The sequence below is a fragment of the Camarhynchus parvulus genome, chromosome 5 (genome assembly GCF_901933205.1).
Source record: "Camarhynchus parvulus chromosome 5, STF_HiC, whole genome shotgun sequence".
Taxonomy (NCBI): domain Eukaryota; kingdom Metazoa; phylum Chordata; class Aves; order Passeriformes; family Thraupidae; genus Camarhynchus; species Camarhynchus parvulus.
The window spans coordinates 54336599-54607479 of record NC_044575.1 but is presented as its reverse complement, the minus strand read 5'-3'; the positions used below and the strand labels follow the sequence as shown (position 1 = coordinate 54607479).

At 42.9% G+C, this 270881-nt stretch overlaps 2 protein-coding genes across 4 annotated transcripts; one reads left to right on the top strand and one right to left on the bottom strand.

Moving 5' to 3' along the window:
* The first annotated feature begins 39683 nt into the window (after positions 1-39683).
* Positions 39684-212618, top strand: BRF1 (BRF1 RNA polymerase III transcription initiation factor subunit). The gene is made up of 18 exons (XM_030949982.1): positions 39684-39891; positions 53520-53600; positions 82493-82666; positions 108904-108935; positions 117650-117722; positions 126664-126813; positions 128358-128451; positions 138116-138242; positions 139208-139247; positions 139337-139429; positions 140115-140393; positions 164485-164546; positions 166678-166759; positions 166858-166913; positions 168707-168963; positions 203532-203583; positions 206609-206777; positions 208943-212618. Exons 1-18 carry the CDS (start codon positions 39705-39707, stop codon positions 208978-208980), a joined length of 2046 nt encoding a protein of 681 aa, XP_030805842.1. The 5' UTR covers positions 39684-39704; the 3' UTR covers positions 208981-212618.
* Positions 119549-123007, bottom strand: BTBD6 (BTB domain containing 6). 3 transcript variants are annotated; one of them, XM_030949984.1, is made up of 5 exons: positions 122404-123007; positions 121857-122154; positions 121566-121656; positions 121168-121286; positions 119549-120939 (listed from the first exon to the last, which is right to left on the bottom strand). In XM_030949984.1, exons 2-5 carry the CDS (start codon positions 122063-122065, stop codon positions 119907-119909), a joined length of 1452 nt encoding a protein of 483 aa, XP_030805844.1. In that variant the 5' UTR covers positions 122066-122154; positions 122404-123007; the 3' UTR covers positions 119549-119906. The 3 variants fall into 3 exon arrangements, with proteins under 3 accessions (XP_030805844.1, XP_030805843.1, XP_030805845.1); XM_030949983.1 differs by having other exon boundaries at positions 121857-123007; XM_030949985.1 differs by lacking the exons at positions 121566-121656; positions 122404-123007 and having other exon boundaries at positions 121857-122018.
* Positions 212619-270881: the final 58263 nt, after the last annotated feature.

Here is a 270881-nt window from a genome sequence, read left to right as displayed (position 1 = left end):
GCACATTTCTAGTCTTGGCACTCAGATTAAATGCAAGACATCACATTAAAAAACATAGGCTTACTCCCAACACGCATACTTAAAGTTCCTTTTTTTCAGTCTTGTCAGTGCAGTGCAGGGTAACAGCATTTTGAACTTGACTTATCTCAAAGGTGTTCCTTGTTTCTCCTCCTTGGCCCTGTGCCTGGCATGAGTTTCCCTTACTGTGTCCCTTCAGGAAGCACATGGTGGTCTGATCTCTGCTGCACCTTGGCACTTGAGAGTCCTGGGAGCAAAGCATGTGGATGCTCTTACAGCAGCAAAATTACCTTCTGTAGTTGTTCATCACAGGAAAGTTATCACCCCTCCCTACCCCCCAGCAAAACAAGTTATGCTAGTAAAGCCTCTTTAGCACACCTATGTGGGTCAGGTATCGCATCTCTCTGCTGCTCTCCTCCATGTATTTATGCAGGCAGGAGCCTATAGCACAGACCTGCCTCTAGAGCAGATCTTGCTTGCAGCAGCGTGGTGATTATAGAGTTGGGCAGGCCAGCATTTCCAGATGCAACAACATACTTCACTTCCACATATGAAATGGCAGTATTAAAACCCCCTGATCCACCCTTGCATGACCCATTTGCCTTTACTCTCTCCTGCATCAAGAGGGTGGAGACAGAGACAAGCTGGCTCACCTTGTCATCCCAATAACAGCACCAGCCAGGAATTTCAGAGAGGGGAGAAATTTCCCTCTAAGAGCCAACACTTTTTTTTTGTAGTCTTAAAGAAAATTGAGAGTACAGGAAAATTTGGCCCCTTTTCCACTGCTGAAGATATTCTCTCCTACCGTTCAGGAATTGTTTTTTGTGTGTTGGCCTTTGCAAAAGTTGACAGATTTCTGTTGCATCTCAGACCAAGCAGTGTGAGGTTGTTCTTGCCCATGCTTAGGTAGCAGTTGGCAGCACCTGTACCTTACCTGCTGGAGCAGTTAAAAATGCAACTGCTCCAAATAATTTGTAGGTCAGCAGTTAAAAATCTATCTTGGCTAGGATTAAGGAGACAAAACCACTTGCAGAAGTGGCAATGCTGTGTACTTTGGCAGCGCTCTATAGAAACCTCTGTGGGCTTAGGAGGTCTTGGTTGCCTTTCTATATTCACTGCCAAGCATCACAAAATACTTTCTGTCAATCCTTGTAAGAGCTGCTGCACAGTTGCACTAACAGTCTAGCAATCACATGGCATGGATGGAAGCAGAATTTCTTTTTGCCAGGCTATATGTGAAAATGTACACATATCTCTTTCAAAACCACATTGCTCAATTGGAAGACTCTTTATTTCCCTGCTGAAGACCTCATTCATTTGCATTTGTGTTTGCAAATGTTCCAACACAGCCTGGTTAAAAACATTTGATGGGAGCTAGGCCTTAATCTTACCCCCAGCACTACAGGTGGGAGATAAATAATTTTAAAATTCTGATAATGTAAAAAGTCTCTGTAATCCATGAAAAACTAAAAGTCAGGTTATCTGCCATTATTTCCTTCAAATTTCCTTCAAAGCTTACAGAATTGATTAGAGAAGATCTTGTCTATAGCATTTCCATATTAAGTTTTCACCTTTTTTCCCCTATTTCTGTAGCAGGGAGATGGTTATTATATCCTGAGAAGAACTAGAAATTAGGCTATGACTTTTTTTTGGTAAAGTTCATAGATTTCTGACCACCTCAGAATACAGAATCAAAATTAAAATTTTGAAAAAACCTTTTGAGTGTGAGGTACCTTTTAGTACTTCTTTCTTTCTGTCAGAGGCACTTTAATAACAAAAGGTTGATTGTTGGGGGTGCAAGGCTGTGTGAAAAGGACTGACAACTGCTCATGTTCAACAACCTCCTCTGATAAAACCACGCAGGGGGAGTAATGGCACGAGGAGTTCACCAGAAGAATGTGCAGCTGGTTTTTCTGGCTTTCCAAAATCAGACTGCAACTAAAGGGAACTCCTGGGTTCCCTTTAGACCTTTGGTGTGGACTCAGGACCTGGTTCTGCCTTTGCCTGTCAGCACCTTCAGGCAGGCTGGAGCTGTGGATGTGGCTTTGAGGGCTCTGGTTCTGGGCAGGATGGTGCTGGATGCGAGGTGGACATGGTTCCTCTCCAGAAGTTACACTGCAGCTACCAAACTGCCCTTTGCTTTGGGTTATCCACTGTTCAAATTGCTGAAAACAGGGAATTAGGAGCTTCCATGTTTCACAAAACTGAAGTGAAAACCTGCACCAATGTTCATGGTATTTTGCCCAAGGGACAGTATTTATTCCATTCACACAGCATGATGCTGTTTTTAATGAGCAGGCAGAGCACTTGGCAGGTAAGTGGTGTAGTCATGGACAGTACTAGCTACTGTGAAATTGAAATCTGTGCTTGTGTGTCCAATACAAACAGTAACACACACACAGAGTCTGGTATTCCTAGAGAAACCAGGGCTGACATTTAACTGCCCCTGGGAAAAGAGGAGGAAATTAATACAGTGAGTATGGGAGACAGAGGCTTGACACAGCAAGAATAAAGAGGCAGAGAAGAAGTGGATGATTGGATGGTGAGTCAGTGATATTTTTGTTGAGTTTATGCATTTGTTTACTTTCTGGGTGTGATATCCAAATTAAACATTAGATATACATAAAGAATGGGTACATATACATATTGTTGAGTGTTCTCAGTTACTGGGATGCTCATGGACACACAAACACCACAAGAAACAACACTCAAAGAAGCCTATTAAGGGTTCAAGGTCAGTTGTTCAGAATTATGACAATTGGAGCAAGCCTGTTGCTTGCTTTCTTTGTGCTTATGCCTCATAATCCAGTTTTTAATTATGCACTAACAGGTTTTTTAATTTTTTTTTGTTCTGCAGGGCACCTGCCTCAGCCAGTGCACACAATGGGCAGTGTAAGCTCTAAGAAGGTAGTAGTTTCTGATTCAACATACACCTTATTTAGCTCTGAAGAAGAATTCTTGCTTAGGACGCTGCCTGTGGAACTCACCACCATCACATCTTGATTGCTTCACATTATCTATTTAGTTTTTACCCCTCAGATGTGTAGAATTCCCACAAGAAAGAAGGTGATACATCAGCAAAAGTCAAATGCCATGTGTCTATTATGGCATCTTCCACTGGAAATGCCAAGTTTTTTTATGGAAATGCCAAGAGCTTAGTCTTATGCTTTTTGTGAACTGTTCAAAGCAGATTCCCATTACAGAGGAAGGTTTCCCTCCCCTTCCTCCTGCACTTCAAACACTAACACAGGTAGCCCTGGGTCTCTGCAACACATCCCTTACTTTTTCCAGTTCTTTTAGCACAACTTTTACTGAAGTCAAGATGGGCCAGTGGTCTCCTGAGGCTGATGACAGCCCTGCTCTCTAAAAATGAGCCAAAGAGCCATCAGTTCCATACATTCTCTTTTCCCTTGAATGCTGCCTGGCTCAGATGAGATCTGAAGTTGTTCCCAAACCTGCTTCTCTCATCCTCTTAAATATGTAACTTGGCTGCCAAGTCATAGATAAGCACTTGGCAGCTGGCAATAGCAACTGGAAACACAACATACACAATGCAATTGTGTAAAAAAATGGAAAGAGATGGCTGCAGAGAGCAGAGCCAGAGAGCAATTTTCATTTTCAGGCTGTTTTGAGATCTTTGCTTACCTATCCATGGACTTATTCTGTTTGCATGGATATGCCTCTAAATAGTACCCACAAGAGAAAAGATGCAGTGTTTGGAAGGCTTTGGAAGTAAGGGAAGTTAGGGACAGGTTGCTTTATGGAAATTTTCTTTCCCCACATTGTGTTGTCCATTTGTTTTTCCACGTGGTCACGAACACCTGTGATACTTTCAGGACTATTTTCCCTAGTTAGCAACTACTGAAAAATTATTGATGCCATTTTTAAGAGGTGGAAGCACAGGAAATGTTCCTTCTGTCTCACTGACCTGACCTGCCTAAAAGTCTTAGATTAAGTATTTTCATCCTTCAAAGTATTCAGCAGTGCAGCAGCATTTTCTTAGGTTGTAGCTGACCTGGTCTGCTGCAAGGTGTGGTCCTTCCCTTGTCCCCTTGTATTTATCCATATCTCCTCTGGCCCTTGTCTGACTCCACCATGTCTTGATAGAAAATGCTAACTAAACAGAAAGCTTCTCATTTATTTTTGCTGGATGACTTCTTTTGACAGTTTAGGGAGCTGCCTTGCTGTGGGGTCAAAGATAAAGAATCATCACACAGGTAAACGATGGGAAAATTTTGATGGGCTCAAGAATGCTTCTTGCATTAACAACTGGCTCTTAGGCTGGTTTAGCTGTAATATGAAACCCTACCCTTGATGGAGACTTGAATTCTATTGGCAAAAAGTGCTTTTGTCAGCATAACTTGTACCAGTTTTGGGTGTGAATTAAGCAATACCAGTTATACACAACACTGACCAGCTGTGAATGATGTGTGAGAGATTCTCTGCTTGAAAAACCAAATGTTTCACAATATCCCAAAGATTCTAAACCTCAGAATCATGCCCTAAAGTGACTTGCCTTAGTATATGGGAATTATTTCCAGGTGCAGCTTCCAAATCTTGAGCTGACTGCTCACATAAGGACCTAGGTTGTGCCACATATTTGTGACCTGATATAGTTTGAAATCTGGTAAAGCCCAAAGCTAAATTGTGTTTAACATTCAGAGCACTGTCACTGCCCATTACAGAAGGACCAGGACCAGCTGCCCTCACTGCTGCCAGTCCTGAGAAAACCAGGAAAATCTCTGCAGCTCCTGACCACCAATGCCACAGTGAGCACAAACAAATGGCTGTGGAGATGTTATCAAATGGAAAAAACTCCTTTCCCTGTTTGGACGAAAATGTTACCCAGGGAAGCTGCTTAGCAGAGCTGGGAGGAGCAGAGCACATTGGCCATGAGTCCTGGTGGCCAGAGCAGGCTGCAGGGGAGGGTCTGTGCTGGGATCTGCACTTCCTAGGGGACAGCAGATGGTCACTGCTGTAAGCAGTGTCACCCCTTCACTCCCAGCAGTGTCCTGGCAGCACTGTGCATCTGTGAGCCTCCCCAGCTCCATCCTGCTGTTTGTGTTTGTCTCTGCAGCAGATCCCAGGGGCCACAGGAGGCCCCACGGGAGGGCAGGACCTGTCCTGCTGCCCCAGCACAGTGGCTGGGACAGTCATTCAGCCATTCGCATTGGTGAGGAGCGGCTGGGATGCATTTTGAAGACACAGGGGTGGAATTTTCTCCTTCCTGTGGTGGGCTGGTAGGTCTTGCTGTACTGGATTACCACCTCTCCTATTTTTCTTTCATGGCTCATAATCCCTTGTGTGTAACATAAAGGTACAGCATTTGCGTGGGCCTTTTGATCCAAGAGTGGCAAAACACTATTAGAAAGCTGGAACTGAAGCCTAGGAGAGGCAAGCTGAAATAACCACTTTTTGTCAAAGGATTAGAGCCATGATTTCCTCATATTCACCTCTGTGGTCTAACCACCACATGGGCTGTGGGCTGCTGACTTGAAATTATTCTGTTGTCCCATATCCAGCCTCTACTACCAAATTAGATTGAGTAAGAATCTCTGAGAGTCTTGTGGCTGCCTGGCTGAATAGTACCTGGCAAAAAGTCACAGGAAAGCATAAAGTTTCACTCAGTTTAAATTTGTGGGCAGAGGGATTTCAGCAATAAGAGTCATTTTGCTTTAAAGGTGACCTGCAAGTAATAGTTAAGGGTTTGCAAGTCTGTCTTGTTAATTAAGAAAGGAGTAATAGACCTCATTTATTTCCAGGGGATATTTTTGTTTGGAATTCTTAGAAATATATAGATGCTGTAAAATGCTGTTAGTAGTAGTTTTGTCCAGTGCTCGCTGAACAGTCTGCCTGGTGTTTATTTAAAGTTCTCAGAATATCAGGAGCATGCATTATATTCCATCTTTTAGCAAAGTTTTCTTTTTTCCTGATACTTACATTCTACAATTACATAAATATTATTAAAAACCCCCAAAACAATGTGCTATTTAATGTCTGGTTTCATTCAATTTCTCAGTCTTTTCAGATTCACTGGCAATCAAAGAACTGATTCCTTTAGCAAATTTCCCATCAGTTATTCATAACCTGAAAGACAAAAAAAAAGAACAAATACAAATTTTTCTTTCTTACACTGGCAGCCTTTGAGAACTTCTGTTGAAATAACTCACACACAAACAATATCTGGGGGAAAAGCAGGCTTAAGACTGATGGAAAGTGCCCAATATGCACAGAATTTGCATTATAAATACTTTGTTGGTCTAAAAACTTTGAGCATAGATTTATGACATGCACTCTATACACTGCTTCCTTGCAGAGGATAAAACTGGCTTGAGGTGTGTGGTACTGAAAAGCTGATACTAACACCCTTCAATCTGGAAGGTAAAATAATGATGTTTGGTTTCAAATTATGCAGCTTTAGGCCTTGATAAATACAGAAGTTCTAAATAAATTTGGTCTAGTATTTTTTTTACCCAAGCATCAACTGCAGGACAAATTCTTACATCACGTTAATGGAGTAAAGGAGAAATACACATTTACTCCATGTATCTCTCAAGCTGAACTGCAGAGGGACAGCTAAAATTGTGTGTTGTGTGTCAGAAATGGGCCCCACACCCTGGGGCAGCCGTGCTGGATGTCAGGGCCAAATGCCACCCCAGGTGTCCCCAGGTGGGGTCCATGGAGTGATGTCCCTGTGGTGTGTGTGACTCTGCAGTGGTGGCAGTGGAGCACTGCAGACCTTGAGGGAAACCACAACTCTGCAGGGGAAAAAGTGCACCTGTCTCTGCTTTGAATGTCTGTGGCAGCTGTGGATTAGGGCATTATCAGGCCTTTTAAACCATTAGGGAAGAAAAAACCCCAAAAGCACCCAAACTATCCCCCCATGCTCTTTCTCAGGGGCAAGGAACCAGTGGAGTGTGGCAGCAGTGGGTCACCCACGCTGCCTGCTGCTGCCTCCTGCCCTGCTGGGCATTTTCCAAGCTTGTGTCTGGCTGGAGCCAGGCTGCTCCCCTCTGTCCTGGTCACACAGCCACAGCAGACACCTTTCATGGGCTGTGCCTCAGCAGCTTCAGCCAGCTTCTCCACTGGGGTTGGGATGCTGCTGACTCTGCCTGGCAGCTCTCCAGAGGGATGTGTGGGCTCTGTGGTGACCTCTGCCTGATCTTCCCTCAGTGATCCCAAAGAAGAGCTCTGGAATGGGACAGTTTGCATCTGAAATCTTCCTGAAGCCACTTGAGGCACTGCTGGAAGGGTTTACCTGTCACAGGGCAAATGGGGCAGGAGGCAGAGCAAGAGAGCCCCCAGAAGCCCCTTTGTTCTTTGCTTCTCTATTCTTGAAAACAACATCTCGCAATGGCCTCACCACAACCCAAATATTTTCTTAGTGTCAGCTAGAGGTCAAAATAGATATATCTTCATGTTCTGGGATGTTGACCTCTTCTAGTACTGCTGCTAGTAATTTAAAATCATACTGCTGCATGCTCATACTCTGTATTTCAGCTCCAATCCAGCAGCTGAGGAAAACCTCAGGGAAGGAAAAAATGCTCTCTTTCAGGAAATGCATGTTTAGACATTAAAGAGGTATTTCAATTTGACTAGCCTAGCTCAAAAAGAAACAAGATCATCTGGGTGGGAATATTTTCACCCATTGTCTGAGGATCATGTCTGAACAAAGCACATGAAGCAGGAAGCCAGCTGTCATTTCAACAGGGTGGATGAGTGGTCTGAACACAAAAACAGAGCCAGACATGCCTGGTGTAATGCTAGCTCAGGCTCAGCCTGGTCTGACTTTGGTAAAGTCATTCAGCATCTTTGTTGCTGTTTCCAGATCGCTCACAATGAGGTAATAATTCTCATCTACTCCAAAGAGTATTGTGAGGTAATTAATTCATCTGTGTAAGGCACTTCAAAGATTAAATTATTATTGTTATTAATTTTATAAATTCACAACATGGCATAGCTGACTTTCATCCATTACTTAAAACCTCTTTGATCTATATAATACAGTTGCAGCTTATTATATTAGCAACTAAAGGAGCAACTTCAGATGCAACCTTAGAGGTGAAATGTCCTGTTTCTCTCAACATCCCCAGCCTGATTTGTAGTTCTGACAGTTGAAAGTTAGTTCAGGATACCTGCCAAGCACATTTCACTGCTTGTCCCTTTGAAACTCAGTGCAATGAAGTGAACATGTGCCAGGCAGACAATATTCTCAGACTGGAATGACCACTGTGTCCTTGAATGTTATATATTGGTCAACCACCAGCATCTTCCAAGAGGATTGCAGTGCCATGCTCCCTGAGAGAAGACTGGCTGACAAAGGAGGGAAATTGCATAGGCTGTGCAAGTGGGTACAACATGAATAGGTGACGTTGGATGATGTAAAATGTGAGTAATTGCTGGTATTTCACATCAGCAAGGCATTGCCTCTACAACTTCGAAAGCTGTTTCTGCTGACACTAGTAATTTTTTGAGGAAATACTGTTTTTCTCCTCTCTATGCTTTCAGATGCTGCTCTGCTTTTAAAGAAGTGAATGACTCACATCAAATTGCCTTTTGTAGCTGGTGTGAGGTATGTCATGTAGAGTTCATTTTGAGAATTTTGTGTGTAGCTGGATGTGGAGGGACTGCTCTTCTAATTGAGAGAAATATCAGAGGTTTAAAATCTCTCAGCTGTGTGGTTCAGTGGGAAACAATACTGAATTCATGTTGTCTTGAACACGTGCAAAGAAATAATTTTATCACCTGTTTGAAAGCTTTCTATCCTGTTACCTAAAGGAAGGTGAAGTGCAGAAAATAAATATGTTTCTTAGAAATAGCTCTGGTAATACCCAGTTCAATCCACTCTTCAGCATGTTTATTGTACTGTCAGTAGTTCTCTAAAAACCTTCAAAGTCCTAGTGTGCGGTGGAGTGCTTGCTACAAATAGGTCTCAGCCATTTTGCTCACATTTGGTATAATGCAGCCCTTGAGCAGAGACTTTGTTCTTTCTCCTAATGGTCTGGTGGTGTCTCTATCTGCAGATCTGGAAACTTCACAGTGACCATTCCACCTTCTACTTAGGAATGAGAAACTAGATGGGTTCCTCATGGCCCTGTTCTTCCACCTACCTTTTCACCTGGGAAAAATTACCCTGGAATTACCTGGAAAAGGAATGCAGACCCTTGATTTCGTGAGTACATTAGGGGTATAAGTACACAGAGCTTGCCTCAGCAAATCTGGAATCATAGATTAGTCTTTTGGGTCAGAATCAGTGGGATTCTGCTTGTGAGGAGCTGCTGGCTATGTTGGGGTATATGGGATACTACAGAAACCCCTTGTTCTTACCATTTATGTCTCCCATCTCCCTGTCCTCTGTGTTCTCCAGGACACAGGCTCCTCTGGCTGGGGAGAGTCAGATTTTCTGGCAGGGTTTGAACCCTGCTTTGCCTCAGCCCTTCCCTGAGTTCTGAGCTCTGTTGTCCACGTGCCACAGCATCACCACAGTCTCCTGCTCAGGGTGGTGGCAGGGTCCAGTCCTGGTGCAATGGGGCCACCAAATAATCTGGGCCCACAAGGTGATTTGAATAAATAATTTCTACTACCACTGATGTTAAATCTGTGTCAGTCCTCTGCACCAAATGACCATCACTTAATGCCCTTTCCCAGTATTAACATTAGCATCCAGACATTTCTGTCTGCACAACAGAGCAGCAAATTGTCACAACTGAGCCTGCTGTGAGTTAATTTGTGCTGTGGGTGACACTGCTTGAAGACTTCATTTCTAAATACTTTGCAAAGCAGGTTCTGATGACTCTTGGGTGCTAGAAACATGTTAGAGCATGAGGAATAAGTGCTAGGAAAGCAGTTCTCAAGTTAGGGTGTGTGACCACATTTGCTGCCTTGCAGAGTGGAAGTGGGGATGCCAAGGGGAACAGATCAGGAGCTGCTGTGTTAGAGGGTTCTGTGCCTTGGGAGGAAGCACTGAAGAATTACAAGCTGTGATTGTAACAAACTTCTGTGATTTTCTGGAGTCTAATAGTTTCTGGAATTGGTTCACCATTCTCCTAAATCACTTAATGATTACCTGCTTCACAGTTCATGAAGCCTTGATATAAAGACAGGCAGATTTATGTGGATTGAAAAATAGAGTGTGGGAGGATTGGTGTCCCTAAGGAATTGATTTGTTCTACATCCATAGATTTACAGATGTTTCTTTCATTGCTCAAGGAACAATTTTTAAATAAAGAAAACCATCAGCACAGTTCAGTACACAGAGGTCATAGACTCAGCTGAGGTGCTCTGGGCTGCACTTCACAAAAAGATTTATTTGCTCTTGGCTGGTAAAGGACAAGGAGGCCATGCCATGGGTCAGGACACCTCACTCTGTCATTGACTGGTATCAAATGCAGCAAGAGACTGAAACAAAGGGGAGTTCAGACCTATTGCAATATAGGGTTGTGTTTCCTGGATCAAGGGACCTCTGGTTAGCAGGGATCAGCTATAAGCTGCTGGATAAACCCTGTCAGATGAGACTTTTCAGTGCATTGTGCCATGCAGTGCTCTCAAAGTGAGTCCTGCCTATTGGTGCGAAACATATACTGAGTACTGTCCTTTCCTACAACAGGGCTTTATTTAGATTCATTACCATCCCTGAAGGGAAGTGCTTGCTTGTCAGGATTATCTGAATGGAGTGTTAAGAGACGATTAAAGAACAGGCACTTACCACGCAGAAACAGGAATTCAGGATATTAATCTACTGAAGTATAAATACAAGCAAGGAAAATAAAATTCAAAAGGCAATTTTAGGTCCTACTTAATGTTGAAGTTCAACCTTAATTGTTTAGTGTCTTAGCTGAATTGGAGAAGCAGGGGATGTTAGTCATGCTGTGAAGAGCTTTCTGGTACTACATCTTCTTTCCCTATTCAAGACCTCCCATTTCTTCTTGTCCACACAGTCTAATCACAAACTTATATGTGCTATATTTCAAATCAAATGTATCAATGATTGTCTTTCCTCTCCTGTGGAGTAAAATTCCGGAATGATCTTCCACTGGAAAGTAGTGGGGCAAGCAAGAAAACTGCTGTGTTTCTGAAGGTGGAGTTCTGAGAGCTTGTGAAAGGGATTTCATAACTACAGAATAGAATTGGAATGACACAAAATTACACTTGTGATAAGAATCCTGGGGTTTGTGATATGCTGATGTATTTGGGCAAACGTGAAAGAAGATTGCACAGTCATTTGTTTTCCTGTATCTATCCCACATAAATCCCATGCTCAGGGCTGCTGCTAGTGGCCTGCTCAGGGAGAAAACTCCTCCCCCTTCCTCCAAGATATAATTTAATTTTTGAGGCTCTTTTGCTTCCCTGCATAGTGCTGGCAATGTGCCACAAGGAGAGACAGGCTGGAGGCAAGACATGCCAGTGCCACTTCAAGTTTCTCCTTAGTGATGCCTGTAATTTGCTCCCAGTTAAACCAACAGACAGATTACTTGGAGACAGGGCTTGGTGACCCACCCAGCCCTTTATCAGTCTCATGCTCACCCATGGTAGGCACATCACACGCTGTGCAGTCCTCCAGCAGCTCTTCTTGCAGGCCCAGTGAGATAACCTAACGAGACGGAAAACAAAGCTGGCTATTCCTGCTCCTCCTTGGTGTCTTTGGGGGTTCCTGCCATCTGGGCTGCCTATTGGAGAGGCTTAACTCATCTGTTGGGTCTAATTTTGTCCATAACGAGCCAGACTTGATGGTCTGAATAGCTCCTCAGCTGTCTTGAACCTAAACCACTGATACTTGTAGAAGTATCAGAGTCCACAGTCCCTCAAGGGACACCTAAGACCATCCAGGCTTCAGAATTCATTGGTTCTGTGCATCAAACTTTGGAAAATAAAGTTTTGGAAGGGGGTCCTGTCAGAGAAAGTCAGGATGAATATAGACATCTTTTGCTTCTTGTGACTTTATCCTTTGTTGATGCCCTGCTGATTCTTTTGGAAATCTTTGGTACTTATCCTAAGGCTTTCATGATTTTTTTTCTAAATTCAGGAAGATCTTGTAAAATAACATTAAAAACAACTAACCAGTTTTCCAAAGCAGTGAGCATGAGGCATTTCCCCACTGGAGACAGCTTGGGAGGATTCATCTCTGAAATATGCGACTCTAAGAACAAAAACTCACCAGCAGTGGATGAGACATGAATGGAACAAGGGCTATTATTTCCGTCCTGCATTTTCTTTCTCCTTTAGTTTCTGGTTCTGTTTCCAACCCTTTCATGTCTTTTGGGGGAAATCTGCTGAATTTTATTAGCAATTATCCTTGAGAAGCACAGAGTAATTGTTTCAATTTATTAAGGAAGGGTTGGGTAGGAAGCTTTAGAGCTGGAGCCCATCAAGGAAGGGCAGATAAAACCAATTCTCCCTTGTGTGAAGAAAGGCTGGAAGCTTTCAGGCCAGCAGCACTCCCAGGAACTGGCAGACAGTCGGGTGGATTACAGGGGAAGCAGAGGAAATAGAAAGCTCTTTGCTTTGGAATTTCCTTAGTGTTTGATGTGAATTGGTTTAAAATACAGGCTTGCAGTGTCAGCCTGGCCTGTTTGGAGGCGCTCCCGAAGGCTTCCTGGGCCTTTTTGAAGAGCAGTAAGTGGTGACTCCGGGAGAGCCAGACCCACAGCTCGGGGCGGACAGAGTGACAAAGGCAGCCCTGGGGATCCCCCCCCCAGGGCTCCATGCTGCCTTCAGGAAGGGCTCATAGGCTGTGCAGGATCAAAGACAGCAGCCTGGCTGCACCTTATGTCCTGTGTGGGTAAGAAAGGCTGTCTGGGCCCAGGCCCCAGCCCCTGTGGCCCCACCATCTGAACCGTGCTCCAGAGGGATCCCTCATGGTGGTGTCAGCCAGAATGTTGGCTTGGGTGCCTAAAATCCACACCAGCTTCTCAGGAACAGTCCATCTTTCTGCCTCCCTATTGTCCAGAGCCCCTTCCCTGAAAATATTGTTGCCTTTTGGTTTTAAAAAGGACTGTGATGTTTTAGAGAAGATGTGTTGGTGAAGTGCGGGGTGTCCAGGCCTACCTGGCCAAGGTGTACTGTGTCCTCATCCCCAAGGAATGGCACAGCAGCACCACATGCCCAGTGCAAAGCGAGCCAGTCCCTTCTGGGGACTCTGTCAGGGGCCCCAGCAGCCCAGGGTCAAGGTCTCTGCTGCATGACACAAGTGAATGCCTAGGACAATAAATGTCTTGTGAGCCAAGGGGTCACAGAGACCTATGGGATCATGAGACAGAGAAGTGCCCTGATCTTCCTGCAGCTCTGTCTCATCTCATAACCAATTCCAAAAGTGTTTCTGGTGAGCTGCTGACAACTGATTTGGCCACAATGAATTGCAGCAGAGCTCTGGATACCAGACTGGAGAGCTGCAGCCCTGGTATGCAGAAGTGTTGCTGAATACACACAGCAGAAAACTTTAATGGACTCAACATGGAAGTCAGCAGGGCAAAAATCAGTGCAACCCTGAACACTTGCCTCTTCCACTTAATCTTGAAAGCAAATCATTGGGTGCCTGCTGGTTGCCATTTATGCCTGCATAAATTTTCTCTTCTGCCAAGTCTGAGATAGCATAAAGACAAGTCTAGCAAGGGAGGGAGACAATGTACCTGAAGGGCAGCAAGTGCAGGGAGGAGAGGTAGGAAGGGGTTGTGCTTGGGCATTGGAAGTGTAGGATCCCCCCTCTGAGTGAGGAACGTGGTGCATGGCTATTTCAGAGTGTGGAGACCAACCAGGCTTCAGCAGTGATGGTCCCAGGCATGGGCTGAAAGGGAGACAGACTGATAGTGAGATTTAAGAAAAAACCAGAAGACAGCAGAGGCTGAGAGGGTGTTTGAAAAGAGAGAGAAACTAAGGGAATGATGAGGACAAGAAAAAGGGGATTTTTAACAGGTGATGAGGATGGTGTGGTTTAACCCTGGCCAGCAACTAAACACCACAAAAAATGGTTAATGGAAGGAGAATGTAATGACAGAGAGATCAAACACTGTACAAGTGTTAGGGACTCTTTCCTCAGCCATGCATGTCCTCACAGAATATTTCCTTTCCCTGGCAATACAAAGGAGCAATCCCCACACAGCACTCCAGTCCCTTGGGATCCTCTTGGAGCAGTTTCATGAAAACTTTCAGTCAGCTGGTGTGAAACTGCTGCCCGTCCCCCAGAGGAGTCACAAACATGCACCTGCCTTCCTGCAGCACTGCTCCAGGCAGCCTTGCTCCTGATGAGTGGGGGAACCTGGGTTTCTTTGTAATCAAGAGGAGAAGGTAACCCACGAAATGATGGAGTCAAAGAGGGCCGGAATTGCCCCCAACAGGGCTTCCATTATAGTGTGTCCCATACCAAAAGGTGCTGGATACAAAATAAGAATGTGTTTCCCCTGGATCCTGACACATCAGCTCTTCACCAGGCACTGTGGGAGCAGCCTTCTCTGCCAAATTCTTGCTCCCAAATCCTGATGAGCAGAGTCACCCTTCTCTCTGGTTGCACAGGGAGGATCATGGCAGCATTTCATTGCTTATTGGGTGGCCCTAATGTCTGTGCTTAAGAGAATCAGTTGGAGGAACCTATTGCAATAACTTGGATTTAAGAGCTGGATGCAGCTGGGTAAAACACGGAGTTAGCTCTGCTGTCTCCTCAGCCACTCCTGCTGCCTGGTGAAAGGGAGGGATTGAGACAAGCAAGAGTTCTAGGAGTGAAAAACCACCAGCATGGGAGTGAAACCATGTTCTTGAGCATTTCCATCCCAGTGGGGGTTGGAGGCTGGGCTGGGTTGGGATGTTGGTGTCCAGGCTGTGGAAAGACACAGGCTGGAAAAGAGCTGTGTTTTAAAGCCCTCATGATGTAAGGCAGGTGCTGTGTGAGGAGAGGGCTCACTGAGTTACTCATACAGGGTGGCTGACTACAGCTGCCTTCAGAGTTAAGCTAATGCTGAGCCTGTTATAATATAGGGCACTTCCCATACCATGCTGCAATTATATAAACATAATCTTTTCCAGGCTGACTCATTCCAGCCTTAAATGTTATCTGGATCCTCCCAGACCATTATATGAACAGCCAAGTACAAGAGCTGAAGGACAGAACTGGTTAACACTCTTAATTATAAGATGGTTAGGAATTTTTGAGTACACATGGGTTTGGATGAAATGGAAACTGTGGGGAAGGTTACTTTTGATGAGTTATTTTTTAACATGAAAAATGTTTAGATTAAAAAGCTGAGACACTCTTGATGGTGTATCAGCTCCAGTTTTGTTGTATTTCCTTTTAACCCAGCTGTGGGTTCATGGTGGTGTTGAAGTTGTTGCTTTTCATTCTAATTCACCATAGCAATGAAATCTTATACTGTGTTGGTAAAGTGCTTTCTCTGCCAGATCTGCCAAATGTCTGTGTGTTTACATGAAATTACTGATGTTTCACAGAAGTGTTTTCCCTGAAATTGTAAAAAGGGATGCTTAGGTGGAGATCATCTTCAGCTTAAACACTTACATGATTTGTAAAATGCAGCATTAAAATCCTCTCTTGACACTATTCCAGACTGGAATTTGAGAGTTCCTGCAGACCTGTTATTTGTATATGCTAGCATTAGTCCTTTTGTGCCTCCAATGCTAAGGAAGGAATAGGTGTGTCTGGCTTTCTCCTTTTAAGTTATGAGGATTGTGCAACCTTTCTGTAGTGCCAGTTTCCCTATGGGCATTTGTCACGATGGGAACAATACAGAGTGTACCCAAAGCTGCAGCAATGGGGCAAACAGGGCTGTGCTCCTCTTTCTTTTATGCATCAACTCACCCCATCCCCTTCACAGCTCTGAGAAATCAATATTGCTCTGTCAATTCTAGAATAAATATTGCTATGTTACTAGAAGCCATGATGCTTTTTGCTCACTCTTTCAAATTTCTTACAAGCCCCGTCCTGAAGCTTGTTGCTCCAGGATGTTTTCCTGACCCTTTTTTTGAATTTTCCTAATTAGCAGCTGTGCCCTAGACATGGGAGGTGCCTTCTAGTTCAATACTTATTTTAGGAAACTTTACTTCACTCAGGCTTAGTGCCTCACCTTAGAGAAGAAAGCACTGAGAGAAAGAAGGGTGAAGACCCCTGGCCCTCTTTGTCTCTAATTATTAGTGTTATTTTCTCTTCCTGGTTTTTACATAGGTTTCTCTGCTAAACTAGGAGCTTAGTTCCCAGACACCACACGAGCTGTATACTGTTAAAAGGAGAATCTGGGTTTCATATTTAGGTGTAAGTACCTGGGGTCACTTTAGGTTTCTGAAGACAGAATGCTGTTCTTTACCAGAATCCATTAGGAAGCCAAATCATTGGAGTTGTTTTGGGAGTTTTCTTTGGCAAAGGGCCATGCTGTACATGCAGAGTCAAGCCTCTTTTCCCTTGTATATATGTGAAACATCAGCAGGATTGTGGCTGGTGGGAACTAGGTATGGAGATAAGTGATTGTTTGTTCAAAAAATCAGTAAATAGAAGTCCAGGGATGGTAAATAGAGCTAAAGGGCTGAAAGGTACAATCTTCATGGACTGCTCTGCACTGATATTTCTGGGGTGATGGCATCTGGCAATCAAGGTCTTGATGTTATCAGGAAGGTAAGGGACACGTGAGGAGCTGGTGAGCTGATGTGGAGACAGGCTTTCCTGTGCAGCTGGCGGGACCTGTAGGGATCTGCAGGTTAGCAGGGAAAATGTGTTTGCATTCCCATGAGGGTGAGTTGTGCCACCTCCAGGAGAGCAGAGTGGCTGCTGGGATGTGTGCGTCACCCTCTGCTGCATGGCCACTTCCATGAGGGATGGTCACTTGGCTCTGTGTGACCATCCTGGGCTCAAGAGGGTGGCGACAGCATCTCTTTGGCTTCCACTGGTCAAATCACTGCTTCTTTAACAAAGGCCCTTTGTTGTTCTTGGGCATGTTTTACATTTCTTCTTGGACATACATCAGGCACCTCCTCCCTGGTTTTTAAGTTTATTGTCTCAGTGTTGTTCTGGCTTTTTGCCCCCAATAACTCTGCTTGTTGCTCTTCCAGTGATGTCAGGAAGAGTTTTTTTATTGACTTCAGTGGGAACTGGGTTAGATCAGTGCTGACCACTTTTGAGGGGCCTGTGCAGAGAGCTCAGTCTAGACAGCATAGCAGGGGAGCCTTGCCTGCTCATCACAACCAGCTTTGTTTTCTGTCAGATTTAATTAACTCAGCCATACAATATTTTGCATTTTCTTCTTCTGAGGCAAGGCAGAAGTCCTGTCTTTCTCTTGGACAGTGGGTCTCTGCATGCTGCTAATGAGGATCTACCAGCAACAACTTTATTGCCCTGGTGGAATGCCAGCTTGGCATAGCCCCATGAGTCATATTCAATGCTCTGTTCAGAGAACTGAAAGGACAACTGCTGCTATTAATTTTGTGCTCTTGTTTGCTGCCTTAGGAGAAAAACATCATTGCACAAAGATCGGAGCTTCTTTGAGGTAAAAAAGTCACAAAGATAAACAGAGTGTGACTGAGTGTCAGCCCAGAGCGTGTCCCTCCCTTGCACATACACCCAAATGCTCCTTTCCTTTTTTGTTCCCCCAGTAGTTCATTTGTAGGGCAGAGTGCATAGAATAAAATTTGACCTCCAGGGCCTGAGTGTCCTGGTAAAATATCATCTCTTTGCCCATCAGCCCAAACCTTTTCCCCTTGGAGCCCTAATCTGAGGAGTTTCAGTCCCTTGGTGGCTCTTGGACTCCAGACAGTTCCCACCACAGCCTGAGGTCCCTCTGGGAAGTCTGCTCTACAGATTCTTCTCATCATTGGCCTCATTGTTTCATCTCTGTAGGTAAGAAATTTTACAGTCTTTCATTTCCATTGCCCTTGGTGACATTTCAATAAGCTCCTCTGGCCTGCCTCATAGAGCTCCAGCAGCCATTTGTGAGACTTGCCAGGTAGCAAGGCTTCAGCAGAATCAATACAGAATATCTGGGCCCAAATTATGCTTTGTACTTCATAAACTGGGAAGCTTTTCCTTGAAAGAGTGGAACTGTGGATTTAGTTCCAAGGATACCCAGCAGTCCCAGTGATGCCATCTTTTCAAGAACACACTTGGTAGAGATCAGATTCATAGGGAGTTGATTCAGTTTATGCCAGGGATGACAAATGTTACATAGGACTGAAAAGGCAGATTTTGTTTTTTTTAATCAGCAAGCAGGCACTTGGAGGTGAGATGCAATGAGTTGGTATTTGGTAGTGATATTTTCTCTGATAATAATGCTGTCATTCAGGGTGGGGATCATCTTGTCTGCCTGCAGCTGCCTAAACACACACTCTGTCCAGTCAGACCATGCCTTCAGCTGCCTCAACAGCCACTCCAGGTTATGTGGAATAAAGAAGCTCTGCCAGAGTGAATTGTTGCCTCTTGAGAGAGATGTGTGTGATAGGAGCCCCCACAGAGTGACTCATCCCATCAGTCTGTTTCCATTGATTATTGAGAGAAACTGGGTGGTGATCCCAGGTTAGATTAGCCAAGACTATGCCAAACTGGTCAGAGTTGAGCCAGGTGGAATCCATCTGAGCTCACTCTGTTTCTAGCTTCATCTGTCTGCATACCTTTAAAAAACCAGTGCTTTCAAATCTTCACTGGTCCATGCATGGATTTGGTAGTGTGTGACAGTGGTCACAAGGGTTCTTGGGTGAAGGAAGAGACGAGAAGATTGACTCCATTATCAGAAGGCTTGATTTATTATTTTATGATACATACATCTATTATAACTATACTAAAAAGAAAAAGAAAGGAAAGGTTTCTTCAGGAGCTAGCTACTTAACTTCAGAATAGAAAAGTAAAGAATGATAACAAACCCCGCTCTCTTGGACTGTGTCCGAGAGAGCTCTCAGTTCTGGATTGGCCATTATTTCTAAACATCTAAGATGGGCCAGTCTAGACTGACCTGTTGCATTCTACAGCAGCAGATAACCTATTGTTTATGTCTATCTCTGAGGCCACAGATTCTCAAAAGGAAAAATCCTAAAGAAAGGATTTTTCACAAAGAGAATGTCTGCGACAGTAGTGCTTTAAGGAAGGATAAAACCTAAATCTTTCTCACTGGGAGAGGGGCCACTGGACTGAGGATTTGGTCTGCACAGGAGGAACAGGAGGGTAGGTTCTGAGATGCCTGAGAGAGCCTGAAGCTTGCAGAGATAGTTCTCTTGGTTATCCCATGGCAAAGCACCTACCACCAATCATAGTGCTTGTTTAAAAATCATAAGTTTTCTGTGGAAAGGAAGTATGCCTTAATATAAGCTTAAGCAGAAATTAATCAAAACTTCTGAAAATCAAAATGAGGTTTGTTTCCTTGCTCAGGTTTCATTCCTACTTATTCAGTCTTCTTGACTTTTAGTTTTTAATAGTGTTCTCATCAGAAATTACTGATATACTTTATTCCAAGAAAGTAATTTTGTTACTGCATTGTACTTTAGACATACAATTTTGATGGTAATAGAAACAGAACTTTTTCTCCTGATTCATGATAAAAACAAAATCTTTCAAGCCTGGGTATGCCATAGGAGAGGAATTCCATTTCCCATCCAGCTGTGGTTAACAGCAGTATCACTGCAGTACTTTCAAATGCAATAACTCAGGACTACCGAGTTATCAGTAAATCACTTTTGCTCTGTTGAAGTGTACGGAAAGCTCCCTTTAAGACTTAATTCTTCTTTTGCCTGGAAATGAGAAATTAAGAATTGTCTTCATGAATGCTACATCACTGCACATGCAAAACCTTTGGACATGTCTCCAGCACATGACCAGTGAGTCTGGTATTTCTTGAGAGTGTAAAATTTGCTGCACACGCTCCTGTAATTGTTCTGTGCATGCTCTGGGATCATCAGGTGCATCCTGAGCATCTTGGCTTTATACTTTACACACAGAGTCATTTAATTGGTATGCAGAGGAACCAAACTCTCAGGGAGCTTCAGTGAGATGTCTGCAATCCATGCTGTGTGCATGCTCACTCCAGACATGAACACAAGGGGTTTTCAAGGTGCTGAGGGTACAAGCATGGTTGTTTGTTTTCCCCTGGGGCAGAGCAGGAATTCTCTGCTAAAGGAGGCAAGGTTCTTTGCTGTTTTGCCTAGGAAACATTACAGACCTGTCCCCCTCTCTCCTGTTTTTCTTTTCTTCATTGTGTCAAGCAGACTAACATGATGTTTTCTAACAGGGCAGCACCACTGGAGCTCATTGTAGTGAGTTAAAATCCTGGATGCACACACCCCATGGGACAGTGGAGGAGAAGAGGAAGAAGAACAAGAACAAGGATGAGTGGTTCCTCTACCATGACAGATGACTTCAGTTTGCCCCACTGAGAAGCCCCAGAGGAAGGCTGAGCAGTGGCAGCGCTGTGCTCCAGACAGCAATGGCAGAAGGTGGCTGCAGTCAGAGCAGCTGGCAGCAGTGGTGGCTGTGGGACAGCATGGTTTCACTTTGCTCACTAAATCACTTTGAAATTGCAACTTGAGATGCCCAACTCATTTGTCAGAGCTGGGGAAGTCTGACACACAAGAGACTGGGCTGGGTGACTGGAGATCTAGGCTGTAATTCCTGGTCATTCCTCTTAATGCCTTCGTCGGGCCCTTTTTGAGAAGATTATGTTCCTGGCTGATTTTGACAACTGCTTTGACACCTGCAGATGAATATTGATTTCAATGTCAACCCTGTTTTTCTAAAGAGTTAGCAAAACAACCAGGAGACATGACTTAGTAGACCCAAAAAATTGGTGAAATTTTGCTTCTGAAGGAAGCTATTCCATTCCAGAATCTCTAATATATTGTGTTCACTTGGTTGTTTATTTCCTTTCCTATCTTTTTTTTTTTTTCCTTGGATAGAATTAACCTTAATTATGACTATTTTGCCTATAAAACTATCTGTACCTGCCAAATATTAAAATGTTAACATGGAAATTTTAGCAAGGATGAAATCCTGACTTGGTAATAGCTGATAAAAATAAATGGAAAAATAATGGATTTTTAAACAGCAGGAAAAAACCACAGGTGTAATATTTAATTATTGCTAGGAAGAGAAATTTGACACATTAGTGCCAGTTTGGAAGTTTTTCAGTAAAATATATGAATGCAGGATAAGAAGAATACAATTTTACCCTTGCAATATGTGGTTCAGTTTTTAAAAGGATGAAAATTCGCAGCACAATAATGATGAGAAATGTACTTCTGGAGTAACAAACAGCCCAGGGACTGGATCACTTCTGTGGGATGGCCCTGCACTGCCTGATTGAGACAGACACTTGGAGTGCAGGTTCACAGCTAATATTTAGTCTTCTCACTTAGACTGGCACATGTGATATTAAATGCCTAAGTAGCATTGTGGCCTAGGCTTGTTTTCCATTTGTCAGGTGAGTCCTCTTACCATTGGATGAGGCTGCTGTGGCCTGCAGCTTCTCTTTAAGCTTTTCATTAAACATCCGTTCTGGTACACAGCAAAAATATTTAAATATGACCTCTTAGAAATTTTAGGGGATGGAAACCTTCTCCCCGAGAAGAATAAATATAAAAGATATATTTAGAACTGTGTGTGGCTTCTATATCTTCCTCATATAGACGATAGTACACTCTAGTACACTCTTTATTCTTTGAGGAACCTGATCTAGTGCAAGGTGTCCTTGCCCTTGGCAGGGGAGCTGGAACTACATGATCTTTAAGGGCCCTTCCAACCCAAACCATTCTGTGATTCTCTTCAAAATTAACATTTTTGAGTTATACCTTCATTCCAGGCAGACAGGTTAGCAATCATATGATCTGAAAAATGGTGGTGAGATGCTGGTTTTTGGCTTCTTTTTTCTTCCTCTGTCAAGTCAGGATTGAAGCTCTCGAGATATTTCACATTCAGGCTTACGTGTTTACTATTTCTTATCTATATTACAAGTGGTGAGTTTTACAGCATTCTACTAACAAGCTACAAAATGGCTAACTATCTCTTGGTACAAGGTTTTTTAAGGCTAAACTATCCAATTAAGAAATGACACCTAAATTATTTTCATTTTAACCCAATATCTAATTACTCCAAGTCTGCAATGCGGACTTTTCTGTCCTATTACAAAATACCACCCGTGAAGAAGGAAAAAGATGGGAAAGAAGTAAAACCAGCCACTGCCCTAAAACCTCCACCTTGCCCCATGTATATTGCTATAATCTAAAACCTTAAACTCTAAGTCTTCCACCCAGTGATATTAACACGCTTCCAATCAAATTACACACCCGTAATCCCAGTGCTATCAATAAATTTTGGAAGCCTTCTCCACAGCCTCAGGTCAAATATAGTATTTTCTGGCGGGTCTGTGCCCTTCAGCACAGAAAGTTAAAAATTCTCAGCATCCAGGGTTCCGACAGTGAGATGGGGCTTTAGCTGCAGTTTTTCTGGGTCAAAGCACGTGTGAGTGGCTTTCCCAGCTGCATGGGTGACTCCTGGATGGTGCACACCTGGTGGGACACGCAGGAGGCAGCTGTGCTGTCACTGCCCTGTGGCAGCATGGTTTCCCTACATGATGCAGAAAGATGTTGGCCAATACCTGGAGCTGAGGAAGGCTATGGAATATCTTCCCCTCTTAGGCCTGGGAGAAACCTGTCAGCTGCTGCATTAGGAGTTCTCTGTGTGCCACAGGACAGGTGCAGCTGTGTCCCTCTGGCTGCAGCACAGGGCCCTCTGGGACCTGCAGGCTGACATCCCAGCACGCTTGTCCTTGCAGAAGCACCTTGCTTTGTCACAGCACGGCAACAGACAGTGCATGGAGCCTTCCAAAGGTACAAGGGCAAGGTGTCCTTTGCCACCTGTCTCCAGGGCAGTGCAGACTGTGGTATGTGCTAATAGCTGGGATTTGTTATTAGTGCCTGGGGCAGAGATTTACACAGAGTTGAGCACTTGGCCGGTGGTGGGCCCGGGATGACAGGAGGAGACCAAAGGGTGGAGCACACACTCACGTAGGCAGCAAAGCTCCTGGGTGCAAACCAGCTTTTTGTGCACCTACCTGCAAGGTCCTTGTCAGTGCAGAGAGGAGGGAGCACTGAGCAGCTGCTGGTGCTGCTCAGGAACACTCAGTGAGTACTCACACTCAGAGATGATGTTCAACGTGCTTTGGTTGCCCCTCTGCAGATTCAAGGCAGGCTCCTCACAGGCTCCTTGAGGGAGAGCCCCATGAAGTAGTGAACAACAAGAGATTGCTTTTTTTTTCCATGCCATTTTCCTTGGACAAAAGGCAGCTCTAGACCAGGCAGGGTCTCGGTTACTTCTGTCTGGACCTAGAATGTTTTGGCTGGCTCACTCCATGGAAGTTACCTGGTAAACCTTCATGGTCCTAGTAAGCCATGGTTTAAACACTGCTCTCACCAGCCAAGTCCTCAGCCATGGCTTTACATCTAAGTTTTCTGTGGTAATCTAACAACAACCTTGAACTTTTCAGAAAGGGTTGAGAAATACCTTGAAGTTCAGGTCCTTTAGTCAGCAGAGTCCTTTCCAGGGCTGCCTTCTCAGCAGCAAGTGTCTGCTTTTTCTGAGGTTATGTGTGTCTAACACAGAACCCATGCTTGTTTCAGCATGTAAGGAGGACCTGGCAGACTTTCACACATGACAGTGAGTCACCCTTGAGCAGGAGAGAGTGAGTCAGAAAGGGCAGTTGACAAGCTTTATTTATCACTCTCCTGTTATTTGGCCCAGGAGAATTTTATCCTGAAAAACCCACCCTTGCTAATGATAGGCAGAGCTCAGACATATCGTATGACTCCTGGCTTCTTTCCCCCCATAGGTTTTACATGCAGTTTCATATCAGGAAATCATGACAGTTGGCTGCTTCCGAGAATTTTTATTTTTCAAGGAGTTCTGAACGTACCAGCTGTATTGGAATAACTCTCCTGAGCTAGGGTCACCCTAAAGAGAACAAACTGAAATGCCTCTGAGTGATGAAAAGAGCCTGGGGGCGTTTACAGAGTTCCCATTTACTTTCTTCTCTTAGGGCTGCTTTGCTCAGAGCCTAATTGAATGCTGCTAGCACGGCCTGGTGTCTTGACTCTCTTTTGATTATGGTTCTGCCACTCACAGGCTCCATATAGGGTGTGTCAGGCTTTCCAGTGTAAGTATCTATTTTCAGATATATGGCTCTGTTGTAGAAATTCATTCCAAGCTGAACATTGGCAGGAGATGTTGCAACTCAGAAATGGAAAAAGAGGCAGAGAAAAAAAAAAAATCTGCCTGATGATTAATTAAGGAAACTCTGTCCTTAAGAGTTTCAGTCTTTGCAGCTGTGAGAAAGGGGGCAGTGTAGCAAGGGAGGGCAGCTGGATTTGCTAGTTGGGTGTAGTTGGGTGTCTTGAGGTATGAAAAAAGTGAAGTGAGCTCACGTCCATTTTACTTGTACTGCAGGTGGGTTTGGAGCAGCAGCCTGTGAAGGCAGCACCCACTGTGCTCAGCAGGTTCTCTGTGAGCCAGCATGGCAAGACCTGGAGGTCCTGCAGGTTCCCTGTCTCCAGTCTGTCTGGTTTAGAGTGTTCTTCTTGTCCTGTTAGGGGCCAGTACCTAATATACATGGAATACCAAGGTAGTCTGAACAGCCTATTTTTCTGTGCAGGCCAAAACCAGCATTTCATCAGCAAAATAACAGTGTTTGTCCATTTTTGCTTGTAATCACAGAGACATTTTAGTAGTGCTAAGCTCTAGTGAGACCAGTGAACTAACACTTCTGTCTGTGTTTAGGAATGTGGCTTTTGTCCCTAAAAATGGGGACTCACTGGGTGCTGCAGTAGTTAAAGATGCCATCATGTTTCCTGATCCCACCAGTGTTTCCTCCCCGCTGGGGGGGGGCAAAAATATTTTTTAGCTCATGCATTTAATTGCCCTCACAGATAGACAAAGCACTCTGACAGAGCTCTAAAGATGCTTCTTACTGCTCCTGTTTATTCTGTGGTTTGTCTCCCTTACCCTCTCAAAGCCAGAACTGTACTAACCAACCAGCCAGCCAGCCAACCAGCCATACTCCACTCAAGGAGGACCATTAGCAGCTCCTTTGTACAGACACAGCTGCACCATCACCTCACTTGCTCCTCACCTGGGAATGGGTGTGTTGCTTGTATTGCTTTTTTACCTGCAGGTGTACTGCAGGAAAGAGCAGCAGTCAAACTGGAAACTGGATCAGGCAGTGATTTGCTGCAGGAAGAGAGGTTGTCAGTCTGGATTTCCTTAAAATCTGGATTTCCTTTCTAGATTTTCCTGCTTCCAAATATTGGTGATATGTGCTCCTGTGCTGGCTGGGACTAAGACCTTCATCCTTTAAAGAAACTGCACTGGAAGAACAAAACACAAACTAGTTATGCTTCGTCCTGTGGCTCAAACTGAATTGTAAATATCTGCAGTAAGATTTTTACAGCTTGAAGGAAAGGAACCAAACTGCAATTTGAAGAATTTCAAGATGTCCTTTCCCTAATTATTCTTCCATGTGAAAGAGATCATACTAAGACTGAAGAAACAGGCTGTAAGTATGCTGTCACCTGTCACAGCCTTTCTATTTGGAAGAGACAATGCTCATGTAAATGTAGTGTATTTCTCCCTGTGACTGTGTTATTTACAGAAGAATAAACAGTCTTTCCCCCTTTCCTTGAATACAGCAGAAATAAACAAAAGTCACTTCTGGACACAAATTCACAACTCTGCTGGTCCTGACGAGGTCTGACCTCAAATGTGCTCCCTTCTGTTGGCTCCTTCCTTTTTTCTCTCCTATCTGAAGCCAACAAAAGCACATAAACCATGACTGTATCTAGGCAAGCAGGGAAGTCCTTGACTTTGTGAAGGAAATGGAAGCTAGACTTTTGAGAGGGCTTCCATTGTTCATCTGTCTTTACTATACTGGAAAAGAATAGTTATTCTTTCTACTGATCCTGACTGAGTATGCATGACGTGTTTGTAACTATAATGGGATGTGTGGGGAACGTGGATTAAAGCCTTGCCCCAAGGCTATTATTATCATTTTTCAGAGTAATAATCAAGAGATGAAGGTGCACCACCTAATTTAGGTGTTCCAGCAAGTCACATTGAGGCAGTGCCTGGATCTCCATATTGACTGGGTTGGGAGACACAACATTCCCAGTATTGCAGACCTGGATAGGCAGGGTACTGACCCACCCATTGCTCCTTTCTACTTAGACACTGAGAGAGCTCTAACAGCTGAAGTGCTGTGATGGGTGGATATGTGCATTTTAGGAGGAGGAGGGCTTCTACAGGTACATTAGTAGTCAAAAGAAGACCAAGAAAATTCCACTGCTGAATTCCCTGGAAATGTGCCTTAAATTGTGCAATGTGGAATGCAGCATGTCCTAAATGCCACAGAGCCCCCAGATCACCATGTGACATGGGAATCTAAATGAGAGGGTGGTGGTAGTAGTAGTGGTCCAGGAACCAGAGCAGTCAGGAAGGTCTCTAACCTGTGGTTGTGAGGATTACAGGGTTTAAGCAGCACTCTCTGCTGCTCCACTCTAATCTGCCACCCTTCAGGTGTGCTGTAGGAACTGCAGGACTTCCTGGCCTGAACCTCACAGTGCTCACTCAAGGGTGCTGGTGAAGGACCTCAAAAGCTCCTAACAGATCTAATAAGAGTCCTGGGTGGGCTGAAACCTCTCTGGAACTGAATTTACATCAACATGATCAAATGTGGCAGCTGACAGTGGATCTGTTCTTCTCTCACTGAGCTGGCAGAGGTTACAATGGCAGCAGAGTGCACTGAAGGACTTGCCACTTAGGAGTTAGCAGCAGACAAGCTCTCTGAAACACACCCCAAGCAGACCTTGGATTTCTTGTTATGCTTTTACTATGTCCCTGAATGGCTGCTGCACAGTTGCTGGTTCAGCAGGTTCATATGCACAGAAGGGCTGCCATAACTGCTTCAGGATTAATTTGGGTTTAATCAGTGTTTTGGACATGTTAACATTTTTTATTTCAACACTATTGCAGAAGAGTTTTGCTGGAGGGTATTTAATCCTCTGGAGACTTCTGGCTGGAAGCATGAACAGATTTTCCAGGCCTGAAGCCGCAGATGTGTATCTGGACAAGCAAGACACTGCATCCCCTGCTGACTGAGTACATGGAGCCATGAATGTCCTGGAGCAAAACTCACAGTATTTCTGACCCATCTCTGTGGATGATGAAATCTGGTGGAGCAAAACCCAATAAGAACTGAGCTTAATGTTGTAGTGAGAATGTAACTTTAAGCAGGACAAAGTTGCATGTGCTTATAAGAAATGAAATAGACAATTTAGATCATCTCTTTGAAGAGCAGCACTTCTTTTTAATGTTGAGTCTGAACTATTTGTTAATGACAGTCCAAATGTCCCAGGTGTAATTTTTCAGCAGAAGTTGTGTGACTACAGAAAGGTGAGAAACCTAGCTGAGAGCATATCTGCATTAAAAGAATTGCTTTCTGTGCTATTCTAATTTCATTGCCAAACAGGGCTCGATTGCTGTGTTACTATCCTCTTGGCATGAGTAGAACTATATTATTTTTTTAATTTTTGACCTTCCCTTCACAGTCTGAAATACCTGACTGTTGTGACTAGAATACCACTAAAGAGGGGGTATTCTCTTCAAAGGAAGAACTGATGTATTACACTGAGCAGAAGGCTGGTAGCAAAGCAGAGAAGTCGGGTAAAAATCCAAGAATCTAGCTTTAATATCATGAGGAATTTACTGCTTAAAAGGGCTTACATGTAATACAATAACTAATGCAGGATAAGAATTGCCTTTCTTTCATTATTTTGTAATTGGAAAAGATCATTAGAAGATTCCTTTCAAAATAAACATCACTGTACCAGGGTGAGCAAAACAGATGAATTGGCTTTGAGTTCTGATTTTCTCCAGAATGTTCTACTTTAAAATAGAGCAAACAAAGAAAAAATGAATCCGTGGAATAGTAACTACGTAGAGTAAAATAACATAATTCAAGTGCTAAGACATTTACAAACACCATTATAAATGCCAAAACATTGTTTTAGCTTTCCAATGAGTTCTAAATGTGAACCTTTGTCAGTCCCATTGAAGATCAGAAATTTGTCCTCGTATTGTATATCGACAAAATACTTCTCTGTGGTTCTCACCTGAGGTATCATCCAAGCCAAGCTCATCCTCGATGAATTAATATCAATGGAGTCACATGCCAGGAGTGTGGCTCTTTCAACATCCATTGGTGTAGGATCAAACGGGTATTTAATTGGTCCAGAACAGACCCCTGGCTCTCACTGAAGCCCCCCACTGCATCGAAACATGGACATTGTGGACCTGTTGCATCCTTCTCTCTTCTCACAGCCCCAAGCACCCACCCTTCTCACCCAGATTGGTGAGATACACTGAGGGAACATACACAATTGACTTGGCCCAAATCTTTCTGTCATGCTTCTGCCTCTCAATGAGATCATTTATATGTTTTGGTTCCCTTGTGCCATCCATAAGCCTCCTCTGGCAGAACAGAGCATGGGTGAAAGCCCCAGGCTGGACCCTGCCAGAGAGGGCTGCTGAAGAGACCCTGTGACTGCAAGGGAGGGAGAGAGAGGAGTCCAGACAGGTGCTGCTAATTTACCTGGGATCTTCACAGCTCTGAGAATGTGGCAGAAGTTGGATATCCAGCACTGCTACTGGCAGTGTACTCACAAGTGGGTCCCAGCCTCTCAGTGTCACCATCTTGGAGGGACAGAGAGGAGTCCCATGGCTGGAAATAGCCAGTACATGACAGCCAGGGGAAGGTACTGTCAGTGAACAGCACAGAGTTATTTTGGTCTCACACAATGCACTGCCTTTGCTATTTATCCTTGAGTGTCTTTTCCTAGCACTGTGTTTATTTATACTCACACAGCTATAGCCCCCTTGGTGGCAATGTCAATAATTCTCAATGCAATGGCACTTGGAGTGGTGAGCAAAATGCAGGAGCTGGTCCCTGTCAGTGCAAAGTGTCCAGGGACAACAGAGAACCAGAGAACTCTGAATTCTTGGCTTGCTCTTACCTGGAAAAGAAACAGAAGGAGGGAGATAGAGCTCAAAAAGGCAAGTCACCAAGGCATACCCATAAAGGCTTAGTGGTTTTTCCAAGAGAATTAAAATGTTTTACAAGGAATCAGGTAAGTTTATAGGAAATTTGGAGATCTGTGTATGTTAAGAGCTCCTCACCCTTACAAGGCAAAGGTGTTGATACTGCACTTTTTAAAGGTACTTCCTGAGCTATCCCAGATCAATTTACTGAGTGCTTTAGTGATGGCATTCCAGTTTGGCAAAAGGGAAATTCATTGTGTCTGACAACATATCATTTCACTCTCTTTGGGAAAGAATTGATTCTGTGAGAGAGCAGATTCAACAGCCTCAGTTAATATTTACATCAAAGAAATGAGCTAGTCCTTTTACTGACCTCTGAAAAATGAAGCTGGATTTCTTTAAGAAGGGCATTTTAAAGGTTAAAAAAAATCCCATTTGGTAATATTATACAATAATCAAGGCACACACAGCATCTGGACGTGTATGCTCTGTTGGTAAGTGTGCCTGCCTGTTTAGAGTGGCACAAATTTCCTGGCACCAGTGAGAGTGATACCTCAGGGCTTTTTGAGGATTAAGCCTTGGTTCCCTCTGCTAACATTCCCCATAAAGGTCAGTTAGCTTTTCCCATGTTCCCTGTCAAACTCTCTGACACTGAGCCCCTCTCCTTTGCTAAAGATGATTCAAGCCCTGGAATATGCCCTTGACTAAGGAGCTATTTTGGTTTCAGAACCAGCTGTTTTTCTAGTACAAATCATTGTAGCTCTGATTTAAGTAAAATGAGATGAGTTTAGCTTTGACAGTAAAACCTACACCCTCCTCCCAGGTGGGTCTGTCATCCTTACAGTGCTAATGCTCCCAACAGCAATCCCTGTCCCCCAGCTCCAACTCCATGCCACCTGCATGGATGAAACCTCTCCTTCAGCCCCCAGGCTTGCCAGAGCTGTGCTTTGCTTGTTTCTTGGATCAAATCACATTCATCTCTGAGAGGATTCTTACACCTCATCCCTCCCTTTCTTTATGGTCAAAGAAATCTCCCTCTTGGTCCATATCTCTGTGTAACAATACAGGAGAGCCAACCAAAATGGAGTGGGAGGCTTGAGTTAAACATATCTTCATTGCATAGCTGGATAACCTGGGGTTGGCAGTATCTGGTGAGCAGAACAAGGCCATAAAGAAAGTTTTTGTCAGAGCCTGCATTATATCCAGCTTTCCTGAATCTTAGACCCTTATCTTAGTCATTAGAGCACCTCCAACAGCTCTTTTCTACACTTCTCCCTGCATGTACTAATGAATAGTGCATATTTAACAGTTTCCGTCATGAACTCTTTATTTTGTACTCAGATGCTGCCAGAAAAATCCATGTTTTCCCTTTACTAAGGCAATGGAAGCATATACATCTGATGAAATTTGGCTTCTTCAGCCAATGGATCAGCAAAGATTTTTCTGTTGCTGCATTTTCCTTAGTCCTTGAAATCAGTGCTGGGACAAGTTCATTTGTGTGACATGCACTTACAAACTGGGATCATGAATATAAAATGCAGACTTCTTAGATCAGTCTGAACATACCAGACATTCTCTAGGTCAGTATTTGGGAAAAGCTGTCACAGGCAGCTTATAGCACAGGAATGGATTTCATACATAAGTCATACATATGACTTATAATCTAGTTTTAGTGTAGGAATATCTCAAGCATGTATCAGTGACTCATTTGTTCAAATATTGAGATTTGAAGCAAGAAAGTGGTCTTGCTGATTGTGTTTTTGTGCTTTCTACTATATGTCATGGAAAAATTGGACTGTCATGCCAAACTTTGCCTCCAATATGTCGTATTCCTTTAGCACCTGTTGATTAACACAATACCTGAAACACCCTTCCTTACTGTTAATTATTAAGCATGATTGAAACCTATCTGTTTATTTCTAATAGTTGTTGAAATGCTGAGATAGTTCTGTTCTGGCCTGCTGGGCTGGAAGAATCCAGAAGTAGTCATTTGTTTACATTAAGATTCCCATTCTGATGAAGTTTTCCCAGAAGACTCGACAGTTTTATATCAGTGAATGTCCTGATCAGCACTTTGCTGCTCTTCCAGACCTCCTCAAGGCTGGTTAGTTTTTGTCATTTTGGTCTGTCAGGACCTTTTCTAGCAGAAAACCTCTTACACCCAGGAGGAGGTGTCACCTGGGGGGCATTATGTGGCAGTGACAGGCTGAAATGGCAGCATTGTGGATGGTGGAAAACTCTGATGGGTGGTGATCCTGTGGCAAACTAGAGGTTGAAAACCATGGATGAGCTACCCAGTGGAATTGCATGGAGTTAGATGACACCCTGGCTTTCCTTCCAAGACCCTGTAGTGCAGAGGTAGCTGTCCATGGATCATGGGCAGGAGGGCAGAGGTACAGAAGGAAAGAAGCCATGACCTGGTACCACAGAATGTGTGCTATGAGCTCATCTGCAGAGGAGTTTGGCTGGAAAAGTCTCACCTTCAATCCCAGAAGCTGCTGGATTGGATTGGGCCAATGAAGACATGCAGGGGACCCAGGGCAAGCTGTGCCCCATGGCAGTACAGCAAAGCAAAGCTCTGTTGATGTGGAGAATACGTGTCTGGAGCCAGTTACATCAGCTCTGTCCAGGCTGCCAGGCCTGTCATGGCAGAAATGCAGGATTTCAGCACTGCTGCTCAAGGTTCATGAGCTTTTCAAGAAAATTCTTAATGCAGGCCAGTGCTGTTTTCACTGAGTGAAAAATGGTGTGGAGGGAACATAAATCAGCAGGTTAGGATTTATTTCCAAACTGGAAAATGAATATTTGCCTTGTGATTTTCCAGCTTGTACTTTATGTGCACATAGCTCAATTTTTTTTTCCCCATGATTGCTATAATTTAATTGTGCGATTTGCTTTTACACTTTGGAAAAAATCAAACCAAATCAAAACAACACATCAACCTTTCATTCCTGTTATTCAAAAGAAAATTTGTTAGCAGGGTATGTGCACTTATTAAATTAGAATGTTTATTAGTTGCTCATTTGCCCCTTAAATTATGAGAGGAAGTTTTCTTTCTCTCTTCTTTCCCAATCTGGTTCTGTCTGAGAAAGCTGATAAAATCTCTCTTTTAAACTGCAATTTCTCCTCTTGTTTTTAGCAGACTTGATGATTGCAAATGAAAGGTGACCACAGAGGGAGTGGCTAAAGTGTCATTGTTGTACAGGCTGATGATCATTAGTCATGGTATATGTTGGGAAAGGCTCCTCATAATTTTATATGCCATAAAAATAATTTGGTTTTGCTCTGAGTCCACTAAATTGCTGTTTCAGCTGGATATTTGTTGCAGCTTGCTGCATTACAAAATCTTTGGTCATCTGGATAGTATTTCTGCAGCATGGGTGAGAAGTCATGGTAGTAGCTCTAAAGCTTTATTAGGAAGAAAGTTCCACAATTACTGCTTAGAATGGGATAAACTAGGAAGGGAAGATAGTTTATTTGTTAGAAATGCCAGCACTATAATTTTATTCTTTTTTTGGACATCCTTTCTACTGACTTCATATATAAAGACCCTTTCAGTAGGGGCTTTCCATTTGTAAAATATCATGGGTAAAAAATGTATGTGAACATCCTTTTCTAGCTTTCCCTTCCAAAAGAAAGCATATAGTAATTAAGCTCTACATTTTCTGAAATGTTGCATGCATGTGGATGTGGAATTAAACATGCTAAGAGCTCTCTGAAATACTTCTCATGCTGCTGTAAATATAGGCACTTTACTAACAACTTGCATTATTGACAACGTTGTTGTCTACTGTACTCATTTCAAAAATAATGGTTTTGTGTAATTCTCAGCAATATGATACAAACATAACCCCTGCAATGAAAACTGGTGCAAAAAGGGGCTGAAGACCTCATTGTCTGGTCGAATACATAATCTGCTGACTGCTCTGTTCAATTTGGGCTCCAGACTGTAAACTCCTGGGTCAGGTTTTTTATAATCTTGGTGTGAGCTGACTGATTGAAGCACAGACAATGGAAGGGCAAGCCAAAGGCTCCAGATCTTACTGGCATATTGTTACCTCAGATTCCCACTTTTAATTTACAGAAAAAAATACGTTTTTAACTCATGAGATGGGGAAGAAGAACAAAAACTGTGATTTTAATGGGGACAGGTGGCAGTGTGAATCTGCAGCGCCTGGAAACAGAGAGCCAAGAGATGTGAACCAACAGATCCTCCCAGGGAAGTGCTAATTTCCAGACCTGTCCCTCACTCACACCATCAGTTCTGTGGCTCCCAATTCCTAAGTAAGGTGAACTGTAAAATACAGAGGAGAGAGGTGATCCCAGGTCTTTTTGAGTAAAGCAGAGATTGGCATGGCTGTGGTGACAGCATTCCCCCTTTGTGCTACTGATGTGGTCTTTTTTCTGAAGAAATGGCAAGATTGCCTCTTTGGGGATGGATCCTGTTTAAGAAACTTCCCACCCTGGGGTAAGACTGGGGAAGGAAAAATGTGCTTGCACAGTACTAAAATTTTTCTCTTCAACTATATTATAATTAAAAAAAAATACACTCATGGAGCCCTAAGCTGATGATAAATGTCTCATTTTGAAAATTGTCACAGATTTTCCCTTTGATAACTCCACACTTAAAGAAAATAGAAATTATTTTCTTTTCTTCTTTTTTTTTAAATTTAAGCTGACTCAATTTACTGATATGAAACAACTTGATTTACTCAAGACATTTTTATGTCTGCCCTCTGAAAAATGTTACTTGTCTAATTTATTCAACTAATTCAAACTAGGAACTCTGCCAAATTCTTGAAAATTCTCCAGTGACAGGAAATTATTACACTGTGACTTCTCTAAGTCGAATGGCGTTTTTATTTAGCCTGCTGATAGTTTTAGACAGTAGAGAGCAGCTTGCAATTTTGACTGATGCTTTCTTTGGCACTTGGATAACTTTGGCATATTTGAGGTGCTGGGACTCTCCTGTCAGAAAAGCAGGCAATGACACACAGCTCATCCAAAGGACAATTCTTTGATGTCCTCTATGACCCAAACAGGCAAGAAGTGGCCTCACCCACAGGCCAGCCTGTACTCACCCAAGCTCCTTGCTCCACCATAACTTTCCCCAGTGCTAAGGGGCTGTGTGAAGAAGGACACTGTGTTCTCACCTTGATTCCAGCCTCTCCCCCATGCTGGCAAGAGCAGAGGCTTGACTGTGGCTGCAGCAATGTTCCCTTATCACTGCAGATTTCAGTCTGAAGGGAGTCCCTGATGGCCAAAGGGCTCATGACATTAAAAAATACACACTTTTGAGTCTATGTTGACACACAGGCATTTCATGGTTTTCAATAACATTTGACTGGCATACTCTTCTTCGATGCCAGCACACTCATTCTGGTCATGGCAGATTTCTGCCTAAGAAATGCCAATAAAGAGTTTAATTACTAATACTGCCTGGTGACAGCAGGGTTTATAATGTTCTGACTCAGTGCTAGTGAGCTTCTGTTTAAGTGGCTGTCATTTCTCCTAATCCTATTTGCAACTTGCCAGGTATAATTTATAAATGGTCAGCACTATCTTAAGTACTTTACAGAGTTTATAGTATATATACTTTTTAATTGCACTGAATTTACTGCATTGAATTTACCTCAATGCTAAGCAGATAATGAACCACTGCACAGCCATTTTTTCAAACTTATTCTTCAGAACTAAAGGAGGCTCATATTTACTTTTTGATGCTTCCAACTCATTTAGTCTGAATTTCTGGCTTTCTGTTCCAAATTTGGGAAAACAATAGGAACACTCTGTGAGATCTGTGGTTTGCTTCTGTGTTTGAGTATGCAGAACCATTTGGTGTCAAGTCCCTGGTTTTTCACCCTTGCACAGGAGTATCAATATTTAGTGAAGGCCTCATTTTAGGCTGTACAGAAGATGTATTTGCATCAAAGTATCAAGTGTACACACAAAAATCTGTCTGGAATTTCTTCCTTTCAGTTCAATTTCCTTATGCAGACAGTTGTTTAAACAGGCAGTTGGCTGACTGGAATGGTTCTCTGATGGTGAGTGATGAATCCATTAGTGTTATAATAAATAAATTTCAGAATACAAGAGCTGCAGACAGTCAGAATTGCATTTTTTACAAGAATATTTGCCTGTGCTTATATCCCCAAGTGATGGAGGCCTATAGTTATTCAGTGCAGAACATAACCAATGTTTCACTAAAAGGGGTTTCCTGTTAAATGACTCCCTGAACAGATTATTTTTTGTTAGGACTGTCTGATCAGCATTACATTATTTATCTGGAGAAAGAGATGCTCTTGTGAAGTGATCATGATTGAGGGAAGCTATAAAACAGGAGTAAAAAATCCCAACTGACATGAAAGAAGTGTGATGGGAACAACTCTTCACCACTGACTGCAGCACAAGAACAGGATTGCCAAGTGAAATGTTTAGGCCATTTTTAAACTTTTTCCTTGCTACCCAGCTACATTGTGATACACCTCAAAGCACCAGATGTTGTAGTTCTTGAAAGCATACACAGACAAAAAAATTGATTAAAGAGATAAAAAGTCTGCTAGTGTGTATGAGTCTTCAGCTGGTGAATCCTCGAGTTGCAGATTGCTAGAAACCAGGAGGACACATCTATATTTACTTTGCTTACATCCTTCTTAAAAGCACCCACTGACAAGTCATGCATCTTCAAGTGGTGTGCTGGCAGGGGCAGATGTTCAAAGCAAAATAGCTGCTCACAGCTTCCAGCTCATGAGAGACTTCCTCAAGTGGTGGTGGCTGCTGGATCTTTGCGCTCAATACGTTTGCACTTTTCCTCTGCTAATTTCTCAGCAGATTTTCTAAGTGACAGAATTTGTGCTTCCTGCTGTCCTCATGTACTGTGAATTGTACCAGGCACAAATCCTGGGAAAGCGACTGGGAAAGCCACGGAGTCTCTGCCACACACTCAGGAATCGAGCTGAGCCATCAAGTGCTAGCTCTGGACAGCAGTGATGTGATTTACTAATGCCAAAATCTTTTCTTCTCGGAATATTTCCCTCAAAGCTTTTTCAATTACCATCCATTGATAAGCGTCATGAAAACAATATGAGGAAATAATTACAAAATACACAACCCCCGCACCCCCTCCACCCCTCCCCCCCCAAAAAAAAAAAAAAGGAAAACAGGTGGAAAACCAGCCTGAACTTTGGGAGCATCGCAGCTCCTCGACGATTTCATTTCCTTGGGTGCCCCCTCGTGTCCATCCAGTGTAGCCGAATGCTGCAGTTTGAACTGACACAGACAAAAACCCCCAAGTATCCACTTGCCATCACCTTATAAGGTTAATTCATTTCGAAATCATTTTTCCACCCCTCTGTCTACAAACCCTATGACTTCATCTCCAAAGTGTAAACTTTCAGGTTGAGTGCGTAGCTTATGCCTTATCTTGGTCTGTCCAAAACCAAAAAAGGTTTCCTCTGCTTGCCTTTTGCCTCAAGTTTTGTGCATTTTCAAACTTCTTCAGTGACTTCATCAACAAACTCTTAGGCATGATTTTAAGAGGAACAATTCCAGCTGAAATACCAGAAAGCTGAGGATGCTCAGAGAAGCTGATCATGTTAAGGGATTTTGTTCACCTCAAATATGAAAATATTTCCCATGCAGGCTGGTGTGTTGGGAAACAGTGCCCAGAAAGTTGTCTTACAACCAGAAAGCCAGAAAGGCTTTTCTGTTTTCTCTGGCTTTTCTGTCATGTGGCACTGAGGTATCTGCTTCCAATCTTAATGTTCACAGAGGAGGATCTGTCTCTTGTGGAAGTTCATCAGCTTGCCCTGGAACATTTCCTGATGTGCTGCACAGCATTTGCAGGAGCAGAGCAGGATTCCCTCACACTCCAGGCTGGATTTGTACATCCCATTTGCATTCTTCCTGATGCTGTAAGAGCAGTAGGGGGAAAAATATATATAATTTTCAAGCAAATAAGAACAGTTCTTCTCTTTGAAACCTCAACAACTGGATGTCAAAACCATACACCTACAGGTGGATTGTATTTATGTTTTTGGAGGCACAGCAGGAAGGAAATTGGTCAGTCTGGGCTAGCAGCCATCCTGATTACCACTGTTTGGCACACTTAGGAGTCAAAATAAGAGATATCAAACATGATTAGGTGAAATGGAAAACAGGTCCTTTCCTCCTCTTATCTAAAAGGACAAAATAATGCAGGGAAAGGAGCTTTGTAAATACAAATTTTTAAATGACCAGCTCTTAGTCTCAGGCTTAGGACAATTTACTAAAAATTTATTTTTTTATCCTAAATAAAATTACTGAGGGGTTATTAATTCAGCAGGCTCAATGCTATAAGTCAAAAGAAGTTTAGTTAATCCTCTAGCAAGCAGAATGGGAAAAGAACTTAAAGAGGTGAAAAATTACTTCTATTTTGGCTGGTAGAAAACAGTTCTATGGAAATGTTTGAAATATTTAAGGGTATTGTATTTCATGAGTGGGAGGCAAAGACTGAAGTCTTCTGGACTGGGAATTCATTTTATTTCATCATCATTAACCTCACCTTATAAGAAGATAAAAATTAGAACAGGCATCCTTCTTCAGTATGACATGAAATGAGATTCTTTCTTTGGACAGCAGCTGTATCTTAGGCTTTCACAAGGACCCTCTGCTGCTCAAAGTGAAACACTCTGAACTTGTTTGGGATTTTAAAAAACAGTCTTGCAACACTTAATTGAAGCACCAGCAATTTTCAAAGGGATGTAAAAGTCCTCACAGGACAGGACTACATTAGTCTCTACCTAAGTGAGGTAAAAAGAAACTTTTAAATGGAAAGATATTTCAAAACTGCTCTTGTGTTCGTGCTGGCCTTTGTCAGAGTATATCAGGGATTGTTTATCAGGAATATAATTTTCCCTTGATATTATCTACACAGTGTATAATTTTGTGAGATCATGCTTGGCTACTGTGGCACTCATTACCTCATCATTAGCAGGAGGAACTTCAGAAAGGAAATAACCTTCAGAAGCAGAAGGAATCTGGAGAGACTCAATGCTTTTATTTTAAAAAATACACCTCTGTGAATAGAATAAAAAGAAAGACCAACTGTGTACACAGTGGTACAATCTCCATTATGATATTGCTGTTTTTCTTTTCCAAAGCACAGAGCCTTAGGAATTTCAGGCAAATGACATAATTTGAGGCCTATAAGATGCTCAGCTTTCTGGATGGAAAGATATTGCTTTAGTGTGTGCCCCAGTGTGCCTCTAAATGAACAACTCATTTTGTACCATGTACAAATGGAGTTCATGAAGTCTGTACCTGATACCTGACTGCATCTGAGTTACTTGGTGGAAGACAGATACTGACAGTATTGAATTTTACAAGATGAAAATTTCTGCTTTACCGCATTAATTGTTAATTAATTCTGCATTTCAAAAGCCGACAGATGGAAGTCTATACAAACATCCAGCTACAGCAGCTATTCTGCTCAGCTTCCTTCCCTTCTGTGTTATGGTGCTGATTTGCTACATGTGGGTTGAGTGCTAAAGTGAGCAATAACTTGGATGAAAACTGAGTTCTTTGATTCAGTGATTCCGTGAATCATTGAGGACATCGACCCCTTGGAGCAAGTCCAGAGGGGGCCACCAAGACAATTAGAGGGATGAGTTCCTCTCCTACATGGAAAGCCTGGGAGAATGGGGATTGTTCAGCCTGGAAAAGAGAAGGCTTTGGGGTGATCTAATTGTGGCCTTGCAGTACCTGAAAGGACCCTACAAGAAAGATGGAGAGAGATTATTTACAAGGGCATGTAGTGACAGGACAAGGGGGAACGGATTCCAAGTGAGACACAGTAGGTTTAGATTAAATACTAGCAAAAAATCCTTTACTGTGGCTGTGCTGAGGCCCTGGCACAGGCTGCCCAGAGCATCTGTGGCTGCCCCATCCCTGGGAGTGTTCAAGACCAGGCTGGATGGGGCTCTGAGCAACCTGGGATAGTGCGAAGTGTCCTTGTCCAAGACAGAGGGATTGGAGATTGGAACTAGATGATCTCTAAGGTCCCTTCCAACCCAAACCGTTCCGTAATTCTACAATAATAAACACGAGTTCCAAAACACCACACTTCAACTTTATGCTGCCTTTGTCAGGCAGGGCTCAAAGCGCTGTAATGAAACAAATTCATTAGGCCTCAACAACTTTCATCTCAGCATTACAGAACGATTGAATGGATTTAAGTGATGAATTTGATTGATGAATTTGATTGATGCCCAGAGGGTGCTGAGGCCCTGGCACAGGTTGCCCAGAGAAGCTGCGGATGCCGCATCCCTGGGAGTGTTCAGGGCCACGTTGGATGGGGCTCTGAGCAGCCCGGCCCGGTGGAAGGCATCCCTGCCCGGGGCAGAGAGCTGGAACCAGGAGCCGGGGGCGAGCGGGAGCCGATCCCCGAGGGACGGGCACCGCGCGGGCCGTGAGGGAGGAGCGCTGCGGAGGGGCGGGAGCGGCGGGCGAAGCCTCGCGAGAGCAGGCGGGGTGGCGGCGGCTGCCGCGCTCCTCCCCGTGCCGGTGCCGGCGAGCGAGGCCTGCGCGGGCCCGGGCCGGGCTGTGCCGGGCGGTGCCGAGCGGCGGGGGCGGCGGCCGGGCCCGTCCCGGTGCGGCGGGCAGGATGCCGGGCGGGCGGGTGTGCGGCGCCTGCGGGTGCGCGGAGATCGAGGTGGACGCGGCGCGCGGGGACGCGGTGTGCACGGGCTGCGGCTCCGTGCTGGAGGACAACATCATCGTGTCCGAGGTGCAGTTCGTGGAGAACAGCGGCGGCGGCTCCTCCGCCGTGGGGCAGTTCGTGTCGCTGGACGGTGAGTGCGGCCGGGCCGGGGCGGGGCGGGGCGGGGCGGGGGCCCGGGGGCACAGGGAGCGGCGTGTGCGGAATAGCGGGCGGTGTGTGGAGAGAGGGTGCTGCGGGGATGGGGCACATGGCAGGAGGGAAAGGGCGCTGGAAGAGGCGTGGACAGGGACAGGGCGAAGGCGCTGCGGTGTGGGATCAAGGATAGAGCACAGGGATGAGCGACCCAGCGGAAAAGGACCTAGGGGTGCTGATCGACAGCGGCGGAACACGAGCCCAAGGCGTGCCCAGGTGGGTAGGAAGGCCAGTGGCATTCTGGCCTCTGGCGGGAATAGTGTGCCCAGCAGGACCAGGGAAGTGATCGAACCCCTGTGCTGGGCACTGCTGAGACCGCACTTTGGGTGCTGTGCCCAGTTCTGAGCCCCTCAGTTCGGGAAGGACATTGAGGGGCTGGACCCCAGCCAGGGAAGGGCAGCGGAGCCGGGGAAGGGTCTGGAGCACAAATCTGCGGCTGTTTAGCCTGGAGAAGGGGAGGCTCAGGGGGGACATTGCCGCTCCACAACTCCTTGACAGGAGGGTGGAACCAGGTGGGGGTCGGGCTCTGCTCCCAGGGAATAAGTGACAGGACGAGGGGACACAGTCTTCTGCTGCACCAGGGGAGGTTTAGGGTAGACGTAAGAAAGAATTTTCTCGTAGAAGGGGTGATGAGACATTGGAATGGACTGGCCAGGGCAGCGGTGGAGTCGCTGTCCCTGGAGGTGTGTGAGGAAAGGCTGGCCCTGGCACTGAGTGCCATGGTCTGGGTGACAAGGTGATGTTCAGTCATAGGGTGCACTCAGGGGTCTTAGAGGTCTTTTCCAGCATAATTGATTGTGTGATTCTGTGAGTTCAGGGGCAGGGCATGGGAACAGTGGGCAATGTGGGGAACGGATGGGGAGATGCTGTGCCACGGGGTGGGGTTGTGGGGATGCTACAGGGGAGTGAGGACAATGTATAGGGGAGATAAGGACACTGTGCTGGGAGATAAGGACAATGTGTAGGGAAAAGGGTGCTGTGCAAAGGGTGTGAGGACAGACTGTGGAAAACCATGTGGTGCAAAGAAGGGATATGGACGGTGCATGTGGGAACTGGTGCTGCACAGAGTGGAAATGGGAGAGGCAATGCATGAGGAGAAGGAGCACATGCTGTGCAGGGTGAGAGAAATGGGGTGGAGGAGGCTAGAATGAATAGAAAAGAGCTGTGCAGGATTAGAGAGATGCTCTGAGTGTGATGGAGTACATGTGTGAGGGACTGGGGCGGATGTGTGAGAAAGTTTGGGGCTCTGTGGAAGGGCTGGGTGCACATGAAATGGGGAGGTACATGAAATTATTTGGGATAGAGGACAGGAAAGGTTGGGTTGGGTGTTTAATTGAGAGAGGGAACGCATAGGGGCACAAGGAGGAGAAACAGGCTGCACATGCAGGGTCAAGAGTCTCCTGTCAGTAGTTGGGTTGGGGTGATTGTGTGAATGCTCTGTAGGTTAAAACATGGAAAAAAGCCACATCAAGAAGACAACAATATTTTAGAAGGGGAGAGAAGGAAAATGGGTGTGGGGAGGATGTCATGTTTGAAAGGGGAGAGATGGAAAATCTGTACAGGGAATGTGTATAAGGAGAAAGAAACATAAGCAAAAACATAGGAAAGAGCTTAGCAGTGAAACAAGTGGCTCTGATGGATTGTATAGCTGTGGGGAAGAAAGAGGAATTCTTCCTGTGGTGGAGAATGCAGCACTGCAAATTGGAGTTTGGGAGTTTACTGTAGGCTAGGAGTTGTCTGATGCCATTCCTGTCTTCCAACTCAGGGTGCTGGCATTACTTTTTTTACAGCCTATAAGCAGCTCTTGCATCCTTCATTTTTTCCTGTTTTGATGTGGAGACTACATTTTTAAGGGCTTGTTCTGCTTTTTCCCTCCCACCCAAAATTATGCAGGACAGATGGCATGCAAGCTAGAGCTCATTTTGGGATGCCTTTATCCTTAAAAAATAAATCTAAGGAAAAAAAAGAAATGCACCATACTGAGGCTTTTTCATGGATGAATTAATAGTACTTAATAAAATTTCTTTAAGGTATAGCCTTTCTTTTTGTGTAAGTCTTGAGATGTGATAGTAGGTCTTGAGTCTGTGATTTTGTGAGTGCAGGCCCTGTTTCACACCAGAAATATTTTAAGGAAATTAGGATATGGATGACTTATGCTGGTACAGTTCTTTACATTCCAAAACAGATGCTTCTGTTGTGAATATTTTTTTTCCCTCAACATAAACTGAGTGATGTAAGCTAATCTGAAAAGATGTATTTGTGCTGCAATAACACTGTCCTCATCATGTGTGCTTGTCTATTAATGTGTTTATGACTGATCAAAATCCTCTGGAATGGGGAGTAAAGTCATTTACTATGTAAGAAGGACTTTCTATCTCCCCAAAGGGTGGAGAATTTACAAAGGAATGTATATTTCTTTTAAGTCAGAAAGCACATACTTTCTGAAAGCAACATTTTCTGGTAAGTTACACCTTTCAGTGACTTTTGATTATATTAGTAAATTTCCACTAAAATTGAATGAAATGCCTTGGTCTGAGGCTCCTTGGACTGTGGTCTGATGATCTCAGAGAGTGTTACTGTGTGGAGCATTTGCAGTGTCAGAGGTGCCTGGGGTGCTGGTTTTGAGTCCCTGGCTCATGGTTGGTGGGGCTGGGTGTATTGGAGAATGTTATCTGAGGTTTGCAAAGGATCAGGGATGTCAGGCTCTTTATTGCAGGGCTGGGAATTGAACAGGGCTTTTGGTATTTGGGGAGTTCAGAGCTACTGGTTGTGCAAAAATATTCCTCAAATCCTTTCAAGATCCACAGCAGCTTCTCTTGGTGTGTTATTACATGTTGCATACAGATGAATTTATTTTCACCTTCATCCTAAAAAACCAAAAGGGAGTGGAAAACACTGAGACACTAATTTTTTTCCTTTTTACATGCAGAAAAACCTTTTATTCAGCCAAGCTACATGTTAAGATTTCAGAATCTTGAATCTGTTACTGAAGGAGTGAGTCCTCTGCTTCTCCATATTAATATGAAATGGCCAAGTCCTTGCTAATAAGTCATATAGAATCCCTATAAAACATTGGAAATCCCTTCTTTCATCCTCTCAGGGTTGGAGGAAGGTGTGAGATCACAGTTAAGTTTTCTGTGGCAGTATTTACATTGAGCTAATTATGTGCCTGGTGTGGGAAGCCTCAACACTGATGCCTTCCAAAGAGAAGTTTGATGTAGCCAGTGTTTTCCAGTGCAGATGTATGAGTCCTTTGAAAGGTTTCTTTCCATTTTTTTTGATGTTTTAGCAGCTGAGATTTTGGTGTGCTGAGAAAGCCTGGGCTTGTGCTTGGCTGTGAATGAGGGGGTTTGCTTTGCTCTCCATGAAGTCTTGGGAAAATGCAGGCTAGTTAAGTTTGTTGGACAAGAGGATAGAATCATAGAATCATTTAGGTTGTAGGAGAAGATATTTTTAGGTTTTTTTGACTTTTAAGATTATCAAGTTCAGCTGTTAACCCAGCACTGCCAAGTCCATCACTGAGCCATGTTCCTGAGTGCCACATCTACATGCACAGGATGAGCCAAAAAGGTAGAAGTAGTGAAGGACAAAAAATATGTGTTCTGCACAGGTAAATATAGGGTGACAGTGCTTTTTGGCAAAGTGGCTTGCCTTGAAGATCCTTTGGAGCTTTCTAAGGAAGTTGGTAAGTGGGCAAAGCAGATGGTTGGATTTTCAAGGGAAGGCCAGCAAGATTTTTTCACCAGAAGCCTTTTTGGTAAGTGGACAAAGCAGAAAGTTGGATTTTCAAAGGAAAATCAGCAGGATCCTTCACCAGAATATTTTATAGAATCTGAGCTGTCGTTGATAAAGAAAAGTTTTTACAGAGCAGAGTAGCTCTTCAAATGCCAGCAAATATACTCTAGAGAGTACAGAAGGAGGTGCCAGTGAAATTCCACAGAATCTGGATTGATGATCTGGAAGACAGGTGACTGGTGAGTTAATGAGGTTTGTGGGCAATACTGAATTATTTGGGGTAGTAAAGACTGTAGAAGGACCTGTTGCTTTTAGTGGATGGGTGGTAGGATAGCAGATGGGATGAAGAATTGCTGTGAGAGTTAGCATTGTTCCTTTCTTCCTCATGTGGGATGGTTTCTCCTTCTACATCCAGACTGGCTAGGGTAACATTGGAAGGAAATCCCTAGGTCATAATGGATAGCTTTATAAAAATAAATGGCTCAATGTTCATTCATGGTACAAAAGACCCTGGGTGGGGAGGGGAATGTTAGAAGTTAAAAGAGCATATGAAGCATGTCTGTACACAGCATTACCTCCAACTGACGTGCTGTGTGCAGCTCTGGTGGGTTTCTTTTTTCTTCCCCCTTCCCAGGAAAACCTCTAATAGAGCTAGAAAAGATACAGAGAGGAAGATGGAGTGATTAAGAGGAGAGCTTCCTGAAGAGCTTCTCAGACTGACTGAATAGACTCAGCCTCTTCAGACTGGAAAAGAGATGATTGAATGGGGCCATAGTAGAGATTTGTAAATGCAGTAAAATAACACAAGGATGAGCAGCTGCTCAGGGTCACAAAATGCAAAAGCTGGGGAATGCTAAGAAATCAAGCAGCTAACTGATTGCAAAGGTAGTGGGTAGGAGGTGCAGAAACATTGGGAGCTTTGGTTGGTTTTGGTTTTTACAGAAGCCCCCATGTGAATCTGAAGTTGTGGATGTTAAAAGTTTACATGAGCTTAAAATGATTGGGCAGACAGAATAAAAAGGTATCATGGCCATTAATAAAATGCATTATTTCTGGTTCAGGAAATCCTTGAGCCACAGATCTCTAGAAACTGGGATATTATATGAGACAACTATCACAACAAGCTTTCTTCCTGTGTTTTGTGCTACCCTTGTAGGCATGTATATTGATGGGCTTTCTCATTCAGAGGTAGGATACTGGACTAGTCTTTCAGTCTGATTTGGCACAGCTGTTCTTTTGAGACTTCACAGGAAGATCATGTTCTTTGAGCTTTACAGAGCTAATCCCACCATTCCTTTCAATGCTGTCTGTCTGAAACACTGGCAAGTTGGCTCTTCTTGCAAGGTACCTGTCACTTCCTGGGTTGTGAACTGGTAAGTTATTTCACTAGCAAGGGAACAACCCCTTCTAGAAGGAGCTGCTATGTATTGTTTTGTTGATCTTTTGAGAGGGGAGCCCTCTGAAAGCTTTGGTATGCTCCATACTGGTCTAGTTGGTCGTAATTCTTAATTCTGCTGTGAGTGGTCACAGTCAGGAAAGAATCCAGCCTCAACACTCCACCTTAGCTGTGTTACTGTCTTGAAGCTTGTGAAGGCTGCCTTGAAATTTGGTTTGTGAACCTGACTAATTTGACCCTGGATAAGTCAGGTATTAGTGGAGAAGGGTTAGTATGCTTATTTTAGCTCCAAGGAACTCTGTTGATTGCACAGAAAGTGCTTGAGGCATGTACTTTTCCTAGCTGAGTCTAGTTTTGAACAATAACTATTCACTTTATAATTGATAGCCAGTTCAGACTAGCCAAAGAGATTGTTTGCTCTGATTTCTTAACTTAAATTTGGAGAGCTTTTGAATCCTACTAATTGGAATGAATGTGTCTTGCTATTAATTTTTTGTCATACCCAAGTTCTTAACAGCCTATCAGTTGCTAGATTTGAACACATTCCAGCAGGAAGTACAGCAATACAGGGTCTGAGAGTGAGCTACATTTCTGCCTCTGCATTATGCTATAATTGCATCCTGGAGGATGGAGTTATACTGAGCCCTTTCCCAGTTTGCACTGGTTTGATGGCTGCTGCTTTTGTAGAAAGGCAAGTTAGGAGTTGTGTGCCATGTCTGGAGTTCTCTGACTGCTCTTTCACTGTGTGTGGGTGGGAGTCCCCTGTCCTCTGGTAATTGTTAGGAGGAAGTGTTTTCACAAGTTTTTTTTTTTAAGCTGACAGGAGAAAAACTGAAGCTGAAGAGAGTGAGACAAAGCTGAGCATGGAGCAAACCTGACTGCCCAGATCTCTCTTCAGGTTTTTGTTTAAAGAAGCTGAGAAAGGTGAAAGCTGGGACTTCTGACGCTAATCAAAGGAGAAGAAAAGTCCCACCTGGGAAGGTTGATGTGCAGGCAGCATAGCAGCAAGCTGGAAGATGTAACTGAGAAATACAGCACAAAGAAACGATGCTGCAAGGCGTACTGAGCTTGTGATCCTCAAGCATATTGTCTGGGGAGGCTCAGCTTCTTTTGTTCCAGAAATTCCCTTTAAATGCTTGGTAGTAAGTTGAGAAAAACAGATCTGATAAGCTTCTTGGTCACAAACCAGGTACTGCTGGTTCTTGCTGTTCCTGACCAGCTTCTCTCTGGGGTTCCCCCAAGGCTGCCCATGGCCCAGGAGCCCATCCCAGTCCTCAGGGATGTCAGCCCCTGTCCCAGGGACTGCACACCAGAGCCAGTCTCCAGCTCCCCACTGCCTTGCCTTGCCCACCCATGGACCCTGTAGAGCCAGGCCCATGTGCTGTGTGGCCTCAGCCCATCCTTGTGGTCCTCTTTGGACATTCTGGGGCTGTGTCTGACCTTGTTCCCCTTGCTGGGCCTGACCCTGACCCCCCCTGTGCAGCCTGATGTCCTGCCTGGCCTCAGCCCATCCCTGGAGGTGCCTGATGCCCTCAGCTCTGCCTGTCCCTGCCCTGCTATAGAATTCAGAGTCACATCTCTAGTACAAATTTAAATGAGAATTATTAATAAATCTTTTAACTTACTTAGTGACTAAGCCTGGAGGTTTTAGGGCAGTGACAAACACAGGCACAGTCGCAGAAACAGGATTCTGCAGTGGGCATTGCCAGCATCAGTTCTCCAGCCCTGAGTCAGGCTCTCTGGCTCTGGTACAGCAATCATGCATTAACACTCTGCATCTCCAAATGTACATGAGTTTGCAGTGCACTAATTTGAGGCTGGTGGGAGATTATCTTCTTGCTTTTGCTCATAAGGGGAAAGGGAAATTGTGAACTGGTAATCCTTAACACACCAACAAGTGTTTGTTAAAGTTTTTGGTGTAGGAGGTTCCACAACATTTGTAAGTAGCCTGCTTCAAATTTTAGAACATCAAGGAAGAGCGTATTTCTGTTATTACAGGGTTTTTTTTTTGCAAGTGAATTATAATGAAGTTACTACAGAGACCCATTAGCACTGCCAAAAATCCTGAATGTGTACTCTCACTCTTCAGTGTCCCATGACAGATTTAATGTATCTCTGGCTCTTTAGTAAAGCTGTGGTATGCTCAATGTTTTAGGTATACCTGTGGGAGCTTACAGAAGTATTTTCTTTACTATTTTATCCTTAAAATCTTTGTTTTCACATCAAGGCATGTGAGCTACATTGACCTCGCATGCACAACTTGACAAGAGTTTGCCTTGATCTAAATATTTGTCTTGTGGGGATTGTGGACATGAAAAGTTATGGCCAGCAAACTGGAAAGAAGAGAGAGACTGACTACACAGAAAAAAAAACTTATGTACAATTTAAGCTGAGCTTACTAGTCATTCATCTTCTCTACCTTTTTGTCCTGTAGAACTTTTTAAGATGACCAATTACTGTCAACAGTGATTGCTAGTGAGACATTTGGGAAAGGGGATGAACTCTGTATTTCTGTAGGATTCTGTGCTTTTGTCTACTTGGTTCTTATGTACAATAAAGGATTCTTGCGTATTTTCAAATATTAAAAAAGTGAAAGGAATAAGGGTTTTGTTTTTAATTGGTAGTTGTTAATTGGTTTCTCTGTAAGGTATTGATAGACCAAGTCCTGACATTAAATGTTTCTTACAGTGCAGCCTCACATAGTCCTGAATTGGGCTCTGCCAATAATACACATGCTAAACTTGAAATGAAAACACTTGGAACTGAAAAGTTAAAATAATATTAATACCTACAAGTTTCCTTATATTTGTGGCCCAGATTTTTAGAGATGACACTTTTTAATGGTTAATTTTAAGTTACGCACAGTGGTCATGATGTCAGTTGCAATACAGAGAAAGGAAATAAAAGTATGCTGGATTTGCAGACCCTTTGATGGAAATCCTGAAGAGTATTTACCTGATTTACCCTGTCCCAGATTACAAAACTAATTCATAATCATGCTGTGTTGGGAAGGAAGAGGGGGCACTTCCATCTAAAATAATCATCTGCTGTATGTTTCAATGAGAGGAATCAAATAATTTTTGCTTCTCTCCCCGAATCCTCCAGGTGGCAATCGTGCACCAGAGTTAATATGAAGCTTTTTCTGGCCTTTAGTCTTTTCCACACTGTCCCTGGGATGGCAACAACAGAGGGTGCTGCTGTCAGCTATGGCAGTGCAGAGTAGTGCACATAACTTGGATGCAGACTGATTTCATAGACTTGAGCAGTCCTAAGTTGGGTTGTGGTGGATACAAATATATTTATCTCTACAGTTGGTAGTTAGGAAAATAAGCTATGATGGAATAGATTTAAGGTTTGTCTATGTAAGTTTATGTGGCAGTGCTGTTTCAGCAGGCTCTGGTGCCTGCAGACCTGTTCATTTTCCTGGAAAAATTAGTGAGAGAAGAATTGTTTCAGTTACAAACTTCAGAACTTGAATCACATAATTTTACCTTTATAGGTATGATTTGTAGTGGGATGTTTACTTACCCCCCTTTTTACTTGTATGGTCTAACTTCATTAGGAAACTCATTAATTTTTAATATTAGATTACCTTGTCTTCCCCAATTATGAAGACACTGGTGTGATGCAATCTGCATTTTTTATCAGATTTTACCAGATTTTATGCTCTATCTGTAAATACATATATTTGAAATAGAAGGTTTGCCCCTACCTTGTCCTGAAGAAAGGACTGGTGGCTTTTGGGTTTAATTTTACAGGGAAGGATTTTGGTAGGATTGGTCCTATCAGATAGCAGGTGCACTTCAGTTCAGGTTACAAGCAGCTTCATTCCCTGTCTTCACTTGCTCATTTACGTAGAGGAAGCAAAATCTGTAATGCTGGGACTGAATCTGTTTCTCTTCCAGGTGTTGAATCTGAAACTCATCATGTCCCTACCTGACAGAAAAGTGCCCTTTAAGCTGCAGATGCCCAAGTGGCTGCTCTTTACCTCCGCTGTGTGCAGTGATTTGATAAGTGCTGTTCCTGTTACCTGTGGGTTTTTGTTGCTGTTCAGGATTACCCCAGACTGCAAGCCTTGCTTGCACCTTTTGCAGCTTGAGGAGCAGTTTTATAGAGAAGCAGAGTGATGTGACTTTGTTAGGGAGTTGGTGGAGCAAAACAGAAGCTGCTGAAGTGCTTGTGCTGTGAGCAGCAGAGTGGGAATGGCTGATGGAGGGATAGTCACTGTAGAACCATGTAATTGTTTAGGTGGAAAAGACCTTTAAGATTGTAGAGTCCAGATGTTAACCCAGCTGTTAACAAGTGTTAACAAGTAGTTTAACACTTGAATAATGCAGGGTTATTGTCTGGGTCTGGACCTGTGTGAGCTTAGACTGAGTACCATCAAATTTCCAGACATGATCTCCTGCATCTTCAGGTCTGTTGTGTTAAAGCAGTGTAACCCACTGAGAGGACTACAAAAAAACTGGAGTAGCTGTATTTCTGAGCTGCCTAACACATCTCTCCACACCTTCTGTTGTCCAAAATTTCATATAAATGTCCAAAGCAAACTTGAAAAGGAAGCTTCAATTAGTGAAGCTGCAAATCTGAGTGAGTTTCTAAAAGTAATCATAGAGTCACAGAATATCCTGTGTTGGAAGGGGACTCACAAGGATCATGAAAGTCCCTGCACAGGACACTCTAAGAATCTCAGCAAATGTCTGAGAGCATTGTCCAAATGCCCCTTAAATTCTGCCAGTCTTGCTGCTGTGGCCACTTCCCTAGGGAGCCTGTTGGAGTTCCCAACCATCCTCTGGGTGAAAACCTTTTGCCTAAAAGCCAACCTAAACCTCTCCTTCACCTTCATGCCATTCCCTCAGGTCCTGGACAGGTCACCAGAGGGAACAGCTCAGTGTGTGCCCTTCCTCTTCCCCTGGAGGAAGTTGTACCTGCAGTGAACTCTCCCCTCAATCTCCTCCAGGCTGAACAGACCAAGAGCCCTCAGCTGCTGCTCATGTGGCCTTCACTGTCTTCATGGCCCTCCTTTGGACGCTCTCATGGCTTTATGTCTTCTTAACATTGTGGTGCCCAAAACTGCCCCCAGGACTGGAGGTGGGGCTGCCCCAGTGCAGAGCAGAGTGGGACAGTCCTGTCCCTCACCTGGCTGGTGATGCTGGGACACAGCTGTCCCAGATGCTCTGGTGATGTCCCCAGGACACAGCTGGCCCTCCTCAGCAGGTGGCTTGAGTAGATGACAATGGACCTTGGCAGGCACCACCTCATGGAGGAGTGCATTTGAGATGCCTTAGGGAAACGGTAGTGTTAATGTTGAAATTTTGGCAGGCAGTGCTTGAAGACACCAAATACTTCTCAGATATATTTTTGTATGTCTTGAAAGCTGAATGTGAAAAACCAAAAGCCTGCTTAATTCACTTTTGAAGTTCTGGGGGAAGAATGGAAAAGGTCAAGAAATGTAAAAATTGCAGTTAAGCTGAGATGTTAATTTGGTTGTGCCTAGCAATTGCTGTTCCTTTCCTTTGTACTTTTTAAATTGCTAGCTTTGTAGGGATTTTTGTCTTTAAATGAATTTGATGATTTCAGTTTTCTTTTTTTAAGAGTTTATCTTTTTATTACCCAGCTGAACAGTTATGATAATGACTTTGGTTTGCATTTTGCTTGTAAGATTAAAGCTGATGGTGAGACTACATAGTCAATGGCAACATTAGTTTGCAGTTCTGAGAGTGTAAGTGCTCAACAGACTAGTTTTCTGTCAGTTTTCAAAGACAAATGCTAAGCAGAGATGTTCAGCCTTTCCAGTTAACTTGCTGAAAAATGGGTACATCAATTCTGATAGCAGAATCTGTCTTTCAGAGAGCTCTGCTGGTATCTGCTGCAGTCTCTATAGCTTGGAAAGAAATTACTTTATGTATGATGTTATAGCTTGATGGCTAATGAAAAAGAGTCTTAAAGAACAAAATCATTGAAATCTCAACTTAATTCCATTTTGTTTATATAATTTGGATTTTAACTCCTGAGTAAGTTACATTATTTAGTTATTAGTATTGTTTATCACCACTGTAAGATTGTTTTGTGCAAGCTTTTTAGTAGTAACAGGGAAACATTTGGAAGTGCTGTCTTACCAATGATAGTCCAAAGCAGTTCAGTATTTTGGTTTATTCAAGGATAGAGGGGACTGGGAAGTGGAGCTTTTGTGTACAGGAGGGGCCAAAAGTGCCTTTGACACAAGTCCTGGGTGAACCCTCTGCCTCCAGCCTGCTGGTTCCTGCTCCTGCCTTGTGGTTGGTGTCCTCCTCCCATGTACTGATGCTCTAGTGTGGGCTCTCCTGCTGCAAATCAGACTAGTGAGGAAGCTTGTAGTAAAGCAAACCTTAATAAAAAAAGAAAGGAAAATGGGAGGTGGAATTTCTGTTTAGATTTGCTACTGAAGAAAAGGAATGTAAAACTATTGCCATTTTCTGCCAGGTAAACCATTCTCACTAAATGTACACAAAAAATGTTATGCCTTCTTTTGTAGCTTGGTAACCTCTCTCTGGTTTGCTGCATTGGTTTGTTTTCAAGTGTTTGTGGAAATACAAGGGTGTACCTGTAAGAAGTGCAAGGAGACATTGCTGTCTCTGGTAGTCAAACACAGAGTTGGGAGAGTTACCTCTGTACCCAGTGAGGAGATCACTATTGAATGTTTTTCAGTTTTTATTAGGATGCAGTACTTAATCTGGGGCATTTAGGTGAGAGCTTGTTATGTGAGGTTGTTGGTCGGAGACAAGGGACGACACAAACTCACTGAGTGTCTTGGACAAACAATGTGTTTTGTTGTTCAAATCTTCTTTTTATAGGGAGTTTGAATTTCCCAGACTCAGGGCTGGGATCTCTCTCTGCCCAGATCTCTGGCCAGTGGTGTTTCTGCACCTAGGCTTGAATGGGGTTGGCTGAGGGTCCCTGTATAGGTTTGAATCCAGCCTATCTGGGGACTGTTCATCTTTTTTTTGGAACCAACCACGCTAGGCAGATTGGATTAGTGTTATATCTAGGTTTACCTTGTCCAGCTACAGTGTGACAGCACTGCCACAAGAGCTGATTATTGTTTGTTAAAGGATCTGTTAATGAAGTGAAGTTGGTTTCCGTTGTGGATAGCACTGGAAACCTAATTTAAAAGTTATATGGAAAAAAATAAGCTTTGAAGGCTGATAGTAATTCTGCAGGAATATTAGCTTTTCTAGGTTTTGGTTTTGTTTTGTTTGTTGTTTTTTTTTCTCAGTATAGATGTACATTAAGTTCAACTGAGAGGAGCTAAAAAAGTCTCATAAGAGCAAACAGTTTAGGTCACAGTTTCTCATCAGTTGTACCTGCCATGGAAGTATCTTATTCAGGTGTGTACAAGAAATGCCCTGAACTGCTTTAAAGGGTGACTTCATTGCCCTCTCTGTGTCTATCCCAAAGTCTTTCTAGTTTGTTCTGAAGAGCTAGTTTGAGAGGAGGAAACAGCCACAAGAACTTGAGGAAAAGCTGTAGGCATCGTAGACAACAAGATGGCTTTCCCCCCTATCCTGAAGACTTGAATTAAGTAGAGCTCCATTACTAACAAATTGCTTGTTTTCAATCCTGTGCAATTTAGCTTTTTGGTCTCGCTTGCTGTTAAGCTGATAGATTCAGATATCCTGCTTGAGGTACCCTGATTGTTTTTAAAAAAACCTTCCTGCTTTAGTGGGAGACTGTTTTTGTCCTTGGTAGTTTAATTCCCTGTTCTGCAAGATGGGTTTGCATGACTAGTTCTACTGACTCCCAGCAATCTTTGCATTCATGCTGCTTAGCATTGACATGGATGCCCAAGCCAGCCTCTAGTTTATGCTGATTTACAGCTCAGACTTCTTTTAAGTCTCCAACCTTTCGGGGTGTAAAAGTAGCAGTTCCAGACTTGCAGTTTTTGTAGCCTGAGTGTTGCTGTGTTTACCTAATGACAAACTGAAGTTACTTTAAAATAAGTGTTATGTCTGTAGTAGCCGACACAGTCATTATTGAATGCTAAACATGTTTTATATTCAGTAAAGCCAATAATTACCTATTAAAATTCTATAAATTCTTAATTGAATATTCTTCAGACAAAAATACTAACTAAGCAATTTTTTCCTCCGTTATTTTGAGAAATGTTTTACAGTACTGATTTTCATGTTCTGCTTAAAATAGACATTGGGAGATTTTTGTAGTTTCTTTGGAACTGAGGTTGAGAGGGCTTATGGAGCCATGTAATTCTTATGGTATTCTGAAAAAGAAATAATTTGCACAGTATTGGTACTTGATGTCTTAAGTACTTTAAGACCTTCTTAATGTAGTTTGGCATGTTGTAGATTATACAGATACAGACTATATTGGCAAAATAAGTTTTATTTTAATATTTTAATTAAGTTAATGTCTGGTGTGTGTTTTTTTCCCCCTAACAGGTGCAGGGAAAACACCGACTTTAGGAGGAGGATTCCACGCCAACCTGGGAAAGGAGTCACGAGCAAAAACTCTACAGAATGGTACTAGCAAGTTTTAGTCTTGCTGATATGAATTCTTTTTATTAATATGGTCGATACAATTATTTTTTAGTTTTGAATGTGACCTCAAAACCTTGGCGGGCCCCTCATTATTCAGTGGACAAGTCTGCTTAGTGCTGATTTTTCATTGTGCTCTCATTTGGCCGCTACACCTGATTTATGAGTTCATGTGGCTGACTGACAAAGGGTAATGGCACCTGACAATATTACTGTGGTTTAAAAGGGCTTTTTCAAGGTTGACATGCCCATTGCACCTTTTTATTATCTGTTAAACCTATTGTGGCTTTTTATTTAGTCCATTTTCAGGGTTCTTGGAATACTTTATTCATGTTTATTTAAAAGTATAGTTCTTCAAATATTTTTGGTCTTAAGCAATGCAAGTGTGAGATAATGCATATAAGTAATCATGTGCTTAATATGGGATCATTGAATAGAGAGAGGAAAAATGGAAAAAAGGGTTTTAGCGCACAGATGACATTAAAATAAATATTCTCATTACATGCTTTACATTTTAATTGAGATTTCCATATTCTACACTCTTTAAAGAGGATGAATAAAACCAGCTTTTATTCCAGGAGCAGAATGGTCTTCCAGTTTGCTGTTGCTCATATCAAGGGACAGGAGTTGTCATTTTTTGGTTAATTAATACTCCTGTCTCATGACTCTTGGAGATGACAGCTGATGGACTGTCATAGCAAAGTCTCAGAAGCTGACATGTAATTAACCATGGATGTAAATGGGTTTTATGATAAGGTACTCATTTGGGGGAGATATTTTAGGGAAAGGTATTTTCCTAAATTAATCTTACATTTGCAACTCAACACAGAAAAATCTTGCCTATATTATGCCTCTGTAGGTATATGAAGAGTAAGATTGATCTGGTATTGTATCTTCATAGGTATGGAGAGGCTAGGATTGATCTGTGTCATTGAAGTATAGTCAGATTACTCTACTCAGCATTATTCAGCTGATATATATACAGGTTGTTTTATATACAGAATGTTTTATTCAGCTGTTTTTACTTAAGAGTATTGAGCCCTGTTTGTTTGGCAAAGTAAAGCTTGCACTTTAGGTGAGCTAGTGTCAGTGTCAGGTCTGAAGTTACTATCTTTGGAATTTTAAATTTCCTGTCTAACATGTAACCTATATAAGCAGTGGGATAAGCCACTGAACTTGATGAAGTCTGGTTTTGGATTAAGGCACTTTAATCAAAACTGTAATTTTGAACAGGCATTTTAAAAATAAATTGGCTTTTTGTGCATAAGAACTTCACAGTTGTCTGTAATTGTAAAAAGTAAAATGCTGATGGAAGGAAATCTGTCTTGTTGCTTCGTGGAGTGTTTGAATCCTTCAAAAGCCCTTTTGGTTATGCCAAAAGGTAATCACAAGTAAAGACAGTGTAGGCGTTTTTCTAGAATCTAAACACAGCTTTTTTCTTGGATGAGTGTTTGCGGGGAATATGTCTGAGCATCTTCCTTCCCCACAGCTTTTGTGTGGGGGGCCTCCCTGATCAAAAACAGTGATTGTGACTTGGCTAAAGTATATCAGCACTGTATACAAAAACATTTAGTTGCTTTACATGAACTTATCTCCCAAACAGTCTTGAAATAGGAAAATAATTTGTCTTTTTAGTTACACTTCTCTGAAGCTCTTTGCAGGTTTTCTTCTATGTTTTTTTCCTCTGTCTATCCATTATATAAGGAGCAAGTGTTTGGTCTTTGATTTCTGTAGCCAACCTGCATTTGTCATGCTGCCAATCTATCTCTGGGAAAGTTCTTTTCAGTGAGCTAAGTGATGTTCTTGCTCAGTCCCAGGCATGACAACAGCAGCTGATATTTCAGGTAGAGCAATTGGTGTTTGAAAGCCTTTTCTTTTCTGTCGCTGAATAATGAGCCGGTTGTCTGCTGCTTTTAATCACACTTCTGGCTTTACATAGTTTTTAATTGCAAATTGAGCTATGGCAGTGAGCTTACAAAATCTCACCCTGTCACTGTGGGCCCATGATCGTGGCTTTTTTTTGGGGTGAAATTATGTTAAATATCCATCATGGTTAGACTTGAAAGTGTAGCAAAGTAAATGAAATTACTGGACGTATTTTAAAGGAGAGGTAGGTATGGAGTGCTTCATTGAATGAAGCTGAAGTGCACTGCTAGTTGGCTGTATGAAAAATGAACAGTTATAAAAATTGCTGAGCTACTTATTTATTTGCTGGTGCCACTCTGTTGGCGTTTCCAAAGTTAACTGTGCTGCAGGTGAAGTGCTGAACTTGCTCCCATGGGGATGCTGGTGCAGGACAGCCTGCGAGGGCGGCCACTGGTGGCTCTTGCATCAGGATTGCTGCTGCTGCTGCTTTCTTCTCTCCTGTACTATCAGTGCTCCTGCTGAAAGGGAGAGCCAGGCCCTGGGAAGCAGGGATGGGCAGTGGATGGAGTCCCCAGAGTGCTGGGGAGCAGCTGAGAGCCCGTGTGTGGTCCGAGACTGCTGGCAGCTCTCGCTCTGCGCCTGCTCTGCTCGCCAGCAACCTGTGGGGAAAGTCCGGCCGTGGAGCAGGGACTTGCTGGGTTTTAAAAACCAACCACCTCCCCCTGCTATCCCTCCTTCCCCCCGCTCCTTCCTCATGTGCTTTGGGCCAAATTCTTCTTTACTGTAAAGTCTGTCTTTCCAGGGGAGGTGATCTGGACTCACTGTCTCTTACTTAATTACCAGCAAAGCAGCTGGGCTTGGCTGAGTGTATGATGCTGCTGGTTTTTTTGAGGCTTTTAATGAAAGGATGTTTAGAATTTGATGAAGAACAGTTTTGCATTAGAATGCTTAAGGTAATAACTTTTTTTTCCCATGCATTCTAAAGTGAAGAAATGCAAAAGTAAAATCTCCCAGCAACTGCTCATCAGTTCTGGACTCTTCTACAAAATCATGGTGTGCATTGGTGTTTTTATAAATATGTGTATTTATGCTCTAAACAAAGCCATGGGCAAACTCTGACCATTTTGTAGTTTTCAGGTTTGTGTAAGAATGTCCATTACACAGAACAAGTCTCCCTTACCACACATATCTTTGCTGTACCTTTCCTTACTATTTATAATGCAGCAGGGCATGGCTGTTCAGTTTCTCCCTTTCTTTTCTGAACCAGCTGATGTTTGTGTGTGTTTGTTTGGGAATGGCTGCTTACAGCAACTGGAGTCTTGTTTACACTTGCTAAAATATTTATGCAGAGAAGATTTAATACTGTTGTATTTGTTCATAATCACTTTGATTTTTAGAGTGCAGTACTGTGCTAATTGAGTGTATGAAGCTCCACAAGTTCAACAGGCTCAGGCCCACAAAATGTTTTGCATCTGTACATACAGACCTCATTTTTGTAGTAAAAACCTGGACATCTGTGAGATGATGTGGTGTTTCAGCTTCAACTTTGTTTGAATGGATATGGCAAAATAGCTAAATACTACTGTTTTTCTGAAAAAGAAGAATTGTGAGTAAAATACCAGCTCAGAGGGGAGACTCTTTGAGAAGACATGTTCCTCTGTTCCTGAGCCTCTTCAAATTTCTACAGTATTGGTCAACACCTACAGTTACTTCCAGAGCTGAAATGCAGAGTGATGTCTCTTTAAATCCCATTTTACAGTTCTGTGCTGCATTACATAATCTCTCTAAATAGCCAGTTTATTCTTGTTTCCTTGCAGGCAATCTGCTCTCGCTGTATCAGTGTCAGAGTCGTTGTTACAGGGGAGTTTTTCTTGACTTGGAGCTCTGATACTTTCAGTAGTCTTCAGTGACCAAAAAGAAAAGGGACAGGGGGAGGAGGGTCAATGGCGTGATTATATATATTATATTATTATTGAAAGTTTCAGTTGCAGATATTAAAATTTGGTCTAAACTAAGTTTGAAGATTGCAGCTGCATCTAGCTTAATCCAATTTCTGAACTGTTGTGCTGTGTTTTTAATTATTTCTTTAAATGAATGTGTGTTTTCCCTCAGTCCTCTTAAATACCAAAACATAGCTAACAGTATTTTAATGCTAAATGGGAAAGTGTTTCTGAAGATGGTCTGTAATGCATTTTTTACTGTTTGCATTTACACTATTTGTTTATTCTTTAACATTTGTTGTCATCACTCATTTTATAGCTGGTTTGTTACAAGTGATTATGGAGGGATCTGGTTCCTCCCAGAACCATACATTGTGAATTAAAAAAGGACAATATATTACACATGTGAAGAACAGAAGTATCCAAAGGGGAGGAACAGAGAGCAAAACTAGAACAGCAAGGGAAGGGAGAATAGTGGAATCCTAGAATAACTGAGATTGGAAGAGACCTCTGGAGGCTGACAAAATGGCTTTGAAATTGCATTAAGCTGCTGAGGGCCTAGAGCAGCTGAACTCCAGCTATTACCAAGGAAGGATAGGACAGTTTCCCTGGTCAACCTGTTCTGCAATGGTTGGCTACCCTCACTGTGAGGAATTTTTTCCTTGTGTCGAGTCAGAACTTATTTTGATGAAATGCAACTCTTGCTTTTTGTCCTTTTGCTGTGCATTTCTCATGAAGCAGCTCTGGCTGCATCTTTATAAGCTCCTACTGCAAAGCTGAAGGCACCAAAGAGAATTCTCCCTCAGCTTTCTTGAGAGTCAGCAAATTCATCTGTCAGCCTCATCCACGTGCTGCAGTCTCCAAATCATCACAGGGACTCTTTGCTGGACTTGTTCCAATATGCCAATGCCTCTTCTGCAGAGGAGCTCTGAACTGGACAAAGTACTCTAAATATAGTCTCATAAGTGCTCAACAGGGGATGATAATCACTTCTCTGGACCTGCTGGCTGCAGTTTTAATAATGTGGCTCTGGGATGAAATTAACCTTCACCACTGTGATTGGGTGCTGCTGAGCCATGGTCAGCTTTTTGTCCATGAGGAAACTAGACCCTTTTCTGCAAAAAAGTCAAACAGAGCCCAGCCTCTGCTTTTGCCCTGCAGTTTTTCTGTCCCAGGTGCAGAAAAATTGCATTTGGCTCATGAGGCTTCTGTCAGCTCATTTCTGCAGCATCTTAGGATTCCTCTGAATAGTGGCTCTGCCCATCAGCATATTGGCCACTGTTCCAATGGGATGTCATCTGTAGGCTGGCAAAGGAAACCTCCTGGCCTGTTATTCATGTTGTTAATGAAGGCATTAAACAGTATTGATCCCAGTGTAAGTCTGATGGTGAAAGTGCTGAGGACTATCTTTGAACCAGGCCAGCCTCTCACTCAAGTTGCTGTTCACTGGCCTAGTCCAGATCTCTGCAATTTGGCCGCCAGGGAGAATGATGAAATGGGATGAGGGAAGAGCTGCAGTTTGAATTTATCTTGACTTCATTCTGGCTGTTGCAGCTGGGCATGATCCACCCTCATTGACTCTGTGCTGGCAATTCCTGGTTACATTCTTGGGTTTTGTCTGTCTGGAAATGGTTTCCAGGTAGATTGTAGCCTTCCAAGAGGCTGAGAGGAGCCTCACTCACCTTTGAGTCCTACTTCTTCCTCTGGAAGAGAAGCCTGGTACTTGCTGCCTTCAAGTCAGAGAGGACCTCTTTAAATTCCTACAACTTCTTGAAGATGGCAGAGATTACTCTTTTTACTGCCTCCCTTTGCATTCTCAAATATATCTCATCAAGTCCAATTAACTTGTGTGTGTAGATTGTGCTTAAGGGAGCCCTTGCTCAGTCTTTACCATGGATAGTTGCTGACCTATTCTCTGAACCAACTGAAGCCCTCTGAAATCCAGTGTTGTAATTATGCTACCCATCTTTCTCACACCCCTCAAGATCTTGTTTATCTGGGGTTGCTGTAATCAAGCCTTGCCATCAGATTTTACACCCTCCACCACTTCTTCCTTTCCCAAGAGTGGCAGGTGTATCACAGCCTCTGCTTGACCTGTTCCTGATGTGCTCTGGAATTCCACTGGATTGCCTGTGACCCACTATGGTTCCTCAGCTGCTGGGGTGGATGCAGTTCACCATGAGAACCTGGAGGTCTTCCTGCTTTCTAAAGAAAGCTTCATCTTCAGGATCAGATGGTCTATGGGAGGTGCTCGTCACTGTTTCTTTTGGCCTTGCCTCTCATCCAAACCTATTTACTTTTTATTGGCCTGTCAATCATTTTTCAGCAGAGCTTCAGACTTTCAGGCTGTTCCTCTGTATAGAATGAATCCCTGTCACCTTCCCTGTCTGTCCTTGTGCAGCCTGTCACCATCCATCTCCTTACTCCAGGCACGTGAGCTGTTCCACATTGTGTCTGTAACTCCCCAGTGAATTTGTAGTTTTGCAGCTGTGCATAGGCTTTGAAGTCTTCCAGACTGTTTCCTTCATCAGATGCAGTCTTTTCTTTGACTCTTCCTCCTGTATCAATTCCTGTCCCTGGCTTTGATTTCAATAATGAAACTTCTGGTCTAGGCTCTCTGCCATCATCTTGTCCTTGCCTTCATTTCTGTTGTGATAGAAGCTAATCCTAATCCTCTCATATCTCTGTTTATTAACACCACATCGAATTTTCTCTTGTTGTCTTTTAAACTAATCATTGCTTAAAGTTCTCCTTTTCTGGTTTTGCCTCATATCTTCCTAAATTTCTTTACTCACTAAGGCTTTGAAAGACTTCCTCTTCTAGCCAGACCATTGCTTCAGTTTTACCCTTTGATCTGCCTACTGCCTTGTCCCTTACGAGTCCTTTCTTACCATTAGCAATTTCTCTCTCATCCATTGCCTTCATCTTCACATTTCATGTTAACTTTCCCCATCTCTCTTTGAGGATAAGGGGGCATCTTCTCCTTTTCATTTGGGATGATATTACATGTTTTTCATGTGTGAGTGTGTTTGGTTGGGTGGTGGATTTTTTGTTGTTTGTTTTGTTTGGTGGTTGATGTTTCAAGTGCAACCTTTTCCCTTGGTAAACTTCTTCAACCTCAACATACCTCTTCCATCTAGTCCTATGTCATGGCTGGACATGGGTGGCAAAATTTAGATGTCTGTGTGAGCTCCTGTTTCTCATCTCCTTTCAGAGGCTCTGCATAGAGGCAGACAGATTTAGGGTGTGATTAATTTAATCTGAAGGGAAGTCAGTGACTCATTCTCTGAAGCGTCTGTTTCTCTTCACTCACTGAAAGGAAGTCTATATTGACTAAGCCCAGTCACTCATCTCTGAAGATAAGGGTGATGAATTGTAGGCTTTGGTGTCTGCTGAATCTGTCTGTATTTGTGTATCTCCCTGTTGACATAGAGTTAACGTGGCCAGAACTGAACTACAAATTGCATCCAACTGTTCTGGCCCTTTGCATGTTAACAAGTTCAAACTTCTTCCTACTGAGGCCACTCACAGCTTTCTTTCCTCCTGTCTTGTAGATCCACCCTCTCCAGCATCTGCTAAACCATGGATGTGTCCTATCCATAACATTCACATATTTGTTTCTTGAATAAGTGTTTCTTGACTTTCATTACTCTTTCTCTCTCATCAGAACATGCTCCAGAGCCAGGAATGCAGAAAAGTTGTGACCTGGAATGCTAATTCTTTGGTCCTTAACTTCTTCATCAAACAATTTTTAAAGGAATGTTGTTTTCCTTTCACATTTGTGATTGCTGTTACTGATCACACAACAATTCAAGAGGAAACTTCCCTGGTGTTACTGAGCTGTTGTGTTTGACCTCCAGCTTGCTGGACCTCTGTGCTTCTGAGGCTCGCTTGGATGTCAGTAAGTGTGGGCTTTCTTGATCTTCTGCTTCAGTGCAGGCTCTGGTACGTTCCACAGCTTGATGCTGGACTCCCTGGTGGCTGAATCTTCAGGGTATCTCAGTATCTTGCACACTTTTCTCAGAGCTTTGTGTTCAGGGTTTGCAGGCAACTGCACTAATCAGCAAAGACACTTCAGGAAAACAAACAAAAAACCTCAGGGGCAGAAAACCTACTCTTTAGCCAGCATGAGTTACTGCAAGAATTTGGATGAAAGCAGAATATTATATTTTATATTTCCCTGCCTGTTTCCCTATTACTCCAGAGTTTGATTCAGAAGCCTCTGAGGAAGCTGGGATCCTTCTGGTTGATATTCTGGCTTCTATTCAGGCACATGGAGAATCTCTTCAACCTCATTTTGCTGATGAGATTCTGTCCTTCATCATCTCCAGTTTCTTTTGTTAAAAGACCAGTTGAGTTCATCAGCTGATAAGGGATGACTTTTAGGTTATACATTGATTAATTAGTTTCTACTTGAGTTGAAATTTGAAAATTTTTATTGTCTTAAATCTTGGCCATTTTTATGTTTCACTGGGGAATGATGAATAAAGTACTTGTCTTGGAGATGCTTTTGCTGTGCTCTTTATCCTTACAGGGACAGTTTAATGGAGAAGAGTCCATGTGTCCTTTAATGAGTTCTGCTATTTTCTAAGAAGATCTGGGATCCTTTAAGAGTAGAGGATCTGCTGGAGATAATGCCCAGATTTTGCCCAGAGGCTGATTGACAACTTAAAACTTTGAGCACAGCAGTCCACTGGCTTTGCTGGTCTTCCTAACTTTGTTCCTGTGTTTTCTTAGCCAGAAAAGGGAAAAATTAGAAAAGGCATTTCTGAAATTCCTGAGAGGTGTTGGTTCAGTCTGGATGTGACTGAGCAAACAGAAGGATTGTCCTGTGACTGAGAACAGTCTCTGTTGTTACTTTTTCTTTTAATTTTGAAGGTTGTCTTTGAAGTTGAAAAAAAATAAAATTGCAGTCTTAATCAAATGAGTTAACATGACTTGGGTTGACTTAACTAATAACTAGAAATATTTGCATGTTCAGCTGCTTTGAACTGGCCTGTTTGTGACTCTGGAGTTTAAAGCATCTTTCATGATTCCTTTGCTCTGTCTCCTCTCTGGTGTCTGCTCTGTCTCTTGGTTTATTAGCTGACTGTGGGCAAGAGAACTCTTGTGACAGGGAAGCACAAGTCTCTCCTTCATTTTATCAAACAAGAGAAGAAATGCCCTCTAAAGTTCTGCACACTTGTGAAATTTCTGGCTTGGATATTAAAGTTTTGGCCTTTTTTATTTCCAAATTTGTCTCTTAAATTTGACATTTTCTCTGTGACACAGAGTAGCATGGTACTGATCCCATTTGTGGAATTCACTTATGGAGATTCATCTCCCTGCAGCCTTGTGTAGGTAATTGAAACTTGTCATTTCTCTTGAGAGCAATTCTTTAGTTAAAGATAGTTTACGTAGTAGGCTAATGTTTTTTAAAACATTTGCTTTTTATAGTACTATTCACAAGGAAATGAACTTGGGTATTAATAGGTTTATCTTTCTTCTTGTACAGTGTGGGAGAAAATAGGTGATTGCCTCTCTCCTTCCTCCCCCTCTAGTAATATCTTTAAATTTCAGAGCTAGATTTCTTCTAACAAGCAACTGAATTAAGCCATTTTAACTTTGCAATGTTGTCAGACAAGCAGGTAGTACTCCAGGTAATATAGCTTTGGTTTAACTTCCATGTAACTGCTGCTTTCTTTCTTGATAATAAAAGAGTGTGTACGTCACTTTTATGGCATAGGGCTGTCTTAAACATTGAAATGTGAGTTTTGAAGTGTTTGTGTCATTTTATAGGCACTGTGGCTCAAAACTTGAGAGGAGGAAGGCTGTTGTTGCTTTTTAATGCTGTGATCTCTGGTAGTGCTGAGTTCTTGTCATGTGTTGAAAGTGCTTTTTGTTTTGCTCTGTGGAATAAATTGGAGTGCTGGTGATGTGGCAGCACAGGAGAGCATTCCCTAAGCCTGAGGGTCTGCAGGTGTGATTTGCTTTTGGAGCAATTGCATTTTTTGGAAGGTTGTTTTTCTGAAATGATGGCTGCAGCATTAAACTTCTGGACCTCTGCAGAAATAACAACAGAAGAAATTCAGAAACTGCTGGACTTCTGTATCAGGCGTGAAATGTGTGTCAGTGAGAGCTTCCTGTATCCAGTACAGCCACACCAGCAAATTTATTAGCACACTGACCTCTGTCAGCCCCCTGCTCAAAAGAAGAAACCACCAAAAACCTCAGAACTAAACTCTGACCCCAGCCTGAACAACAGCTCTGTGCACACAAGCAAGTTCTCTTGGAGCTGGGTGATTGCAGTCCTGGGCTTTGCTGCCCTCCCTGCAGGTTGTGCTGTCAGCTCAGAGGGCTGGTTTGGTGCAGTGTGTTGGTGGAAGGAGCTGTTGTGTAAAGGGTTGGGAACTCCTCTGGGTGGTATTGCCATCAGAACCCGCAGCTCTGGAGTCCAGCCCACCTTGTAAGAGCAGAGCCAGTTCAATCCCAGCCTTTCCCGTCCCTCAGCTGCCCCTTCCCACCCCTTCATCCAAATGTGCCGGGCTGCAGCTTGGGCAATGCACCTCTTTACTGGGGCAGTGAAAAGATCTGGGTTTCACAAGCAAAATAAAGGAAAAAAAAAGAACCAACCCTTGTTTTCCTTTTATCATTTCACTCCTCCACATGCCACCAGAGATTGGAGGAGGGAGTGGGTGACGCAGAGATGAGCAGGAGCCTCCTAAACCCGTTCTGCAGCACGAGAGGCTGAACGCAGAGCTGCGCACTGAGCTTCTCTCTCTCTTCTTTTTTCTCTTACTGTTTTTTAAACATTTATTTATAACCCACTGTCCTGTTACGTTCAGTCCTGCACAGTCAGTGTGAAGGAAGGTGTTTTCTGTTCTTTTGGCTTGGCTTAGTATGAGTGGGAAGACTTTTTAGCAATGTTCTGTTCATTGACTGCTGCTGGCAGATGGATGCTCTCCGCTTGAAGTGCCTCAGGCCTTGATATCTTCCGTTTTCTCCCCCTCCCTCCTCCCAGCACACACCCCGGAGTGTGCAGGCTGTGCTAATTTAGTCACAACTTAAAAGGAGTGATGAAGAAGAAATGCTCAGCTCTAATAGAATTCTTGTCGCTCATGACATCTTCGGGGAGCACATTTTCATTTCAGGATCCCTAAGGATTTTTTCCAGCAATGTGTATTAGATGTTCTGTGATGCTTCGATGGAGCAGCAGGAAAATTTGTAATGCATTTTAGGACCAAGATGCTAATTCTGTTTATATATTAATCAGTTTAGAAAATACAGCATACATGACATCCAGTTTGATATTTTTCAAGTATTTTAGTAACCCAGGCTTGACTCTTTCTGGTTCTGAGGTGGCTTTTCTATCTGTCTGAACTACAAAGCAAACCTTTAAACAATCATTTGGTTAACCTAATATGTTCAAACATTTGAACCAATTACTGTATTTAATAAACTGAGTGTTCCTATATCAAGAGTTTTCCTTGCTTACCATCATAAGTCAGCTGATGATAGGTCTGAGGAGTTTGATTAATTTTTCAACAGAACCACAAAATTTTACCATTTGCTGGTAAAAATTGCTTGTATTTTTAATGGAAAATAAAGCCAAATTATACCCAACCTGACTTAAAAGCTGTTCTTCTGTGCTGATGATTATGCCTTAACTTAGTGGATGTTTTCAAAATCCTGTACAGCCTCAATCACCAGATGGTGCTGTTACACACTGCTCAAAACATGCCTGGAAAATAAGTTTCAATTCTACCATTGCCATACTTCTTGAAGTGTAATTTAATGGGAGGAGTGGTGAGAAAAAGAATTTCTTTCTTTAACCATGTCTTTAAATTAAAACCTTTCCTGAAAAATTTGGTTTGCTCTTGTGAGAGGTGCTCAGAGCAGAATTTTCTGTCACATGGTTTATGACCATGTTTGATGTAAAAATGTTATATGGGATAATTTAGGAGGGTGGATGCTGACTGTGTGGGACCATGTCTGGGCTGTAGCCAGTGTGTGATTCCTTCTTGGGTGCTGAGATTATGAAGGCTTGCAGTAAGCAATGAAGGAGTGTAATATGCAAATATTGAATGTTTTAGTAAAGGTGAAAGGCTGAAGAGTGATGTCTCTTCTTAAGCGGGACATAACCTGTTTAATGAATGAGATGTAAATTAATCTGGTGAATTTGGAAGGGAAGAACTCCAGTCTCCTCTGGAAAGACTCTCTTTAAAAAAAGAAACCCAGGTTCCTAATGCACAATTTCTTTTCAACGTCTTCAGTAAATGTAATGCTTTTTCTCTTATTTAGAAAAAAACTCTGCAACATACATATAAAATGCAGTAATTTTTCCCCCTCAGCAGTTGTAAAGTAATTAGAGTTGTAAAGAAAGTTGCCTTTTTCCTAAGGCTTTGCAGAACTGGTTGTTTATGGTTAAATGTGGAATGGGAAATCATGAGTTTAAAGTTGCAAACTCTTCCCTTTAGATGAAGATGTTTTCCCCATCTTTGTACTCAAATAATTGAATCATTTTGGAAAATAAAAACAGCTAAGTACTAGGCTGTACTACTTAGACTAAACCTAAGTAGTGCTAAACATGTAGATAGAAATGAAAGAAGTTTAAGTAATTGCAGGAGGGGGGGAAGAATTCTCAAATGCCTATCCCTCCTGAAGGCATTATTATTGCTGTAATTTTAGATGTAATTTCCTACATTAAGAATGTAACACTTGAAAAAATGAATTTTATTATTTCCTACACAATGATTTTTCTTTTAACTTTGTTTTCTAATAAACATTCAAAGACACTTTAAAAACAGAGAGAGAAGGTCTCCTCAAACCCAGGCTCCAGTGTGGCAAGCTGGGTTTTGGATACTTAAGCCTGGTTTTGATCCATGCTGTGTAAACCTGCCCTGGCTGTCAGCAGGAGCTGTATTTGCTTGGCATTACTGCTTGGGACACCAAGTATGTAGCTAGAAGATGGCTTTAATCACCAAGATTTAAAGCCTTCATGCTGTTACAACAAAGCTGTCCCAAACAAACACAGTGCAAATTAATTGGAAAGGCCATTGATTGCTTAGGTGTTTAATGTCAGTTCAGAGGATTCCTGCCTTTTCAACCCAAAGAGGCTTCTCTTAAGTTTGAACAATAGAAAAATCAAACATGGATCTTTCTTCAAAGAAAGGTCATTAGCACTGAATGACACAAAACAAGTGGCTAATTATATCCAAATGTGTGACTCCCTAAGATGTTATATTATGTGAATGAGCATATAAATGCATTTTTAATAAAATCAATTAGAAATGGGATTTTTAGAAGAAAGCTGTATACTCTTCCTTTATGTGCCCTAATGTCATTCAGTTGATTATTTGTACTTTTGGGTAGTATATTATGAAATGCATAATATTAAGAAAGCAGATTAGGGTCACAGCTCCAGTTTCTGAGTTTCTGTGTTTGTGGAATGTGCAGGATGTGCAGGAATTACACCCACACCTTCTCCTGTATGGCTGTTATTCCATAGAGAGAATGTATTGATTAGTGTTTCCATTGTATCTTGATATTTATATATATATATATATATCAGATATGCTACTTGATTGCTCTTATAAATCAGTAGTCAGGGAAAGCACTCTGTGCATTTTTATGGTAGGAATCATGAATTTGCTACTTTGCTTTGTAGTCCATCCACTTAGGATGAATTTCTGAGAATGAGTTGCTCTGCAGACACTGGTCTGGTCTGAGGCTTGAGGGCTATTTTGGTAACAATATAGACCTTAGGAACTTGAGGTTGCTTTTTTGTGTCCTGTCCTTACAAAATTGATGTATAAGACAAAGCCACCTTCAATGTCCTTCCTTTTTAGAAAGCATCACATTATCTTGTCTGAAAGCGGGACATAAATGTTGTGGTTTCCAGCCACACTCTCATGGGTTTGCACAGGTGCTGAAGCATGGGTCATCATCCTTAAAAGTCATCCTGGTACTTATTTCCAGAGTTTGGCAGAGCCAGTTGATGCATTTCTGGTTCCACTGGGCACGTGTGCATATGCATGTAAGCTCAGATGCACAGAAATACTTTTACATGGGGAAAGACAATTTGTAAATTAGATTAGGAGATGGATATCTTTGCTCCTGGCATGTAGTGACAGGGCAAGAGGGAATGGCTTTAAGCTGAAGGAGGTTAGGTCTAGATTAGATACTAGGAAGAAATTCTTCCCTTTAAGGCTGATGAGACAGTGGCTGATTGGCTGATGCTGCTTGGAGAAGTCATGGCTGCCCCACCCCTGGAAGTGTTCAAGGCCGGGTTGGATGGTGCTTGGAGAAACCTGGCCTGGTGTCCCTGCCCATGGCAGGAGGGGTTGGAGCTTGATTATCTCTAAGGTCCCTTCCAGCCCAAACCATTCTGTGATCCCATGATGTTTCTGTAACCTTAGACAAAGCACAGAAGTTGGGTGTTACCGATGAGCTTCACTCAAAGCTTGTGGCTGCACTTCTTGCCAAGGCTTGTCTCACTTCTCTTTCTTGCTCTGGCTGATGCCTGTAGAAAATTGACTGTTTGTTTTTTTTCCTTGGGTTGTGTCTCAGCACAAAATCTTCATCAAAATCTTCAGAGCACTGGGAGCGGGTGCAAGGGGTGGTGGTGGGATGGATGGGGGGGGGATGTTGGATTTCCCCTTTCAATTGTCCCCAGCAGCTTCATCCTCTGCTCTTTTACCTGATTTATTATGAAAGAAAAAAGTAGAGTTCTTCTAATCCAAGAAGGATAGGGAAAGTACTTTTACAAAAAATAAAATGATGAAAAGTACAGGCCTAGCTGGTCCAGTTGAATCTAGTCTTCATGCTGAGGTTTTTGTGTGTCCTCTCCTGCTTTTTACCCTACATTTACTGTGGAGTGAAAAGAGGAAAACAGACTTTATATGAAAATGCAGTAAATCACTAATAGCTCTTAATTTATTATTCACTCCTCTCTAATTACCAGCCTCCATTTTAAATGTGAGATGAATCCTCACAATTTGCTAATCCAAATTCATCCTCATTTTCAAAGGTGAGGATGAAGCTGTCCTCCTATTGTCAGCAAATCAGCATCTATAAATTAGGAGATTTTAGAGGGGTTGCCTTATTATCCTGAGCTCCATGCAACTTGCCAAATCCAAGCAGGTGTTATGTTTGCTTGCTCTCTCATTGTGAAAGCTCAGGGAAAATAGCTAGAAATAAAATTGTCGAATGTCAGCAGAAATCTTGTGATTTCACGGCAGTACTAATGTGGGTGACTAGCTTTGAAAATGCAGCCCCTTTCCACCTTAAAAAAAATTCTCTATCTAAAGGTTTCTTCTTTTTAGAAGGTAGGAGGTGGGGAAATAATCTGACATATTTAGCTACATGAAATCTTGTTTTTAAAATTAAATACAAGGAAAATAATTTACAAGGTTGCTTAGTGATACTGTGGGAAAATGTGTATCGAGACTATTCAAAGGCATCTCAAAGTAGGTTTAGAAACTATGGTTCCTGACAAGCACTAGAAAAAAAAATACTGCTTCTGGTACAAGCTGAATCAGTCCTTGAGTGTGTCAAGAAAGAATACCACTTTTCAAGTGATTTTTGGAACAAATCCAGGGTGCTTGTGAGGTGACGTTTGTTGTCTGAGTGGTCTGTGTTATTCCAGCTGGCCCTATACTAAAAGTTAACTCTTGCTTGCTGCCAGCTTCTTTCTTGAGAGCAAATGAGTATCTGTAGCTTTGGCCAAAATAAAGTTGTTAGACATCCTGTGGATCATAAACATACTTCTGTCTCTTTGTGTTCTCTGTGCATGGTGAGTCCACCATGCATTGGTGGCACATGGTCTCCTCAATGGTAGTTTGCACCATACTATAGATCTGGGGGAACTGGGAATAGAAAAAATGTTCATTTTGCAGGACTACAGCAGTGCTCAGATGCTCTTTTTGCCATCAGGTACACAGATTTCCTACTGCATGTGTGGGTAGTTTGTTACCCCCAACATTGCTCTTTGCTTTTTGATCTGACATGTACGATAAATTTTGTTCTGAGATCATTGCAGTGTTTGATTCCAGCTTTAAGAAGAAGAGGAACCTTGAGGAAACTGATCAAGGTCTTTGACATAGAGGGAAAAAAGCTTTGAGGTTGTTTTGGATTTCTGAGAAACTGATTTGTCATGCCAGCAAAGTCAAGTTGTGGGATTACAGTGACACTGAATATTGCATACCAAATTCAATATCCAAAGAAAACTTCAGCAGAAGAAAAGGAAAGGCATAAGGGAATGTAAGCAGTCACATGGAAGTGAAAATCAAGTTCTTAGAAAAGTACATTTGGGATGAATTGTCTCCTCTGCATTTTGCAGCAGAAGTCAGGGGCTGTCACCTGCCTCCATGGCTCAGCACACGGGATCGTGTGTGGTTTTCCATCTCCTCCAGGAGCACTTGCTCCCTGTTAAGCCAGGAAGGATCCTTGTGTCACATATCCATTCCTGATTCAGTCTGTAGAAAGCCTGAAAGGGAGATGACATAATAACAGCCACTTGCAAGAAGATGTTGTTAAAGTTTGAGAGCTCTGATTTCAAAATGATAACAGGCGCTGGTACTAGAGGGTAAAACCACAGCTGATTTGAGAACCTCAGAAATGTTTGGTTGTGCCAAGTTCAGCTTCCCATGCATGGGGGCATGGCTTTCAGTAGGAATTGAGTGCTTAAGATAATAAAAGCTGGGTTAAACAAAGCAGCACCTATGCTTCTTGTTGTAGGCCAGTGCAGTAGGCATTTGACCATAGAGAAATGTGAACTTGGGTGTGTCCTGTTGCTGTTGTAGCTGCCAGGGACATGGATACCTGGATGTAAGGTTATCTTGCACAAAGCTAGGCAGAATTTCATCAGCCTGTCTGCTTTTCATAACACTCAAGTAAAATACAAAAGGTAGGAAGGGCCAGATTATAATTGTTCTGCAGAGGGAGAACATGGTCCTTGAGGCTGATTAATGTAGCAATAGAACTTCTGAGGCCTTCAGTGAGGAACTGCTTGTAGCATAAACAGGTCTGAGGCAGGCAGCTGATTGAAGTGTTTGTTTATTTTTGTGGATCTTGAAATAGGTCAGTAAATAGAATTTACTCTGTGGACTGTATTGAAGCAATATGTTAGTTAGGTACAAGATGATGCTCATGTTAAGCGATTCCTTAGGGCAGCTTCTTTGATTACAGCTGCATGAAGTCAAAGAAAAAGCTCATTTTGGTGTTCACAGCACCTGCCTGATTGAAACTCTGAGGCAGGTTGTGTTTTATAGTCAGCTTATTTAAAAAAAAATTTCTAATCACTGTCACCAATCAGAAAATGCTGTGAAATTTAGACCTGTCTGTAGTCAGACCTGGGCAATATTAAATTCAGATAGATCATTCTCTCAGCTGGTCTCAGAACTATTTTGGGGGTTTGCTGCAATCAATACTCTTTCTTGTGCTGAGCATCCTGTAGGAGCAGTGGCAGTATCAGGGGAGAAGAATCCATGTCTCCTTTAATGAGATCTGTTAGGATGCTACATAGCAATCATCACATAAATCCACTGATTTCTGTTTAAGTCTTTAGTAGTCAGTATGTTCTCTGGTAGCTATTTTTCACCATACCATATTACCTAGAGGAAAAGGAATTAATAATGCATCTAGTCTTGGATATGTATGTTTAATGGATGATCTCACATCCTATCTTGGAGTCAGGCTGCACAGAAAAAGCCCTTTTGTAATTGATCTTTGAGGTTCAGCACATAAAGAGCAGAAAAATGTAATTGTGCTTCCCTAAAATTTTCCTTAACTACTAAGGACTGGCATACAGGAGGTAAGTAGATCATCTAAAAGAGCAAAGGAAGTTGGTATCTGAAGATTTGGTTATGGAGAAAATTTCTCAGATTTTGTTGCATGAGCAAATGTTGAGATTTTTTGGGTTCTTTTGATGGCATGTGCTGTTAATACAATATTTAATAAATAATGAATGCCATTTAATACTTAATAAATATTTAATTTAGGAAAACTAGAATGGAATGGTGACTGGAAAAAGAATTTAAGAGGCAGAAACTTGAGTAGGTGTATCTTTGCTGTCCAGGTCAGGCTGTTCTGTGTGACTGACAGTGGCTCTGTGCTGTTCTGGGTCAAACTGAGCAGGCTGAAGGCTGTTGTAGAGTCAGCAGTGGTGGCCACATAGGGAGGAAAGGGTGCAGGGATTTTTTTTCCCTTGTTCTGACCACTCAGAATACAGAATGATTCTGTCATGCAAAGCAGCCTCTCTCTGAAGGTTACAGTTTTGCAAAAGCATAAGAACTTCCTTTATCCTACTAAATAATCTTAGCCCATTTCTCTTATATAGCATCATTCCATATCATGAATTTTTCTTGTGTTTTGCCCTTACTGGATTCATATGTTCCAAGCAGTGGGAGTTTCCACCAGTTCCCTTGGGAAACTATTATGAGGTCCAGTGAGTTTTGTTGTAAGGTCCTGTTAACATAGTGCTTCTATTTTCCTTTAATTTCATGTTATTAGCCCTTAAGCATGAACTCATGCTTATATCTATTTATGGCTTAAACTTCCCTCATCTTCCAGAGATCTACTGATCTTCTGCTTTTCTCTTAATAAATCATGTCTGATAATTAGGTGAAGGGTCTAAGTTCAATCTCTGGGTCTTTAAACATCCACCCTCTATTTCCCAGCCATGCTCTTAATCTTTTATTCTAGGGTGATCAGGGCTCCAGAGGAACCAAAGTCTGGTGAGAATTTCCTCATCCCAAACAGTTGTTGTTATATGACATCCCATACATAAATTGTAGCCTCATATAAATGGAAGGCATCACAAACATACAGATAAATATTATTCAGAGATGCCAAATACGTTCTAAGAGGGCCAGGTTGGCTCTCTAGAAATATGTAAATGGCATTGTAGTTTTAATTCCTTACTGAAACAATCTGTACATCTTACTTATACAAATGTTATTGTTTAAAGAAACACAAGGCTGTTCCTGAAATATGTGCATTCTGTCTTTGAACATAAATCTCTTTCCAACTCCAGGCTGAAGTAGGTGCCACAAGAGACTGACTTGATAAATGGCATCACTGATTCACTACATGGTTTAGCTGAGATGTGTGGCAACCTTCAGTTATGCTTAGTTTAAAAGGGAAGGAAATGCAAAATAGAGGCTGAAGCCCTATCCATAATGTCTTCTGTCATCTCTGGGCAGGACAGAGGTGCAATTACCAAGGGCAGCTGTAGCTTTGATCTAAATAGGCCGTTTGTGGTGCTAGAGGAGAGCAGCCCCTGCACAATCACTCTGCTTGCATGAATGCTGTAGCTGATGGACTCAGCTGCCAGGGACAAGCTAAGGGCAGAATTTAATTCTTCAGCTGCAGCCTGGATAAAGATTGATGCTGTCTTACCTAACTGCCAGGTTTCTTATCCCTTCTTTATAAAGGAATAAGTATTTGACCACTCGTCAGCTTCATATAAAAATACCTTAAATAAGTATTAACCTAATACAGTCTTTCTTGCTTTTGTAACAGCTCTGTGCCTTTCCCTGCTTGATTTCAGTTCTCTCTTTCTGCTTCCATTTTTAGATCATGTTTTATCTCTTATCCCTTTGATATCTTTAATAACTCCCTCTTTTTCTTCACCCCCTCAACTACTTCTCTCTGCATCCTTTTACCTTGATGCCTTCTCATTGTATTTCCATGTGTTTTGATGATTTAAGAAATTGCCAATTAGTTGATATTTATGAAATTTTTACTTTGGAAATGACTGTGTCATCTTCTTTGACTGCCGGCTGGGTAGGATCTGGATGTGAAGAGAGTGCCCTATGTGTATGTGGAATTACAGGGGAAGAGAAAGGAAAGAAGCCCTCAAAGCCCAAAAAACAAACCCCACAATGGAAATCAGAGCCTGAAAGTAGCTTTGGGCTCTCAGGCCTTTTTCAGTCCTGAGGAAGCAGCAGCAACCTTAAGTAGAGGCTGAGAGCAGAGTGGGTATTTAGTGCCTGTCTGTATGGTCCTTCCTGCCTGCACAGTTGGATGATGGAGAGTGGAAATAACTTACCACTGACAGTTGTGTTTTGACAGAACAACTGGTGTGCAGAGGAGCAGGGCTGAACTCTAGGAGAGGAGAATTGTTCTGCATGTGTCTGAGGACAAGTAAATTCTCAGACATGTTATAAAAGGTGAGTGTTAAAGGTGGACAAGGAAAGGAGGGAAGGTTCACAGGGATATACAGGGGCCTCTTGGCAGGAAAAGGGAAAGGCTGGACTGGCTTTTATAGCAGGGAATATGGATTAAACAGGAAGGTTGGTTTTGTTGTTTTTTTTTAAACAATCTTAGTATGTGTGAACCTATCTAATGGCTGCTGCAGTGCAGCTGGGAAGTGGTAATTGTTCAGCTGTGGTAACTCAATTACTTCTGCTCCTGTCCCTGTCCCCTGGTCTCAGTGGCAGTTCTGGCAGGGGATGCCATCAGCTCCTGCATCCTCCTGGTCCATGAAACTGCTCTGTGACTCCCGGAGCTCCTGTCGGCTCCGTAGCGTTTGCAGGGCTGAGAAATGGCTCCTGTCAGCTTTCACTCTGCAGGGAAGGCAGGAGAGCTGCCTGTCAGGGAGCAGATAACACTGCACTGATTTATATGCTGCTCGCCTCTGCAAAGTTTTCCACTGCAGCAATGGAGCCCTTTGTGTTCACTTTTCATTTTGGTTTTGTTTTAAAGATTTTTGATAACTTTCGGAATTTTTCTCCTATATTGTGCTGTATTCCAGAATTTTTCCAGCTGGGTAGATTGATGACAGTTTTTTGTTAGTTAAATGTTTTTTACATTGTAAAAGTATGAAATAGGTTCTATCATTCTCAAAATGCTAGAACTGTGGGCTTTTAAAACTTTTGAAAATGATCTTTTAAAAACTGTCAGGTTATGTCATGAGAAAATATTTTTCCTTATTTTTCTTGCAGTGATGTAAAAAATGATTTTGGGTGGTTGAAGGTAGTGCTTGGATCAGCAGTAATGCTGTGTGACAGCAGAAATGTTCAGTTCCTTGTTGTGACAAGAGTAACAACTGGTAATTGATAAGTGGAAGGGAAAAGGTTTACGTGTATACAGATATAGAAAAATCTCTAAGAATAACTGTCCTTTAAAATGTAATTTAAAAAAAATCCCTGTCCAAACAATACAGAGGAAGATTAAAGCAAGGCCTAACTGGTGGTGCTTTCAGAAGGAAATCTTGCATGTCCAAAAGCTACCACTGTCTAAAAGTTCTTGGTATTTTGATTTTTTCTTTCCAATTCCCTTAATGTGGGACAGGTAAGGGTTATGCTACATTAATCATACATGTGCTCACAGTTCTTGCCAGTAGTGCAGCTTTCCAGCTGTTTCAACTTTGAAACAGCTGCAAATCTTCTGTGAGTAAAAAAAGTTCAGTTACCTAAACTTTTGGATATAAAAAAAGCCCATATTTGCTTTCTTCCAAAATGAATCTGAAACGACCTGAATCATTCTAATAGACAAATAACTAATGAGCACGATAGCATTTGTTTAAACTGTGCTAATCAGACTTTTGTGCAAGCTGCCTTGCACAGGAGGAGCAGAGAGGGCTGGCAGCAGCAGCAGGGAAGCAGGAGGAAGCGTAGGGATAGTGTGTACTTTTCTCTTTGACCCATTTAGGCTTCAGTCTCACATTTCTTTAAGTCGATCCACGTGTATGTGGCTGCTGACAGCATTTCTCCTCGCCCCTGCCACATTCTGCTGCCGTTAGGGCTTGCGAGGCTGCTTGTTGAGTTACATGAGGGAGCTGGTCCAAATGAAAATTCAGCTTTTTTTGGTTGTTTGGGTTGATTTTCAGCACAGCAAATTCCCTCATCTGTATCAGTGTGTGGCCATTTAAATGTCACATTGGAGGTGGGAATACTGTCTGCAGGAACAGTTGGGCTTTAGCTTCACTTAAAACAGTTGTGGTCCAATTCCTTCAGTGCTGGTGAATCAACAGATAAGGGTTTTGTTGGGGTTTTCTTGCTTTTGTTTTCTTTTAATGTCAGCATTGACTGTGGTTTTCCAATGTGACACCATAAATGAAGTTCACTAAGGACTTTATGAGCAAGCAGTTCTTGAGCTGTGCTGAAAAGAATAATTAAGCAGGGTTAAGAAATGAGCAAGCTGCTGTCTTGAGGATGATGGGCAAGATTAGCAATAGGTTAAATGCAGCCCCTGCATCTGCTGTATGGCTTCTAGTCTGTTGTTGAAGCGTGGGTGGCAGTTAGATGGATAATGGGAATGAAATGGCAGCAGCAGAAGTGCCACCTGTGAGGGAAGCAGAATTCCAGGAACTGCGTGCAGAAAATCAGAGGAACCACTTGTGATGCCAGATTTTTCAGAGTGGTTAAAACAAATTCATTCAAATGGACAGTTGCTGTATATGCAAAGAGGGAGTGGTATCATAGGATCAGGGAATACAAAATGTGCTTGAGGAGAAGTTATGTGGGTGCTTTGCAAGCCTGTTTTGGCATTAATGGAATACAAGGGCAAATTTTGAGGGAATGAATACTTAAAGAAGTACAGGGAAGTGCTGAGAAGAGATGTTAACAGCAAATTTTCTAGGTGAAAGAAAAGTAGCTTAGTATCAAATATTTAAAAAGTGGTTGCAGCAGTGACCACCATCCGAATTTTTAAGACATTAATCTTAAAGATGCATGGTTGTTCTCTTTAGCTGAATGAGTGAATCAGCCTTTGACGTGTTCTGGAAGGGCTTTACCAGGACAGAAGGGACCTGCACCTGGTAGATGGGGAGCTCTCATGGGAGGCAAAATGGATGGGTTGGATTGTTGTCAGCAGGGAGAGAAATTGAATACAGGTCTCTGCACTCAGCTAGTCTGGGTCTGGTCATACAGAGATAAAGAGGAGGCATCAATCCTTCAGTAAACAGGTTTGGATTAAGTCGTTTTTTATTTCACAAGGTTGTTTTTAACACAGGTCAGTTTACTGGTTTGGTTTTCTGTTCATTGCCACGAACAGTTTTGCTGGCACTTGTTTCATTTCACTTTGGTGAAATATCACGGGGAAAGGGCCAGGAACTGTTTTATTCTGCTGAGATAACAGAACAGAGTGTACCCTTGGGCAGCCCCTGGAGCAGCTCTGCCAGGTGACACAGGCACTGGGATGCATCAGTCGGAGCAGGGCCAAGTGTTCCCAGGCTCCAGGTTGCTCAGCCTGGGCACTGACACATCCATAGAGGAACTGGGGAGCTCTTGTGTGGAAGAGCCTGGGTTTGGGATGTTGGGTGCACCCACAAGCAGATGGCAAGATAGGAATTTGGAGCCAGGCTGGAGTTTGGCAGAGAGTGGGCACGAGGCCAGCATGGTCATCACTTTCCTCACGGGCAATTAGGTGTTACTGGGTATAACTCTTAGCTAACCTTGATAAAATTAAACTTGTTATTGTGCTGGGTCAGCACTGCTGCAGTGTCCTGCTGTGCTGCTACTTTTACTGCTCATTGGCCTTTTTCCTTACAGGCTCACAGGGATGAAGCTGTTCCTTGCTCCCAGTATTGCGTGTGTGGCTGGAAATGCTCGGTGTGAGCCCTGCAGCCTCACTTCCCTCCCTTTAAATGTGTTCTTGTCTTTGATCACAGGACTCTCCCCTTGATTAGGCTGCTGGGACCAGCCTTCTTGAATGTACCCCCATTGATCTGCCCTTTTTGTGCCTTTGTTTGTTTGTTTTACTGATTTGTAATACAAATAACATAGAAGCCTGGCATAGAGCAAAGAGCAGGAAATTCATTCAGGCTTTGAGCTGGGAATTGCTGAAATTGAAAGATGTGACAAAGCATGCAGGGATGCTCACACATAAAAACTGCTCTTTTTTCCCTTTTTTGGAGTTCTTTTGGGCAGCCTTTTCAAAGAAAGAAAAGGAATGAAAACCCAAATGCAGAACAAAATCTGCACATAAAATTCAGTTGGTAAAGCAGTTCAAATGCTGGAAATGAATATCCGAGTGCAAACCATCCAAAATGTTTCTTTTAATAGAATCTAGTGTTTGTTACCATAACAATCCTTTTTGCAAAAGAAGGATTAGTGCTGTTAACATGACTCTGTTCCCTGCTTCAGGTAGCACTAGTTTTCAGGGCCCCTTGAGCAAATTGCAGAAAGGGAGGAAAATCCATATGCCTGGATTTTGATGATGCACTTTAGTATCGTAATAACAATTCATTTAGGCTCTGGCTTTGTACTGCCTGTTATTTCCCTAGAAACTTATGATTCATCCTGACAAATATATGAAATAACAGTGTCACAGCCTCTGTCAGACTGAAGGGAAGGCTGCAGATGAGCAGGCAGAAGCCAGATAAGAGTAATGTAGACTGTAGCTCCTTGACATTACTGACTTTTAAGGGGTCCAAAAAAAGGTATGATTCCTTTTCCATAGGGGAAGAGAACAAGATGTTTCTGTAGTAACGAGATCATAAAAGAAAGAAAATTGCTTGTAAAGAATATGTCTGATTTTCCCTCTTTTTCTACTTTGCTTCTATTATAACTTAAGCTGCAGTTTTGCTTTCAACTGCCTCTTGTGTAAGCATTTAATAGAACCAAGATATTCTGCAAATCTATTTTTTTGACAGTGATTTCTTGCCTGCACATTTTGTTTTGTAATAACCACCGTTTCCTCTGTCAAAAGAATGGAAATTATCTGAAATAAAAGGATAGTAGCGTTCTGTGGTCCTATGTGAACTTGTCACTTCAGGTCTGCTGTGCCAGTACAAAGCATTGAGGTTGGCATGGGATGAGAAGATGATGGTGTTTCTTTCAGCATGCTGGGAGTAGATGGGTAGAAACACTTTTTTTTTTTAGTAGGCTTGGAACTAAAAGCTGAAAAGAGCCTTTTGTTTTTTGCTGCAGATTCAGGAGCGTGATAAACTTTACTACTTGGTAGCCTGGGAACTTGATTTTGTGTGTTGATTACACAAGTGCAAACTTCTCTCTTTCTCTCACTTCTCCCCCTGCCTCCCCCTCCACCCGATGGTATGACGAGCCTTTGAGAAATAAATGGGAATTGCGTGCTGTGTGCTCTGTGCATTGCAAAATTTCTGTAGTTTCTAGACTTTTGTTCTTTTGCTCTGTAAAAGGAAATTTATTGCTTTACACTGGTGAGGGACAGGGGAGGATTTTTCAAACCTTGCTGTTGGGCTTGTCCTGCCTTTTTAAAAAGACACTGTTCCCTGCCCTTCTCCCAAAGGTACTTAGATACCAATTTTGTTGCCATCACTAAATTGCAAGGGCAGCATGAAGTGTAAGCTTTGACCTCAAAGGTGCTATTTCTTGTTTAAAAAAAGAATCCCAGCATCTGTCAGAAACCTGTAAGGCCCAAAAGAGACAATGCTTATTGCAAGTTACTAATAAAAGATGCATCTACTAAGAGGCTTGTTTTACCCCTATATATTTTGTCTTATAACTTGTGCTTCTACATAGCAATTCAGAAAAAAATTGCAATACTTAATTCTGGATGTACTATGTGATGATATTCCTTTATTGTACTGAGATAGTAGCTGCAGGTTTTTAGAGCAGGGTCACATTGAAACTTTTTTTAAAAGCTGTCCTGCAGGATAAAATGGATAAGAAAGTCAGGAAGGTGTTGTGAGTGCTCTATAACCCAGATCATGATAGGGTTTAAAGGTGTATCAGTTCTTTTCCATCCAGTAGTGAATCTCAATTCATTGGAGTTTGTGACACTGTGATGGAATCAGGTGAAAACTGAGTGGAGCAGATTGCTAATAAACTGCACTGTGTGGTTGGATATTCCCACTGTTTTGGCTGAGATCCTCCTCAGCTGCTCCTTGCAGCTGGCTGGAGCAGCTCACTGGGAGCACACAGTGAGAGTGGCAGTCAGAGCAAAGATGGGGACAGGAGGGAAGCAGCAACTGCAAGGTTCTAAAATGCCACCCAGCTAGCAGGGAGCAGTGGGAGTGGGAGGATGTTCAAGGGCTCATGGCCATAATGCAGTGCTGTAGGTCTGCTGGAGGGAATTGCTCATCTCTCCAGCCCTGGAGCTTGCAGCTGCTCAGCTGCTCCTCCCTGCACTGACCCTGCTGCTGGGGGAGCAGCATCCCAGTGCTTAGCAGGGCTTGTGGCTGCCGCTGCTCGCTTTTGGGGACTTCTCATGTTGAGCACTGGCAGTATGAATGAGTATTTGGACTCCTTTCTTGTTTGTCAGCAGTAGCTGGAGCATTGGATAGAAAGTTTATTTTGATCAGTTGTTTTCTTAAAGCCCAGTTTCTCTATGTATGAACATCTGCTCTTCAGATATCAACAGATTAAATCACTGTATTTATAGTTAAATAAAATGTTACAGAGGCACATTTTTCAGCTCTGGAAATGTCAGATTGGGCAGCTAGGCAGAGAAGGTTGGAAGTCACAAAATGACATACATTTGGTTGTCATCTGACTAGGGTGAGGGCACTCTACAATGGCTTAGTTGTGTACTGCAGTACTGGGTGACAGCCATCTAGCTGATACCTGCCTTTTCTTGGGCTCTGTGAAGAGCATTCTTGAATCTGGGAAGGAACCAGAAGGAGTAAAGGGTATCTTGAAGTTTCCTGTGGAGAAATCTAGAAGCACAGTTGCTAATGCTAACTTTTCCAGCTATTTTTTTTTTCATAGTGTTACATAAGATACCAGAAAAATAGAATTTTGTTGTCATGTTAAATTCAAGGGGCGGAGGTGGTGATGGGGAAACAACAAAGCTTTTGATCTTTCTTTAGTAAATAGGAGACTGGTTGCAGAATGTAAATGTTTGTCTTAGATGATGCTGTAAGCAGTACATTTCTTTCTCTCTTTTCACAAATAAGGACAAAACCAAGTTAGTCATCAAGATACACATAATTTCTAGGATGATTCTTGTCCTGAATTAAGTTGTTCATTTTGGAGATAAGCAGCAGCGTAACAGTTGTCTTGTTTTTCCACAGACTCTATGACTGATATAATACCACAGGGCAGCTTGAGGGAGTCCTAGCACACAGAATTAAAACCTCCTCTGGTCTGCAGAAGGCTGAGTAAAGCATTCAGAGAAATAGCATTCCCTAAGTAGACAAGTACCTTTCTCTTAGATCTCTTTGGTAGAGATCTCTTTTATTTTTTCAGTAGACAATTGCCCCTACAGTAATTCTACTTTAAAATACTGACGGTGGATGAAGAGTTCAGCTAAAAGAGCATGTATTACTCAAACAAGCATACTGTTTTCTTAGGAAGGATTATGATGAATTAATTATATTTTAACATTTGAAATTAGGAAAAGGTTAAATACTCAGAATATTAATGGTAGCTTGGGGATGGGAGCAGCTCAGTGGTGAAAATAGCTTATGAAAGAAATTAATTTCAAGTATCTTCCTCTATGTTATTCTTTTTTTCCTCTTTTGGCATGTTCTTTGTTTTTGAAGGGAAGCTGGTTTGCTGCCACTGCAGAATGAGTTTTTAGTACTCAAGTGCGTTTTTTTCCCCCCCCCAAAATAAGTATAAACTGATTTTTTCTTAGGGACAGAAGAAGCAGCATACAGACTGTAGAGTCTGTATGCTGCTTCTGAAATAAAATTCTGGAAAGACCAGGTGCTAGTTAGTACCTTAATTTTAGGAAGATGTGGTATTTGTATTTGAGGCTGGTGAGTGCCAGTCCAGGGCCTGCTGATGGCAGTGGAAAAACTGCTCACCTGCTGGGCTTCGGATTACCCTTGAGTAGCTTATTGTGCCCACACCTCCCTTGGAGGGCGATGGATCCTTCCTCTGCTCTTACTTCACGGTCCAAACATGTTACACCTGGTTGACCCATGTGCCTTAAAGGATATCTTGGTGGTGAGTGCAGTAATTTCCACGTGTGCAGGAAGGAGAAGCTGCTGCTTTGTGACAGCTCCTGTTTGGCCGGAGTCCTGCTGGCCCCAGCTGCCTGGCTGGAGCCACTTTTGTTAAAACCAACATCTTTGGCAAAAGGGTGTTCAGAGGTGAAGCTTTTTTACCAAGGTGTTAGTGATGATGGTGTAGGGGTTTGCATTAAATTAAGATGTGTGGTCTGTGCAGGAGCTGGTGGTATTGTGGGAAGCATTGTGTGGTTGCCATTGCTTCCTGTGAGCGGTGGTGGGCATGGCAGGCACCTTTGTGCCCCTCCACAAGCTGCTCCTGACATCTCTGAAGAGAGCAGATGAGAGTTTCCTGTAAATACATGTGCTGGAAACATCTGCCCAGCACATTCAATGAAAGGATTTTTCTTGATGTGCTGTCTGACCCCGTATGCTGAGGAACTTGAGTGCTCTGTTTTCCTCATGACTTCCCCCATCTTTTTCTTAAGCTGTCTTTTCAGCACATCCTTCTGAAGCTGGGGCTGTGGGGACGGGCTGGACCTCGCTTCCCGCATCTGTCCCAGCAGCTGGACCACTTCCTGCCATGAATCATCCCAAACACACTTTTTTCTTTTTATTGTTTTATGTAAGGGTGAAGGCACATTTGTTTCCTGAAGCCACAGGCTAATCTAAGTAGTCTGGCAGACAAGCCTCAAATGAAGGCTGGGGTGCGAACGTGTTTGGAGGAAGGAAGTGCCTCCCATCACTGGGATCATGGGCAAGGCAGGAGCGGAGCTCTGTCCTTGTGGACTTCATTTGTGGTCAGAGGAACAGCAAACTCCATCACTTCTTGGAGAGCTGCAGCAAAACATCTTCTCTGTTTGCACGTCAGTGTCAAACACATCATGACCTCTGGTTTTTGGCTGCAGCTAATCAAGTGCTAATTGGCAAGTGATGCTAAGGGAGAGGGGCATAATCTTTTGTCTGAGAAGTCTTGGCTATGGCTTGGATCCTCTGTGGGACTGATGTTTGTGGCTTAGTTTTCCAGAGTTCATTGATTGCATGTGTTTCCATTTTAGCAGTCCAAAACAAGGCTTTTTTTTTTTTTCCTGGGGAGCTCAGACTAGTTTCTGAAACTTGAGAGGTCATTGTATTTCACAAAGAAATGAAATCCAAAATTCGCCTCCTTAATTTTGTCTTTAAAAAATCACCCCAACTCTAAAAGACCCCAGCCTAAAAACACATGAACAGCACAGTTGTTAAGCTATTGTTTTCCTTGTTAATTTTCCTAGGGAAGCGTCAGATTCACCACTTGGGAAACCAGCTCCAACTCAATCAGCATTGTCTGGATACTGCCTTTAATTTTTTCAAGATGGCTGTGAGCAAGCATCTGACTCGGGGCAGAAAGAGGACCCACGTCATCGCTGCCTGTCTCTACCTGGTGTGTAGGACAGAAGGAACTCCTCGTATCCTTTCACAGTGAGCAAGTAGAAATAAACAGAAGACTCACTTTTAGCAAGTCAACTATCCCAGTCAGACCTTGTTTCAAAATGGGAAAAGGTAAGTGTTCAAGAGCTAGCTTGGTCATGGCTGGGTTTATACGTGGAAGTGAATGGGAGTGTTTCCTGTGGTTCAAGTAAATTTGTTCCCTGTCTAAATGTGCAATACTTAGTATTTAATGCTATAAATGTCACTCTGCCTCTCATCAACTCATTCAGAGTTATTCATCAATAACTCTGAATTTCTTCTTTCACAACATTTGCTTCAAGTATAAAATTGCACTTCCCCTGTGCTTTGGTAGGGTTTATTGTTCGTGGAGTTTGTTTTTTTTTTGTTGTTGTTGTTGTTTTTTATATTGTTTTTCTCTTTTAAAGTAAATGACAGTTAATCCCCAAACCTTCTGCAGTGTCAGCATCAAAGAACAGATTAGAATTCCAGTGGGTTTTTGATCAACATATTTGGATTTCCTTCTTCTGATACTTGCAGGAAGGACCATATCACTCCTGTTTTAGTTCTTGAAAAAAAAAGTTTCATAAATTCTGAAATTTGCTCAAAAATCATACAGGAAATCAGTGGCTGGAGGTGCACACAGGACAGATTTCCAAGTGAGTATCCCTGCTTTACCATCCCTATTTTTGTCTTGGGGAACTTAATTAAAATCCACATAAGCTTCAAATACTGATGACCATCAAAATTAATTTGTTCTATATATTTTTATTTCTTTTATGTTGTATTTTAGTTGCTGGAATTCAGAGTTCAGTGATCCAACAATCACTTCTGTTACTCTGGCTCTGAGCAACCCAGTCTAGTGAAAGGTGTCCCTGCCCATGCCAGGGGTATTGAGACTGGATGTATTTTAAGGCCCCTTCCAACCCCCAAAGCATTCTATCATTTTATCATTCTACAATTCTGTGTTTAGTTTCTTTCTACTTAAAATAGTATGTTCACATCTTCAGTATTCTGATTTGATGTTTTTAACAGATTGCTGCTCTCATTCTATATTTTTGCAGTTGAACGGTTTAGCTTTCCTTTTAAGACTGAGATGATTTTTTTGTCATTTCAGAAAATATATTCAGTATTCTAAAAGGAGTACTTTCTGATCTTGTAGTAGTGTCACGGTAATTGTATTTGCATGTTTAAAAGAATATGGTTTTGCAGGAATAATGGAATTAAAGGCAGGCTTGCCTATTACACTGTTTTTGTCCTACTGTAAAGCCTCCATGTGAACTTTGAACATTAGCACTCTATCACTGCCATAAAGACAGTGTTGATTTTAAGGTGTTACCAGTATTTTGATAATATATCTTCCAGGTAACTGCCTGAAAGAGGGTGGGATTAGATTAGCTATTAAAAAATTCTTTACAGTGAGGAGACTGAGGGCTTGGCACAGGTTACCCAGAGCAGCAGTGGCTGCCCCATCCCTGGGAGTGTTCAAGGCCAGGCTGGATGGGGCTCTGAACAACCTGGTCTGGTGGAAGATGTCCCTGCCCACAGCAGGGATGTTGAAAATAAATTATCTGTAAGAACCCTTTTATGATTCTGTGTTATATTTATGCTCATGTCATGTTTAAAGTAATTTTTTAGAGTTGTTATTTGATACTTCTGAATGATAGCCTAGCTGTAATTTCCAAATCCATTTTTCCCCACTGATAGGGGTAAAAAGCATTTGAAGAAGAGGCAGGTAGGTGCACTGCAGTGTACAGCCATCTGTGCAGCAAGTGCAGCTAACGTAACAAACAAATAAAGCAAAAATAATTTACTTGTTTTTTAACCTTCTCTGAAGTATTTCAGCATATATCTCACTTATGTGCAAGATGTACTGATCTGGTTGACACTTAATAAATCCCTAAATGAATTTCCCAGCTTTCCTTGTTAAATGGAGATAATGTCCTGTGTGATACTTCACATAAAATACTAGGAGTAAAGTATGAATAAAACTGCAAAGATGAGTTCTGTCTTTCCACATCAATAATATCCACCCTCATTTGCACAGTTACTGTGCTGCCTCAGAAAAGATTGTTGTGCATGTCCATAAAGCTCAAATTTTTTAGTGTTTTTTTTTTTTTTTAATCCATTAGATAAACCTCATTTTGTCATTGATATTAAGAGTTTAACCTTTGTCACTTTGGGAGAGGGAGTTCATTCAGCTTCTGCCTGTGTTCTGCTATGGTTTTGTTTGTTTGTTTTGTATTGTATTACTATTTAAAATCCAGTGTAGTTTAAAAAACAAAGCCCAAATAAGTGATGGATTCTCAACACTGAAATACGAATTCCTTTTCTGGTATCTTTTCCTTTCAGAAGAAACTTGAAAACCTGAGGGCCACGTGTGCAAATTGCTGACCTTTGAAATTCGAATATGTTCAAGGCTCTGTAGATTAATTATGATCATTATCAGCATTTAATAATTGTTCCCAGCTTAAATCTGGCAGTGCAGACCTGGGCCACAGGAGGCAGGGGTGTTCCCAGGGCCTTTGGAGTACAGGGGCCAAGAGCAGGTGTGGAGAGGATGGCCAAGGGACAAAGTGCTTTAACAAGAATTGAAATCCATGTTCAGGGTAATAAACTCGCTATTGGTTTTGTTCTTCTGGAGAAGGTGATGAGGAAGGCTTGGAAAGAGGAGCAGTACACTGAATAATTCTGTACAAAGGGGAATTGCAGTATTTTTAACACTTCCACATTTAAATACACTGCTCAACCACGTTCCTGAGTTAAAGTGTTCATTGGCATTGTGTTCATTCTAGAATTCTAACAAAGAAATGTGGGAGGAATTTAAAAAAGGAAGTGAAAGGCTGAAAATTGGTGAAAGTATTTTAGAGGAAAGAGGTGACATGGAAGAAGGAGTGAAGGGCAGCAGCATCCTCAGAACTGAGGGACAGCTCACTAATTTTGGGTGGCCCAGATGAGTTATCCAAGTGACCTGGGAGTTGTGGAGGCAGGAGATGTTACCTGGAACAGAACAGTGTTAGCAGTAGAAGACATCAAGTTTCTGAAAAAGTTGTGTGGTAGAAGGAGCAAAAATACCTAGGGCAGTACAGGGAGATGTAGTAAGGGACTGAAGTGACAAGAAATGTTGTGTTCTTGTGGCAGAACCAAAGGAGTGGGAAGCATTTGGAGAGGGAAAAGAGAATGTAATTGTGTCTGCAATTCACTTTGAGGGTGTGGAATGTATTTATCTGACATGGTTATCTGCTTAGTCTTCTTTTTTTCATAATGTACATGTCGCCAGCCAGCCTCTGTGAAAATGTGAAGAATACTTTGGCCAAGTCTACTAGTGCAGTCTGAATTATGCCTGAATAAACCTCAGCCCGAAATAGGAAAACATTATGTTTCTCCTTGGTTCTTATGCGTTATTTAATTAATGCAAAAATGCAAAATATTCTGGTAACTCAAAATTTTTTGATCTGAAAAAATAGTTCCACAACTTAGGGAGAAAATAAAATTTTATTAATCTGAAGAGCAGCTTTCATTTGTAATCCTTTGGAAAGTTTTGTATGTATTATTTGAGATGTGAATTGATTTTGCATCAGTTTATGGTTTTTATTAGGTTATGTGACACAAACCCCCATAGCTTTTCATTTGCCTTCCTTTATTGCTTGTCAGTGTTAACATTTTCCAGGGAAAACAGCTTGCTAACTATTAGCTGGATCTGGGAGGCGTTTCATCCTTCTGATGAGTTGCCTATAAAAACTTCAATTTATTATTCTCTTTATAAAATGTGTCCATGTGTCTGTATTATCAGTGTCAGAAGTAAAGATATAATGCAAAAGATTCCATCTGAAGGAGACAGTGGTTTTTAAACCCTCAGGTGTGATGGAACCTGTTGTCCCTCTCCCAGGGACTGAGTGATGCTGAGCCCTTCCAGTGACGTCTGACTTTGTCTGGCACTGCCAGCGCTCTGGGCAGTTCAGGCTCTGCCTTTTAATTTGTTTCTTGGAATAGTAACAGCCCAGAGTTGTTTCTCTCTGATGTTTTGAGCAGCTTTTCCACCCCTGCCCATGTCAGAATGGAAACAAAGGCGCTGTAGCTGGTCCCTCCGTTCCCGAGAGAGGGAATTTGGGAAGAGGCAGGCAGGGTGTCTGAGTGACTTATGGGCTCAGCTGTCACCTGTGCCTGCCCCAGGCTCACTCAGGAACAATGACAGCCTGGCCAGGATTTTCCAGGTGGGATATCAGTTTGTTTTAATCGAGGAACATTTCATTCTGTTTGTAATCCTGTTACTGTACACAGCGGTTAGGAAAACTGTACAACTGTCCACTCCTTTGTGTAATGTTTTCCAGTGCTACCACCTGGGGTCTTTTATAACAACTTTTTACATGGTAAATGTCTTTTATCCCACACACATGTACACCTTTTTTATACTATTTATTTATTCTTTTCCTTTGAAGCTCTCTGAAAAATGCACCTTTAGTTGTAAACCAAATCCTGTCTTGTCAGAGCCTAGTAAATAAAACCTTTTCCACATGAGAAGAGTCCCTGCAAATTTCCCTCACTAGCTATTTTGTGTAAATATCCCTCTGCCTCTGAAGGTAAATTCAGGGCAGGTTTTTCTCCCTCCAGTAAAGCTGATCAGTCTCAATGATGGGGGCTAGGAAGCCTCTGACATTGAGGTTGAATTATTCCTGGATAATTCTTTGGTAGCTTTTTTTTGTCAGAGAACAGAGGTGGGATCCTCCTAGGGTCAGACCAAGGTAGCCAAATGAGGCCTCTCTCCTGATTTGTTTGCAAAAGAACATTTCTGAGAAATGTATAAGAAAAATGACCTCTTCAGTTTGGGTGTGGGGAGCAGAAGGCTGTCAGGAGAACCTTTGGTGCCTACAAGTCTTTGAGATGTAAACTTGAGCTGGGTGGGAAAGCACAAGGAGCTTTTCCTCCCTGGCTTCCTCTGCCCTGTGAACCTCCCTTTTGTTTGAGGGAAGATCACGAAGGCATTGCTGGATCCCAGCAGGCAAGAAGGGTTTGGGAAAAAGCTGGGCAGCTGAATGGGGCAGCACTTTGTTATTTCCTATCTGTCTGCTGTACTTGTACTTTACTGCCAAGCTATTTGAAAGTCTCCTGCTTTAATGTGTTTATTTTCATGTCACAGAAAGGGAAGTTGGGAGTATTTATCTTCATTTCCAGGTGCAGAACTGAGGCTAAGTGACACATTCAGAGTTACCCAGAAAATCTGTGATGGAATGAGGAACTGGTCTCTTTAATCCTTGCTTAGGCAGCAGCTCCTGGGCTTCTCTGCCATGTTGGTCTTTGCAAGAGGAGTTCAGCTCATTCCCTGCAAGCATTAGCAGCTCTGTCAGCTCCATGTGCTCTGGGGGAGCTTTGTACAGCCTCGCCATGAGAACCTTTGATGGATTCAATCTTTGTTTCTCTGCTAACGCTTCAAGGTCTGTCTTTGCAAGGAAAAGGGCAAGACTTCCTTTTTTATTAGAAATGAAAAATTATATCTCCAGCCATCTTTTGACCCCTACTAAAACTTCCTGGAGCCAGCAGGCCCTAGTGTTCCTGATTAAAAAGTTAACTTTTGAAATTAGGCTTTAATCAAGAAAATTTTAAAGCTGTGGTTAGGGAGGTTAATAAAACCAGTTTCTGTTTCTCTCTGGTTAAGGACTTTCTTTTAAGTAACTGACCTTTTACTTTTTTTTTCCTTAACTGGTGTTGCATTGAAAATGTGTTTTGTTCGAGTGTGGAGTGTGACAAGGACATATGAGAATAAAAATGGATTTTAAATTGCACGGTTAAAATACATACAATATTTACTCAGGCAAATGACTTCATTCCACTGTGTGGAAAGAGGTGCTGAGATCTTCATAATAAGGTGAACAGAATATTTTCAGTTGGAACTGACCTACAATGATTATCCAGTCCAACTGCTTGACCAATTCAGGGCTGACCAAAAGTTATACCATGTTGTTAAGGGCATTTTCCAAATGCTTCTTAAGCACTGGCAGCCTGAGGGCTTTGACCACCTCTCTAGGAACCCTGTTCCAGTGTTTGACCACATTCTTGGTGAAGAAATGTTTCCTAATGAAGCATTTGCTTGAACTTGAAGGCTTGCAAAACCCTTCTTCACTCAATTTCAAAATGAAGCCTTAAAATTGCTGTGTTTTTGAGCAAATGGATTTTAGCTGGAAGAGCTTCTTCTATTAAGAAAAAATTACTGCCTTAAATAGGGTGTGGCTGTTGTTGCCGCATGTCATTTGCATAGATTTCCAAAGAGTTAGGTGTTTGGTAATGCTTGGCTTTTGAGATCATTCCTGTTTAGTACCACACGAGAAAATGATGGAGATGTAGGGAAGAGGGCAGCCAGGGACAGCAATAGAAATTTAATTTCTGCACCTTAATTTCTCCCCATCACCCTCTCCTCCAGCCAGGGCTGGATCTGTTGAATTTCAACAGCAGGGCTCATGACCTGAAGCCTACATATCCAGTCTGCTTTTCCATGGAATGAAGGAGAATCATATTATCTTTCACTTGCAGTGCTGCCTCACATATTTTTTTCCCTATAAAGACGTATGTACAAAGCAAGTGTGGTGCTGAGAGAATCACGTGTTTTGTGTTTCCAGTTGCTGGGAAAGTAAAATTTTCCTTTCCATGTGCTCATTGACATAATATATTCCACTGTGAGGCTCTGTCCTCTTCTCTGCTGCATCCCCTTACTGCCAGGGCTGCTCATGGGTGGGCAGCAGTGGGGCAGTGAGGCAGAAGGAGCCTCTCAGATATCTCACCTGGCCTCCAGCTGGGTTGCAGGAGACCCTGTGTTTCCGTCTTTGTTTCCTGTGGATGTCATCTGAAGTGATGCTGGGTACTTGAATTGCTGCACTTGTGCCTGGTGCTTTGCAGTGTTTTTAATCTTAAAGAGAATTCCTTCTTGAGGAGATAATACCCTGAAGCCTTTCAAACTGGTTGTGTGGCTCTGCACCCTGGGGGACAGGGCTGGGGACATGATTAGTGGCCCTCAGGTTCCCCTCTCATCCCTTGGAGGGGAAAGCCATAAACCTGAGTCAGATGTGGCAGGAGAACAGTGAGTGTGATTGCTGACTGGAATTATCCTGCGGGGTGCCCTGCTCTGGAATCATCGAAGCTTTCTGCTGGGAGCCTGCAATTTTAATGTGGAGATTCTGTACTTGGGTGATTTCCTTTGTTCCTTTGAGATGCTGAAAATATAAAGGGGGAAGGGAACTTTACATTGTGGTTTGTGTCAACTCAACATCTGACTGTTTAAATCCTTGTGCTAAATGCCCATCACGGATGCTGCAGGGAGGGAGGGGAAAAGCTGCTGTAAGTGCAGTAGTGATAATTGACCCACTTAAGAGAGCTGCTCTAATTTTGCATGTTACAGCATCCTGGAAATTCAGATAAGAATGTTGATCTCTCCAGCTAATAGGATTTCTAAATATATCATCCAAAAGAAGCAGGAGGACTGCAATTTTGCACGCATATGTGTGTGCTCAGGCTAGTGTTTTGTTTAAGAACTGCACACTCTGAAAATTTGCTTTTCTGCTCACTTGTTACTAACTCTGGATAAAATAGAGCTTGACCTTTGGTCCTGCCAAGGGGAGACCTGATCATGCCCCATTAAATTCACTGATGAAATTCTCACCAGCTTTTGTGTAGAGGGGTGACCAACTTTTTTCCTTTCAGGATGTTGGTACACAGCAGGTGGCTCAAATTGTCAGCTTTTCCATAATGCAGCATTAAACAAACCATCTGCAGAGATGGAGAAGGGGACAGGGTCACAAGATGGCCTATCAAGATTGCAGGTTTTGGCTGGTGTTGATAGCTTTGTTTTCCTCATTTAAGGGAAATTTTGAACGGTAGAGGTCAAAATAATACTCTTTTGAAATCCGCCTGCAGAAATACTTTATTGCTTTGCAGAGCAGAGTGTTTCGAGTCTCTCTCTGGGCAGTTTTTTCTCAAAGCCCAGCACTGGAGTGGCCTCACATCCAGTCCTGGGTGCAGTTTTGGGCACCACAAGATAAAAAAAGACATGAAGTTGTGAGAGTGTCCAAAGGAGGGCCACGAGGATGGTGAGCAGCTGTGAGGGGAGGCCACACGAGGGGCAGCTGAGGTCTTGGGGATTGTTCAGCCTGGAAAAGAGGAGGCTGAGGGGAGACCTCCTTGCAGCATATAACTTCCTCATGGGGGAAGAGGAGGGGCAGACACTGATGTCTTTTCTGTGGTGACAGTGACAGGACCCAAGGGAATGACCTGAAGCTGTGTGAGGAGAGGTTTAGGTTGGATATCAGGAAAAGGTTCTTCACCCAGAGAGTCATTGGGCACTGGAACAGCTCCCCAGGGAAGTGATCACAGCACAAAGCCTGACAGCTCAAGAAACATTTGGACGATGCTCCTGGACATATGGTGTGATTCTTGAGGTGCAGGGCCAGGAGTTGGACTTTGATGATTCTTGTGGGTCCTGTTGAACTCAGGATGCTCTATGACTGCTGAAAACCTTGGGGTTTACAGTCAGAAGAGCTGCTGCACCTACATTGTTTTAATTCTGGAGGTCCTTTGCCCTTGCCCATCGTACCTTCCTGTGTTGGGACAAACAAGAATCACTGTTGCCTTTTGAAATGAAGGGACAGGCTTCTGGAGTAGGTTCACTGCAGCCTTTGTGACTGTGGGCTTGAATTACATGATGTGTGGGTAGGAGAAGTGTTTGGCAACCCTGTGCTCCATCACCACATCAGGCCTTGTGTAACTCATAAATACTTACAGCAGAAACATCTGAGCCAGATTTTTAATGTGTGCAATACTGGTCTGTTATTGCATGCATAAAAATAGTAATTAATGAAATGAATTGCATGATCTGTCCTCTTAGTAATTAGCTTCCAGTTTGGGGTGTCTGAACTGATGAGACATTCTCATGGTTAAGGTGAAACAAGGATAGAACCAGAAGCAGGAGTGGGAGAGAGACAAAGACACCAGTAATGCTGGGGTAGAAATAGAAGGGACAGCCCTCACTGGCAGCACTGAGAGGGGGTGAAGCTGAAAAAGTGGTGGCAAAGGCAGGGGGGATAACACAGGAACAATGTCAGGATGAGTTCTGGGTGATGGATGAGGGGAGGGAAGTGTGATGGCAGAGAGGCCTCCTTCCAGGGAAATAAATACAAAGGAGGGATGATAAGGAAAGGATCACACCTCTGATGTCTTTGACCTTCAGCGATCCTTGCATGCTTGTGAAAATAAATATTTAACAATCTTCTTAAAGCTTGTTTAAAAGAGGAAATAATTAAGTTGGCTCTCTGCTTAATACGGTTTATCTCTGCATCTGAATTTTGGGGCTTATGTCAGCAAAACCAGAATTATAACTGGGTGGTGTTTTGACCTGATGGGAGCTAATATGTTGCTAACACCAGCTGAATAAAAACAGTGGGGTACAGGCAGTCATTGTGCAGCACATTCTTGCTTTTGTCAGAGGATATACTGGATATGGTGTGGAATGAGAAGGAGACTCTTCCCCTTCCTTCCCTGCATGGCCATGCTCCTCTTAAGAAAAAAAAAAAAAAAAAAAAAAAAAAAAAAAGAAAAAAGAAAAAAAGCATTACCTGATGCTAAATCCTGATAGCAAATGTGATCAATTATGGTTGGTGGTTTTGATTCGGTCACTGAAAAATATTGCTGGTTGTAACCATCACTAATATTTTATGCATTTTAATACTTTAAAAGTCAATTAGAGAATTAAACGCTTTCTTTCATTAAAATACGAGATTGTGTATTTGAATTTTAATGCAGTAAGAATGCTGCCTCAGAACACAAATTTATTTTATTAGATTAATTAAGATCAGTAATGCAAAATAGGGTGAACAAAAGCCAGTGCATTGCGACCTATAAGCCCTTCTGTGCTTGCTATCTGCAAATATTTTAGCTTGAGGTTTTCTCAAATTGTGTCCACTTTCATCCTATTCTTAAGTCTTATGCAGCTTTTTCTGTCTTGGCAGTTTTTGATGTCTTAAGAACAAAGTGAAGGTATATCAGAGAAACAGTATTACCTGTCAAATTTGTTTTGTAAAAACAGGATTCATTCTCACACCTGACCTGGCCTTATATCTTGAAAGTGGTCTTGATAATGATTTCTCACATCCTAGTGAAGTATAAGCCTTTTAAAAATAGGTAAAGGTCCTTCTCAAGGGCTGCCTTCTTTCCTTCAGATGTTTGTCACTAGGATTTTGTTTGCATGATGTAATTTTCTTAAACCTCACACTGGAATTGCTTGTCAATGAAATATTTTTGGCATTTTGTAACTCATGCCAAGTGCAATGGAGAGCTGAGCCTTTTCTAACTTTCCCCTGTTCCTCTGCCTTTACGGCAAGTCCGTGTCCTTCCTCGAAGGCAAAGAAAATGTCTTTTCAGTTCAACTGCCAGACTGGCTCAGTATTGTTGTAAGAATGAATGATGTAATACTCAATCACATGGTGGTATGTCTGCTATTTTCCCCTCTTTGAGAGAGAGAATAATCTTTCCATCTCATCCAGTTTCAAGAGTCTGGGAAAATAGCAGCCTTAAATGAGGCCCAAAAGAACCAAAATCTTGATTTCTTCCAGAGCTTTTCTTTTGAAGCCAGATGTTCCCCATGTCTTCTTTATTTTGACTTGCTAATTGGAAATAAGATGTTAAAGATAACGTGTGCTCTGAAGCTTGTGTATTGTGTATTTTATTTAGATTTAATCCTTTAAACATTTGACAATAAAACATAAATTGCAGAGCTCTCATCTTTAGATCAGCTGTAAGTGAATCATTTAAGTTTTCAACATCCTTCCAGTTGGGGAGAAACACAGTAGTCTCAGTGATGTTTTGGCTGCATGTGTTAGTAAAGTGCTGTGACATTTCCTAATCAGTATTTTTTTAAATGGAGATATATTGCTGTTTTTTCAATGAAGGAGCAGCTTGGCTCCCAAAAATAAAGTCTTAGCTTATGCCTAGGCAGGGAGTAGAAATCTGAGTGCTCTTCAAATTCCTTTTGTGTTGATATGCAAGGAGGAACAGTGGACAATATATTTTATGTTATCATATATCATAATGGAAAGCAAATTTTGAAAGAGGGGAGATATACAGGCTGAAAAAAGAAGCCTTCTAGTGTGGACAAAAAATACCATGTAACTTCTACTGGGCTATAATATCTTTAATATGGAGAGAAGACTGTGCAGTGTAAATGCATATTCAGCAACATGACATGTACTAACCGAAATGGAAAAGTCCTTATTACATAAAAACCAGAACTCCAAACATTGCTTCTGTCTTATTGTCAGGAGAAATTCTCACCTATCTGTTTTACAGATTTTGCCTTCTCCAATTGGTGTTTTAAACTTTTTATTGTGCCTGTAGTGGCCTTGCAGCTTCCAAAGGAAAACAAAGTTGGTTTTTCATTTCAGGGGCTGTAATGTGTGGCACAGCTCTAGGGCAAACAAGGAGCTGGTGTTTTAAATTAGACTGCAGAAAATTTGAGAGGTTACCTGAACCTGCTTGTTTCTGAGAAAGCACCACTGTGCCCTTGCTTTGCAAGGATTTTGCCTCATTCTAGTTCACTTGCATTAAAAAGACACTTTTTTCTTTCCTTAGTGAATCCATGGCTTCAGAGTAATGCAGTTTTGCCTATCCATCTCTGAAGGCTGTGAGATTATAGATGCTTTTCTTGCTTTTGGACAAAGGAGCTGGGCTGTCTAAATTGAGACTATTTCTTTTGAAATTTGCCATTGAAATCACCAGTGGGCCATCCTTGATCTCCAGGGAAATGAGGAGAGAAATGCAAAATAATTTTTAGTCATTACTGAGGAAGTCTTCTTTTAAAGAGACATTGGGAGGTTGCAGCTGCTGCCTCTCACTTGGTACCTGGGATCAGAGAACATTCAATTTGTATTTATCTGGAGTTCAAAGTTTGGTTTTCCCATGTGAGTGCTTTTAACTTCTGCAAAATCTAAGCTGAATTTTCTTTTCCATTTGAAAACTTTTGGTCCTTAAAGGATCAGTCTTCTGGAGGATGCACCAGCTGGAGTGCATCTGTGCTGCTGTCTCTGAGGGACTCCCAGATCACTGCATTCTTGTCACATCTGGAGGACCCAGTTCATTGCCAATAATTATTTCCAGTGCATATTCAGATTATTGTTTTTCAGTGGAAAAATATTTTTTGTCAATGTCCAGTTTAATATTTATTATCATTTACCTTGACTCTAAACTCTCCCTGTGGCAGAGGAAAGCAACTCAAGTGTTGAGTTCTGCTGCTGTTCTCATTCCTCAGACTTTGAATGGGTGGCTTCAGTGTCTCAGCTGTTTCTCACAGTTATTCAATGGTGAAACAAGAGAATGCTCCAGTCCTTGATTTCTGCTGATAATGTTGGCAGCCCTCCCAGCAGAGCTGTGAATTGGTCACTTTTCCTCCTGTTTCAGCTGGAGAATTTGGGAGCACCATCAGGAGCAGAGAACATTGGCTGAGAGGCAGTATCCACAACATGAGGGCACCATCAAAAAAAGAAGCTTCAAAATGTAGCTTGGCAAAAGTGTTTCATTACAACAGTCCTTCCTAGTGACAGGCTCTAGGGTAGGATGAAAGACAATACAGTGTATTTTCCACTCCAGCAGTCAGAGGTGTGATACAAGGAAATGTTTGTATAGGTAATGTATCTGAAGGTGATGAAATATGTAGAAAAGCCTGTGCCCTATGCAGGATGGTAGAATAATTTAGATTAGAAGGAGCCTATGGAAGTAATTTCTCCATTTCCTGCTTACATCCTCAGTGGATTCCTGAAGCCCTGCTCTGGTTGAATGTTGATTGTCTTTAGCAGTGGACATCTCATGTTCTCTCTGGGCTTTACCATCATGCCAAAGGGTTTTTTTTCCAAATATGTAAACAGATTTTCTCTTGCTACAGTTTGCTTCTGAGAAGAATTTGGCTCCTCTGTACCCTCTCATTAGGCAGACAGTGTTAGGTGTCCCCTAAAGCCAGGCTGACAAGCCAGGCTTTCTCAGCTTTTCCTTGCAAATCACATTTTCCAGCCCCTCAACCATGTCAGTGTCACTCTGATGTTGTACTGGAGAACCCAGATCTGACCAAGGCTCTCCAGGTGCAGCCTCACTGGTAGTCAATAGAGGGGAATATCCACGTCCCTGGACTGCTGGCTGCACTTTTGCTAACACAGCTCAGTACCTGTTTGGCCTTTCTCAAGGCAAGTGCCCAGTGCTGGCTGCTGCTCAGCATTTCTGTGGGACATGCAGCTCCTTTGTGCCAGTTCTTCTTTCCCTGCTCAGCCCCAGCCAGTACTGTAGCAAAGGGTTACTCTGTCTTTGCATGTGAGGCTTTTTAGGAAGTTGGAATACAGATGCAGTCCTGTCAGCCCAGTTCCTCAGCCTCCAAGATCCCTTGTCAGGACCCAGGACATCCCTCTGGCTGTCCTGAGCAGCCAAGACCCCTGCCAGGGGGCTCAGAGACCCTGGCACAGAGCCCAAGATGCCTGTGGTTTGATTATGACCCATGGAGCAAGTTACCAACCTTAGATGAAGATCTGCAAGCCACGAAAAATTAAGTAGAATGATAGTGAATTTATCACGAGGTGAAAAAGTAGATTTTGGGGTTTTTTAGAATGGAGATTCAGGGGGGCAATATGGAGGGATCTGGGCGTGTCCAGCCTTTCTCCTTCTTCTTCTTGGCCTCCATCTTCTGCTGTGATGTTGGCACTTACAGATTGGTTTAGAGTAGAAGCTCAGTGTCTAACATAGGTGATAGGTATTGGGAAGTAATTGTAACCATTGTACACGTAGTTTTTAGTATAAAGACACAACGCTGCCCCGGGGGCAGGCAGAGTGCCTCTGATTGTCTTGCTGGATGGACTTCGGCAGGACAGGAGAAATAATTTTATAGATAAGACACAATAAACAACCTTGAGACCAAGAAATGAGGAGCTGTGACTCCTTCTTCAAGCACTGGGCTGGGGAAAGAGACTTTCCAACTTTTCTTGGGGTCACTCTGACCAGCGAGAGGCCCGACAATCCCTGTGAGTGCAGCCGCCCCCGTGCTGCAGGACTGCTCCCAGCTCTGTGCCATCTGCATCCCTGCCTGGGGTGCCTCTGCCTCCCTATCTCACTGCTGCTGGAGACACCATTGTCCCCAGGGGATGCCTGCAGAGCTCTCTGCTAATTGCACTTTGTGCTGTTAACCACAGCCCTTCGAACCTGGCAGTGCAGCCAATTCAATGCTTGCCCAGGCCAGCAAGCCAGGCCATGGTGTCTCAACAGCTTGGCTTTAGCAGCACCGTGGCAGACCACATGTTCAGCTTTGCTGAAGTCACAGTGAGCAGTTCCATTGCAGTGCCAGTGTCCCTGAGCTGGTTTTGATTGGGGCCGTGTGGAACTGATGGGAAGGTGACACTTTGCACAGGGGTGCAGCTGAGCTGTGTCTGTGCACAGAGCAGGTTTTTTGGTTGGTGCTCTGCATGGAGAATTTATCTTTGCTCAGAGTCTGGAGCTATCTGTTTTCTGATGGGCAACACAGCAAGTGGTCATTGATTTAATTTCCGGGTTTTTTTTAAAGTACGGGTGACTAAAACCTGTTCCTGGCTTGCACAAACCCCAGATTCACATCTGTAAAAGGAGTTAAAAGCTGAGAGGGGAATCAGGGCTGAGCACTGCCCATTCTCCTTTTGAGGCTGTTGCTGCTGTGCAATCTGAAACATGGGAATTGTGAGGCCAGGAGAAAGGCAAACAAGTGGAATCTTTTGTAGGTGAATGGCCAAGCTTAGAGAGGGGGTGGGTGTACCTAGTTCAGCTTCTTTCTCTAAGATTACTCCTGCGTTTCTTTTTTTACAAATGTATTAATTAAATCTTATTCTCTTGACTTAATGTATAAACAGTTGTGGCAGTAGGACTGTAATTTCAGTTTGCCTCCTCCCAGCTGAGGGTCCTGTTGGTGGAGGTGTGGAATTTATATTGTTTTATGGAGAAGGTCAGTATTCTCATCTTCTGATTGGAGAAACTGAGGCATAGAAAAGGAGCAAAATGACTTGTTCATCAAGATGTAGATATTTTTTGTGTCATGTGCGCATCTATACCTCTTACTGCTGCCTCCCATAGTGTAGGAGCCCTGTTGTACATATTGCTTTGTATTTAATTTTTCTGAGATGCTAGACTATACTTTTCCAAGTATATTGTCTAAATATGTTGGAATTTTTAGCTAAAATTTCCAAGAGTAGCAAATTCTGCACTGAGCTTGTTAGCTAAATTCTAAGCTGAATTTATAAATCTCACTAGTGAGAAAAAAGTTATCTTTTTTTTTTGAAAGCTTTGCAAATATGACACAATCAGTGAGCAGCTGTAAACATGAGACTCACAATAGCATTCTCAGTTGTTCAGAGCAGAGCTGTATTTTAGGAGCTTGCCATCAGCCTGCTGGATAATGTTATTTGAAATCACACTGCTGGGTTACAATAAAACTGCTGCAAGACGCCCTGAAAGGCGTCTGAGGAGATCTTTCCCAGCATATCGCTGGCAGTTTTTATTTTCCCAGAGGCAGATGATATGTACATCATTACTGACTTTTTTTTTTTGCTTTCTCTCATGAAGAATTCCAGCCACTGAGATAAGTTTACAGCTTCTTAAAAAGTGATAATGACAGAGCAGTCTCTGTGCTGTAAGAGAGACGTGAGATAAGTGCTTGCCATTGCTGCAGCGTTCAAAAGAAGATAATAAAAGGATAAAAGTTTAAAATGACACTTCAGGAAAACACCTTATTTTCCAGCTTGATTAAAGCTATTTAATGAAAGTTGTTAACTTTTAAGAATATGGGAAATACCATTTGCAAGTAAATTAACTTCAGTATGTTCACTAACTGATGCTGTGCAACATTGTCTTGAGATGCTTTGAGAGTTCCTACCTAAGTGAGGGAAATATTGACAGTAATGCCAACAGAATTCCAATATCTTTGACAAGTGAATTGTACCAGATTGCTTAGTGAATACCCAAGTTTTCAGTAGGATATCAGTGGGGGTATTCTGTCCCCTTCCTACCTCTGTTCTCCCCACACACCTTGCCCCAGTAAAGAGTTTTCCTTTATCCTTAATGATTCCTTCATAAAGATGTGTAACCAATACCAAAGGAGTTGACACTCGCTTTATCTTTTTTTTTAACACTGAAAATGGATATGTGTGCTTACAAAGTGATTTTAGAGCAAATTGATGCAAAATCAAATTAAATATTAAACGGAATAAAGGATTTTAAAGTTATTGTAGGAGGTGCTTAGCTATGTGTGTTGGATAATAGAAGCATGAAAATTAGGACTGTCATACTTGAAAGGAGTGACTGAATCTGTGATATCTCTTGCATCTCTTTATTGTAAGAAGTCCAGGATGTCTCTTAGCTGTTAAACCCTTTTGCATGTTTTGCACAGGGGGACAGATTTCTTTGTTGATTTGCATAGAAAGGCAGTAGCTTGGGTCTTTCAAAGGCAGAGAGCTGGTCTGAAAAAGAATTGTTGCCCATAAAGTTAGTCGCCTGCTGGGGTATTATAGCTGAAATACACTTGAAAGCTTGTTTCTGTGACCTTCTGGGGAGACTTGGGAACCCCAGAGTCAAAATAGTAGACTATTATAGTAGATAGATAATCAGGATATTTCAGAGCATTTTACCAAGGAAGGGGAGGCTGTTATCTTCATTACAAAAACATTATAAAGGATGGAATGTTTTTTGTCGGGCAGTGGCAAAAATGGAAACAGAAATCCAGAGTCCTGAGGCACAGCCAAGAGTCCCTCTGGGTTGTGCCTTTCAATTTCTTGGGAAAGATAGATTCCCAAAGGGAAGCATTTGTTTCCCATCCTTTTGTGTAGATAAAATACAAAGTGTATCAAATGCCTGTGACTGTATTTTCCCTGCTTAATAGATCACCTCAAAGATTTATTCTTGTAATTTAACTCTCTGAAAAGTTAGCTGCCTTTAAAATCTCAGATATGCAAACTCCTCCCTCCACCTGCTCTATTATGCTCGTTCAAGGACCAAATTTAATCTTGTTCTAGAGAGAAGCTTTTGAGACATAAATTTGTTTTAACTTTAAAATCCAGTATATTAGGTCCTTGAAGAGAATGTGTCATGTTGAGAATTGTATTCATTTCAAAGTATGATGCATCACTTTTCCCTAGCCCTGAAAGGTACTTTAAATTGGTATTTGGTATTTTGAAAGTTAGAAAAGCTGGTACAGTTCTTTTTAGGTTTTTTATAGTTTTTATGGAGCTTTGCTCAGTTGGGCTGAACAGAAAGTATCAGTGAAAATATCTTCTTACCCTGCCAGTGACAGCTAAAGGCAATCTCTCACTTGTGCTTTGCTGGGAAGCAGAAGTGAAGATGTGTTTGTATATTGCTTCTTGTCCATAAATTGCTAACTTCAGACTGAGTGCTAACTCAGTGCTTCCGTCTGTTATCAGATCCCAAGATATCTGGGAGATAATTTGAGTTTTCTCCTCTCCTGTTGCCCAATAAACCTCCCTTGAACACTCCTCCAGTGATACTCTAAAGGGCAAGATGCATTATTATATAATTTGGTGAAAAGCTTTATTAGTAACTCATTTGGGATATGCTGCTATTTATGAACCATAAGGCAGCTCTGAAATACAAACCAAATTCATCAAACCTCAGTGCTGCTATGACTTATGTGGTTTTCTGCTACAGCGAGCACACAGGAATCTTTTTTTAGGTTTAGTGTAGGCATTTCTTAAGGTGAAAGCATGGGCTGAGGAATTTTCAACCCACCAATGCAGTGCATCAGTTCAACTTCATCTATTTATATTCATTTTATTGATAATCCCTAAACCAGGCTGCTTTGAGGAGTTCAGCCACTGTCAGAGTGGGGTGTTGTCCTGACTTCCAAGCAATGCTGGTGAGCTTGTCCTGAGAGCTCAGTTTCTATCTCCACACTGAGTTCAAGTTCTGTAAGAAACACAGGTGATTGGGGAAGATGCTGTGAGTTACTGTAATGCCTCTAATCAAACTTTGATTACTGCAAGAATAGTAATTAACAGTTTGGTGGCATCTGAGGAAGCATTGCTCCACCCATGCCCCAAGAGAGACCCAGCCATCCTTGGAGCCATGACACTGACATTTCCCAGTGGAGTGCTGTGGGTGTGAGGCAGGGTGAGAAGGCAGAGAGCTCTTCCACCTGCCCAGGTGAGGTTTCCTGATCAGCAGGAATGTGCCATGAGAGGGAAAGGTATTCCTGTAGTGCCCACTTGCAGAACACCAGGGCTCCCTTTGGTGCAGTTCAGGTAATGAAAGGTTTCTGCAGGTGTGTGCCTGTGGGCATCTGATGGAGAAGGGTTTGTCACTGTGTTATGTGATATATGCAGAGATGGTTCTCTGAAGGCCTTTGAGAGTGGGAAATTTAACACATCCCATTGTTGTACTTCCCACCAAAGGCCATTAAAGAGCCAGCAGCACTGGAAGGGCAAGGATGCAATTAATTCCTTTTGAAGCTGTATTTTCTCTTAAAACAAGGGCTCTAGTGTCAGGTGTTTTTTTTTTTTGTTTTTTTTTTTTTTTTTTTTTTTTTTTTTTTTTTGCTAAATGAGTGGCAGTGTTTTATGTGCATGATATTAGATCGTGCCTATGCCTGGATAAATCAAGTCCACTGATCCTGGCAGAAAAGCAGCATCTGAGTTTGTGTGCATGTCCCAGTGCAGGGACAACAGCTGCTGCCATGCTCCCATCCCAGCACAGGTCTGCTGAGATAATTCACCCAGGAGTACTTAATACCAGTGCATTTGCCTCAGTGTGGGTATGAAAGCTAAGATGTAACACTTGGCTTCTGGCGTGGGAATGTAAAACATTCGGTGTCCACAGATTTTGGTTTTACTCTGATTAAATTGAGCACTGTAATGCTGCTTTTTAAAGAAGTATAGGTGAGTGCTTACTAGGGTAAAACCAGAGTGGTACTGTGGCAATTCTGACACAGGAACTGTGTTTGTACTTAAAACAAGGGAGGTTTTATCAGTTTATAACATTTTGGGTTGCTATAAAGCAGTTACTCTGCAGTAACTGCTTACTTGTTTTTCCTCCTTACTTAAGGCTTCTCTTTCAGATAAGGTCGGTCTTTGTGTTTTGGAGCAAGCTGGGAAAAACTGTGCAAACTTTAAAGAGAAATTTGAGAAGGCGGGATGGGTGACGGAGAGATTGTCTCAGGCTCCAGTTTTGGAGAATGTGTTAAGCCACTGTGAGCTGGCACAGCCTCAGAAAGAAGATATCTTGCTTTGGCCTTGCTTTCTCAGTCCTCCCTCAGTCCATCCCCTGCCCTCTATCAACCCAGGTGTTGATGCAGTTACGTGTGAGCTGGGGAGTTAACCCAGCTGAAAACAGGCAAAAGGACAAGACTGTTAATTTCAGACAGTTCCTTTGGCTGGTTTGCCAGGTTGCTGCACAAATAGCAGCCATCGGGGAGGGGGTGGTAATGAACTGCAATCAAGCTAGTTATGGCAGATTTTAAAAAATTTTTTCATATTTTTACATATTTCCAAACTCTTGCATTTAGAGTTTTCTGAAAAAGCAGAGTGTCAGGCTGATGACTCTGCAGGTTTTCCTCTGCCACCTCTGAGCAGGCAGTGATTTTCCTCTGCTGCTTCTCTCGGCCAGCTGCTTCACATTTCCAAATGTGTGCACTGCTGCTGTGCTGAATACTTGAGAGCCATCTCAGAATAGTTCTTCTGAGTCCGCACCTCTGACTTCTTTGGAACTTTTCTTTCACTGTTGGTACAAGAGTCATAACCTTTATAGACTTTGTACACATACAGAAGAGAGAGAACTGAACTCCTTTACATTTACTTAAATCTTCACTATCAATGTCCTCCTTCTGTCCTTTGTAAAATTCCACTTTATTATCAAATTGTCACTCTGTGCAGATTTTTGGACTGTGCACTTTCATACCTGCTTGTGTTTTCTGCAGTGATTTTACAATTATTCTGGTTTATTTTTCCCCTTGCAGCTTGAGCTTTGCTCCTTTCCTGCTGCCTCTCTCCCATTCTCATCTGCCAGCCCTGCTCTTTCAAGTTCTTCCTTAAACCTTGCTTCTCCTAGCAACCTCTCTTGTTTTCCCTTGCCAGTGCTTGTTCAATTTACTGTTCAGGGGATGGGGTCTCTCTTTCTTGTTTGGAGACTTTTTGTTGTTTGAATATAGCCAACTGTTATTTATACATGGCCACATCATTCAAGTTGAAGATTAACCTCATGTCTCTCAGAACTTTCAAAATTAATATTTACATTTTCATTCTATGCCTAAATTTTCTTTGCCCTAAGCAAATATACTAACTAGATTATCTTTCAGGGGCTTAGTATGGATATTCTTTGCATATTTTATCCCTTTGATACCCTGTATAATTGCAAGCTGACTGTACAAGCATTCTGAGACAAGAAATGTATTTTTTACTATTTTTTTTTCTGTTGTGTTGCATTGTGCTGTAAGTTTATATGTGACTATTAAAAATTTACATGTGACTGTGTAAATACTTGGCACTACCCCACAAAGCAGGTTTTTTACTTGAAGTCAGTAACACTGGGAGCACAGCTTAGCCCCTGTCCTTTGAAGCCCACGTTCTCCCAGGGCAGCATTTTCAGAAGTGCTGAATGCTCCCTGCATATTCAGCCAGCCTGGGTGCTTTGGAAAATGTTCCTCTAAATGGCAATGACTCTGAAGACAATTATTGAGAAAAAAAAGCTGCAGCATTAATTTAGGAAAGAGTGAACTGTACGTGTGTTGGAGTCTGAAGGCTGATGCAGCTCTCAGGCTTGGATCCCTCCCATTGGCAGCTGCTGGAGAGGCAGGTGTGGGGAGAACTGGTGTCAAAGGCTCTTCAGGTCTTAGGTGAGCCAGAAAGGCCCCCTTGTCACCCTCCAGTCAGTGCCACGGGGTCAGGCAGGCTGAGTGCAGCCCCAGATGCCTTTGGTGTGCCTGGTGCTGGCACAATGCTGAATTCCTGCTGCTGACTTGGCCTTGGCTGTGAAGGCAGTGAGACTGCATGTGCTGGAAGAGAAGTGCTGCAGAAACGTCCTGGTAGACGTGGGGAAGGAGTGGGGCACTGCTTTTTGTTTTCAAACTGGGGATTTTAGAGTGCAGAATTTAGAGCAATACACTTTTATGAAGCACAGCCATACAGCTGTGTGCAAAGAAGAAAAAAAGCCCTCAGACCAAAATGCAGTTCTTTTTTTATCGTGCATTAATCTACACATAAATAAAGATTGCTTTTTATAAAAAACAGCATTTGTGCTTAGCAGTTTCATTTGTTAAGTGCTGTTTTTATTTGTGTACTCAAGTGCAGCCTGTGCTGTGTGGACTTCTTTGCAGAGGCAGAATTGGAGACTGAAGAAATTTTGGAAGCTGGCTCTGTGGGAGTTCAGCCTTGAGGCAAAACTTTCATTAGAGTTGTCAGAAATGAGTTTTCTACAAAAGAATTGAGTTGGGGTATTATTTTCTAATTGTTTTAGTTCGGTGTCATTGGAAAGAGAAATGTTTACTTTAAACAATTAGCATTGTCAGTCATTCTCAATTAATGGCTAATTGGTGAAAGTTTGTAAAGCAGCAGAGGTATAATCATGATAAGTCATAATCAGAAATCATATGGTGTAGGAAATTATGGAAGGGAGAGGTTGTGAATTGGGTGTTGATCTGAAAGGTTGGAAACTAGGTTCTGGGCCAGACAAGTGCTGTCACTAGATTTTCACCCTGGTATCACCCCACTTTTGTGTTCAGCCTCCCTTTTGTCTTTTCTCCATATATTTGTTAAAGAAAGTGCTTCTGGGAAGTTCCCATTTGTTATGTAGTTTATCCAGAACCCTGACACTGAAATTGCAAATATTTCTTTTAATTAAGAATGTGAGAAAATTTTGTTGTAATATTTTTTTATTTTGTTTTTCAGACATATTTCCTGTTAGGCTTTGCTTTTTTATTTGCAACCAGCTGAATTGCTGCTGTTGAGTACAGAAAGTGAGATTCTATTTAAATATTTTATATGTTTAATGGATCTGGTTTTAGTTTTTGTGAGAAACAGAAAGCATTTTAGCTTAAGCTGAATAAAGGTGACACTTCATTTCAGTCAGCAGGACTTTTATGGATGTCAGATTTCTCCTGAGTGGCTTGCAGTCACAGTTCTTGACACCACTCCTCCTTCCATGGTATGGCTGCTTTTGTAGGAAGCTTGTAAAAATAAGTAAAAAATGGTCCAAGGGTAACTTAACAAAAACTAAATCACTAACTAAAATAAATGCTAGACCCTTTGTCTTCTCCCTGATTCTTAATATGGGCCTGTGTCTCCCAGATCAAACATGCTAATCAGTGGAAGAATTTTGAAAAGTAGGATGAAATAATTTGAAGATTTCCTGATTATTGTAGATTGTCAGACACTAAAGATTTTAATTTTTTAAAGATTTCTTTAGGAGGGGTAACAACTGCATTGTAAATGATAGTTGTTACTTTAACAGCATCTTGCACAATTTATTCCTGCAAATGGCAGATTTGCCTCCTGCTAGATGTTGTTACTGAAAATCAGGGGGATTTTGCTGCACAAGTACTTTAGGATTGCTGGAATATGGAAAATGTAGGTCTCTCTGAAGTACAAATGCATGCTTGTTTTGGTATTTTGGGTTTTAGGTTTCCGGTACTATTCATTTCTTCATGAACTTTTGTTTCCTCTGGTGCTGAGAATGAGATCATTATTGCTGTGAATCATGGAGTTCTCATATTATCCACATTATAAAGGCAGAAAAGGAACATTTTGGCTGCTCAGTCTGACCTTTTGCATCATGTTGGCCAAAGGATTCCCTTCAATTTAACTTTTTTACTTTAGACTTATCTTGATTTAGACATTGAGACATTTCTGGTGATGGACAGACAGTTGCATACCTTGGTGAAACTTGCTTAAAGACTTAATAGCAAAGGAAAAGTAGTTTAAACTGTTAATGCTTTTTCTTTTCCATTTATTTGTTTTTAACTTGGGCACATTTATAACCTGAGTCCCCTTGTACCCTGTTTTTTGCATGGGTACATCCACAGTACCAGTAGCTTTCCATCCCTTCAGGAGCTTTTCCATGTGGGTAGCAGTCTCCATATGTAAAATGATCATTGTTTTCTTCCAGCCTCAAAGAAAACATTTGTCTTATGATTGTATAATTTTTGAATACATATTAAGTATTATCTGCTGTTTTCAGCTGTTGTTGTATGTTCTCCTGGACTGTTCCAGCTCTGAACAGGAGTTTGAAAACAACAGCCTGTTTTTACAACCACTTCCTGCTGATAATCGTGCCCACAATGTTCATAGTAAAGGCCAACCCAGTGCTACTGCATGACTCAAGTTTCCCCTTTTGCTTTGCTGTAATAGCTGCACGTCTAATCAGGGAGAGAGATTGCTGGGGGCTACCTTAAATGAAACCAGAAGCACCACATTTTTATTGTGACCTTTGCTTACAATTTTGGTGGACATTTGAACTAACTTCTCTAAGGAGCAAGGGAACTGTATGTTAAAGCATCTATAGCGTGGCTCTAAATTGATTCAGAGTTGCTTATGAATTTCCCAATCCTTAGCTCTGATCTTGTGTCATTATAAATGCATAAAAAGGTGGGTTTGTTTTCATTGCAGTAATAAAGCCTAAGCATTTGTAATGTATTAGTAAGTTTAGATTTTCCACCTAAGTGTCTTCAGCAGTTTGAGGAGATTGAAGAATACTCTGGTATGCAGATTTCATGACTGTAACTGAAATGCCTGGGTTAGAGAAGCACCTCTCTGACTCACCTAAAATCTGAATTAGCATTTGGCACTGATGCTCCTTCCAACTCCTGTCTCCAGTGACAGCAGCCAGGCTCTAGGACCACTCAGTTATTCACTTTGGTGCCTCAATAACCTATGAGATGCCTCAATAACCTATGAGATCCATTTCTTTTGGTGTTTCAGGGGTTTTTTTCCTCCTAAATTGTGGTGAGATCTATCAGATATGAGTGATAATTTTGCTTTGTCTCATTGGGGCCAGTATCTCAGGGTGGGCACAGAAAAATCAGGCACTTCAAGTCAATAATGAGCTGGGAACATTTTCAGACTTAGAATATTTCTTGAGCACAAGATTGGCATAGTGATTTCTTCCTAGATCTGTTTGATGAGCTGACAATTATTATGGTTCCTTGGCAATTGCATTGCTAACGTCTTTCCATTTTCTCTTTTTTCACTTTTACAAAAAATTTGCACTGAATTCAGCATTGCTCTGTGTAGATTTCTAAACTGTGTATTTTACAGATGGTTTTTGTTAGCAGTTTCCTTACTGTGTTAAAATTTCAGATTACTGTAATGTCTTGCATAATACTACCTATAATGGATTTCTGATTTTTTTTTCACAGCCATACTGAATTTTCAGCTAATTAACTACCCAGCATTGCTGTGGTTTTTAATGTGGAAATTAATTTCCACCAAATAATATTAACATAATGTATTAAATTTTGTAACAAATTTGGAGTACATTCATACGATTTCGAATGCAAACTAAGGGTAGAAATGCTCAAGGATAAAAGTTCTTAGCAAGGAAAATGTTTATGTATAAACTGATTACGTTATCTGAATTACTCTCCTTCCTCAGCTGATAATGTTTAGGAGAAATGTGCACTGTATTACCCTGGATTACTTGAAGAACATTCACTAATACTTATGTTACCACAACATGCACCAAGCTACACTGGTGTCCCTGCATTTTATTTAGTGCTGGATTTCTTAGCACATTGCTGCGTGCAAAACCTCACACACAGCCCTGCATACATGTTTTCTTTGCGTGCTTCACTCTCTCCCCTTCTCTCACACTTTACCTTGACACTCCTTTTAATGATAAAACCCTTTTACAACATGTGAGCCACACCTGAGTAGCTGATAGGATATCCAGCATGGGCTCATTAACAGCAGGAAAAGGGCTACCTTTGCACCTTGGGCTTCATGGTGCTTTCTTTTATTTTTTCCTCCTCTGTTTTGGACAATGTTTAGACAATGTAGCCATAAGTGTGCTTGCTTTCAGTTAAATCTAATGGAAACTTGTAGTGGTTTGGCTTGTTTTTAACTATTATGTTTTCCAAGTGTGCCCATAATGAGTAGATGGTGACCTAATATTTTGCAGCAGCACAGGATATCATGAAGGGAGTAAAAACTGAATGCAAACACTGGATTTGCTTGGCTGGAGAAGGGAGCAGCCAAAGCAGCTTTCCCTTCCCAGCTCTTTGACCTCATAGAAGAGAGCAAAAGAAACTTATTTTAGTTTTCTTGGTTTGCTCTTCCATCTGTGTTTCTGGGCTCCTAAGCTGGCATAGGAGACTGATGATACTTTATATTCTAAAGTGTAATGAGAGTGTTCTTAATGCTATTACTGTTTTTAGTTATCATAGAATAATAGAATGGCCTGAGTTGGAAGTGACCTTAAAGGCCATCTAGTTCCAGTCCCTGCCTCATACAGAGACATCTTCCATGAGTCCAGGTTGCTCCAAGCCCCATCCAGCCTGGCCTTGAACACATCTAGGGATGGAGCATCCACAGCTTCTCTGGGTAACCTGTGCCAGGGCCTCAGCACCCTCACACTAACAAATTCCTTCCCAATATCCAATCTAACTCTACTCTCAGTTTGAAGCCATTCCCCCTTGTCCTGTCACTACAAGCTCTTCTCCATCTTTCTTCAGGCTCCTTTCAGGTACCAGAAGGCAGCAATTGGGTCATCCCAAAGCCTTCTCTTTTCCAGGTTGAATAATCCAAATTATCTCAGCCTTTCCTCATGGCAGAGCTGCTCCATCCCTCTGGTCATCTTGGTGGCCTCCCCCGAACTCTGTCCAGCAGTTCAGTGTCCTTCCTGTGCTGGGATCCCAGCAGTGGGCTGGAGTCTGAGCAGAGCAGAGGATCCCCACACCCCTGGGTCTTTCTTGGGCTGCAGGATATGGTGAGTGTTGTAGGTCACACAAGTTGTTGGCTTGTTCTTTGAGACCATCTCACTACTGTGGTCATTCTGTTACTGTCAACTTGAGCAGTAAATTCAGCAGGTGCTGGCAGGCTGTTTTAGGCAGCTGAACAATTAATTGCATGTTGGCTGTTAGCATAAGTGCTGAATTGATCTAACCCATATTTAGTTTCTTTAACAGTTAACCTGGGTTTATTTCTTCCCTCACTTTGGCTGGCTAATGAAATGAAATTAAGAAATACTGTCACATTCAAGAAGCATGTATGTTCCTTGACTTCTTTCACAGACATGTTACTTGACCTCAGTGACCTTCTTCAGGTATTGTACCCAGTTTTATTTTGACTTTTCTTTTAATTGTTAAAGTTTAAGATGTTTTAGTTTTTCTCTAAAAAATCTGAGTGGAAAATCACTGGGCTTGGAAATCTGAGTAATTTTCCAGTAATATTAAATGTCAGAAAATTCTTTTGCTTTTAATGCCGCAAACAATGTAGAAGGAGGTTGGTATGATCCTTTCAGCAGGTTTCAGAGTCACTGCAGTGGCACAGCGTCAGATGCTGCATATTTTTAAAACAACAGTTGTTGACGACAGAAATAACCTTTTTGGTAGGTAATGCTGCATAAATGTATTTGTGCACTTCAGAACTGTGTTTTATAAAATGTATTTTGAGAGAAATACGAACTTGCTCTGTCTGGAAATAGAAATGGAAATAGAAATAGAGAGCTCTACTGACATATGTTGTCCTACCCTCATTCTCTCTGTTACAACTGTTTTACATACAATGCGAGTAGGTTACTTGCATCTATTTTTGTCCTCCCAGCTGTCTTGGTAAATGGCATCCCTCTGAAGACTATTTATTGCTTGAAGCAATCTGCTGGAATAGCAATAATCAAATGCATCTTTAATTCTGAAATTTAGTAACTTTCTTCTCTTTTCTAAACTCTGATTGAATTATTTTGATTGCTCACGACCAAACAGTACATGTGTAGAATGGAAGGTTTGTTTTCCTTCTAAACACAGGTAATTTTTCATGGTGATGGTTTTGAAATAGAATGATCACAGTAATATGAAGAACAGTCACAATGTGAACTAGAAGAAGAGGTATTGTATCTGTAAGAAGAAAAAGAAAAATGTATTGTCAGCAGAAACAGACAAGAGAGATTGATTTGTCTTCTCCCCTCTGTGCATTCCAGCCAGAAAAGATTCTGAGATGGGACTTATGGGGGACCAAAAGGTTAAAGAGAGGTAACTGAGGAGATGAGAGAAACAGAAATGTATGAGTAGTAGGGAAATAATCAACCCCTGAAAGAGAAAAATCCAAGATTTCAGTATCTTCATTTGCATTTAACTGTCTTCTGATGAGCTCTGCTTTATGGCTTCTTTAAGGTGAATCTGAGCAAACAGGAATGTTGAATGTTATTGTTAACTCTACCTATCCAGAAAGTCCTGTTTAAGAATACATCAATGAGTTTTTCAGGTTCTAGCTTGATGGTTTTTTCCTCCTCGCCAAGTCTGTTAAAAAAAATATCAAACAAACAAACCCCCACAAACAAAACCACAAACCACACAGAAAACCACAACTATAAACTGAGCCAAAAAAAAAAAAAAAACACAACCAAAAAAAACCACCCAAGCCACCTTGGTAGCAAAACATTTATGGCCCAGGCAGTAAATTTCAGTACATTCTGCTTTGCATAAGTCTTTGCTCACAAAACCTAAAAAAGAATTAGTTTGTTAAAAATAGTTCATTAGATGATACTATTTTACTTTGAACTGCCTCTTTTTTTCAAGGACTACTCTCCCACACTGAAGTTGGGATATAAATGTTCTTAAGGAAGAAGAGTTGAGAGCAGCAGTAGTAGTGATGACAGCAAATTAATTTCCAAAGTACTTAATTTGTTCATACTCATCTGTTCAAGATTTGTCATAGTGGTGGTCCAAGTAACTGTTTTTCTTGGGGAGATGAGAAAGGTGTTGATTTTATATCACAAAAAAAATCACATCTGAAGTCTAAAAAATGAGCTACTGCTGAGCTGCACCATCCTGGCTTAGAAACTAATAGTGAATGTTGAGATTTTTCTTCAGAATGTTCCTGATGCAGCTCAGTTGCAGTGGGAGGTGAGGGACCTGCAGGGCTCTTTGTCATCTGGCTGCAGGAATTTTGTCAGAAAGTCACCACATGAAGCATCCTTACAGATTGTCTCCATGGAGGCCACTGACTGAATTACTGAGCACCCTGAAAGAGGCTTCAGTGCATTTGAGGGTGAAATAATCATAGAATCATAGAATCAAAAGACCTCCAAGATCACCAGGTCCAGCCATCAACCACCACCATGCCCACCATTTGACCAAGTCCTGAATCTGCTGTTACCTGTAACTCAGTATTTGTTTAATGACATACATTATATTCTTTTTCTCTTGCTGCTCTTTAGAAAAAAAGTGGTAGAGGAAATCCTAAGAATGCCCTCCTAGGCCGTGGTTTGTACTTGTAGTACAACCCCTCTTCCTGTCTTTCTTGAATTCCTTTGGGACTTAAAATATAAAAAAAAAAAAAAAGCTGTCCTCTACAGTGTAATGTGCTTTTAGGATAGTATTGTGCTGCTAAAACTTAGCAATAGAGGAGACTAGTTTTTACTGTTAATGGCAGTCTGTTTAAAAAGTCGTATCAGTTTTCCTCTTATGCTGCTGACTGAGATGTGGGAGTTTGTCTTGTTCCTCTGGGGAACTGGTGCATTTTCATAAGAATTTTTGGAGCTTCAAAATTGCTGCCATTTTGGGAAAAGACAAAAAGTCTTTTTTTTTTTTTAATTGGAAACGCAATTTCCTTGGTGTTTTATCTTCATGTAAAATACATCTTACATCTTGGAAATCTCCTGTTGAAAGTGTTGTTGGATCCAGAATGCCTCTGATACATTTGGACTTCAAAGCAGGATCTGAAATGATCTGAAAATGTCCAGAGCACTGTTACAAATCAGGCGCCTTCCTTGTGCCGAGCAGTCGTGCTGCTTGTTGATTGAGTTGGAAGGACAGGGAAAGTACTTGCTTATATTTTCAGATCCTGCATTTTACTTGCAAATATAGTCCTTAGAGAGGTCTGCAATCAGGCCTTTTGTTTGCTTTTTTGTTAGTCCAATCTAAGCAACAGGCCTGGCTTGTTTAGGAGAGCTGCAAAGCCTGTCTAGCCTTGGCCAAGTTCTGAACAGTTCAGGTTTTCTCCCATCTTTCCAAGCATCCCATTCCTTGCACCTGGAGAACTATTTGGCTGAAGTTTCATCTCAGTGTGGTGAAAGGCTGCCTTTCACATCCTCAGAAATGGCTGGGGTTTTTTTAGTCTCTTGTCATCTCCAGTGTCATGGTCTTTGCAATGGGGTTGTAAAAGGCTTTTGGGAAGGGTTTGGCAGTGCTCTGATCCCCAGCTTCAGCCTAGTAGAATATAATTTTTAGCATGCCTTGTGGTGTGTCCTGCTGTTAAACAAGGCTGGTGTTCACTGAAGAGATCTCAGCCATCTAAAGAGCCAGGCTCTTTATAAGAGTGTGCAGCAGGAAAATTACCAGCAATGGATGTAATTAATTAAAAGGGGATGTCTCTACTTGGTATCAAGAAAAGGTTTTTCACTGTGAGGACAGCCAAGTGTGGAAACAGGTCATTTAGAGCAGTTTTGAAGTTTTTATCCATCAAGGCTCTCAAGATCCAGAGCAACCTGGTCTCTTCTTGTGGCTGAGCCTGCTTGGAGCAGGAGGTTGGGCTGAGACTTCATGAGATCCATTCCCACCTGATCTACACTGTGGTTCTAGGTAAGGGAAGAGGATGCCCAAGAAGTGAAAATCAGTAACTAGTACTTGCTTGGTCTCTCTTCCACTTCAGAATACAAGTCTCACCCCTATTTCTTCATCTGCAGTTTGTCTAGTACTTGCTTGTCTAGAAGGATTTTTATTGTGAATCACTTTTGAACACTTGTTTTCATTTATTTAATCTAAAGGTAGCACTGACCTCCTTGACTCCTCTATGATTATTGCAAATTATTGCTCTTTGGCTTTCTTTCATAGATGGTTTGATAATGGCTTATTGTACTGCTGTGGTATTGGAGGAAGAACTCCAGGACTGCCATGGATGTGATTAGCAGAAGGAGACTCCCTGACTGACGGCAGTGTTTTAAAGCCCAGTATGAGAGGGAAGCTGCTAAAAGTTTTGATTTGTGTCTCTTTTGAATGGCAGCCTGACAAGCTGAGTTTGGTACTTGTTTGTATTTTTGTGGATATTTGCTCTAAATGCAGTATGGATCAAAAAAATTAGGATGTTTCAGTTTATTGCATAGAGAAAAGTAAACTAGAGTATTCTTTTAAAGACTGCACTGGTTTGCTTCAGTTTTTGATACCTTTGTTCATTTAAAGTTATTAACATGTTGACTGTATTTGCCTTTATTGCCCCTATGCAAATTGCTGTTGATTGAGTTAATTTAAACAACCTGTTTGGGACCTTCAGGCATTACTACACTAGAAATGTTAATAATGAATCAAATAACCACAGGTGCCTCTTTCCCCAGCAACAGACACTCTCCTTAAAAACTCATTTGCTTTTCATGCTTGCTTAATTATTTAGGCAAGCAGCCATGGATGTTTCACAGTGTGAATTCTCATCGCGTTCCAACTGGCCGCTCTTTGTCTTTCCAGAGGAATATCTTAACCACTGTCACCATTTGTTGTACTCTGCCAGAATGCCACACTATGGTCTTGAAAAGCCTTTTTGGAAATTGCTTGTAGAAGGGTTATTGTTTTATAACTTACAGTCCAACAGAAACTTCCATTCAATGGTAGCAGCTTTATTTTTTGCTACTCTCCAGAAGTTAACGTGACCTGGTAACCTGGTAACTGTATGAATGGGAGAGTCTCTGTTTCCCCAGGAGAGTTTAAAATTCTGGGAGGTGTTAGACTGATGAATTCCTGTGTTACTGGAAATGAGGTGTTGTTATTTCTGAAAGTGGAAGTATATTGGTATTTGTGAACAGATCAGGCATGATGTGAAAGCAAGAGGAGATGATGAAAGGATAAGAGTCTCTCTGGAAATGTCCCTTTGAAATCAGTGTCTGATGACTGACAGATGTGAAATGAAAAGACTGTCTCCAAAAAATACTGTGAAGGGCAAAGAGCATAACAAGTAGAAGGATCTTGTTGTGAAGGTGTAACTGAATAATTGGAAGCCATTCCTTCACTAAATGCCCCTTTTAATTAACATAATGTGTTTGATAATGAGAGCAGAAATTAACTATTGGTAAAGGACAACATCTTAGAGAATCTTAAGGTCTCCTGTAAAGAGAGGTTTTTGCAGTGCCTTGATGAGCACGTACTTTGTCTGAAAAATATCTTCCTGCTAAAGAAGCTACTTGTTTTTTTGTTTTGCCTTTTTTTAAATTTAAAAAAAATCTGTGATGGGTCCACATGCTTGTGAACTTACTCTGTTAAATATGAGTTGAATGTAAGAGAATATGGTAAAAACTATCAGGGTATGCAAATATTTTAAAATCTCCCCTCTACGAGAGGTTGACACCCCTCTTTTGCATTAGATGTTGATGCCTAAACCTAGTGATTGCATCAAGTTTAGGAAATTTTAATATATGCTGAAAATCTGAAAAAAAAGAGCACAAGTCTTATGAAAGTATATAAAGCAATTGTCTCACTTCAACAGTTTTGATTGGGGAGAGTTTGGAGAAATACTGTTTTTCAGTATGATCCTTTTAAATTAAGGGGAAAAGAGGCTGAAGTTGATGTGGTAAGCTTTAAAGCTGCACCAATTCAAGTTTAAGCCAGAGACATCCTTTTAGAAGGGCATTTTTGTTTATTCACCATTCTAAGAACTCATATAAAATTAGGTTTTATAAATGCAAATGTCATATGATTCTAAATTTGGAACGTTAAGCTTTTGATGGATTGGAGTATATGAATTTTTATAAGAAGTTCTTAATGAAGAAAGAACTAGAAATTAAAGTAGGCCTCTAAATTAATTCTCCTAATTTTATAAGCTTAATGGAGTGCAGAAAAACCAAATGATGAGAGTAAAGGAAGACCTCTCTAAATGACTATTTTATATCATATCTCCTCCATCATGGGATTTGTGTGTGCATGTGAGTAATAGCTGAAATCAGTGATAGAGGAATAAAATTTTAGTGAAAGGGCCACCTTCCACTAAACCCAGGAGGCCTTAAATGTCATGTTTCAGGAGTTCAATGGCATTACAGATTTCTGAGTGAACTTTATGCCATCTTTAATTTTTCATTTATGAGAAGTGCCCCAGAACCTGTGAGTATCTGTTAATATTCAGAGTTGAGAAGCATATTGTTTGAGAGGGCCTGAAGTCATTTTTCCTACTGATTTGCCAGAAAAACTGGAAGCAATTAAGTATTCCTGATTCTTTTTGTGACCCTGGCATTAAAAATATGTGAGCTTCATGAGGAAAACAATACAGAACATGGACTGTACTGTATATTTTGCTTTCTTTCTAAACAGGTAGTAACCAGAAACTACAAAGAAATGGGCTTGTGAGCAAAAGAAAGAAATTCCCTCATTTACCATTTCTATTTTAATTTATTATTTTGTGCAAATACATTGCCTGCACCTTGATGTCATAAAACACTGATGACGTGGGTGAAGTGGAAGAGCAGGTTAGATTTAAGTGCATTACTTCTCAAATAAACCATAGATCAGGAGACTTTTAGTTAGTCCAAGGAAAGAAGAGTAAATAGTAATTGAGCACATTTATTATTCATTTGTCTTTGCTTTAGATTTAATTTGGAAATCACTTTGATTGTTAGAACTTCACTAGAAAAAAAAATCCATGCTTCTTTATGCCTCTTCATATTTATTTGCTCTTTATTATTGAGTTTATGGAAAGTTTGCTTGGGAGGAGTTTTAGAGAGTGATGTGGTTTGATGGGGACAAACATCAAGTGGCAAGGAAAAAGGCTAGAAGGAAAAAATACTTGTTTGGATTAGAATTTTATGTTGTTTTTACCCCTAGACTAATATGAGAGAACTAGTTGAGTTTGTGAAGCCTCTAATGGAAACATCATATGTACTTGGCTCCACTGAAGTAACTTTATTGATTTGTGCAGTGAAATTGTCCTTGCAGAACAAGATCTAAGTGATGAGGCTCAAGATTTATAGTAACTTGGTCCGCCAGCTTAGAAGGCTGAAATTACAGCCAAACACTCATTCTTTATGTTAATATTTTTTAGACAAAAGGTCAAAACAGTCCTTTTTGAGCTTGCAGTGAATCTAAAGCAAGCTGAAATGCTGCAGACATTTTGCTTTAGTGATATCTGTTCTGTCTCAGTGGCTCATGGAAAGTCACACACTCTCAGGCTCCAGTATCAATTGCCAGATTCTGTAGGTGTGTATTTTTTTCTGTATAAAATTTGGTAACTTATATCCTAGAAAATAGACTTCTCATTCAGAGGGTATATTTTGCTCTTTTCCTTCCTCTAGACTAGTGCTTCTATGTTGTCTACTATTTCAGGAAGAAAAAGGGCAGTAAAATTTAAGGCTGTATTTTTGCATCTTGTAGGCCAGTCCAGCCATTGGTCAGACACAGCATGAAATACACTCATTTCTCACTAAATATGGAATGAATTACCATCATCTCATGTATAATTGATTGCACAGTCACTTTCAGGATATGTGATCATTCTGAGGATATCTTTGAAGTTCTAATTTCTGATTTTTTAAATATATTTGAGAAAAATACACTTTAAGAACATTTTCACATAAACATTTTGAAGGGCTAGGTGAAAATATGTCAGTTGTTTGGGGGTTTGGTTGTTTTTGAGGTACTTATATTTTAGCTAGGTTGGTAGAACCATCTATACACTTGGGAGGAAAGCCTGCTTTTAACCTTATGATGGCAAAGCTCTTTGATGAAATGGAAAGAGCAGTAGTTTTTTAATTCCATAGGCTTGTGCCATAATCATCACTCAGTTGTGTAATTGACTGCTAAGTATACACTTCACTATCCAGGCACAGGGAAGAGAGGGGCAGTTTTGTTCCATAAAAGCAACTGAGTATATTCCATTGTTCAAAACAAACCCCAAACCTACTTGCTTGGAGTGTAGGAGGATGGAGTTTTTTATACTAACCTTGACCTTTACATATGCCTTGGGGGAAGCAAGGTGTTCACGGAGCTCCGTGGGAATGTTTGAGATTGATTGGGAACTGGAGTATATCCTGCCTTTCTTGCTGACCACAAAAACACATCTTAAGATAGAGAAAGAAAACTTCCTCAGACTTGTAAAACACAAATATGGCTGTCTGTGCTATAAATTGCAAATCAGAGCATGAAGAGTAACTCCTACCCTCAATTTACATCCTCCTGGGTGCAGCAGTGAAGGAGGGGATGGGAGCAGAGCTCTGTCCCTGGTGCCTGAGCAGGTTTGGTGTGGTTTAGGGCTTTTCTGATTATTTTTTTGTGTTGTTTTTTGTTTTGTTCATAATGTTTTTCATGCAATCTGAGGCAATGTCCAAACAGCAAGATATGACAAATAACCCTTGGGGCATGCAGCACCACTCCTTGATTTGGTGAAAAGTTTGGTGTGTGCTTGTGCAATACTTAATTACGCCATTACAGATGATCATGCAGAACCGAAATTTGCACTGACTTGTATTTGTTCAGGTTTTGTAATGGTGCAAGATAAATGACACTTTATATATACTGATATTACATTTAAGTCTACTTAATGCCTTATGATGTAATGTGACAACTGAAAAACTGTACTACAGAGCAGCACTGAGCCCACTGAAGAGCATGATGAACAACTTTTTATAATTTTTTCAATATAAACTTATGCTTTGATTTACAATGCTAATTTGTGCAGATTTTGACAGGCACTGAGTATTATCCTGTACATATGAATATTGCTTATATAACTTGAATTTTTTTAAGCAGGTTAAGATTTTGAAAGTTGGGGTTTTCTCCTTTCCATATAAATGTTCTATTAAAAACATTTGTGGTTTATGATCTACATAATGCTTTTTTTGTCTTTTAATAGGTGAATGTCTATGTGCTGGGAAAAACCTTCCTTGTGTTGGCCAGAGAACTCTGCATAAATGCTCCAGCCATAGGTATTTTTTTAATGATTTGACTATTTGAGTATTTTATTCCTATGGTTACTTGAAAAGAAATATGTATGTATGTATGTATGTATATATGCACAGTATTGTATGTTAATACTCAAGTAGAAACTTTACAGTGAAGCTGGAATCAGTCCAGGCTGAGGAGCATTTCTGACTATAAGAGCCTGTTCTCCTTTATGGAAGAGCTTTTTTGGAACTAGATGCTGTTTTCTTTTGCAAATAGTTTTGTTGCTTTTTCCAAGAGTAATTTGGGCTATACTAAGACAATGGACTGATGTGTAACAAATTTGTGTGTGTCAGCAAGCTCCTGCAGGCCTGTCACGCTTCAATTCCACAGATGCAACATTTGATAAGTATTTGCCAAATTTACTATCTGTCCATCACCTGTAGCTGAGCTGCTCAGTGCTTGAAATACAATTGGCTTGATGGAAAGTGAGCAACTTTTTCCAAACATGTGAATAACTTCTAACAAGTCAACACTGAAATTGTAACTGTGATGGAAAGGTGGGGTTTAACCTGTCAAAAGGCTATAGAAGCCATTCTCTAGGTTGTGGGTTTAAGCCAAGGGAATTTGTGCCAATTCCAGTTAAAAGAGTGCATTTATACTGAGATCTTGTGACTGTTACCCACCTCTGTGTAGGAATTATCTGCCTGCATCTTTACCCACTCTCACTCCCACTCTCTTTCATCTGTACCAAGAGAATCAGATGGCTGTGTTGCAGAAGGACAACACGGGCACACCCCTTGAGCTGTTCTGGGCTGGCACAGGGCTGCTGCCTCTGCAGCAAGGGGAGCAGCAGCTTGCACACGGAGCGTCGCCACAGCGGCTCTGCTGCAGAGGTCTTCTTCTCAGTAATCCACTTCCCTTCTTACTTTTCGTTACTTTTTTTGGTCCTTTTTTTATAGAGAGAAAACAGGCAGGATTTGCATTGCAGCTTAGTTTCAAGGTGAAAATTAATGCAGCTTGGGAAAAGGCAAACTTGTTAGATGTAGAGGTACTTGTTACACATGGAAAAAATACTGGTTTAGACTGCTGTTCTCTTCCAAGCCCATCCTAAGATTTACAAAATCCAGTAAATATTTCTAATTGGCTCAGCTATCATCATGAGACCTTTGAGAAAAAACTTTTATCACTTTCTGAGGAAAGTACCAGCATAGAATGATTGCTGATAATGCCTGAGACTGTGTTTTCCAAAAAAGAGCAGGAGGAAAGATCCAACAGCTTTTTTTTTTTTTTTAAGGTGGCTTATTTCTAATTAGTAATCTTAAGTGAACCTAAACACCATCTTGCAAGTATTTTTCTAATGCCTGCTGCTCTGTATAAAGATGGGATGTAAATTCAGATCGTGTCTGCCAGTAATACAGCCCTGTCACTGAATTAATTAACTTCATCTGTGTGTCTTGACTCTGGCCATTCAAGGGAGGGTATAGTTTGACAGGTGCAAGTGGCAGTGTTGCTGTTTGGGGGGACAGGCTGGAGGATAACAGAGATGCTGCATGTGAAGGGGCATTAGGAATTTTCAAATATAACCACAGGATCATTTTGATCAGCTTTGATTATACTGATGGTTTGTCTATCTTCAGCTTGGGCAACACACAAAAAACCCTGGGCTTCCTCAAATGTCAGCTCCTTTTCTCATGAAGGGAAAATAAAGGCTGCTGATGGAATAGTTTCAGTTACCAGGAGAGAGAACATTCCTATTTGCTGGATGTGGATGCACACAGGGACCAGACTATGGTGTCATCGCCCCTGTTAGCTGTACATGAATTAACACACACGAGCCATAAGGTCAGCAAAGATCAAGTACACAGGATTTAGGGCAAGTAAAAATGTTTTATATTTCACAGATTCGTAAACTGCTCTAGTTTAGAATATTCTGTTTGAGTCAGCTGCAGTCTGCAAGTTAGTTATCTATATACAAAATAAATGCACAGTACGTGCAAAATTTAACATTTTTCTGCATGTTGCAGTCTTAATAATTAAGTCAAATAGCTTATGAATAAATAAAATAAGATTAAATTCAAGAGCATTCCTTCACTTATTTGTATAGCCTGATGTAGCAGATAGGTAAGTAGCATAACATTCCATACTGCTGCAGAGTTCGTAGTAAAACCGAAAAATCCCTTAATGTGCATCATTGCAGCACTGGAATACAATCAAGGTGAAATGCATCATGCATAGAAAATGAGCTCAGGTATTTGTCCTCCTTGTACTCCGGTCCCATTAGTACTGTCCGAGGAGCACTGGAACTGGAACGTCACTTTCCCGCACTGCACTTCAGTCATTCCCTCTTGTCCAAAGTAACTGAGTTCGTTCCCATCGAGAATAGCACTTACATTGTAAAACGTGTCCTGCTCAACCTGCACGGGGTGTTCAAACCACACCGAGAAGGTGTTACTGGAGCCGTCGGAGGTAAACTTTGTCAGGTTTTGAGCAAGGACAACGCCTAAGCGCTTCAGTTCGATTTTGACGCTGTATTCAGCTTTGCCACAGCTTGACCCATACAATCCCAGTCCCGCTATAAATATCCGTTTGTCCACGGCAAACTGAATACTGTCACACCGGCCCCGGTACCTCCACTGATTGCTGCGATACGCAGACGACTGAAACCGGTGGCAGCGCTGAGGCACGAGTCCTTTTCTTTTCGTCAGGGGGAACTCTAATTTGGGTTTATTCGCGGCTGTGTACCATAGGAATATGTTGTGCGTCTCCTCAAGGGTGAGGATGTCGGACTGGGCAGCTCCGTTGGCAAACTCTTCCAAAGTCATGGTTGGAATCCGCACCAAGTACAAAGCTTTCCCTAATACATTCCTCTTGTTGCGTGGCGTCACCGGCAGCCCTTGCCTTTTGCATTCAGCCTCTGCCCAGTTGAGAACAGCCTCGAAAACTACCACTTCCTTGGTGTTGAGTGCTTCCCGGGTTACAATGATCTCTAGTGTTTGTTGATCTATCTCACAGAAGCCCTCTGACTTCAGTGCCATTTCTGCCTGAGCATCAATCACTTCCCAGCAGCGCTGCGTCAGCTCTGGCTCCTCGAAGAGCCTGCTCTGAGACAGCAGGACACAAGCGTTCTTCGCTTCTAAGCTGGTCTCCAAAAAATTGACGCAAGCCTTTGCTAGGGCCGGCACGATGTACTTCTTGGCAGCATAGAGTGTAGCCAGAACTGTGTCAGCTTCCAGGTCTATTTCATCACTATACATGTATCTAGACGGAGGGGTGAAAAAAAAAATTAGCTTCTCAGGAAAAAAAAAGTAGGCCATGAAAATAATCTATATTCGTCTTTGCTGGCAGTGAATCTGACATTCAATATTTGTCAGCACATTAAGTAAACAGCAATAAGTGCATATTGCACAATGTCAATTAGGAGATGTATATTTTATAAGCTACTTTGATTCTGTCCATGTAATTAGCAGACTTGTAGTGGCCACTTACTTTAATAGGATTAGAAAGGCTGCAGGTTCCACATCTGGTATATGGATTTCAGATTTGACCTCTGCGAGATCGCCATAAAACATAGCATAGAAGACAGAGCTACCAACTGCCAAAACATACTGGAAAATAAAGAGAGAGAAGCCTCAGTAACATGGATCAGAAACAGCTGAGCGTTCAGGCTTTCCTAAAAGCTACATTTAGCGAAAGTTACAAGCTGCAGTGGAAGCAGAACACTGCCTTAGACTGCTCCCTTTAATTGCAGTGTATATGCGAATTACTTCTGGGATTAGACAAGAGCTATAATTAGGAAAAAAAAAAAAGTGGAACCTAGTTGTACGGCAGGGGGAAAAGGCGACCTGCACAGCAGCATTAAAAAGCCAAAAATTATCTGCACAAACCTTATGGGCAGGAACTTTCTTGGATGCCCCTGGCGGGCCCACGATGAAGTGAACGTCAGCCATGAGTTCGTTATTGAACATCAGCGCGTTCCTGCAAGCAGGGGAGGGGGGAGAAGCCGCGTTAGCCGCGGGCTGCCCCTCGCCCGGTGCCCCAGCCTCCCGCCGGCGGCCCCCGCGGCTCCAGCCCAGCCCTGCGCTCTCGCCTGGCCGGGGCGCAGGTGCACAGGGCGGGCGGGCGCCTCTCTCTCTCTCCCGCCCGCCCGGGGAGGGTCCGGCGGGCCTGGCCCTTACCTCTCCCGCAGCGTGGGATGGAAGGATTGCCAGTTGGCGCTCTCCAAGTTGTTGTTGTTGAGGTTTTGGAGCTGGGGCGGCGGGGGCGGCTGGGCGCTCTGCTGGAGCTGCAGGGCGTTCTTCTTGCTGTTGGCAGCGGTGGCGGCGGCGGCGGCGTTGCTGTTTGCAATGTTAGTGTTGGTGCTGGCAGGGTAAAGTTCTGCAGCCATCTTCTTCTTCAGGGACAGGGGCACTATCTCATAGCATCCTGGCACCTTGCCGTTTGACCTCACACTCTTTTTGGACTTCTTTAAGGTCTCTGGAAGCAGAAGAAAAAAAGTCAAACACTTCATGATCCTGCCATTGAGGCAACCAGGGGGCAGTGGCATGAGCAAGAGAACTAACAGATCCCAAATGCGAGTCCCACTATCAGGATATTTTGTACGCTTCTAGATGCAGGGTGGCCTTTGGTTTTTTTGGAGTGTGTGCCCGCTCTTTGGTTACCGGCCCGACGCACCTTTCCGGGGGGAAAGGGGTGATGCTGTGTCGGATCACTGCCAGCGCTCACCTTGGCTTGTGGGGGGGTCCCAGCCTCCACGGCACTGCCACGACTGCAGAGGGGAGCCCGAGCGGGGCCGGCAGGCAGTTCCTTCCCCAAGGAACGGGGAGAAAAAAAATAAAAAAAAAAAAAAAAAGGAAAAACCAAAAAAAAAATCCAAAATCCAGCAACAAAACCCCAGGAATCCGGCAGAGGCGGTGGGTCAGGAGCAAGAGTCAATCCACAAATCCTCCGAGTGCAGCAGCCCGGCGAGGGTGAAGCGCAGCCAGCCGCCCGATCCCCGCTGCCAGTGCTCCGCTCCGTCCTTCCCGGCCCGCCGGGGGCACATCCGCGGCGGCCGGGCCGAGCCGAGGCGGCGGCTCCCTGCAGTCCCGCTCCCGGGCGGCCCCGCCGGCGCTCGCACCAACTTTGCTCCGGTCCCCGCGGCCGCCGCCGTGCCTGCTGCTGCTCCTCCGCGCTCCTCCCGCCCGCGCCGGGGGCGCTGCTGCCCGCGGGGTGCCCCGGCTCCTCCGCGGCGGGCGGGAGGGATGCGGCGCTGCCCTCGGCGCTCCCTCAGCCGTGGGATGCAGCGCTACGCAGCCGGGTTCGGCGCGGCTCTGCCGGGCCCTGCCTCCGCCTCCCGCACTAAGAGGCAGCGGCCGCGCCGCGTCACGGCCGCCCTCGCCAATGGCGAGCGCCGGGGCGCGGCGGGGAAAGGGCCGCCCCTTGCCCGCCCGTCATCCGCCCCCCTCCCCGCGCCTACGTGCGCGGCGCCGGCTCCCGCCGGGAGCGAGCCCCGCGGTCCCCCGCCATCGGTCCCCCGCACCGCCCGGTGTCCCCGCTCCGGCCGCAGCGGGACAGGCGCGGAGGGACGCGGGGCAGCGCGGGGGGACCGCGGCGGGGCGGAGGGGCGGCCCCGAGCGCGCAGCGCCGTTCCGGGGCGGCCCGGGCGGGGGCGCCGCCGCTCCGCGCTGCGCTGGGCGGGGGAGCCGCGCTGCCCCGCGGGGCGGCCCACCGGGGCGCGGGGGGCACGGCCGCGGCAGGGTCCGCCAGACGGGGGACGCTGCTGGGGTTCCTCCCCTCTCCCCGCAGCCCTGCGCCCTCCCTGTGCCCGCCGTCCCCGCCCAGGCCGTCCCGCCCAGCCTCCGGGATCATTCGGCGAGGACTGTCCCCGTCTCTGTGCCCGTTCCCTGGGGGCGACCTGCAGCGCGATCGGCGCTCGCTTCGCTGCGGCCCTCCCACTTTCGGCGGGGAGCACTCTTCGGAACACAACTCGAAATTGTTCTTACATCCCTCTTAGTGACTGTGTGGCATCAAAGTTCTTCCAAAAGTCCAAGTTCCAAGTCAGAATTGGGATCAGGAGAGAAGGGAAAGTCTTCAGCAAAACACATGCTCCTTGCTTAACACATGAAATAATGGTTTTCTTGTGATCTGCTTCATGGCCCCCAACATTCCCTTTGAGGAAAACCAACACGGTTTTGCCCGACTGTAACTTGCTCGCGTGTGTGGAGTTGCAGCCCCAGAGGTCACCCAAAGTCAAAGGGGACCCTCGTGCGGGCAGGTGCACCCGTGCTGGTTTGGTGCACCTGGAACGAAGCAATGTGTTTGGGGTTTGCAGCTTCTAACAGTTCTTATTTATTTATTTCCAAATGTTTACATCCATGCAGGACCTGTGTATGCTAACCTGGGTTTAGCTTCTGATTTATATATTCACTGTCCTACTTTATTTGGTTACTTTAAAGCTTGCTATTTAAAACCCACCCACGTATTCATTTTCTGACTGTTTGGTGGCTTCAGAATTCAAATTAACGATGTGCAATGTTTTGTCAAATGACCTGTGGGCATGAATGCCAGCACAAATGTCTGAATAGCTACAATGCAAATGTGTAAATGCTCCCGAAATTCAGCTCTGAAACTCAGCTCCAGAGACAGAGCTGCGAGTTGCTGCTCACAATCTGGTGAGGTATGTGGTGAAAAGAATGGAAGTAATTCTGGTCCAATTGGTAGTATTATTAAACTGGCCAAAGTTGGGTTCTGTAAAGTTTGACTCCATATAAATCATGGATTGATTGAGGAATGATAGCTGAAAAGGGGGTTTTCCTAAAGGTGAGCCTATTTGTTTGTATTGTGTATTACCATTATTAATTCAGTCCAGTTTCTAGAGGGTACCCCTACCAATGGTAAGTGTAATTGTTGTACCTTTTCAAAGTGAGCTACTGAAGGTTACTTGATTTGTGCAAAAACCAATAATAGGGTTACGAAGAAAATTCCCAGGGGAGGGAGGTCTTGGGCTGTATGTCCTTTCCAAAGATTCCAGGTAGATTTTACCAAAATACCCCAAGTGGCAAGGTTTAAGTATCTTCTGGTAATAGTATGTTAGCTAACAGGGTGGCCAGAAGCATTTCCAACTGTTTCAGCAACTTCAGGATTATTATTAAATATTTTTGGAACAAATAATTCCAAGATACGGGATTGTGGAAGCAATAGACTCAGATAGGGGAACTCATTTTACAGGAAAGATCCTTCAAGGGGTGATGACTGCTTTAGGAATACAATGGATCCTCCATATCCCCTGGCACCCCCAGAGCTTGGGCTGGGTTGAAACAATGAATGGAGAAATAAAGGAACACCTTTTGAAGCTGGTGATAGATACTAAGATGCCATGGGTACAGCTCTTGCCCCTGGCTTTGGCAAGTATAAGGGCCAGACCCAGAGGAGATAGTCAGTTATCTCCCTTTGAATTCATGTTGGAATTCCTTACCCTTGTCATTCTCAACCTAGTGTGGGGATGGAAATAAGTGATGTATATTTAAAGCAATATGTGGCCAGGATACTGTCTGCTCTGTTCTGGCAGCTGCTGAAGCTGGGCACTCTCTGGATAAGAAGAGATGGGAAAGCAAACCAGGCATTGCTACATGTTCCTGTAGTGCCAAGAGCGAAGTTTAAATGTATGTTGAACCCCAGGCTATGGTTTCTGGAAGGTTGGGTTTTTTGTTGTTGAATTTGGAATATGTCATTTCTCTAGAGTAGAACTTCATAAAGTCATACTTGGAAGTGCAGAACACTTGTCTTAGAATCATGGGGATTGGTAAAGTTCTCCTAAACCTTTGATTTTTCAAGTCATGTTTGGGTCATGTTTGCAGCCTGGAATTTCTTCAGTTTTGAGGGAATTTGAGGTTGAAGTTCTTGCTTTATAAGTGCTTTCATTTAAATGCTTCTGCAGGGCTGACAGGCATTATCACCTATGGTGTGATCTTGGTAATTATGGATAGCAACAGGGCATCATTGTTAGGGCTTGGTGCTAAATGAAACTGCTTTGATTAGTTGTAAATCCCTAAGATTTTTACAGTATTTTGAGCTGAATTTTCATCTTTATCGGTTTAAGTGCCCACGTAGGGGATCAGCAGAGGAAATTGAGTTGGGACTAATAGTTAACAATTTACCGTACATCATGGATTTTCGGTCAAGTGATAAAAGGCTGGCAGGAAATGAGAAATTGATATCTCAACTAAGAGTAAACATGTGTTAAGTGTAGCTTTTACAAGATTGTTTGATAAATTATAAATTGGTTTAGGCAGAGCACAATCTGTACTGACATATTTTGGTTAGTTTGAAGCTGTTAACACCAACGCTTGAAATAAGTTTATACATCTGGAGGCAGATCTGTGGCCGATGTAAATTGTCATAGTGCTAATGATGTTAATTGGGTTCCAGCACTTTATGCTGATGGAAGTCTGCCTTAGTGTCTGTAATAAAGTGTTTTGTATTCTTGGAATGTGAGTCTGAGAAGCAGCTGGAATTATCTTGGAAGGTAACTAGATTTTTGTTGGGGAGGATTTTAAGCAAATGAATTTTTTCAAGCTTAGTTGGTAGTTAGGTTTGAGATGAAGCGTGGAAGTTACCTTGTTACTTTTTGAGAGATGTTGGAAGTTTTGGGCCTAAATCGTGTCCTCATTCTTCAAAAGCTTTTGTAAATGCTTCACTTTGGGCGTGATTTCCATGATAACAGTAATACTGCTCACATGTCACAGTCAGCGTGTGCAGCCTTGGATGCTGAAAAGCATGTGGGAATGTTTATGCAGTGCTTTAAAGATCTCCTGTCTAGAGAGCAAGAAATTGTTTTGTTTTAGGTAATCTAAAAAAGCTTCTAAAGCTTAGTGGTAGAGGATCTGCCCAGCAGCACCGTCTGTGTTTGCTGAGGTGAAGCCAGACAAGCCCAGCAGCCTTGCTGCGCTGCATTTCCTAAATCCATGTGAGGGTTTGGCATAACTGTGTTACTTTCTGTTGCAGATCCGTGTTTGTACATTCCCCGTTTTGCACACATGCTGGAGTTCGGGGATAAGAACCACGAGGTGTCCATGACGGCTCTGAGGCTGCTGCAGAGGATGAAGAGGGACTGGATGCACACGGGGCGCCGGCCCTCGGGGCTCTGCGGGGCGGGTACGTCCGAGCCTGGCCGTGTCCCTTCCCCGTTCTCACTGCTGATATCCACCTCCGAGGGGTTTTGTTCCGTCAGGCATCTACAGATTATATAGGTCTTCATGGAAATAGTTTCTGAAACTAGAACTTCATTTTTGCCCTTTTTCCTGCAGTACTTGCTCAGACCCTTTGTAGCGTACAGTTGGAATTTTTTTTTTTAAGCTCCTTTCTGGTGCTTTTCTTGCCCCCACTCTGCAGGCTCTAGCTGCTAAAAGGTTTTTTTGTCAGCTAAAATGACACCATTAGTAAAAGCACTTTGATTTGTGTCTTTACACAGAGTCTTATGCAAGAAGTGCCCTCTTTGACCTGTTTTGTGGAACTATTTTTTTCTCTTTCTTCATCTTTTTCCAAGATCCATCGCTGTCATGATGCTTGCATAAAACCTATGGGTTTGGGAGGGCCAGGTTAAAAGACAGTAGCCAGTGGGGTCAGAATAATGAAGAGTGTAGGTAGTCACAGAGTTCATGTATGTGCATTATTTTATTTGAAAAATCTTACATGTTTATGCATGAATGAGAAGTAATGCTCAAACCTTTGAGAACCTAGGACTATGCAATTTTTTGACATTTCTAGCCCCTTTTTGTTAATAGTATTTGATTGTTGCACATTGCTAAAAATTTGAATATAGGCTATGGGAGAGCAGTCTGCTCTTTGATGTGCTACATGGGGTGTATCCACACGAGCAAGTAATTTAATTCTACAGACATGGATCAATAGATGAAGCAGGTGGTGCTGAGCCCCCTCCATCCATCCATGCAATATGCAGCTCACGTGTTGGACTGTGGACTGGGTTTAGTTTGGTTCCCTGGCTTAAAATTAAGTCTGTGCCACACATAGCTCAAATGACCAATTGTTAGTTCAGCCCTGATGCTCCTGTTAGGAGCACTTTAAACACATACCAGAAGTGAAGCTCTGGTTTAGTTTCCTCTATAAAAAAGCACTTTTTTATTCTTAAAACTGCTCTGTGCAGTGAGCAACTGTATGATGAGTGGGGGTGGTCTTCAAAACAGAGCTGGTGCTCTGAATCAAGATACCATGTAAATGCAACTGGTTATCTGGCATTTAGAGGGTCTTGCAGGAGAGCACTTGGGCACCAGCAAGACAGGGATAGTAGTGGCAGCAATGAGGAGACCAGCTTAGGCACATTCAGTGTTTCTCTGGAGATCTCTTTATTCAGGACAGAATTCAATGAGTCCTGCTAAAAAGATGGTAGCTGAAAATAAGTGATCATTGAAATATTCTTGTGCTGTAGATAATCATAGTTTCCCAAATGTTAAAGTGCAGAAATTTTCAGGGTGCAACTTGCACTCAGCTTAATGGGTAGAAAGCAAAGTTTGTGAAGTCAGGTCCATCACCAGTATTCCGGGACACAGCTGAGCATAGGCATTTACAGCTCCTTAGCTGAAGGCAGGGACAAAGAGAGGCTATAGTTAGTTACCTGTTTCCTGCTTTTCTCCAGGAAATTTCCCTATGTTTGATATTAACTTTCCCTGCTTGTTCTCTAGCTCTGCTAGTGGCAGCAAGAATGCATGATTTCCGACGGACTGTTAAAGAGGTCATCAGGGTGGTGAAGGTTTGTGAGTCCACATTAAGGAAAAGGTCAGTGCAGTTTTACTGCTTTTATCTTTGGTTTACAGTACTGAACAGTGATATAGTCTAAAATAAATGGATATTGGAGAAAACCAGGTTATTTTTGTAAGTGCCATGAATCAAAGAAGTGTATGTTTTAGCTCATTTTAAAGTACTAACACCTTGCCTCTTATGTAAGGCCTCAAATGCTGAGCAGAGATGGTAAGGAGTGCTCTGCCTATTTAACAGGTGAAGACTTGAAGGCAAAATAATGCTGTGTCAGTAATATTAACAGTATTGTCATGTCCTCAGAAAAAATAATTTATTGATTCTCAAAACTGACAGTCTACTGTGAGGTTTTTTTTTTTCATTAATCCAGAAGCCAAGTGATGAGAAGTCTTGTCTTTAAGCAGTTACTGAACAGAACTTTTCAAAATATTTTGCTGAAGTGTTCAGTTTTGGTAGTGTTGCACTGCTAATAAATAGAAGACAGCACAGTGAATCTAATTATAAGTTCAGTGAAGGATCCCCTGAAAAATGGGAATTTTCCAAGTACCTTTTGTGTGTTTATTTTTTTAAATATCAGGTAGTATTTTCCATGTTTAATGATGCAAGCAGATAGCCAGTTTCTGTCATTTTACTTTTGAAAAGTTGTAACATACTCTTTCCCCATAGGTTGAGTTAAAAATGACCTAACAGAAATGCCATGATTTCTGTTGCCCACAGCTGGAAATTCTTCTATCACCAATATATTCTGATATATGTTCTCCCAAGGTTTGTCTTTAGAAAGCTTCCTTAGTGTCTCTCTTCACCTTGCTGGGATCAGCTTAAGCATATCCAACTGAGCATAATACTTGTTAAAAATATTCACTTATTAATTGTGGAAAATGTTTTTCTCCCAGATCTTCATTGGTGGAACAGGAAGAGTGCTATTTTCCAGCTATGCATGGGTGGTATAGAGATAAATTTAAAGTGTTTTAAATGCTTCCAGGTCCTACAACTATAAGGATGGAGCAGTACCAATGCCACCTTTTTTTCTCTGGCCAAAAGGTCATGTGTTTCAGTTGTGCATTTTGTATGATTAATGAGTTATGCACCACAGTCTACTCCAAGATGCTTTGGTTAAATAGCTCAAGAGTTTGTACTTACTAAGAAAATAAGCATAATAAATTAGAGTTGGAAGGGAAATTAATTTGAGCAATTGTTTCAAGCGAGAAAAATCTTACTTCAAAATTCATGCTTTGAAATGTTTACTCAAGTCACACACATCAACTAAAATGACAGCCTTATTTACTTTGACAGGGTAAACGTGACAGCTGAATTATTTTCAGGCAGCTATAATTACAACTATTTATCACGAATCTATAAATTTGATTGATGTTTTTCAAATAAGAGCACGTTATATAGTATTTAACGAAGGCAAATAAAAAAAATACCTTTGAATAACTCTTTCTGCACTGTAGTTTTTTTCCTCTTCTTTCAAGAATTCCTTTCAAAATGCCATCAAATAGAATTTGTCTAAATGAATAAGAACTTATTTCACATTCTTAAAAATTCCTTTGCTTCTCAGTTTGATGTGCAGTTTTATTTCCTTTAAATTATAGTTACTCTGGTTGGTAAAGAGTAGCTGCTGTGTTTTATGAAGGTGTTGGATGCTGTGCTCACTGCTGATGGCTTTGCCCTGACAGCTCCAGAAGTGAAACCCAACATGAGTCCAGATAATGCTGACACTTCCAGCCTGCAGGTTCTGCTGTGTGGTTGGATTCAGCTCCCAGCTGCCTTCCTGAGGAAGCACAGACCATTGGAAGCTGGGTTTGCTTTGGTGCCCGTGGCAGAAATCTGCAAGGGAAGGTCCCACATGGTGTGTGTCTGCCTGGGAGGGACAGGAATGTGTGGATGAGGATGCAGGCATGATGCTCTTTAAGAAAACCTGATTGGGAATTCCTGGGAATGTGTGGAGAAGGCCCTCAGCTAGAGGTGGCACCTCTTCCCTGAGAAGGGCCCTGTTTCTGGTCCTGGCAGTGCAGCTGGTGGGTCTGGGTTCATTCACCCTGTTGTGCATCAGCTGGAGAGCACCAAGCCTGCCTGCCTGGAGGCTGTGTTCTCTTTCTCTGCTCTGAGATGGAGGAGTAGCTCTGGAGGAGGTTCACAAAAATGTGAGGTATCTCCAGGTCATAAAAATCCACGACCTGGTCATGAGGAGAATCTATTTTGGAAGGAAAAAGTGACAAAGCATGGCCCATGTGTGCTGTCACTCATCCTCCAACCAAGAGTTCTTAATTTGGGTATCAGTTTGGTTAAAAAGCAGTTCCTGTTTATTTTTAATGTGAGTGGGTTTTTGGTACTATTGGTAGAGAAAACTTTGAAGTCACTTTGTAGGGCCTTCTGGCTTTATGTTTTGAAGCACACAATTAAAATGTAAAGCTTGTTGCTGTTGTTGAAAGCGAACTTATTAAATATTAATAAATGCACTGATAATTCTATCTCATTTCCAGTCTAATTGAAATTATATTAACTTATATATCACTTCATATATTCAAAGTACTGTACAAATATTAGCTAATTAGTCAAATTGTTATTTTCTATGTAATCATCCGTGGAGGTAGCAGAAATTAACTTTTAATAAACCCAGTCCTTTTATTTAGTGGAGTCCTCACATTTGTGCCTGTGTTCAGTGCACCTGTCTTTGCCTCTGTATTTTTAACCTTTAAATACTTTGCCCCTTCATCTTTTTATTCACCTCTTGCATGCCTTCTCTGTGTTCTACATTTTGTGTTACCTTCAGTAAGAGTAATTTTTGTGATACTTGTGCATTGTGCGTTATCTAATACTGTGCAGTCCTTATGCCTGTTTGAAGATCTTAGGCACTTCTTCCATAGAATGAAAAAAAAAAATCAGCTTATCTTTCTTAACATTTGCATTTTGCTGCTTTGACTTGCTCACTTTATCTTTAAATTGAACTGCTTTTTGCATAAAAAATACTTCTTCTCAGTTCCATAAAGTACTATCTACTAAAAAACTCGTGATGAACTTCAGAAGCAGTAAAGCTTCATTTAGAAGAAATTGGAATGAAAAGCCGCAATGGGTTTAAATCGCTTGGTTTTGAGGTGAATGTTTTTTTCTCACAACCTCATGGTGTTTTGGGAAGGAAGACAAGACTTGATAGAAAGAAGCTTCACTTACCAGTTGTAGATGCTGCAGAGACTTTTATAAATGGGGTCCTTTGCTTATATCCTGGGGACCCTGTTAGAGCTCTTTCAATGACTGAGGTGATGATTTTCTGGAAGAGTTAATGATAGAGATAAATGTCCTGAATGTACTGCCTGCAGCTTTTCTTTTTCTTTTCTTTCTTTTTTTTTTTTAATTTCTGTAATATGTGGCTGGCATAAACCTTGTGTCTGTCTCAAGCTGGACAGATGGATGCCTGAGAGAGCAGGCAAAGCGAGGAGCGTAAATGAGTCAGGATGAGAAGGGAAGGTAGCAGGGACATGGGCAGCTGTGAGGTGGTTATTATTCAAAACACCAAAGCCCTATCAAGGCCAGGACTGAAGGGGAAGGTGAGTAGGAGTCCAGCCATGCTAAAATTCTGTGGAGGGTATCCAGTGAGTCAGGGAGAGCTGGCCACCTGAGGGGTTTGAGCATGGAGGGGCTGAGGATGCTCAGAATGTCAGACTCATGTAAGGGCTCTTGCTTGAAGTGTGATGTGGAGAGAAGCATTTAGAACACCAGGAAGTTTATTTCATGTAAAGGACCTGGTGGTGGTGTCTGCTCTGATCTCAGCTCAGCAACTGAGCTGCTCTTTTGCTGGCTGCCATAAGCTAAATTGAGAAATATCTCATGTCTCTAGTTCAGTCAGTTCAAGTGGCTTACAGATGATTTCAGAAACCTTTCTAGTATGGTGAGTAAAATACAACTTGATCCATGTGGGCTGATACTGCATACCTTTGTAAGTTGGATGGACTGGTTTAATTAAAAAAAAGGTTTTATTTCTGAGGAATCCAATTTCACAGGCAATGTTCCCTTTTATAAATCCAGCTTCTATGCAGTTAGCAAGTTAATACATTAATTAGATTCCTAATATATTTTAGTATATCATAGTTAATGATATAATTTCAAAATTATTTGGTGACTCTTACTTTTGAAACAATCAGTAACTTGTTTGCACTAACTCAGGCTTAGATCTTGTAAATAGTTTTCCTATGTTTGGCTTTCCTCATCTGAGTGGCTTTTGAGAAATTAAACAGCTCTATTTTTCTTTTCCAGGAGATCATAGAGTGCTTTTGACAGACCACAGTAAAGGAACCAAGCTAATGAAGCAGAATTTTAAGGAATGCTAACACATTTTGTTTCATTAGCATGGTGTGAGCATTTGAATCAGAGGGGAAAAAAGAACAAAAATTTTCAGGTGGTTTAGACTGACAGAGTTCTGGGATGGCCAGGGATGTGCTGGTGGGATTATCCAGGGGCTGATAGTGGGTCACAAGTGTTAATGCAAGTTAACTCTGTGTAAGCATTTGTAGAATGAGGGCTTTAAAATTTATGCTAATGAATTTGTGACAGTTTTAAATCTCTGTGTTGGTGTGAGCTAGTAACAGGAACTAATTCTAAAGGGTGCTTTATTTAGTACAATCTTTAGAGGTACCTGTTCTTAATACTTAGAGAAGCATCAGATAGTTGCCAGAAAATGAGCTCCATAAATTATCAGTCACCTATTAATTGGAAGTAAATGACTGTGTCTGTGCTCTTAGTCCATTGCAAAAAGAGGTGATGTATATTAATGTTGGAAGTTGTGTAAAGGGAGAATATTTCTCTTTTTAACAGTTGCATTTGCCTGGGAATAGACAGAATAATTTAGCACAGCTCAGGTGATAAGTTGTAAAACCACAGCAACTGGATCACCTCTGATTTTTTCCTTACCTTTAGTAATGAGATACTAATTCATACAGGCTTAAAACTACCTTTTTATGTCACTGCAAATACAACTAAAATTATGTATATGTACAGTGTTTACATATCAGGAGATTTCTATTTATTTACTTATTGGTGGCTGCTGGAAAACTTTTTGTTATGTCATGTAGGAAGCATTTAATAACTATTTCAGATATATATTCTATATTAAGTGTCACTTTTAGGGTATGTGTTTACATACTGCCATAAATAGTTCATGTGTAAACATTGTATGGCTTGGAAAAAAATGAGGAGAGAAGGATGATGCAACAGACTGTTAGATTTGTAGTATAGAAATAGTGATGGTTGGAACACCAGTGTGAATTCTGAGCTTCTCTGCTGTGACTGCACAGGTTTGGAGTGGCAGGAGGCACTGAGAAGGATTAAATTGAAACAGTGGGTGTGTTCTGCAATATTCTGGTTCTTCACTAAGACACAAAGTGTATCCCTTATTTTTTCAGAGTCTGGAATTGTCTGAGGGGTCAAATCAGCTGATCTATTGCTAGAATGTTTGTAGTTGATAAAACAGTTAAGATTATATAGATATCATGTAAGCTATTACTTATGGTTTTAATTATATTGTTAATTTGGGAAAACTCTGGGGAGTTTAGTTGCTAGCACCAGTTTATCTTGCAATAAAGATTTTTTTCATTTATTTCTGCTAACAGTGTGGCATATTCAGTTTCTTATTTTTCTAATCCATTGATAAAATACTTTAAGTACTTTAAAAAGACCTCTCACAACAGGTAACTTACTTAAAGGCTGATGGCTCAGGCTAAACCCCACATTCCCTCTTTAACAAAACAGCTCTCTCTGCTGCTGTAATTTGTTTGCCCTTCTGTATGGAGATAGTTCTGCTCATGCTGCCTGCTTTCTAGAGCTGGATGCTGATTGTGTATAGGCAGAAGGACACCGTGGCTGTTCCTGAATAGTCTCTGCTTAGAAGTCCCTCTTGGGCTTTGAACTTGGGCTCCTGAAGGATTTGTGAGTTGGAGTCCAGAAGTCCTTGTTCTTTTGTGTTCTTTGTCACACCCCACTGCTGCAGAATTAAACACTAAACCTGAGCCCTTAGCTGCACACACAAATCTTGTTTTTTCTATCACTGCAGACTGGATTCAGGAGTCTCCACTGGAGGGTACCCCTGGAACAAAACAAAGTAAAAAGGACATGGCATGTAACTTCAAAATGATTGACCCATTTTCCCTTATTGGGAGTTAAATTAAGTGTGAATAGAATCAGTTTACTGGTTTGTGCACAAAAGTGCTTTATCAGAGCAGAGGTGTGGTTTTGTCTATAAATGGATGAAACGACAACTGTGGAAATTTTTCTTTGTAAAAAAGGGTTGGGGTTAGAGGCAGATGACACCAGGCTCTGGAAAAACTTTTCTCCCAAAGGAATTTTCTTGAAAGAGTTTGCTGTGAGAAACTGTAAGAAGACAGTTTATACTGGAAGTTGCATCTTAGCCTGAGCTTTAGTGGTTGCCTCTGCTTTGACTATAAATAGAAAATCCTTGTCTGCCAAATTTCAATTTTTAAAGCCTTTTTGAATTTGTGCCAAGGAAATAATATTTTAATTTGTATATCTGTTTATTTTCCCTCTGTCTGTGCATAACTTAAAGTGGCAGCTCTTATTAGATTTTTTTAGGTTAACAAAAGTGAAAAATGAACTTGCATAGTATTTTTATGTGGGACTTAAAAAATAGCCTGTAGCTATTTTTTTTTCATGAAGCCACTCCCTTGCCCCTGAAATTATTGTGTTTATAATTAAGGTTGTGTCAGTTTTTCTTAACTGCCAAACTAATGTTGCTTTGTTTCATGTGGTGCAGACTGCTGCAGCATCAGTTTGTTGCCTTGGTGGCATGTGTCCAAACAGTGGATAAAATTAAAGAATGTTTAAAAATATGTAGACAGGATATCAGCCAATGTAAAATGTTGAGACAGGCGAGTGGTTGGCAAACACAGGTATTTATTTATATCAAGTTAAAGGAGAAAATGTTGAGTGTGCAGCTCGCTCTCCCATGGAGATGATGCTCAAGCTGGGATCCTGACCATCAGGGATGGTTCCTCATTTTGGGAGAAGGGTTAGAGCCTTGGGGGCAGGACTTGAGAGGACTGAAAAAATAACATTCTGCTCTAAATTTGCATCACCACCAGCTGTGCTTAAACTGTGATGTTGGCAGCCCTCCCCCTGGGGTGTTCAGCTCTGCCCTGCTTGGCTTGGATCAGGACTGAGGAAAGGAGGGAGGGCAGGGCTGTGGCACTGGTGCTGGTGGCCTGGTCAGATGGCTGAACCATGCTGTGCCGTGGGTTTGAGCTCCTTGGCAGTAACCATCATGTAGCTCTGCCCTGTCCTAGGGCAGCCGCACTGAAGGTGTTGGCAGCGACCCATCCTGCCTTGTGTGGAGCTGGGGCTTGGGCTGGAGCTCGTGCCAGCTCCGGCGCGCTGCCTCACCACAGGGCTGACGTCTGATGGGTGCAGGGTATGTGACATGAGTTAGGTGACACTGTGGGCAGGAGAGGGACAGACAGAGCCTGAGGTGTCTGCAGGGCTTAGGTGCTGACACCCAGCATGGTCATCTTCTCCCCAGCCTGGCTTCATGGGTTTTGCTCCTGGTGTTTTCCTGGCTGCTCAGCATGCGCAGAGGTGGTGCTGCTTTGGTGGGGCCCTGGCAGCTCATCTCAGACTCAGAGCAAGTGCTGGATGAATAAACTGTGTGTTTTTGCCAAAGTGCACCTTGGCTTTTAACACTGGGAGGAGAGCAGTATTTTTAATAAGGTGAGGCTGGTTGGGAGGAAGAGTCATGCTGAAGTGGGGCTGCCATGATTCATTCGTGGAGAGATGGATGGCTGTTCTTTAATGATTCTGACTGGGAAGATCCATGCTCCTCAAATGATATATGGGTTTGGCATTAAGTGAATCCTGAATTTAAATAATAATAATAATAATAATAATAAAAGTGCCCTAGCCAGGTTTTCCCTCTAACCTGATAGATGTGGCTCCCTCCTGGAAGGTGGGTAATGCATGCTGGAAGCCCGTTAGCGCCAAGAAAGATTTCTAGTCTTTTAATTAAAAGCTGGGTGCTGCTGCTGCCAAGAGCATCCTCCTCTCCTTTCCAATTTGATCTGAAAGAGAGGAGGAGGGAGCTGGTCCCTGGTACTCTGAGGGAAGGGTTTGGGCTGTCAGTCATTCTTAAGTACATGGCTAATTTGGGGCTTTGTGGAGATGCTTGAATTCCAAAAGCAAGTCTAGTTTTCAGAGGCTTTCTTCTCCTCAGCAGCCCTAACTCTGGCTGGCATAGCCATGCATGGGCTTAGTGTGCTGCTTGCTGCTGGAGTCACACAGAGGTGCTTGGCTCTCTCTGTGCATTTCATGACATGAGATGCTGCCTGTGGCCTCTGGCCCCTGCTGCAGGAGTGGGATGTCTCCAGGCACAGTGTCCTGCAGTTGCAGCCTGCCTGCACCCCTCCTTATGGGCTGTCTTGTCTTGCTCCTCACTTTATAAAGGAAGAAACACAGAGGCTGATGAGGATATAGTAGGAGAGTGTGGCCCTGTGTTCCTGGCTTTGACCCTGGTGTTGGCTAGAAACTGAATTTCTGTCCTAGAGAAAATTCCCTCTTTAGAGAGACTTTTATTGCAACCAGAGGTAGAGGAGAGAACTGAGGAGAAAACCACAACTGCTTTTAGGGGGAGAGAAATGCAGAAAGGTCCTGTGCTGAGAGCACTGAATCACCATATTTAGTTCCCTATCTTTGCAGATGGAAGCTGTTGTCAGCTCTGCTTCCTCTGAAAGATGGGAATATTCCAGTGAAGCAGCTGCAGACCCATCATTGCCATTTTCCCATGGAAAATGTTGATATTATTAAAAGGGCACTTTCTGTCAGAGAAGCGTTCTGCCAGACATTTCCTGACCTGGCTTTGTACTTAACCTTTTGTCTCATTTTCTCCATCTGTAAAATGGATGTGCTTATTCTCAGCCACCTGTATAAAATGCTGGTATTTGTGGATTAAGTTATGACCACGTGGTCTTATTTAATATTGAATTCCTGTGAAAGACTCATCTGCTTTCATGGCAATTCCCCATGGAGCCAGTATGATCTCTCACATAGGTAGGAACTTTAAAAAAGCAAACATTAAACAAATCCAAAGTTTATTATTGTCAAATTATGTTCGTCCATCTATTTAATCTGTGTGACGTGCAAATTATCAATTTATTTTACCACTGCTTCTGTGTGTCCTGGGAAGATTATTTCTTGTCCCTCTCCCAGCCTGCTGAAGAGATGTTACTTTAACGTTTGCTTTGTGTAAATTAATCATGATGACATATCAGCAAGATTTTTGAGAAACTCCTAAACCAGGATGACAGATATTTTATTTGGTGAATCCATTTTGTTGTTGCTGTTGATAACAAAAGCAACAAGACGGGGAAGAGTGAGCTGTGTGTCTTGTCTTAGTTTTGTCTACACTTAATTGACGGTAGGGGCTGCAGTATTTCTGTTCAGTCTTTGTTCATCAAAAAAAAAGTATGTTACATACTCTAATAAATCAAAAGCTAATTTGGGATATGAAAAGATACTTTCTTTGCAGCAGATGAAACAATTAGTAGCACTTCAGTTTTAATGTAGTCTGTGTTTGAGCTGGAGCTGCTAAGGGTGACATGTTTATTCCATAGCTTGGCAATTTGCAAATTTTGTTCCTTTCAAAGGAGTTCTTTTAGATGTTTTGGTCATGTGCTGTATGCTTTGGTAGGTTGACAGAGTTTCAAGATACACCAACCAGTCAGCTGACCATAGATGAGTTTATGAAGATCGACTTGGAGGAAGAATGTGATCCTCCTTCGTTTACAGCTGGTCAAAAAAAATTGAAGATACAGCAGGTAAATTCTGAATTGGATGCTCTCTGTGGTCCTTTCCTCTCTCCTCCCTCTGTGCATTCCCTTTGAATGTAGTTAATGCTAAATCCTAACTGACCAGCCCTTGGTAATATTTAGTACGTTTATTTTGAGGTTCTTGAGAGAGGGATGAGCATTAGTGCATATGGTGCCCATTACCTAAAGATATTTTTTGGTTTATTGGCAAAGGAATAGTTTCCCAATTAAAAATATCATGGGACTAGAAACCATGCACTGTTTTTAAGGTGATACCTGTGGTTAGGAGAATTGCCATTACAGAGAACTTTTTAAAATGGATATGAAAACAATAACCCATTTACTTTAATGAGACTGCTGGTGGGTTTGTGTGGTACTACACCCATTTCCACAGAGATTAGTTCTCATATGGCTTAATTTCTTTACAAATCATGAACTAAAGCTGGCAGCAGAGGAGATTTTACTGCTGCCCTAGTCAATTCTTATATTATTGGTTTGTTAGGGTTTTTGCTTGCTGTGACTGTGCTCTCATTTAAGGTCTGTAGGGGTGTTAGTGATGTTCTCAAGAACCAGCCAGGTGCTGTAGGTCAGAGCTTCACTCTGCCATCACCAGTGTGCTCTGTCTGGGTGTGGGCACTCCAGTCTCAGCCCTGTCCTTGCACTTCTCACATCTGCAGGCACAGTCACAGGGTCTGACTGCTGGAGAATGGGGCCTTTTATTTACAGCTTGCCAGACTGAGGTTCTTTTTGAAGTATAAAGATGAGGGAGATAACATTTTGAAATTGGTCAGTGTTTTGAGACCTGTCTGTCATGCCTGTCTGACACTACAAAGTAATTTCAGTGGTGATTCAAAACTGCTTATGCTTTTGAAATACCCTGCCATTCTCCGTCTCTATGTACAGCTCACAAACAGTTTAAAATTGTGCATTTTTTTTTAGTAATTTCATGTTTATTTTGTCTGTTGTCATTTCAGCTTGAAAAGGCATTATCAAAAAAGCTGGAGGATTTTGAAGGTATGAGTTGTGTTTAGTGTAACATATCACTAATTTCTTCAATATTGCATCGATGATCACTGAGTTTTATTTTTATTTCAACACCACAGGAGAAATATCGAGCTACCAAGATGAAATAGAGAGTGAATTAGAAAACAGCAGACCGAAAGCAAAAGGTGTATTTGCAAATTTCACTAAAGATGGTAAGTCTATAAACTCTTACGACTCCTTAAATAGTATTGAGCTCAGATCTGGCAGTCTGGAGTGAATGAATGTTATGGTGATAAATGTGATCATATATATGCTTGCATAGTACAAGATCTCTTACATTGGGGTTCTCTCTGCCAAATAGGTGGTTCATAAATCAGTCTTCAAAACCACCACATTGTTCATTGCAGGGATAGTTCATTAATGATTTCAGTTGTTTTTCTTTCCTGGTGCAGTAAAAGCTTGGCACTGGCACCTGAGAATGTTTCTTTTTATCACTGAAAGTGCAGTGGACCAGTATCTAGACCCTTCTGTCGCCAAATTCCCCAGTTGACTTCCCATATGGAAGGGCTTTGTGCTGGTTTAGCTGGCTATTTTTAATTTGTAATTATACCAGGAAATAGCTGACTTCTCTCACAAAGCCCTTTTACCTAATATGATAAGATGATGCTTCTATTTTAAATGGTGACTGTAGTCACAAAAATACGTTTTAATAGTCAAGGTAATGAATTTGAAGAGCATCTGGAAACTCCATGTATTCATACACTGAAGTAAAATATTGTGTCTTTCTTTTACAGATTTCCTCTAAAGATTTTTATTCTTTAAGTGAGTGCCTCTCTATTTATTTAGTTTCTGTAACAGATGGTATGCAATGATCTGTTGGGCTTCTTCCCCTTACAGATTCTATAGAAGATAATGCCTCTAGCATTTTTGGAGAGGAGGAGGCAGAAGATGAGGAACTAGAAGCAGCTGCTAATCACTTAAACAAGGACTTTTATGATGAACTTAATGAGAAGGATAGAGGTAAAAGAAATGAAGATGGGGACTGCAGAAATGGAAGTGAAACTCTTGTGAGACCCCCTGCACTGGAATCCTTGCTTGGCCCGCTGCCCACCGCTGCTAGTCTTGGCATAACAGAGTCCATCAAAGAGTGCATATCCACAAAGGACCAAGAGCCTGGTGAGTAGGAGTTCAGCTCAGAGCAGAAACTGGACACAGGCAGCCACCTGTGGGTTTGTTGTGTCATTTCCATGTATCCTGTTGGTCACTGTGGTAGCAATTCCGTGAATCACTGAGATGTCAGGGTACAGGAGCTGCAGGCTGGATGGGACCAGTGGTCTTGGTTGTTGATATGGTTGTAGACTTCTGCTCTTCTGGAAGCTGCAGGAAAATCTGGGGTGACTAATTATTTTCTGAAGCCTGAGAATGTGTATCTCTTGGTTAAGCTGATAGTTGATTTGCAGTCATATGGTAGCTGATGGGCATATTTCAAGCCATGCACTCTCAATTAGGAAATTGGAGGAAGCAGATTCCTGTAAATATGACTGGAAATTAAAACCCAAGTATGAGAATCTTAGATCAAGGCAGACTTTCTCAGGAGACATTTTACTGGAGTCAAACACGATGCAGTCTGTCTCTGAGAATCTCTGCAAATGGCAAACATTTTAAATGTTTGCAGGAGGAAATAACTGGTGTTATGCTTTTTTCTTTGATATGAACTTCAATGTGTATTGTGCTGGTTTTGCTCCATTTTTCTTAAAACCCACAGATCTATTTGCATCATACAGCTCTGTATAGCACAGTGGGAGCAGGACTGATCAACTAAAGAAGCCAGTTTTGCCAGAGCCAGTATTGCAAACAGTCAGTCATGCAGGCAGGTTTGTTTGCTTTTCTGTATGTGTGCTTGAACTTTAGGGAGATGGCTTTTTTTTTTAATTCCTTTTGCATCTTAATGACTCTGAAAACAACATATCTAAGGGGCATTTTATTCTTTATCACAGTTAATTTTTCCATCATAAGACACACCCATCTGAATCTGTTTTGTCAGCTTACTTGGAGGTCCATGCAGCAGAACATTTTGTTATCCAAACTGTTGTGATGCTGATTTCTGTTCAACAGTAGATGAACTGAACACATTCAAATTCTTATTATATTAAGTGTTCAGTCTCCAGGAGCATAGCAGGATGATTGCACGTTTTTATTTTGTACCAACAAATGCATATAGAAACAGTTGAGTGACTTTGGTTTTGTTTTAATTATGATGAAGAAAATGGATGGCTCAGGGCTTGTCTCTCTCCTGGAAATCAGCGGTTCGTGTCGCAGAGAGGTCAGTCATGGCTAGAAGCTGTTGTTGTCTGGTTGGCCACTGACCTGTAAAGAGGAGTTCCCAGTGATGGACATTTCTCAGCTGGCATTGCTATTGACCATTTTAATGGGCAGGCTGAGGACTGAGTGTAAAGATGAAGTGTAAAGATGAGTGTAAAGATGAAGCTAAGCTGGTGCAGCCAGGGAGGTTCCTCTGAGTTGGGCTGCAGGCAGGTGGGCAGGAGAGTGCAGGGCTGCTCGTGCCATGGCTTGTCTGCCTTTGCTGTTTGTTTTCTTGCAAAAGTGGAGGATGTGCCAAATGAACTGAATTTCGAAACCAAGCAGGTTTCAGTATGTTCACTCTCTTCTCCTGCATCTGAGAAATCATTGCAGGTGTTTGAACAAGTACTTATTTTCTTAACATGTTATGGAGCACATAAGCAAAATTACTGTTTTGTTTTCATTTTGATTATAGATCCTGCCCCAGTCTTTGTTGGATTTGGAGCTTTTTTTTGGGTGGTGAGGAAGGTGTTTGAGGGAGTTTTGGGTGGATTTCATTGTTGTTTTGTTTTGCTTTGGTTTTGTGACTCTGATAATTTATTTTAACAATTTAGAAGTTCTGTGTTAAGTGCAATTCACTTTGGTTATGCCTGTACTTCAGGGTAGTCAATCTGAGTGCAGTTCCCAGTCTCCAGGCCCTTGCCATGTGGTGCCTGTGTGGTGTGGGTGCATCATCCCCCTGAGGACCTGGTTTCCTTTGGGAAGTCATATGTACTGAGGAGCAGTAATGGAACCTTGTGTTTTGGGTGAGTGGGAACCAGGTCTAGCAGACAGGCTGGGAGGTACACCTGGCTTGCAGCTGGCTTGTTATTATGCAGAATAAAGAAAACCTCTTGTTAGGATGCCTCATGTTGGTTACTTTTGTGTCATAGCTCTGAACCTGATGAAAACCAGTGTGGATGATTCTGTCACCTCAGGCAGTATTGTTGAGTTCTGCCTCATAGCTCTGGGAAGTCTGGGAAAGGTAGTAATCTCTTCTGTCAGACCAACTGGTACAGTTGTAAAACTCAGACATTTTCCATGTTTGTGGGCCCTTTTTCAGGCCTGAAAAAGAAATGACAGTTTTCAAAACCGAGTACAGGATGAGAGCCGTTGCTCAGAGTTTAAATTGAGATAGCACAGTTACAGATTGTCTTGAAACAAAAGTAGTTTTAAGTGTGGAGGGAGGAGGGATAACTCACAAAATTTCATGCATTTATCCTGTGCATTTGAATTTGGTTTAGAGCAGTTTATATTGTGAATCTCAGCTGGCCATGGCTTCGCTGTGGTAGTTCATGTTCCAAGATCTAAGTCCACTGGAGGAGGGAGAGTGCTGTTGTAACACTGAATCCCGCAGGTGAAAGTTTTGGTCCTTCTCTACAGCTGTGTAAGTTGTAAATCAGGAGCCTTTCCTTCCCCTAGCCCTCTCCAGCCCTGAGTCATCTCTCACTGTGTGGGTCAGGCTGGCTGGAGCCCTTATGGAGATGATTTTGTATCTCCTGCTGGGCTCCCTGTGTTGCTGGATGGTGAATCCTGTCCAGCCAGTTCAGCAGCTGGAAGCAGCATGCCTGGTGCTGCATGCTGAGGGTGCCCAGCAAACTCTTGTGGTGATGTGCTGCAGACAGGGCAGGTGGCTCCTGAATAGCAGCTCAGCAAACAGGTGCAGTGTGTGCAATGTTTGGCCTCCTTAAGTGTGGGATATCTCTCCTCTTCTCTGTAATGATCTCTTCCTCAAAAAACCTCTGCTGCAGGTACCTTCTACAAAGTCTTTTCATTTGGCTTTGGCATGTGGTAATTCAGTTTATAATTGCCTACATCAGCTGCTTTGGGAAATCTTCCACCTTTGTGCTACAGTGGCAGCAGCAGCAGGTTTCTCACAAACTGCTTATGTGGATAAGACTTAGGTGCAGAGCTGAAATATTAGGAAAAAGTAAGTGTATTTTTGCTCCACTTACAATTGGTATTTGTGCAGTGTGAGCTTGTCTGTATGAATGTTTTATGAAAAGCACAGTATTTTAACAAATTTGCATTACAAAGACAGCATGTAAGGTACTGGGTTAATGAGTCTGAGGCAGTAAAGTGCTTAAAATAAACGCTGCATTTGACTGTTTTTTCCTACAAAGTGTATTAATTTGCAGAGACTTTAAGCTGAAAACTGTTTGAGTCTTTGCAAACTATTTCTCTCTTATTCTTCATGATAAAAGTGCTGTATGGTGAGATCTCAGTTTCAGAGATGGAGACCAGGTACATCAGTCTGTCCATTTTCCTGGCCATGCAGCATCCCAGCATCCTTTCCACATTCTACATGCTCTTTCTGATTCTCAGTTCCTCCCAAAAAAGTGCACCATTTCTTTTAGGAGACTATCACAGTCAATATCATGGAGCTTGTTCTCAAGAAATAACATCCTTTAGTGTGAAATTTCTCTCTGCAATTTATTTTATGTTTCTTTTATACAATTTCAAATATTTTATCATCTTTCTTGGTGTTTCTGTCATTTTGTGTTTGCTGGCTGTCACCTTGTCCTTCCCACACTGGGCTGTACACTGCCAGTTCATCTCTTGCCACACGAATAAAAATGTGGGGAAGGTCTGATAATAGCAGAGATAAAGGTAAAATACAGGGTGTAAATTACCAAATGACTTTCTATAACTTCCCCTTCATAATCTAGGCAAGGTTTGAGACTTGGTTTATGTTTTGTTTTGAGTCAAAATTCACATGCAGTCATCCAGGGCAGTAATTTCAAGTAAAGTGTGTGCGGTGGGTGGTAACGTGCTCCTGCACGTCCCCATGAAAGCAAGCAGCTGGAGCAGTGAGCAATCCCTGTGCAAGTACCATCTTGTGCCTACTCAGGCACCCTGCACTCACTCCTGCTTCACAGAGAAGACATGGGAAAGCTTCACAATTAGCAGTTTGCTCATTTATTGCTCCTCGTGTTTACGCCTCCATTACTGCTGCCAGCATGATCTGGCAGGGCTGAGGCTGAAAGATTTGCCATTGATTTCTGGGGGTGTTAAAGGCCCCGTGCAGGCAGTGCTCATTGATCATGGTCCTTGTCCCTCTGTACCAGTCTGTTCAGCTTCTTACTCAAGGAGGATGTGAAAAATGGCTAAAGGTGATCTGGTATGAGCTGGGGATGGGCTCATCCTCCTGGGTCTTACTCTTGTCTGCTGCATTTCATCCCCTGCTGCTCCCACCTCATACTTCATCCTGGCCTTGGGGTTTCACCAGTCCTTCTGTGAGCAGATTCAGCTCCCTTACCCAGCAAGGAAGAACACATGTGTGTTCTATCCTCCTCCTTTTTTTGACAGCAGCAGATGACCAGTGCCAGCAGCACCGTGGGCAGGGGAGATTGCAGAAATGTGACATTTCTGGCAGGGTCTGAACTGCCATGGAAGGATGCTTGAGGGTCTGCAGGCAGGTGCCAAGGAAGGTTGTTGAGCCCACCTGGGGGATCCCAGCATGGATTGCAGGATGCTGGTGCTGTTGTTGCTCCATCAGTGGTTGGGTGTTGGATGCCTCTTTGTACTGATTTCTTCTTCCAGCATCCTTTCTTCCTTGGATTTTGTCTGAACACATCAGTGCCAGCTGTTTGGAAATGTATAAATGTATATGTTACACACAAAAGGTTGTTCAATTGTTTGAATTGTTCAGTCTTGAGAACAGATGTGTTAGGGGAGGCTTATCACCATGTTCCAGTACTTAAAGGGTGGCTACAAAGAGGATGGAGATTCATTTTGTGCAAGGAGTCAAATGGAAAAGACAGGGGGTAATGGGTGAGATTTTGATTGGACAGAAGAGAAAATTTTTTCATGGTGAGATCATCCTTTGGATTATTCTCCCCAGGGAAGTGATGGATACCCCAAAATAGGACACAGATAAGATTTGCCTGGACAGAGTGCTGGGCCATCCTGTATAGATATGGAAAGTTGGCCCAGATGATCCTTAATATCTCTTCCAACCTGTTATTCTTTGATTGTATAATAAAATCAGTAGAGAGAACATTAGGAAGCCCTACTGCAAATAATTGCTGCATACATGAGAAATAAAGCTGCTGAGTTTAGTGCTAATTGTGTTACATACTGAAGGGACACTTGGTCATCAGTGCAAGTGTGTGTGTCCCCATCCTAATTGCTCTTCTGGCCTCTGCCTTCAGCACCCCCATTGCTTCAGTGGTTTTATGCCCCACCTGTGGAAATGAGCCCTGTGCATGACCTGCTTGGTGCCACCTTCCTTGTGCACAGCCTTCCCAGCACTTTGAGGGTTTGATCTTTGTCTCCATGTTCCATTTGCTCACTGGAAAATATTTTCTGTGGCAGGACTAGCTCTTTCCCAATTCCAAGATCTAAACAATAAAAACCTTGGTACAAGCTGATCTTTCTCCTCTGGCCTCTGCGTGCCTGTGCTTGGCAGTGTTGACAGGCTGGATCCCTGATTGAGCCTTCATTACGCCGCTAATGAGATGTGAAGAGCTTGCTGCAGCCAGCACGGTAATGCAAGACCACCAGCTGCTTTGAGTGCAGTTTCTTGATACCTGGAGTCTTGGGTGTGAATTACAGATGACAGGATTTTCTTACTTGGCTATGTATGTCACTCACGCTGTACTCAGAAGTACTGTGTGTGCGTGTCTCACTGCAGAATCCATGCGCGTGCTTTTTCGTGCAGGATCTTTGCATTTCATTAAGGGATAGGAATGCCATAAATTCATTCCATATTCATGCCTTGAGTAACTAGAAAGGTTAAGGGATGAAAACTAATCATAGAGTTTGGCCGAAGGATTTTTAAACAAATTTAGAGAGGGGTTTTGGAGAGAGACCTGCAGTTTGTTAGAGCCATCAAGGGGATAAATTTGAGTGAAAGCATAAGCTGGATCATGTGAATTCATTTTTATAGCATTTGTGTCTGTTTTAGGAATTTTCCAAAGGATTGGTTGTCAATACAGACACTCGCTATAGGAAAATTTGTGTCATTTTTATCAGAAGTCTTGGTCAAAAAGAAGTACCCTGGAGTTATGGGTGCTGGGGTCAGGAAAAGATATTGGAAATTTGGGTTCAGGTTCCTGAGCCACGTGAAGAAGACCCATCTGTTAAACCTTACTTGGCTATGTTGCCTGTGAATAAAGGCCCTTAGCACCCAGCTGACCAGCCTGGCTGTCCTGTTATCCCCCTCCTATCCCAACTGTTTTAGAGCAGAGCCCTTTTTCCTTTCCTTTCCTTTCCTTTCCTTTCCTTTCCTTTCCTTTCCTTTCCTTTCCTTTCCTTTCCTTTCCTTTCCTTTCCTTTCCTTTCCTTTCCTTTCCTTTCCTTTCCTTTTCCCTTTCCTTTTCCTTTCCTTTCCTTCCCTTCCCTTTCCTTCCCTTCCCTTTCCTTCCTTCCCTTTCCTTCCCTTTCCTTTCCTTCTTCCTTTCCCTTCCCTTTCCTTTCCTTTCCTTTCCTTCCTTTCCTTTTCCCTTCCCTTTCCTTTCCTTTCCCTTCCCTTTCCTTCTTTCCTTTCCTTCCCTTTCCTTCCTTCCCTTCCTTCCCTTCCCTTCCCTTCCCTTCCCTTCCCTTTCTCTCTTTCTTTCCCTCTTTGTCTTTCCTTCTTGCCTTCTTTCTTGCCTTCCTGCCTTCTTGTTTTTCAGTTTGTTGGTTTGATAAAATTCTCATCTGGAATGGTGGATATTAAAATACTGAAAGATTTTCCAGGCTTTGATTTTTTTTCCTTTTTTGCCTGCTGTGTTGTGACTGCAGTGTCTTTTCAGTCTTGAATTTCTCTAACAAAAGCATGGTGGAAAATGAGCTTTATTTTCAGTTTGAGTAGTGTAAAAGCCTTGCATTGCTCTTTGATGAGTCCAACCAGCCTCTCAAGGCCTCATCCTCCCTTGCTTGAGGGGAAAAAAGGGCAAAAAGCTGCTTTTCCTCTGGCTGCTTCAGCTGGCTGCTGGCCACGGGCCCTTTGGAGGAGGAGGTGGCAGCAGGGCTGTGTCTCTGGCTTGGAGAGGTTGGATGTGTGGGAAAGGGGCTCTGTGGTGTCATTCTGTGGGAGATAATTGACATGTGTGTGCTGTGGCACTGATCCTGCTTTAGTGGAGCAAGGAGAAGCAGCCAGCCCCAGCAGGTTTTTTATCCATTGTTTTCCATTGTGTTGATGGCAAGTCCAGGTCTGCTGTACCTGCTCTAGGCTTAGGATTAAGGAGCACAGAGCTGGGCAAGCAGGGAGCAGAAGCTCAGCTGGGGCTTTAGAAATGGGCTTTTTTCTGTACCTAAAAATCAGAATTGCATAAATAGTTGTTGCCCAAATACTAAGGGAGGGTTGTGTTCTGTGGTTGACTTACATGCCTCAGCATTTGGAGGTGCCAGTCTAAGCTTTTCCTTCAGTTGGGGCTTCTTTTCAAGGTTCTCTCCTCTCTGCACTCCCAAGCGTCTGGAAAGATGCTGGTTCTCTGCATGGGAGATACTTTCAGGGGCATTTATAATTTCTCCTGTCTTTCTGGGGGTCAGTTCTCAAGTACTCTGTGGAAGTGTAGCCATCTAAAGAATCATTACCCTGCTCTTAAACCTTGGCTAAAATAGAATCACAGAGTTACAGAATGGTTTGGGTTGGAGGGGACCTTTAAAGGTTGTCTAGTCCAAGCCCCCTGCAATGAACAGGGACATCTTCAACAAGATCAGGTTGCTCAGAGTCCCATCCAACCTGACCATGGATGTTTCCAGGCATGGGACATCCACCACCCTTTCCAGGGCAACCTGTTCCAGTGTTTTACCACCCTCAGCCCCATAGACTGCAGACTGAAACAAGACTGGGGAGGTGATGTTTGGTGGTGATGACTTAGACACCTACAGGCACTCAGAAAACCTGCCTAAAAGAACTCCCTGCTGCTGTAAGAATTATTTGATCCTTTTCTGCACCTGCCAGAGCTGGAGCCCACTAATGCTCACAATTATTTTGGTGGGTGGCCCCTTCGCAGAAGAAACAGACATTCCTGCCCTGCCCTTGTGCCAAAAAGGGAGAAAAGTAATCAAAAAACTCAAGTGATAACCAAAATTTTTCTTTAGAGAGCTGTGGAAAGTGAACCGTGTGGAGGCTACAGAAAGGACGGTAAGTTTGCAGGGAAAGCTGACTGCTGAGGGGGATGTTACCCAAGCAATTCATCACAGTATCTGAAATGTCAGGAGTGGAGGCCTGGGTTCAGTTCAGGGAGTCTCCATGGTCCCAGTTGTTATTGAGAATAAAGACTTATTAACCCAGGTCAAGGAGCCACAAAACGTGGCCTTGGAGGAGGGAAATACAGCACTGAAGATTTGCAGGGCTTAGCTACTCTGGGTTTAACACCATGGGTAATAAATCTGTGTGCAGTGCTGTGGTGGATCCTGACCACTTGGGTTTGTCTGAAAAAGCTAAAATAATCCTCCATTTAGTGCTTTATTTTCTCGTGGTACAGGTTCAGCTGGTAAAGGCGGTACCTGGAAACTGAAAATCCACCAAAGTAAGCCCTGTAAACGGAGAGCTGCTTCTGCAAGGTTTTAATGGTTTTGTGCAGCAGTTGTGTTGTTTTGCTTTTGTTCGGTAGCTTTGAATTTAGTTTGAAAAACTAATTCCTATATCCTCTTAAGGATTAACTTCATCACACCCCTAAACACTTCATCTGTTTTGTTTGTTGCTCTTAAATCTGTGGGACTGTCACAGCCGGCAGGATGCATGGGCTGGACTGTGACTTGTGTAGATGACCCTTGTAATTAGGGATTTCAGCTGTGGCACTGTGGGCTCGGGATGAAAACAGCCCTGAGTTTAGCCTTGGATAATTGTAGTTTGACATTTTTAGTTTGCTAAATGCTTTCATAACTGAAAGGGATTTATTATCCAATAGGAAGAATATTAATGTTGACACTGTTGGCAATTAAAAACAATCCTGGAAACTGAATTTTACTTCTCCTGATTGCTTTTGAAATAATTTGTTTTTCAGTGTTACTTTAGGATTGGTTCATTTATTAGGTCTTTTTTCCTTGTGTGACAATGAGATAATTGCTATTTATTTTTTATCCTGCAAGCAATTATAATCAAAGCAGCCAAATATAGAGTCTGCTTTGACCTGGAATCAGAGTGACCTGTCAACATGAGGCTACTGTAGTCTTCAGCTTTTCAATTTAATTTTATTTCATAGGCACTCACCAGAATGCATTCAGCAGGGCTGAAAAAAATCTGGGTAGAGTTTTGGGTGTTCATTAATTACAGTGGTGCAGAGCTGAAGAAGTGGGCAGATAAGAACAACTTTGGGCTGGTTATTAATAGCAAAAATTGTGATCTTTTATCTCGGGTTGGGTGGACCGTGTTGGGCCAATGTCCCAAGCGGTCAGAGGAGGAGATGCTGGCAGGCTGCCAAGGGAGGGGTAGCTGCAAATTAAGGGAAAATTGCAAACAATTGCCTCTAGGGAGTTTCTGCAGCCAAGTTTTGCTGAAAGGAAGCAGAAGATACTTTATTTTTGAAGTTAGCAGTTTTAAGGTAAAGCTCAGCTCTCATATTGAAGCACACATGAACACATAAGAGTGTAGAAGTTGTTTTCTGCTATGAAAGACCTGGATATCTACAACTGTGTAGCAGGAATAAGGGAATGAATATGAAATAAGACTGAGTAAATAATGCTGTTAAGTAGTACCTGTAAAGACATTTGGAGCAAGGAACAGGGCTCTTGAGACAGGTATAAGCACAGAAGCCAGAAGCAAACAGCTGTGCAGGGGGCAGAAGGGTACCATTTTTCAGCAAATTCACTACTTACATGCCAGGTTTGATTTAGTTACGATGGGGAAGCCACTGTGTGCTCGCAGATGGGAAGGAAGCAAGATAGTGCTCTGTGATCCTTAACACTAGCATGGGATCAGGGCACATGGCTGATTTGGGGAGTTTTGCTCAATGGTTCTCATTAATTTCCAGCTAAAAGTGAAAAATGCAAATCCACACTACCACTGAAGTCAAGTATTGAAATGCAGCAGCATCTTAGCAACATGAAATGATGTCACTGGTGGCAGAACTGTATTCTGGCAGTGGCTTCCATTAAATAAAACACACTGCAGTGAGAAGTTGCTTTTCCACGAAGTCTCTCTTCTCACTTCAACCCAGAGTTTTTTGCTCTTAGTGGGAGCACTTTTGTGTCTCATGGCTTGGTAGCTGCTGCAAGACTACCTCAAAGCTCCTGTCCCAAGTTCTTTCCCTGTTTTATACTGCACTGTTTGGATTTGGCCCCAGTCTAAGGCAGAGCAGATTTGCTGGGATGTTGTGGGTGCTGTTGGTTGAGGTTAAGAAGTTCCTTGCCCCACTGGCTCATCCCCCTCCTGTCTGCTGCCATCAGTGCACGTGTGCTTGCCTCCCTCACCCAGCTCTGTCAAAAATGTCACAGATTTGTGCAGGTTTTTGAATGGCAGGGTTATTTTGATGGATGTGTGTTAGGGAATGACGCCTTGGCAGGTGCAGCAGAAGGAAGGGGAACAGGGCTGAGTCAGGGAGGAATGAACCAGCTCCCCCAGTTCAGCTGGGGCTGGAGGAGCATTTCAGAGCATGTCTTTGCAGCAGCAAAGAACGTGTATTTTGGAGGCTGAGAGTGGCATTTGTGCTTGCGCTGGGGTCCCAGTGCCGGAAAAATGTTACAGTCTGTCAGTGACTTGGAATTAGCAATTTCAGGTATGGTCTTGCCCAAGGTCACTTTACATTCAGGGTCTTTTTAGAGAGTAAGGTTGATGCTGGGAAGTTCAGCTCCTGAAATGCAACATTTAGAAATCTGGGAGCGGTGAAGAAGTTTGGTTTAACAAGGTGGGGAGGGAATTCAAAAGGTATGCCGAATTCTCTCCTGAAAAAGCCTCCTTTTAAATTCAAAGTTTATTGCTTTATCTTGACTTTTAGAAAACCTGCATGAAACTTCCTTGCCTTTGAAAGCTTGATAGAAACTCTTGAAGTACTTTGACTGAAACAGAAAATTTAATAGTGAGGCATTTTGAACACGGAACGATGTTTGTGGGCAGGTAATTTAAACAGGTACTAATATGGAACAGTGTTGTACTTGAAAGGCTGCAACTGGTGTACACACATAAATGGGGAAATATCACTGGGAGCAATAAAATCTAGGGATGCTTCATACTTCTTTCATTGCAAACAATTTTTATGGTATGGCCTGTGAAGCAGTTGAAATGCAGAGAGCTGGCACATCACTAGATTGATAATTCCTCTTGCTTCTTGCAGCTTATTCTCCGTACAGATGTCCCCAATTCTTTCTTTCTATCACATTAAAGTTTCTTGTCTGCTTCAATTTCATGCCTGCCTCAAACGTAGCATTTTTCAAAATTGTCCCTCCAATTTATTTTTTTTTTCCTCTTTAAAAGTTTATATCAGATGAAACCTAACTGCTAGTTTCTATCCCAGGGTTTACACTTAATTTTTTAACAAGGTCGTTTTTAAGATTGGTCTTCCTTGAGAGAGCACTTGGCTGATCCATCAATAATTATGTAGTAATAAAGCAACTGTGTAAAAATGGCACCTTCGTGCTGAACAGATTGGTTTGCAGAGCCACTGACAAAGATGAATGTTTATTACAATTTACTACTTTTGGTTCTGCAGATGCAATAGAGCTATTTTCTTTTTGGCTTAAGCATCACAAAAAGTAATTTCCAATTGTGGAATCTTTATGATAATAAGGATGTATAACTAGGAGAGCTCAGACTAACTTTCAAATACCAGCATGAGTTTGCAATGCTGGTAATTTAGGAAAAAAAAATAAATAGAACATTTTTTACTTTATTTTGTTGTTGAAAATTTTTTTAAGCAATCACTTGGATAGAACACACAGGGAACCCTACAATATCATGTAGTTACTCTTCTGAATTAATTGCTGTAATATTAATTGTTGATTCTTCAAAAATTGGCAAGTTTCCTCATTTTCTTTGCTGCATCCAAAGATTTCTAATGTTGATTTTACTACAATGTGAAGGAAAATGTAACATCTAAAATTAACACAAAAGCCTGAAATTGTTGTTCTTGTTTATTTTCTTCTTTTTTTTTTTAAGTGCCAGCACAATTAAGGCCGTGATTTATATGACTTGTATTGTTCAAATCTGTCCTCTCCTTTTGGGCAAAATGCAGAATAACATATTCTGTAGGTTTTTATGGCTGGTAGATGTGTCATTCCTGTCAGCCAAGCTGGCTGATTGCAGTGTCACTGCAGTGATGAAATTGTCTCTTGGTAGCAGCTGAGAAACACCTTGAGAATTAAACTTTAGTGATTGCAGATGTTGGGATTGGTGCCTCTGGCACAGCCTCTGGGTGCTCCTTTGCTGGATTTCCCCAGGTGATGTTGGGGTACCAAGGTCCTGGCACAGCCCCACTGGTGCCTGTCAGGGGGGTCAGAGCTGTAAGGTGCTGTCATTGACCTGCAAAGGCCAGAATTCCTGGGATCTTTCCCTTTGCTGCCTGAAATAGTGACCTGGCCTGATGTTGGGTCTGTTAGTCCCGGTTTGGAGGGAGGGGTGCTCCCAAAAGGCCCTTGAGTGGCAAAGCTGCAGCTTCATCCCCTGGGTCCCTGGTTTGAGCTGTTCCACAAACCAGTTTGCTGCCACAGCCCTCAAGCCTTTGTGGCAACTTGTAGCTACGTCAGCAAACGCTTTCAACCCAGGTCATTCATTTCACTTGGCAGTTGCTGACAGAAATGTTCCTTTGCTTGGCTTTGTTTTAGCATTTAATGATTTTTATGTTGGTTTTGATGGCGTGAAGGGAATTGCATGGGAGTGTTTTGTCTGGACTTTAGTATTCTCTGCTTTATCTTGCTAGCAAGATTTAAAATCTTACTCCTTCAGGAGACAGGGCTTTTGTCTGTGCATCTTTGCAAGCTCTTCCCTCACTGGTTCCTTCTGTCAGCTCATTATCCTGGGCTTATTTCACTGCACAGTTCATGATGCTAAAGTTTGCTGTGGAAAGAATTTGCCTAGTTAAAACCAGCATCAGGAACAATCCCTCTATTCTTACCTAAAGAAATAAAAGAAATAATATATGAATAAATGTCTATTCCATAGAAGAGCATGGTAGATCTGAATTTGAAATCGTGATCTGGCGGGTTTTTGTAATGAAATTATAAAATGTTATTCAGAACTTATTTTCAGAAGACAACTCTGGTTTCATTAATTCAAAATCAGCTTTCCTGATTTCAGAGAGATTAGTTACCCATGGTGCTGAATGTGTTTAAATGAATTCATACAAGGAAAGAAGATCACTCTCTCCCAGTGGGCTGTGGACATGTAGTCATGTTCCTGAAAATGGGTGCTAAAATGCTGTGTATTATGGAGGACCTGGATTGAGCTCCAGAAGGTATCATCATTCAGTTAATTAAAGAAGAACAACTCTGATACTATGCCATATACTGTACAATCAAATGGCTGCATGGCAGAAAGAGCCATGAGTCCTTCCAGACTGAGACATGATTTCTTACTTTCTGCCTCTGCAACACCATGTTAAGTAGAGGCCTAATATATTTAAATAAAGAATTAATTACATGTGGATGTGGGACTTATATTTTCCAGTAAGCTCTTTGAAATGCTTACTAATTTTTTGAGATTTAGTAAAATCTTTCCAAAGTCTTTGCTTTGCTGTACATCTAATCAGCATTTAAGCAGGGTCCTTTGTGTGCCTGTAACCTGGAGAGGATGGCCAGATTGAGGAGAAACTGTAATCAGCAATGCAGAACTTAGCTAAAATGACACATGAAGTATAGCCCTGTTAGTATATAAACTTTATATACAAGTCAGATGTTGAGATTAATCACAAGGACAGGTTGCACAAGCAGATGGCTGGCCTTCCTGATAGCCATTAGCTTGAAAGGCTGGTTTTGAAACCAGCTCCGTGCTTTATAGGTGAATCGTGCTGCTGGGCTTTGTTGGGAAAAGGTTATTTCTGCAGCTCCACCAAAACCTCCTATGCACAAAAGTGCCTTTTCCCACTGTTCCTGGAGGATAAGACAAATTATTCTTCAGGAACTTCTCCACAACTTTCTTCTTTTGGAGAGTTGCAGTGTCAGAGGGCATTGCAGCGCTGTGATAGATGGATCTCAAGCATATGGAGTACACATGCTAATTGTGCTGTGCTTGTGGATCAGTCTGTGCAAATGCCAAGGCCTCAGAGCTGCTGCAAGCAAAATGTTAAAATCCTTCTCCTCTGTCTGCTATGCCTTGGGGAAAAAGTTCATTGCAGTCACTGAAATGTAGGGGAGAGGAGGAGGTGAGGGACAGAGGCCATGCCTGTCCTCCCCAGGAGTTCCTGCAGGAGCTGAGCTGTCTGCAGCAGCCTGTGCTGTGCCCAGGTGACCAAGGGACCTTCCTGTGCTCCAGTGGCACCTGGAGACATGCAGACAATGCCTAAACTTTGGATTGCAGACATCCTTATATGCTTCATGTATATAGTAGTCTGAACGGACACAAAACTGCCTTGGTGTCTGGGAAAGGGCTCCTGCAAGAGCTCTGCTTGGTCCAGAGCAAGACAGAGAAATACTTTATCACCTACATGTTTCTCAGCCATTAGGCATGGTCAGAGAACAAAAGATAGCACTTCATCTAACAAGAAACAGTGCAATTGTGTAATTCTTATTTTAAAATACGGTCTGTGCTGGCTGCAGGCCTCTGCTGCATAGTGGCTGATGCTCTCACCACAGATCTGCGTTTCTGTAGCTGACCTTTTGAGAATTCAAACCAAGTATCTCCTACTTCCATGTTTGTCAACCCCAACTGGTGATCCTGATCACCAAACCATTCAGGTTTATGTGTCCTTTCTCTCTGCTCCATGTCTCTGATGGTCCTGACAACGTGGAACTCTGCCTAGTACCTGCTCTGAGTCCAGCCCCCATCCACCTCAGAGGATTTCCTGTGGGCCAGGTTCCCACCTTGCTTTTGATAGGGGAGCTTCTGCTCTTATCTGTTGCTCTATTTAATAATAAGAATAATTTTTTATCTTCTCTTTCCTCTCCCCATCTCTGTAATTCCCTGCTTGCTATTTCTCATTAGCAATGAAGGAAGGAAGAAGCTGGGTAACAAAATGAGAAATTTCTTACCTAATAATTTTCTTTCAGTTAACAGCTTCTCACCATTCAGCCCGCCTGGACAGTGTGGTAAATGGGCAGGCCACAAATTGATTTTTTTCCTCTAAATAAAGACTTGGATATATAATTTCGTACTCTATGTTTTAGTGTTGTATTAATGGTAATAATTTTCTGCTGAAATATTTCTGTGGTCTGGGTGACTTCTGGTGGCTGGTGCTGAGCTTGTCACAAGATCTACCATATATGAGCTGTGAATCTCCAAGGAGGGGGTAGAAATCAGCCCACCTTTGCTAAGAGATGGTAAGGGTGACTAGATGCAAGTTATAAGTGGAAAGTTCAACTCATTTCACTTTCTTGCTCAGCTGGGCAAGTTATTTTGGTGGGCTGTTTTTGACCTGGAGTAGCTCTTTGGTGCAGTTTGTGTTGGAAGGGACCTTAAAGATCATCTAGCTCAAACTCCCTGCCATGGGCTGCCAACCCACTAGATCAAGTTGTGTATATTCTATAGTTTTATGGCTGTATACATGTAAATTTTTTTCTTGGTGGAACAGAAATTGATTCACAACTAAAAAAAAAAAAAAACCAAAGAAACAAACAACTATAATAGTCCAAGCAAAATTCTAGGATTTGCTTTTAAGTTCTCTGTAGGGCAGAGCTCACCATTGCATTTTATTTTTTTGGGGGGGGTTACAGGAGGAGATTTACTTCTCAATGACACATATGCTGGGGTGGCTGAGTGCTGGCCAGCCAAGGACCCTGGGCTTGCAGGGACGGGCAGCAGAGCATTTAGCGCCCGCAGCAAGAGCTGGCGAGTTACAGAAATGATGCTTCAGCACTTAAACACGAAGCCAGCTGTTCCCTTTGTGCCTGGCTCGGGTGTAAAGTGCTCTTGCTGTTTTACATAGTGGTCTGTCAGGATGGGGAAAGCGAGCTGGAGTGGAATGTGAGCCTGGCTGCTTTTGCTGTGGGCTCTCCGGGGTGTTGGGCTGCCCTTGCCCTCTGCCAGAGATAGCAGCAGCGCCTCTGTCCTTGTGGGGTTTGCAGAGGGGAGCTGATTCACATGCTCATCAGTTCTTCTCCTTGGTCTCTGCCTTTGTATAAACTGTTACTCTTGGATCCCCCTGCGCAGATTTTTAAAAAATGCAGAAAATACAGGCCAGAAGGCACCAAAAAAAAAAAAGAAGGCTGGGGGAAGGGAAAGGGGAGAAAAGATGCCAAGAACAGCATAAAAGGCAAAGGAGGAAAATACAGCAGGGAATTGGTGATCGGCTGGAAAAGCGCAGTAAGCAGGGGAAATCTGTCTTTATAGTTTTCACTTCAAAAAGTTTAAAGCCCATAACTGTTCAGGCAGGAGGGGGTGGCTGTATGAATGTAGGCTGAGGTATGAGTGTCTGGCACTTAGGCGCTAGTGCCATGGTCAGTCTTGGCACTGCTGGGTGCAGAAATCACAGGCTGGAGAAGACTTGTGTCTGTGCATGGGAGCCGTTACAGTTTCCAGGGTTTGACACAGAAAAATGTCATTTGTGGTACTTAGGTAGTCTGTTTCCTGGTGAATATTGGTCAGTTTGATTACTGGTTATTGGTTCCATCAGCAAAAGATAACTCTTTTGGTGCTGTTCAGAGCAGCTGTTCCCTGAGCCCTCAGTCATGGCAGCGGGGTTGTGAGATCAGAAGAGAACGGCAGGTTGCAGCAAGTAGGTTGCATAAACCATGCTCTTTTTCATTGTTTTCCAAAGGTGTTGGGGCAACGTGAATGTTATTCCAGAAGAAGAACATCTGCTGCTGGTTTTGAGGACAGTGTCAAGATGTGCTTCTGTTCAAAAGCCTAATTTTCAGCTGTATTTATTTTTTGGGAGGTTGAAAGGGTTTTTTTCTTAAGGGCTTTTTATGTTGCTATGTAGTTCAATGAGCATGAGCTTACCTTTTCAAAGAAAATTCTTCAGAATCAGAAGGGTTTTGTTTATTGCTGGACTGGTTTTGTACTACCTGCTTTGAAGAAATATATGTTGCAGGGAGGATTTCTGGAAAGAATGGAGAGATTAACTGTTTCTCTGAAGCATTAAGTTTGGTTAACAAATTTCCATGTCTGTTAGATGAGTGGTATAACCTCTAACTGGATATTAAATATGATGATGTGGTTTGGTTAGTCCTCCATGGACTATGAAGTGAAACAATAGCATTTGTTTCAGTATGGATGTGCTCTCAGGAACGCAGCAGGGTTGGTGGTTAGGTGTTTTTTTTTTTTTTCAAAATTGAAATTTAATTTATAAAAAATATGTTCACTATGTGATAAAAGTTCTGTGAGAGTGATTGACTGCAGGAAAAAGCTTTTCTCATAATTTATTCCCATATATCATTAAGCACAGAAATCTGAAATTCCGTTCCTGTGACGGGGTAATGGTTCTGAGACCACCATAGGAAGGTGGCTGATGGAGAAAGGCTGTCGGGTGTCACTCAGCTGTGCAGGACAGACCGAGATCTGCAGCTTGAGTCTCAGTGTGGGGAAATGGAAGCAGGCACTTAATAAGGAAGGGTTTCTAGTTCTGTGCTGCATTTAGGCCCAGTATTGTAGGAAAATCTTTTGCCTACAGCAGATGAGCCCGATGCAGTGCCCTGGCCCTGGCTGTTACACTGCTGTGCTTTGTGAGAAAATACTATTTTCAGTAGACAGGAGTGAGGAAATAGCTGATGAGCTTGTACATCCCAGCTTTTATACAGGCTGACCTTGCACAGCTGCAATAGCAGAATATGTGGAATTTCTTTTTTTTTAATTACGCCTTTTTAAAATTCTGCCTTTTCCCTCTTTGCCCTTCATTTGCACCACTTTGGGCTTTGCCTCCACACTTCTCACAGTCCCAGGGTGAGGAGCTGGCCTGTGGGCAGTGCTGGGCAGCCCGGTGCCGGCCGGCAGCGCTTCCCACCAGCCCTCGGCAGGAAGGAATGTTTCTGGGAAGATGGGGCCTCACTCTGTGTGGTGTGATGTGTTTGCTTTCTCTGAGGAACTAGCAGGCTGGAAACTTGGCTTTGGCTGGAGAGGACCCCTTAACCTTGCCTTGGCAGAAGGAAATAATAAAGTGACAGACTTCATTTATCTTTATGCTGTGTGCGTGGCCTCGTGTGCTCCGTACACCGCCAGACCTAAATCCTGGCACTGTGATTTGGCACTGTGAAGGAGTAGGCTGTAATTTTCAAGGTGGCTCCAGGTACAATAAAGTAAAAAACATTTTCTCCTAAATACAAGCATACACATCGTGTTTTGTGACCTTATTTCGTCAGCAAGTGCATTTAATTTTGTTCTGCCCTAATGTTTTGCTTTTGTGGAATACTTCTTCTGTTACAGTGCATGATTGCACTGCTGAAGGTGAGCTGGGGGAAGTGGAGCCCTTGGCAGCTGCAGGGTGCATGCTGTGGGATGGGAGCATCTCAGGGCGGGCTGGGATTGCACAAAGAGACACTTTACCTGGAGCAATGGGGTTGGCAACAGCTTAAACCAGCCAGGATTACCTCCCAGCCTGCTCTGGAGCGAGGCTCCTGCCCTGTGTTAGTGAAACTCACTGTGTTCTCTGCTCTTATGGCCCTGCAGACTCTGCTCATGGCTTGATGTGTGGTGTGTTTATTTGCACACCCACTGATCCTTGTACTTCATCCTGTGCTGCTGCTGTTGCTGCTGCAGCATTTTTGCATCCATTTCTCTTCCCTGCCTGGTCCCTGCAGCGCCATCACCACGGCGCTGTGTCTGCCCGGCGCCGCTCCCCTCCCGGGTACCCACCCTTACTGCCTGCTCCTTTCACCCCCTCTGGTAAATCAGTTATCTCCCCCTCCAGATGGGTTTGTGTCCCCTCTGATCAGCCAATCAATTAAATCCTGGCGTGGTTGTGCAGTGCCTTTTTTGACTCTAAGCCATCGCCTTCCCTTCGCACTCGTTGCAGCTCCCCGAAGTGGCACCGGCATCGCTCATCAATTTGAGATGTTAAAGCATTTCTGCCCACTGGGTCTCTCTGATGGTCTGTGGGAGCTTTTTGTGGCTCCCATTGGATTTAATCCTTCCCTGGAGAGCAGCAATCAATCCCAGTGTTTCTGCTGCCCCAGGCTCAGGTTGTTTGGTTTGTTGCATAAGGATTTTTGTCGCTGAAAGTGCATCTCCCAACTCTTTTCAGATTTTGTTGTGCTCTAGCCCCAAAGTATTTCTTGAATACTGGACATGCTTAGTGTCTGGTTTTGTGCCAAATAGGTGGAAAGGTTCTTTGTTTAAACTCCTTGCTGTGAAATGTTGTGGTGAAGGATGTATTTGCTCCATAGGACCAGAGGACCAAGTGCCTTTCTATTATATCTGCTCTAGAGGATTTCCTGGGAAGTGTTCAGCCTCCATTTCTGTCTGTAAGGAAATCCTCTTATCTGGGCAGAGCAATAAATAGTTCTGCCTCCTGTAATAGAAACAGAAAAACATATTCTTCACGTGGCTGTTTTTAAAAATGTGGGATTTAAAATATATCGGGTGGAATGATTCTTCTGTAATAAATCCCCATAATAGTGCACTATGTATACATTTAACTGGCTGCACAGAGGTAGGGAGAGGGGCAGAGGGTGTGTTAAAAGATTATTTAGTGGGTATTTAGTAATGACAAGAACAGTAAATAATCTTACAGGTTTACAAACCTAATCCCCAGTGTCTGATTGTAGCCCTCATGTCTACTGGAATTGGTTGGAAAGATGTTAGAAGGCTGTAAAGGGAGGGCTGTGGGGAGAGTTTATTTTTAAATTTTTGGGGAGCTGGCTGGATGATTCATGGTTTTAGGTAATATGAATGTGCTGATTCAGTACCTTGATGGAAAGCTCTTGAAGTGCCTGTCCTCCTCCACTTGCTACAGAGCTATTGGGTGAGGATGGAGTAGCTGGTCCTTGCTCTAAGCTCTTCCTGGTGATCCTTTCATTTAACAACTGGATTTGGAGGGACGGGGAGGAGTGTTGTTGTTCTTAATGCCCAACTTATTTTTTTGCCTGTGCCCTGCAGTAAAGTGGTTGTTTTTCTTAACAGAAGAAATCCACGATGTCTCAGAGCTGTGCCACGTGATGCTTCTGCTTTTAAATAAGCTCTTAAGAGGCTGGACCAGATGTTGGCCACATCTGTGTTTTTATTTCGTCGAACATTTCATTTCGACCCTTTTATTAAAAGAGAAAATGATAATTTAGAAATCACTTTGAAAAGTTTAGCAGCTAGGAAGATCTTTCTGGTATATAAAAAAGCAATGGGTTTGCTTTCCATGCCCTGCAGTGAGCCATGTAGCATCGAGCAGACAGATATTTGTGGCTGGTAGGGTCTACTCCTGTTGGAAACGATTGCCATGGAAATTTTCATGCCAAAATGGATGTGTTTTAGTTTGAATTGGCATTCTGTAATGAAACATGTATTTTTTTTTTCTCAGTGAAAGCATTAAACTAGGGATTTGAAGGCACCTTGGCTTCTGAAAAACCCATTTAATGAATGCCTATCGCCATGGCAGGAAAAAGGAAGATTTGCAGGCAGAGGGATATCCTGCAATTACTCCCTCTGCTGCTGTTACGGGGGTCTAAGAAATGCTTATTACGTGTAACTTACTTCTGGATTCTTCTCTGCAATTTAACAGTTGGAGAATGAGTTTTCTGTCCCTGTTGCTAATTGATCCAATGAGAAAAACTGGCACCTAATTCAGTAACAAGTTATATTTAAAATGACAAGTGAAATTGTTCATGGTGCCTGAAATTGCATCGTTTTCAGTCTGGCATGTTAGGGCTGTGTAAGAAAACAGGCACCTACTGTACTGTGACATATTAAATTTTAAACCTCTGATCCAAAAATATAGCAGGGTATAGGAGGAGCAAGGTGTATAATGATGAAAAACAGTGGCAGTTTGATTTCAGTGGGATACTTTTATTGTTTTTAAGATGCTTTGGCAGTTTTTACTACAATAAATATTGGGATCAATTTATGTAAAGTTGAACAGTGAGTATGTCCATCACCGCTTCCAAGTTTTGGTTTTGTAACCTGTGATTTTCAGAACTCACTGGTGATTTTCAAGATTGGCTCCATTTTTCTCTGTCTATAATTCCAAGCCTTTATAGATAGTGGCCAATTTAGTTTATCTGGTACAATGAATAGTGAAGAAAAAGAAATCCTTTATTTGTGCAGGTAAACCAAATTGAAAATTTATGTTTTTTCTCCCAAAAAACCCCTTGGGGAAACAAGGGGTAGATAATGCAATGAAGGTGGAGGCCATCCTCCATTCTGTCCTACAACTTGGTGGTTAAAGTGCTACCCAGAATATGGGGGACCCAGTTGAAGTCCCATTTTTGTACAAACTCCTTCCAACCTAGGAGCCAGGTTATCCTGGTCTGGACTCCCCTTGCATTCTGCTGTTGAGCTGTTTTATTTTATGTGATGGAACATTTCTTGCACCCAGGTAGACCAGCTCCTGGGAAGGTTTCTCAGGCAGTGGACTACAGTATTTCCTCCTTTCCTTAGTGAAAATTCAGCCATTTTGCTCACTGGCTGTTTCTGTCTCGGTTCCAGGAGGAGAGATGTACAGTACTGTCTTGAAGAACACCCTGCCCTTCCTTGGGTGACTCCTCTCCATGCTTTGAATGATTATGCTTTGCTAAAAAAATGTCAGTCTGTTGCATTAAAAAGGCAGCAAACCACCAGGATGTATTTTGTCACCTCGTTTTTCCTCCCCATCCTCAAGCCAGGGCCATGTCCTTGGGTGCATCCCTGCCTGGCTGGGAGCTCCTCCTGCATGAGGAGCTGCTGGCACTGGTGCAGAAAGTTCTGCTCTTACTGCACTGTGCAGAGATCAGAGCAGAAGAAAAGCATATGTGCTGATCAATTATGTAGTTATTATAAAATCTTCTGCACTTCTAAAGTATTTTGGGGAAAAAGGGTTGTAAAGTAAATCTGGTGCCTGGGACTAATGCGATTGATTTATAAATGTAACGACAGTGAGAAATGTTCTTTAAAGCTTTTTTGGTCAAATTAGCACCACATTATCTGAGCTGGTAAACTTGACATTACTTTTATGAGACAATCTCAGGAAAAAAATCAAACCATAGTGTTACAGAGGGCTGGAGCAGCTCTGCTGTGAGGAAGGGCTGAGAAAACTGAAATTGTTGAGCCTGGAGAAGAGAAGGCTTCAGGGTGACCCATCTCCAGCCTTTCAGTACCTTAAAGAGCTACAAAAGAGCTGGAGAGGGACCTTTTACAAGGGCATGGAGTGACTGGACAATGGGGAACGACTTCAAACTGATAGAAGGTTTAGATTGGATATTAAAAAGAAATTGTTTACTGTGAGGATGGTGAGACACTGGAATATGCTGCCTGGAGAAACCGAGGATGCCCCACTCCTGGAAGTGTTCAAAGCCAGGTTGGACGGGGCTTTGAGCAACCTGCTCTGGTGGAAGGTGTCCCTGCCCATGGCTGGGAGTTGGAAGGGGATGATCTTTAAGGTCCCTTCCACCTCAAACCATTCTGTGGTTCTGTGCTGTTCCTTGTGATGGGACATTTTTGGGGGGTTAAAACCCCTTTTGCTTGTGGCTTGGGGTGGAAAGTATAAAACTTTCTGTTGGTTGTTCAGGGTGGATTTTGAAAAGACATTTGTGAGTGCTCAGTGGCTGATCCCAGGGGATGTCTGTTGGGTTGAACAGCCCTTTGCACCCCCTCAGGGAGCTCAGACTTTATTTCTAACCAGGTGTTTTGGTTGGATTCCCAGCCCTGTTATTTCACATACTTCAGGCTTCTGGTTTAAACCCGACTTTTGCCAAGCAGATTATTGCTTCATCTTCTGGGAATGCTTTTAATTCCAAGCTTTGCTTGACTTTACCATTTGGTTGCTATGATCTGCCACTGGATCCTGGCATCACCCTCTGCTGGTCCAGCACTGTGCAGGAGCACCAGGCTGGGGAATAAATCCATCAAAGATCTTGATTTGTGGGGAGGCACATCCCCAGTACTGGGGAGTGGGAGCTGTGAACAAGCCAAGCTGTTTTGCACCACTTTGGTTTTAATTTGTTATTGTTGATTGTTGAAACTTAATTTGTTTATATTTTTCTGCAAGTGAACTGGTGAGGTCATCTCTTGTTTGATCTTTATTAGATGTAATGGAGATGACCAAGAAGATTGCTTCATTCCCCAGCATAAGTCTTTGTTAAATAATTTGTTTTCTTCTTTACCTGGACTACACTAATAGTGTATTACTATAGTTCTTTAATGTGATGTGGAAAATCAGGTTTTGCAGCTGTATGCTGTTCCAGTCCCAAATTAAGCCTCAGTTCTGTGCTGTTATGCTTTTTAATGGATGGAATATTTGAAAATTTGTTTTCAGAAGTCTTAATAACTACCAAACTAGCAAAATTGCAGTGAAATTGTAATTATAGAGAGTCAAGAAGAAAGCCGTGGTGTAACTGTCAGCAGTGGTCTGTGCTGCTTCCCTGAAAATAGAAAATATTTTCTAAGTCATAATTTACAGATAAATTACTGACCTATATGCTCTAACAGAGAAATTTTTGTTATGATGAAAGAAAAGTGGTCATCTTTTTGAAATGGTTTCCCCAGCTTCCTGCTGAACATTTGTGGCTGTAAATTAAAATGGGTGAAAAAAAAGATGACTGGAAGTCTCTGGCAGATTTTTAGTACTGATGAAGACTGTGCTGGTTCCTGAATTTTAAATCAATCCAATGAATTTCTATGCATGAAGTTCTGCAGTGAAAATACTCAGCAACACATTAAACCTCCCAGATGAAGGCAGAAGGATGCAAATCTCTGAAGGACAGTCCTGAAGTGTTGCATTACTGCAGAACTTCAGTTGCAATAGGTATTGGACAAACATATGGGCTGATTAAAATGTGTTCTTTTCTCCAGGTGAGAACACAGGGGATGGAGAATTAGATCTGAGTGGAATCGACGACAATGAAATAGATCGGGTAAGGTGTCCTGCTGTCCCTGGTGTCTCTTATCCTGGTTGGCTGGATAACTGGGAAAGACAAAATGGTTCTTAACCTGGTTTATCCTCTCTACAACTGCCTCTTCTCTCTGATCTATAGAGAGGTTTGAGCAATTTCAGTGATCTGAAATCCAGTGTTCATGCAAACCTGTGAATTTGGTGTTCCTTGCCCAAGTTACATATATATATATATTTATGAGGCTGCTGCTGCTGCTTGCTTTTAACATGCTGGAATAATTATGTTTTAGAATGTCTTTTATTCCAAAGGAGAACTTTAAAAAGTTTGGTGGAGCTCTACATTCATTATTTAATTAAGATAGATTCAACATAAGAGGCTGCCATGGAAACCAAACTGTAAAACCAGTATGTGCAGCTCTTATGTACTTCCAAAGATTTCTGTGATGTTTTCTGGATTTATTTTTATTTGTGTGGCAGCAAAAAATACCATTTAACATACAGACTGAGTGGGACAGACACATGGCTGTGGAAAAGGGCTTGTTGGAGGCCACACAGCTGGTCAGCACCTGGACACGCCACAGTCCAGCTCTCTGAGCCTGATGCCCTCTCCAGCTGCCACACTGGTTTACAGTGTCATTTGAACAGATAATGCCTGTGCTAAAAGCTCATTTTGGGGTACAAAATCACTGGGACTGATGAGGTTGCACAGCAATTACTGATATCCAAAAGGTAGCTGTGAGGTGGGATTTGCTAGGCTGGGCATTGGGGTCTCATGGTCTGAGCAGACATTGAATAGAGGGAGCAGGAAGGCTGAGGTTTTGCACAATAGCCACTCCATAATTAAAACAATCACAGGGGAAGAACACATTTTCTGTTCTTCCTAGGCTCTGTGATGAGGTCATAACTCTGCTTTTATGACTTCATGTTCATTTCTGTGGCAATAGACTGTAATATTGTAAGTCCAAGATTATGAAATCTTTGAAAGCCTAAGAGGGATGAATAACTGAGCTAGGGGAAAGTGTATTTTACTGTTATAGCCCACTTTTAATAGAAGCAGATGAAAGAGTGAAAATATTGGTCTGATAACCCAGGACTTGCACAGCCATTTGCTCTCCTGTTTAGCCCTTGGAGGAAGGACTGCATTAGTTTCATTTGACTGGAATTATTTTTCTTATGAAATCCTAGATGTACATCTTAACTTTGGAGAAAATCTTGAATGCTCAGACCCAAAAGATGGAGAAACCTCTGATTGCTTTTCTTGCACTTAAACATAATTTTACAAGTCTCAGGTGCACTGCTTAAATCTGAAGTGTCTTGTTCATGATGGATTACCTCATTTGTCTTCTTCATTCTGCTGTTCTTCGCTCCCAAACAGCATCGTCTGTAGAGAACTTCTGTTTCATTGCTAATTGTGCTAAAGACTGGGTTAATTTTCACGTTTAGGTCATCTACAATTAAGTAATTGCTACCTATCTGTCTGTTTGTTTCTGTGATTCATCTGAACAGTCCTAGATGTATTTTACAGCTCCATTACCACTAAAGATGTTATGGAGACTAGGTGGAGTTAACTGCAAAACATCTACATGTGGTTACTGAACCCAGCTGTCTGAAATCTACAGGGCTGAAGCTCCAGCAGTCTGAGCTGGTTTCCTTCACACAGATGTGGCCATTGAATTAATAATCTCAGTGTAAAGCTTCACAGAAACCTACCCAGAAGACACATGTTTTTGTTTTGGTCGCACAGGGCAATGGTTCCCATCCTGTTTTGAATTACAGACCACCATCAACACACAGAATTACTTGCAGACAACCACATTGTCATGATAACCTCTTGTATCATCTGAAAAAGATCATAAACCCAGGATCATTTTTGTTTAATTAACAGACCATGTATAATGAGTCCTGGGTGGTTTTTGGTCACTTCATCATAGTTTGGAAGCCAAGCACTGTTTTTTGAAAACAGGTTGTTGCTTGTGCCAGCTTCTGATGTTGCTAGAAATACTCTCTGATTGTCTCATATCACTCATGTTTTCTTTTAATGTATTTTTTAAAATGGGACACGGAGTGACTTTGCCAGTGTTTTTTCAGTTCAGGTTTTTTCTGTGATTTTCAGTTTGATTTCTGAAAGTAGATAAATTTGTTTTCTCTTTTAGTATATACTTAATGAAGCTGAAGCTCAGATAAAAGCAGAGCTATGGATGAAAGAAAATGCAGATTATTTGAAGGAACAAAAAGGTAAATATGTAGGACTGAAATTTGTCTTCTGGCTGGTGTTGCTGAAATATGCAGTCTTGTGTAATTTTCATGCTGGTTACCCTTTTGTCATCTTTCAGAAAAGGAAGCAAGAATAGCAAAAGAGAAAGAACTTGGGATTTATAAGGAACACAAGGTATTGAATTATGTGTTAATTGTGTCTGTTTGAAAATGTCCTGGAAATTCATTGTATCTGCTGATCAGCTCCATGTAGATGTGTGGGCATTATGGTGCAGGTCACCACTAAAGGAGCAAAAGCTACAGTACATCTAGCTGTTACTGAATTGCAAGGCTGTATTTTTTTAGGTGGTGAGTAAAACACTTTCTTGCCCAAACTGTTATTTTAAATTGCTATTATGAGAAAATTCTGAGCATGTCAAAGTCAGAGCTAGCTCTTTGCATTTATGATTGCTCTTCTAATTGCTTGCTTATTAAAATACAGGTTTTAAGACGTCTGATTTTTTTTTAACGTGTGCATGGGGAATTTGTTTGTACTTGCCATAACTTCAGTGGCTTTCTTTGCTCTTAAAATAATGATTTCTTTATGAAGAACTGAACAGATCCTTGTTACAGTCACTTGAAGGGGTATTTTGTTCTACCTTTCATAAAGAATGCAACGGTTATGTTAACAAATGGCATGTCCTGTCTCCATGTTTAGCAGTTTAAAGCAGCCTAATTGGCCGTGTATTCACAATTTACAGCATTAGTATTTTGTGTAATTGAGCAAGTGACAACTCAAATCTTCCACATGCAGCTAAACCCACGTTAGTTTTTAGCATGTATATCCTCTATCTTTTTTTCTGACTAATGTGAAAGGCAGAGTTTCCTGCTTCCCCTAGGTATTTCAACAATAAAAACAAAACCAGACAATGAAACACTGTTTTAGACTTCAGAGTTTCTCATTCATCCTGCGTTTATGCAGACATGGCAGTCTACCAGCAATTTTCAAAATTGTATAACTCCTTGGCACTGCCAAGTAGCCCAAACACCCACTTTTTTGTTCGGACAACACAGGAGTTTTTCTCTAACCTTTTATTGTTTCTGACAGCTCGAGTAGAACTTGATTAATGTGGTGCTTTCCAATTTCAAGGTAGCACTTGACCCATGTAGGTAAACAGAGGGGCTATTATCCATTAAAAAATAAATCTCCTGCAGAGCTTGGTGTTAAAACCTTCCTTTGAATAGGAAAATGCCAAATGAGAAACAGAGGTTCTGGGTTGTTTTCTTTTTCCTACCTACCCAGGCATGGGACAGGCTGAAAAAGTTCTCTGGTGTCGTTCCTGCTTGCCTGGCTCTGCACAGCATCAGCCGGGCTCGCAGCCTGTGCCTGGGAGAGGCAGCTGCAGGTGACAGAGCTCCCGTGCCTGCAGCCTCCTGCTCCCTGTCCCATGGCATCCCATCCTTGGGAAGCTGCTGCTGCTCCTGCTCTGGGCCCTTGGCAGTGAGGAGGAGGAGTTGGGCACAGCCTTTCCCACGCTGCCTTCAGATTTGGTCTGAAACGTGGCTGCTCTGGGGAGTTGTGACCCAGCTCCACTCTCACCTCAAAGGCAGTTTTAGCAGGGGAGGTTCTTCATTTCCATGCTAGGTGATGCTGTGAGGTCCCTATTCCTGTAACAGGAGCTCACTCCCCTTTTTTTTTTTTTCGCACATGAAAAATAGCCCATCCTTCTTCTCTCTCTCTATTAAGTAAAGAATTTCTAATAAACTCTCTGGGCATTTGGCAAAAAAGCAAACATTCATCTCTTGGAGAAAAGAGACCCTTTGATCCCATTGAGTGGCAGGAGATGGAGCACTGGCTTAGCCTGGGCACGTCACCTGCATCCCCCACATCAGCAGCACCTGAGCCAGGACTGCTGCACTCCAGCTTGCCCCTCTGCTTCATGGCAATTTTGTTTGTACCTACATCACTAATTTTATATTTTAATTAAGCCAAAGAAATCTGCAAAGAAGCGGGAGCCAATTCAAGCCAGCACAGCAGGAGAGGCAATTGAAAAGATGTTAGAACAGAAGAAAATCTCGAGTAAAATTAATTATAATGTGCTAAGGGACCTGAACAGCAAAGGAAGTAACACACCAAAGAAAGAGGATGACAGCACTGATGACAGCACCAACACCAAGAAGCTGTCAAGAAGAAAATCTATTGCCAGTAGGAATATAGCCAACCCTGTAAACAGTGTGGGAAAAAGGTACTGCAATTGTTCATTTATATCTCTGTCTGTGAGACTGTCTATGTATCTTTCTGAGCCAGACAATGTAGGGACTGAAACATTTGTTTGAGGCTAAAATAATGTCGAGGCTCTGTTTTTATTTATTTTGCTTGCACTGTCATGGTGACACCTTATTTATAGTTCACATTTCAGAGGTCTGCTTTGGTGTGGGTTAATCATCCCAAAGCCAAAAAACCCACAAAATCAATGGAAATTCATAAATGTGAATCTATCAGTCAGGGACACCTTTTCTTCATAAAATCCTGACATTTGCTGTCCTTCCTTTAAGTTGTCTGTGTGAGCTGACGTGACACTAAATGTTCGAAAGCTTTTCCTTTTTGCTTGATTTGAAAACTATAGTTCCCATCTGTTTTGACAGCTAGCTGCTTTGATTAGCTTTTATTTTAGTTTTATTCTAGACTTTTGTTGTTAATTGATGACACAAATACAAAGCTTTACAGTAAATATGCTTGTTGGTTTTCTGGTCTGCATTTGAAAATGTTTTGTAGTGTGATGAAAGCTCCGGTTTTAATGAGAGAAATGCTCAACTTGCTGGGCAGATTTGTAGTGTGCAGTAAAATGTATAAGGAGATTGATGTATCAAGTCTGCAATATTCAACTGTTTTATCTGTCTGGGGTTTATGAAGTCACGTTGGATCATCATTTGAATAATTTTGACGTATGGTAATTTCTTACTTAGATGTTATTTATTTATTTATTGCCTATTTATTTACTGCCAGGATTATAGACCAAATGCCACAAGGAAATCTCAGTATTTAATTTTGAAATATAAAATGTTGTCTCTGCACAGTTGTTCAGATTTAGGCATGTGTTGAAACTGGGTAAGGGACCCAGGAGGGCAGGAGGGCAGCCACCTACAAGGTGTGAGAAAACATCTGTTTGTGAAAGAACAGGATACATGGGGTACCTGAAACCATCATGCTGGGAAGGATACTAAGTGAAAATCTCAGAAGCTGAGGAAAATAAGGATGGCAAAACCTAACCCCTTATTTTAACTTAATTTGACAGTGAGGCCAGAGGCACAGGCTTCAGTTTGAGCTGAGAAGCCAAATGCCAAAGTCACTGGCCCCACTGTCACCAGATACAGGTTTTTACAGTATATCAGACATCTTTTCTTCTTTACTCTGTATTTTTGACTTCATTCTCATTCAGCTTCTCATTCTCACTATCAAAAGCTTTGCTTTCCAGCTGTTGACCCACTGGGGATTTTAGGCTCCCCTGTAAATTGCATGTAAATTTTATGCTGGTAAAGGATGGGGAAGATGCATTGAGGATTAACTTAACAGCATTTAGCTTGTGCTTTATTTGCAGTTAACAGGTATTAATGAGTCATATTTCTGGTATTTCAAGTAAAGTAGGACCAATTCAGTTGTCTGAAATGCATTGCTGGGTGGAAAGTAGGGGCTGGGCAGGATCCTGGTTGCATTTTAGAGCTCAGCAATGACGTCCAAGCTGAAGCTCCTTTTCCACATCCCAATCTTGTCACTGCTGAGATTTGCAGAAATGCTGAGCCCTTGGAACTCCTGTTGAATTCAGTATGTAAAACTCTTAACAGGTGTTAAACCCTTTGGAAAATCATGCCATAAATATTTAATTTAACAGTGGTGCAACTTGAAAAGGTTTCTAAATAAATACAAATCAGTATTTTCCAAAAGCAGCTAATAAAACGTATTTATTTTTCCTCTTGAGAGCCTAAAGTACATCCTTAAGATGCATAACAGGGTTTCCTGATGATGATTAGCAGATCTCAGATACAATGAATTTTGCAGCAGAACACTTCAGAGGAGTTTGAGGATACATGCAGATAAGTGAGCTAAGAAGATTTTGCACTCCTGAAGTAGGCAGTGCTCTTGCTTAAATATTATCAAGGACTTGACAAACATTAGTTAGGCTTTTTTTTTCCTTATAATTAAAGATTTATGACATACTTTTGATTTTTTTAAATGCCATGCCTTTTAAATGGCATGCATAAATTTCTGTGTTCTGCATTGTTCTTATATGCCTTGCATTCATTGCCTTTGTTCAGCACTGTTCCTTTGAGAGGTGAATGGCTAAATACTTTCCCAGGGATACAAAAATCATGATAATTTATATGCAATTAATAATAATAAAACTCCTGAACATTGCTCATTAGAAAATGAATGAAGCAGATAATCTGTCTTTTTCCAGGAGGCATTTGCAGAAATGGGATCATATGGTTTGGGTTGGAAGGGACCTTAAAGATCATCTCTTGTTTTGGTTTGTAGTGATTTACAGGCCTGCATATTTATCTTTATGTATTTTAAATATTTACTAAGCTGCATCTGACTGCAGTATCACTGTGGATAACCAGGCTTTGATCCAGTCCTTTAGTTCATTGGAGTTGTAGTCAGATTTTAAAGAGCTATTTCTTTAGTCCTGATCCCAATTAAAAGATGCCAGTACAGGCAGTACCAAGTTACAGGATGGGAAATGAATCCTCATTCTTGGTAATTAAAGCAGTGCTCCTGCAATGGTATAAAAATTGAAATTTATATATCTATCTATATCTATCTGTCTATATCTATATCTATATCTATATCTATATCTATATCTATATCTATGTGTATCTCTATATCTTTCTTGCTTTACTTTTAAGTCATTTCACTTACCACACCAGATTTGGACAGATGATGTAGCCAAGTTTGTCATGTGTCTTAGAAATCATCTTCATATACAGTCTGAAGCACTCTGGAAATAGGAAGTTGATATTAATTTCCATCTTTCTAATTGCTTCTTGCTCTAAAATAGCCTGTGCTGGTTTTTCCACACAGGGAAATTTAGATTATCCCCAAAGAATGGGTACCCCAACCAGACAGGGTACAATGTCTGTGTGTTTTGTGTTTTTTCCTTTTTTTTAATATCACATAAAGTAGCAGTTACTGTGATAATCAGTTAAAATACAGAAAAGCTTTTGTTTCCTGATGTGATAATGACAGGCAAATTTTACAGTCTTGTAAAAAGTTGTTGATTTAGAAGAAATTTATAAAGAGCTGAAATGCTAAGCAGGTCCCAGGAAGATGCTTGAAGTGGATAGTCTTTCAGTTGGTGGCCCTTTTATTAGAGCTTTGTTGATACTATAATCACTTAATGGTTACTTGGATTTCAAAGACAATATAGTTTTATCTACGTCTTATTTTATCAAAAATCCTAACTTTAAAATCTCAGAAGTGTTTGGTAAATTCTGCAATTTTGGTAGGAAGGTAGTTCAAAGAATTCTTCCAAAGATCATGCAGGTTTCTCCTTGTTAGGTGGGCAGATATTATAGACATCTGTATTTTCAGAAGGAAAATGATGTTTTGAAGAGGTTTCTTTACTGTGAACTTTTTGAGCTTTAGAAAAAGCCTGACTTTCCTCAGACACATCTCCCAGAATTGTACTGGGGGTTTACTTAATTTATCTGTCAAGATGGTAGAAGATTAGTAATGACAATATAAGTAATTTTAGGGAACTTTATATTGTGTAAATGTATTTTATTCAGTTTCTTATTGCATTTTTGTTCCAGCGAGTATCACGACTGTGCTTCATATGCAAAATCCTTTTCATTCCCAGTGTGTTGAAGATGTGGCACAGTGGATGTTACCATAATAGATGTTGCAACTCTAATTTCAATTACCAGTTGCACAATTTATCTTCACTAATGTCTTCTGTGCATATGAAACATAAGAATAATATGTTGAACTCCCAGAAAAGAACAATTGCTGCTTCAAGCTCCTTAAAATCTGAACTCTAGTTAGAGCTGTGCTGTGCACTGGAGCACTTCAAGTTCAATAAAGAGGGTTTTAGGACTGGAAGTATCTGGTTATAAGCTTAATAATTTATTTTATATTTACTTGAGCTGAATTTTACAACATTACATGTAAAGTGAAATGTGTTGTACCAAGAAAATGTGGAAACAAGAAAGCTTTCAAGTCACTACTTTTAAAAAATTTTATGACTATTTCTTGCTATGTGCTTGAAATTGGTAATGATATCAGAAAAGACAGGATCCATTATCAGGGGAGTAAATGTGTCAGGTTAATCTCCTGAAGAATTTGCCTTGGAAGAAATGAAGCAGGACTGTGAAGCACAGTGGAATCCGTTGTAATGAAACAAGGTTGTTCTGAATGGAACCATATGAATATATAATAGCAAACCAAATCATGCCTACTATGAGTATGACAAAAAACCCATGGTAGTGATCTCAGATCTGATTAGATTTGAAAATTCACCTCCAGATTGTCTCCTCAGTCTCACTGGTATTTGCTGACTGTCCATATTGCCAGTACAGCTTGGTGCATGGCTCCACCTGTGCTTTAGAGCTATGAGTATGGGATTTGAGTATTGGGAATTGTGTCCTTTCAGTACCAGGGACTTCTTCTGCTCAAGTTCCTGCTCTATTTAAAGTTTTAATGCCAGCTAAATTTTTGTTAGGTTTTCAATGGGTGTCACAACTCCAGAAAAATCTTCTTTATTAGGGAGAATGTATGAGATGCTTTTCTGCAGCCTACCATGCGACATCTTGTTTACCCTGATAAATTGCTTGGTGCTTTCTTCTCTCTAATTGGAATCATATTTCCCTGGAGGGTAAAATATGGGCAGAAGCCTAATTTTGATGCTTTGGAGGAGCCTGCAAGGAGCCCGACTGCCAGGGAGCCTGGGGAAACAATGAGAGGCCCTCAGCTGCCTCCCCCAGCTTCCACCCTTGTTTGTAGTTGTCCCTTTTTGGTGTCCAGGATGAGGTTTTTGCTCTGTAAGGTTGGGTGCTCCAAATTCAGCTGCAAGTGTGAATGTTGCCCAGAGGAGCTGTGGCTGCCCCATCCCTGGAGGTGTTGTAGGCCAGGTTGGATGGGGCTCTGAACAACCTGGTCTGGTGAAAGCTGTCCCTTGGGCTGGACAAGGTGACCTCTGAAAGTCCCTTCCAAGCCAAACTGCTCTATGATTCCATGATTCTATGAATGCTTATTCTACATTGGCCATGGCTTGTCACTGATTTTTATAAAACCAGAGGAAATGGGTTTTTCCATGTACAGTATTTTTAGTTCTGCGTTATGAGGCTGGTATTTGTGGAGGGGAGGAGCATCGGCTCATGTTTCCCAAATGACTGAGGCCAATCCAAAACAGCATGAAACAAAGCTCAGCTTGAATAATCTAAGGGATTCCTGAGCATCTTAAAACCTTTGTATTAGCTAAACCAGGTGATTACAAAAGTTTGAGCTCTTTTGATTCGCTGCATCAAAAAGAGAGTTGTTGGTTCGGAACCTTCTTTGTTAAGAAAAATGACATTGCAGTAATAATTTAAAAGTTTGGGAATGGGTATTTTAAAAGCTCCTTCTCTGCAAGTGGTGCAGTGGAGTCTGGTGGGCTGGTGGGTGTCTGCAGCCAGTCCTTACAGGTTGGCAACTGGTGATGAAGCAGAGCTCCTGAAGAGGGACAAATCCTATGTTTGGTGGATATGAAACTTCTGAGAGTCTTTTCCATGCTGGCTTTGGTGGTCATTCTGTCTACAAATGGGCCCTTTCAGATGAGATCTTAATATGCTCTAATTTTCTGCCATATATTTTTATTTATCAGAATTTCCTTCGGCTCTTTGTCTGATTTACTTTTGAGATCCTGTTTTTCTCTCTCTGCTTTGAATTCTGTTACAGGGTTTGGAATTCATGTGTATTTACTCAAAGTGAGATATTAAATTTTATTTCTTTTCTTGTGCCACTTTAGACCTTCTTTTTATATGTGACTAAAGCGCTAACACTGATTTCCCACCTGGAATAAAATTCCTTACAGAAGATACTGTGATTTCTTGCTGAGATGGTGGTTAGGAGTTTATTCTATAGCTTAGTTGTTGTTTGATATTATTTAGTGTTTTGTATGGAGGCAGTCTCTTGTTGGCTTGAAGGATTCTGGCTACACTTTGATTTCTGGGTACACATGGTAGGAGTATGTGGAGTCAGCTTTTGGTTTGAATATTGTGTACATGGTGAATAAATTCTCGTAACCACTTGGACATAACTGTTTTCTTATGTGATCTAAGCTTTGAGAGTTTCTTTAGAGTGTATTTTCATGTGTGTTTCTGCTTTTCTGTGGTATATAATCATTTAAATCAAAGGTTAATCAAAATGATTACTCATTTTGAACAGGAAAACAGTGACATTTGATAAGTACCTCCACTTTAAATAAATCCTACCAGTATTTTCCAATCTTGTAACTTTTAGAGGGGCAAGCTTATACCAATTATGTTTAGTATTTTATTTACAAAAAGCTAAGCCAAGGAAAAAAATGAGTTCAAGGCTTCCAAGGTTCTGCCTTTAAGTCATGCATCTCCTTATTACAGTCAGCTCTTCGGGGGAGAGCCTCCTGAATGACCTTGAAAGGAGCTGACACTGGAGTTTGCTTGTTCACAGCTGATTTGAGGAGTGGATCTGCTCAAGCCTGTAGTGTTGTAACCTGGCTAATGCTGCAGGTTACTGCTGTTGCTGTGAGCCAAGCAGCCTTTTGTAATAAAGAGATAAAGCAGAGGCAGGACTGGGAGAGAAATGGATCTGACCCAACATGTTTTAAAGGCGAGTGTGTGGTTTCAGTGTCTGAACGCTGAAATGTGATGACCAGCAGTCTTTCCTTCTTCAGTAAGTGAGGACACAGGAGGAAAAAGGCATCATCTTGTGCATGTAACACCACTCTCTGAGAGGATGCAGAGTTGGGCAAATGCCACTGAGAGACTGGGAGGCAGGAGCCAGCTTGGGGCCCAGGCAGCAATGTGGCAGGTTGTTACTTTACCCTGAAACTCACTTCTCTTGGCACTGAGCCAGGACAGAAAGGTGGGGAAAGAATATTTTTTTCTTTAAAAAATTCCCAAAACAAAACCAAAAAATGCCTCAACAAAGGAACCCCCTCCCCAACTCTCCCCAGCCCTGCCCTTACAGAAGCTGTCAGGTGTTTGTCAGGACTTGACGTTTATTCTTATTATTCAGACTGTTTTGAGGATCAATTCCCTTATTCCCCCGATACAATAGCATTTTTATTTCACATCTGTCAGGCTCAGTACCTCTCAAAACACAGCTGCAATAAACTCTGAAACATGTATGCATAGTGCATCACTGGGAAGGGAGCTCCCACCCAGCCATTGCCTGGCATGGCTTGTGTCCCCAGCCTGCTGCAGGAGCTGCTGCTGACAGTCATTCCCTGCTCATTCCAGCATCTCTGAACTTTTTGTCATGTTTCTTAGGGTGAGGTTAGCAAAAAACTCGTTCCTTCATCCCTTAGTTCTTTCCTTCCTTCTGTAGGAGGTGAAGCATTTCCCCTTTCATGCCTGTTCTGCCCGTGAGTCAAGAGAAATCAACTTTTAAAATATTTTCTAGCCTGTTATATTAGTAAAATGAGTATTCTTGTTAAAAATTCCCAATTTGGGGTTCATTAGTTTCTGAATACTGGAATGAAATGCCAGAATTTCAGTATGGCAATTAACCCACCTGTATCCTCACTCTGTAAAATACAGTTGGAGAAAAAATAGCTCAGTGATAGGGGAAGTAATGTAAAGAAGCCTCCTTGATGTGACCTGTACCAATTTATTTAAGTTCAGTGATGCTGCAAATCATCCATCCCTAGTTGTACATCATTCATTAACAGCTTTCAAATTTTATGGTACAGACTTCTAATGCTGTCAGAATGTGGTTTAGTGTGAGGAGAAGGGAGCATTGTCTGCTGGGACTGCAGAGGAGTGTTCCTGAGCTGTCATTTACTGGGAGTTATGAGAACCTTTGAGAAATATACATATATAAACCCTTCAAGATTGGGTGAGGACACATCTCGACTTGTGTGAGTGATTCAGGAATAACAAGGATCTGCCAAATCCAGTGCTCTGTTCCATTTATCCCAAATTATTAGAATGCCTTCAATTTAGAACTAAAAAGGCATTGATCCAGCTCGACTTTGTGGCCCAGACCCAGGTCAAGTCTCCTTATTTTTACAGCAGCCTTTTTGTTTGCTTAATATAAATTGGATATTTCTTTTCTGCCTCCCACTCAAGAAAGTCATCCCTGTGTTGAATTCCAGGGAAGGGTGGCTGGGCAGCACAAAGATGCAGAGGAGTTTTTGGTGACTGTCTGAAATAATTTCTTCTTGCATTTTAAAACCAAATAGGAGCAATTTGAGCCCAGAAGATAATTTTGTGTGACAGTTGGATTGTGAGTGCCTTGTTTATCTATGTTCTCATTTTCAGGTTGGTTATAAGAAAAGACTCTGCGAGCTTTTTTCTTCCAAATTACACTCAGTGGGTCTAATGGGAGACAATATAAATATGTATGTGCAGTCTCTTGAACTTTATAGCGTGTTAGCAAAAACAGTTATATGGTTATATGTGGTGCAGGGATGAGGAGAGTGGGAAGAAACAAAAAATTGGAAGTGTTATGTGTCTTAGTATCAAACCCTGGAGGTGCATGTCCTGTGGCTGAGAGGGCTTCAGCACTGTGAAATGCTTGTTCTCAGTCTGTAGATTTTTCTGATTTATTTTTTCTTTTTTTTTTTTTTTCACGGGTGGAAAATGGTTCGTTTCTGAATTGATTTTTCTTTGACCTCTTTTCCAGCAGGGTCTGCTTGTTGATCTTTACAGTGTGTGTCTGCTCATTTTTCCGGTTTAAACCACAGGAAGTGAATGTCTGATGTGCTTTAGATGTGTCAGTGAAGTTGAGTCTTCAGTGAGTATTTGTAAAATGTTGAAGGGAAAGGAGCCAACCAAACAGAATATTAACTTTCCCTCACTGCAGTATGGCATGCATTATTTTACCAAGGCCAATACCCAAGCTAGGGGAGCAGTCACACGAAGCTTCTTGTTCCTTGCTGTGTGCAGGCATTTCCAGATGGGATGGCTGGCAGCCATTCTGTGGTTGGGAGTGCAGTTCTTTCAGCATGGCAGGGCAAAGGCTTGGAAAGTTGCAGCAGTTTGTTACAAAACTTGAAGTACTATTTGCTCACGTAATATTTAACAGCATCCACGTAATTAGTTTTAAATCAGCCAGTGTGCTGTAACTCAGTCATTTATGTAAGTGCTGTTCCATTACCCAGTGATGCTGCTGGTGCACTCGCTGAGTTCAATTTTACCTTGGCTGCAGTTGTTGCTAAATATAGGTTGAAACATTCTGAGATAACTTCTACATGTGGTCTTGGAAGATATATGCAGCAAATTTAACTTTTTCTTCTGTTGTTGGATTTCCAATTTATTGTGAGTCAGAAATCTCTGCCCAGCGTTTTCCCTTTCCTCCAGTGCTGCAAGGCCATGGATTGAACAAACCCATTGCTGAGTTTGGGATATTCAGATCTGAGGACACTTCCTGGCCTGCTCTGGAGCAGCTCATCTGCTCTTCTCTCATACAGGCCCCTTCCTTGTCACCTACAAAGTATGATGGAGGGAAACCACCAACTTCTTGTAGATCTTTTGCTCTCCCCCAGAGTTTTGCCCATGAACAGAACACTTGTGCTGTCAGGTGGGAAGACACAGAGTACAGCCTGTGTGGATCTCAGAACCTGCTGTCCATCTGCAATGGATACCTTCTGTCCCTGAGCCCTCTTCCCAGGCATTGCTTGGCTCAAGAGCTGTCAAAACCCAGGCAATTTAAGGGATACAGCGAGGCTGTAACAGCCCACAGCATGACATGGTGTGACAGATTTTAAATCTTTGTTTATACTCAGAGTTGAGTGTAACCTTCCTGCTGAATTGGAGCACTGAAAGATGTTGGACATTGAGAGCCCTCTCAGGCCACATGCAGAATAGAAGTATTCAGATATGTATTAAGTAGTCTGTCACCTCTTTATTCTGAAATGGTTTTAGATGTTGTATTTATGTGAAAGAAATACATGCTGTTACAGCATAGTGTTCTTTTAAGAAGTTATCAACATATTTAATCTGAGTGGTTTGAGATGTTTAATCTGAAGTATGAAGGACACGCATACAGATTTGGAAGTGGAATGAAGTGGCTGATATATTTATTTTGTAAGGTTATCTTTGCCTGTCTAGAGGGGTAACATAGTAGTTTTAGGAGAAAAATGGCTTTGCACACTTCTGTATGGATTTTATCATGGAGCAGTAAAGAAACAAAATAATTTGGAATCCTAACTAAAGCTGTTGCTGAAGTTGAGTGAGATAATCATCAGATTAAAGCTGTACTTGAATCAATCAGTCATCTGATGAATTAATAACAGAGATGAAAGTCAACAATGAATCAAATTATTAGATGAAGAGAAGCAAGGCAGAAATCAGGGTAGTTTAAAACGTTGCAGCAGGTTGTTATGAGGCAGTGTCACTTGCTGCCCTGTTCCTGGAGGCACAAGTGGGACCATCCAGTCTGGGCTTAGTAAGTCAGTGGAAGGGTTAATTCTGTGCCTGAAGGTGCTGCTTAACTGGAGGTGGTTCAGAAGCTTGTTCTTTTTCCTGCCAGATAAACGGTGTGCAAGCAATATTGGCTTAAAATTTGATATGCAAATACAGCATGTCTTAGACATGTTTGCACTTTATTCATACCTATTGAAATATTACAGAGAAATATGGTGGGAACAGAGCAGCAGAACAGTGAGCTCCTTTGTGTGGATTGTTTGTGGAACAAGATGTCTGGAAGAGCAGCTTGGGTTGCTCATATCACTGGTGGTGCCTACTGTGGGCTTTGTCTGGGTGTTCTCATGGCAGGCTGTGCCTTCTGAGCTTTCTCCTCCACCTCTGGACAGTGTCCAGGAGATTAGGATCATCAATGGCTCTCAGTGATGTGGCAGTGCAGAAAAATTGCTGTTTGCCAACATGTTGTTCATTTGTTGCCCCACCTCTAAAGCCATCTAAAGGCAGTGGTGAGTTAAGAGCTTGCTTTGCCTACAACCTGGTCTAGTCCAAATGTGATTTGGACCCCTGGGAAGTCTGGAATATAAAATATTATTGGGCCTTACTATCAGATTACTTGTAATTTATTTTTCAAGTCAGAGCACAAATACTCGGAAAGTACAAGAGAGAAGCTTGCTAAGAAAGCTTTAGTCTCATCATGGGAAAACTCCAGAGTATATATACCTTAAATTTCCATAAATCCCTGTAGGAATAGAGATACTTTCTATCCATTCTTATTTTCATTTTCCTGTTATTTCTTGAAACATTCTTGTTCCTTTTCAAGAGCAAAGCATTGGGGTAATGAAATCATTTGGTTTAACTGGATTTCATGCATTGATCTTGTATGGCTCAGATAGACCTTGTCATAGATTTCATGAAAATAAACCTAATGCTTAACCAATTCAGCAAACCTAAAAGCATGAGATGACAATAGTTGCTTCTGTTCTATTAAAAAAAAAAAAAGAAGGGTGGGGAAGCCATGAAGTGCAGAAAGACAAAGGGCTAATTAAGGATTTAAAGCCACTGAGGTTTGGACATTTTTGCAGCCAGTGAACTGAGTCAAATGTAAAGTGTGGTGTGTGTAAGCTGTAAGGAATCATAAATTCTGTATAATGCAAAATAACTTCATAGCAAATGACTGAGTAGCTCGAGAGATCTTGGATGGGAGGGAAATGTTTCTGTAAAAATAAACCTCATCTCGCTGACCTTTGCCGACCCCGGCTGCCTCTCTCTTAATCTAACCTGAAGAGATTAGAACAACTCCAAACATCAAAAGGAGCCGTGGCCACCATTGTGTCCCGGAGCCCCATTGTGTTGAGGAGGGATTTCTCAGGAAGCAGCAGCCTGCTCCTGCTCCGGAGCCTTCCCCCGCTGGCACCAACAATGCAGCCCTGGCTGCAGGTCAGCCTGGCCATCCTTGGAAAAACAACCCACCACTCCTGACATGATGGATGGGAAACCCGACTCCGGGATTCATTTGCCCAAACTTGTTTGGAAGATTTGCTGGGTTTATTGAGCCAACATTTTTCAGGTGCTTCCTGTGTTTTATCCAGGAGTGGATAAAGAGCTCCTATGTTCAGCGGCAGAAAAGACGAATGTAATTGCATCACACTGAAAGTTTGCCTTTCAACATAGTAATCCCCAAAGTCTGGATTTTTACAGAAATTATATATATGTTTTTACACATGCAGTTATACACACACACACACACACGCACACAGCTTTTACAGAAAAAAAAATTTCAAATACTTGTTGGAGGAAAATGCAGGTTTCATGCATTTATTTCTATCTCGTGGGGAGAACTGACAACGTTTCTGAGATCCGATGATTACTAGGCTGTAGTTTTCTGTCAGCTTTGGGTCACAATTGAAAATTACTCCTTAAATCTTAAGGAAGTCTTAAATTATGAAGCAGTAGGAAATCCTGAGATCCAAGGCACTGAGTGAGCTTGCAGTATAGTATATATTCATTATTTTGTTACTACTTCAGTAGCTCACAGGTATTAAGCACAGTGTTATATTAACTTTTTGGTGAAGTCCAGACACTAGAAAACTCAAGTTTATGGTTCAGCATTTGCTGATAGGATTTGCAACTGAGAGAATTCCAGACTTCAGATGGCTTTTGCAGAGTGCTTGTAAAAGGCCAACCACAGGAACAGATGCATTTTTGTCTAAATTACTTTCCTTTTCTCTTCAATTTCAGTATCTGCTGATTTCATTTTAAAATCCATTTTAAAGCAAATGAAATAGCTAAGGGTTTTTCTAGCACAGTAATCAAGACCTTTAATACCCTACCTCTCTACAGACCACAGTTTTACGAGCTGATGTTTGTGCTGGTGTTGCCTGTGCTGGGCAGGCTGTTGGCATATGCTGTGGGAGACACAGTGGAGCAGAGGTGACCCATTTCAGGCTCTACTTCCAAGTAATTTTCAAAGTTGATGAAGATTTTCAGGCTTTTATTGGAAGACTTATCTTCTCCTAAAGCACTCTGAACAGCCGAGCTCCTCTCGCCTGTGCGCTCTGCTCCACATCGCTGCTCCAGAGATATCTGGCCAGCTGCCAGTTTAAATTCACTTAATAGGGTAAATTTGAAATGATTTAAACACTCTCAATTTACCACCATAACCAAAGGGTCCAAGCCAGGAGCTGCAGAAGCACTGATATTCAGGAGAATTTCTGAGGAGGTGTTTAGATGTAGCTGCTTTTAAAATGTCATTAAAATGAGATAAGGAATGCTTTAGGTAAGTGATTCGTGATTCCAATCTCCCAAATCTTCTGTTAATGGATCACCTGAAGATTTTCTGTACTTCCCTCGGCCTGGAGTTTGTCTCACTGACCTTGGTGGACTTTGGTTCATGCTCTCACACCTGAGCAATGTGTATTTTGCTGCATTTTGGTATGTATATGGGATTTTTTGGTATGTATACAGGCACCACACAAAATGGTGAAGCTCTGTCCCTTACGAGGCAGCCCTTTGACTGAATGGATGTACTCAGGCATTGTGCATGCTTTTGGGACAAAATGGTGAAACAATCTACTTTAAAACATCTGAATTTTTGTCAATTTATGCTGCAGCTTTCTCAGATAATTAAGTTACTGTAAATGCTGTCTATTCTATTGATGCAAATATTTCCTTTCTTATTTTGTGAGACTTTTTAGGATGGGCATCACCCTTGTTTTTAATGATCTTTCTTCAGCTCTTAACAAGTATATCTCAATGTGATTTGTTATTTTTCTGTCTAACAGGCTCCTAAGCATGGTTTTTTTGACTGCAGTTCTTTCAAAATCTAGAAAAAGAACCTTTCATTTTGCATGAAGAGGAGAAAATAGCTGTGTTTTTCTTTCCCTTAGAACTTCAAAGGCATAAAAAAATAAATAGAAAAATAGAGAAAAATAATTCAGAGATGCTGAAAGAGGCTCACTGATTTAACTGTAGGGAACATTCACGTATCTGCCATTTTGGTCTCCTGAGAATCAATACTGTGAAACTAATCTATGATGCTGCAGGAGTCTATAATAACTCCCAACATATTATCTTTCAGAGTATTATTACTGGAATAAAAATTGTTGGGTTTAAATTTCGGAGATATCAGGATACTCATCCTGGCATTCATTATTTCATAAAATGGATCCACAGTGTTCTCTGTGTGCAGACACAGTTCGATATTCCTTCCAAACTATACTGAAGGGTGGCCATGCTGTTCCAGTGATCCTGTCCAGCACAGTTACTCTTGGATGGGGTTGTAAAAAAACCCAAGAAACCCGAGCAAACTGTGACTGCTTCATTTTTGCTGCTCATCATTGCAAAGATGTCATCTCTCAGTTGGCTGATGAAGGGAAGGCAAAGGAGTGTCTGTGTCAGCCTGGTTTTTCCCAGTGAGAGCTGCAAATCCACCTTGAAAATTTTTTTCTGTTGACTTATGGTCTTTGTTTGTTAGATACTGTGAGTTTGTAATTGGTTGAGGAGGGAGAAGCATCTTTAGTGATGTATTTATTGCTGTACTGATAGACAAGTTATGAAGTTTGGGCTAATTATAATTTCCTGTGTCTCTGTAAATGGATTTGAAATGACTTGTTTGCTCCTGTGCTATAGTAACTTTGGTCATTTATTATTTTTTCTTTCAAGCAACTGAATCCCACATTGCCTCTAATCTGGGAAAATATTAGATTTCCTTCACCTAATCATAGAGTCTTGCTTTTGCAATTACATTTTGAAACAGTGATGGACAATTGTCAGTGAAAGCAAAAAGACACAATTTGTACTGAGGCTGAATCTGGAAGTCTCTGTTAAAAATATGTCTGGAAAACAAGCAGTAAGCAATGGAAGTAGCAAAGCCTAATTTTCTACTGGTTGGCATCTTATTCCCCTTGGTCATTCCCTTCCTTTCCTGAAGCAAGATCCCCAGTTCCACAGCTGGTGGCTGTGTGGGATGTGGTTGATTCCTTCCCCTTTGATGGGGGAACTCTGTTGAATCTCCTCTTCATGCTTCCAGTTTTCACAAAGGAACTTTTTTATCTTGGTGACTTCTGCCTTTATAGTTTTTTGTGGTCAGCAGATCTTTGGAAGGTTGGAGTAGAGTGTAAGAGACATAGATGGAGTGTCGGGATATTACATAGTTATCTTTTTGTAATTATATTTTATTATATTTTGCATAATTATCTTTTCTAAACAGTGGAGAGTGCACCCTATTTATGTGGGCAAGGACTTGGAAATAAGGAGTACATTTCTTTTAGGTAGTAGCTGATTTTTGGGGATTGGACTAGATGGCCTTTAAAGGTCACTTCCAACCTAAATTGTTTTATGATTCTATAAATTAATGGGACTTTCTGAGCTTATAGTGGTGTGGGGTTTGGTTTTGTTGATTTTTGTTTGGTTTTTTTTCCTAACTGGTTTACTCTCTAAATATCTATTAACATTTAGAAACTGTTGTTTTTTCAAGATTAATCCAAAATCACCGCATTGCTAGGGGAAGAATAATCTTAAAAATAACCTTTAACCCTCAAAAACATCTATGTTAGAGTTGCCCAATATTGGTAATGAATACATAGATGTGATGCATTTTATCAACTTCACTTGTAGAGAACCAAAGGGAGTTTGTCATAACACGAGTCCCTTATTGATGACACGGTTGTCTGTGATTGATTAAAAGTGGCAGATTTATTTCAGCTTCAACTCTTTCCATTAGCATTCCTATCGACCATCTGGCAGTGGAAAACCTCACTTGTGAGATAGACTGGGATCTTGTTAAAAAAATTACGCGATTTCTTGGGGCCTTTTTTTTGCCAGTGTCCTGATGAGCCAGAAAGTTGTCACTTCTAGTGACAGTTCTCATTGCCTGAAAGGGTTGAGACTGATGCTAGGTCAGCCTGTGGCTTGTTTTTAATGGCTTTTAATTATTGCCTTGATTGCAGCAAACATCCAGTTAATGGTTATGCAAGTATCATTTTGTGGGCTTTGTAGCTCTTCAGTAGCCTTCAGTTGTTGGTTAGGATGAGAAAGATCAACTTGCTGTTTAAGTGGGAGGAACAGAGAGAACAACTTCCTTCAAAATGGTGCCTGCATAAAACTAGAACTTTCCCTGAATTGCTCAATTATGAGAACATCATATCATAATCAAAATCATTTGACTGTACGTAAGATACCCTAATCAAAATAATTTACAGATTATGTGCAGGGAGGGATGCTTAAGGGGCAAAAAGTGAATTCTAAATGGATTGTGATGTTGCAAAGTGTGGAGCTGCCTATATGTCCATTACATTGTAGATACATGCACTGATAGGAGAGAAATATGGAGCTGGCATGAAGGGGTGATGACACCTCAGGGCATTCAGGGAGGCTTTGCAGCAATACAGTGAGTTACATCACAGCCTGAAATGCAGCAGCTGCTCTGGCCCCACTGCCCCCTGATGAGTAATAGAGTAACAGGGCAGTCTTTGGTAAACAGCTTTGTGGGGCTTTTCTGCTGCTGTGTTTGGCACTTGGAGTTGTAATGCTGGCTCTGGCTTCCCACCTGCAGCATCCCCTGCTCCCCAGAAATACAGCCATTCAAAATAAAGGCATGAAATCTTATGGCTAGGACTGCTTCCTTCTAAACTTTATAGGGGGCATTCTAAAGATTAATATTACCCGTGTTTTGCAGAGAGGTGAGTTATGAGAAAAAATATGTGAGTTTCCTTGTATCTGCTGGGTTTGCTTAAAACAGTTCTTTGACATTGTTGTTAACCATACTTTTTTTCAGGGAGGGAGGTTTGGCAGAAAGGTTTCCATTTCTCAGAGTGTGATAGATTTCTGTCCAGGCACTCCAGAGCTTGACCTTGGGGGCTGTAAATATTTTAAATGGCTCCATGGGTATTTCAAGGTTGTGGCTTGCTGAGGCATAATGCCCAAGGGACTGCTCCCTAAATGGGCTCTTCATTGCACTTAGACTCACACAAACATTGCAGCAAGTGAAGGTGTTAAAAAATATCCGTGAAGGTCAAAGTGACAGGTCTTATTAGGAGCTTACTGGCAATAGTTTTCTTGAAGAATAATCTCCAAACAATTTATTCTCAATTTTGTATTCTATTTTGGATATTGTGTTGATGCGGCATTAAGATTACAGAGATGGTAGTTACTTGTGCAATATTTAGCATTAGAAAGGGGATGGATCCCTTCAGATTCTATTTTGCATCATTAGAAATGTTTATGCTGGGGGAGTATGCAATTTCTGAAAATGAAATGTTTTTGGAGTTAGCAGGAATTATCTGAAACCCATACATAATGTATAGTGTAATTCTTTTGAAGGTCTCCTGTGTTATCCTTTGTTTTGGTGTGAAGTAAGGTAATATTGGAGTAAAAATGGGGAGGAAATTTATTCAGCCACTTGAAGGCATTTGGTGGAGCATTAAGATTTGTTTGGTTTTAAGTGTTTCTCAAAAAGTGCTTCTCTTGTCCGCTATTTTAATTGTGCCATCACATCTGTGGAAGATCATTATCATATTCTTTTATGCAGGCACGTGTCAAAGCATTACTCACTTCCAACCATCTGTAGACTATTTGATACAAATTCAAAAATTGAGCTAATAGCCAAGGCACCATCCTTGTATCAGAAAGTTTCTTCTATTTCGTCACCTACAGGGTTTTTTTGTCCTACTTACTACATTTTCTTTCCAAAACAATGCCTTTTGGCAGCTCCTGTTGTATTCATGCCGTTGTTTTGGATAACAGGCCAGACTTTCACACACCACCATCTCAGTGCACTCTTCTGGATCCTTTGCCAGTTGTCTGCTTGAACACCATCTGTTCCTGGCAAGGAGTTACCTTCAAATACCTAACAAAACAGGTCATGGGAAAAACCAAAGTCTTCCAGGAGCTAATGGTGATAACACACCCGGATCCTCTGTTAGCATTTTCCTCCTAGCACTTTAGGAAAAGTTGCTCTGTTTAGGTTGATTCTCTTACCCCAAGATCTTTCCTTTTGAGGAGCAGTTCCACAACTGCCAAAGTGAACAGCAAGGAGGGTGCTAACTTGCAAGAAGATGTTTTGTGGAAAGCTTGAACAATGCATGAAATTCAGTCCTACCCCATAATGACTCGGAGAACTGCACTAATGAAATCTGCAGGAGACAATAAAGTGAGTCATACAGCAAAGTCGACTGAAAATGGCTGTGCAAAGTAGTGCTGCTAAGGAAAAAAATATAACTGAGAGTAGGAAATAAAAAAGAGCATCTTGGAAAACATCCAGGCTAATGCATCCAAAGAAATACAATCTGAAATGCAGAGGAACATGGGAGCAGAAGCTGTAAAAGCCATAAGGCTGAAAAAGATAAAGAGATAGTGGACTGCAAATTAGATATGAGGCTCTACAAAAAGACCAATTTGGGCCACTCATTGGAGGAACAGCATGTGACAGATTAGGGAGGCATTAGGCCTGTCTTGGAGAACCATTTGCCTCTGCAGATGAGGGAATGGGAGTCATTAGTGTGGTTTCAGCAGGAGAGAAAATAGTGGTGTTGATCTGGAGGAAATGCTGAAGCCCTATCCAGAGTGTGGAGTGAGGAGCCCACAAACAGGGACTGTGCAAGCTTTTTGGGGTGTAGATGATGGAAACAGCAGAACATGGCATGATAGAGCTGGCATACAGCTGAGGAAAAGGCTGATTTTGGTGGGACAGCAGGAGTCTCAGTGGTGGTAAGGTTGGGTGCTATGTTGGAAGACAGTGTAGTCAAAATATAGGTTCAAGGCCAAATACTGAAGTGAATTAAGGTCTTTGTCTCCTTTTGGAGCTGTATCTGATTAGAGGAGGTCTGAATCTCTTCCTTAGTGCACTCAAGGACTGGAAGAAAGAGATAAATGGTGATGGTGAAGCTTTTACTCACTTCCAAGGATGCTTTGTAGCTGGAGGTGAACCATCACTGTGTGCAGTCAGAGGGTGCTGCATGTCCCAGTCACTGAGGGGTGAGAGGGAGGATGAGGATGCCAGGCTGGGCCAGCTTCATCTCCCTTCATTGAAGCCAGCACCTGAAAAGTTTCTTTTTTCTGGCTACTCACACAAGTAGAAGTGCAAAAGGGTTTAAAACATCTTAAAAGGAGTTTGTAAATCACCAGGGCTGGTTTGTTTCTTCTGCATGAGTGGGGCTGTCACATGCTCTTTGGAATGGGGGCAGATGAAGGCTCCTGCCTGCAGCCCTGGGCCGTGCTGGGGTGAAGTGGAGCTGGCTTGACCTCTGTCCACCATTGCTCCTGTTGACCCTGTTAAAGTGGGTTTAGTCCTAAAGAAACAAATCATCAGCTGATTATTTCCCCACTCTGGTGACCCTTCTCACAGATGTTTTACCATTTCAAATAGGAGCAGTTGTTTTAAGGTTTTTGTTAGTTTGTTTGGGTTTTTTAGTGTAGCAAACAGAAGGGAGGAAACTAAAATCTGATGCTGGGTGCAGGTCAGTTGTTCATGTCGAAAGGGTTGAATGAAAACAGGTTACATGGGAGCTTTGAAAGTGGTCCAGCTTGCTGCTTAGTAGGCCTGCATTTTGCAGAGCCTGATTATTCAAATGAGTTTTTCTAATATTGGCATTAATTCCCTTAGTGCAGTGTATGAAGTTGCTTATTTCACAGTCCTCTCAAACGTGGGAGCCTGGCTGTGAGCAGAGCAGACTGCTTATCAGCTCAGCAGCCTCTGCAGCATCCTGTGTTCAGTAAATGCTGGGAGTCAGCCTTGAGAGTTTACAGACACTGGCTCGTGTTTCCTTTGCTCTGGATTTCACTGCACTCTTGAAATCAGGAGTTTTAAACCCAGTCTAAATTTAGAGAGAAGAGGGAATTCCAGTTGCTGGAATTGCATGGCCAGCAAAGCATCTCCTGGCCAGAGAGAGCTGGAGCTGGCCAGGGGGTGAGGGGGATGGAGTTTGGGAGGGCTCTGCAGACAAACCCCAGCAGCAGCTCTGTGGTGTGAAGTGAGCCCAAAGGTAGTTCATGACTTTGTCAGAGAAGTGCAGATGGAGGAAAAGAGCCTCCAAAACAGCGCTTTTACTCTTCCCCAGGCAGGTTTTGGGTTTTTTACTCCTTTCGAATGGTTTTATTTTACTATATCTGACACCAGTCAAGGAGAGAGGAAGCTCTTTAACCTTAATGCAAATAAAACAGTAGTGTTTTAGGAAAAAACCTGCTTGCTTTCTACCTCTAGGCTGATGTTTGTGACAGACCAGAGAATTTAACTATAAAATTACTCATTAGTTGGGGTTTTTTTCTTAATCTGTTTAGCTATAACAATCCATTTGAAGCCTAATTTTTGCTTAGGAGGAATAAAAAAATTACCTGTAGCAATAAATTCATCTGTCTGTCATGCTGTTTATCTGTCTATCTATCTGTCCCCTAAAGACTAGAAAACGTTGGGTTTTATTTCTATACCCTCCCTGAAAATCAATTGTGACATTTTCTGTTTAGGCTGCTAAAGGTTTTGGCAGATAGAACATGGATTTTGTCTTTTGATGGTGAATTCAATTCAACATTTATTGCAGAGACCTCAAGTGTTTAAATGTGTGGTGATAGACAATTGAACCTCCCACTGTGCTAAACTCCACCAGGTCTCGTCAGTAGTTTTGCTATTCAAAAAGAATTGGGACTTGTTTCATCTGTTTTTAATAAATATGAGGCTTGCACGCTGTTCATGTCAGAACTAAAGCCAACTTTGAGTTGCAGTTTGACATGCAGACTCTTCACTTTTTAGCTCTTGCTGCTAAAGATACCAACTCAGGGTGTTGTTATCCTTAAAAAAATCTAAGGGGCTTTCACATCTTCTCATCTGAACCATGATGTTGAAATGTGTGAGGGAAAGGAAAGCAAAATACAGGCTGCAAAAATGCTGGTTGTGTAAGAGGGCACACACCTGGACTTGCTTGCTGGCCAAGGTGGATACCAGCATTTGGGAGCAGTTGGGTTTGGTTGGGTCTGAGATGCTGTTGCTGATGCTGGGGTGAGTCTGATGGAGACCTCTCCTGAAAACTCGGAAATGGGAGGGGGACAGAGCTGGGTTTGATGGGTCAGGCACCAGCATCATCCTGTCCTCTCCTGCGTCATCCTGGAGGATTCGTTCAGGTGATGTCTACAGGAGAGCAATTGGTCATCCCAGAGCCCTGAGCTTCCTGGGAGCTGGAACACCCCATGGATTTTGTGAACTAAAGTGAGTTAAACACCAACAGCTGTTACTGGGGGCTGTGGGGATCGCAGGGAGCAGCGCATGGCAGGCGAGGGGAGCTGCTCCAGGCTGGATTTGCCAAACACAAACACACTCCCTGTGCTGCCAGCAGGGCTGGTGGGCCAGGAGCCCAGGGCATGACTGCAGTGACAGCACCTCCCCAGACTGCTTTTGTTGGGAGATGAGAGAAATCTGCTACTGGGCTCTCTGCGTGGTGCTGCCATTTGGTGCAAACACCACATCGCTCGTATGCCGTGTCTGAAGTGTATTTTTTCATATTTATCATTTATCCTGTTAGATGAATGGGGAATTTGATGGTTAGGACTGCTTGCATGGGCATCAGAATTCAGTGGGAGGACGTAGAGGCAGTAAATGAATTCAGTATTGGATTGATCAACTTTTGCCAGTGTTGGCAATCGGTTTTAGCACCCTTGTGTGCAATGTGTTTATGGTAGAAACATGTATTTTGTTTAAGAGGTTAGACTGCTTTCTTGTGCTCTTGTATTAAGATTTTGAAATAAATTATTGATACTCAGAAGCCCAGAGGTAACAAGAACCTTAGGACTGTAATTTCCCCATTGAGGCCAGGCAAAAAATAACACTTCTGAACTTATACATTCTTGCTCTAAGAATGACTATGAAAATTCACACCAAAGGATCATATATTGCTACCAAATTAATTTCTAATGTAAGTCTATTGTGCATGTGTTAAATCTGATTGAGTTTCTTTAAAGCAGTTTACTCTGTAAAACTTTGTCTGTAAAAACATGCACAGTAAAAAGTGTTTATGTTGCAATATAGCACTTAAATTGCATTTTTAAAAAAAAGCCCACACAACAAAAAAACCCTCTTTTATACAACTATTTGCTGTAACATTTTACAAACCAAGGGAGCAAAGTAACCCAGAGGTCTGTGATGTCATGCTAAAAGCCCAAGTGTTAGCTTGCCAAGTATTGACGTTCTCACGATACTTTGCAGACACAAAAAACTAAGGCAGAGTGGAGCGATGCTGTGGTGCTGATAAAGGAAATCCAGTGTATGGAGATTAAACAGCTGAAGGGCAGGCGTGTGTTACCAGTGAGTCTGTGCAGACTGTCGTCTCCCTGGGGCCAAGCACTTCTTAGGCATTTGCTGCATATTTTGACCAAGTACAGAATGTAGGAGACGTAAACTTTTAAAAAAGCAGGGGAGGGTGTCACTGTTTTTTTTTAATCAAATTTTTTTTCTGAAACGGATGCTTCAGAAATGCCTTTAGAGAGCAAAATGAGTGTGGTGATGGAAAAAAAAAGAACATAAACAGCTTGCTCATTAGGCTCAGTTAAAGCTAAGTTGATCATTGGTAGAAATTTGCATTATTTTCCCAGCGTGGTGTTCGGTAACAACTTTTCCTTGGTGTGCTTTTGTTTCAGTTGACATTTGCTTGAATGGCCAAGCGAGTTGGCAAATTCTGTGCTGCTGGTCTTTGAAGTTGTGACTTGAGCCCAAACAGCCTGGTCTTTGTGTGCAGCAGGGAGCCCCTTGCCTTTGGAGAGGGTGCGTGCAGCACAAAGCCTGGGAAGGGGCTGTGCATACCCAGCCTCACAATGCTGCTCAGCACTTCAAGTAGCTCAGGTCCTGCAGGAGTATTGGTTTCTTTGCTGGGGTTTTTTTATTGCAAGGAGTTGAAGTTCAAAATATTTAAAAAAAAAAAAAAAAGAGAAAGGCAGAAGATTAACCTGAAAGTACATTTTTTTATTGATCTTCAAACATAGGTTAGTATTTAGAGGGATTTGAACTACAGTGGGAATTTGCTGTCTTCTCTGTTCAATACAATTACTTCACGACGGGGTTGGAGAGCAAGCTCTGCTAAGTACAAAGGAAAAAGCAGGGATTTACTTGAGATGGATAGAATTTGTTTAAGATTTTACACAATGTCACTTGAGTTATACTAAAATCTGTTGTATGTCCAAAATTGTCTGAAAAACTAGACACAATACGGTGACAAAATATGAATGCTTGGATGGGAAGGAGGAAATCTGTATAAATAAGACAGTGTATAAATACCTATTTATTGTATTATTTGCACATTTCATGGTCAGTTGAACTTCTTTTACTGTTCACAGCCCATATCTTGGTAATTGTGGTAGGAGTGTAGCTTACACAGCATTTATGTGACTCCCTCTCAGATGGAGCAGCACAATGCTGAAGGACAACTCCAGCCCCTCAGTATTTCTGTGTACACAGAGCTGAGGATGTGCATGAGCAGTTTTTGAATGGAGCCTTGTAGCTGCAATAATTTTCTTTTTAACGCATCTTCCATAGCTACAGTGAAGTGGAGGAGAGGATGTTCAGCAAGAGGAATTGCTTGCCTGGCTTTTACATTGGCCCTTCTCAGGAGCTGGATTTTTGTTGGCTGAAAAACTACCCACAAGGGGCCACAATTTCTTGGAAGGGCTGAGTGAAAAATTGAGGTGGAGTAAGGTTTTTAAAAGGATCTTGTCACGTGGATGTCACCGTGTTTTGCTTTGATGGGGAGCGGCTGATTCCCAGGTACAGAAATTTTGGCCATCTGAATGTTGGAGATTGGGGTCAGCCTTCCACCTCTCTAGGTGAGGGCTCGGTGCAGAGGAGGTGTTGGGAGCCTTGGCTGTAAGCCAAGGTCAGGAAAACATCTTCCCAGCTGAACTCAGCTTCTCTGTGCTCTGACTGCTGCCTGACCTGCTTGTGCAAGTGCTCTTCAACTGATTGTGAGAACTCCAGCAGTTTCAAAGGTAATAGTTAGCAGGTCTCCTCAGGCCGACCTGGCTTGTTTTGACTGAGCCAGATTAGGGACTGGTGGCCCAGAGCTGCCCCCTGTTCACCAGCCACGTGCAGCTGACTGTGGGCAGCAGAGTCTTCACCTGGACAGGTTTTCCAATGGATCCAGTTAAACCAGTGTGAGCAGCTGTGAGGGCATCTCCCCTGCAGTTAGAGTGAGCTTTCTATTGGATAATTCTATCTGTTAACACTAGTATTAAGCTGTATTAAAGCCAAACATTGTCAAGTCTGCTTTACCTATAGGTTCCCCTGCAAAGCTCACCTAAGTTCACCACAGATGTGCGACCTTACACACACTGGAGAAGATGGTGCTGTCTGCTCCCCACATCAGCAGCAGTGTTCTCATCTCTCCAAAGTAGTTGCACGTATTGTACACAGATTTTAAAACAGCAATTAGTATTGTTTTCGTTCATAACATTTCCATTTGGAGTTTTCTTTCTGTAAAAAAATGTGGCTGCGTTTTTATACTCATCTCTTTATCCGAACCAAATGCATTGTGAAGGAGACAGGACTTCTGGATCATGAAGGGCTTCTGTGACCCAGTTCAGCAATTCACTGGTTCATAACAGAGTGTATGAGCAAGCACCCACAGTGTGTAGCAATGCATATTTTAAGCTTGTGTCATATTCAATGGTAAATAGCCATTTTCCCAGTGATTTGTATTGGTTTTGCACTTCATTATCCATGCATACTTATACCCAAGTACAGATTGCCAGGCAAGCAGTTTCTGAGGTTGGAATAAAGAACAGTTTGCTTTCTGGTCCTTTCTTATTCTAGTAAAGGTTGGATCCAAAGTTGTGAGAGAGCTGTATGAACTTGCAGGAATTTTGTATTGGAGGTCTGTTCTTCCTGTTGGCTATTCCTGTTGGGTTTTTGGGATGGGATGTGGGATCAACCTCCTAGTAACTTTGAAAAAAGCTGTACAGGTTAATGTGTATGTATTCACAGTGTATGCTGATGCCTGACCAGTTCATGCACTGGGTGCAGGCTGTTCTTGCCTGATGCTGAAATGGTGCAGTCTCATCTCTCTCTGTCAGGTTCCTTTTGCACAGCATCTCCAGGTGAGGTGAGAGCAAGTATCCCACAGCATTCTTGTGAGGAGCAGGGAGGCCAGATGCAGGCACTCAGGACAGCTCAGCACTGCTGCCAGCAAAGCCTGGCTTAGCCTGTGTGCCAGAGCAGGGAGAGAGACCTGACAGACCGGTCCTGCTCACTTTACACAGGACAGAAAGTACTCAGGTGCTTCCATGGCAATCACATGCTGGCCTGACCTCAGCCATCAGCAGAGCATGGCTGTGGTTATTAGCTAAGTATTTCCATAATGTGTGCCTCTCCAAGCTGTAATTAAAGCCAAGCCTGCCCCTAGCTAATTACAAGCTTGCTTAGAAGTGTAGTTTATATAAAGCTTTTCAAACTTTGTATGGGGAAGATACACATCCACAGGCATAATAAGAATGACGCCTTATTTTCAAAATGAAATTTATAGGCTTTGGTGTCTGTTTCTCCCTCCCTTTAGATTTCTACAGGCTGTTTTTTGCATCCTTGTTCAAAGTTTTTGCCAGAAATACTACCCAAGTTTCACCAACATCAAGCCAGTGATTTTTTAGTTTTCTTCAGAGTGTTTTTGTTCTCACTGCTGAGAGAGTAAACCAGATGTTAAAATGCCTTTGAGCTTTGTGTGTGGAGAAGACTAATAAATAATACTTAGATCTCTCATAAAAAGAAGATAAGGAATCTTGGAAGTGGTGAAACCTTTTGTTGAACACATCACAGCAAGGTCTCTGTAAGTAATGATCCATCTATGGAGAGCTGCTGTGTGTTGCTTAGGTGGTGCTGCACCTGTACATCTTCAGCTCAGTGTGTAGCAATAAAGCAGTGCTGGCAGTGTAACCCCCTGGAGCAGCAATACAGGCAGGGTTTGGTGACAAGGCAGGTTGTGACTCTGACATGTGGTTGTAGGGTGGGCTGGTGTGGCCATGGCTCTAACAAAGCATTTCCCCAGTGGATGTTGCAGCACCACATCAGCCAAGGCCACCCTCTGGGGTGACTCTGTGGCAAAGACACAGCCAGGTGGTACTGACATGATCACCACTGCCCTTCCAAAGCATTCTCTTTGGATTTTCTTATTCACTTGCTCTTTTCCATTCCCCATTTCCAGGTGCTTTGCTTAGATCATAGTGCAGCCTGGCAGGAAGGAATGCACCACCATGTTCTCTCATGAGTGAATGGTATTTCAAAAGGAAAGGGAACACAGTGGAGCCTGCAGCACTTGTGCATTTGTATTTGATACCTTTGGAACAAGGGGATGTTCCCATAGCCTCCATCACCATGGCTGTTTGGGAAAAAAAGTGGAGTGCCTAACCCAATGTATGGCTGAGGAGAGCATGAGATAAATCCTGCAGCTGAAGAATTCCCGCTCCTCTCTCTTGTCTAGCCATTTTTGAATTTGGTATTTAGTTTGATTATTCAGGTCAGATCAGATTTAGGTCAGTTGTGATGGATTTTTTCCAAATCCAGTTCCCTAGATTCCTACTGTAAACGCTTACCAGATGACACGATGTGAAGCTGGAACAGGCTCGAGCTGTGTGATGACCGAATAAAATCTCAGTGGGAACCACTTCCACGTTCCTGAGATCAGTTTCTCATGTAATAAATTCTGTATCCAGAATTGTATCAAATACTTTTCTGACAAGAGTGAGGTTTTTTTCCTAACGGACAAATCCCAGCAGAGCTATTTATAAGAAGCCTCTCTCTTGTGTTTGCACTCACATGCCTGTTACTCAGACCTACACTGAAGAACAAATATAACTAAAATTTTTTCTGTGTCCTTGCCTGGTGCTTTTGGACTGACCCTGCTTGGTCTTATCTGACACCCTCCACTACATTTCTTTGCTGGTGTTGTTGGTAAAGGTTGCCCTAGCAAACCACCGTTAAAGGCTTCTCCCCGAAGGAAGAATCTGGATTTATTTGGTGACACTTTTTCTCTGCCGACTGTTTAATTCCTTTGTTCTGCGTGATTCTCTCCTGGCTGGGAGGGATGGGGAGAAGTGATCTGAGTGAGTGCCTTGCTCATACTCTATGTTAACACCTGCAGAACCTGTGTAACAGGGAGTAGGTGTGATGTTGAGCTCCTGGGCAGTGCATGGGGGAGTCCTTTGGCTTGGGGGGAGGAGGCCGGCCCGTTTCAAACACAAATCCAGACATGGGAAAAGCTACTTGAGGTGTTTTTTTAAAATATTAAATTTAGAGCTGTGTTCTTTCACTGTTAGTTCCTAAAATGAAACTAGACATTGCCCAGAAGTTCTTACTTTAACCAACCTACAGCTTCTTCTGCCACAGCCTCTTTATTCATTTCCTGACACAGTAAAGGGAATCCTTGACACCAGCCTTCCCTGAGTTGTGTCCTGGCTCTCTTATTGCTGCATGTGATTCTCCTCTACATCAGGTCAGGTAGATGAGACCTGTGCTTTCAGTTTTGAAAAGGTTTAGTGTGTACAGGTCACAGGGGAGGGTGGACTCCTCCACTTGTGCCTTCTTGGTGGCTGCAAAACCCACATTAAATCATTGTTCTACCATTTGGTGGCCTGATTAGATGTTCTGTGCATACCTCAAAATATGTGATGTTTTACAGTGAGATTTGCTATTTAAATAAGAGGTTTGCCATAATTGGCTATTATAAATTACAAGCAAGAAGGAATGATTTATTGCTTATAATTAGAAATGAGTTACGAAGGGGAATGTTGGTAATCATAAAATAAAGCTTGTAATACATTGATTTCCAGATGGCTGCCAGTGAAATTGTTCTTTAATGTATAATAGACCAGACACAAGGAAAAAAGTCAGTCATCCATCTTTATTCCTTGATGGACTACTTGTATGAATCTATAGTTGCCTGAATTCTGAATTATTAGTTTTGCCTGCATAATTGGATGAGAGAAACTGAATTTGCCTGGTGGTATAGGCTGCTAGAGGTGTGGAAAAGTGAGTTCCTCTTTTGTCTGGCATGATTTTTGTCCTTGTAATGTCAACAGGGAAGATCCAGCAATCGATCTGGCATCACCTCTGGGTATAACAACCTCAATGAATTGTTCCCAGAGACTGCAGGTTACTAAGGTGTTTTCTTTTTATCTTTTGCCTCATTTGAAGCTTTCATGAGGTTAAGATTGATCAAAACACTTGTCCAAAAGCAAATATCTGTAATCCTCCTTGCTTGAGTCTAGAAAAATACATTTGCACCAGAAACAGACGGCAGTGCTACTGCTGAGAATTTTTCAATAGCATAATCCTTCTGTTGAGATGATAATGTGTTCATTTAACTTTTAAAATTTCACTTCTTGTTACTATAGTTTCAAGCACCGTTTGAAATTTATTTTTATTTGCCTTATCTGCTAATAATGGCTCTTTCTGCCATAGCAGTTGCATTCTGCACTGCACTGTTGCCATTTGAAAGACTGCACTACACAATAGTTAAGGCATATGGATTGTCACCACATGAGTTGTCTCACGCCCATGTTTTAAAAGTGACACTGCCATTAGACTTGCTTAACTGAGACCATTATGATTACTCATTTACCTTCATTAAAATGCTTCATAGCTTCCTTATTTTAAGTAGCTTTTCTCAGCAAGGTGCAGATTTGCCTTGCTGCCATCATTTCATCTGGAAAAATTTCCATGGTGAAAGGAATAACATATTTTCAACTAATACTTTCCTGACCTGTGGAGAGATGAGCTCATCAGTGTCTTTATTGACAAACCCAGGAAGAAGGTGTGTCAACCAGAAATATTAGATCAGTCAGCTTGTCTTGTCCTGAAGCAATTGTAATTTCCCATGGTCTGCAGCAATTTCCTTTAGAAGCAGATTTGTGGAGATATTGTTTGGGATCTGCTGCAGGAGCATAATTTCATTTGGTCCCAGTGAGGTGGCCTTAGATGTCATTCTTTTCATTTTTGCTGTTGAAAATCTGTTGGTTTAGTCATTGGGAAGAACAGCAAGTTGCTGTTTTCCAGCATCTAACTGAGGAAAAAGCGTTGCAGCTATGCAGAAAAATATTGCCCACTCTGAGCTGGGTTATTGAAGACAGATGGTATAGCCCCTGCCCCTCTCTGAAAAGCCTGGAATAGGTGTTTAACTCACGACGCACTAGCAAAATTCCTGCTTTTCAAAAGCCTGTTGGTGACTGATGCAGGTGCTTAGTTCCTCAGTGGTAAATCTATTCCTTAGCGAATGATAGAGGTTCTTACTTTTTTCCAGTTTCCTCCTGCGAGTTTTGGTCCCTCAGTGCTCAGGTCCAGGCATTTGCTGGGAGAGGCTGCTCTCATTAGCACTGAAGATGTTCTCAGTGCCGTGTTGTCTGGTGCTGCACTGATGAAAGCCAAGCTCCTCTGATCCAGCATGAAAGAGGACTGAGTGGGAATGAGAAGTGGGAACAATTCCTCATTTCACTTTAGTTTTTGGTGTCAGCTTCAGTTTGCTTTTTTTCTGCTTGAAATGGCTCTTTCTGTAGTGTTGCTGGCTCGGAAACAGGATGAAGGCACTGGCTGTTGGTGGAGTTGGAGTTCACGCAGGGATGTTGGAGCAGAGTTAGCAGGAACTGGCTCAGCTGTCTGTTGGTATCCAGGAGGGGTTCACACTCTGCCTGCTGCTCCATCAGTCACATCTGTACAGCTGGCAGCGCTGAGCCATCTCCAAAAGGACCTTGCTGTGTGGGAGCCGAGCTTATTGCAGTTTGGACATGCTTTTTCTTGGTTGGAGTCTTTCTGCCATTAATGGGGTCTCTGCAGCCCTGGCATGTGGGGGAGTGATCCAGGGAAACTCCTTGGGGCTTTCACAGTGATGGTGAGCTGGACAGGGTGAAGAGCCTGGTCTTGAGAAAGCCAGAACCTCCTGCCTACCTCACATTCAAGCACACATGGTTTCAAGTGTGAGCATCACCGGTGCTTTTCATTCTGCAGAGCATGATGGTGTCTGTGGTTGTATCTGAACTTCTGAGGTGGTGCAGTGCACCCTGACCCCCAGCCCCTGTGTTCAGGGCATCATGCTGCTGTCCATGGGTGTCACAGCCAGCCCTGGCCTTGGCTGGGTGCCTCCCCTTCCTCTCGAGTGCTCCTGTGAGCATCTGGCTCTCAGGCAGACGCAGATGCAGAAGATGGTGGGATCCACAGCTGGATGTGCAAACCCTGAAGTGCTCCAGGGTTATGGTTGTCATTGCAGCCTTTGTTTTGCCCTCTGGAAAACAGCAGTCATCCAAGTATGGGAGGGTCACCCCTTTGTCCTGACCCAATGGCAGGACAGCAGGCAGTGTCTCCTGATGCTGTTGTGTTTCCAAGAAGAGATTTAAATCCTTGCAGAGAGGTAATTCCCAGCTTTCCGGTAAGGATAACATTGATGGTACCTAATTAAAGGGCAGTCTTAGCCTGTGTAAACATTTATATTAATTTCCTTCTCACACAGATGTCTAGTAAACTGACCTCCTGAGGCAAAACCATCTGGCCTCAGGTGGGAGGAGGATCTCGGCCAGCGTGAAGAACCTGACCTGTCTCTTGTTGAATCATTTCTCAATAGTTTTTTCTGTCCCTGCACATGAAAGGCCTTTGCATGGATATATAGGTTTCATGGGCAGTTGTCTTGGATGACCTGCATAATTACACTGCAGGCTTGTGGCTGTGGGCTCTGCTCGATCTCTGCTTCCCATTGTGTATTCTGGGACCATCCGTGTATAAAATTAGTATGGGCGGTAAGCAGCAATAAGATGTTCCCTACATGGGTGGATTAAATTAAAATTCAGTAAGAAAAGAGCTTTGGGTGAGTTTCCAAATTGCTTGTAGGATTGCACTGAGGAGATTGTTATGGTATTGTCAAACTTTTTGGTGGATGAGCAGTCTGATGCAAGCGAGGTGGGTTTATTACCTTTCGCTGCTCTTTCTCTTTTATGTACTATGCTGTGTAATCTTTTGTTATTAAATAATAAGCAAAATAAAAACTGTTGTTTGTCACAGCCAGCTTGTTTTGCAGAGAAAAACACTTTGAAAGTTCAGTCTGTGTGATCTCCAGCCCTGTCAGGAGCTATTATATTGAATCTTCTTTTAAATTGTTAAGCTGGAGGACAAACCCAGACGTTATCGTGCACATCTCAGCTCAGAGCGGAGTGGATTCGGCAGGGAACAGCCTCTGATGCCTTGTACCATGCCATTAGTTTTTGTCACAAACATGTCAAGATAATCTGCTTCCAGTGTTATGTGTGTTGGCTGACATGAGCATTAGTAGATCTGCATAATTTTTGAAGTAGTTTGAAGTGTGCATGTAACACACTTGGGGCTGTGTGAAATCTTTTTTATCCCCTTTTACGGATCACGTTGCTGTTCAGAAAGTTGCTTGTTCTGTTTTTCCCTCCCACAAGGTACTGTGTTAATTTGCAAAGTTCAAAAGGAAAATGCCCCAAACTAGAAGTCATCATAAAGAGTGAACGACAACTGACACACTTTGGAAAACCAGGAGCCCCATTACTTCTCAGTCACAACATTACATTTTAAATGGATGATGTTGTCACTTCAGGATATATGGAATTGTACCTTAATGTAGGCTGTTATTTATTGAGCTGTTATTATTTATTGAGCTATTTATTGAATTAGTGAACCTCTAATTCAGTCTGGACTTTGATAAACAGGATCTTTCTTCTGTGCATGTGTGTCCCTTGATAGACTTCTGCAGATGAGCTTGAGTCATGCCCAGTGAAAGTTGGATAAGATACTCCAGTTACTTATTTTTTCAAGGTGCTTTTTGATCATCAATACTCAGACCTGTCCCAGGCTCAAAAGGGGTTGTGCTTTTCCATGAAGACACTTTTTTCCACCCTCTGAGGTGCAGCCAGACAGCAGAAGGAGCCTGTATCTGTAGCCATGGCAGCCAGTAATTTATTGCTCCATATGGCTGGTGTGGCAGCAGCTGCTCTGGTTTAAGGAGGTCAGGACATTGGGGCATTTAAGAAACAAAACAACACCCCCAACTGTAAAACCTTCTTAAATGGTTCTGTACAGTAATAGTAGGGCTCTCCCTAGGCATAAGGAGAGCCAAGGGGGTTATGTATTTATAACTTTTATAGCTGTTGTTTGAATCAAAGCCATTATTTCGGCAGGGAAATAAGTTTTTGTGATGGTTTTACCTTTTTCCTTACTTTAAAGTGTTGTGGTTAGTGTTTTAGGAAGCAGATAGTATGGAGGGGCAGTGGGCTGAGCCATTCCACCCACGTGATGAGATCCACCCTTGGATCTGGCCTGCAGCAGGTGCTGACCATCCATGGCAGGAGCAGGATCCATCCCACTGCTTCTGGATGCATTTTATACTGTGCTGAGAGAGAAACTGTATTGCCAGATCAGATGGCAGTGCTGTATTTGTAGTAAGGAAGTGAAGATGTGCACGTTGTGAGTGGCTCTTGTGGAACAGAAATACAGCTTTAATTTCACTTTGGGTGTGAGGATCCCTTGCTGCTGAGAAATGGTATAGAAGGGCTCTTGGATGCAGCACTAAAGTTTTTGCAAATAGGCTTTTCATAAATGTGAATCTTTTTATTTTCATTAGGGGACCATTTTAATTAAAATGAAACTGGAATGTTTACTCTGCTTCCTGTAGCTGTGATTGTTTTCTTCACTGTGTGAGCACATGTATAATTTGCTCTAAAAGAAATGTCAGCAGTTTCTGATTACCTTGTGAGTCTTACTCAACAGCTTGATTTTAATTGGGGGGAGGAAATATTTTCAGGGTGCTCCAGGGAGGTCTGATGTCTTTGGGTAGCAGGAGGGAAAAGGTGCTATCTTTGGTACAATGTTAATTGCAATAATCATGACTATGAATTTAAAATAAAAGTCTTTCATTTCTTACCAATGTTGGGTGTTTTTCAGTCATGTCAATGAAACACAAGCCGTTTGGTAATTAGAATCCTTCAGCTATGCAACCTTTTGGGCTTTGCTGCATCTATATGTTTATAAGCATCTAAACAGGGTGATTTTTTGGAAAACAGTGATTGAAAGTAGCTAGGTACTCTCAAATCTCGGGAATTAAGGAAGAAATTTTTCTGTTGTGAGGATGGTGAGGCAGTGGCACAGGCCCAGAGAGGGGGTGGATTCCCTGTCCCTGGAAACATTCAGGGTCAGGTTGGACAGGCTCTGAGCAACCTGGTCAGGTCGAAGGTATCCCTGCTCCTTGCAGCAGGTTGGACTTGACAGGCATTTAAAGGTGAAAACTCTGCAATTGGGGTTAGATAATGGAAAGAGAAGGCTGAGCACATAGGGAGGAGTGTGTCCATGTCTTCAAATATAATCTCTCTGATCCCAGAAGTCGACCAGGATTTGTAAGTAATAGATATTTATGTAGGTCAAGTGAATCTCTTTCTTGAAATTCTTTGTAATTATATCATATGACAAGAAGTCTCTGTAGCAGAATAATGTGTTCTGGATTCTTCAGTGGAACTGCTCCTGAAACATTCCCTTAGCTTCTTTTTGTTTTGATCTGCTGAGAGGAGGCACCTTCAATGACTTGAGTTGCTGAAATGCCTTTTGGGTCCTGTAAAGCATTTCAGAGATGACCAGTTTTTGAACCTTTCTGGAGCTTAGCTAATATCTTGTATTATAATATTGTCTCTACCATCAGAGATAATGATCTGAGTCTCCCCTGCTCATTCTCTGGGGTTTTGTTTCCTCCTGCTGATTATTTGAAATAAATAAATAAGTAGGAAAACAACGAGTTTCTGTGTGTTAACAAGGAGGAATGACTAAGAGAAAAATGAGAGTAAAATGCTGCTTATCATAGAAGACTGTATCTCTGGAGGCATAAATTGGTGTTCATTAAGTTGTTTGCCTAGACTTCGTTAAAAGACGTGCTTGAGGAGCTGTCTGAGCAGTGTTTCTGTGGAAAGCAAGTCATCCTCTTCGTGACTAGATACATCTAGATGAGCAGGAGAGACCAGAAAGTAGCACTAAATGATGGATTGAGAACAGCCTCCTTGGCAGTGAGGAAACAACAGACTATGAAATGTTTTTCAGAAGTAATAATATTTAACACTTAGCTGTAAAGTTATACTGATCCAGCTCTTCTCCCCCAAATATGCAGGTCTCTTTCACATCTGATGCAGAGTTTTTAAAAATGTTTATGTTCAATTTTTGTCATTTCTCATTCAAGGTATTCAGGATCCCTGGGGTATTTTTTTTTTATGATTTCTGTAGCTGGATGTTAACTTCTTGCCTGTGATGGTTATGGTATCCTGCATGCATAATCTTACTGGTATCCTCTGTGAATCATGAGATGCAGAGAAGCAGTTGCAGACCAGTGCTTGGTAATCAGAGTGTGGCCCAGTCTTGCCATGTCTGCATTCTTCCAAAAATCAGTTTTCTTTTGATTTTTGTAAAATGTGACAAACACAGCTATTTCAAAGACCTTGGGGAGAAGCAGGGGCTGCAGTTTGAGATGAGGTTTTGCTACTGTGCTGGCATCTTTTATTATTACCTTGATCTGGGACAGACTCTTCCAAGGGAATGTGTGTGTTAATTATTGTGGCATTTGTGGCTCTCTGCTCTTTATCTTAAATCATTAAAAAAGTAATTGCACAACATAACACTAGCAAAGTGCTTTCACTGTTTGGAGAATGAATACTCTGTGTCAAACTCTTGTGCAACTTTTCTGATGTTCAGCATTTTTTCTTTCTTTCTTTGCAGATTAAGACCCTTGATTTCAACCCAGTTTGCTAAGAAGGCTGCCACTGAAGAGGTAAGAAAAGTCCAGCACTTCTCCAGCCTGGTGCAACAGGTTGAGTTTGGAAATTCCCACAAGCTATTTTCAGCCTGGCTCTGGTCATGTGGTAGATAAGGGTAAAAACATGGGTCTTGTTTGTCTGATCAGCCCAGGAATTGGTTACTGCAAAGCTGAGATTGGCTGGGTTTTCTAACCCAGACTTGCCTTATTTATCCATCAAGAACATTAGCACAGCCTCATGATGCTTCATTGGACAGCAAAAAAGAGAAAACTCCCTGCAAGCATCTAAAAAGGTCCATGCCAAATAAATGGTCAGGAGGAGTAGGAGGGGGCAGAGCTCCTGCCTGTTTCTCAGCATTTGGACTGTCCTCACAGAGAAGAAGGACTTGGCAAACTCCACTTTTGTGCAGCCAGAGCTGACCCCAGGGATGAGCTGGGCTTCTGTCAGAGACCAGCGTGGAAAGAGCTTACCCTATCCAGCCTGGCTTACTCCTGCTTTGTTTGTCTAATTTGAAAATGTAATAGTGCCACAGAAAAGTTAGTGCTGGTAACTGGCCACTGCCAGAAGCTCTCCTTGGGTGGCTTTGTGCACCTCCTGAAGGGATCATGATTATTTTCAGGTCATTATTATTTTCAGTGAAAGCAGGTGACAGTGATAGCTGCTTTCTTGCACTATTAATTTCCCACTGTACTGAGTGTTCACAGGCATTTTGTATACAACAAACTGTCTACTGCATATCTAAAAATTCAGTATATCAAAGGTATTTGTCCCTCTTGCCCACAAATGTGTGACACTGACACCCTGCTGAAAGTGAACCAGTTCCCTTGGGTAGTTTAACACCTTTGGCAATTGCCCATCCATACATAAAGCTAAGTGTCAAACTCCAGTCCAGGATGTCTGAAAGTGAATTCAGGAAGTTCTATTTAAAGGTGTTGTTTGACTGCCTTTTTTTTTAACATGACTAAAAGTCATTGATTTTCAGAAACAGTTTGATATCCTGCCTAGGGAAATACATTTTCACTTCTTATTCTATGCTCATTAGAAAACTCTGCTCATTTTTAGAAGTACAGCAGTCTGGAAGTGGACATGATAATTAGAAGAAGGTCACATTTTAATTAGCATGGAGCAATTTTAAAAAATAATGACTCAATTGTAGCTCCTTTATATTCACCCACTTTTTCAGAGCAGATGGATACTTTTAAACATATAAATTGATGTATATTGTGATGCTGATTTGTTTCAAACTCTTGTGTCTATTTCTGCTTATACCAAGATGGACCCAATTTGATCGCTCTAGAGGCAAAAGCAGTGGTAGGAATTATAAACTGGAGGGAAGTTCCTCTAAATAATATGATTAATTTGAGCATTAAAAAATAATGAAAACCTGTCTTTGACTGATCCGAATATCTAAATACTTGATTTTCTGTTAAAATTAATGGGTGTCTTTTGCCCTATTAATGAGCTGTTGGAGCAAACCCTGGGGTGACTTTGAAAAACTCAGGCAGATTCTTTAGGTTGACTCTCATGGTATATGACAAGTTCAGGAACAGCTTTGATGTTTGAATAATTAGACTATCAACTTTCTGGTGCAGGGATTTTCTCCTATGGTGTATCTCTGAAGTGCCTGGAGTTACAGGTATTCTGGGAGCTACTGCATCCCAAGTAAATACATTTATAAATAAATAAATAAATAAATAAAAACTGCAGCATTTTATCGGAGCTTGCTGCCAATGGAATTGGAGAACATGCAGCAGTACATAATTGTGTACTCTCATTTAAAACCTAGAGCACTGTGTCACTTTTCTCATGATATGGACCAGAAGAGTTGAGGTTTTTTGGTCTCCTTTGGACCATTCATTTTTAGAAGCACTTCAGCACTGGTCCTTCCAAGGAAGTGGTCCCAGTCTTTTCTGTCTTTCTTACTGTTACCAGTGCTGGTAACAGCTGACTGGTGACAGGTACTGTCAATATTCCCTTCTCAGAATTTTTCACATGACAACACAGCATTTATGGTTAATCTTTAAGGTTCTTCCAATTGCTAATTGGCTGGTTTTGTGTGCCATGGGCTCTAATGTATGAATCCCCAACAGTCCAAGTACAGAATGGACATGGAAAATACCCTATTACAGAGCTGATGGAGGTAAAGCTTCTGTGATGTTTCTTCCCTGGATAAGAGAAGGAGGTGGAGCTCCAGACTGAGCACACCATGAAAATGAGAAGAAAGCTTACACAGAAAGAGCAGAGCCTGGGCTGGGCTGGCACAGGCTTTGTTGCTGCTTCCTGCCCTGTTCCCAGATCTCTCCTTAATGAGCCAAAGACAGCATTACCTACTCCAAATTCACCTCTGTTCCCTTGTGGTGCTGCCCTTTCTCTCCCTCCATGCTGTGTCCTGCCTAACCTTGCAGCAGCTGGGGAGGACCACATCCAGAACAGGTCCCATCCATGATTGATTCCCAAGGTAGCATTTGGAGATCATTATTCTGCTGAATTCCACAGGTAATGGCACAGGTGCCAGTGTGTATTATCAACTGAGTGCTCTGCCATCACATTAAGTGCTGTCTACAGAGTGCTATTTGTTCCACAGCTCATTGCGCCGCCAAATAAATCCAACCAGAGCTGTCAAAACTAATACATGTTGGGCTTTTTCTGATTTGAAGGGTACATTTTTGCTATCATTAAATTGTCAATAACGTTGTTATTTTGTAATAGGCCTGATGTGAGTTGAGCACACCGTGGGAGAGGTTTAAGTTTTCCCACAGAGCTCTACTGAGGAGCCTTCGCTCCCAAATTTCTCCTCCTCTTGTGCTTGCCAGAGAATCCTTGTTCTGCTGTTACCATTACAGGATATTTCAGTTGCCTGTTTCTGGACTAAGTGAAAACTGTATGGTTTTGCCTGACTTTCATTAGAACAGCTGAGCCTGTAGCACTGGACATGAGCTTCTGTCTCTCGTGTCCCTATTGTTTGGAAGCTGCTAAAGTTCTGTAGAAATATTGGACCAAAAGAAGGGCTGCTCTACTGTTCTCTCTTCTTTTGTGCAGGTTACCTTTCCAAAGGCACAGGCTGAAGCCTCTGATGTAGAAAAACCAGCAGCTGTGCTTGTGGAGAGTGGCCCAGTAGCCTACAACCCCGATGAAGAGGTGGAAGAGGAAGAGGTAGAAGAAGATGAAGATCACTGCATGAGCGCCTTGCAGTTAATGGGAGGAAATGGTGAGCTGGGGGTACCATCTCTGGTGACGTGGGCTTTGTTCTTGCAGGGGTGGGGACACACAGTGTCCCTGTCCCAGAGCTCCTGCTGCCTTTTCAGCATTGCCTGTTCCTGTGGGAAGCCTGGAATCACCCTTGTCTGAAACCTGACCTTGGAGACTCCTCCTGACAAAACTTTGCATCTCGAGCTTTAGGCTAAGAGGGCTTCTCAAGAACAAACTGAAAAGTGAGGTGTTTTCCAGAATTAGATTTACTAAGGTGGATCTGAGGAGTTAGGGGGTCAGTAACCCCTCCATTAGCAGTGCCTGGGGCCCCCTGAGCATCCCCTCCCTTCTCCTTGTGCCTCCTCAGTGGAGACTGCAGTGATGTCCAGGTTGTCCATGAGCCCTGGGGATGTGTCTGTCCAGCTCAAAACAGAACAAATCATCACACTCTGTTTCTGGGGAAGGTGTTAGGAGGAAGCAGTTGTTCCCCAAGTGCAGGAATGGCATTGGTGGTGCATGTATGGTACACAGATGTGTGCTAATTTCTTTGGGTTACCCAGCAAAGCCACTGGTTTAATTAGATTTCTTTGTTGGCAGGAAAAGGCAGTCTCCTCTCCACTGTGGTTTTTCTTAGCTGGACACATCCACATTTATCCTTTATTAAAAGCTTCCCTTTAGAAGTTAAGCTTTGAAAATACACAAAATTATTTTTAAAATGGGAGCTGCTAATTATGGGTTGTGAAGACTCAAGATGGGAATAAGTTTCCTAGTGAAATGTTATTTACTGCAAAAATCTTTCCATCACTATTCATTTAGCATTCATGGACAATATGTATACATTTCACAAAAGTGTCTGTTGCTTTTAAATTGATTTCTCTGCTGGAAAATAATTGCTGAACTGTAGGAAAAACAGTTTGTTGCCTGCATTTATTATTAGAATAACGTTCCCAAGAAAAGGCATCCATGTGGGGGAGGGTGGGTCTATGTTTATTAATAAACCCCCCACAAAAATAGAATAAAGGTCACTGAGTTTTTTTTCTTTGTAAATGTTACTAATTTTGAACCATTCTGAGAACATTCCACTACTCCCTATCTGGCCAGGACAACAGCTGAAAAATTAGAGTTAAAAAATAAAAATAAATAGGAAAAGGAAAGGAGTATTCCCAGAATTCGAATGCAGGTGTACAGAGCTGCTCAGAACAGAAAATAACTCTTTCCTAGCTGCTTTCTCTGTGGATTTTAGACCTGTCTTCCTGGAATAACAACATGAATTACAGATGGTGAACTTCACCCATTCTACACAAATCATTATAGATTACACTTAATTCTGCTTTTGAGCATTTGCTTGTCTCTTTGGGTGAGATGTTGCCCTGTGTTGGATTTGGAATATGTAGTTTAACTTTCCTCAGTGCTCATATGCAATAATTATCCATAGGCTCATCTACACAACAGAAGGTATCTGTGTCAGTGCATTCAGAAGCACACAGAAAGAGAAATAGGTGCATTAGAAACATACAGACTTGCCTTCTGACACACAGCACACAGTCTTTGCACTCAGCATTGTTTAAGAAAACAAAACTGAATTAAAAAATCTGGGCAAAAATTTTAAGTCTAGAAGTAAGAAGATGAGGGAGATCTGAGTCAGATGCATTGGTCAGGATTTGTTCCATGACTCTTTTGATGTTGATGGGAACTCTGAGCTATCTCTGAACCCTTGCAATTTCAGCTCATAAATCCATGAATAATATAAACAAACCAGCTTTTTCCTTGGTGCCTATATCTAGTGAAAAATGTGCCTACTTGTAAATGTAATGCTGCTGCTTATCAGCCACTGTGTGCCAAGTCACTTATGACAATCAGGCTTGATCACCTTAGCCTCTAAATTAAACCAAGTATTTCACATATACATGTGCCAAGTATTCCTAAAGGAGGGTCTAGTGACAAGTGAGAAGAGATATTTACACATACATGCTTGAAAATAATTTTATTTCATTGAGGGAAGTACATACAAGAACTTATTTGGGCCTAAGAAAATAGATGATTTTTAAAATGCTTGCCTAAGGCAAAACTTATCCTTTAGTTACATAGCAAGAAAACAGCCTTAAAGAAGCAATACTTCTATTGTGTCTTCCATCTACCCAGAATATTTGCATTTTTATATGCCCTTGTCTTTGTGTGTTTCAGATTATGGCTGTGATATGGATGAAGATGATGGCTATTAGCTCCATTTACTTCCAGGGGACATGGACTGTGTCTTGTTCTCAGCAAATCTTCTGTCTTCAAGCTGTATGAATAGTGAAAGAAGCTGTCTATGGTCAGCAAATGTAATCGAACAATCCTGACTTTTGTAAAGTGAATTCAAGGTTGGCATTGGGTCTGGTCAGTTTACATTGACCCCATACCCAGCAATAACCAGTTTGGATTCCTACTTGAATTTATTTTTATTTTGGTGGATCATAGTTGGAGAATTAAATTAATGAGAGTAATGTTTCCAGAGAACAAAAGAAAAGAGACAAAACAGACTGTGCATGAAGCCTGTGTTGCTGAAAGCAGCACATCTCTTATTTATGTGACTGCTTTTAGGCATACTGCTGAAAGGGAGCAGGTTGAAGGACAGGGCCTGTTGATTTTTTGAGTACAGGAATATTAGTCAGTCTCATCATGCTACAAGTGACAGAAGGAAATGTTTCCAACCTGGATTGTGAATGTGACCATGTTGCTGTATACGAGTTCCCTTACCCAACCCTGTCAAAAGCTAATGACAAGTTATATATTTGCAGAGCCGTACTGGTTTTCTGAAACAGAGTAAATACTTCTTTATATTAGAAAATTCATAGATTTCTTAAAATATCTGGCAGTAGAAGGCAATGAAGAATTGTCCTCCACTGTGAGTCCGGTGTGATTTTTGTGGAAGGAGGGAGAACACCTGGGTTGGATAGGAAGTGCAGGGAGCAAGGAGGCAAAGATGCTGTGCTCATGAGCTGTTGCTGGGCATCCTTAGGGAAAGCCAGGTCTTCTTTAGGCTGGTGTTGCTGCAGGAGAGTCACTCAGGCCATCTCTGTGGAGCTGCTCTTGCCTGACTTAGAGTGAAGGTCTGCTCCCAAGAGCTGCTGGTCTCTAAAACCAGTTGAAAGAAAGAGAAAGCTGAGCTTTTTAATAAATAAGCTAGCATCTGCTTTGACTGAATTTAATTTAATGTAATTTGTTTAGCATTCACTGGGTAAATTAAAGGTCACCATGCAGCAGCCTGACTTTCATGGCTCAAATCCCATCCTTGAACAGTCGTTGCTATGTGAATAAAGCTGGAGCTCCAGCCCTGTGTGCCCTGAAATGTCAGCAGGCAGGTCCTCTGTCACAGATAGATCAGTTCTGGCAGTGCCATGAGAGCAGGGGTCAGGAGTGGAGCCCCTGTGGGCAGATCCCACCCTGGTGCCTCTGACCTGCCTTCCCCTGGCACTGCTGGCCTGAGGCTCTCGGCTCCGTGGGAAATGCACTGCACTCTGGATCACACTCTGGATGTCTGCAGCTGATGTTTCCATCTCTCTCCCTTATCTGGTGACAATCATGAAAACTGTAGTGCTGCAGGCTTCTCTTAACACCAGGGAAAGATGGATATTTTATCTTACCAGCACAGTTTCTGTTCAGCTGTGTCTCCTGGTCGGGTCTTCCTACCTTTTTTCAGGAGCGCTCGTTACTAAAGCACCATCCATCCTCCTGCTACAGAGATTGGCTCGTGGCAGGAAGAGAAGCTGCTTCAGGATGCTTTGCCAGACAGGGTGATGATGGTGCTCACATCTGAGGTCATCACCAAAGAGGAGAAAGGCCACACAGCCTTCCATACTTCCATTCTTCTCTGTCCCTCTTGGTAGCTCGCATAAGATGGATCATGCAAGTCGAGCAAGAGTGAGTGCTTTTTTTAAGAGCAGACTTGACACTATTTGGCTGGTAAATGGTTTGGTGGGTTGTATCTGTGAGGGATTTTTGAGCCCTGTATAAGAGTATTTCTGTAATGACTTCTTAGAAGCAGAATTTGGTAACAAAATTGGTGTGGTAAGGCTACTGGAAGGAATAGCTCTTCTGAATCAGATTCCAGTTATTTAGTTTACAGCACTTAAGTGGAAAGAAGAGATTCCTTATAATTCTTAGGAGGAAAGATGGCATTTTCACTGAAAAGCTATAGATTTTTTTTCTGACATTTTATAAATACTGCACAGAAACTGATACTGAGGAGATAAACCTTTCTACCTCTCTTTTATCTACACCATAAAATAGAAGTATGCTATAAGCAGACAGTTTTCTAAAAAGTGGTTTGTTTTATCAAAGTTTGTGCTCTGCAAGTCTTTGAGACCGTTGAGTTTGATTGTTTGGGTTTGAATTAATCTTCCATAGCACTGCTACAAATATACTCTCAGTATATTCTCAAGACTTGGGTTTTATTCCAAGGTACACAGTATTCTCTATGCAGGAAATAAACATGCATAAATAAACATGTGTATGACTCATGTAGGTCGAGTGCTTTTCTCAAATGCAAGATGTTGGCTCTTAAAGAAACCTCTAAAATGGGCTAAGATGGATATTGCTGAGGGTCTTTCCTCCAGTCTCCTGCTTTGTTCCCCCAAAGGATACCAAACCTGCTGCCAGGGTGGTGGGGGTGGTGTGTGTGAGAGCTGAGAGCCCACCCAAATAACTGCAGCTAGGAAATTTGAATTTCAGTAGTACATTGTGTTGCTGAGAACATTGTTTTGTGCACTGCAAGTAGAGGGTTGCTGTTTTTGAATGCTCTCATGATTTGATTAGGAAAGGCCATCAGGCAATCTGCTGGAAGAGCAAGGGAAAAAAAAAGACCTACAATTCCATAGCATCTCAGCATTGCTGGTGAAGTTAATGGCATGGCTTCTGTACAGGATTCCTAAAGAAAGGATATTGGATAGGCAGACTTCACTCTGAGCTTCTTAAGCTATAGTGGTTATGTACATTTTTAATTTATTGGTGACTTACCGGGATTTTTGTAACGTTCATTCCTTCTTCATTTAACTAAGCTCAGGAAATGTAAACAGATTTGAACATGCTAGTTTCTGTTTTTATAGCTAGTCATTAAAATGTAAAAGGATTAACACTGCATTAACTCTGTTTACTACTGTTGGTATATCTGGACAATTTTGTTGTGTATAAGTAAGCCCGAATTCACTTGGAGTAATTTGGATCCTGCTTTTCTCAGGATTCTGATTATGATGTAAAGAGCTTATAAGGCTTCAACATTTGGTATTCTTAGATCATCTTCCTTGAAGCCACACAAGCTGAGTATCATTGGGTTTGTTGCAGAAAGCACATCTCTTGCTGCAAGTCACTTTGCTTGACAGGCAGAATTCTCCAGCTGTTGCATCCAGCTTGTCTGCCATGCAGCCTTTTAACACTCTGGTACTGTGGGAGTAGAAAAAGAAATAAGGAAAATAATGGGCTTCTTCACTGTGCTGAGTGCATTTTCAGTGTCTTAATCATCTGTGACATTTCTTTAAAATCAGTGTGTTCAGTACAGCAACTTTTAAATGGTGCCAGACAGCCTTGTCTTGAGGGTTCAACATGTTCATCAAAAAAGTCTTTGCCATCCTGATGACTTGTTTGTGTTCTTTGGATTGCATTGAAACCCCAGTTGCAGATGTGTACAGTTAGAGTTTGCCTAATAAATGTTCTGTTTCTTATTTTTGTGTTGAATCCTTGTATTCAGTTCAGTTAGTGCCAAGAAAATGAAACCTTTTTGATGTATGCATATGTACCATCCTTCCACAACCACGAGTCATGTTAAACTTTTTTACTGTAATATATTTGCTGTAAATAAAAAATAAAACCTTTACATAGCCCATCTGTTACTATGATGCTCTCTTGATGATTTCTGATTTTTCTGTCTTAGTTCTTAAAAATGTTCAGTTTTGATTGCTGCATGATTGGTTGGTTGTGGCCAAAATTTGTCATTTAGGGCTTTCTTTTGTCTCTAAAATGGAAGATACAGCAATCAGGCAAGTGTTTTTTACAAGATACTGTTCCACTGATAGATGTAGATGCTTTCTGTAAAGTGCATAACATTAACGAGGCTTTTCCACTAAGCTGTATAATTAACTGACTGTGGGAACAATATATGGTGTGTGTGTGTATTTAGTGGAACTGTTCCAGTGCTTGTTTCTCAAAGTTGTATCTTGATAAATAAGGTGTGTGCTGAGTTAAAAATCATGTTATTTTATCAACATCTGGCTGCCACAGTTTGGAGACAAAAATCCACATCTGCCCTTTGTACAGATGGGTGTTTGCTCCTTTTAGTTTTTGCTGGAAAAATAGGTACTACTGGATCCTCAGGAGGATCTCCTGTAAAGTTTTAGCATATAAAAGTATGATTAACAGTGGATTTGATAAGGCAGTATGTGTCATTCCAGCCTTTCACTGTGTTCCCATAGTGTGATCAAGGCACACTTCTGCTCTCTTTGACGTTGGGATGTTTTTATCTGAATTTCTCTTCAGCTGTTCCAGCCATTTCCACTGGGAGTTGGGAACTTCTCCAGCAGTGTCCATCACAGCTGCCCTCTCCCTGCTAACAACTGAGCTGTTAAAAAGTACTGACCACCTTGGCCTCTTCTTTCTGCTCTTCCCAAGCTGCACAGCTCTTGGCTTTGTCCTCTCATTTTTCTCTTCTGTCCCACTCCAGCCTTTCATAACCAAAACCATTCTGTCCCCACAGCTGCATTCATCAAATATGCCTCCTTTAATGGTCTCAGAAGTTAAATAATGCTAATAAAGCTGAAATCTTACAAGGCTTTCTATTACCTTCATTTGTCACCAGTAGGTCATAGCACATTTGTTCTTATGCTCGTGTTTTGTAATACAGAAGAGGCTGTTGCAGTTTTCTACTCCTGTCTCCTCTATAAGAAGAGTTACAGCACATTATTCAGGTTGGTTTTTTTTGCCCACCCTGATACCTGGCAGTGATCTTGGTGAGTGGTGGTTGTTTAACAAAAGGAGTTAAGTACAGGAGAAAGGAGGCTCAGTGAGAATTCAGGACTTAGGGCATAACAAATTTACTTGGTGAGTTGCTTTGTTGTAATTATTTTTTTCTTACAGGGCCTGTTGTGCATTCTCATGGAAATTAGGGAGGCACATACAGTTCATAAAAATGCAAAATGAAATTCCCTTCTTGCTATGGGACTCCAGGAGCACAGGATTTAACAACTTGTAGCCTGAACTGTACATTTGTTATTGTGTGGGAGGGCAGTAAGTCAGCCAGTACTGGGCACAGGGATGGCAATCACTGTGTTATCCATTTCTATTGCCAAATTGCAGCAAGAATGCTTTCTCAGTGCTCTCAGTGCTCCTAGTAAAGTTTCTCAAGTCTTTAAAAGCAGAAAAATACAGCAAATTAAAGGAATTTGAACAGAGCAATGAAAAGAAACGGCGCCAGCACTCTGATTTCCAGGTAATTTTTCTTCAGAGCTCTTCTGTGGGAAAAGTAGAAGGGATTTGTACACAGAGACTAAGAGGGGCAAAAGCTGCATCTTGGCAGCAGCAGAGGTGAGGCACTGTTGTCCCCTTTCCACACAAGAGTTACAGACTCTTCTGGTTCATGGTGTATCCTCCATGATATGCATCATTTATAGCCTGAGCAGCCCACTGGAGGGTATTGAAAGAGGTAGGACACCAAGCCAGATGAGGTGATTTCACCAGAAATGGTGAGCTATCATTGTTTCTCAAGTGAAAAAAAAAATTAATTATTTAGAATGAGTTTAGGGGTTGTAGTTTGATGTTAAGGAGAAAAGCTGCATTAAAACCAGAAAGATGAGGGAATATTCTTTGTAATGATGTGCACTGGACTGTGCAATGAGCAGTGAGCAGGAGGCAGGAAGAGCTTTGCTGGTTTACGTCACTCCAGGATCTGTGCTGTTACCAGCAGTCTCTAGAGGTGGTAGCAGTAGTGAAGGAGGGGATAGAAGTGCTCTGGGGTAAAACCAGAGTACTGTGGGTAAAACCAGTCCTGGTGTAAAACCAGATAACGTGCTACATCTTCTTTGCCAAGCCATGCCTAGTTAAACAGCAAAGAGGAGTTATCTGTTCTGCTGCTTTCAATATAAATGGGGATGGCTGAGCTTGTCAGAACTTTCTAGGTGGTCACAGCCTTACTCTGAGGTGGATGTGTTGTAATTGAATAACAGTTCTTCAGCATAGCATCATGTCTGGGAAACAGATTAATCCTTGTTTTGGCTGTGATTCCTGCCCATGCTCTGGGAGCTCAGCAGAGGAGAGTCCAACACACACCAGCATATTCAGGTAAGATTCATGGCTTGGCATGGCATAAAATACAGCTAAAGGAAATGTTTTCAAAACTCTACTCACTGCTTTCAAGCAAACTCTTAGGCAAGGCCACTGAGAAATTGTTAGTTACTGCTGCATGGTGCATTAAATCAGGAGGACCTACATAAGCTCTGAGGTCTCCAACAGCAAATCAGCACAATGTGAATCACTGTGTTTTCCTTCTGGGCCATCAGGCACCACGAGGAAGAGTCTGAGTGTGTTTTCTGCCTGTGGTAAGATGAATGATCTTTCATCTTGTTCATCTTCCCAGTATAATTTATGATGGTTCAGAGTTGCTGGCTGCACTGCATGAATAAGATGCCATCTGAAAAACTTTTGGCCAGGGCTCTTGGCACGTGTGCAAGTGTGGACTTTGTGATCTCCCCTGGCCTCGTGGTGGGCAGAAGGTCTCTGTCAGTAGGGGTAGTGCCAGCCCTGAAAAGCTGCCCCAGGTATTGTCACTGCCTGGGGATGTGGCACAGAGTGAAGGGGGCTGCACCAAAGGGGGGATGTGACAGTACCTCAGTAAGAAGATTACAAATTTCGTGTGAGTGGGGAGAACCATTGCACTAATCACTGTGCAGGGAGGTAATTTGGGGGTCCCAAGGGCTGCATTCAGCCCATTGATCAGTCCCATCTGTTAATCTACCACAGCAGGTATGAAGCTCAGAAGGAGATAAGCAATTAAGGCCATCTGTGACACCTCAAGTGAAGATCAGCAGTAGGCAGGATGAAGACTCAGCCATTACAGGACTTAGCAGAGCTTTGGAAGGCAGGCTGTAGCTCTGCCAGTTAATTTCAAGCTTACTTTCACAGTTGGGCTTAGCTGTCATTAAATTCTTGGATATATCTTAGGTTGATTGGGCCATAGTGTGACTTACTATCCAAGAAAGTGCTTTGGGGGGGTTTGGGGTGGGATGTATGTTTTTTTAAGTTCCTCCCTCTATTGTCATATTTTGCAAGGACCATGCTGAGGATTGCAGATTTCCTCCTGAGCAGAGTCCTTGGTGCTCAGCAGGAGTAAGCAATAACTACTGAGGAGCAGAGATCTTAAAGGAGACAAAAAGCAGGGGAAAGCAGCACAAACAGAGAATGATGGTGAAACATGAAGTGTGAAAGTATCAGTTGGTCCAGGTATCAGAGGCAGGGATGTCCCACATCAGAGGTGAAGAAGCGAGCAGCAAGTGGAGGAGACCTGTTCTGGTAAGGTGTGACCTGAAACTCCTCCTCATTTCAGCTCTGAGATGGGCTCTTTGTGCCCTAATACTGCTGAGGGGGGTGGTGGAACCATCTCAGATGGCTCTCCCCGACTTCCCTTACTCCTTGCCATTAATTGCTCACAGGGGCATGAACCCAGTTTGTTCTCCTCCTGCTGGGGATCACAGCCAGATCCTGGAAAGAGCAGTGCTGTCCCTTGGGGTTTGGCCCAGCCTCTGCTCTGAGTCTGGCTGATCACTGTCCCTGATGATCTCACCATGATTTCTCATCCCTTGTTCAATTTCTGAGTAACTCAGGGACGTGAATGTGAGGGCTGAGGGAATCTAGAACCATCAAGGGATTTTGGCAAGGGCACGTAGACCCTGAGCAGAAATGTTGACTGCCTTTCTCTGTAATGTACCAGTCACTGGTATTTTTGGAAGGATGCTGAGAAATAGTTCCTGGAAATGTTGCTTTCAGTTGCTGTGTGTTAGGCAAATATCATGAGAATAGGAATTGCATTATTTGTACAAGGAATATTCAAGGGGCTGAAGTGTTCAGTCACTTTAATTAGCCATGGGAGTGAACATCATCAGCTTTCTGTGGAAGAACAGCAGATTGTTACCATTGTCTTTCTAAATACCTGTCCTGTTTTCCCCTTTGTATATTTCATTATAAAATAAAATATTAAAGCTTTAAAGCTCTTCATTAGCTAGCAGATGGTTTTGCAAGTCACTTTAATGAGATTAAGAAAACTTTAATGGCAAACATTTAAAGTTGTGTTCAGATAGACTATTGCCATTGGAAAAATCTAGTGAATGTTTTCTTCATGTTTTTGACAGAACTTGGCACCAGATTATGTTCTAGGAAATAGAAAGGGATGATTTACACCAACCAGTTCCCTCCCAAGTGTGGTTCTACATCAGTGTAACATTGCTGAGTCCCACAGTCACGTGCTGATTTACAGAGCTGCAAGGGGGGAGGAAAATATCATTAACTTGATGCAGTTCAGGAGAAATAGTACATTTCTTGTATATTCACCTCATTCCCTTGCTGCAGTCAAGGCATTTTTTGGGAAGCTTAGAGGCAGCCCCCTGACAGGCAGTGCAGCAGTGTGCCAACTCCCTCTGGACATCTCTGGCTGTCAGCACCAGCAGCCTGTGGGGATGAGATAAATGAGGCTGGAAAACCCTGAGACCCTGTCCATGAAAACCTGGCCTTCTTATCCCACTCTGGCTGAATTTCCTGAGGCATAAGATACTTGTGCTGAAAGCAGGTAGGAACATGGTTGACAAAAAACCCTTTCAAGGCCTTGATGGTTCTTCCAGTTCTGTATTTGTCTCTTGAGCAACCTGTGCCACGTTTTTAGGCGGCGTGAGCTGCCTTACAGGAGCATGTTCACATCCACAACACCCAGTCCATGACAAGAGGGGTTTCTGTCCCTTTAAACATGTGAGTTCTTGTTTGTGGTGTTGTGAGCAGCTGCTGGCTCTCAGACCTGCTTCCTCCCAGGGCTGGTTTGGGCTGTGCAGGGTCTCAGCCTCATGGGAGCAGGGAGAGGGGAGTGTGTGCTGATTCATTTGCACAGCCAGAGGATCCACTGTCCATGCACATACTGAGAGATGAATCATGCTTCACAAAAGCAATAAAAAAATGCCTCCTAAATGTGTAATTGCCTGGCTACCTCCTTAGGCTGTCCAACCCTTTGTTCTTCCCCTGCTCTGCTGACCATGTCACACCTGGCCAAGCTTCAGTGTCAGCTTTTTGCATTGCTGGAGACCTTTGTCCTTCAGGTTTTTCTAGATCTGGCTGATCTGATCTCAAAAGGGGTTTTTTCAGATTTGGAAGAGCCTCACAGCTAAGCACAGGTCGTCAAGGAAATCCTTCTCCTTTCTCTCCAGATAGAGTGTGCAGGATCAGCGAGACACCAGCAAGAAATAACATCTCTAATGTATGTAGGAGCTGTAGTGATAGACTTGTTAGAAATGCCCTGACCAATGCATAGAAGGGAAAACAGGACAGTTTGCTGCGATATTAACACTCAGCAGAGGAGAATTTCTCTACTTATGAGCCCTGAGGAAAATAAGAGTTGGTCTGAAAAGCCCTGTGAGCTTCAAAGACTTGTCATGAAGTTTCCTTCCTCAAAAAGCAACATTTCCCTGCCAGCTGCTCAGGAGGAGCTTGGGAAGTGGAGATCAGGGTGAACTGCCCTTCAGGATCCCAGTAGTGAAGGGATGTATCAAGGGAAGCACCAGCTCTTCATCTTCTCCCCTGCTCTGTGATATTAATACCAAATAGGAAGCATCCTGTGTCATTTTGTCACCATCCCTGCAGTCATCCCCATTAGCTCCTGAGCAGCTCTTTGGTAACACAGACCCTTGTCATGTTTTGCTGCTTTCTCTGTCCAACAGGGGGTATTTCTGTGGAGCCCTGTCCTGACAGAAGGGTTACTTGCCAAGAGAAACACAATCCCCCCCTTTGCCAAGGACAGGTGAGAAGCATCTCTGCCCCCTGCAGCAGATGCCCTACAGAATGAGGGTTTCTCTCAGCCCTGGCATACAGCCTTCAATGGCCACTGGGCTGATGAGCAGCAAATTGCCACCCACAGCTCTGTGATCCCTACAGAATTCCAGTCAACCCACTCCTGACAGCTCTGCCAGGCTTGGCACTGCAGAGGTTGCAGATTCCAACTCTCAGATTGCAGTGCTGAGTGTGGTGGCCAAGGGGACAAAGGGGCAGGAAGGAGCCCTGCATTCAGGTGGGTGAAGAAACACCTTTGCAGTTGGGAAGGTTTCCATGCCAGGGTGTTCTGGGAAGAAGCAGACCTGTGTCTCCATGGTCACACAAAAGCATACAGGGACTCATGTTCTTGCTCTGTTTTGACTGTGCACCATTGATGTGGCCCTTTTATCACACTGGCTTCCAAATTCACCATTCTGTGCTCTCAGGTGTGGCAGTGCCAGCCACACCCACAGATATACATATGGCAGCTACTCTCTAGGAACAATTTCCTTCATTTAAAGCCATCCATCTTAGCTTGGTGACTCCCTGGGCTGCCTGTTTATCTCCACTGAATGTAAAGGAATTGCTGGTGAGTTGTTGGGACAGAGTGTCGATCTTGTAGGCACCAGGAATGAGGTGAGGAAATCCCATTCCCACCTGCCTCACCTTTCCTTTATAGTCCTGATTGTTCTGAGGAAAGGAGAGGCTGGAGTGCCTTCCTTCCACTATTAACCAGCCACAAAACAAAACAAAAGAGCTTTTAATGTATAGCCAGGCTGACTAGTCATTGTAAAATGTTGCACCATAAATATCTCAGATTAATAATTTGTTTGTTTTCCCCTCCACAATAGGCAGGGGGAGCATTCATGAGGCTGCTAAGCAATGCTCATTGCAGCTAAATTTGGCATTTAGAACGTGCTCATGAGACAGGCATCACAAAAACTTTGTGAGGAATGAAGACAATGTGAAATGTCTGAAGCACATGCAGAATAAATTGCAGCTGGCCCGTTTGCCTTGCACATTTATTGATGCTGCTGCTGGCTCCTTCCTCTGGCAGTTCCCACACTGAAACTTTATTACTCAAGTTGTGTCACATCCTGGTGTCTGTGCTTGTTTAATGTGGGCTCCATCAGTGAAATCTGAAGTTCATGTGTGCCAAGTTAAGCCACATCCTGAATGCTGTGGGTCTCCTCCTGTCCCTTGGCTCACTGCTGTGGTGCCTGGGTCCATGTGCTGCAGCTTGGACTCATCAGGAGCCTCCAGGGAGATCCTCAGGATGTTCTGATCCCTCCAGAAGTGACTGCTCCGTCTGCCCCTGGAACTCTTTTTCAAATGATGCTTCACCTGAAAGATCTCATTGTTTTCAGGCACACCAGAGTGATGGGGAAGGGAAAGGGGAGTCAGTGCCATTCCCTGGGCCGGGGGGTCACTGAAGGGCAGGGCAGGTACCTGAGGCTCCAGGAAACCCTTGATCCCACAGAGAACAAGCTGTCCTCATTTCAGTGGAGTAAAACAACAGGATGTCTCCTGGCAGCAGGAAGGGACTGAGTTTCTGAGTAAAAGATAAAGTTTTCAGGTCGCCTAGAAGGCTTCAAAGCTGTGCTATGGGCGCATGTGGAGGGTTCTCCTTTCCACAGTGAGGTGTGTCATGGGGTCAGCTGGCAGGGGTGGCCTAAGGCACAGGGTAACTCCCAGGAATGAGGGACGTGGTTCCCATGGCAAGCTAGGGATGCTGGATGCCCATATTTTTTTTTTAATTTAATTGCTCCCTGGATTTTACAAACAGATTTGTGATGGTGCTGCTTGAGTAAATAACTGCTGTTATTGGCACTTTGCTTCACCTGGCTTGGGTGAACCAAGCATGGATGAAGGCACCTGTGTAACCCTACAGCTGATCTCTCCCTGGAGCTGGGCAAACCTGTGAGCAGGGCTCCAGGGCAGGAATCCCAGTGCAACACCTTCCCAGGGTAATGGGGGATTCCTGTGGGTTGTGGCAGAGCTCTGGCTGCAGGTTTGTGAGAGGCCATCAGCAAAATCAACAAAAACAAACGAAGTTCATTTCCTCCCCAAACAGCTCTCTGGAAGAGCTGTGCCTGTGATGGTGAGGATGAGTTCCCTGCCACGTTTGTGACTGTGGAGAGCAGAGGAAGGTGTGAGCCGCCCTGGAAAGTGGCAGGCAGGTGCAGGAGCCCTGGCTCTGGCTGGATGGGCAGCATCCAAGTGAACCAAAGGTGTGAAAATCTGTGGGGAGACTCATCCCAGACCTTTGTATCACATGGAAGCTCTCATCATCTTGTGCTTTCTTTTTACATGGCTGTTGGGATTTGAGACTTTCCCCTGCTGTTTAGGACTGCTCAGTTATAGGGGGAAAACAGGACTCAGTTCCCTCAGGAAGGACAATTGGTCCTTCCAAGGACCAATCCAAGTTGGAAGGACCAATCCAACTAGGACAATTCAAGTTCTACATAATGCTAATATTTCTTTTATAATTCATGTGTGCATTTGTTTATGAAGTGAACACATTAGAGCCTTATCAAGGCTATCATCTGGGTCTCCCTTTGACACATAACCCCAAACCCTACCCCTGCAGCCAATGACCCTCATTCCAATATCCCCTCTCCTCCTTCCTCTCCTCCCCAGACATCCACATGGAGAACATTTTCTCCTTTGCTTCCCTCTGGGTATTTCAATTGCAGCATGCAGCATGTCTGGATTGACCCTGGGGCTCCTCACTGGTGCTGCAGAGCTGGGGCCTGGATGTGCTGCTGTGGGAGAGGAGTTTTCCCAGTTTTCAGCTCCTGTCCCAGGAGAGTCGGGCTGGGGAGGCTGCCAGGGAGAGATGCAGAAGCCCCAGGATGTTTCCTGCTGCTGGAGTGTTCTCTTTTGTGCAGAAAGACAGCTGCTGTGTTTGCTGCCCCCAGCTAAAGCTGTTTGGATAGCTACAGACTGCATTTCTAAATGGGCAGTTTTTATCCACTTTTTAACACTAAACTCAGGCCCAGGGCAAAGCTGCTGTAGAAATTCCCATGGGAAATAGTGCAGAGTCAGAAATGGGAGAGTCTTAAAGCTCCTCACAGTGTTTTCTAGAGCAGCACTGGAAAGGGATGGCATGTCAGCCCTAAACTGAGATTTCCTGTAATTTGTCAGTTTTCACAATTATACAATTATTAAAATGAGAATTTTCTCCATGTTTTTCCTTTGCATTTGCTGGATGCCATGAATCAGAAAGTGGCTGGAACAGTTATCTTGCTCCAATGTAATTTGATTCTCTTCCCCCAACCCCCTTAGTATTTGATGAGAAACCTTTGTATTTTCATGCTTTAATACAATCTGGCACATAATTACAAATGACTCATAGATAATCTTGGTCATGGAGCTCTCTGAAATTAGATGATAATTTAGACTGGAATTTCTGTAGAAAGAACGAAGGAAAAGACAATTATAATTATTCTAATCAAGATATCTTTTTCTTTGCCTGGGGTATTGCTCTGTGAACTGCCAGAAGCCTGAAAGTATTTAGACCATTTCTGCTGCTTGCTGTTTCCCAGGCAAACACTGCTGAGCACCTCAGAGCTGCCTTGCTGTGAAATTCCCAAAAATGCTCCTGACAGAGAGGAGAAGATGGGATGTGCAGGGGCAGGACCACAGAGCTGAGAGCTGATGGGGTTTGAGTGGGGCAGCCACTAAAAGGTTCTGGGTGAGGAGCTTTGTGCAAACCCTGGGGCATCCTGCTGGAGGGACTGGATCCTGAGGGGCAGCAAGAGGGCATTTGGTGATATCCACCTCTGATTCTCAGAGCAGCTGGCAGAAAGGAGGGCTGGGTGTTCCTGGTTGCATCCCTGGATCTTATGCTTCTTCCCTTCCTGAGCTTTGGTGCTGGTTCAGAAGCTCCCAGTCACCTGCTGGGCTGTGGGCACAGTTCAACAAGGCCAAGTGCAAGGTGCTGCACGTGGGTCAGGACAATCCCGGGGACAAATTCAGTCTGGGCAGAGAATGGACAGAGAGCGGCCCCGAGGAGAAGGATTTGGGGTCATGGTTGGCAAGAAGCTCACTGTGACCCAGCAGCGTGTGCTCCCAGCCCAGAAGGGCAATCATGAACTGGGCTGGATCAAGAGCAGTGTGGGCAGCAGGGTGAGGGGGAGCTCTGCCCTGCTCTGCTCTGCTGTGGTGGGACCCCACCTGCAGCACTGGGCCCAGCTCTGGAGTGCTCTGTCCTGGGCTGACTATATGATGCTTTTATCCCCAATTGTCTGTTCTGTTTATGCTGAATAATAAGTTTTGCACCTTTAAGGCTTGTTCTAAAGAGTGGGGGGGAGAGAAGAAGCTGCAGTTTGTTTTTAGACACTGCACTCACTCCTCCACATTCCTGCTCCTGGACTGTGTTGTCTGCGGATGGACAGACAGCAGGACAAAGCTCTCCTCTGTTTTAGTTAGTTTAGCTAGCTGAGGCAAAGAAGTTCCCTGAACTGTGGGGTTTTTTCCCTTTCTTTGGAGCTGTTTAAACCTGCTCTGGACTGAACACCAGCAGAGCACCCACAGCTCCTCCTGAGGCCCACCGGGCCGGGCCTGGGCCGCGGCATTTCCAGCACTGAGGGGACTGATGAGAGACTGAGTGAGCTGAGCTGCAACGCAGGGAGGGGACTATCTCAGTTTGTTATCTCTTTTGGAGCAGCAAGGGGTTTTATTGTTTAATATTGTTTATTGTTTAATAAACAGGGTTTTTTCCACTTTTCTCCAAGGAGGTATTTTCTCCTGGACCGTTTGTGGGGAGGGGCCGATTGAATCTGCTTTCCTAGAGAAGCCCCTTTGGGGGTTCTCTCCAAAATTTGCCCTGAACCAGGACAGTGCCCCAACACAAGAAGGACATGGAGCTGTTGGAGCAAGTCCAGAGGAGGTGATGCTCAGAGGGCTGAGGCACCTCAGCTGATGGAGACAGGCTGGGAGAGCTGGGACTGTCCAGCCTGCAGAAGAGCAGGCACTGAGCTGAGCTGAGCTTACAGCACCCTAAAGGGGCTTCAAGAGAGCTGGAGAGGAACCTTTCATAAGGGCATCTTGATAGGATGAGAGGGAATGGATTTAAACTGAAAGAGGACAGATTTAGACCAGATATTGGGAAGAAATTCCTTGCTGTGAGGGTGGTGAGGCCCTGGCACAGGGTGCCCAGAGAAGCTGTGGCTGCCCCATCCCTGCAAGTGTTCTCAGCCAGGCTGGATGGGGCTTGGAGCAACCTGGACAAGTGGAAGGTGTCCTGTCCATGGCAGGGGTTTTGGAACTATAAATGATCTTTATTGTCCCAGTCCAAACCATGCTGTGGCTCTGTGACAGGACCACCTTGCACAACAGAAATCCTGTCCTTATCCTCACTCCAGTGCCTGGGACCCTTTTGCAGAAGGGATGTCTGGCCCATGGGATGCTGAGCAAGAGAGAGTCACCATGAAGTGCAGCCCCAAAGGGGAAGGAGTTGGTTGTGTGAGACTGACCCTGGACTAGCAGATCCATGATGCAGGACATGATGTCCTGGTCACTCCTGAGATGTGGCTGTTAATGAGAGCAGACTGGTAGGAAAATAGAGCATTTATCTTAGGAGAGACTCAGAAGAGTGTGTCTTGTCTTACCCAGCAAAGGCAAAGAGGGGATCCGAGTTCAATCTAAAAATACTTCAAAGGGGTAGGCACCAGGGAAAATAGAAAGCAAAAAAACCCCAAGGTTGCATAAGAATAAATAAGAATAAATTAACCATGAAGTAATCTAGGCTGAAAACTGTAAGGTTTGTTGGTATTCTGGGGAGTTTCTCCTGGTTTTATGTTCTGTTTATTCAGGAGAGGGAGATAAAGGCTGCTCTCTCTGAATCCCAGAGGATGAGTCTGGAATGTAATGACCAACATGTTCATGCCAACATCTCTGACTGTCCTGCTGCTGATTGCTTCTGGCAGCAACATAAAATGAATGTGCTTATGAACAATCCTGAGCCCTGCCCTGCACCCCTGATAGGCATCACCATCCCTCCAGCCCACCTCCAGGGCTGCCTGGGGCTGGCTCCTGGAAGTGTCTTCAGTAGGGTCAAGCACTGGTGATGCAAAACCTCTCCTGCCTCGAAGCCAAGAGATGTTGGGCCAACAGAAAAGCCAATTAAAGTGAACACATCAATGTCATGGGAAGAGGGATGTGATTGCACTGATTTTCATGATCACTCTTAGCATTAATTAGATCAAATACTAATTTTGGTCTGTGGTGGATACAGGTTTCTCAGCCAGCTGTCCTCCCGTGGAGCAGCATCCAGTCCCCACAGGGCCCATCCACCAGGGGAGGGGGACCCAAGGTGGCTCCAGCCCCTGGGAGATGGAGGTCTCTGGCCTGCAGATCCCCTGCAGCACCCAATCCATGAGTTGTACATGGATTTTTGCCTTGATTGTACATGGAGTTTTGCCTTGATTGTGGCCCCAGTGGAGGGGCAGGGCTGGTGGGGTGACCTGTGAAAGCAATGAGCACGACTCCAGCCCCTTGCACTGTGGGTGCCAAGTGCTGCTTGCACACACGAAACTGTGTGTTAATAGCTGAAATCTCACCTCCTTTTTTCCCCCTGCACCTTTATAGCTCTTGGCTTTTTCCCTGCCAGCTCTTTTCCCACCTACCACTTGCTAGCACACATCATATTGCAGCCTCACACCAATCACTCGGTGAAGGAACCCACTGATGGGGCCTGGGCAAAAGCCTCCCTAAAAAGAACTTGACCTATTTTGCATTTATTTCTTTTTCAAGCAAAAACTTTGCCTTGCTTCCTCAGTTCTGACAGCATTTCCAGCTGTGTGCCAGGGTGCCAGGGCAGCAGAGCTGGCAAACAAAGGCAAGGTGAGATGCTGTGGATGGGCAGGGATAAAACTCAGGAATGCTGATGTGCTGTGGAAGCCACTCTGAGGCCAGGAAGGTGATAACACTCAGTTAATTCTGTTTGCCAAGCCACCATCTGATTTTGCAGCTGTGTCCCCAGCTTTGGTTCAAACCCTGCCAGCAGTGATGTCCCAGCCAGAACTCTCCCTCCCTGTGCTGCCACGGGCTCTGCAAGGGATGAGGGCAAAGGGGCTTTGCTGGAATGAATGAAACAGGAGTTTCCCAACTTGCATTAAGATCCTCCGTCCTAAATGAGGTTATCTTCCTTTTGTAGGAGCTCAGGTTCTTGGGGATAAGCCCTGCCACCTGCAGTCTTGATGCACTGGGGTAGCATCTTCCTGCTGTGCCAGCTCAGTTTGTGCCTGCAAAACATTTAAGCCTGACTGTTTACTCCTGCTGTAGGATTATGCAGGCAGCACTGTTATTCTGATGGAGCTCATCCCTTTACCCCCAGGAAAGCAGCCAGAGGAGGCTCAGATGGCTGGGGAAAGCATTTTATCTTTATTTTGCCATGATGCTGTGCTGCCAGCAAGTGGGACAGGACTGGCCTGGTGCTGAGCCAGCACAGAGGCTCGGGGAAAAAAAACAGCGGTAGATTTCATGTTTTCCCCTGTATTTATGAACTGAACACTCAGGGAAGGCTGTGAAGATGGAGGGGCTATCAGCTCTGCCATGAGGATGAGGTGTGGATGAGCTGGGATCCCCTCAGGACACTGCTCTGCTGCAGCATCATTCCTGTGAGGAAAGGCTGAGAGAGTTGGGATTGCTCAGCCCAGAGGAGAGAAGGGTTTGGAGAGACCTTAGAGCACCTTCCAGTACCTAAATAAGGACAGCTGCAGAGGGACTTTTTACAAGGGCATGGAGTGACAGACCAAGGGGGAATGGCTTCAATCTGAGAGAGGATAAGCTTAGATTGGATAGCAGGAAGAAATTCTGTACTATGAGGGTGGTGAGACTGTGGAACAGGTTACCCAGGAGAGCTGCGGATGCTGCATCTCTGGCAGTGTTCAAGGCCAGGCTGGATGTGACCCTGAGCAACCTGGTCTGGTGGAAGATGTCCCTGCACACAGCAGGGGGGTTGGCACTAGAAGAATCCTTAAATTCCCTTCCAACACAAAGCAATCTGTGATTCTCTGGTTCTATGATGCACTGGATTTTACGTGCCTGCAAACCCTCATTAACTCAGCAACAGCACAAACAAACTGGAAAGCAGCTTGCAAGAGGAGGGCCTGCTCTGCCAGGGGTTTCTCAGGGCTGTCCTGCTTCCTGAAGCCTGTCAGAGCCAGGTTTAAGATCCTGTAGAAGTAGCAGGAGACTAAAGTCTCTGATAGAAGCAAAAATAGCAAGATCAGAGAAAAATGCAATTGGATTTGGAGCAGCTGCTGGGAAACAGATTCTTTGCAATAAACTGAAATGCTCTTAGCACTTGATGTTTGTGCACTACAGAGAAAACATCCCTGCTACAGAAGGTTTATTTTAACTACAGAGGACACAACCTGTCAGACGAATGCACAGCTCCTGATTTGATCTAGTTCATTTTCATGTGTGTGTTATTTCTGCTCCTTGGCAGCTCTTGTGGGGCTTGTTGAGGCTGATTTACTTGTGCTTTTGGAAGGTGGGCTTTATGGGAAGCCACAGCTTCTGATCCCCATGTGGAGATGCATTATCAGACAGGACGGAAGAATAAGCAGGGCGATGATGGATGCTCAGATTTGCCAGCTGAGCTAAAACACTGAAGGGGAAAGAAAAAAAAGCTGTTCTAAACATTTCGTTTGATCTCAGTCCAGATATCTGATTTCACTTCAGAGAAACTGTGTATTTTTTAATATTTACTACACACACACACACACACCTGAAATGTAAGTTTCATTCAATGCACACTTGCTCTAGTATTTCTAGCAAGGGATCATGTGTAAACTTTTAAAACACTGCTTCACAAAGAAAAGTTAATTTAAAAAATCGCTAATACAGTTGTCAAACTCCCCTTTGTCAGCCGGCCCTTCCAGCTCCCTTTTGCTTTAGCGAGCCTGACATGCATCTGTGAACTCTTTGGGTCTGTCTGAATCTGCATTTTCAATTGCATAAGCTCTGAACAAAGCATTTCCTTCCTGCACTGGAGAAAGCTGCTCTGCATCCTCTGCCCCCAACACCACCAGATGCCCCTGCTCCTCTTCTGCCTTTTGTTCTTGTCTGGGAAGTTTTTGCATCCCTCCTTTAGTGCAGCAGCAATATCAGAGTGTAAAATAAGAAATCACTGTTCTGCATCAAAGCACTTGTGGTTTTGGGGTGCAGCTGGGGCCTTACAGTGCTCCCTTCTCCTGGCTGAGCTCACATCTCTGCAGGGATAACTTCTGCCTGTCCTCCTGATTCAGAAATCTCCTGATTTCTGAAGGAGAAAATTAATAGGCAGGGAGCCAACAGCTTTATAGAGGTGGGACTTTGTGACAGAAAGGGACTTTGGCAGTGCTGTGAAAGGAGAATTATTTCTATACAATTTAACATGAATCAATGTCTTTTGAAGATAAAAAAAAATCCACCACAACAAAACACCACCACCTGAGGACCAAAAAAAGAAAATGTGTTAGAAAATATGTTTGCTTTTAGCATGGTGGTGGTACTGCTGTTCAGCAGTGGATACTGGAGACTGATTTTGCTGCCCACGCTGGAAGTGACCCACATCTTCTCTGGTGGAGGGATGTGAGCAGAAGCAGGGGTAGAGGGGTTCTGTAGGCATGGCTGAGCTCGTTGTAAGGCCCCAGACTTGGCCCCAGACTGGCTGCCCTGTGCTTTCATAGTTTGGTTTGAGATGCTTTCTGGAGGTGTGGAAAAGGGGGGTGGACAGGTGGCCATCTCTTTCCTCTTTGTCTGAAGGCAGCACCACCTCTTCTTCAGGAAACCTCCTCCATGTGTAACTCTTCCCTCTGTGTGAAATGTAGGGGGATGTGCAGGTGCTCAGCCCACCACACACAGATTTGGGAGTGAACTTCAGCAGCCTGGCAGCAGGGAATACATTTTGCCACTCTGTGGACCCAGCTCCATATTGTGCAGAAAACAAATCCACCTGGAGTGCATCTTGCTCAGCCCTTCTGTTACCCTCAAATTCCTGTGATTAATCAGCTTTTCCTATGAAAATCCTGCCCAGAACATGGAATGAGGAAGTGGTTGCTCATATATATGTATCTAAATTGCTGAACTGATACCAACCCAATACAAAAGTGATTTTGACTAATGCTCTTACCGCAGGCAGAAGCTCCAGCACTTGGAGGAGCAGAACAGCTCAGCAAGCAGGTACCTGACTGCAAAATTAATGATTGATTCTCAGGTCTGTATTTATTTTAAGGTATCACCTTCATTTGCTTTCCCTGTACCTACCAGCTCAGGAATAATTGGGTAAAGAGGAGGTGACTCTCACTCAGGGAACAAAACCATAACAGCCTCTTGCAGCATCTCCCACAGACCTTGGAAAGAGCCATGGAGGCACCTGGTCCTCAGGCCCCAGGAGCAGATGCTGAGGGATGAATTGCAGAGGGAAGAGATCATGGCTAGGCAGATGCAGTATGTTCACAGGCAGAGAAAGATTTTCTTTTAAATTTGATTTATGATAAGTGGAGAAAGGGCGGGACTTCCCAAAGCAGCTAAGGGAATTAGGTGCCTGATTCCCATTGATTTCCCTCTGACAGAGATTAATGCACTGTTCTCCACTTTGCCATGTACCCAGATGTGTTGGCAGGGCAGGATAATATATCAATCAGTGAGTCATCTGTCTGCTTGCTAACTCCCATGAATGGCAGGAGGATATTTTACATTAGGCTCTGGATCAGGCTTTTGTCTGCTAATCATATTTTGGGTCCTGTTGTGTTGGTTGTTTTTCTTTTTGGTGACTGCAGGGTGTGTTTGCAGGGGCTTCCTGGGGCACTGCACCAACAGTGGGCAAGGCTGATCCATGGAGTGTTTTTTTTCATGGGGTGAGGCAGCAGCAGGTTTCAGAGAAAGGAACATCTCGGGTTCATTTTCATTTCCCCAAATTCACAAGAATCGCAGGAAGAATAATTGGACTAAACAACATTTTCCAACCACCTCAGGCACTTTGCTGAGGCTGCATTTGCATGACAGAGCTTTTCATTTTCCACCTTCTGATACTCAGCAGGAGAGGGACATTATTGTCACTAGAATATTCCCAATTCAGTGAAATTTGAGTGGGCTAATTAAATAATGTAAAAACCTTGCCAAAGCCCAACACTTTTGTGTGAAAGGAAACGGCATGGCGTCCCTCTATTTAAATGGGAGGAGAGGAAATATGTGAGTCTAATGAACTCTATAAGTTCCTGTGGCTTTTTCTGAGCAAAGCAACCTTTAGCACTATTTGCATTATTAATATCCCAGATGGGCAAACTGGCTGATACTTGACACCAAATAAAATTCACATGGAAAAACTTTATTAACTTCTTCCAGTTGTCTTTGTGAGATTTCTCCTCAATCTCAGGGAGTGAACACTGCTTCTTGAAAACATGCTGGAAATGGTGAGTACTTTCTGTCTGTGTTTCATATTCTGTTTGTTTAAGGACTGGAACTTTTGGCCTTGGCAGTAAATGCCCAGCTCCCATTCATGACAGTTGACTTTGGATGAGGCACACGTTGCTCTAGGTCTTTCTAGAGAGGGATGTGAACTTCCATCTTGGCAGAAGAAAGCAACCAAACCTATGTTCTCACCAGAGCAGTTTTTTGCTTTTTAGGGAAATCCAAAGTACTTTCATGCTCCTCAGTGTCTCTGGCTCTGCAAACCCTTTCTGCTCACCAGGTGCCTTTGTGGGACCAGTGGTTTCTCCAGGGGGGAGCTCAGCTGGCCAGGTCTAGATGGGGCAGAAACAGGGACATGTCAGGGTCAGATCACAATGCCCTGCTCTGCCCTGACAATGACTGAGCACTGGATCTCTGACCTGATCCAGGCTAAAGATATCCTTTTTGGATAGGTTCTTTTAACCCCAGGTTAAAACCAGATCAAACCTGGGGTAATTTCAGCGCCCTATTTGCAGCTGGAGCTGTGGGGTCTGATGGGAAGGAGGAACTTTGGAAACTGGATTTCAAAACTGTGGGCTTCTTCATCGTCACTCAATCCTCACTTCTGCAATTTTCCTCACCCCTTCTTCATTGTCTGGGTGATGGAGACTGTAAACCCAGGGGACTGGATGAGGTATCACAGGAGGGGCCTGTGGACTTGTGTGGAGCATTTAGAAACCCTGCTATGTCCAGGCAGGAGCTATAAGAGAAACCTCAAGCAGGAATTTACAAATAACTAATAGGGATCCCAAGATTTCCCAGAGGATAAATGTGGGATCATCCCACCCCCTGGTATGTTAAGTAACCCTATGGAGAAATTATGTCCCTGCCTATCCAGAGCTCTGGATCAGGAGCCTGGCAAGTTAGATTTGCACTAAGAAGATGTCTCATGGTTTGGTGGTTTGTTTTTTTTTTTCCCTGTACAACATGTGAGATGTGGTGAGAAGAAATGCTTGAATAGTTCAGTGCCCAGATTGCTGTTACAAGTGAGTGCCTGAGGCTGAATGTTTCTGAGTGATTTCACTGTCCAGTCAGGACTGTTGATTCTGCTCCATCAGGTGCTGGCAGCTTGCTGGATGTGCTAAGAATTGCTGGGCTTTTAAAAGCCCTTTAATATATAGTCTGTCCTTGCCAGTGCTCTGAGAAACTTTGTGAGGTTCCCAGAAGGTCAGACAAAGCTTGGAAATGTCATAAAATATTTGTCCCAAAATCTTTGCTGGAATTAGAGCTGCTCTTCTGGTTCCAGGCCCTGTCCAAGAAGGCTCTGTAGCTGCCTGCCAGCCCCTCTGAGGTCCTTGGCTGGAAAGTGTGTGTGTGCTTGCTTTTAAATGAATGAATAACATTGTTAAAGCCAATAAGGACATCCATGTGCCTGACACTCAGTTTGTTTTATGCTCTGCTTTCACTTAGGGTTTGATGTTTTATCAGCCTCTCTTTGTGCTTCTGCAGACTCATTCCTGCTCCTGTGTCTGCACCAAGCCCTGATGTCCATGTGGGCATCCCTGGAGGGCTGTGCATCCCTCCCTGCCTCCTTCCCTCCCTCTCTCCACCAGCAGCAGGTCCCCCTCTGCCTTCCTTGCTGCAGGACATTTTGTGCAGTGCAAGGGAAGAGCGAACATCACCCCTGCTGCTCCCCAGCTCCACTCAGTGACCACATTGCTGAGTCTGCTGGGGTCCCCAGGATGAAGGAGGAATTGAGAATCTGACTCCACGTTCTCAGAAGGCTGATTATATTATATTATATTATATTATATTATATTATATTATATTATATTATATTATATTATATTATATTATATTATATTATATTATATTATATTATATTATATTATATTATATTATATTATATTATATTATATTATATTATATGCTATACTAAAACTATACTAAAGAAAGAGAAAGGATAATCAGAAGGTTTAACAAGAATGATAATGAAAGCTGTGACTGACTCCTCAGAGTCTGACACAGCTAATGGTGATTGGTCATTAGGCTAAAACAATTCACATGAAACCAATCAACAAGCACCTGTTGGTAAACGATCTCCAGACCACATTCCAAAGCAGCCAAACACAGGAGAAGCAAATCAGATTATTATTATTTGCATTTTTCTCTGAGGCTTCTCAGCTTCCCAGGAGAAGAAATCCTGGAGAAGGGATTTCTCAGAAAATATGACAGTGACAACCTCATCACTCAGAGAGCAGAGAATGGATGATGGTGCAAACATGATCAGACAGGAGGTGATGAACTGAGGAGAAGCATTATGAAAACTGCAGCAGCAACTGCAGGTTGAGCTGTGCATAAAAGTTTGCAGGGATCCTGCTTCTGGCCTCTTCCTGAACCAGGCAGTCACCTTGAGGAGCCACATAATACCCTGCCATAGGTTACAGAAACTTCTTGACACCCTGTATGACCCAGGACTTTTTTTTTTTTTTTAAAGAAGAGTAAATGCATCAGAAAAGGTGCAGAAGAGGTTGAGCAAATGGGCAGTCCTGAAGTCCCTGGGACAGCAATTTCTCATGTAACTCACCTCAGGGAGCTGCCTGTGCTGCAGAGGGGGCAGGAAAGTCCTTGCAGTCCCTGCCAGTCTGATCACTGGGCTCTGCAGACAGGTTTAACTCCAACAGACTTGGAGGCTGAAGGAAAACTTTGTGTCCTAAAGCTGCCTTCTCTGCTGGGCCGGTTCTCATCCTCCCCTTTTATGTGCTTTCTGCTATTTTTATCTGGCACACAGGTTTGCTGAATAAGAGTGCCCTCAGTCACTACTAATCAGCAGCCTCCCCAATCATGTCTGGACAAATAGAAGTGTAACATATGCCCCAAATGGCAGGAGAACTGGAAAACTTCGGTGACTAATCACTGTGAGAGGTGCATCACAGCCACGAGAGCCATTTTTGCTAAGCTCAGGCTAAAATCCCAGGGCAGATGCTATTTATGTTGTACAGCACTTCAGAGGCAGCCCTGCAAGAAAGCAGATAGAGATGAAGGTCAGAGCAGGCCTTTTAAACACGACATTACTTAAATGGCTTTTCCTGCCTCAGCTGTCCTGCTCTGAGATTAGCCCAGCTCCAAATGAGAAGAGTTTTTTCCCTGTCACAGTAAATCCCATGCATATTTCTGTGCTGGTTCTGAGGCTGGGAGATGCAGAACTATCCTGTACATTTCCAAACAATTCCTCAAGCTGAGCACTTGGCTGGGAGATCCCTTCTGAAATAGTTAACAATTACAACATCTCCCCAAATTGCATCAGTCCTTTGATCTGCTTGGTGTTTGAAAAAACCCAGCAACTCATTTTCTAAATTGCTGTCAAGTCTTTAATTTTTTAGATACCTAAAGCTGACATGTGAACACACCCATGTCTATAGCATAACCTTGGCTTCTCTGAATTTATGAGGAGCTTGGCAAAATTTGAATGATTGAGTTACTAAAATAACTTTCAGTGTAATTACCATGCATTGCCTTTCCAGGTACCAGGGAAATTGGATAATTGAAGTTCAGGTGATGGAGGTTGCACGGCTCTTTGTAAAAGCATGGAGTGTCCACTGCAGCTCTTTGAAGAAACCTCATTAAAATCAGCCCAGCAGCATATGAAAACATGGAGTAGTTCATGGTTTGGGAATACTTCTGCTTTTCTGTGGCCATTTTTTCTCTGATAGGCTGGCTGGAAACCGGGCTGGGTGCTCATGAATGAGGATTGGGTTGCAGAGGATGCTGCATTCAGTGCAGTCCAGGGATGCTGCAGTGACTGACTGAGTGTTTGCACCTCCTGACACTCTGCAGGGGCAGAGACCAGACTCTGCATTTTCAAAGCAAGTGTAAACCCAGATTTAGCACCCTATGGGTTACAGATTTAATCCAGTATAACAGAGAGCAGCATGTGGCCCATACTTCAGAGCTATCACTGGTTCTCATGTAATAAAGCAGTGACCCAGACCTGAATGCCTCAGAAACCATCTTTTCCTGACTCTGACCCCACCCTGACAACTGTGTGCCACAAGAATGCCTGCACCCTGGGTTAAAATTGCGCTTACCAGCAGATAGGTTAACTCAGCACTTTCACAGCATTCAGAATTTGAGTGCTTTGGAAAGGCCTCCTTGTACCAAAACGAGCATGTCCTTGACCTACTGCTATTTACAGGGATTGCCAGATTATACATTTAGTTATTTTTTCCTATGCTGCCTTGAAGAGCTGGAGAAAGAACCATCTCTCCATCAGCTGAGAGAGGCACCCCACAGATCTTTGTTCCAGGCTCTCAGCACACTCAAGGAAATATTTCTGCGTCACCTGTGTTTGTTCCACACTTTTAACTTTCTTTGGAAACAGAATTTCTAGAGGCTTTTAAAGACATTTAAGACACTTGCCTGTGCCCAACTTCCATATCCTGAGCAGAGCAAGGTGGGAGGCACAGGTGCTCCCTTTCACCAAGTATCAGAGGACTGAAAGATCTTTTTTGGGTCAGAACAAAATAGGACACCCACACGAACACAAGGGAACTGTGCAAATGCTGGATTTCTATTTTTTTGTTCTTTGGCCAAAATGTGAAGGAAGCTCAGGTTAGATCAGTTCAAAGTAGATTTTTAAAAGTATTTTTGCAAGGTGAAATATTAAGCAAAATATTTTGTTTTACTGAGAACATAAAGCCTGACTGCTCTGGTACTTGACTTTGTTATTTTTTCATTATGAAGCTTGAAACAAAGCCATGTATTTCATGCCTGAATTTCCAAGAATTCCACTCCCCACATTTTTATTTTTTTTTTAATTTGGAACATACCCAAGAAGTTCAGTCCAAGCTAATAAAATCTGGCCATCTTAAGAACTTCATTTTTTTTTTTAAATTTTTTGCACCTTAATATTTCTGGCTGGTTTTCCTGTGTGGAGCTCCCAATCTTACGCCCCCAAGTCTTGCCCCTGGCACCATGCCCCATGTGAAAGCTGTGGGTGAGCTGACATTTGTGCTGTCAAGTGTGACTTTGGTTTGAAGAGCATCAGGTCCTTCAGGACGGCCTCCTGTGACAGCTCAGGGCAGCTTCCCAGAGACCAGGAATTTTCTGAACAACAGAAGGACTAAAAAATGTTGGGAGGGACAAACTTTGAGGCTCTGATCTACATAACCAGCAGAATGACACGCCTGTGTGTTGCTGTAGTACTGCATCTTATTTTGCCAGCCAAGTGTGATATCAGATCCAATTGGAAAAAAATAAAAATAAAAATAGAAGAGCTCAAGTCCCAGCTCAGATAACAGTTGTGAAGTTGAATCAACTCAGCCCAAGCTAGGACAGCACTTAAATATGTTCCCAGCCTTAGGAATGCACTTAAACTGGATCTAAGCATGGCCCTAAAAATGCTCATGTGTTTTCCAGAGCTCAGTTTGTTGCTGTCCCAAAGGTTCCCATGAAAGCTGTTGCCTCCCTGGGTAAAGAGAATGAGCCTAGTGCACAGTTCCCAGAAATGTAAAAACTACAGTTAAGTAAAATGGCAATAATTGGATTTATGTCATCTAAATACTCTTTGGTGTGAAATCTCCCGTCTGTATGTGGGTGAAACAATTTCTTTCATCTTTGCATAAAACCAAGAAGTTATAAAAATGAGAAGGTATAAACATATCCTTCAGCAGCAAGTGTTATACTGAATTGGCAATCCTTCTGCAGCTGAAGGGAAAAAGATGTTGAATATTACTATATTGTAGTGTACACATTAGTAGAATATTATCCAAAACCAGCATTCACTGTTCTGCATTAAACAGAGGTATATATGCATTTAAATAGGCACATCATGGCTCGGGTTTATTGCACCAATATTTTATTTATCTATCACAAGCTTATTTTTACTGCTGACAAATATTTTCTGTGTAGTTTGAAATTCAAAAGAAATAGTCACACACAGTCATTAATGTTTAAAGTCAGAGGATATTATTTAGTGTAGTGCTAGTTGTATTATTTTATACATTATGCATTAAATACTTTTTGGTGGTAGACTTATTAAATACAAATTGAGGCAAACCAATCCCTCAGTGGAAACAGACCTGCCAAACAACTATTTTCTTTTTACTTTCAATCTCACATACAAATGAAGATCTTTTGGATTTCAAAGCTGGTGCTGTTTTTAACCCCCTCTCTCAGTTTTCAGTGTGGATTTCCAGGGCTATAGGGACTTGTTAAGGAAAGATCAAACATAAACTATATATGTATTAATGCATGAAACAGATATATTTACCTCACTGGGGCATTGAGAATTAATTAGTCGCTGATTAGAAAGTGGTGGAAAGTGAAAACCACTATCTAAGCACTCGATGCTGTTTTCCCTTTGAGTGTGCAGCTGGAGATGGAGCCAGCCAGCGATGGTGCCATGGGACGTGTCTGGGTGTGGGGGCGGCCCCAGCCCAGCCTGGCAGCCCTGGCTGTGCCCTGCACAGTCCATCTGATGGATCTGTGCCTTTCCTGCTTCCTGTGGACACTCCTGAGGAACCAGCCCATGCCTGCAGCCTCTGGTGCTGCAGTGTCCCAGAGCCTGGCCTGGAGGGGCTGCTCCAGCTCAGCCCATGGAATGGCCAGGATCCCCCAGGGATGCCTGGATCCTGGTCACACCAGGAGAAGGGTAAGAGCAGAGCAAATGTGAGAGTGGCTGCCCTCAACAACCCCCAGCCCCTACCAAGCACTTCCCAAGAATTTATTTGCACCCCCAGATTTATTTGCTGTGGATGTGCTCATTCTTTCATTCTCCCCTTGAAGCCATCAGCATCCCCAGGGCAGTGCTGCAAGGAGCTCCCACAGCTGTTTTAATTCCTTTTTTTGTTTGTTTGGTTTGTTTGTTTCGTTGTATTTTTTGTTTGGTTGGTCGGTCAGGTTTTTTGGTTTTGTCCCTTTATTTTTTTAGAAAGCCCTCATTTTTGTTTGTTTTTGAGCTGCCATCCACTGGTTTGATGCCATCCTGTTCCTGTGCTGTGGAAGGCAATGAGACATCAGTCCCTGCTCACCCTCTCCAGACTCCTGAGCTCTCAGAGCCTTATCACATCTCCCCTGTCATTCAACTCCCAACAAGAGCTGTGCGAGGCAAGACAAATCCTGCTTAGCTGTTTCCTGTGTGGGTTAATTTCCCTGAACTTTCCTCTAAGGACAAGGCCCATTGAGCCAGTGCTGAGGGATGGAGAGCTTGGTAAAATGAATTTACAAACCGTGAGGTTTTCTGCAAAGCCTCTGGGAAGGTGAGAGCTCTCACCCCACTGGGAGGGGAAGGGGAGGCACCAGGAGATGAATTTGGAAAGATTTTTGTAGCTAGCTCAGTGTGTGGAATTACTGCTCCTGTGTGAATTTTTGTTTCTGAGTGCTGTGGCAGGTATTAGTACATTGGGATTGTAATTAGGAGGCAGGACAACCACAGGTTTTATGTATGTGTCTTTTGTTATTTAAATCTTCTACATGCAGTCATAGCAAGCTCTGGAGTTGCCTGTGCTGGCTTTGCTGCTCTTGTCTAATCAGTGAAATCCATTTAAATCATGGGAACTCTTGGATCTCCCAGCTGCCACAGCCCCCTGCTACCCCAAGAGAACAAGAAAAGCCTCTCTACCACCTCTGTCTCAGTTCAGCAAATGTGATTTGGGTTTTTATGTGGGCTGGAGGACAGGGTTGTGTTGGGTGGGGTCACAGATATCCAGTGCATCCCCAGGCACACAAGCAGCAAGCCTCAGACCATCTCTAGGGAGAAAAGAATGCTGCAAATCTCGGGGGGGGGAAATCAAGAAAAATAATAGCTTGTGATGGCTTTGTGGGATTAGAAATACACTTCTTAGGCAGCCTTTAACCCCTTAATTCACTGCCAGTGAATTAATTCACTCAGAACTTGCACATGGATGGAAAGCGGGACATGGAGAAACATGGCACAAGGGGGTGGAATGCTGGGGTGTTGCCATCCCCCCTCAGAGCAGCTGTAGCTGAGCAGGGGTGGTTTCAGCCCTTGCAGAAGCAGCTGAGCCCTGGGGTGATGGCCAGCCCTGGGGTGATGGCCAGCCCTGGCCACAACCTGGCTTCTTGCCTGTGTTATAGATGGATAATGAGATTATTGGCTCTCACAATTAAAAGATAATTATTGTGTGAATATTAATAAAAGCTTTAGTGATGTATAATTATGTTATTGTAGTTTAGATGTCCTCTGTTCTCCCCATAGTTCCCTTTTCTCCCCCTGCATAGTGACCATCAGACAGCCTGGTTTGTCCAGGACAGGTACAAAGAAGGCTGCACATGTGTCCCTTGCATGGGGCAGCTGGGAATGGAAAAGCTTGGTGCTTATGGGGTGAGGCATGGCAACACCTGACCTCTGATCAAGTGACAAGAAAGCATTTTCCACTAATAAATGGCAAAGAAGAGCTGACTGACAGAGTTTGGGAGGGGCCAGGGCTGGCTGATGCAACCCCCCAGGGGTATAAAAGACTGAGCATCCATCTTAAAGATGAACTGGCCACATGATGTGCACGTGGGCAGTTCCCAGCACTGCAGCTTTTTCCTCATGTAGTCCTTTGTTGTATTTTTGTTAAAGTTTAATAAACCTTTTTAAAATTTCAAAGTGAGCAGTTGTTTCTCACACCTGTGTGCTGAAAACAGCACAGTAAAAGGCCATTCCACAGAGCCATGCTGAGGCCTGCCCTGAATTCCACTGGAGCTCCTTGACAGGATGTTTTCCCTTCCCTTGGGGACATATAGAACCATTTATCCACCCAGTCCATGAGGGCTGCTGTGGGAGAGTGTGTCCCTGTGTGTGGCTCCAGGCAGGGCTGTCAGGGACTCAGAAGCTGTCACTGGCACAGGGCTCCACACATTTCAGTGCATTTCAGCCAGAACCCCTTGGACACACATCTTGAGCACACAAACAGCATTTTCTCAATATTGGTCTTTCTGCTTCAGCAGCAGACGGATTGAGCAGCGACTAATTCCTCTTTTCTTGAAAGCAGACCAAGCCTCAGCACCCGAATCTCTCATTAAACAAGCAGATTTACTGCCTTCTAATTTCCTATAGATTTTGCATTAGCCTCTTATCTGCTGTGCCTCCCACAGCAGGCTGGCTGAGTCTGGTCCCCATCCGGGTGGCAAACAGTGTCAGGACTTTAAGCACATTTGCAGGGCATGGTGGCTGCTGGCTGGCACTGACCTTAGGTGAGGGGACAAGCTGTAGCTGCCATAAAGGAAAACCTCTAGGCTTAGGCTCATTTTATCCAAATCTGTCAGAGATTTAACATCTTTGTCTGCATGTAATTAAAAAGAGGACGTGAGAGGACAGGGAAGTAAGGGGATGGGCTGCAGCACAGAGTGATGGGGTGACTGCTGAGACAAACATTAAAAATAGCTCCAGTTTTTAGGGCCACATCGAGCAAGCTCTATAGAATTGGAAGGGAGGGTCATAAATCCATTAAAACTATTTACAACACTACGAGAACAGGGGCAGTATAATATTTTCCCCTACTACTTCAGCCCCTTGTCACAAAGAAAAAAAGATGATGGATGGTGGATGGGGTCTGCCAGGCAGTGGGATGAGGGGCTGGGAGGGGCTCAGGAGAGGTGGGTTTGCTGTGCTGGTTTGCTGTGCTCTTGTATTTGCAGGGTTCCCAGATGAAGGAAGGAATGATGCATCTGACTCCATGGTCTTAGAAGACTAATTTTTTATTTTATGATACTATATTATATTAAAGAATACTAAACTATACTATACTAAAGAATACAGAAAGGATACTTACAGAAGGCTAAAAGATAATAATGAAAAACTCGTGACTCCTTCCAGAGTCCTGACACAGCTTGGCACTGATTGGCCAATGAGTGAAAACAACTCACACCAGAACCCAATGAAACAATCCCCTGTTGGATAAACAATCTCCAAACACATTCCACATGAGCAAAACAGAGGAGAAGCAATGAGATAATATTGTTTTCCTTTTTCTCTGAGGCTTCTCAGCTTCCCAGGAGAGAAATCCTGGGCAAGGGGATTTTTCCAGAAAATATGATGGTGACACTGGGCTGACTCCAGCACTGCTGGGAGCAGAGCTCACACAGACCCTGCCATGGGCTGGGTGCTGGAGCAGTGCAGGCATTATGGGCTGGCTCTACTTCTCTCCCAGGAATGGGGATGGGGATGCACAGGGCTCCTCTCAGCTGCCTGCTCTGCCTTCAGCCCCATCTGACCCCACCAGAGAGAGCTGAAATTCAGTGTCCTGCTGTCCATTGGGAAGAAACCATGAGAAAACAGCAGTGCTGCGAGTCAGAAAAGAGTCTGTTTACATCTTGGTAGAGTGGATGAAAGCACCCAACCAGGCCTGTTTATTTTAGCAAATGTTTTATGGATCGTCCGGAATTTTCATTAAAGTGTTATTTTAAAATTTGCTTCTCCTCTTTCTGAATCAGGAGATAGTGGAAAGCCAAGGAGACCCTCCTGAGACCTGGTGTGGAGTGTCTAACAGGGTAATTAACCCACGTTCTCTAAGAAACTCTACCTCAAGTCTCACAACTTCAAAGAAAAACCCCACTGTATCCCTGGCTGCAGGGTGTCCGTGTTTGCTGTCTGACATTTGATGCAAAGGGGATTCATTCTCCCACATCCAAGCTGAAATTCCCCAGATACTAATCAGTGATCTCACATTTTCAGCTTGAAATGATTTGTGTGAAAGCCATTAGACGGTAGGAAGTGGGGTGTATGAGAGAGTTCTCACTCAGCCTTTCCAAAGAGGAAGTAATTTTTTATTTGCATTCCTTGCCTGCTGACATATAGGATTTTTGCCCCCAAATTTTAAGCACTAGAGGGAACTGCACCAGCCTGTGCTTCAGCAGTGTTAGAAACAAAATCTGGCTGTTGAGTGTTTGTGTGTTGTCTTAGACCTGAGGTTCCACGCTGAGATTTCTTCTTTAGTGGAAATTAAATAACATACAGTTGCCCCTGTCTACAAGGCTCATTACTGTCTGTCAGTTCTGACCATTATATCCACTTAAAATACCACAGGGAGAGCACATTGGGATTCTTCTGATATACTATTCCTCCAAAAGTCAATCAAAAACCAATCTAGTGCACTTAAGGCTTTTACTGCTTTGCTGAAGACAATCTCCCAGTATCGGCTAATCTGCACAGCCTGCTCCGATAGCACAAAGATTTTTGAGGCCATGTGAGAAAAGATTACCTACCTGTTTGTAAATGAGAATAATGGCTCGCATTCCCGGAGTTCTGGGTGTGCCCTCAGAGGTGACAAACGCAATTACTCCTCCTTCTGCAGCCGCAAGAGGGGAAAAACCCAAGTGCCACATGTTTGGAGTGTGTCATCGATTCAGCAGAAAGGGAACCATCAGTGGGATGAGCTGGTCAGGGAGGTGAGCAGCAGGCGCTGGAGCTGAGTTATTTCCCCGAGGTGCTGCCATGTGAGGCAGACTCCAGCATGGGAGGGGAAGGGTTTGTTTCCAGAGCAACTCATAGTCCCAAAGGGAATCCTTTGCTCTGCACTCAGGGCAGGGAAACAGGGAATTGGAAGTAGCAGAGGCACAGTAGAGTGCATGGAGAGAGACAGAGCGAGGGGACAGACTTGAGTGATGCTTCCTGCAGATGGAGGCACGGATGGACAGATGGACAGGCACAGCACTGTCTGGTTAGAGTGCCAGAAGAGTTCAGAAAACATTGTGTCCCTCTTGAGGGTCTGTGAACTTCTCAGGGGTGGAGGGGAAGCCAAGGCACAAAACAATTCAGCAATTAGCACAGATGGTTTAGAGGAAACCAAAGAAGAGAGCAGAGGAATCCTTGCTCCCTGTCCTGCTTTAGTGAAAACAGTGTCCCTTTGCTCCCCCAATTTTAAAGTGAGTTTCACATCTACATTTTCAAGACATACAGTGTCCCTGAGGGTTGTGTACTGGAAGTTAGCATCAGTCTGGCTTCCAGATGACACAGAATGCCTCCATGGATCCTCTCACCAGCAGGTATTCAGGTATTCCAGCAGTACTGGTGCTCTCACTCACCCTGAGAGGCCCAATGTCTTTGAGGAGAGACAGCCCATGCTCTGTTCCCTGCCTGGTCTATCCCTCTCATAAAGCCAGGGCTCTCCTTCTATGCCAAAACTCCCAACCGAAGCATCAATTTATTCATATTTCATGCATAACCGAGGTGTCCTCTGCACAGCTGTTCAGGGCTGTACACAGTTGTACAGTTGTACATCTGAACAAAGGCAGATTTCTCCAAGGATAGCTCATACAGAGACAGAGGAGTGCAGTGGGGGGTTTAGGACAGCCTAAATACCAGCATTCTATGGGTGTACCAGTAGTGAGATGTCTTTTGGTTGTTAGAAATGACTGGTGTCCTTCACAAACTCCTTGGGGTACAGGTATGCTCCTCCCTGCCAGAGAAAGACATTTCCTCCTTCCCTGAGCTCTGTTTTGACAATTTTCACGCCAGGGTGTGCATGTGCTCTGTTAGCACATTTAGTGGTGTTTGAATGTATTAGGGAGCTGGACACTTGCTGTGATGTTCCAGGGCCCCACTTTTAATATCCACGGTTTAATCTCCCAGTTTCTTTTTCTCTTTCCCTTAGGTGAACCTGGAATCACCCTCTATTAACTCAAGGTGGAGTTTCCTTGCCATAGGGATTTTTTCTAGGGGACAGAAAGGCACAGAACAAATGCATGTCACCTGAGGTTAAACTGCCCCAGACCTGCCTTCAGAGTCCTTCCCTCATTGTGGCTGGGATGGGCTGCAGGAGACCTTGGAATACTTTGGGACCAGAGAGGGATGCACTCATCTCATCTGCTCCTTGCTTTCCTAAGAGGTTTGCTGAGTAATAGTTCCTATTTTTCATGATTTAACTATCAGTCAGAACATTAATCTACTTATTTCTCTAATTCCATTCTGGCCATACTCTTGTAAAACCTCACGCTCTGCATTACAAAATATTAAACAAACAGACTTTTGTGGCACCTCTGTGCGATGCTATTGTGGAAGCACAATAAAGAGATCAATGTATTCCAGGTGGTTCAATGATGAATGTGGCTCCTAATTTGAGTAACACCTCTCAGCCCCTGCAGAGGTTTTCCTTCCAGCTGTGTGCCCTGGAAGCACCACAGCAGCAGCAGCCCTGGCAGAGAGAGCAGGTGAACAGATGCAGCCCAGGCTGCACTCACAGTTCATCGCTGGGGCTCTGCTGCCTTCAGCAGAGGAAACAGAGCAACCTAGGTTCCTCCCTTCCTCCCCAGCCTGGAGGGAAGTGTCTGTGTCTGCAGCTAGCAGAGGGGGAGACTAATCACTCCTGTCCTGCTGCTTACTCAAAAGCAGAGGCTGACTTTCTAAGCTTGTGATTTTGGATGTCCCCGCACAGACGCCGCGCCTGACAGCACAGCAGGGTTTGATGTGTTTATCCACAGCTCCCTGGGACGTACAGGAGTGTGCTCCTCTCTTCTCTCCTGTTTTATGGATGAGGAGTGGGGCAGGGATGCTAAAGCTCAGCCTGACTGTCTTGACAGCAGCCATCAAAGAATTCCACAGTGGAGGAAGGAGCCTGTCACTGAGTATTTCTGCTCGTGCAGAGAAGCCCTGCAGCACTGGCCAAAGGGCCTCAGTGAGCACCAGGAAAGGCTCCATCTGGCTCTGGGCAAGCATCTCCCTGCTCAGAGGTCACCCACCTGGAGTTCATGTCCCAGGTGTGTGACAGTGTTCTCAGGGGTCTCAGGTTGAGGGGAGAGATGAGGATTTGACTCCATGTTTCAGAAGGCTTGATTTATTATTTTATGATATATATTACATTAAAACTATACTAAAAGAATAGAAGAAAGGATTTCACAGAAGGCTAGCTAAGAATAGAATAGTAAAGAATGATAACAAAGGCAGCTGTCTCAGACTCTCTGTCCGAGCCAGCTGGGCTGTGATTGGCCATTAATTACAAACATCCAACACGGACCAATCACAGATGCACCTGTTGCATTCCACAGCAGCAGATAATCATTGTTTACATTTTGTTCCTGAGGCCTCTCAGCTTCTCAGGAGGAAAAATCCTAAGGAAAGGATTTTTCATAAAAGATGTCTGCGACACAGGTGCTCCCATCCTGGTCCCTCCACCTGGGGTAGACAATGACCTCCTTAGCTCCTTTCTACCACCTTCAGCACATTCTGCAGGGGAGAGTGATGCCCCTGCTCTGTGCAGGATGCAGGTTCAGCTGTTGTAAATGCTTAACGAGGCTGACCTGGGTGGTCACATGTTGGGTTTGAACTGCTAAAGCCTGCATTTGCAGCTGAAAACTCATATAGTGTAAAAATTGTAAAGTGACTCATAGAATGACTAACATGACATCTGTGTAGACTTCAGGAGACATTTTCTACCCTTTTCATACCCAATCACAGATTAATTCATCAGTTTGATAAAATAAAAAGTAATTAATATATTTCTGTCATGTAATCCTTCCAGTCAGGATGATAAAATATTCACAAGAGAGGTGGCTTGGAAACATGAATTTGATGAAGATGATTTAAAAAGAAAGAAACTTTAATTAAAGTCTAGAAAGGTCATTGAGTCCTACCATCAGATAATGGTGAAATTATAAAACAGATGGCAAATGTCCCCAAGAAGAAGAGAAGCAGTGGTCTGGAAAAAAAGAAAGAGCTACTGCTAACAAAGTAAAACTCAACTCAGCACAGGCATTGCTTTAACAGCCTCGAGAACAGGAAGAGGTGGCCAGACAATATGGACTTGTACTAGACTTTTTGACTGCTATTAAAAATATTTAACTTATGGAGAAGGATGCTGTATTTAGATTTGTCTCAGCCATTTCACTGATCTCTTTTTTTCTGATGCACTGTGGCAGAGGAGGATCCTGTGGTGTCTCCAGAGAGAGCAAACCTGAGCTGATTTGAAACTCATTGCAGAGGAAAGGTAAAGGTGAGGACCCACAGACCCAGATAGTCTTAGATAACTGTCCAGAGCTGAAGCTTGGAGTTGAAAGGTCCTATTGGCAACAGATACCTGTGTCTTAATCCCATGCTGGATGAGCTGTGTGTGCTTGGGAAGGGCTGTGGACTGGACCATGGCGGGGTTATCCCAGGGGACACTAAGACCAGGGCATGACTCCTCAAACTATCCTTCCCCTCTAACCAGAAACCTTGACTTTTCTGGAAGATTATGGGCTGAGACAAGAATAGGAAAGTCAAGCAGATGAAGAAGCTCTAAGACCACAGTGAATGCATATTTTTTGGCTGAAAAAGCAGAGATATCCAGCTTGACCCATGGCTTAGATGTTATCTGGCGTTTTGTAGGACTATGTGACCTGGTGTAATGCAATATTTCTCGGGAGGAATTGTGTAATGTATGTGGCAACACGGTGCTATGAAGGTCTTATATCCCTTCTGTCTTTGAGGGAAATAAGGAGGTTTCAAAAAAACAGAAAATTGGAGTATTTTATTCACCATGTGATTACTCTTACATTAAGTGTGGGCTGCTGCTTCCCCAGAAATCCCACTGCTGCTCCCAGAGCCTTGCTCAGGTCTCAGCATTAGGGAAGGGCAGGTTCAGGGTTGCTCATGCAACCCTAATTCCCCATGATATCATCTTCACTTACTCTGTCACAACCTCTTTCTTCCACTGAAGCCTGTCTCAGCTGAGGAGAGGTGGTGCTCACTTAGTGAGCAGCTATTGCAGACACTTGGCTCCTTATTGCTCCACACACAGCCCCGGGCATGAGCTCCTGCTGGCTTTAAGCTCTCTTGGGTTTTTCTTGTGCCTGTTGCTGCCAGGTGAGCAATGGAGGGATGGAGAGATGTTGAGAGGTTTGCAAGGAGGCTCAGTTCCTCCCTGCAGTGCACCTGAACTGCCACAGGACTTCACCTGCCACAGCTCCCACTGTCCTGTGGTACCCAAGAGGGTTCAGCCCTCATCCCCAGCAGACCTCTGGGGACTGGACTGTGCTGAGCGCATCCCCAGTGCTGATCACACCACGATCCCAGCTAGAACAAATGGATTTCTCTTCTCCTCCCAGCTTTCTAACCTTGCAGACAGAGGAGGTAGTAAATGCTCTTCTTGGCTGCCTGGCATTGACTCAGTGCTCAAACACGTTTGTTCTGGTGAGCAGCGCTGTTCTGGAGGAAATGTCAAGTGGCTACGTAATGAAACATGCCAACAAAATATATATATACCCCAAACAGTATTCCCAGGGTCTCATGCTTCACAAACAGAACTGTAGGGCACTTTGCAAAGGCATCTCATTGATTTCAGCAGAGGACAGGTTTCTCTCATCATCTGAGTCAGCCTTGATGTTGCTGACTATCAAACAGCATCCTTGGCACCTGTCTAAGGCTCTCAGCAGGGGTAAGTGAGATTTGAATGGTCTCAGACATTTAAATCACAGATCCTTCTCCCACATTGTAGATAAAAGCAGGTGAAGACAGGCAAAACCAAGCTGTGATACATGCAACCTGTCAGGGTGGGCTGAGGGAGGCAAACCAGGTTCTGCCCACAGTTATCCACACAGCTCCTCTGCCTGGTGTGACTTTCCTGAATCAGGGCTGGCTGAACAGGTTGTTAGTCCCTGAGCTGCCATATTTCTCAGGGATTTCTTCAATAATGAAAGCATCAACAAAGAGGAACAACAATTTTCAAGGATATCATGGGCTGTAACCTGGCAGACACAGAAACCTACACCCACACAGGAGTCCTGCTAATTGTGGCTCAGTGGGCAGCGCTGCAGTAAAATTGGTGTATGTAATTCAGCTGTAGGCTGGCTCATAGAATGGTCTTTAAATGTCCCCAGGGAAGCTCTGCATCTTCTGACCCAGCACCCTCTCTCCTTTCAGTCATCTCTGTGCTTCAGCATTGCCTCTCTATCACAGAAAATGGAAAGAACAACCAGTTTGAATGTGCAGTGTTTTATTTGTGTAAGTCACATATGAAAGATCAAAGGTGGGCCAGCAGGGCTGCTCTTTTCCCTGACATCCTCAGCATCCCCTTGGCTAGTTGAGATGCTAAAGATGGATGACAGCACAGAACAAACTCTCTTGGTTATCTTTTGGGCACACATTGGATGAACTGAGGCGGACAGAAACCAGATCTACATGCCTCTTTATTTTCTCTTTTTGAAGGAAAATCGTGCTCCCAGGGAACAGGGATCTAACACAACAGATTTTGAACGTACTTTTTTTTTTGTTTTCTATAGCAATTAGTTGAGTTTCTTTTGGTTTATCTTTTATCTGTTATCTCATGTCTACTACATTTTCCAGAAAGTTTCTTAGATTTACAGTGCATTATAGTTTCTGACGGAAATAACTTCCCTTCCTTTTGCCTATTTAAATTGGTTAATGTGTTTAAACATTTTCTCCCCCTGCCAAAGGCAGTATAAAAGAAGGGCTTTTGCAGTGGTGTCCTTGGGGCAACTCACTGCTTTCATGTACATACCCAAGTGTGCAGTTTCCCTCCATCATTTATAATATTCCACTATCTGAAATGGGTTGGTTAGTTATACTTCTTTGCAAAAAAAAGGAAATTTGAAAGCTGTTGCTTAAGGGATCTTTTTGTCATTTTAACCCCTGGCTAATGCTCTTAAAAGAAAACAAAACTTACTGTTATTGAATTCTAAAAGAGAGCTCTTATTTCAGAATTACACCTAAGGAGAACGTGCCAGGAGTTTTGAGATTTTGAGGAAAGAAAGTTGAAAATGAGCACATTTTTTTGCAAATTCCCCTTCACCCCTTTCCAGATCCCCTTCTTGTGCCAGGAGGAATAAAACCACGATTTGCAGGAAATTTCAAGCGGACTTCAATTAAAAAAAAAATGAAATCGTTTTTTCTCTGTAAATGAATGACAAATGCTGTTTGAGATAGACTTCAAAGGAAAATACGGGCGGGCACCCCTCTGCAGGTGTTCGCACCTGCAACACGATTCCCAGCACAAGCGATTCATCTCCGACAGAGCCGGAGAATTCGTCCCAGATAAGGATGGGGGTATCAGCCCCCTCCCCCTAAGGGCCATTTGCATCCAAAAGGGACAGATTCCTGTTGGGTCCAGCCCGGAGGAGAAGCATTTGGGAGCATTAGCATATGTGCATGCCGGGAACGGAGCTGAGCCCGTGTTTGCTGTCCCGGGACAAAGGATGGGGAAGGCTGGGGACAGAGCTGAGCCCGTGATTGCTGTCGGGCAAAAGCTGGCAGTTGAGCGTGTTTGCTGTCCCGGGACAAAGGATGGGGAAGGCTGGGGACAGAGTTGAGCCCGTGATTGCTGTCCTGGGACAAAGGATGGGGAAGGCTGGGGACAGAGTTGAGCCCGTGTTTGCTGTCCTGGGACAAAGGATGGGGAAGGCTTCCCGCCGGGTGGGAATGAGCAGCTTCTCCTCCAGGACTTAAATCACCTGCTAAAGGCTTCCCAGCACAGGAGATGGCTGCACCTGGCCACCCAAACGCATATTTGCATTTCCAAAGAGAGCAGAGCTCTCCCCAGCCCCGCGGGGAAATTGGCGGAATTGCTTCCTCTTGGTGGGGCATCATTGGTGCTGGGACCAAAGGGAGCTTGAGTTTAAGGTGGGGGAGCAACAGGCTGCACCAATTCTTGATTATTCCCCTCACCCTTATTGTGTAAATGCGCTTCTGCATCCTCAGTTTGCATCCTGTGACTATAAGAAGTGACCTTTTAAATTTATTTATTTATTTATTTATTTATTTATTTTTGGTGGCGGTGGATGTTTCTATGGACTTCTGAAATATTATGGTTCATTTTGGAACACGGTTTTTTTTTTTGTTTGTTTGTTTGCTTAATTTAACCTGGCTTGTGTTAAGCGTGATTGCAAAGTGATGACCTTAAATCAGGGTATTCATTTCTATGGTGTGATGAACCCACTGGCAGTGCTCTGAACCCAGCGTTTTTGGTGAGATGTGCAGGTGAAATTTCCAGCAGCGGGAGCAGGGCATGTTTGAATCCTAAGAATCCTAAAAGGTCTGAATAAGTCTGCAATAGGGTTACACATACATGCATGCAAACAGAGAGAAGTGGATGAAATGTAATCGTTGTCACACACACACACGCGGTGAATGTCAAATAAATACCAAGTAAATTATAAATAAATAGTAAATAGACAGTAAATTGATGTCCAGAAAGAGTACAGTGTGTTGCTAAAAGAAGCAATGCTTTTTAATCTGGTTATATGGGATGTAGAGTTTAGCCATTACAATGTACTTATCACCACCTGGACGTGGGAGATAGCCATATAAGCACATCTTGTTTATTAACTCATCCTTATGGTGTAAGGCCACATAAACACAACGCATTCATAGCCACGTGAAATCTCTCCTACTTATCAGCTCATCATCTCACTTCCTATCTCAGCAGAAAATGTCCTCTCTCTTACTTGAAACTTCTTGGCTCGAACTTCTTATTTAGGTGAATGATTCGGCCCTTTAGCTTATCAGATGTGATGTGGGGATGCGGCCTGTGTGAAAATGCCTGGCCCAAAACAGACCCGAGAAAACGAGTCTGGGAGGGACTTTGTGGAGTCTTGGTGTTGGTTCTTGGGCTGTGAGCCAGGACTGGCAACGCCTGTGCCATGCCTGTGGAAATTTCATTACTACCCTGAAAACTCTTCGGTAAGAGAAGAGGGGCAGACCAAAGCCAAGCTTTGGATCCATCCCAACACCCCCAGAGAGGGATTAAGGCAGGCTGGGAATGGGAAGCAAGCCCAGGGCATCAGGCACCTCCAAGGCTGCAACTGCAGGACAGCAGAGTTAAAGGAGGGCTAGCAGCCCATTTTTGCTCTTTGTTTTGATCTCTTCTTGCTTCTAGAAGTGCCCAGGGTGCCCAAAGGACAGCTTGTCAACACCTGTGTGTGGAGATGTACTGAATTGCTGTTTTTTTCATTGCAATAGCAAATTGTGGAGCACTGAAGGCTATGTGACAGCAGGAGATTTGTCATGGTCACCTTTTAATATCAGTGTCTGTTTTCAAGCCCTTTCTGAAACTGTGTTGATGCCAATATCCCCGTTTTATAGTGGGGAAACTGAGGCACAGGAGCTTGCTGAAGTCTTGGGCCAGGTGTGATAACAGAATAGGAATGAAGCTTTCTGACTCACAATGGTACCAAATAAACAGCATGCAGAGTAGCTGATTCAGATGAAAGATGCTTGTCTACTTTATTGATTTACACAATCATCTGTGACCCTGATGCTGCAGGACAGATGATGCTATTACTACCTCATAGTAAGGAGAAATTACAAAGGCTTTGTCAGGCTCATTTCGGTCTGATCCCTTACTCAGGAGCATCTGAGCCAGAAGTAATTCATAATTTGTTCCTCCGAGGCAAATTACCATTAAAATCTTTTCATCTTGCTCTTTGCTGTGAGGAGTTGTGGATATGCAGTATATTTCTTAGAAAAGCATGTTCTGAAGCATTTTCAGAGAATTTAATCCCTTCTACTCCATCTTTAACCTGCTTTCCTAAGGGAACCAGGCACACACAATTGCAGGAGTTATCCACCTACAGTCTATCTTCTTGACCTTTAATAAGGGTGAGCCTCTCAGATGATTCCAACTGCAGCTGACAGAGGCATGGAGGTCTCAAAGACACTCAGATCTTGGGAGTTTTGTGGAACTGGCAGCACGAGGAAGCCCTTGGGGGATCACCACCAGAGATTCCAGTGTGACCTTCCCAGGTGTGGCAAAATTGGGTGCTAGAGAAGGGAGCACCTGAAATATCATGGGTGTGTTGCAAAGGAATGTATCAAAATCACGGGCAAAATCAAGAAAAACAACCAGCAGTGGTTCTGCTCTCCTGGACTATTTTGTTGCCTCTCTACACTCTCCTTTTCAGAGGGATCTCCTTGGGAGTCATGGGCTCCAGTTGCCTGAGGAAGGGACTGGGGAGTTCCAAGCCAACCAAAAACATGCTCTGTGTTTCTGGCCATCTTATTGAGACTTCGCTGGGCCACCTTGGAGGGATGTGGATGAGGACCAAAACCTGCATGACTTGGGCACTTGGGATTTTACTTCCTCATGAGGTCATGTCCCTTCTGTGTTGCAAACTACTGGGTCTCAGCTGTCTTCAACAGAGCCACAGCAGCTTCCTCTGGGTGAGGAAATCTTCTCTCTCCAGCCCAGAGGGCTCTGGTGATACTGGCTGTTAATTCTTGGCTGCTCCAGGACCGATGGCAGCTCCTGGGAAGGGGCCAGCTGAAGTAAGATAAAGTGACACCTCAGTATGGTCCCAAATGAAATGCTCTGGTGAAATGCAGAAATCCATCTTATATCCCACCTTGTGTTCAGCACTGCCTTCTGCTGGGAGGCACTGAGGTGTCACCAACCTTTGGAACACCCAAGTTATCAATTCCTGGATGGGGATGGACATTTCTAGTGGGTCAATATACCGGCTTGATTTTATTTAAGAAATAGGAGGGGCAGAGGGAAAGACTCAGTTTGAGGCTTGAGAAGCATAAGAAGGGAGCTGCCTTTCCCTAAGGAAGGCCCCAGTGATGTCTGGAAGAGCAGGGTGCAGCTGAGATGATTTTTCAGCTCGTCCTGTGGTGCTCCAGCAGATGCCTGGTGCATTACTGGGTGTTGAGAAGTTAATGGCCTAGAGAGAAGCTGATATGCCTGCTGAGCAAGGATGCAGGGCTCTTAAGTGACTGGCAAGGCAGTGAGATGATGCTTGAATTACACCTACTTGGCCTCCCCTTTTTTTTTATAATTTTTTTTACCCAGCTCACTTCCATGACATGAAAGCCCAAAAAGTGACACTCAGCAGCTATCAACAATTTTAATATGGACTTTTCTGAGGGAGCCAGAAAAATAAAAGCTTTTTCCAAGGTCATTAGCTGACAATTGCAGCCTGTTTGAAAATTGCTTGCACTCTCTGCTAATTGGTCTACCAGACCTGTTCATTTGTTAATTTGATGCCATTAGGTAACTGGCACATCTCTGCTGCAGACAGAGTAAGACAAGGACTGAGGGTGCTATTTTGGTCTTTTTCTTTGGATGTTTTGACACGACTTGAGGCAGAGAAAAATGCTCCCTGTGGGGACCATCCTGAGGGGTGGTAGGACACGGCAGAGGCACTCTGGGCTGGGTGTCACCCTTGCTGGGCGCTGTAAAACCTGGAGTCTAGGTGAAGGGGAATAGGCTGAATGAATAAATTACTTCAGGTTGAGTGAATAGCTCAACATTAAACCAATTATTGTAATTACTTAGATTGGCCCCAAATTGACTGGTTTGGGATTTGCAGAGTAAAAGAAAAAAAAAAAGGTGTTTTAGGGTTAAATGGATGCTTTATTTGACCAAAATTGAGTCCCATAAATAAGAGTGAAAGGTTGGACATTCAGAACAGATACTAATAACTGTCGTGACCCTCTCCTTTCTGACCATACCCTGGAACCAGGGCTTGGGTCTCAGTCATTGCCCTCCATGAAGAATTGGGCTGATTTCCATCTCTTCTGCCATTTGTGTGAAACATGAATGGGCAGAAGGGTGAAGGGGCAGATCATGTCTCTGTCTGGTGAGCCAAGCTCAGGAAAGAAACTCTGATCACCCTGTGTGGCAATACCCTGCTGTGCCCACCCCTGGACATGCCCTGTAGCTGCATGATCAGGCTATTTTTGGAGGAGAAAGACTTTGAATTCAACAGGGATGCGATTTGAACTGAGATTAATGCCTGAGATGCTGCAGCAGAAGAGACATCAGCTGTGTCTCTCAATCTGTGAAAGGTGCCAAATGCCCTGAAACTATTTATACATTTAAGAGTACTCAGAAAGTGCAACCCAAACTGTTTCAGGTTGGCTGAAACAGGATATTTTAGCAGCTTCCCTATATACTTGAAAAAAAAAATTGCTTTCTCACATATCAGGTCTCCCTCCTCCAGCCTGTTGCACTGCTGTGCCAAGCAGAAATCCTCAAACTCATTTTACTGGTTGATGGCATCTCTGTGTTAAGGACCTGCTTGTTCTGGAAAATGGCAGCCAGAATGTCTCTGGTGTAAAGGAAAACTAATTAGCCCAGACAGTGCACAGAGTTGCTGGGTTCTACCAGGAAAGGGCTCAGCTGAGCTCCCTGAGCTGAGCCCAGGGTTTGGGGAGCTTGTGTGATGGTAGGCTGGACTTTGTCCCTCACTCTCCAGCAGCTCTGCCTTGCTCTGGTACCAGTCTGTCACTTTTGTGCCCTATAAACAGCATCTGGACCAAGTACTGTGTTGATCATCCCATGGGAGTGCTCATCAACCCCCTTGCATCCTTCACTTTTATCCATCATCCTCAGCCTTCCCTTGTGTCCCTCATCCTGAAGAGACCAGAAACATCTGAGTCTCAGCAAGACAAAGATGAGTCACAAATCCAAATTTTGAACAGTTTTTTTTTGCTTTTGAATTAGGTAGGAACATTAATGCTCTTGTTACAAGGTCATTCTCAAGTCCTGGCTCTCACTGCCTGGACTTTGCAACTGAACACTTTTAGGTAAAAGGTGCTTCTTTTACCCCACAGACCTAAGAAAACACTGGGTTTGTGTGTGATCTAGGTGCTGGGCACACCTAATGGAGCAGATCCCAGGAGCCAGGCTGCAAAGTGAAGTGGTGTCTCAATCAATCCTACCTTGGATCTGCCCCTGTTTGGAAAGCTGGGAGTGGGGAACTGGTCAAGCACCCCTGGAGAGGGACTTGGCTTTGAGCAGGTAACCTGTGTTTTGGTGGGGCTGGATGAAGGAAAACAAGCAAAAGCCTGTGTAATTCTCCCAGGACTGGGGCTTTCACCAGCCCAGCTACACTGGTCACAAATCACACCTCATTGAGCCTGACAGTCACAGCTAGGCTGGAAAAACCTTGTCATCCTGACCCGGCCTCAGGAGCCAGAGGATTTAGTGAGCTCCTCTTTGCTGTGTTTTGAGAATTTCTTAAGAAAACACGTTGGTTCTGTGGGTGATTTCACAAGTTGGGAGAAAAGCAGCTGTTGGTGCTTCGCAGCTCAGATTTCCCCGAGAAGTGTAAAGTCTCAGCTGGACACCACGATGATAGATTTTATAGATTTCCCCCCTTCCTCCACATCCAGCAGGCAGCTAAACCTAACAGTGAGCTACAGTGCATTTCTCTGTGTTTAACTTCTCCTTGAGATAATCCATTTGCCTCTGTTCTTTGAAAACTTACTGAATAAGCCACTTGTTTCACACTGGTGGGGAAATAACACTTTGGGGGCCCCTTTTGTGCCTGTCTTATGTACAACAGAAGCGTGGAGTTTTATAAAGTCTAATAAATACCCAGCTCTGCCAGATGTTAGCTTTTCCTTTTATTTTTTATTCCTTTTTTCTTTCCTTTCCTTTTATTTTTTTCCTACTAGAAAGGAGGTCGGAATTTGAGTCCCAGACTTTGGCTGACTGCGAGTGAAATGGGACTGTTTCTAAGAGACATGTTGTGACAGTGTAAATTATCACATTTTAGATGGTGTTAAATATAGAAATGCCACTTAAGAGGGGATGCATTTTGTTCGGCGTCTGATATTTGTCTCGTCGAGACATCCCTGTGAGATGGTGTCTGTTTATTACCTCCCCACCTTTTTACTGCATTATTCTGCTCCCTGTGCTGACAGTGGTTAATGAAGAAGTTGGAGCCTTTTTCTCTGTGCTTCATGGTGCTTGAGAGATGGGGGCAGGTCACTGCCTGGCTCGAGGGGGCTGGCTCCAAATGAGCCTGGGGTGGAGAAATTCCCACTTGCACCTATCCTCCCTGGGATAAACCTCTGGATTAAATGCAGGGAGCAGAGAGGAGTGAAAAGGCCACTCTCATGCACAGCCCTGAGTCTCCATCCAGGGCTTAGGGGCTGGAGGGTCCACAGGAGGCAGGAGGAGAGACAGCCCAAGTCAGGAAGACCAGGGTGAGGAAGAAAAACATTTCCCTTAGACTGGAACAGACATAATTAATCTGGAGTGAATGGTTTTGAAGTTTATTCCGTTATTTTGGTTAAACCTGGCTCATTGATGGCTCTATTTCCTTCTCCCAGTGGAAAAGCACGTGTTTGGTCTCATTTATTAAATCAAAAAGTGACATTTTCTTTATGCTGTGTGCTCTCTGTGCTCCTCAAGAGTGGTAATTGTGTGGAAACTTTCATAGTTTATACCTAGAGGAATCTTAATTTTAATACATACAAAATTATACCTATCTAAGCCTCATTTAGTTAGAAGCAGTGCAGTTTTCCATCAAACGCCTCTCCAAACAGAAGCTGGCTTTGCACTTAAAGGGGATTCTCAGTTGTAACTTTATCTTCCCCACCTTCGACTCAGCTCCATTAAACTTAATCACCATCATATACCACCACCCGTTCAGTTAATGAAAAATAGTTTTCTCCAAAGGTAAAGTGTTATAATTAAAGACTCTGTACATCAACAATAGCTTTTTTGCCTTCCACCTTTTTCCATTTTTGAAACTGGTTCATTCTGTGCAGAGTGAAATGCCAGCAATGCTTATGAGACAAAATAATTCTGCTCAGACAATGAGAAAAAATAATCACGCAGGATTACATGGCCACAGATAAAATTTTGCAAGAGGTTCTTGTCCCTGCCATGGATCATCAGACAGATCTGATAAAACTCTTAAGTAGGCCAGTGTTGCCCAATAAGTTAATAGCCATGTTGCTTTTATTCAGAAATTATACCTGGCTGATTTTAAAGCAGTAATGAAACTTGTGCATGACTGGGCATGTGGTCTGGCCAGAAATCCCAGCCTGTGGCAGAGAATAGGTCCATCCCTCCATCCACAGCACCTGAGGCTATGCCAGCAGTTCTGAGAGGAGTTGGTTCAGGCCAACTGATATAAAGTGAAATAATTCCTTTGGTTATTCACTATATCAATTTGCTTTGTCAAAATTGCTATTTTTTCCCCTATGCACAGAATTAATTTTGTCCTCTCTTCCTTACCCTCTCAATTAAAAAAGTTCTGCTTGGAAAATTTCTGATTTGTGCTAATAAAAAATATGTTCTTGTGTATGTTCTTAGGATGCACATCCAGCTATATAAATATAGATGATTTGCAGCTATTCAAAAATAAAGCGGGATTTTCAAAAGCAGTCTAACTACTCCCAGCCTAAACTAGTTGGAGCAAAAGCAGGGAGAGTTTATAATTAAATTCACTGGGAGCTGTGCTAGTCCCCTGCTGAGTGCTTTAAACATTCCTCTCCTTATAATCTACTGGGAGAAAAATATACTGTATTTATAGCCATCTTGTTTCAATATAAACATGTCAAACTGTAAATCTCAGACACAGAGATGGGCTCAAGCTGAATACCTCAAATCCAGATTTCCGACATTCTCTGTTTCAGATCAGCTCCATTGTGGGCTTTGGGTTTGAGGATTTGGGACTGGTTTTTCATTTAGGTCCAGCTTCCCTCCTCGCATTCAGAGAGGATTGGCTCTCATACCCCATGTCCCGCTGCACTCCAGTTAAACTTCATGGACTGGGTTAGCTCCTGATTTCCCTCAACTCTAACATGCTTTCCTGGAGTGAAACATCCTTTGTGTTTCAGCACCTCTGTCCCTGATAACCTTGGTCCCCTTCAGAAGATGATTATGCACTTCCTCTATCGTGGGAGCAACGTGTACCCGTCTTTGCTTTCACATCTTTGTTCTGTGTGTCCCTGTGTTTTTCTTTCCGTGCCCTGTGCTGGAGACAGCCTAATAATACAACAGCAACAACAAAAATAGCATCGTGGCTATTATTATCCTTGCACAGGTTTCTCACTGGGAGCAGATCCATCTGTGAAATGTCCGTGTGCTGCAGGACAGGCACCGCTCCTCTCTCCTTGGGTTGCGTTGGAGAAACGCAACCAACTTTGGCTAATTTGGGGTAAGACAACAGCTCTTGGTGTGTTGACAACCCCAAGCTTGTTTAAGCAGTGGATCCAAGGGAGAAAGGGAGGGAGAGGAAAATGTTTCCATAACGACTGGCACGTGAAGGCTGTGCTGCTCCCGTGAGGTGTTTGCGGCTCCGAAAAAGGTGTGTGTGCTCTGCAGATGTTCTCTGGGAGCAGGAGATGTCCTAATAAGCAGGTACATTGTTCCACATGTTTAATCATGAACAGCAGTGAATGGCTGCTTCAATTCTCCTGACCCTTTTTTTCTTCCCTCTTGACCTTTTCCTTTCCTAGCCTGTCACAAATGAGGAATGGTTATTAACTGAAATAAAAATTAAAAATAAAAAAAAACCCCAAAAAACAAAAACCAAAGAAAAAGTAAGGAGATTAGGCTTGGGGGAGAAGGGGGGGTCTTGGGAACATAAAGGAGAGTGGAAGTGTGTTATGTAGTATTTGTTTTCTCTGCTGCCATTTTATTGCTTTTCTGGGAGCGCTGCCAGAAAAATGGCGAGTAGCACTTTAATTAAAGAAGGCTCTGTGTGCACTCCAGCTGTTCCTCATGTGACCAGCCTGTCTATGGGTAAAGCAAAGGATGCTCCTGCCAGCCTGCCCCAATCAGTGCTAACCCAATTCCTGAGCCCAGCGCTGGTGCAAACGTGGCTGTGTCTGTGAGCCAGACGCTCGCAGGGTGCCCCGTCCTGCTCCTGGTGTCCTCACAGACCTGGATCTGAAGGCACAGGCTGGCAGCAGCACTGCTGGGAGTGCAGGAGTGTGTGGAGGGAGGGGGAGCTACACTAAAAACATCTTCTCTGCCTGTAGGAGTGTGCCTTACCCATAAGCAGACTGTGCTGCTTGGAAGGAAGGGCAGTTTGGGGCTGGTGAGCTCTTACTGAAGTATCTGGGAAAGCAGGAATTGAATGTATATGTGTGAATGAATATGACTGATTTTTCAGGAGTAACCCAGATCTGAAATGCCATAAGCTCAGGGAAGACTACTGCATTTATTTATATATGTGTATATCTGTTTTATTTTTCTGAATTTGGAGGAAAACCAGTTCAGCTGGAAGAGTCCAGCTATACTGATGCCCCTAAACTGAAATATCAAGCTGCACATCTGGAAGGTGCTCTACGGATTCATCAGCAATGTTAAAAACATGCTAACAAAGCAAAGCTGCGCAATGGGATGGAAATTTTTTGATGACCCAATGAAAAAACTGACATAGCATCTTACAGCTTATACATGCTAAAGTTTTGTCTCTTGTGAAACCATGCTCCGAACTAGTTTTTTATGGAAGCAAATATGTACTCTGGCAATTTAGGGCTATATAATTCCTTGAGACAATAGGTTGGACTGAGGTCTTGTTTTTGCTACAGGGCCCCTTTGCAGCCCTCTGCCAGTGTGGAGGGCACAAGGATGAATGTGATGTTGTTTGCACCCACTGTAGGGCCATTCTCCAGTGCCAGACAGGCGTAAAGGGGCCTCTCTGTAAGCGAGAGCTTCATAAAACCCTGGGTAATAAAACCCTGAGCTTTTGTTGCAGCAGCTCAGTGGCATTACTGCCATTGAAAATGTCACTTCTGACGTGTGCTAATTTAGGTGTGACATGAAACGTCCCAGTGTAACCTGAAGTGTCCCACAACTGAAGCGTTTTATTGTTCTTTCGCACACCTCACCTATCAGTAACATGAAGCTGCTTCCTCCCTCAGTGGTGCAGAGCTGAGCCTCCTGTACTGACCTGCACGAGACCTTTCTTTGGGAGCTTTCCAAGCCTTTTCCTTTCATAGCCTGAGAATTGCTCCTTCTGTATTTGTCTGTCTCCCACACACCGAGGCCCATTCACAAGGGTTTATGGCAGTGGAGGTGAATTGATACAACACATTGAGGAGATTTGAGACAAAACTATTGTATTTCTGAAAGTCAACTTCAGAGCAGTGGGGACAGGCTAGACTTCCTCCCCTTTCCAGCAAAAAGAGGCAAACACTGGCAAAACCTGATAAAGGAGAGATGTTATCTGAATGTGGCAAAAAGCATTAGGTGGGGTATTGGTGTGCAGGTGGGATGCTGGAGATCTACCTTGCATACTTTGTCCAGCCTTAATGTGTTCGTGGAAGGCCTTGGGGATCTGAACAACTGTTGATGCATGTTGACAATATTTTATAAAGGGGCCTTCTCAGACTGTCCTGGTGGAGAAGCTGTGTTGTCAGCCATAGGTAGTTTCCAAGCAGTAGCTGGATGAAGGCTCTTTTGCAATGTTTGCTTTGTGTGTTTACTGTGAAACCCAAAGGATACCCTGGGGCCCCTCTTTGCACACCCACCAGGTTGGCATTGTCAGATTTTGGGTGCCATTGGTTAAAGCAGTGAGTTTTCCTCAGGAATGGAAATAATTCTGTGTGCTGCAGGGATGTGGGCCCTGCTCTGGTGTCCCTGGGTCTGGGCATGGTTATCTCCTCTGCTTGTGAGCTGGCTGCACACTCTGGTCTTGTCTGAAAGCCTGAGGAGTGCAGGGCCTTTTTCTTTCACACCCAAGTGCTGATCTCCTTTCAGTGACACTGCCTGTTTGTTTGCACCCCAGCTCGTTTCTCTGAGGTGATTTATCAGTCTTCTGCAGTCATTTCTCTTTGGGTGATGTATTTATGGGACTCTCTCATTTATCTGGCACTGTCTTTCAGCTAAATGTCAGATTGTTTGCTCCATCCATGCAAGTTTCTTTTTACAAGAAAACTCATAAAATATTTTCCTTTCTCTGGACTTTATTTTTTGGCTTCTTTGGCAGTTTACCTTCTCTTCACGTACATTTGTGTGAACCTTGTTTGTCCTGGCTGCTTTGAAGTGCAGGCTCAGAAGCAGCAACAGCTTCATGATCCAAAAATGGTCTGGGCAGAGTTGTTGCTTATACAAGGGGCCCTTTGCTGTTCTGTGCATCAGGTGCTGGGGAATAATGTGACAGAGACTCTCTTCTTTTACAATAACATGGGTTCCTTATTAGCAGAATTTTTTCCAAAATGTGTCTGGAGAAGGCATTTGTTCTGCCCTGCTTTGCTCCTAATGCTTCTCACAAGTTCTTTCCATTCTGCAACTCTCCCAATTAGAAGAAGGTTGATGTGTCTTTTGGCAGTATTAATTAATTAATTAATTTATTTATTTATTTCTGGTACAAGTCTGTGTTGATTTGCTGGCTGCAGTGTTTGTTGCTCACTCTAAGGGCACAGCTTTTACTGTCATTCTGTTGTGGTCTAGCAGGCACCCCTGTTGGCACTAAGGCAAACTAACCCTGCACAGGAAACAAACTTGGGTTTTGGACTTGTAAATCAATTTTCCACGTCTGGTTGTCTTTTTCTGGTGGAAACATGGGTGTTGCAGGAAGCTGGATAAACAAGTTTCATTCCAGCACAAGGTCAGGATGCAGCCAAGGTACATACCCAGCTTGGCAGCTCCAGCACTCCCTGTCCTGCTAAAACAACAAGGAGGGAGAGTCCTTGGGACGGAGAGGAGGAGACAAGAAGGGCATTTGGGTTGATGAAAAAATACTACAGGCAGAGGTGACCCAAATTCATATTTGCTTGTCTGACTGATGGCATTGAAAGCCCTTCCAGGCAGGATCATGGCTGTGGCTGGCTGAGAGCACGTCTGCATCAGACAAACTGATCTGAGTCAGAGCTCACCAGGTGCCTTTGGGCAGGATGACACAGCTGTTTGACACAGGGCTGCACAGCAGCTTAGCCTGGTCCTGGAAGGGGGATGGATGGGTCATGCTGAGGGCCAGGACCTGCTCAGTAGCAAAAATGTTCTGCCTGGTGCAGCTCTGCACTGCAGTTTGTGCTGGTTGGTTCCAGTGAGGAGCAGTGATCTTGGCACTGTGTAGCCATTGCAGCCACCCCAGTGATCCTCCAGCCCAATTCCTGCCACTGTGGGTCCCACAGAAACCAAACTCACCATGTCTCATGGTGAGGGGATGGAGCAGGAAGCAGCTGGGTTGGCCATGCAAAAACAGAATGAACCTCTGGCCTTCCTGGGCCCAAAATGAGGGACAGCTACTGGCCAACCCTGAGCTTGGACAGCTTGGCAAGACCCAAATTGGATCTAGTGCCAACCCTAAAAAAATCAGTTTAGAGCTTGGTCTCTGCTGAACTCAGTGTGCACTGAAAAATGCCTGGTGGTGTGGTACTGACACGCTGTGCATCATAAATATGAGCAACAGTGTTTTGGACACAGCCTAAAGCAGTGTCCAAATTATTTCCTGCCCAGGAATGACATTGCTGCAAGTGTGGTGACTCATGAAACTCCATGCCCAGCACACCATCAAAGCCCATAAAATGTTACTTTAGCTGTAGGACAAGGCAGCTGGCTGGATTCCCATGTAGGAACTTTCTTGGATACTTGGGAGCTGTTAACAGGGTACAGGATCTTCGCCTCTCCATAATTTGTGTGCGGTGCAGGTGGGCATGGCCACAGTTTCTGCTGTGATTCCACTGCTGATGGGCTCCAGGAAGATGCACTGGGACCAGGGCAATGGGGAACAGTGGTGTGTTCAGGATAAAGTGCTTTAGGGAGGCAATGGAGCTGATAAAATACAAGGTGCCTTAAAGCTTTTTCAAGAACTGAATTAAGTCCAGTAATCAGGACAGATGTATGATGTTATTATTATCAGTTGATTTTCCTAACTCAGCCAGGACTTGCTGGTGTCAGGTTCAGAGTTTGCAGTCTGAATACAGGATTAGCAACAATGGATGGGGACAGACAGATCAGGCAGCAGAAAGGATCAGTGCCATGATGCCAGCCAGCAGAAACCTTTGAAGGATCCAGCTTCTTGGAGGTGTTGTAGCAAAGAGGAACTTGAAGGATCAGCTCAGCTGTGTAAAGCATCAGGGTACCTGTCCGAAAGAGTGGCTGTGGAAAAATGTGTCTCAGGCTGGTGTCTTGGCCCAGGGATAACAGGTAGTGGGGAGAGTGGGTGGGAGAGAAAAGAAAGTGGGCTCTGTTGGAGTTGGTGCTCTGGGGTGAGTTTTTGAGGGCACAGAGATGCAAATTGGATGTCTCTGCAGAGTGGTAGAGTGGCCATGAAGCGGAGAGGATTGCATTTGTGAGGGATGGAAGAGATAATGCTGCAATAACTGGGAAGCTGAGAATTTGGCCAGGTTTTTGGCTGCAGAATGGCAGAAGAGGCCATACCTGTGTAGCGGTATTAGGGCTGAACCTGGAATGTTCAGCTTGGCAGTGCTGATCCTGGGGGAAGCTATAGCTGGAAATGCCCTGGCAGGGTGACCTAGGTGGCTCTGATGTGGAAAGAAGAGGCAGGCTCGAGCCTGTCTCAGTGCTGTGGTCTAAGCTTGCAGCTGAAGGACAGAGCATGGCTTTGTTTGAGCAGTCTGGGGTCAGGGCTGAACCTGGAGCCACCTGCATGGATGGGATTGCTGAACTTGGGATGGGAGTGATCTTGGAAAAGGCACTGTTGAGAGCAGGGTCCTCTCATCAGGTGACAAGGGAGGTGAGGAGGATCTTCAGAGACATTGTGAGAGGTATGAGTAGAAGCAGGACAGAAGAGTAGCATGGAAGCCAAAGGAAAATTAATCCTCAGGAAGGTGAGATGTCTGAGTGAGGATGCAGGGAATGCAAAGAGACTGGAGGCAGAGAGCTGGATCTGAGATTGTGAAGACAGTTGTCTGGAAACTAGGCTGTCTCTTTGGCCAGAAATGTTGGTTTCTGTATGTCTGCTTTTGATCTCACTATGAACATTAGTAAAATATTTCCATTTTTCTGGCAAGTGGATGTCCCTAGACCATGCAGCTGCTCAGTAAAGCAGCTTTGTTATCAGGAAGGTGGCCAACATTGCAATGACATTATACAGCTGGCTGGGGCCCTGCACTTTTGCCTGCATCCATCACCTGCTTTTGAACTGGTCCCAGTTTTCATTGCTGACCTGCTGGAAACCTCTGCCTTGCACCAAGCTGATGTTTATCAGGCTGAAGAGGCTTTGAATAAAACAATTCCTGTTCCAGGGAACCTGAATGTTTTGACAAAACTTTAGTCTCATCCCAAAATCTCCAAGCAGCTCCAGCCATCGATGACTTTGACATCTGTGCTCTGAGCTGAGCACAAGGAGAAGATGCTGTATTTCTTTAGCTGGTGCCAGGGTATTGTGATGGCTGATGCAATGTTTTGGCAGCTAAGCTGTAGCAATGAAGGTTTGTGCTGTAGGACCCAGTCCTAGTAGGAGTTTTAAGGCTGTAATATAAAAAAAAAAGCCTCATGGAATTGGCAAATGGCCAAACCATAGTACATAACCTCTGAGCACTCCAGGAGTATTTTCCTAGCAGCTGGATGAGGAATGAGTTGATAGAGACAGAGCAGGGGGAGTTTGAGGCGCAGCCCCTCAGATCATTTTTCACTGTGCTGGATTCCCTTGGCAGGAGACCCAGCCCCTGCTGCACTGTCTCCTTGGCCACCTCCACGCTGGAGCTGCTGCTCTCCATGTGCTGGGCACGGGCTGGGAGGGAGAGGTGTTTACACTTCTTATCCACTGGGGAAGCTGGGAGAGAGCACAGGCACTTCAGAGTGTAATGTGATAACAGCTTTGCCCCCATCACTCACTCCTACTGCTACTAATAGAGCAGGAGAGGGAAATTCCTCAGGCATGTGGGATCTCTCAGCTGTGGCAAAAACACCACCCTGGTCTTCCCCACTTCTTCCAAGTCAGAGGCTGAACTGCTACTCCTAATACTCCTAATACTCCTAGTGCCAGGCACCTAACATAGAAAACAGAGAGGATACACTGAATAAATCAGCTGGAGGTTTCCCAGAGAGGGCTGCAAAGTCTCACCCCTCCATTGTCACTGCCTGGTGTGGCTGTGTGGCCTGGAACAGGGGGGTGACAGGGAGAAAATCCCCATCCCTAGCACAACCACATCTCCCTAGGAGCAAGGAAATAACCTCCCGCACTCAGAGTGCACTGGCCATAGTGAATGACTTTACTATCCTCTTACTTTTGCGGCAGTCAATAAAATTTTTCTGTGTTTTTTAGATTTAGGTTTGGTAGGACACATGGTGCTGCAGTGGCCTGGCAAAGGAGTTTGGGTGACCTGAGTGTGTGGTAGCTTGTTCCCCAGTAAATCCATTGCTGGATGAGTTTCCTGAACCAGTAAATTCACGTGAGCACCCAGCCCAGCTGAGGTCCCTCCCAGCTTCCAGCAGAACACATCCCTGCTAGAGCAGGCTGGGATGGAGCAGCCTGGGAACAGGAGTGCCTGTGTGGTGCAGCAGTGCTGGAGCCATGGCAGAAAGCTTTTGTCCCCAAGTGCTTCCATGTCCTCTGCTCACCCACACTGCCTCCTGTGCTCGGCTTAGATGCAGATGTTCCTGTTGTGTTCCAGTTTGTCATCCAAAAGCTTTGGGATTTTCTCTCTTCTCTCTGAGGCCAGCAGACATGGCTAATGGGTGAAGGCTGTTCTCTGACTGCCCTTCTTGGTGATGTGAAGTTACTTGGGAGGGTCTTTCCTCGCTGTAAAAACAACCTAATGTGTTCCCCTTGTCCTTTTCTAGGTTTTTGGTCTCACTGACACAGTCAAAGGGCTACTTGGGTGGGCTGGGAGTGTGGCTGTGCTGGGGAGGGGAAACTAGAGATAGTCTGACAGAGAGAGAGGGAGAGAGACACTGCTCATTTCGGTGAGCCCTACTTTCCTGTGTGCTTGGGGACCTGTGAAGCTGCCCAAAACAGCCCATCTGGGAGGGAGAGACACCCCTCTGTGGGATTTGAGGCTGCAGTGCCCCAAGGAGCAGTGCTGAATAAATAGGCATGTCTATATGTGCATCCACTTTAATCGCTCCTTAAATTTGCAGCTGCTCTCCATGGCAAAGTATTGTACAAGAGTAACGGGGTGACCCCAATTCCCCTTTTGCTCCTGCAAAAACCTGTTCATATTCTCTCTCTCGTGCCCGAGGAACTACTGCAGAAGGGATTTTTCCCTCTCTCACTCTCTTTTTCACTTTGCAAGAAGAAGAACAGTGTTTCATTGTTAGATTTCAAAATAATCCTCTTCTGTCAGAGTCTGACTCCTACATCCAGCAGCAGGGCTGGACCCTGCACCAGAAAACTGTGAAGGAGGTGATGCATGTCTGGCCACCCATTGCTTTTCCTCTCAGTTTCCCAGGAATTGCTGTAGAGCCATTCCCTACTGCTGTGGCCAGTAGAGTAATGCAAAAGAGGGTCTGGCTCCAAGGCCATTGAATGGTGTGCAGAGGATTTTGGACAAAGTCTTAAAGGAAAAGGCTTGGTGGGGATTTTCAGGGGACAGTCTGCTGCCAGGGAGAGCGGCACCAGCCTGAAGCCGGGGCTGTCCCCAGCCTTTGTTCCTGGGGGTGGTCGGCTTCCTCCGCCCGGCAGGGCACAAAGAGCCTTTGGGAACGGGCCCAAAACTGAGGAGTGGCAAAATGCACTTAGTTCCCCTGCCTTTGTGAAAGGCATGTCTGGATGCCAAGGGAAGTTTCCATATCCTGCTGCCTTGTGTTCTCTGGGGCTCGTCTGGGACCTGCTGTGCCTCCGAGTCCCCCGGCTGTGACCGGAGTCTGGGAGCTCTGCTCCTTCCTTTACACAGGGTGGAGAAGACAACGGTCAAGTGTTCTCAGCTTTTCTGACTGATTTGTGCTCATTACAAAGCTGGCTGCCTGGGCCAGCTTTCTGACGTGGGTTGGGTGTCCTGGGGACATTTGCTTTGCTTCTGCTGGGGCTGAGCTTGTTCTGGAGACAGAAGGCTTGGTCAGAAACGTGGGGAAGGCTCTGAAAAGATGGCTCTGAGCTTGAGGATGCCCTCCAAGAAAGCTCCAGTCCAGGGTGAGGGGGTGAGTGAGCTGCCTTGCTTAGAAAGCAAATGTAGTGTGGGGAAACACTAAATCCTAAAGACACTAGAGACAATTGTCTCCCTCAGTGTGTTTAGGCTTGAATAAATTGGGAATGTTGTCAATAGATAACCTGTTTATCAGGCAAGATGGGTTCTTTGGTCCAGATCCTTTCCTTGTGATTAATCTTGTGGTCAAGGGATTTTGCCAACACTCAGGGCACAGTATTGGTACAAACCATAGCACAGGTATTGTAAAAGGGAACTAAAGAAAATGACCCAGATACAGGTGATCAAATGACTGTTTATTGAGAATTACTGTCATGTGGAGAAACTTTTCACACATTGGTGCAATTACCTGATATCAAGATGGTGCTTAAGCTGTAAAAACCATCCATAGTGGTACGATGGGCAGCAGATTATGAGGATGAAAGCAGGCTGTCATTAAAATAAAGATGCAGTTACAGGAGGTGTTTTAATTTGAGTTTATGCAGCATGACAATTTGTATATTAAAAAGATTCCTACTTTGGGAAAATGTGGGAGTATGCCTTTTGTTAATTTTCTGTTAGGACTGTGCCTTTGGTGTGAGTTCATGTGCTGGACCACTTAGGCTGCCTTCTGCAAGCACACCTTTCAGGCCACCCAGACAGGGCTTGGTCCATTAGACTGGAGCAGCTGCAGGCAGCTATCATACTGGATCAGCCAAAAAGCATACTTAATCTTAATCTAATATGAAAATAGCAGTAAGTGAAAATCTGCCATTTGTTTGACAAGAGCATCTCCCAGTCTGGGGAGCACTCCCCTTGATGGCCACGTTTCGTGCAGAAGAGAAGCCAGGGCAGGCAGAGAAACTCTGAAATGTGCTATGTGCTTGATATGAAAAGCATGTGAGGCTTTTTTCCTGTCTTCTGGAAGGAATTAATATAATGGAGCTGCCACCTTTCATCAGTCAGATTTGGTGGCAGCTGAGCTCAGGGACGGTCGCGGAGAGGAGGGCGTGTGAAAGGTGTGGAGAGAACTGGAATTTGCATTGCAGAGGAAGGGATTTTTCTGTGCATCTCCAGAAGAAGTGAAGGGCTGTTCTTTGCTGTCTGCTTCTGTCAGAGACTCTGACAGTTTTTGGGCTGGGCTGAGCCTGCTGGGGTGGGCACAGAAAGCATCTGGGTGTGCAGCAGACGTTGCTGCCAAAGAAAACCAAATCCTTTTTTTCTGAGAGCCTGTCAGGGTTATTTAGAGGTGGGTTTAAAATGCACTGCTGTTTTCCCTGCAGTGAGGAATACCTCTCTCTGAACTCTTCCCTGAGGACAGGCTACACTGTTGAGTAGGAGGGAAATATCCCAGCCTGAGCTCACATCTGAGTGTGTCTGAAACACAGCGGAGCTGACACATTTCAGCAATCTAAGGGGAGCTTTAGTGCAGAATTAGGCATTCTATGTATTTAATGTCCTATATACAGTTTTACAACCTATATATTCAGATTTTTTTATTGGAGATGTTTATGTACAGTGTCTAGCACACTAACATTTGCCCTTACTTGCTACAGCCATAACTGTGCTGGATACTGAGTGCCCCTGTTCCTGCTTGCCCAAGTCTTGGCCTTACCAGTATACAGGAACCTCCTGGGCAGGGATGAGGATCTGGGGGTCTCACTAGGGGCCACACAGGCAGAAGACTCTCAGCAACTCACCAGAGATTACACATCCTCAGGTCCTGTCCCAGCAGGACATTTGGATGGGTCGTGAAGGGGATTTTGGATTTGGTGGCTGCCCAGCTTGCCCCTGTGGAGCTCACAGCACTGGAGCTGCTGCTCTGAGACACATTTCTATTGAGCAGATTTTTATGTTGGCTCAGTCTTGGCATGTCTAAGGCTCCTGGGATGGAGCTGCCACAGCTTGCTGTAGGCATGAACCTGCTGTTCTCCTAGTGGCTGCCTCCAGGATTTTTGGCTGTGTGGTAACTGCAGTTCTCAGGACACATCAAGCCTCTTTCTGTCCCTTTACATGAGTTTTTTTACTCACAGAGCAGCAGAGCTGAGCCACCTCAAGAAAACACGTGATTGATTTGAATTGAGAAGAAAGTGGAGAAAGCAAGTGTTTGGTTTTCTCCCTGAAGTTTTTTGGAAGATGTCTGAAACGTTGGGACATTCCACCAGTGAGTGATAAAATTAACAAGAGTTGAACTCAGCTCTGTTGTCAGCATACACCTTGAGAAGGAGCTTGAACAATTCTGTTGGAACTGCACCACTGCAGATAGAACTAAAGACAGGGAATTGGATCTGCCCACTTGTATGTGCCACAAGTTTGTGTCATCCCTAGGACACATCATGAGGTCCTTGGCTTTTTTTAGGAAGTATTTACTTATACCAAATCCCAAGGTTTTTTTTCCAGAGGGGGTTGTACAGGGAGAATCAGAATGAAAATCAGGTGCAGACCTGGGGGTGTGTTTTCTCTCTCCCAAGCACTTTGAGTGATCTGATATGATGGGGAAAGGGTCTCTTTGTCAGCCTCAAAGAGGATAACTGGTTTCACCTGGTACATGGGGCTAAAGAAAGGGGAGAGGTGGGAGATAAAGGTTTTGGTGGGAGGGTGACTGGGTGAGGCTGCCTCACTCCAGATAGCAAACCCAAGATACTCACCTGTGTTTGCCTTTCCCCCTTTTGTTACTTAATGACAGCATCTTAAAAACACTCTGCAAGTGTTTTGGGGTATGGTCTGGTTTTATGTATGCTATTGTAATCTGCACAGTGCCTGGCACAGAGGCGCTCAGATCCTGATAATCCTGGGGCCCCCAGGGCGGATGTCCAAGATTTCCTCCTTTGGCATGGGGACTGCCAGATGGAAGGTGCTACCTGATTTTTCACTGTTGAATCTCTTGTCCCTGCATTTTTGATTGTTCCTTTGCCTGGACAGTATAAAAATGAGAAGGTTCTCTGTTCTCCCCTCCCAGTGTAAAGCATTATTCACAAGCTCCCATTCCCTGCTCCCAGTGCACTGCATCATCCACAAAGGGGTGAGCATTGCAATCACCCAATTTCCCACCTCTAAAACAACCAGTTTTGACTGAGTATTTGCTTGGCATTCACACACTGAACAAGAAAATATCATGGTCTGTAAGCCTCTTGTCTGAGCGAATCACCTTGTGAGTAAGGGCCACTGGGTCTCAGACTGCAACTGGCAATTCTCCTGATATTATTATATATCTCCTCTTATTTTAGTGAAAAACCTCAGACATGGGGATCTTTTTATTTGAAGCCTATCAGCATCCCATCCTTCCACCCCCTGCAATTTTCAGCTGAGATAAGCCAGGTCTCTGGAGTGTATTGTGTTCAGAGTGACCTTCGGTGAGCTGGCGCTGCGACCTCGGTGCCGTGCCCCGAGCAGATCTCTCTGCACCTGCCAATATCACCAGGAGTCTGCTCTGCACAGCAGAAGGTCTTGCTTCTTGGTGGACCTGGCAATTGGTTTGAAACCCCCTGTTCAGTCTGAATTTCAATCTGGCATTGAATGTGGTTTTTTTTTTTTTGCCTTGTTTCTAAATGGATAAAATCCTTCATTTTCTTATTTTGTCTGGTAGGCATTTTTGTACTGTGTACATTTGTGAAGACTGGCTTTCTTATAGATTGCCCTTCTCTTGCTATCTCATCACTGCAGTTACTGCAGGCCTAGTCAGTATTTTTGATTCATGGTTGCATAAAAAAAAATATATGTTATTCAGGACAGGACACTAGCAGAACTTTGACATGATTTAGGAGCATTTGATGATTTCTTAGTTATTTAACCTGAAGAAAGTGTTAAGCCTGTCCTCCCACCACTGTACATGACATAAATGAAAAACTGGGGGGAAAAAAAGCAGCTAGAGAGCCACTCTGCTGCAGATGGCTGACATACATGAAGAGGATTTTCTATTATGTCTTTGCTTAATTTAAGTAAAGATAGCATTACTAGCAGGTAGTACCTGGCTGGCATTTACATCTGTCAAGCCTAAATGAGAGTAGGGTGTTTGTGAAGCTGAATGATTTAACATACCAGTCTTTTCTCAGCTGTCATCTATTTCAGGAATTTCAAATCTTTCTAAACTCAACTTTTCTTCTTCTTGTTTGGCTTCAGAGTGGGGGAAAATTTTACTGGAATAAACAAATAAGTAATTTTAGTAAAATCATACTGGTAGCAGGGGGGAAAAGGTGAAGGAGAATAGAGTAACTGCTTTAACTCAATGAAATATTAACATGGATAAGTGAAAGAAGGAAGAAAAGGGAGAGAATATGTGATTATGCAGCATCCCAAATGTGCAGTGTTAACAAAACTTTTCATGTCAAGAGAGATGGTTAGCAATTGGCTTGGTATGTCAGGATTAAGAGCAATTGCCCAGCCTGCTGGGAAGCCTCACTGCTCAGGTGATGGAGCGAGAATTTCCCATTTATTCAGCAGCTTCCCCGTGAGCCAGGTCCTAGTGTCAGCCTTGGGCAGGGAGAGTGGCAAGTCCTTTCTCAAAAGTCTGAAAGAGAATTTTTTCTAAAAGCTAATTCTGCATGGTGGAAGCCAGGGTGAGTGTGCTGCCCTTGCACACAGTTCCTTTTTCATGGGTCCCTTAGGAGGGAATGACAACTCACAGCCATTTGGAAGAATGTTCTCATGACTATTCCAGATGTTTCCCTCTCACATTGAGCTCTTACCAGTTGCCACTACTCTCTCCTTGTTTTCTCCTTTTCCTCGTCCCTTTTCTGCCTTGTTCTGAATATTAAGTAGCAATTAGTATGATCTGAGCTCTTTGCAGTGGCACAATACCAGGAAACTGGAGAGTGTGCAATTCCCACTGGGGGATTTACTGCAGTCGCTTGGTGTGGGCGAGATGGGGATAGGAGTGAGCTGTTGGTGACTAATCACATTTCCTCAAGGGCCTGGACTTTTCTTGAAGGTCTTTCTCAAGGCTAGACTCATCTAAGGAACTCCAGATAGCTTCTTGACAGATCACCTGTCTGGCTTCTTATCTGTTGCTGAGCTGGAAATCCCAGGTGGGATAAAGCACCCTACAAGGCAGAG

Bases quoted from the DNA above. Each gene is read 5' to 3' on its own strand.
- BRF1 (XM_030949982.1), top strand. From the start codon at position 39,705: ATGCCGGGCGGGCGGGTGTGCGGCGCCTGCGGGTGCGCGGAGATCGAG. The intron at 82,667-108,903 runs GTATCCTTTCAC...CTTCTTTCACAG, and splicing joins TAGGACAGAAGGAACTCCTC to ACATGTTACTTGACCTCAGT. The intron at 117,723-126,663 runs GTATTTTTTTAA...TTTCTGTTGCAG, and splicing joins CATAAATGCTCCAGCCATAG to ATCCGTGTTTGTACATTCCC.
- BTBD6 (XM_030949983.1), bottom strand. From the start codon at position 122,224: ATGCCACTGCCCCCTGGTTGCCTCAATGGCAGGATCATGAAGTGTTTG. The intron at 121,657-121,856 runs GTAAGGGCCAGG...CCCTGCTTGCAG, and splicing joins CATCCCACGCTGCGGGAGAG to GAACGCGCTGATGTTCAATA. The intron at 120,940-121,167 runs GTAAGTGGCCAC...CCCTCCGTCTAG, and splicing joins GCCTTTCTAATCCTATTAAA to ATACATGTATAGTGATGAAA.